This window comes from Artemia sp. Qi Xiang Cuo, chromosome 3, assembly GCF_049724085.1.
Source record: "Artemia sp. Qi Xiang Cuo chromosome 3, ASM4972408v1, whole genome shotgun sequence".
NCBI classification, from domain to species: Eukaryota; Metazoa; Arthropoda; class Branchiopoda; order Anostraca; family Artemiidae; genus Artemia; species Artemia sp. Qi Xiang Cuo.
In genome coordinates this window covers 88,377,749-88,665,676 of record NC_142796.1, presented here as the reverse complement: position 1 = coordinate 88,665,676, position 287,928 = coordinate 88,377,749, and the positions used below count along the sequence as shown (strand labels likewise).

Genomic DNA, 287,928 nt, shown 5'->3' with positions numbered 1-287,928 from the left:
TGGAATAGTATTTTAATTTTTTTCATCTCTTTGAGAAAAATCTGAACTGAAGTGGAAAATTTTTATATTATTTTGGGAAAATAGAATTGATCGATAACTTATTTCATTTTCAATGAGAAAATTCAGAATCGGAGTTGAACTTTTCTTCTTCCGAGAAAATATATTGAACAGAACTTTAAATTTTTTCATCTCTTTGAGAAAGGTCGGAACTAAATTTAAGAAAATTTGGAATTAAAGTGAAACTTTTTATCTTCATAGAAAAAAATCACAATCAAAGTATAACTATTCCTATCTTCTAAGGCAAAATTTATAACTGAAATTTAAATTTTTTATGTCTTGGTAAACTTAAAACTTAAGTGGAAGCTTTTTATTTTCTCTGGAGAAATTAGAATTGAATTGTGTTCTTTGGTAAAATTCAGATTAGAACTTGATCTTTTCTATCTTCTAAGAAAAATTTGGAACAATATTTTAAATTTTTTCATCTCTTTGAGAAAAATCTGAATTGAAGTGGAAAATTTTATATTATTTTGTGAAAATAGACTTGATCAATAACTTATTTCATTTTCATTGAGAAAATACAGAATCAAAGTTGAACTTTTCTTCTTCCGGGGGAAATATTTGGAACAGAACTTTAAATTTTTTCATCTCTTTGAGAATGGTCAGAACTGAATTTAAGAAAATTTAGAATTAAAGTGTAATTTTTTATCTTCATAGAAAATAATCACAATCATAGTATAACTTTTCCTATCTTCTACGGAAAAATTTAGAAGTGAACTTTAAATTGTTTATGTCTTGTGACTTTTCTTGTTCCGGGAAAATATTTGGAATAGAATTTTAAATTTGACTCTTTGGGAAAGGTCGGAATTGAATTTAAGAAAATTTAGAATTAAAGTGAAACTTTTTATCTTCATGGAAAATAATCACTATCATAGTATAACTTTTCCTATCTTCTACGGAAAAATTTAGAAGTGAACTTTAAATTTTTTATGTCTTGGTGAACTTAAAAGTGAAGAGTAAGCTTTTTATTTTATCTGGTGAAATTAGAATTGAATTGTGTTCTTTAGTAAAATTCAGAAGAGAACTTGAACTTTTCTATCTTCTATGAAAAATTGAGCCTGCTAGTAGTATCATTATCTCTAAAATTATTTTTCTTACATCTCTGACCTTTTTAATAGATATTTTGAACGTTTGACGTTCTAGAATACCCTAAAAATAATGAACACTTAACAAAATAATGCATAAGATATTTTTAATGTAATAAGGACATGTAGAATATTGATATAAAAATATGTTAAATACATTATTATACATTATTAATACACTTGCGCTTCACTTTCCGTCAATTCATCTTTATATTCATTGATGATATTGTCTCCTAATGTCCTATTTATTCTGCCTGCGATTTCACTGTCTATTGTCACATTATTTTTACATAGATAGCAGTTTTAGCACATTGACATGATATGATTTATGATGTTGATGCAGCTGTATGCTTGTCTTCTTTTTCCTTTTGCTTTCATTCGAATGCTAACACCGGAAGAATTGCGATAAGATCTATCAACGGCTAACATGCTACCAGAACCATTAGCTAGAAGTTGTCCCTCTTCATCAACTATTATTTTTAAGTTGGCATTCTCTTTGACTACTAATTTCTCTGGTAATGTTACTTTCGCATATCCACCACTTGCATGATGGAAATTCTTGGGTACACCAAAGGAATTTAACTCCTCACTGTCATGACAACGTATGCATACATTGCCAATAAGATCTCCACTTGCACTCGTTTCATAGTTCAGGTATTTCTCCTTGTCAGCGTTCAACACGAAAATGATTTTTTCATGTGCACATACTTTCGTCGAATAATTCATCTTCACTTTTTACAGGTATGAATTTTGTGTTGATCCTTCCACTGCGTAAAAAATACTGATTTAATGCATGCAATAAACTCGATAGTGTCGATAACCTGTCATAGAGTAGCAGTGGAAAAGCAACGTAGTGTGCATGAACAATCAGAGAGTACGATTGGTAGAGCCTTAAGCATATTTCTTGTCATTTTCAGATAAGTAAAAAGTTAAAAAAATACCGTGTTAAAAAATTTAAGAAAATATTTACGAATTGGGGAGGGGACTCTTTGAGTTTGGAAAATGGGTTTAGGAATGACATTATGAATGGACCTTGTACATAAAAGAGAGAATACACCCATAAAACAGTAGTAAAAAAAATGGCGCGGGCGCTCTTGGGGGGGCCCGGGGAGGGTGTTTGGGTGACCCTTGGGGAGGGTGCCCTTCTGTGTCTCAATGCACAAAAAATATTAAAAAATGGGGAGGGGAGGAGGGGGAGAGGAGGGGAGGAGGGGAGGGGGAGGGGAGGGGAGGAGGAGGAGGGGAGGGGAGGAGGGGAGGGGAGGGGGAGGGGAGGGGGAGGGGGAGGAGGGGAGGGGAGGGGGAGGGGGAGGGGGACCCCGGTGGCGCTTCTCTGGCCCGGGGGACCTTTGGGGACCGGGGGAGGGCCTTTGGGGCACAGGGGGGCCTTTGGGAGTCTGGGGGACACTTGAGGACCGATTGGTCCTTTGGGAGCCGGTTGGCCCTTTGGGGGGCCGGGGAAGGGCCTTTGGGGGTCCAGGGGGACAGTTGGGGGCCTGGGGGACATTTGGGGACCGGTGTAGGGCCTTTGGGACCCCGTTGGTCCTTTGGGAGCTCGATGGGCCTTTGGGGGGCCCGGGGATGGCCTTTGGGGGTCTGGGTGGGCCTTTGGGGGCGCTGGTGGCTCTTTGGGAGCCCGGGGGACCATTGAGGACCGGGGGGACTCTGGGGTCCGGGGGGCCCTTTGGGGGTCCGGGGGCCCTTTGAGGACCAGAGGAGGGCCTTTGACGGTCTGAGGAGGGCGTTTGGGGGGCTGGGGCTCTTTGGGAGCTTGGGGGACCTTTGAGTACCGGGGGCTTCCTTCGGGGTTGGGGTGGGGGATCGGAACCCTTTGGGGTTGGGGTAGAGGACCTCACAACGCTGTTCAAATGGAACTTGTGTATTATAACGACCACAGAGTTTCACCCTCAAATTCTCTTCTAAAACCTTTCTTAAAATCTTCTTTCAAAATGTCTCAAACTGTTTCGCCAAAATAATCCCATAAAATGGATAAAACGGTTTCACCCAAATAATCCCTAAACGTAATTTCAGCGTGTTCCTTTTGTTTGACATCTCTGCGCTAACGCATTTCAAATTTCTAGGAAACCCTTTCCTACGTTAATCTCTTCATCTCATAAATTTTCCTAGCTAAACTATTAGGTTTTCGTTAGAATATCAATTTATCTCTCCGACTTAATGCTCCGTGACGCCTTATTTAAAAATAGAATTTCTATCTCTTTAGATCCCCACATAATTCCAAGATATCAAGTGATTTCATTTATAATTCCTGACACTAAAGATCAATGAAGCCCTATTCAAAAATAGAATATTAATTTTTCTCTCTGACCTAAAGAATGTTTATCCCTCAGACCCAAGATTAAAGAAGCCTTAATGTTTCTTAATTCTCCCCTTCGTGAATCAATAATTTCCCCTAGCGATTATGTAAATCAAGTTCACAGGTGCTACTCGTGACAGGACCACGTGGTTTATGGTTTTCCAAGTGAGAAAGTTCCTGTTTTTTCATTCTCACTGAGAAAACCATAAAACAGACATGAATTGCTGTTGACATCCAAGTGAGAAAATTCCTGTTTTTTCATTCTCACTGAGAAAACCATAAAACAGACATGAATTGCTGTTGACATCCATAAATGTGACAAAGTTCCTGTTTTTCAAATTCTCACTGACAAAAACCATAAAACATCCATAATTTGATGTTGATATCCAAGAAAAACATCAAATAAATCGAACAACACACATAACCATCCATGAAAACAGCCATAAATGTGACAAAATTCATGGTTTTTCAAGTGAGAAAATTCCTGTTTTTTCATTCTCACTGAGAAAACCATAAACCACGTGGTGGGCTCACGAGCTTTAGGGTCATCTCTACTTTTGATTTTGAATTTTTTTTAGAACCAGCTGAATTGGATCAAGCTCTGACGGTAATTACAGACAGAATTTATGAGAGCATTAAGCCTTTATCTTAGGATAGGAAATATCCGGCCAAAAAAAAAAATGAGGGATTTTTCGATGAGGATTGTAGGCAGAAAAGGGAAGAGGTAAGTAGGGTTTTCGGGCTAGTTAAAGCAAAAGACCCTTTGGAATAGGAAACGAATTTGCGCACGCTAGCTGAATATAGGAAATTAAGGTCAGATTATAATAAGATTAAAAGGGTTAAAGAGAGAGAGAGGCAGACGAAGATTATTGAGAAAATTAAGAGAGCTTAATGTCTGAATAACCCTAGAGATTTTTGGTCGGTAGTTAAATGTTCAATCCATGGCCAGGAAATAAGAGGAGGTGTCCCCCCAGTTGAGACGTGGCCAGAATATTTTGAAAATAGGAAGTCAGAATATGTCAGATCAAATGAGTCGAATGGTTCAGAGGATAGAGGGTTAGGTCTAGGGACGGTAACATATCCTTGAAGACAGAATGATTGTGATTTAATTCGGCCTGTATTTCAACAAGAGATTTGGGATCAGTTGAAAAAGATGAATGGTAATTCGTGTCCAGGAACAGATGGTTTATCTACAAACGCCCTGAGGTTAGAAAGGACAACTTCAATACCCATGTTGGCTGCAATTTTCTCGGTTGTAGTGGAGAAAGCTTGTTGGCCTCACCCATGGGACACTTCGGTAGCAGTATCTCTTCTTAGGAAAGGTAATAGGAATTTATATGAAAATTTTAGGTCTATTTTATGCGAAATATGGTAAGTAAATTGTTTTGTTAGGTCCTGGAATTTAGACCTAAAAAGTGCTTTTGACTCGTTAAAAAAGAGGTTGTTAATCGAGAGAGAGAAATTCATTTTTATTATAGACCAGTATTCACAAAAAAATCATATCAGACAGACCTACTACGTGAAAATCCATCCATATTTGTTTTTGGCAGGACTCAATATTACTCACTTACTACATATATATTGAAAAAAACAAAAAAAGAAGGAAAATGCAATTGTATAAATAAATCAAAAATAAACCTTGTTGGAACCATGAACCAATACTAACAGAAGATAGAAGACAGAAGACAGCCCCCCCCCATCCTTATTCATCAGGAAATTCTTTATCTTATTTTTAAAACAGGACACAATCTCAGCCATCCTAGTGCTTTCCGGAAGACTGTTCCATACCGGAGCACCCACATGTTTAAATACAAAACTAAACCTAGCAGTGTGTCGTATCTCTTGTAATAGGTCCGCGGATGTCTTTGTGTCATAAGAATGGTACGCAAAATTCGAAGATAAAACATCACAAAGATAATTAGGTGCTAGTTTATTTAAACACTGATACAAGAAAATACCGGTCACATAATCTTTAAACTGCCTAAAATTTAAAACATTAAAATGGCGATAACATTCTATTGTACATTCACATCTTTCAAAATCACCGAGCAGGCGCAGCGCTTTATTCTGCACAATTTGTATCCGTTTAAAATTTACAACAAAATTACTAGCCCAAACAGAAAAACAGTATACAATGTAAGGATGAATAAGTGAATTACATAAAATTTTCAAAACTGAGACAGGAAAAACATTCGTTTAAATATACGAATCAGCCCTAAGCCCTGCGCAACTTTCACATATACATTTTCACTATGTTTTTTCCAATTTAAATTACATATCAGTCTGAAAACCAAAATACGTTGTATCAAATATTTGCTTAATCTCTGTACCATTAAAATTAACTAAACCGATAAAATTATCAATAACTACAGTACAACTAAAAATCATGTAATTAGTTTTAATCGCATTCACTGCTAAGCAACTAAGACTTGTAAAAATATGCAGGTTAAGTAGTACTTTATTTGCTTTTGAAACAAGCTCACTTAAAGCCTTTCCAGCAATCATTATAGCTGTGTTATTCGCAAAGGATATTATGGTGGCATCAGGAATATAGAACCGTAATGTGTCGACGTAAATTAAATATTAAAGTGGACCTAACATAGAACCTTGCGGTAGCCAACATAGTACAGGACGAGGTGAACTGACAATATCCTCCACTACTACATGCACTCATCTACTATACAAATACGAACGAAACCAATCAATCCAATTTCCTTGTATCCCTAAATGTGACATCCTATCTAACAACAGCTCAAAATCAACAGTATCAAAAACTTTCTTAAAATCAATTAAAATAGGTAAAGGAGAAGAGCCGGTCTTGAATACATTGTTTAAAACATCAAGAAGATGGTGCACTGCATGACTAGTAGAATGAGATTTTCAGAATCCAAATTACGTGTCACATAAAAAACCAATTAAGTTAGGAATACAGTTCCTTATGAACAACAATTTCAAATATTTTTGAGAACAGTGGCAGAATCGATATAGGTCTCCAGTTTGACATTTCTCTCTTTTCACCATCTTTATGTAATGGTATAATTTTGTCTTGTTTTAAAGCATCTGAGAACTGGCCTTTTTCCATAAAGATGTTCACCCTGCATAGAAGACAAGGCAAAAGGTATGGGGCGAAAGCCTTAAATTCTTTAAGGCTAAGACCGTCAATTTCTGCTGGAATCGACTCTAATGTTTTCACTGAGTCCTCGAGATCAGACTGAGTGCACTTTATGAATTTCATGGAACGACCTTTCCCATGGTCATCAATAAACATCTCGTTCTTATACCTATGGTCAGCAACATCTTTTTTAACATCAATTCCAGCATTTGAATAATATTTACAAAACTCATCACTAACATATTTCTTACCTTTAACTTGTTTTTCACCGACTACAAGCACATCCGCAGGGTCTATAAATGTTATTACCACGTAGTGCTTCACTTATCACTTGCCAAGTTCCCTTAACATCACCGTTTTTATCACGAAACTTATCTGAATAATAATGTTTCATTGATGACCTTCTGAGGGAGTTCCCATTGTTCTGAAGTTTCCTGAATTCTTTAAGGTTTTGTTGAGTTGGAGAATCAGGAAGCAACCGATAAAGTAAGTTCCGTTCACTAATTTTTTCAAAAATTTTATGCGTCACCCACGGTTTCCTTGGGACATTTTTCTTCTTGCGAACAACCTTCACAGGGCAAGACTTATCATAAATAGGTGACAATATTTTAAAAAAAGTGTCAAACGCCATCAATGCCTTTTCTTTTTCATATATAACTTCCTCCCAAGAAATTATACGTATCTCTTCTTGAAACTGTTTAAGATTTTCCGGCTTAAGATCCCTAACTGTCGTCTTCTCCATTTTAAAACACCTTTTTTCCAGTGTCCCGAAACACGCACGCCAAAGGAAGATGGTCAGAACCAGGACATATGATCACGTCGCAATAGCTTTTCGGTAAAAGATTCGCCGATAAATAAATATTATCGATAAGGGTAGCCGACTGACTTGTAATCCGTGTCGGTATTTCTGCTACCGGGAAAAAAATGTGCGACAACATAAGATCAAAACAATCAAGGTTACATTAAGAAGATTAAAATTAAAATCACCAATAAAAATCCGATCCAATTTAATCGCCGCTGTATCGGAAATAAACTTATCAAAATCGGGAAGGAAATACTCCGGATTAGCAATAGGTGGCCGGTATACTAAACAAACTAACAACTTTTTCTTTTCCAAAACTTCAATCTCAATAGAAAAAGTTTCTATCTCGATTGAAAGTCTGTTGGAAATTGGCTTGCCGTCTTGTTTTGTAGCAATAATAGCAGACATGTATTTTAGGGTGAAATTTGTTGTGAAGATTATGGGAAAGTTTTCTAGGCTGATTACGTCTCATGGGGGTGTGAAACAAGGATGTACTTTATATCCTAAGCTTTTCTCCTTGTTTGTTAATGATTTAGATTGTTTTATGATAAATAAAGTTGCCCCTTATGTATCTTTGGACTGGTTTAGGCAAACATGTAGGTTATTCGCAATTGAGATAGCTCTGGTGGCGATTAGATATAATATAAAAAAAATATTTGGAAAAGAAGAATTTAGAATTGAACACCAAGAAGTCAGTAGTATTAGTATTTAGGAGCAAACGGGGAAGTTGATTCCGAGGTTGATTTTAATTTTGGAAGAACAATTTTAGAGGTTAAAGAAGAATTTCTTTATTTGGGTGTTAAGTTAAATGCACCAAGGCGGACGTCTAGGCATGTAGAAGATTGTAATTTCAGGGGTAATAGGCTAGTAAATTTGCTTTTGAGAAGTAAATTAGGTCAGCTAACAAACATAAGAACTCAGAAAAGAGTTTTCCAGACAAAAGTAGCTTCTAGTCTACATTGGGGTTCTGAGGTTTGGGGTTTTGCTAAAGCAGCTAAGTTAGAAGTAGTTTAGCTAAGATATTTTAAGAAAATTTTAGGCTTGAAGGATTCATATAGTTAAGTGGTTCTGAAAGGGGATTTAGGGCTTTTCACTTTAAGGAGTATCAGAATGGTTAGAATAGTGAAATTCTGAGAAAAAAGTTAGGTTACTTAGAGTCAGCTTATTTTGAGAGCTTAAAGAACGGTAGACGTGATTCATGGCCAACTCAGGTCAAGATAAAACTAGACCTTTGTGGCCTTTCGGAGATGTGGAATGAAGGAAAAAGCCCAATGGGTGAAAGGGTTTCAGTATGGAATGAAGTCCAGAGAATTCTAAATGACCAAGAAATCCAAGAACGACAAGCTCACAAGGACCAATTTATGTCTTTAAGGTTTTACTCCTAAGCTAAAGAGTGTTGTGGGGAGGATGTTTATTTTAAATTTGGGTTGAATAATAAGGATTTGAAGAATTTGTTGTTGGTAAGATGGAATAGTTTGGATTTAGGTGAGAGAAGGAAATTTTGGGGAAAGTTTAGGCTGGTGGCTGGCCCCTTTTGGTGGTGGGGGTTAATCTATTTAAATGGCCCCCTGGAAGATTCCCATAGGATTTTTAATAGGATTCCTATGAAGCCCTGGCTTCAGGAAGGTCCATAGGAAGGCTTTTGGAAGGCCAATACAAGATTCCCGTGATGCCACATGACACACCCCTGTTTCCGTGACCAGGTGCTATTACGTAATCTTGTTTCATTTCCATTTAAAACCCTAAGATTCTCCTTAGAATCAATATTAGCCTAATATATCAGACGCCATTTTGTTTGTCACGATTCGTAGACATTTTTGTATAGGGAGAACGGTTATAGACTGCTATTGAATTTAAAGAAGAACCCAGACTCACTGTATTATTCTCCCTCTATAAAAAGAAGCCCCATATACGAGTCTAGAATTTTCCCCTGGAAGATTCCCAGTTCCTACCTCTAAAAGTAGAAGCCCTTCATGCAATTTATTTGTCCCAGTATAAATAGAAGCCACGATTCGTAGCCATTTTTGACACATTGTTTTTGAGGAAGACGTTGCTCCATCTATAAGGCCCCCATATAGGAGTCGAAACATGTCTTGTTTTTCTGTACTTCCTTTCCCTTGTCCCGGGAACACTAAAAATAGAAGTCCCATGCAAAGTCTTTATGCCCGGGGCGCTATATATAACTGAGGGAAAGTAAATTCTACATCAGTACTCATTTCGATTCTGAAAGTGATACAACTCTCTTAACAAAATAATGGATAATTCTCGTTACCATGAGGTGAGTCTCATTTCTATATTATTTCCCAACCCCTCCCACCGTCTCCAAGCTCTAGTTCCCCCTCCCCCACATTATGCTGTCTATACTCATTTTCAGCTCATATTATTCCCTATTTACCACCCCCAGTAGCAACCCCAATCCCCTCCTTTTCGGTAATAAATAACGCTTTCAAGAAAACCAGTCTTTTTCCCCTCACGCGCTTAAAACCAAGGAGCGCAATCCATCAAATATCTTGTGTCTTGTGGTCAAAACCAAAACTTGTGTGAATAATGCCACTATTTCTGTAACCCTGTGGAAATAGTACATTATCAACACAATTATGCAATAAACCAGTCGATTGGCGGGAAGGAATTAGCCATTTTTAATCAACTTAGGTTAAATGAAATTATAGGCTTGTTTTATATCTCGTCAGCTGTGCAATAAAACGTTTGATTTCTAAGCCTAGTTTATTCCTCATTAATTCTACTCTTTGCTTTCTTGAAAAGGGGGGAAACCTATCCTAGGAACCTATTTTATCCGGTCTTTAGATTAATTATAGCATTTTTTTAGAGCTTGAGATAGCTGAAAATAAAGCTGCAGAGGAAGGAGGGTTAAGAAAATGAGAAAACATCGGTCCTGGGTGGGTATTTCCAGGGCGCGTACAACAAAATATTCCCGTTTTTATCGTACACGCTTTGTTAGTTGAATTCTATTCCTTTCTAGAGCACCCTTAGCTTTAATACATGATGTAATGTTACGTCATTAGAGATAAAACATCAGTCCTAGGTGGCGCGATTTTACTCGCACCCTAGACGATTAATAGCTTAAGTGGGTTTCATAACAAAATTATGTTTTCCATTAAATTTTGTTTTCTTCTCCTTCTTCTTGTTTCTGCTCTTCTCTTCTTTTCTTCTCTAGATGGGAGCGCTATTTCCAATAAATAATGTTTTTTTATACTATATCTCGTTATTTTCTGTAGTATATTTATCAAAAAATTCTTGCTTATGTACGTTTGGCTTTCCGAGAACGAGGGGATGAGACTGGGTGAATATTTTAAGTTCGGTATCTTATATCCAAGTAAATAGTCTTAATTTCTAATTCTTGGATTTCATCCGTTCTTTAGATGATTAATAGCTTAAAAGAAGTTCTGGGCAATAACGGAAGGGGGAGCTCTATTTCCATTAAATAATGTTTTTATACTAAATCTTGTTATCTTTTCTAGAAGTTCCCCGCCCTCTCCCCACTAGACAAGAGGGCAAGGGTAAACGAAGCGACCCATAGACATATAACAAGGCCTTCAGTCATTACATGTGCTGACCCTTCCACGACCTCAAAACAAAGCAGGAGGAATGCAGGCCCATCTACGCTCCGTGAGCAAGACAAAAAAGTGAGCATCTCCACCCTACACGGACCAGATGCTGCTCTTTGCAGCCCCTGTCATGCTGCGGAGCCTTCGAGAGCTGTGCATCCTGCGCGACCCCTGCCCATCAATTTGCAGCTGAATCTAACATCGCTAGTCGCACCCTTCTATGCCTGGGCCATCCAGGGCCCACACAAAATCCCTCCCCTGTCATGTAATACCCGCAAAAGACGGAGGTACTTCCCTATTGGTCACAGTTTGAAGATGTAAATATATTTATTTTATCTAGCTAATTTCTATTCTTGTTCTAAAACTAATCCATTCTTTTCGCCATTTTTTTCAGTCTAATAATGTTGTTTTCTTAGTCTACTACAGGGTCCCACTCTCGAACTTGCTCATTTCAGTCCTAATAAATCTATTTTTCACTAAATTTTTCTAGAAACTATTAAGGATATTACTGCTATGGTCTCAAAAAAGGTGGCATTTGCTAAATACAAATAAGGTAAAACGGGAGGTCATCTGGCACTACTTTCATCCTCTATATCACCTTGCGGTGATATAGCGGGGTCTACCCATTTATATACCCATTTGCGGGGTCTGCCCATTCATAGTTTATATCAAGGCCAATACCCCGCACGAAACTGTCTAAATCAAACACAGGGGGAGCTACACTAACCGGACTCACCCCCAAACTTGAACCCCCTCGTGTTCACTACTCGGCACTGTAAACACCATACTACTTACAATATATTTAAAGGCCTCTGTCGGGTCACACTAATGATATAAATGTAGAAAACCCCTTGGACCCCCCCCCCCCCGTAGCAGTTAAAAATGTTAAAACGTATCGATGGGGAATTTGCGTCTGGCCATTTGGCGAGAAAATCCTCGGCCCATGCCGGTATTATGTCACTTGTATCGTCCTCTGGTACAACCTCTCTCCTAATGATCTCAGTCAGGACTTGGTCAATCTCGAAATCTGCCTGAAAAAAAGAATATTCCTTTTAGCTATGAAGGGTAGATGGGACTATCAGGGGGACTTCTATAGAATAACCTTCAGAACTATTGGGGGGGGGGAGATGACTCCCCAAGAAATTTCAATATTATTTCCTGAAAAGAATGTCTTTCCTTTTGAACTATAATAGCATATATCCCGAAAACTGTTAATCCAGAACCAACGAGTAACCCTTTATTAGCTTAAATAATTTGAGGTAACGAAAAGTCCTGGTATAATTTTAATGTCCTAAGAGTGGTTTCTTTAACAACTAAGAAAAATGCCTTCATTTGACTGAAAAAGCCCCTTCATAGCCTGAAAAGGTGAAAGTAGTCTAAAAAACTAGATACTCGATACGAAGGTGATACGTTACGATACGTTTACAGGGCCTACCCTAGGAACTTATTTTATCCGCTCTTCAGAAAATAATAGGATTTTTTTAAAAGCTTGAGATAGCTGAATATAAAGCTGCAGAGGGAGGAAGGTTAAGAAAATGACAAAACATCGGTCCTGGATGGGTATTTCCAGGGCAAGTACCACAAAATATTCCTGTTTTTATCGTACACGCGATAGATGTTAGTTGAATTTTATTCCTTTCTAGAGCACCCTTAGCTTTAATACATGATGTAATGTTACGTCATTAGAGATAAAACATCAGTCCTAGGTGGCGGGATTTTACCCGCACCCTAGACGATAAATAGCTTAAGCGGGTTTCATAACAAAATAATGCTTTACATTAAATCTTGTTTTCTGTTCTACTCTTCTTCTCTTTTCTTCTCTAGATGGGAGTGCTATTTTCAATATATAATGTTTTTTTTATCCTATATCTCGTTATTTTCTGTATTATATTAATCAAAAAATTCTAGCTTATGTACTTCTAGATTTCCGAGAAAGAGGGGATGAGACTGGGTGGATATTTTAAGCTCGGTATTTTATATCCAGTTAAATGGTCTTAATTTCTAATTCTTACCTTTTATCCGCTCTAAAGATGATTAATAGCTTGAGAGGAGTTCTGGGCAATAACGGAAGGGGGCTCTATTTCCAATAAATAAGGTTTTTTATACTAAATCTTGTTTTCTTTTCTAGGAATTCCCCGCCCTCTCCCCGCCTGCCAAGAGGGCTAGGGTAAACGAAGGGACCCATAGACATCTAGCAAGGCATTCAGTCATTAAATGTGCTCACCCCCAGTTTTACCTGATTTGTATTTAGCAAATGCCACCTTGCGCAATATTCATGTTTATAGTTCTGGGCATGGGGACCAATTCAACTCGCTTACAAATGGTAGTATCCATACGGATCTGATTTACCTAGCCCACTCCTATTTCAGCAAGATTTGGACACTTCTTGAAAACCATATTTGGGAGGTGGAAGGGCGCGATAGAATTAAAGCATCCACACGCTTAAAATATATTTTTAAATGCAAGATCGAATGATCTGCATCCGTGTCACATACAAAATAAAATGCAGATGCGTCATCTGGGTTTTTATAATTTAAGGGTGTTTTTTTCAGATTGGGTGAGGGAATTTTTAATAGGATGGAGGGGTATAATGAAAAAGGGATTGGGTTGGTGGTTTTATTTATTGAAAAATTTGACATTAACATCAATAAATTTAAACAAGAATTTATTTTAAGAGGTGGGAGGGGGAAAGGGGATGCAAAATATAATGAAAATGTGAGGGCTGTGGGGTTTTACAATTTAGATACAGGCTTGGAGTTTTTCAAACATTCGGTCTTTGTCGCTGGGCATAAACCATCGCAAAAGGAAGCTAGTAAGACATATTTGGACGGGTTGACAGTTAATAGAAACTGGGAGGGAGCAAAGTTTCCTAAAGTTGATTTTAATCGTTTAAAGGGAGATTATCCTGTAACACTAAAGGGGATTGATATATTTGAGAGCGCCAATGAACATTTAAAGATTGGGGTTACAGTGTTTCAGTTTGATGAAGAATACGAAGAAGCGGAACTCAGTAATAAAAAAGGGGCAATATATTCCGTAAGGGATCCGTCCGATGAATCAGGAAACACTGGGTATGGCTTCTCTACGAGCCTGCCAAAGATCCTTATTCAATTGGATTTCTTTCCTATCACCCATAATAGCAGGTTTTTAGCCGAGGGTAAAGGGAAAAGTGGGGATGCCTGCTATTACTGTCTAATGTGACTTTCAAGATGCCGTAGTGAATTTCAAAACAAGATCCTGCAGAAAAACAAGGGGGCATTAGACATTGAGGTTGCATTCACGTATGTGGACGATCCATCAAAGAACACGAAGCCATTGCAGTCTCTTTTGTCCAAGCACAAAAAGACTCTACTGGTACAATGCAATTGGTAGATTTAGTTGAGACATTGGGTGGGGAAGACTTCTTTGTCACAGCAATGGTTGCTCTTATTAAAACAGCAAATAAGGCAATTTCAAAGCTGCGCAAACACATTATCCAATGACTCTATCACCAGAAGACGAGTTGGCTATTACAACTATGGACAAATGCTGGGTTTGTAAGAAGAAAATTGTTGAGGGTAGTGGGGATGTGAAATTCCGCTACCATGATCATTTGTAGCAAGAAATATCATCGTGAGGGATAAACTTTTGGGGGTTGTGCAAATTATTTAAATTGTGTAATATAAATGTCAGGCAACACTATCTTCTACCGGTTTACATACACAATTCCAAACACGATTTGAATATCATATTATCAGCGTTGGCACGATTGCAGAAACGTGAAATTGATGATGGCGCGTGGTTAGATGGTTCTTTTCTTATAAAATCATACCTAAATCATCTGAGAAGTTTGTAGTATTAAAATTTAAGTGGAATTCAGTTGATAATGGCAATACGTGCTCGAATAAAATCCGTTACTTAGATTTCTATATCTTCTTCACCAAATCCCTAATTCAACTCATTCAAGTACAAGAAAGCGACGATTTTAATAGTTTCCCTCTCCTCAAACAGCACTTTCTAGATATTGAAATGTGTGATATATTAACGTGTATGGGCATATACCCGTATGAGTACTAAAGCTCCGTCTCGAATATAAGTGAAGAAAAATTAACGCCCATCGAAGAATTTTATTACTCACTTCATGATCGTCAATGCACAACTGCCGATTATGAATTTACCAAGAGGATTCTGGCTAAGTGTGGGTGTAAAAATGGGTGGAATAATTATAAAATGTACCTGACAAGTGATATATTGACGTTGTTGAATATTTTCTGTAAAAACACGGATAAAACTTACGAAGAATTTGGGTTGGATACAGGGTATTATTTTCAACTCCTCATCTGGTTGATGTATTTAATCCTAAAAATAATGAATGCAAAAATAGGTCTGATCGCTGACGTGGATCAGCACTCATTTGTAGAGAAATAAATGTGGGGAGGGTATGTTTTGCACGTGGATTGTATCTTCGAAACCGACCCGACTGAAGAATGTACCGGTGAAAAGTCAAATGCCGTATTCTTGAATATGAATTTCCTTTATCAGTTGGCAATGTCTCGTTTTTATTTGCCGTATGGGAATTACCAATGGCTCGACAGTCCTTCTGCTACAAATTTCCCCAATATTCAGAATCTTGAGGAGAACGGACAACAAGGATGGTTTTTCGAAATTCATTGAGAAATACCTCTTCAACGTTATGACTCGGTAAAAGACTTAGTTTTCCCCTGCTTCAATAGACCGGTGCCTTGGGACTCTTTGAGTTCTTACAATTTCTCTTTGGTCGAGAATGAGAGTATGCAAAGGTTACCTTCAAAGCAAAAGCTTACTGCCATCCTTGAACCAAAACAGAATATTGTTGTACAGCACGTTTTTTGCAGTGGGTGCTGGCAAACGGTTTCAAGGTCAAAAAAATTCATAGAGCCCTTCAATACCATCAAAATTCATATATGAAAACGTTTTCTGACCCTTTTGTCATTAAATGGTCTGAAGCGAAAATAAAGGTCGAAAAAGGGATCTTTAAACTCATTTTGAATTAGGCCTTTGGTAAAATGTTTGAGTGTGTGTGCAATAGGAGTCTTTGTGACTTTGTAACCGACTCAAAAGAATGCGCCCAAATCATTGCAGATTCGAACTTCACATCTTTCACGATCATAGACTCTAATATTGTCCTTTAACATAGAAAGAAAATATGTGGAGTTTATAATAAAACATTGCCACTGGCAGTGTCATATTAGAAATTTCAAAGAAAATCGTGTTGGAATTTTATTACAATGTGTGCAAGCTTAATGGCCGGGGTAGGGGCAAGTTAAAGTTTATTACGGGGATACAGATTCATTACAGTTTAATGTTAAAACTGATAATTTATCAAGATTTGGAAAATGGTGAGTACAGTAGCTCCCGGCTGGATTACACCAACTGGGACGAGTCCACTTATTCGGGGCTAGTGAAGCACCAGGCCCTAAATCAATTGTTAAAATTAAATTCCAAGACGGGGAGCGACTTTATATCCCACAGTGTGTTTCCCGGTCTGAAGGTGTACTGTTTGAAAAATCACATTGAGGTTACCATATAAAACACACATTGAGGTTACCGTCACACTATACAAAGGAAATTTCAACATGAGTGTTTATAGGAACTGTAAGGAAAATATTTTAGTTCCAAGAGCGAGTGTAATGGCCATTCACTCTTTAAATTATAAAAAGTATACACTTCGAGTAAAAAAAAATGCCATGTCTACCATATCGGACAAAGTTTATGTACGCACGGACGGTGTAAGGGTACTGTCACATTGTCACTATCTTACTTCTGATAGAGTTGATTGTTTAAATTAGAGATAACAATTCGGTCTGGAGAAAGTCCTATAGTTGGTGGCAGGAGGGAGGGAGTCGTCAGTGGGTCTAGAAAGGCAGTTTTCTCAGTTTGCAGCTCAGCACTACCTATTTTTACTTTTCCATATATTTAATTTTGTTGTTGCGCAAAGCGGTAATTTTAAAATGTTTATTTTGAAGTTTATTTATTTTTTCTTGCTGCCATCCCCCTCGCTCGCAGCTCCTTGCCCTGCCGTGGGATCTTCCGACCACTGGTCCCAGCTACTGGTTGCCTGCGCCTGACCTACCGGCTGCCGCAGTGGTTGCTTCCAAGTGTTTATTTTAAAATGTTTCCCACTGCCATTTAATGTTCATGTCCTTATTTGTAGTGTTTTTATGAATTAAAGAAACCATGTATTCTTTTTTGGACTAGTTATTCAAAAGTTTGAGGTTAGTTTTGGTTAGCTATATTTTTACATTAGAGGAGTATGTATCAATTTAAACATCATTCAGATCCTTTCTTTGCGGACCCTCAATGTAGGGCAAAACAACATTTTTAACGAAAATAATTAACAACCATGATAAAATGTTTTTAGAGAACTGAAAAGTATATATTATTGCTATATTGTACGGCAAGAATCATATGACAAAATAAAGAGCATTGCCCCAGTCATGAAATTTATACGAGGACTTGACATGTTTAATAATATTGCGTAAAACTCCTGGCTTATTATAGATGATTTAGCTGCATATATTGAAGAATGGTCCCAGGAAAAGTTACAATTATTCACGCTCCGGTCACATTAAGAAACAAATTTTCGTAACTGTTGTTTTCCATAATCTTTTTCATCAGAGTAAATGTATGAGAATACTTGCTTTGAATTGTACTTACTATATCATCTATACGATTGTTTTGTGTTTTGAGTTTTTCACGATTGAAGCTCTCTTATAACTCTAAACAAGCAAATCTATCCTGGCAAACCAAAATTTTTACTTTCCGCGTACAATCAAGCTACTAGTAAACCATATGGCTAAATTTTATTGAACCTGAATCAAAACACGCCCAAAAAGTTGTGTGTAGTCACTGATATTTTTGATAATGAACATACTGTATATCTACCCATGAATAGTAAAAAAGGTCATTAGTCACCACCGTGAGGCTGAAAAAAATTCAAATCCTTAGCGTAGGAAAGCTGTACTCAAACATTGTATTGATAGCGAATTCATTAACATCTTATCTGAAATTTGTTTAAATGTAACGGAGGGCAATGTTCAACTGTAATATGGTGTTAGACAATAGACCAAGCAACAAAGTTCACTTTTACGCGCTTTAGCCAGCAAAAAGAAAAGAAATTACAAGAGAAAACGCCTTGTTCAAGCGGGTGGCAGTTTCTTTTCACTGTTACTGCCGATAATCACTGGACTTGTAAACACTATATTCTAGAAAATGGCTGAACCCTATAAATTAACGCCAATTGAACTTGGGTTTCATTTATTTATTGATACTGATTTGTGGTAGTTGTATTCTTGGTAGATTACTTGATTCTATTTTTGTTCATTTTGATTTAATGGAGTTCTTTACTTATTTTTAAAATTTATTTTGTCGAAAAAGTCTTTTTAATTAATCTCTGTTCGTTTGCCATTGTCTTTTTCAGGGAAAAAGACTGAGCCTCTTCTAGAGTTAAACAACCATCCCTTCCATAAGAACCTTAAATACCGCCTGGGCAAAGCTTACAAACCTTACCCCTAATCTCTGGAGATTTTTTCAACCCAAAAGGCCTTGCTTATAAATTTCTATTAGATACATTTCGGGACAATATGACATATGTGTCTGTGAGATGGGGGGGGGGGTTGCGTAGATGCCCTCCGATCACTTTGACTCTTAAAAAAAACTAGAGCGTCTGATTACCAATCCAATGAGCCCCCTCCGAAGCTTATATGACCATACTTTCTATAAAAATCTTATATGTCCCCAGGGCATAACTTTCAACCCTTACCCTGAGGGCTTGGGGTTTTGTTGTCCTAAAAAATTATGAGTATGGGGGGGCATTTGCTCTTTGATCGCTGTCTACTAATAAAAAAGAAGCTATTCTTCTCGATTTCAAATCAAATGAGCCTTTTTTGAAGCTTCTACGTTAAAAATATCTATAAAAACCTTATATGCTTCAAGGGCATAACATATGATCCTTGTTCTGGGGGCTATGGGAGGAGGATTATCATCCTCAAGGACATCATTTCCCAAACTTTCTACAATGTTGAACAAAATGGCCATTACAAAATTTTGATCAGAAATGTTTTGTGAAATGATGGGCGTGGGGCGGAAAATTCTCCCTACGAACACTTTTGAATATTAAAAAGGGCAATAGCTCTTTCAATTTCTAATCGAATGAACCCTTTTTGAAGTTTCTAAGATTACACTATCTATACAAACCTTATATGCCCCCTGGGCATAACTTACAACCTTTTCCCTGGGGGTTCTGGGGGATTTCTCATCCTCAAATACACATTTTCCAGAACTTTCAAGTACGTTGAAAAAACTTGCTATTTAAAAACTTTAATTGGATGTGTTTGGTGAAATGGTGGGCGTGAGAGGGGAATTAGGTGCCTTTCAATCACTTTACTCGACTATTAAAAAGAGCACAAGCCCTTTCAATTTCCAATTGAATGAGCCCTTTTTGAAGTTTCTACAACATCGCTTTCTCTAAAAACCTTGTATGCCCCCATAGCATAACTTACCCTGAGGATTGCGAGGGGGGGGGAGGGTGTATTCCTCAAAGACTTAATTACCAGAACTATCAACTACGTTGAAAAAATGGTTGTATCAAAATTTTGATTGCATTTGATTGGGGAAATGGTTAGCGTCAGAGAGGGTTAGTTGCCCTCCAGTCATTTTCAACTATTAAAAACGGCACTAGCCATTTCAATTTCCAATGGAATGAGCCCTTTTTGAAGTTCAACGTGTTTGGATGTGTTTGGGGAAAAGGTGGGCCTGGGAGGGGGGGGGTAGTTGGCCTCCGATCACTTTCGACAATTAAAAAGGGCACCAGCCAATGAATTTCCAATCGAGTGAGCTCTTTTTCAAGTTTCTACGACAAAGCTTTCAATAAAACCTCATATATCCCTAGGGCATAACTTATAACCCTAGACCTGAAGACTGTGGGGCAAGTGTCTTGCTCAAAGGTATAATTTCTTGAACTTTCAATTGCGTTGAACAAAATGGCTATCTCAAAATTTTTATTGGATGTGTTCGGGGAAATGGGGAGCTTGGAAGGGATGTTATTTGTCTTCCAATGACTTTCGATTATTAAAAAGGGAACAAGCCATTTCAATATCCGATCAAATGAGCCCTTTTTCGAGATTCTACGACAATACTTTCTGTAAAAACCTTATATGCCCCCTGGGCAAAAGTTACAACTCTCCCCCTGAGGGTTGTGGGGAGGGGATGTCATCCTCAAAGACCTTATTTCCAGAACTTCTAACTACGTTCAACAAAATGGCTATCTCAAAATTTTGATTGGATCTGTGATTTAATTTTGATTTAATTGGATGTGTTTGGGGAAATGATGGGCGTGAGAGGGAAATTAGTTGCCGTCCAATCATATCGACTATTAAAAAGGGCACTAGCCCTTTAAATTTCCAACCGAATGAGCCCTTTTTCAAGTTTCTACAACAAAGCTAAGTATGGCATAATTCACAACCTTAGCCCTTAGGGCTCTGTGGGGGGGGGTCATCTTCAAATATATACTTTCTAGAACTTTCAACAACGTTGAATAAAATGGTCATCTGAAAATGTTGATTGCATTTATTTGGGGAAAAGTTTGACTTGAGATGGGGATTAGTTGCCCACCAATCACTTTCGACTATTGAAAAGGGCCATCTCAATTTCCAATTGAATGAGCCCCTTTTGAAGTTTCTACGACAACACTATCTGTTAAAACCTTATATGCCCCCAGGGTATAACTTAAAAGTATATCCCTAGGGGCTCTGGGGGGTTTGTCATCCTCAAAAATATAATTTCAGAACTTTCAACAACATTGAAGAAAAATGGCTATCTCTAAACTTTGATTTAATGTGTTTGGGTAAATGGTGGACGTGAGAAAAAGGTTAGTTGCTCTCCATTCACTTTCAACAATAAAAAAAGGGCACTAGCTCCTTCAATTTCCAATCAAATGAGCATTTTTGAAGTTTCTACAGCCTCTCTTTCTATAAAAAACCTTACATGTCCCCAGGGCATAACTTACAGCCTATGCCCTAAGGGCTGAGGGCTGTTTTATTGGTCACATGTGGCTGTGAGTCTTTTTTTTCTTTTATATATTTTTGTCTTGCTGAGGAAGGCCCTTGGACATAGGGCTGAAATATTCATTCAAATTATTTCCACTGTCTTGCAAAAAGATTTCCCTATATTTCTTCGTGCTTTCACTGTGGGTTGTGGGGGTTGTCATCTTTAAGGACCTAAATTTCAAAAATTTTCAACTACGTTGAACAAAATGGCTAAATACAAGTTTTGATTGGATGTGCTTGGGGAAAAGGTGGGCCTGAGAGGGGGTTAGTAGCCCTCCAATTACTTTCGACTATTAAAAAGGGCACTAGCCCTTTGAATTTCCGATCGAATGAGCCCTTTTGCAAATTTCTACGACAAAGCTTCCGATAAAAACCTTATATGTCCTCAGTGCATAACGAATAACCCATGCCCTGAAGACTCTGGGGGGAGTTTCCTGCTCAAAGATATAATCCCTAGAACTTTCAACTGCGTTAAACAAAATGGCTATCTCAAAATTTTGATTGGATGTGTTTGGGGAGATGGTGGGCGCGGAAAGGGTGTCAGTTGCCTTCTAATCCCTTTCGACTATTAAAAAGGGCACTAGCCATTTCAGTTTTCCATCGGATTAGCCCCTGTTGAAGTTTCTCGACAAAGCTTTCTATAAAAATCTTATATAGCCCCAGGGCATAACTTACAACCTTTGCCCTGAGGGCCGTCGGGGGGGGGGGGCGGTAGTCATGCTCAGAGACCTAATTTTCAGAATTTTCAACTATATTGAACAAAAAGACTAATTCAAAATTTTGATTGGATGTGTTTGCGGAAAAGATGGGCATGAGAGGGGGATAGTTGCCCTCTAATCACTTTCGACTGTTAAAAAGGGCACTAGCCCTTTGAATTTTCAGTCGAATGAATCATTTTTGTAAGTTTCTACGACAAAGCTTTCTATAAAAACCTTAGGCCCCCGGGGTATAACTTAAAACCCTTGCCCTGAGGGCTGTGGGTGGAGTGTACCTCACAAATACATCATTTATATCTGGAATTCAACTAGGTTGAACAAAATCGCTAATTCAAAATTCTGATTGGATGTGTCTGGGGAAAAGGTGGGCTTGAGAGGGGGGTTAGTTGCCCTCTAATCACTTTTGACTATTCAAAAGGGCACTTGCCCATTGAATTTTCAATCAAATGAATCCTTTCTGTAAGTTTTTACGACAAGGCTTTCTATAAAAACCCTATATGCCCCGAGGCATAACTTACAACTCTTGCCCTGAGGGCTGCCGGGGGAGTTTCCCCTCAAATACCTAATTTCTATCTGGAATTCAACTAGGTTGAACAAAATGGTTATCTCAAAATTTTGATTGGACATGTTTTGGGAAAATTTTTATTGGATGTCCAATTTCCAATCGAATGAGCCTTTTTCGAAGTTTCTATGACAACTCATTCGATACGAATTGCCCTGGTATAGAAAAAACTATGTGGTGACGCTTTCTAATTAAGTCAAATTTGTGATGATAGTGAAAACATTAAGACCCAAATACAAGTTTCAAAATGCCACTTTTTATTAAGATAAAGGTACACATCTTGTAATGTGTAAGCTTTAAAAGGAACTTGCTCAATAGCGAATTTCCTGGCTAAGTATGTCAATTAGTCAGATAGATACGGTTGGTTTTTCATATATATATATACTCAGATTTTTTAGACTGAAGGGACACTCTTTGGCCTGCAGGGCGAACCTCTGTCCGTTTGTTATCTTATTAGAAACACCTTGGAATATTGTTGGATTATTGTAAGTGTTCAAGTATCATATTGTATTGTACTTTATTGTTTTATTTCTTATAATTGTTGACCCCCTGAGACAACCAGTCCCAGCGGCTTATATATTATCAAACCTGCACCGTTGTGTGTTAGCTGAATAAAAGTATTGTATTATAGACAACATCTCTACAATCTTAATTAAGTCCCTCGGAATATTCCCAGCTGGTGCACCAGATTAGTTAGGTCATATCCTAAGGCACGCTACCAAAGTTTAATTATCTTAGGACCATAAGTATCTCCCCTATAAAGGGATTAATAAGGGCATCAACTACAACCTCACCCTACAACTTTAAAATCACTTTACCACGGTTGGTGGTGGTTGGAAAAACTGGGCCGACAGGACTAAATAAAAATTGTATATTGGAACAAAAATGGCTGATGAAAATAGGTTTGAAAATAGGGAAATTTTATTTATGAAAATGAAACCTGATGAAAATAGGGTTTCCCTATAAACGGTGCTTAAATTTGCCAAAATTATACCAGGATGCGTGGGAATTTCCGATGTCAATGAGTTTATCGAAAAGTTAAAATTTTCGACAAATTAACTGAGTCTTCTGACGATAAGGTTAAAGAGCAACGAGTTGCAGCTAGATTTTATAGAGAAGCGTCCTTAAACACTTTGAGGCGAATAAGGAAATGAGCCCAAGGGCATTAGCACTCTTATTGAATCTTGTAAAACAAGGTTCATTGAAACAAGTGTTTCCAAGAGGCTAAGAACAGAGGTAGTGACATTCAATACCTCAATTAGTATCAGGGAATATAGAAACAGAATATTTCGGTATGTATGCTTACAGTTAGAGAAAGGTGGAAGTGACGAGACGGTACGAAAAGTAAAATTACATACTTTTATGCAAGGGTTACCAAAAAAGCTACTAAGACTAAAATTATCACAAAAACCAGAAAATCTAGAGCAAGCTATAATACTAGTAGAAACAGTGGTAAAAATTGATGATGCCATGAAAAAGTTTGATCAGAAGTCAATAAATAACACACGAACCCAAGAAAGTGTTCAATATGGAAGGGGGTAAAAGCGGGTGAGCTTTGAGGGGCAAAATCGTGAACCAAAAAGGCGTGACGGAGGCCAAGCGTCATCGACTAGGGAAGAAGCCTACATATTCCATGACCTTGAATTGTTAGTAGGTAATAACTATAGATAATTTAGGCACCCACCAACACCAAAGACAGAAATTTAGAGAACCCACCATGGTAGATTAAGAATATATAAAAGTACTCATACACCCCGTACAAACCAGGAAACCAACAAACAATTTAAGAGAAGGTTTAATTGCTATTATTGTGGCAAACCAAATCACTATGCGGCAGATTGCTGGCATAGAATACATAAAAAAGGTCAGACGTATAAAACAAGATACCAGTTCAGGACACAGGGGGGGGGAGAAATTTAAGAAGGCAGGGAAAAAATAATACTTGGCAAGCACCAAATAATAATCCTGAATTTAGGTCTAGAAATCAAACGGTAAGCAATACCCAGGGTCAAAATAGCAACGCTGAAGAAAACTGGGAAACCACCGAAAACTTTTCGTCAAACAGTGGGCATTTGAACGGAAAAGCCAGCCTTTAAGGATTGACAGAGCTAAACAATTAAATAGACCCCTTTATAGTTTAGAATGCTGTGATAAAGATACAAATAATAATAATCTACCGATTTTGTGTTGTTCTAAAATTGAGCGTTTCCAAAATTTACCGAGTTTATTAGATACGGGAGTGTCTAAATTATTAATTCGAGAGGAAGTTTTTAAGAGGTTTCCTCCTAGTGTAAAAAAAACGCGTAAGCAGATGCCAGAATACCCTGACATCAGTAACAGGTCATAAGCTGACAATTTTTGTGGAATCTCCATTAAAATTTAGCACAGGGGATAAAGAAATGACAGTAACGGTGATAATATGTAAGCCATTACCATTTCCTTGTATTCTAGCAGTATATGCTATAAGAAAATATGGGATCGTGTGGAATCCCCTAACTGATAAAATAAGCATAAACCAGCCAAACGAAACTAAGATTCAAGTTTACGTAACAACAGATAAAGATAGTGACAATTCGGATTATAACTTAAAAATGAAGTGGAAAATCATAATAGAAGGGGAACATCGGCTCAAGTACTAGCAACATTAAATACAAAAAAGGAAAGAATAAAACAATAGATGCCATTGTAGGGGGGTAAACTCTCGAAAAATGTCCCACAATTTTTGTGGAAAATCAAATTATTAAAATTGAAAATGGTATCACATATTTAAAATTATCAAATCTAAGTAATAATAAAGTAAAGCTAAAGCAAATAGAGCTAGGATCGGCGGAAAAGATTTCAAATACAGAAATAAAATCACTAAGTAGCTCAGAATTAAGTGTAAATTTCACTAGCCACGAGCAAATGTCGTCTAAACCGTAACCTCGAGAAAAGTATGGATTGATAAAAACTGATTTTTTGCATCATTTTAATTTAGTACATTCACCGGAAAATATAAAAACCTGGGTGGGAAATATTCTTTCAGACTTTAGATGGACATTCGCAAGACAAAAAGCGGAATACGGATTAACTCACTTAAACAAGCACAAAATACCAACACAGGCCCCTCCAATTAATAAATAACCGTATTAAACAACTTATTATTTAAAACCATGGCTAGATGACCAAATAAAAGAAATGAAAGAATAGGATATAATTAAAGAGAGTGTTAGTAAGTGGTGTTTTGCACTGTCAATAGTCAGGAAAAAAGACAATGCGTGGAGATTATGCACAGATTTTAGAGCGCTAAATGCAGTCACGGTAAAGGATGTTATGAAATTACCAAGAATTAATACGATATTAGATTCTCTGGGAGGTTCAAAACACTAGACTAATTTTGACCTGATAGCGGGATATTGGAAAATAGCCTTAGACCCAGAACCAAAGCACAAGGTAACAGTAATTTTAGACGATAGAAGAACGTTTACATTTGAACGTATACCTTTTGGCTTATCATTTAGTCCAAACAGCTTTAGTCGACTAATGAATTGAGTGTTAAAAGATAAGGAGCCAGAAAGAAAAAAGATACATTGGCTTACTTAGATGATGTAATTTTGTTTACGAAAACCTGGAAGTTCATTTAATTGGACTTAGAAGAATACTAGGAAAATTCAAAAAAGCAGGCTTAAAATTAAAACCAGAAAAGCTAAAAATAGTAGTACCAAAACTAGTTTTTCTGGGACATCTGATAAACCAAGGTACTATTTTGCCAAATCCGAAAAAATTACGGTCATAAAACAATTACAACTACCAAAAGATAAAAAAAGCTGCAGATCAGTGTGCGAATTGCTACGTAATTTCCGACGATATATTAAAGATTATGCGACAATAGCAGAGGCTTTGACAAATATTTTAAAAAAATCAGGCAAATTCGAATGTCAACCAGACGTGATAAAAGCGCTGATTGAAATAAAAACGAAATTATTAAAGACACCAATAGGCCTACTTAAACTACCAGATTTTTCACAAGACTTCTGTTTACAAACAGATGCTTTGGCTTAGGGAATTGGGGCTATTGTTGGGGTTCCACCACTGTTTCTTTTGTTTTCAGATATATGATCCATTTTATTTTCTGTAATTACATTTGCCTATAAGATAATTTCTAATCCTAAGTTGAATTATGGTTGCTAAGTTAGATTCTTTCGCAACAAGTAAGCTTTGAACTAAATTCTATTTTGGACTTCCTGGTATGAGTCATTGAAAGGTAAAGTTAAGAAAAATTAGAATGGATTTTGAGTGGGGATTGAGAGGATTGGCCAGGGCCAAGCAAAGGTCCACCCCTATGCAAAGTTTGTGTACAGAATGAATATTATTTTGGAGTTAGTCTACTTTGAGACGTCGTATAGGGAGTCTGTAATGAGAGTTTATAGGCTAGATGTGGTTGTTGTGACCTTTTGGAAGAATACAAGTAAGCTATTTTCTACAGCAGTGTGAGATTATTTTTCCAGGAACCCAGACAGGGTAGGAACAGATATACGAGATACCTTCATTATTATATTGACAGGGGGGTTCTTTACCTCCAAGAAGATAGTTAAAAATATTAGCGGTAACCCAGGGCGGGTACCCTTGGCCTTAGAATCTGGCCATTTGATCGCTCGATCACGTTATCATATCCTGGGGCAGGGTATACTGTAAATTGGGTATTACCAAACCCGATATTTAGAGAACCGGTTTGGTAGACGCAGGCATCCTATAATATAATAATAATAATACTAATAATAATAATAATAATGTATTTCTTACCCGTTTACAAAAAGGGGAATGACGGAGTACCATATAAAAAGAAAAAAGGAACATGAGCACTAAAAACTTATTTTCGCCATAAATAATCGAATCAATTTGATATCAGGAAGACTGCTCTTCGTGCACTATGCATAAGAAAACTTTCAGTAAGGGTAACAACGGATGAGTTGGTGAGTCATCCAGGGAATTTCGAAACTTTGTTTAGTTTTTTATACTTGATGCTATGAGGAAGGATATAAAATGAATTAGGAAGATATAATTATAGAAGGAATCAAAGTAGTCCTCCTTCTATTTGATTCCTTCTATAATTATATCTTCCTAATTCATTTTCTGAATTCATTTGCTCCATATCCGTATTATCTTTAACCCGCTACTCCCCTTCATTTGGCAAAGCCTCTGAGGGGTGAGTTCGTCTTTTTTTTCACATATTATTTCTTCCTTGTTTATTTCGTACCCCTCATTTTACCGCGTATACTCCTTCCCGGTTATTTTATCTCTTAATTGATTAATCAGTCGTGGCAAGTTTAACAATTGGCACATGCAAAAATTATTATACGCAATCGCTATTGTGAATTATCAGCTCCGTGTAATGAAATTCAACAATTCTTCAAATAACTAAAATATCTAGACTTCATTAGGGACTAACGACTTCTTTCGCAGCAAGCAATTTTACGCGAGTAAAATGTATCTCCGAAAAATGAATTAACAGGGGTTGGACGAGAAATTAAACAAAAGACCGTGCGAATATTCCACTAGTGAATTAGCTGGACGAAACTCAAACAGGGAAACTACCTGTAAAAAAAATCACGTATCCTCCCTGGATACTCGTACTTCAAATGTAATCTCCCACTAGGTAGATTACTCAATAGAACAGATGACTCCCACCATCCTTGTCATATGTGTGCACAAACTGACAAATCCTCCTAATTTGCCGTCTTCAGTACTCTTATAATCTTCGTCACTGAAGATTATATCTAAGTCCGCCAATTCACTCAAATAATAGCCCAACTTTCAACGTTTTCTTATCTGTCCTTAAACCCTGTAATACTTTTCAATACGGAGATCCCCACTGTAAACTCAACTCAATTTCACGTTATTCTTTTTTATTTTTGTCTAACAAGGCACAGCCTATTATAGACCTTTTTAACTCTATTAATTGGTTCCGTATTATTTTTTCTCTTTATATGTAATCACAATAGGCTACCCTGTAAGTTAAATTAACTTGTCTCTTCGAAAACGCGGATTTCTTTTACGATCAGTGTTGTTCATAGCTCCTTTTCTTGCTGCCACCAATATTATACTGGTAACCACCGCTGGCACCAGTGTTATAATGGTAGGTAACGATGCCACCAGTATTTTTGTGGTAAGGTACGGGTGTCACTACTTATTGGTGCAAAAATGATGCTATATCACTTACTGGAGGGAAAAGCCCCTGGCGGCGCCAAATATGGCTTCGGGCTAAAACAGGCTTCGGGCGGTGCCCGAAGCCAGTTTTAAGGCACTTGCAGATTTGTCGCGCCGGCTGCTAAAAATTGAACGCAAGTTTGAAGAAGTGCTGAACAACAAATTCGAAACGCCAACAAACTCACCCGTAAAAGGTCCTGCAAGTGCGAACAAGGAGATAGCGAACGTTTCTGAGAAAAGACTTTTCTCCATTGTTGTGGTTAATCCACCTGAAGTATCGAATCTCGCGGAAAAAAGACATTTGATTGAGAATTGTGGTACTAGCAATACTGATGTTTGTATCAAGTCATCAAAAAGACGTTGGCTGATCAATGTTTCCGACTGGGTTTCGGCTGAAAACATTGCAAAAAACCCGAAAAGCGACACTGTGACAACGAAAGTGACCGAGCCCGTCTTCATTGGCGTTGTGAAAGGGATACCTAGTTATATAGCAGAAAAAGACTTGAAAACGGCCTCACCAGAATGCACAAAAGCTATCCATATCGCAAGCTCGTCAATTTTCAAAATATATTTTCCGACAGAAAGTGCCCTTTCCTCTGCAATCCGACACGGTATTTGATCGAATATGATTGCTTTCGGATAGAGAAATTCTTGTTAATTCCGAAACGCTGCTAAAATTGCCAACATTATGTACATGTAGCTTCCGAATGTAAAAATGCGGTAAAGTGTGCTAGATGTTCTGGAGGACATACCTCCAGTCGTGAGCAACCGTGTTCTGCCCCTATGAAATGTGCAAATTGTGGAAGTAAGAGACATCCCTCTCATAGCATCAAGTATAAAAAACTAAACAAAGTTTCGAAATTCCCTGGCTGACTCACCAACTCATCCGTTGTTACCCTTACTGAAAGTTTTCTTATGCAAAGTGCACGAAGAGCAGTCTTCCTGATATCAAATTGATTTGATTATTTATGGTGAAAATAAGTTTTTAGTGCTCAAGTTCCTTTTTTCTTTTTATATAGTAGTCGTCATTCCCCTTTTTGTAGACGGGTAAGAAATACATTATTATCATTATTATTATTATTATTATTATTATTATTATATTATAGGATGCCTGCGTCTACCACACCAGTTCTGTAAATATCGGGTTTGTTAGTACCCAATTTACAGTATATCCTGCCCCAGGGTATGATAACGTGATCGAGCGATCAAATGGTCAAATTCTAAGGCCAAGGGTACCCGCCCTGGGTTACCACTAATATTTTTAACTATCTTCTTGGAGGTAAAGAACCCCCCTGTCAATATAATAATGAAGGTATCTCGTATATCTGTTCCTACCCTGTCTGGGTTCCTGGAAAAATAATCTCACACTGCTGTAGAAAATAGCTTACTTGTATTCTTCCAAAACGTCACAACAACCACATCTATAAACTCTCATTACAGACTCCCTATACGACGTCTCAAAGTAGACTAACTCCAAAATAATATTCATTCTGTACACAAAATTTGCATAGGGGTGGACCTTCGCTTGGCCCTGACTTTGAACCACCTACTTCGATAATGCACTACTTTTATAAATACTGAATCTAAAGGCATTAAGTATTTTGGTGTTTGATACCCAAGTTCAAAACTGTCGATACTGATAAAAAAAAAGTTTTTTCAACTGAAATTAAGGAGCAGCATCAAATCTTAAAACGAACAGAAATTGTTACCTTATATATGGGGGTTCGTCCCCTAGTCAATACCTCCCTAGTTACGCTAAAGTTGTTTTTAGTACTTATATATATCTATTCTAATTAAACAGCCTTTGTGATTCAGGGGTCATTCTTAAAGAATTGGAACATAATTTGAACTTTAGCGTAAAGAGCGAGGTATCGACTTGGGGGCGAACCCCCATATATAAGGTAATAATCGCTGTTCATTTTAAGTTTTAGTGTTGCTCCTTAATTTCAGTTGGAAAAATTTGTTTTATTTAATTTCTGATCTTTTTTAAATAATGCTGGGAAATCCGGCACCCCTTTCATAGAAATGTCCCTTCCCCCGTGAAAACATCCTCCATGGAAAGATCCTCCCACGTAAGAGCGTTTCCGTTCGAATGAGCTTCCTTGTGATTTTTTTAGGACCACTGGATAGATACGATCACCCATGAAAAAAAAAAAAAAAAAAAAAGTAAACACGCATCCGTGATCTTTCTTCTGGAAAAAAAAAATACAGAATTCCCCATTTTTGTAGATAGGAGCTTGAAACCTCTACATAAGGGTTTTCTAATACACTGAATCTGATGGTGTGATTTTTATTTACAGTCTACCAATTTTAAGGGGTGTTCCCCCCTTTTTTGAAAAAATTTTTGAACTTTTAAGGGGTGTTTTCTCGTTTTTTCGAAAATAAGGCAAATTTCTTCCGGCTCGTAACTTTTGATAGGTAAGACTAAACTTGATAAAACTTTTATATTTAAAGTCAGCATATAAATCCGATTCTTTTGATACATTTATTGGTATCAAATTAGCATTCCTGTTTTTACGGTTTCGGTTACTATTCAGCCGGGCCAGTCCTACTTACAGTTCGTTACCACGAACTGTTTGATATCCGTCCAACGCTTCGGCATTGCTCAGCAGAATTGAATGCTGGAAGTTTATATCTTAGTTTTGTAAGTAGGGTATTGTTTTGTGTATTTTTGTAACTACTAACTCTTTTCATTTTTATATACTTTTACTTTAATTGACATACTTTTTCTATTGCCTTTAGAAAATTGCCTGTCTCTAAGCTTCTTTAAAAAAAAAATAGTTTTTTCCAGTAACGATCAGCATTAAAACTTTAAACGAACAGAAACCATCATGCATATGGGGGGGGGGTTGCACCCCACCTCAACACATCGCTCTTAACGCTACAGTTTTTTGACACGCTAAAGAAAAGTTACTTATTGTTCTAATTAAACGACCTTTGTGTTTCAGGAGTCGTTTGTAAAAAATTGGGAAAAAATTTAAACTTTAGCGTATAGAGTAAGGTGTTCAGTAGGAGGTAACCCCTCTCATATAAGTAGAGTGCTAAGTTATAATTTGCTTGAAGCTATAGGAATTACCATGCTATTTGCTTGAAGCTATAGGAAAAACATTTCCAGAGCAAGTACTTATGGATTTGCTTGCCCTATGTTCCTTGACGTCTTTCCAGAGCATGTACTTATGGATTTGGGTGGATTATGTTCCTTCCTATGCTATCCTAAGGGTTTATGTTCCCTCCTATGCTATTATAAGGGTTTATGTTCCCTCCAATGTTATTATAAGGGTTTATATTACTCTCTATGATATATTAAGGTTTTATTTTCACTCACATGCTAGTGTATGGGTTAATATTCCCTCCCGTGCTATTATATTGGGTTATGTTCCCTCCCATGCTATTCTAAGGGTTTATGTTCCCCCCATACTACTCTAAGGGTTTATGATCCCTCCCATACTTTTCTAAGGGTTTATGTTCCCCCCATGCTATTCTAAGGGTTTATGTTCCCTCCCATGCTATTCTAATAGTTTATGTTCCTTCCTATACTATTCTAAGGGTTTATGTACCCTCCCATGCTATTCTATGGCCTTATGTTCCTTCCTGTGTTATTCTATGGGACCTCTACAAGTGATTAAACGCGTTTTGCTTGCCTTTCCTTGGTACCTTTCCAAACGAGCGGGGATTCCCCACTAGTTCCTACACATTGCAAAAAGCAAGATATATATTATAAATTTGGAACAATATCAATCTATTGAAATGGTTAACGATAACAAACATGTTTTCAACCAGAAGGGTTTTTTAAAGCACATTCAGCATGGCGTGTTTTTTTTGTTTTTTTTTTGGGCAATTGGCATTTTTGTCTGATAACAGGTACCATTCATTGCGATCATAGCTCTAAAAATAGGGTTTAGCATTTGCGAATTTGATCCTATTAAGGTGAAAAAAGGGTTTTGCATTTGCGAATACTTCGATGTGTTCTGTATAATACACAAGTGGTGTTTGAACTGGGTTGTTAGTTTAAAATAGAGTCTAACGAGGGCTTGTTCACTCAGGCAATTTGTTATAAATTTGGAACAACATAAATCTATGAAAATGTTTAATGATGATAGAATGACATTGTGAGTTGACCTAGCTCTACCTCTCCGATGTGTTCTGTATAATACACAAGTGGTATTTGAACAGGGTTGTCAGTTTAAAATAGAGTCTAACGTTATAGTATACTAAAAATGTGATAGCAAGAGAGATGCAAATGGCAAGAAAAGAATTTCAATAATGAAATTCAGAACAAACCTTAGAAATCCTTGCAAATCAAGTAGTAAGGTGTATGTGAGTACGAACCATCAAGGACCATTATCACCAACGATCCTAACCAGCAGAGACCTCAACCCCCCAAAGGTACCCTATCCCTAAACTCGAAGGGGCACCCCACCCCCCTCCCCACCCCCTCCAGCTTTTTGGCCCCCTCCCCCCATTTTTTTCTTATTTTTTTTCTTTTTTTTGGCAATTGACCGGATTGACATTTTTGGATCGAAAAATAAACTATTTCTGTAAAATCTGAGTTAATAAGGGTTTTTGACCGCAAACTATAGTTTTTTGTAAGAAAATTATGGAAAATACAATTCTCTGGTTCAAATGTGAAACTTAAGTCTATTTTTGGATCGAAAAATAAAACTATTTCCATAAAATCTGAGTTAATTAGGGTTTTTGACCATAAACTCTAGTTTTTTGTAAGAAAACTATGGAAAATACAATTCTCTGATTCAAATGTGAAACTTAAGTCCTTTTTTGGATCGAAAAAATATACTATTTCTGTAAAATCTGAGCTAATAAGAGTTTTTGACCGTAAACTCTATTTTTTTGTGTAAGAAAATTATGTAAAATACAATTCGTTGGCTCATAGGTGAAACTTAAGTCCCTTTTTCTTTAAGTCTCAGAGTGAATAAATTCATTACGTTTGGGCATGTAACCTCGTCTAAATTAACCCTAAAAAACTAAATAAAGCTATATCGACTTTGCATGTCTCTCTCGCTATGTATGCCCCGTCGCGGTGTACACTCCATGTCTTTCTTGTCAATTTTATCCGATATAGCCGACAAATGATGTTGATAATGCATTTAAAGGATGTTGATAAAGCATTTATTCACTCTGATACTTAGATTTTGTCAATTTTATCCCATGTATCCGAGAAAATGATATTGATATGGAATTTAATCACTCTGATATTTGGATTTTATCAATTTTATCCGACATATCCGACAAAAGATGTTGACAATAAATTTATTCACTCTGACACTTGGATTTTGTCAATTTCATCCGATGTAATTGGCAAAGGATGTTGATAAAAAAAATATTCACTCTAACACTTATATTTTGTCAATTTTAATCTATGTATATGAGAAAAGGATGTTGGTATAGAATTTAATCACTCTGATACTTAGATTTTGTCAATTTTATCCGACATATCCGATAAAGGATGTTGTCAAAAGCCTTTATTCATTCTGATATTTAGATTTTGTCAATTTCTATTCGATGTATCTCACAAAGGATGCTTATAAAAACAATTTATTCACTCTGACACTTAGATTCTCTCAATTTTATTCGATGTATCTGGCAAAGGATGTTCATAAAAAAATTATTCACTCTGATACTTATATTTTGTCAATTTTATCCGACATATCCGACAAAGGATGCTTATAATGAATTTATTCACTCTGATACTTATATTTTGTCAATTTTATCCAATGTATCTGGCAAAGGATGTTTATAAGAAAAAACTTATTTACTCTAACACTTAGACTTTGTCAATTTTATCCTATGTATCCGAGAAAAGGATGTTGATATAGAATTGAGTCACTCTGATACTTAGATTTTGTCAGTTTTATCCGACATATCCGATAAAGGATATTGTTATAGCATTTATTCATTCTGTAACTTAGATTTTGTCAATTTTATCCAACATATCTGACAAAGGATGTTGATAATGAATTTATTCATTTTGAAATTTAGATTTTGTCAATTTTATTCTATGTATCCGAGAAGGAGATGTTGATAAAAAAAATTCATTCACTCTGACACTTAGATTCTGTCAATTTTATCCTATGTATCTGAGAAAGGATGTTGTTAATGAATTTATTCATTCTGAAATTTAGATTTTGTCAATTTTCTTTGATGTATCTGACAAAGGATGTTGATAAGAAAATGTATTCGCACTGACACTTAGATTCTATCAATTTTATCCTATGTATCCAAGAAAAGGATGTTGATATAGAATTTAGTCACTCTGAAACTTCGATTTTGTCAATTTTATCCGACATATCAGATAAAGGATATTGTTAAAGCATTTATTCGTTCTGAAATTTAGATTTTGTCAATTTTATTTGATGTATCTGACAAAGGATGTTGATAGAAAAATTTATTCACTCTGACACTTATATTTTGGCAATTTTATTCGATGTATCTGGCAAAGGATGCTGATAAAAAAATTTATTCACTCTAACACTTATATTTTATCAATTTTATTCGATGTATCTGGCAAAGGATGTTGATAAGAAAATTTAGTCACTCTGATACTTAGATTTTGTCAATTTTATCCGACATATCCGATAAAGGATGTTGTTAAAGCATTTATTCATTCTGAAATTTAGATTTTGTCAATTTTATTTGATGTATCCGAAAAAGGATGTTGATAAAAAAAATTTATTCGCACTGACATTTAGATTCTGTCAATTTTATCCTATGTATACGAGAAAAGGATGTTAATATAGAATTTAGTCACTCTGAAACTTAGATTTTGTCAATTTTATCCGACATATCGGATAAAGGATGTTGTTAAAGCATTTATTCGTTCTGAAATTTAGATTTTGTCAATTTAATTTGATGTATCTGACAAAGGATGTTGATAGAAAAATTTATTCACTCTGACACTTATATTTTATCAATTTTATTCGATGTATCTGGCAAAGGATGTTGTTAAAAAAAAATATTCACTCTGATACTTATATTTTTTCAATTTTATCTCACATATCCGACAAAGGATGTTGATAATGAATTTATTCACTCTGAGACTTAACGAAAAATGGACTTAAGTTTCACCTACGAGCCAACGAACTGTATTTTCTATAATGTTCTTACACAAAAAAACTAGAGTGTACGGTCAAAAACCCTTATTAGCTCAGATTTTACAGAAATAGTATATTTTTTCGATCCAAAAATGGACTTAAGTTTCACATTTGAACCAGAGAATTGTATTTTCCATAATTTTCTCACACAAAAAACTAGCGTTTACGGTCAAAAACCCTTATTAGCTCAAATTTTACAGAAATAGTTTATTTTTTCGTTCCAAAAATGGACTTAAGTATCACATCTGAACCAGAGAATTGTATTTTCCATCATTTTCTTACAAAAAACTATAGTTTGCGGTCAAAAATCCTAATTAGCTCAGATTTTATGGAAATAGTTTTATTTTTCGATCCATAAATGGACTTAAGTTTCACATTTGAACCAGAGAATTGTATTCTCCATAATTTTCTTACAAAAAACTAGAGTTTACGGTAAAAAAACACTTATTAGCTCAGATTTTACGGAAATAGTTTTATTTTTGATCCATAAATGGACTTAAGTTTCACATTTGAACCAGAGAATTGTATTTTCCATAATTTTCTTACAAAAAATTGGAGTTTACGGTCAAAAACCCTTCTTAGCTCAGATTTTACGGAAATAGTTTTATTTTTTGATCCAAAAATGGACTCAAGTTTCACATTTGAACCAGAGAATTGGATTTTCAATAATTTTCTTACAAAAAACTAGAGTTTGCGGTCAAAAACCCTTATGAACTCAGATTTTACAGAAATAGTTTATTTTTCAATCCAAAAATGGACTTAAGTTTCACATTTGAAAGATACGATCGCAATGAATGATACTTGTTATCAGAAAAAATGTCAATTGCCAAAAAAAAAGAAAAAAAAGGAAAAAAATGGGGGGAGGGGGCCAAAAAGTTGGAGGGGGGGGGGTGCCCCTTCGAGTTTGGGGATAGGGGACCTTTGGGGGGTTGAGGTCTCTGCTGGTTAGGGTCGTTGGTGATAATGGTCCTTGATGGTTCGTACTCACATACACCTTACTACTTGATTTCCAAGGATTTCTAAGGTTTGTTCTGAATTTCACTATTAAAATTCTTTTCTTGCCATTTGCATCTCTCTTGCTATCACATTTTTAGTATACTATAACGTTAGACTCTATTTTAAACTGACAACCCTGTTCAAACACCACTTGTGTATTATACAGAACACATCGGAGAGGTAGAGCTAGGTCAACTCGCAATGTCATTCTATCCTCATTAACCATTTTCGTAGATTTATGTTGTCCCAAATTTAAAACAAATTTCCTGAGTTAAAAAACCCTCGTTAGACTCTATTTTAAACTAACAACCCTGTTCAAACATCGATTGTGTATTATACAAAGCACATCGAAGTATTCGTAAATGCTAAACCCTTTTTTTCCACCTTAATAGAATCAAATTCGCAAATGCAAAACCCCTTTTTTAGAGCTATGATCGCCATGAACGGTATCTGTTATCAGACAAAAATGCTCATTGCCAAAAAAAAATAAAATAAAAAAACACATCCCATGCTAAATGTACTTTCAAAAACCCATCTGGTTGAAAACATGTTTGTTATCGTTAACCATTTCAATAGATTGATATTGTTCCAAATTTATAATATATATCTTGCTTTTTGCAGTGTGTAGGAACTAGTGGGGACTCCCCGCTCGTTTGGAAAGGTACCAAGGAAAGGCAAGCAAAACGTGTTTAATCACGTGTAGAGGTCCCATCAAATAACACAGGAAGGAACATAAGGCCATAGAGTAGCAGGGGAGGGCACATAAACCCTTAGAATAGTATAGGAAGGAACATAAACCCTTAGAATAGCATAGGAAGGAACATGAACCCTTAAAATAGCATGGGAGAGAACATAAACCCTTAGAATAGCATGGGAGGGAACATAAACCCTTAGAATAGCATGGGAGGGGACATAAACCCTTAGAATAGCAGAGAAAGGAACATAAACCCTTAGAATAGCATGGGAGGGAACACAATCCACCCAAATACATAAGTACATGCTCTGGGAAGACGCCAAGGAACATAGGGCAAGCAAATCCATAGGTACATGCTCTGGAAATGTTTTTCCTATAGCTTCAACCTAATAGCATGGTAATTCCTATAGCTTCAAGCAAAGTATAACTTAGCACTCTACTCATATATGTAATAGTTTCTGCTGAAGAAACTTGTTTTTTTATTTAATTTCTTATCTTTTTTTTTAAATAGCGCCAAGATATTTGACTCCACCTCCACGGAAAACCCCCCTTCCTGTAGTAATATCCTCTGGAAAATTCAATCCTGGTGAAAATTCATCCCGGACAATTACCCTTAACATCCCCCCGCGTAAAATTAAATCGCCAAAGAGAAAGCAACACATATAAATAAATTTCATGTGGAAATTCTGGAAAATTCACGCTGTAAAATTTACGCTGAAAAGTTCACCCCCCTGGAAACTTCCTTCTCCATGTAATATTCTCCCAATGTAAAATACTCACAATAGAAAATTCGTCCTCCCCTCACCACCCGAAAAATTTATGCTTACCTCCCAATAACAAATAAAACGATGGTAAAATTTTATAACTTAAAAACCTTTCTACATGGGATGTAGGGGGTCAATTTATCTCCAAAGACATAGTTATTAGGTTTTTAAACTATACCTAACAAAAAAAAAAACTATCTCAAAATTTTTCTCGGACAATTTAGGAATAATGGTGGCGTGGGAGGGGGTCTAGTTGCCGTCCAATCATTTTGGTCCCTTGAAAGGGTACTAGAACTTTTTATCTCCATTAGAATGAGCCCTCTTCCGACGTTCTAGACCCAATGGGTAGATACGATCCCCCATGGGAAAAAAAAATAAAATAATGACAAACAAAAAAACGCAAAAAAAGCACCCGAGATCTTTCTTTTGGCAAAAATTACAAAATTCAACATTTTTGCAGATATAGCCTTGAAACATCTACAGTAGGGTTCTTTGATAAGCTTAATCTAATGGTATGATTTTCATTAAAATTCTGTCACTTCAAGGGGGTCTTTCCCCCTTTTTCGGAAATCAGACAAATTTTCTCAGGCTCGTAGCTTTTGATGGGTAAGACTAAACTCAGTGAAACTTATATATATTTGGAATCAGCAAAATAAGCCAATTATTTTGATATATCTATTGGTATCAACAATCTGTTTACTGGAGTTCAGCCGGGTCGCTCCTTACTTACAGTTCATCACCACGAATTGTTTGATTACCCATCAAAATCCAAACAGAGATTTAAAAAGGGGTTCTTGCGTGTAAGTTTCACTCTATGGCTTTTTAGCTTTATCGAATAGGCAAAGCGATACTAATTGTTATTAATATCAGAACAAAAGATCACCTCGACCGCCGTATGGACGAGCTGCTGCAGTTGGTTTCGAAACTCCAGACAGAGAATATAATATTGAGAGCTGAAAATAAACTAATGAAAACTGAACTAATACTTGTTAAGACCACTGCTCTACGGTTGGAAATGCGTGCCAAACGAAATAATATTCTAATACACGGAATTGAGGCTACGGAAGGAAATGAAAATATGTGAGGTAATGTAGTGACTTTCCTCCAGTCTAAACTCGGAATTACAGATATAGACCAGCTACGTATTGGTACCATTTATCGTATTTCTAAGAAAACAGTTCCCTCCCAGTCAGGAGCCGGACCAACTCTGCGGCGAACAACGCAAAAAGCAAAAAGTCGCTGAGCTGATCTTGTTAGCCTCGATAACACTGATCCCTCAATCATTATGAAGGAGTGTGGAAGGCTTACAAGATAGGTCTCAGTGTGTCAATAGACTTACCAGCTGAGCTCGGTAGGAGAAGAAAGAAATTGCTAGCGCTCGGTTACAAATTGAAGACACCGAAATCACCAGCTGAAAAGGTTTCAGAGACGTGTGTAGTCCAGCAAGGAATGGCTTTCTCGAAACTTGTTTAATTTTATTGACGAACGTTTTTATTAGTAATAAATATACGTAACTTATTAACTTACGTAACGAACTTCTATATTCATATATTTTAATACGCCCCCTAGTCAATACTTCGCTCTTTAAGCTAAAGTTCGAATGTTTTTCCAATTCTTTAAAAATGACCCCTTAATTACAAACGCCGTTATTTAGAATAAATAGCTCTTTTAAAAGTACTAAAAAATCTTTGGCTTAAAGAGCGAGATATTGACTAGGGGGTGAACCCAATCACATACGCAATACTTTCTGTTCGTTTTAAGTTTTGATGTTGCTCCTTACTTTCAGTTCAAAAACTTGTATTCTTTATATTTAATTTCTGATCTTTTTTATAGATAATGCTTGGAAATCCAGCGCCCCCTTCATAGCAATGTTCCTTCTTCCCCCATGAAAACTTCCTTCATGGAAAGATCCTCCCACAAAACGCCCGACCCACCCACCCCCCACTACCAGAAAAAATCCCCCCTGAAAACGTCTGTATACTTCCCAATAACCAATACTATATGCTAACATTGGGTAAAGTTCATAACTTTTAGCCCTCCCCCTAGGGACTTCGGTGGATTAAGTCATCCTAAAAGACATAATTATCATATTTTCTACCATGCTGAACAAAATACCTATCTCAAAATTTTGATCGGGTGACTTTGGGGAAAAATGAGCTTGGGAGGGGGTCTAGTTGCCCTCCATTTTTTTGGTCACTTAAAAAGGGCACTAGAACGTTTAATTTCCGTTCCAATGAGCCCTCCCATGATATTCTAGGACCACTGGGTCGATATGATCACCCCTGGAAAAAAAAAACAAAAAAAAAACAAATAAACACGCATCCGTGATCTTTCTTCTGGCAAAAAAATGCAAAATTCCACATTTTTTAGATAGGAGCTTGAAACCTCTACAGCAGGGTTCTCTGATACGCTGAATAAGATGGTGTGATTTTCATTAAGGTTCTATAACTTTTAAGGGGTCCCCTTTTTTTCGAAAATCAGCCAAATTTTCGCGCGTAACTTTTGATGGGTAGGACTAAACTTGATGAAACTTATATATTTGAAATCAGCATTAAAATCTTATTCTTTTGATGTATCTATTGGGATCAAAATCCCGTTTTCTAGAGTTTCTGTTACCATTGAGCCGGGTCGCTCCTTACTTACAGTTCGTTACCACGAACTGTTTGAAAAAGTAGGGGCGTTAGCTGTTCTACTGTTTGATTAAAATTTATATTGATTATTCACTCTATTTTATGTCGGATTACTGACTCGTTAATTCATAAAATTTGACCGCATCCCCTAGACTTGAATTGTATCCTCTAGATTTGAAAAAAGAATATTTCAACCCAAACCTTAATTTTCCTAAATTGACACCACGCTAGATAGTGTAGCCAGGGGTGGTAGCAAGGCCTTACCCAGGGGGAAGATTAGGAGGGTTTGACCCCCCCCCCCAAATGTTTTTCTGACACGTACAAATGTAAAAAATGGATTTAAACAAATTTATAATACGTTTTTTGAGATTTTTTGTGTAAACCCCCCCACCCCCGAAAAAATCGTTGAGTAACCACACCCTTCCCTAAGAATATGGGTACGGCCTTGGGTGGTTGTTGTTCCTTCCTGTACATTTAGTTAAATAATAAAAGACAGGGAGTTATTTAATGTAATTTTACAGTGTATATTTACTAACACAATATCAGTTTTTGCACATTTTACTATCGACCACTAACTTCAGATCAAAAAAAAAACTTGTTTATTCAAACTAGGTAATATGTTATGTTTACCCATCTTAGTACAGATGGATCTTTAATTAGTGACTAATTCAGAAAATCAAATTTTTTCTTCTTTTGCTTAATCTAAGGGTGCCTTTTTCGTCATGATTTCTTGTGAACTTGTGACGTCTATGTTGACATCTTATTTTTAATTTTACAATTCTCGCGGCTACTTCAACAATGATGATGTACCGCTAGTCCTGGTATTTTCCTCATTTTATTAAATTGTCAGCTTTGATAGATTAGCTGTATTTTCACTTTCGTGTTTAAAGTTAGACATTTTTAAGGATTATCTCTGGAGTTGGAACGCTATACCAGGTGGAGATGGACCGTAAAAGTGCAGCTATTTTTAAGGTGTTCCTGATTTAATGCACTCTGCCCAGGGCAGGCATTCCAGATTGTGTTTTGACGGGTGACCCATACAAATTTTACTCCTTCAGGAGCGACCTTTTACTACTCCTTTCGTGGAGGGAGCACTCAATTTTCTATGTAGGCCCAAAAATTTTTATAGGGTTCCTAGGAATCTTAGGCCTATGCTATGGACATCAAAGACATTAAATTTTATGAATTCCAATATTCGATTTTTTTTTATAATATCCGTCACATATTACCCGACTCTGTATGATTTACCTTCAAATATTACAAAAAAGAAACATATCACCCTTACCTAGCTTATAGGCTACAACCTCTTAGGGTATTGTATACTTCTTCCAATTTTCCTTTATTTAGTTTTTTTTTTTTAGCTATGGATGAAGATCAGGGACGCCAAATAGGGGATATGTGGAGAATGTAGGGGTAACCTTTAGGGGGAGGAGGGTAGCGGGGTAAATACATCCTCTACTTTGTCAAACCCCAGATGTGGAAAAGTATCATATTTGGACAATTTAATTGAAAATATACCTCTTATTGTATATTCATTAAAAGCAAAATGACAAAGATTTTGCCTCCCATAGATTTTCGTGAATTGGAGTCTCTGATAAGGGTGTTTTTCTTAGAATGCATTATCATAGAAATTTAAAGTAGAACGATTGTGGTTTTAATTAAGGTTCCCTTATATCATTTAACAAAAGCCACCCTGTGCGCACCTCATAGCACCACTTAATCCATTATGAGGGGTACACATCGTACTACGTCTGACTTATTTCCACCACGTGTGGAATTCACAATTTGGTGTGCACGATTTCTAGAAGGTGGGCAACCCCTTCTAGAAGGTGGGAAACCAGGAAGAGAAGAAGGTACCGTAACTTGACATTTGAAAGTTAGCCATAAAAAGAAATAGGCTTGGCAGAGTAAATCATTAGTTTAATATGCAAATTATATACCAAAATACCCAGGCCTCTGCCTTAGATCTACCGTCGATAATTGTAAAGGTTAAAGGACTTTTGGCTCTCTATATATAGTCAAGATTGATTGACTTGAATATGGAATATGACTGATGAATTGATGACTGGAATACGAATTAGGCTATGCCTAATACACTTAAAGTTAAAAGGGTATCAAACTAAAACATTTTTTGGAATCTAAAGCACGTTAGGTCAATTCCTATATAAACACATTAATTTTCAAATGGTAGTTTCAAAATTGTGGAGTCTTCAGAGCAGTGTCAAGCTTTTCTCAGTGTTGCCATCGTGAACCATAAGAACAAATGAACAAAACTAATAAGCTCAATTTGTCAATCCTTTACGTTTCTAAATGTTCAAACAAAAACAATCTGCATATCTCCAAAGACAACAGCACCTTCATACGGAGTCAAAATCTTCTTAAGCTTCTTGGTTTCGCAAGTATTTTAGCTATTATGCTGCTGATTTTATGCCTTCTTTCTTTTTAACTACTCCTAAAAACTGAATAAATGCTTATGAAGGTTATTTTCGGTAATTGTAGGATTTCCGGCATTTCCAATTTTTTTTTTTAAAGAAGAATATGGTTGTGCAGATGAGTATAACTTATGCATTTTTATTGGGAGGGGGCTAAGAGTGGTCCATATACGGACAGTCAAAGGGTATGAGGAATTCATAAATTCTACATTATTGCAGGCGGAATTGGTCCCCTTCCAAACAACATCCTTGGCTGTGTAACTTTCCACCTAAACAGTAGAAACAATCAGATTTCACTTTCACTCTCTTTGGTCCTAAAGCAATTGGGTCTTTATTGAAAAGAAAAACAAGGTCTTTTCTTGTTCTAATCATTGCTTGTTGAAGGCATGGTTCTTTAAGCCTATATTAGTGCTTAAACTTATTTTCCAAAGGGGAAGGATTTTTTTATGTAGCTCGTGAACAGATTGTGCGCTTCGACTTCATCAGGTAATTTCAATTATTTATAGAAGGTGTTTTTGAGTAGCAACAGAAAAATGCCAAAAAATCAAGTCAAAAGGGCGAAAACCCAAGTCAAAAGATTCTGAAAGGTTTCTAAAGATAACGACTATGAGTGTTGCTACTACCAAAGACTAGTCACATTAATAAGCTACATGAGGCTAAAACAGCTGCGTATGCTGCTCTTCCACCAAGATCAGTGGAAAGCTTCACTCTTTAAACCCTCCCATGAAGTCCCAATTTTCTTTATATTCTTCTTCAGTGTTGTCAATTGGGGGCTGAGCGGCAATAAGGCCTGTACTCACCTTTTGGGTTTGCGCTAACTAACTCCACGGTCCTTTCTTATAACCTCTGTCATCTTCATTCAGGCTAATTCAGCTATTATTAAAACGAGAAAACCTCCCATTTCCAAATATGTGCTCTCGTTTCCAGATATATGGAATTTTGTTTTTTTGTGAAAAAAAAAACACGGATCCGCGTTTATTTGTTAGTTTTTTCTCCCAGGGTTGACCATATCTAACCAATGGTCCTAGAATGTCGGGATACGGCCCACTCGAATGTAAATTAAAAGTTCTAGTGCCTTTTTTTTAGTTACTGAAAACATTAGAGAGCAGCTAGCCCCCTCCCAAGCTTTTCCCCCAAAGTCGTTCGATAAAATTTTTGAGACAGCTATATTGTTAAGCATATTTGAAGGGTCCAATAACTATGCCTTTGGAGATAATATGACCCCCCACATCCCCTTGAGAAATGTGTTTAAGGCCATGAAATTTTTTCACGATTTACGTATAGTTTCTGGTATTGGGAAGTATGCATTCATACTTTGGGTGGGGGGGGAAGATTAATTTTCTAATTGAGGGAATCTTCATGGGGAAAATTTTCCTTGGAGAGGGAATGCTTTTTGAGGGGGGGGGCTTGGAATTTTCAGTGGAAATGTTTAACTGGAGATATTTGCCTGAATACCTTTACGAAATTGTTTTAATTTGTCTTACTTTCTCTTTTCTGACTCAATTATATATGCGGATGTGTTAAAGGTAATTGTTTGGGGTCAATTTTCACTGGAATTGAATCATCTAGAGGATCCTTCCCTGGAAGGGGAGTCGGATTTCTCGGTATTATTTAGAGAATGATAAAAAATTAGTTTGACTTTTTGTCCCAATTATTTAAGAACGACTCCTGAACGGTTAAAAGCCGTTAGTTGATTAGAACAACAAGAAGCTTTATTAAAGTAAAAAAGAAAAACTTTAGTGTAAAGAACGAAGTAGTGAGTAGGGAAAAACCCCCCTCATATACGTTATAGTTTCTGTTCATTTTGTTTCAATGTTGCTGCTTACTTTCAGTTGAAAAAATTTATTTGTTTTATCTACTCCGGGGAAAAAAAAAATCAAAACAGTTTCAAGTTACAAATAAGGGCTACGGCCCAACCGAACACTCGAGAGCTGGCTTCTGAAGAAGACGGCACTTCCGGATAGTGCAAAAATTAAAATTTGGCAAATAACATTCAAATACGTATGTAATACATTCAACAGAAAATTTTAAAAATCTTAAGCTTTATGGGGGACGCCTGCAACGTTGCCAACGCTTTTTAGATAAATTGTACCATTTTCCGACCAAAGTCGTACCATAAGAGATAAATTTGTACCATCTAAACGAAAGGTTAAAAATTCGCCACTCGCGTTACTTTGCGCCGCTAGCCGGTAGTTATGTCTAATTGATGTCGCTGAAAACTGACAAAAAGTTTAGGGTGGGGAGAGAATTAATTTTGTAATGGAGGGAATCTTCATGGGGAGATTGAATCTTGGGTTTGTATATTTATATAAATAAATAAATATATATATATATATATATATATATATATATATATATATATATATATATATATATATATATATATATATATATATATATATATATATATATATATATATATATATATATATATATATTTTTATATATATATATATATATATATATATATATATATATATATATATATATATATATATATATATATATATATATATATATATATATATATATATATATATATATATATATATATATATATATATATATATATATATATATATATCGAATGAGCCCCCTTTCAAGTTTCTACGACGACTCCTTCCATATGAAGTGCCTCTGGGAAAAAAAAAATAAATAATAAAACATTGGAGCCGTATGGCCCTTACTATAGGCAACGCTATAGCATTGCCTCTGATTAGTTCACAAAAAAAAAAAAAACTAAAGAGAAAAATACCAAATACTAAACACACAAGTTTCGATTTTCACAACGGGTAAATATACCCAAGGACCTGAAACTACAAGAATTGAAAAGCTATACAGCTATTCTAATGCCTTATTCAAAAATCACATTCATAGTTAATACAGATTTTTCAAGTATGAGCTAAGACAGTGTTGCAATGTTTCAAATTCTAGCAAAGCGGCTTTGTTTTGGTGTGTGTATTTTCTTTTTAACACTATACTTTGCTAAGATAAACTCAAAAGACTGTTCTGGAGGAGTGAGTATAGAAGAAGAGACCTCTTTCTTTGAGCACAATATCATACCTCCATACGAAGGAGAAGATGCATGGGATTTCCAGTTCCCACTGAACAGGAACTTTTCTGCTGGAGAATATTTTATGGCTTCCATAGGCTCATCTTGGATTGATGTACTCTTGATATTAGATATATTTTTTCCAAATGTAAGTATAAAACTCCTGAGTTTCAGTAGATATCGGACCCTTCAGTATATCCTATAATATCCGACCGTTTATTAATGGTCCATGGTTTCGTAAAAATGATTTTTTTTTTTTCTTAATTAAAATTAAATAGTTAATTAATTACAATTACTTTCCAAAATTCATTACATTTTGATTAATGAAAATTCATTTATCAATTAATATAATTAAACTTTTAATTATTTCAATAGCTAATTGTCTAGTAAATTAAGTAATTACCTAAAAAAAGCTTATAAAATCAATGTGAATCATTAACGTAATATTCAAACAATGTTTCAGTTTACATATCAATTTGTTTCCATATCGATTTGTTCATGGATTTACGCCAGAATCTTTTCTGGTCCGAAAATAATTTCCAGGTCTTTTAGGATTGTGATATTTTTAGGATTTTACTAATTGCAAAAAATATAACTTTTTTTTTTTTTTTTTATTAATTTTTTTTTTTAATCCCACCTCCTCTCCTCTCAGTGGCACTAACATTAAAAAAAATTACTTTTAAACATTAAAAAAATCTAAATGCCACCTACACTCTACATTTTACTGAAATTAGCAGCCAAAGAGTGGTCTTCGCATTATTGTACTTCTACTAAAATAATTTTTAATCCATATTAACAATAAAATAAAATGCTCTCCTGCAGAGAGGACGTCCCCCCTCCACAGAAAGTCCCCGCTTGCGGAGGCCATTTACAACAGCAGATAAAATTTTCTCAAATTCCAATTCTGCAAAGAAGCCACTACTAAAAAAAAAATATAAAAAAAAATATCCCAATAAAAAATAAATAAAAAAACAACAAAAAACCCCAAAAAAAACCCTCTTTTACATTATCATTTCAGCTTATTTTTAAAACACACAAAAATAAACACACTAATATTTACGAAAAACAAATAACCTGAAATGAACACCAAACCCCATTTTTAAACATCATTTTTTTTTTCCTTTTTTCCTATTTTTTATTTTTTTGGCTGCTAATTAAAAAATAAAAAAAAACAATTATCAATAATTTTCTTTGAACTACCTTACTGGGAACGCTGTTTTCTCACTCACTCACGCAAAAAAACTATCTCTTACCAATAAAAAAATCAAACTCTCTCCACTACTTACTTTCTCACTCTCTTTTCCACCCACTATATTTACAAAAAAATTCATAATTCAAAATCAAAAAAATACTCTCTCCACTCATTTCTTATCTTCAATAATTCCATTTTCTTCTCAATTAAACTCCTAAGACCCTCTAAACCAACACTTTCTTTCTTTTCCTTCTACTCCACACATAATGACACATATTTCCAATAATATAACACAGAGAATTTTTCTTTTTCACATCCAAATCCGAATTTATGTCAAATTTCACCAGCTTCTTCTTTTCTTCATCACTTTGAACTTTAATTTTGCACTTTTCACTTAAATCAAAAACAAACTGAAAAATTTCCTTATTTTCATTACACTTGATGAACTGGTGGTCTAAACCATCTTCCACTACTTTAAAACAAAAAAAGCATTTCTTATCTTCATTTCTCCGGAAACGTGACACTCTATTTCGGCAAGGCAAAATCGTGTGTATGACTTGAAACATAAGCCTTCTCATTGTTGGTTCCTTGGGGAAAGAATGTAAGTTTCTAAAGGCGTTTTCAAAATTTACAAATGGTTCTTTTCCTTTTACGTGATATTCGTTATTTTCCTCTTTGGGAGTTAAAATCCTGGGTATTTCAGTTTTTATTTCTGTACTATCTTCCATGAGAAGCCCCTTCTCTTTCAGTTGCTTTAATATCGGGAAAGAATCTTTCATGAAAATTGGGACGTTTGTGTCTGAATTTGTTGAATTAGGATTGTTTAGTAGGGGAACCAACCACTCTCTGGTTATTTGAAAGTGTTCTTGTGGTCCATTTAAAAATGCAAGTGTCATTCTAGCAAGCATATTTTGGCACAGTTTTCTAAAATCCAGTACTCCTAGACCTCCCGATTCCTTTGTGCAAAAGAGCAACTTCTTACTCAGTTTTTCTAGCTTACCGCTCCATATAAAACGCCATATATAGGTTTCAATTTTCTTTGCTATAGGTTCCGGGAGGGGTATTACTGGGGCCAGATAAAATATTCTTGATACACAATACATGTTGACGAAAGTTGATCTCTGGAACAAGGAAAGATTCCTGCCTCTATCTTCGCCAAATAGCAAACACTGAATTTCGAGTAATTTCTTTTTCCATGCGTTCTGCCAGCAATATCCTCTGGCTGAAAACTTCTCGCCAAGTGTCTATACTGTAGGACTGACTTCCAGCCAAGTTTCCTTTTCCAAGCTCCTAATCCAACTCACCTTTGCACTTTTTGCTAACGGGAGGATCTTGCTCTTTTTCTTGTGAGTCCTGACGGCAAAATTTTTCTCGTACCATTCTAGGCCCCGCATTACAGTTTTAATGTCACTCACTCCATCAGCGAAGAAATTCCCATCATCCACAAAGGCCTCAGACTTGAGAACTAAAGTTGGCAGTACTCTGATACCCGTTATTCTGGCTTCTATGTATTTTATCAACGGGTCGAGATAGATCTCGAACAGAAATGAAGAGCTTGGGTCACCTTGCAGCAGGGTTTATTTCAAGGGGAAATTCCTCAGTGAGGCTTCCATTTACCACCACTTTCGCCGCTGCGCCACGGTATAGGTTCTTGTAAAAAACGACAAATTCAGCACAAAACGAATACTTCGCCGTCGTCAGTTCCCATTGGACTTCCCGGACTACCGAGTCGAAAGCTTTGATAAAATTAACGCATATTAAAACCCATTTGAGATTACTTTTCGATAGTTCTTCTCTTCTAAGGAGTAAGTCACGTAAAATTGCAAGAATATGTTGGACTTTTCGACCCTTTATGCCCCCATGTTGGGTCTCACCCAGAATCTCTCCCATCAGCTTTCTGAGTCTGTTCATGAGTACTTTGGAACATAATCGGGTATCACAGGGAAGTAGAGAGATGGGCCTCCAGTTCTCGATATGTTGCATGTCTCCCTTTTTTGGCACTAATGTGATGATTGCTAGGGTCTGATCCGGTGTAGCTCCTTCACGTATCATCTCGTTCATTGCTGATAACATGATTTCCGAGATTTCACTAAAAAACACTTTGTAAAAATCGTAGCTAAAACCATCTCTTCCTGGGGCTTTCCCTGTTTTAGTAGAACTTAAAAGCTTGTTTTAGTTCATCTTCAGTTATGGACTGACTTAACATTTCATTCTCGTCCTTTGAAACCTTTCGCTTCGCTTCAAAATCATCAAAAGCATTTGCCTCTCTTGCTCCTTTCCATTTATATAACTCTGAGAAGAAACCGTATACCGTCTTTTTTAGTTCTTCGTGATCATCTGTTATCTTTCCATCATGTGTTTTTATTCTGTCAATTTTGCTTTCTTCTCGTTTCCTATTAGCTTTCAAGATTATTGCTAGGCTTATTTGTTCTCCCTCATATAAATCGTTTAAAAGATTTTTTACTGTCCAGTTTTCAATTTTTTTCTGGTCGTTTTCCTGAAATTGTCATCTTATTTCACGGTATTTAAAAATTGGATCGCCTGTATTTTGGTCTATTTAATCTTTCAGTTGGCTAAGGACGTTTCTTAAAAATCGTTCGTGGGCTAACCGCTCTCTTTCGCTTTCCTTTTGTAGGTATTTTAGAAAATTTACGATCTGTTCTTTAAATTTAATCCATGCTGTTAGGTGGCTTTCGTCTTGTTGTCGTCCTGTGAGTATTTTTCGGATTTTGTCTCGGATTATTTCTTTGTTTCCTTTATCCTTAATAGTATCAGGGTGTAGTTTCCAATACGGAGCTCTCATGAAACTTGTTTTCCTATTTACATCCCCTATACTTGCTCGGACCGCGTAATGATCAGAGAATAAAACGTGCTCATGCTGAATGGAATTTACAGACTTTTCCATCTCCCTGGATATGTAAATCCTATCGATTCTACTTGCTCCTTGGTTTCCGATTCGGGTGAAAGAAGACTCATTCTTTTTCTTTAGAATCCACATGTCTGTTAAATCATATGCTTTTACCAAGCTTTTCAGATCTTCACTTACTCTCTTTTTGAGACTCGTCCCCGTTCTTGTTTGCACATCCTCTTCTCTGGCTACGCAATTGAAATCTCCCATCCATAATTTACATCCAGTTACAGGGACGTATCTTGGTATGATATTCTGAATAAAATCAGCTCTGACTTTGATGTTATTACTTCCCGAAGGCATGTGCACGTTTATAAGCGTGATGCTTTCAATCTGGAGGCTACATACGGTTTCATCTTCTTCAAATTTGAAGTTCTCCGGGTCCACTGCAATATCCTGTTTTAAGAAAAAACCTGCGTCGAAAGATCCACTTGCTGAGAGAAATGAATAACCACTTGCCTCTATTCCACAGACACAAGAAGTGTCAACCTCCTGGACTGCTAATATATCAAAACCTGATGCTTTCAGATACTTCGTAAAAACTTCCTGACGTTTTTTTTGCTTAAGCCTGTTTAAGTTCAGGGTTCCAATTGTTAAATTCATTCTAAAATTATAAAAATGACAAAAAATATCTTCGGTTTTTTATTTCTTTCCTTTTCCTTTGTTTGACTTGGTTTCGTTTTCTGTTCCTTCTGTTTTTCTTTCTTTTGCTTGGTTGTTTCCGTTACCTCCGATGGATACTTCACTGAGGGTCCTTTTTGGTGTTTGTATCTTCCCTCCTTGTTTCTGAACCCCTTCAGAAGGTTTTTGGGCGGTAGGGGGTCTCAGGGTTCTCTTCTGGACTTCCTCTGGTTTCTTTGGTTGATTCGTTCCATTTTTCTCTTCAGGGTCGTTTCTCTCTTTTTCAATTTCTTTCGCTTTCTATAAATCCATTTTTTAAATCTCCTATGTTGTCTTTATAATAAGGTATAAGGCCATCGATGGTGTCAATTTCTGTATTCCCTCTAGGGCACTGCTTGAGCCTGACGGCTGACTTACAACAGTCCTAGGCGTTCCCCATGGATTATTAAAATGTCTGCCAATCGGATTTGGGCTTAAAACACTGTTTTTTCTCATGTTTCTTCATGTCAAAAAATATAACTTTAGAAGTAACATCTTCAGTTGCAATATTGTCATTATTTCTGAAAAAAAAAAGAACAAAAAATTTAATATAAAGTGGCAACACCAACTAAAACACTGGCTCCAATTTGCAAGCAATACCACTACGCTTAAACGGGTTTATTTACCTCTTGTCAGGATTTGCAAGTATTCAAAGGCAAAACAGCTGTTTTTAATTACCTTTCTAAGTGCCTCAAATTTTTTAGCTTAACCTAATTTTTCGAACATGAGTTATGAAGAGTGTCAAGATATTAAATATTTTGACAAACTGGCTAGTCTTTAGTATATACTTCTTTTTTTTTCTAACACTATTCTTTACTAAGAGAAATCAAACAGACTGTTACGATAGAGTGAGTTGCCTAATTATTTGAGCGACCACCTTATAAGGTGGGTGTGAAGAAGGGTCTCTTGATTTGCCGAATCAGAAAAATTAACAAAAAGCGTTGTCCGATTTCAATATTGATCAAATCTTGCGGAAGGTAATAGTTTTTTCAAGTATGGTCATTTACATTTTCTGGTTATTAGGGGGCTGTGTCTATTAACTAACGGCAGAAAACATGGTGGTATATTAACCACCATATTAGCAGATACCATGGGGCTTTTGTTTAGGTGTTTTGTGGTGTTAAGTGTATACATGTTACAATTATCTCTCTCTCTCTCTCTCTCTCTCTCTCTCTCTCTCTCTCTCTCTCTCTCTCTCTCTCTCTCTCTCTCTCTCTCTCTCTCTCTCTCTCTCTCTCTCTCTCTCTCTCTCTCTCTCTCTCTCTCTCTCTCTCTCTCTCTCTCTCTCTCTCTCTCTCTCTCTCTCTCTCTCTCTCTCTCTCTCTCTCTCTCTCTCTCTCTCTCTCTCTCTCTCTCATTGTCGCTTGTCTTCTAAACGCAAACAATTTGAACCTTTTCTTAACGTTATGACATCCAAACGGACCTTAAACTAGAAAGGGTGCCTTTGTAAAATTACATTTTTTTTTCGCGGACCTTTAACTTTTGCCTCGGCTTGTCCTTTGTCATTATGAAAGATATTTCGCCAAACCTTTGTTTCTTTTAATTGTTCAGTTGTTGGGGCAAAAGCTTCTTTTTCTTCCAACGATCAATCTAGTCCAAGATTTTGATTTTCAAAGGTATGGAAGGCATTGACGACACCCTTTGTTTCTTAGAATTTTTCAGATGGTGGGACAAAAACTTCTTCTTTTGCCTTGACTTGTCTTTTGTCATTGTAAAAGATATATCTCCGAACCTTTGTTTCTTTTAATTGTTGAGGTGGTGGGACAAATACTTCTTTTTCTTCCAACAATCTATCTAGTCCAGGTTTATGATTTTCAAAGTTATTGAACGCATTGCCGACTACCTTTGTTTCTTAGAATTGTACAGGTGGTGAGATAAAAACTTCTTCTTTTGCCTCGGCTTGTCTTTTGTATTAATGAAAGGCATATCGCCGAACCTTTGTTTCTTTTAGTTGTTCAGGTGGTTGGACAAACACTTCTTTTTCTTCCAACGACTTATCTAGTCCATAATTTTGTTTTTCACAGGTATGGTAGGACATTGATGACCTTATCCATGTCAAAATCCAAAACCCAATCATCTTCGCTATCATTTTCAATTTTGACACGTTTTGAATCTCACTATCCAGGTTGATTTTCATTGATTCACTCACATATTCGGTCGTATGTCTTCTTACCGTGTGTGTATTTGCTCTTCGTTTTCATTTTTCACTTGCTCACATGCTCGGTGTCGCAAGTCTCCTAACTATGTGTGTCTTTGCTCTTCATCTTTATTTTTGACACAACACCACTTTTGTTCTAGCTGTGTGTCTTTGCTCTTAATTTTATTTTTGACTTGCTCACATGCTCGGTGTCGCATGTCTTTTAAACCCGTGTCTTTGCTCTTCATTTTCATTTTGAAAAGCCACCACTGTCCTTCTAACCGCGTGTGTATTTGCTCTTCATTTTCATTTTTGACTTGCTCACAAACTCGGTGTCGCATGTCTCTTTCCTGTGTGTGTCTTTGCTCTTCATCTTTATTTTTGACATGCCGCCACTTTTCTTCTAACCGCATGTGTGTTTACTCTTGATTTTCAATTTTAACCTACTCACAAGCTCGGCGTGGCAAGTCTTCTAACCGCGTGTCTTTGCTCTTCATTTTTATTTTTGTAAAGCCACCGCTGTTCTATTAACCACGTGTGTATTTGCTCTTCATTTTCATTTTTGACTTGCTCACATGCTTGGTGTCTTTGTTCTACATTTTCATTTCTGACATGTTTTCGGATTTGGACTACTTCAGACACATTATCCATGGCCTTTGCTTTAGCTATCCATATTGATGTTGTCGCAATTGATGGTCCAGGTTGTCAAATTTCACATCTTATCACGTTTGATAGTTCTGGTGTTGCTTCTAAAGAATCATCATCTATAGTAACTGCAACTGCAAACTTTCGTTTTTTGGGCTTTCGTACAGACATTATACTATATAAATAAGTGTTGCGTTGGAAACTCAACAATCTTATTTATACTATGTAAGTAGAAAGAGGGAAACCAGCCCTACTAGTACAAGATCATTGACCTCCAATGAGCTAGAGTACTACCAGTACAAGATGACAGCCAATCAGAGGACAAGAGTCCGTGTCCGAAAAGATCACGTGCCTCTTTCTAGGCCAATCACCGGTTAGAAATACTGGGATAATAAGGTGACATCAGAGCAGACTTCTGGAAAATGAAATACTGGGATAACAATGTGACATCACCAGATAAGGAAATTTCACATCGTGAACATTCTTATCAGGAGTTAGAAATATTGACGGGACAAGATATCGGTTTGACACAATTTCTCCATGAGACACGTTTATAAATTTTTTTTTAGGGAATTTGAAAGTAGAAACGAAAAAGGTAAGGCATCTCAGGGAATTCTAACTCTATGAAGAGATACTTTTTGTTTTTATTTGGGTGGTTCCCGACTGTGTTCTGTATATTACACAAGTACAATTTAAGCAGTGTTGTCAAAATAAAAAGTTGATACTAATAAAGATGTAGATGCCAAAAAAAAGAATTTTAATAAGGAAATTCAGAACAATCCTTAGAAATCAACTAGTTAGACGATTATGAATTTGAGCATCAAGGATAGCAACCATCAATGACCCTAGCCACTAGGGACCTCAACCTCCAAGGGTCACCTTCCCCACCCTCCAAGGCCCACTTCCCTCCATTCCAACTTTTTTTTGAGGACACCTCTTAATTTTCAATATAGAGGCTCCATTAGGAGTTTAAAATGTGTAAGAAAAAAGTTATCAAACCGTCATTTCTGACCTCATCTTGCCGGAGTTAGCCAAGCAGATGCTTTGAACATCTAGTTCTGTTACTTTTTACCTAACATTATCAAATATGTCATTTAGGATGTTATCCTTTTTTTAAAAATCCCCCGTGGCCTAAAATGTTTCTTCATTATGACTTTTCTATTTACTAGCCTTAGGTACTTCATGCAAACATCCAGTAATGAAATCACTATTAAAAAGAAGTTATCGTTACGTTAAAATTATTCACATCGAAACCTCTATTTCCAAACACATTTTTGACCGACTAATTTAAAGGCAGGTAGTTACGCTTTGAAAATAGTTTACGAAACGTTGAATGTTCTTTGTTCCATAATCACTCTAATAAAATTTAGTTCCTCTGTGATGTAAGAATCAGAGCAAATGTTTAGTGAATGATCGACAAGAGATGTAACAACACCTTCTTTAACTTGTGAGAGGGGGAATTGGATTTAGAATGTATTTATAAGTTATTTTGTGTGGGTTTTCTGTAAATTGTAAAATCCAGTTTATCAATGCTACGAATAATTAATACATCCAGAAACGATAATTTGTTTGCATTTTCAATTTCTTAGTTATATGTACGATTTTTGGGAATTAAGCAAAGGTTTGAAGGCTGTACATAAATAACCACTTTCCAAATATTGGAGGCATGGGGCTTTCGTACATACTACAATTGACCTTAAGGGAATACCTTGCTTATGTAACTTCGATAAACCGTAAAACTTTGGGCCAAAAGCTACCTCGGGATGCCTTTTAGGTTACCCCAAACCCTCCAACTTTTTCTCAAAATGACATGAAATATGCTTGCAGCTGTATTCCTTGACTTTAAGTCTTTTTTTATATTTTTTTATTATTTATGTGGCTCGATTTCGGAAGGACATTTGAAGTGAAGTTTTTGTGTGGGTTTCCTGTAAATTGTAAAATCCAGTTTATCAATGCTATGAATAATTAATACATCCAGAAACGGTAATTTATTTGAATTTTCAATTTCTTAGGTATATGTACGATTTTTGGGAGTAAAGCAAAGGTTTGAAGGCTGTACATAACCACTGTCCAAATATTGGAAGCAATTTAGTGAGGGTTTTCTGTAAATTGTAAAATCCAGTTTATCAATGCTACGAATAATTTATATATCCAGAAACAGTAATTTATTTGCATTTTCAATTTCTTTGGAATATGTACGATTTTTGGGAATAAAGCAAAGGTTTGAAGGCTGTATATAACCATTTTCCAAACATTGGAAGCATGGGGCTTTCGTACATGCGGCAATTGACCTTAAGAGAATACCTTGCTTATGTAATTTCGGTAAACCGTAAGACTTTGGGCCAAAGGCTACCTCGGGATACCTTTTAGGTTACCCCAACACCCTCCAACTTTTTCTCAAAATGATATGACATATGCTTGCGGCTGTATTCGTTCACTTTAAGCCTTTTTTTTCATATTTTTTTTATTATTTTTGTGGCTCGAGTTCAGAAGGACATTGAGGTGAAGCTTTTCTGTGGGTTTTCTGTAAACTGTAAAATCCAGTTTATCAATGCTACGAATAATTAATACATCCAGAAACGGTAATTTTTTTGCACTTTCAGTTTCTTAGGCATATGTACGATTTTTGGGAATAAAGCAAAGGTTTGAAGGCTGTACATAACCACAGTAGTAACCATCTTTTGAATTCTAAGAGTCCTATGTACCAACAGGTTTTTCTGGTAGGTAATTCTATTCTACAGGGGCATTACACCCTTTCAAAGAGAGTGAGTATCCTCTCACATAGCCTTATACTTCTATGGCCCCTCCGTACCAAACAGGTTTTTCTGGTAGAACCTTATACTTCTGGGGCGCCCCCGTACCAAACAGGTTGGGTATAAACTGTTTTGGTTCAAGTTTTTCTGACACAATTAACTGAATTTCTATTTCATGATATACAAGTTTTTTTTAGGTTAAATCCGTGGTCATTCATCTTTAAGTTGATTAGTAGGTTTTTTTTTTTAAACTTGGCTAATAGGTTTTTAAACCTATTACTACGAACGCTACATGCATTCTATTTTTGGAACTAGGAGCGAGATTGTGTGATGCTATCAGACTGGTTTCGTTTCATGGGTTCATTAATAGAAGGACTAATGTTTTTGAAAAGGGTAATTACTTCTTTAGTTTACGAGATTTGTGAATTTTTTGCGAAAAGATATTTGCGTAAAGGTATTGCGATGGTTAAGAATGCCTCACGGGTAATTAAAGAATGGGATGCTTGCATCAACAATACAAAGAATATGCTCAGATACTTAATAGATTTGACGCCTACAAGAGACATCTGTAGAAGGTATTCAATAGCTTAATTGAAAAGTAACGATAGAATGACATTGTGACTTGACCTAGTTTTACCTCGCCGATGTGGTCTGTATAATAAATACATAAGTAACGTTTGAAAAGTATTGTCAATTTAAAAAGAAATGGCTGAAAAGTGTTTTGAGGGGGATGGGTTGCATGGAGGGTTGAGTTGCACGAGGGTTCAGTTAAAGAGGGTACAGTTACACGGGGGTTTAGTTAAATTGGGTTGAGTTGCACGAGGGTTCAGTAGCACGAGAGTTCAGTAGCACGGTGGTTCAGTTGTACAGGGTTTCAGTTATACAGCGATTCAGTTACATGGAGGGTTCAGTTGCACGAGGGGGGATTTGCGAATTGGAGAAGATGGGATGATAGTGTACTGTATAATGCACAAGTGATGTTTTGGGGAGTATTGACAATTTAAAATAGTTTAGAAATAAAAAAAAAATTAACAAAAAATGGCTGAAAAGTGTTTTGAGGGAGATGGATTGCATGAAGGGTTCAGTTGCACGAGAGTTCAGTTAAAGGGGGTACAGTTACATGGGGATTTAGTTAAATTTTCGTCTGAAAAATAGGAGTTCACACTTAAAAAAGTTCTATTAAGAGCTATTTTTATGGAAATGGTTCATTTTTGAACCAAAACTATGCTTTTCTGACCGAAGATACACATTTGAATCAGAAAAGGTGAAAAATGTAAACATCTAAAACAGAAAAGTGTGTTTTGACTGTATTTTCTATAATTTAGTCTGAAAAATAGGAGTTCACACTTAAAAAGTTCTATTAAGAGCTATTTTTATGGAAATGATTCATTTTTGAACCAAAACTACTCTTTTCTGACTGAAGATATACATTATAATCAGAGAAATTGTTTAAAAATACGCTAAAAGATGATTCCCGTGAAACTATTGTAGTTTTCTATAAAAAATAAATGGTTTTCAAAATCAAAGAAAATGGCCCCATCTTTAACAAATATAGCCTTAGCTAGTTAAAACTGCGCATAAATTCTTGATTTTCATTCTAACTTAACTTGTAGGAATAGGACTTCATTCAAACAAGTAAATCAGCTTTATTTAAAGTATCTTAGTGCACAAAAAAAAAGACTATTATTTTTCCTTTTTCTTCCCTCCAGGTGCTAACGCCTCTATCTCGCCTTTACTTAGTTTTCTTCTTAGTATACGATAGTAATGATTACGCCATCGCCATACTTCATAATACCCATCATGTGTTATGTATTGATAATCATCCAATCTAGGCTCCCGATCTAAAAAAAAAACAAAAACAATTCAAATTGAATAATCTGGTAGATGGAGAGAACTAGATCTTAACTAACAATTGTTAGTGGTATTGTTACAATTGTTACCATATAGAACTACAGAATGATTTAAAACTGTATTAAAAGTTCAGAAACACATCTATACTATTTGCTAACAATAGCAGAAACACATTTACCTTCTTTCGAATTATTTTAATTTAGGTACTTGTTCAATATCTCCAGCCCCACTCAAGAATTTTGATCTGTAAGATCTGAGAAAAACCGGTTTGTAATTGCATTCAGCGAATGCGATAGAATTGACTATGGTACGAAAAGAGCTCGTAAAACTGCAGTTTCTATAAAAAAAGTTGAATTAAAAAATCAAAATTAAATTGCATCTACTACTTTTCATTTAAACTAATACAGTTTCTATAAAAAATTTGAAATTATTTCGTTTAAACTTCTATAAAGTTAAGTTAACATGTTACCAAATTACAAATTATTGCAGAGAAATATAAAAATTGTAGTTTATAAAATCACATGCTATTTTTTTTTTTCATTAATCATATTTAATATATTTTATTTTAGACTTATTTAAAAAAAAAAAACAATTCAAATTGAATAATATGTTAGATTGATATAAATATATATTAAATAAAACTTTTTAGTGGTATTGCTAAAATTTTTACCATGTAGAAGTACAGAATGATTTAAAACTGTATTAAAAGTTCAGAAGCACATCTATACTATTTGCTAACAATAGCAGAAACACATTTACCTTCTTTCAAATTATTTTAATTTAGGTACTTGTTCAATATCTCCAACCCCACTCAAGAACTTTGATCTGTAAGATCGGAGAAAAGCCGGTTTGTAATTGCATTCAGCATATGCGATAGAATTGACTATGGTACGAAAAGAGCTCGTAAAAACTGCAGTTTCTATAAAAAAGGCTGAATTACAAAATCAAAATTAAATTGCATTTACTACTTTTCATTTAAACTAATGCACTTTCTATAAAAAATTTGAAATTATTTCGTTTAAACTTCTATAAAGTTAAGTTAACATGTTACCAAATTCCACATTATTGCACAGAAATATCAAAATTGTTAGTGATATTGTTACAATTGTTACCATATAGAACTACAGAATGATTTAAAACTGTATTAAAAGTTCAGAAACACATCTATACTATTTGCTAACAATAGCAGAAACACATTTACCTTCTTTCGAATTATTTTAATTTAGATACTTGTTTAATATTTCCAACCCCACTCAAGAATTTTGATCTGTAAGATCTGAGAAAAACCGGTTTGTAATTGTATTCAGTATATACGATAGAATTGACTATGGTACGAAAAGAGCTCGTAAAACTGCAGTTTCTATAAAAAAGGCTGAATTACAAAATCAAAATTAAATTGCATTTACTACATTTCATTTAAACTAATGCAGTTTCTATAAAAAATTTGAAATTATTTCGTTTAAACTTCTATAAAGTTAAGTTAACATATTACCAAATTCAACATTATTGCACAGAAATATCAAAATTGTTAGTGGTATTGTTACAATTGTTACCATGTAGAACTACAGAATGATTTAAAACTGTATTAAAAGTTCAGAAACACATCTATATTATTTGCTAATAATAGCAGAATCACATTTACCTTCTTTCGAATTATTTTAATTTAGGTACTTGTTCAATATCTCCAACCCCACTCAAGAATTTTGATCTGTAAGATCTGAGAAAAACCGGTGTGTAATTGCATTCAGCATATGCGATAGAATTGACTATGGTACGAAAAGAGCTCGTAAAACTGCAGTTTCTATAAAAAAGGCTGAATTACAAAATCAAAATTAAATTGCATTTACTGCTTTTCATTTAAACTAATGCAGTTTCTATAAAAAATTTGAAATTATTTCGTTTAAACTTCTATAAAGTTAAGTTAACATGTTTATCTCCAATCCCCACTCAAGAATTTTAATCTGTAGGATCTGAGAAAAACCGGTTTGTAATTGAATTCAGCATATGCGATAGAATTGACTATGGTACGAAAAGAGCTCGTAAAACTGCAGTTTCTATAAAAAAAGTTGAATTACAAAATCAAAATTAAATTGCATTTACTACTTTTCATTTAAACTAATCCAGTTTCTATAAAAAATTTGAAATTATTTCGTTTAAACTTCTATAAAGTTAAGTTAACATGTTACCAAAGTCCACATTATTGCACAGAAATATCAAAATCGTAGGTTAGAAAAAGCACAGGCTATTTTTTTATTGCATTCAGCATGTGCAATAGAATTGATTTTCGACGTATTTAAAAAAAAAACAATTCAAATTGAATAATCTGTTAGATGGATAGAACTAGATCTTAACTAACAATTGTTAGTGGTATTGTTACAATTGTTACCATGTATAACTACAGAATGATTTAAAACTGTATTAAAAGTTCAGAAACACATCTATACTATTTGCTAACAATAGCAGAAACACATTTACCTTCTTTCATATTATTTTAATTTAGGTACTTGTTCAATATCTCCAACCCCACTCAAGAATTTTGATCTGTAAGATCGGAGAAAAACCGGTTTGTAATTGCATTCAGCATATGCGATAGAATTGACTATGGTACGAAAAGAGCTCGTAAAAACTGCAGTTTCTATAAAAAAGGCTGAATTACAATATCAAAATTAAATTGCATTTACTACTTTTCATTTAAACTAATGCAGTTTCTATGAAAAATTTGAAATTATTTCGTTTAAACTTCTATAAAGTTAAGTTAACATGTTACCAAATTCCACATTATTGCACAGAAATATCAAAATTGTTAGTGGTATTGTTACAATTGTTACCAAGTAGAACTACAGAATGATTTAAAACTGTATCAAAAGTTCAGAAACACATCTATACTATTTGCTAACAATAGCAGAAACACATTTACCTTCTTTCGAATTATTTTAATTTAGGTACTTGTTCAATATCTCCAACCCCACTCAAGAATTTTGATCTGTAAGATCTGAGAAAAACCGGTTTGTAATTGCATTCAGCATATGCGATAGAATGGACTATGGTACGAAAAGAGTTCGTAAAACTGCAGTTTCTATAAAAAAGGTTGAATTACAAAATCAAAATTAAATTGCATTTACTACTTTTCATTTAAACTAATGCAGTCTCTATACAAAATTTGAAATTATTTCGTTTAAACTTCTATAAAGTTAAGTTAACATGTTACCAAATTCCACACTATTGCACCGAAATATCAAAATCGTAGGTTAGAAAAGCACAGGCTATTTTTTTATTGCATTCAGCATATGCAATAGAATTGACTATGATACGAAAAGAGCGGAAACTATCTCTTAAAAAAAAAATTTGCTCACCAAGTTTGGCGAAGTAAATTCTTCTATTTGTGTTCCACTTCATGCTTCAAATTGTAAGAAGGAACTGAATATACATCATACTGTTCTTAAGGGATTTTATACGTATCTTGGATTAAGTCTCTTCTTAACATTATTCTGCAATAACGCTACATCTTGGGGATTAAAAGAGTCAAATTTCACCTTAAAGCGCTAACATATCTGATCAAGTAATTTAAGTCTTAGGATCAATTTCGTAGGAAACACTCGATACCCTTAAGATGTCTGATTCAAATTATTAAACCTATGAAAATTCTTGATTATGTAATTCAGTCACTTTTACAGAAACTGTACATTTTTTGTTACCAAATTTGGGTCTAGATTTCATTTTTACAGAAACTGTACATTTTTCTTACCAAATTCTGGTCTAGATTTACCTTTGATTCGAACTGTAAGTAAGGAGCGACACGGCTCAATAGTAACCGAAAATCTAAAAGCAAATTAATAGCTTACTCGCATGCTGTTAAAAAACTCCTGGTTAATAAAAAAATCACGAATAATAAAAGCTTTTGTGGATTAAATAAAAAAAAAAAAAAAACCACGGGTGATTTTACAGAAACTGTACATTTTTTGTTACCAAATTCGGGTATAGATTTCATTTTTTTTACATAAACTGTACAATTTTCTTACCAAATTCTGGTCTAGATTTACCTTTGATTCGAACTGTAAGTAAGGAGCGACACGGCTCAATAGTATCCGAAACTCTAAAAGCAAATTAATAGCTTTCTCGCATGCTGTTACAAAACTCCTGGTTAATACAAAAATCACGAACACTAAAAGCTGTTGTGAATTAAAAAAAAAAAAAAAACCACGGGTGCGACCCCCATCACCAAGGTTAGGTTACCTAACATTTCTAGGTAACCCCCCCCCCCATCCCCGGGGGCCACGGGGACTGAAAGCCTACCACGGGTGGGACCCCCACCACCAAGGTTAGGTTACCTAGCATTTCAAGGTAACCCCCCCCACCCCCGGGGCCACGGGACCGAAAGCCTGACACGGGTAGGACCCTCACCACCAAGGTCAGGTTAGGTCAGATTAGGTTAAGTTACCTAACATTTCTAGGTTAACTTACATCAGGTTAAGTGGCGCGCCACTTAACCTGATGTAAGTTAACCTAGAAATGTTAGGTAACTTAACCTAATCTAACCTAACCTGACCTTGGTGGTGAGGGTCCTACCCGTGTCAGGCTTTCGGTCCCGTGGCCCCGGGGTTGGGGGGGGGGTCACATTGAAATTCTAGGTAACCTAACCTTGGTGGTGGGGGTCCCACCCGTTGTAGGCTTTCAGTCCCCGTGGCCCTCGGGGGTGGGGGGGGATTACCTAGAAATGTTAGGTAACCTAACCTTGGTGATGGGGGTCTCACCCGTGGTTTTTTTTTTTTATTTAATTCACAACAGCTTTTAGTATTCGTGATTTTTGTATTAACCAGGAGTTTTGTAACATCATGCGAGAAAGCTATTAATTGGCTTTTAGAGTTTCGGTTACTATTGAGCCGTGTCGCTCCTTACTTACAGTTCGAATCAAAGGTAAATCTAGACCAGAATTTGGTAAGAAAAATGTACAGTTTCTGTAAAAAAATGAAATCTAGACCCGAATTTGGTAACAAAAAAATGTACAGTTTCTGTAAAAGCACCCGTGGTTTTTTTTTTTTTATTTAATCCACTACAGCTTTTAGTCTTCGTGATTTTTGTATTAACCAGGAGTTTTGTAACAGCATGTGAGTAAGCTATTAATTGGCTTTTAGAGTTTCGGTTACTATTGAGCCGTGTCGCTCCTTACTTACAGTTCGAATCAAAGGTAAATCTAGACCAGAATTTGGTAAGAAAAATGTACAGTTTCTGTAAAAATGAAATCTAGACCCAAATTTGGTAACAAAAAATGTACAGTTTCTGTAAAAGTGACTGAATTACATAATCAAGAATTTTCATAGGTTTAATAATTTGAATCAGACATCTTAAGGGTATCGAGCGTTTCCTAAGAAATTGATCCTAAGACTTAAATTACTTGATCAGATATGTTAGCGTTTTAAGGTGAAATTTGACTCTTTTAATCCCCAAGATGTAGCGTTATTGCAGAATTATGTTAAGAAGAGACTTAATCCAAGATACGTATAAAATCCCTTAAGAACAGTATGATGTATATTCAGTTCCTTCTTACAATTTGAAGCATGAAGTGGAACACGAATAGAAGAATTTACTTCGCCAAACTTGGTGAGCAAATTTTTTTTTTTAAGAGATAGTTTCCGCTCTTTTCGTATCATAGTCAATTCTATCGCATGTGCTGAATGCAATAAAAGAATAGCCTGTGCTTTTCTAACCTACAATTTTGATATTTCGGTGCAATAATGTGGAATTTGGTAACATGTTAACTTAACTTTATAGAAGTTTAAACGAAATAATTTCAAATTTTATATAGAGACTGCATTAGTTTAAATGAAAAGTAGTAAATGCAATTTAATTTTGACTTTGTAATTCAACCTTTTTTATAGAAACTGCAGTTTTACGAACTCTTTTCGTACCATAGTCCATTCTATCGCATATGCTGAATGCAATTACAAACCGGTTTTTCTCAGATCTTACAGATCAAAATTCTTGAGTGGGGTTGGAGATATTGAACAAGTACCTAAATTAAAATAATTCGAAAGAAGGTAAATGTGTTTCTGCTACTGTTAGCAAATAGTATAGATGTGTTTCTGAACTTTTAATACAGTTTTAAATCATTCTGTAGTTCTACATGTTAACAATTGTAACAATACCACTAACAATTTTGATATTTCTGTGCAATAATGTGGAATTTGGTAACATGTTAACTTAACTTTATAGAAGTTTAAACGAAATAATTTTAAATTTTTTATAGAAACTGCATTAGTTTAAATTAAAAGTAGTAAATGCAATTTAATTTTGATTTTGTAATTCAGCCTTTTTTATAGAAACTGCAGTCTTACGAGCTCTTTTCGTACCATAGTCAATTCTATCGCATATGCTGAATGCAATTACAAACCGGTTTTTCTCAGATCTTACAGATCAAAATTCTTGAGTGGGGTTGGAGATATTGAACAAGTATCTAAATTAAAATAATTCGAAAGAAGGTAAATGTGTTTCTGCTATTGTTAACAAATAGTATAGATGTGTTTCTGAACTTTTAATACAGTTTTAAATCATTCTGTAGTTCTACATGGTAACAATTGTAACAATACCACTAACAATTTTGATATTTCTGTGCAATAATGTGGAATTTTGTAACATGTTAACACAACTTTATAGAAGTTTAAACGAAATAATTTCAAATTTTTTATAGAAACTGCATTAGTTTAAATGAAAAGTAGTAAATGCAATTTAATTTTGATTTTGTAATTCAGCCTTTTTTATAGAAACTGCAGTTTTTACGAGCTCTTTTCGTACCATAGTCAATTCTATCGCATATGCTGAATGCAATTACAAACCGGTTTTTCTCCGATCTTACAGATCAAAATTCTTGAGTGGGGTTGGAGATATTGAACAAGTACCTAAATTAAAATAATTTGAAAGAAGGTAAATGTGTTTCTGCTATTGTTAGCAAATAGTATAGATGTGTTTCTGAACTTTTAATACAGTTTTAAATCATTCTGTAGTTCTACATGGTAACAATTGTAACAATACCACTAACAATTGTTAGTTAAGATCTAGTTCTATCTATCTACCAGATTATTCAATTTGAATTTTTTTTTGTTTTTTTAAATACGTCGAAAATCAATTCTATTGCATATGCTGAATGCAATAAAAAAAATAGCTTGTAATTTTCTAACCTACGATTTTGATATTTTTCTGCAATAATGTGGAATTTGGTAACCTGTAAACTTAACTTTATAGAAGTTTTAAAGAAATTATTTCAGATTTTTCATAAAAACTGAATTAATTTAAATGAAAAGTAGTAAATGCAATTTAATTTTGATTTTGTAATTCAACCTTTTTTATAGAAACTGCAGTTTTACGAGCTCTTTTCGTACGATAGTCAATTCTATCGCATATGCTGAATGCAATTACAAACCGGTTTTTCTCAGATCTTACAGATCAAAATTCTTGAGTGGGGATTGGAGATAAACATGTTAACTTAACTTTATAGAAGTTTAAACGAAATAATTTCATATTTTTTATAGAAACTGCATTAGTTTAAATGAAAAGTAGTAAATGCAATTTAATTTTGATTTTGTAATTCAGCCTTTTTTATAGAAACTGCAGTTTTACGAGCTCTTTTCGTACCATAGTCAATTCTATCGCATATGCTGAATGCAATTACAAACCGGTTTTTCTCAGATCTTACAGATAAAAATTCTTGAGTGGGTTTGGATATATTGAACAAGTACCTAAATTAAAATAATTCGAAAGAAGGTAAATGTGTTTCTGCTATTGTTAGCAAATAGTATAGATGTGTTTCTGAACTTCTAATACAGTTTTAAATCATTCTGTAGTTCTACATGGTAACAATTGTAACAATACCACTAACAATTTTGATATTTCTGTGCAATAATGTGGAATTTGGTAACATGTTAACTTAACTTTATAGAAGTTTAAACGAAATAATTTCAAATTTTTTATAGAAACTGCATTAGTTTAAATGAAAAATAGTAAATGCAATTTAATTTTGATTTTGTAATTCAGCCTTTTTTATAGAAACTGCAGTTTTACGAGCTCTTTTCGTACCATAGTCAATTCTATCGCATATACTGAATGCAATTACAAACCGGTTTTTCTCAGATCTTACAGATCAAAATTCTTGAGTGGGGTTGGAGATATTGAACAAGTATCTAAATTAAAATAATTTGAAAGAAGGTAAATGTGTTTCTGCTATTGTTAGCAAATAGTATAGATGTGTTTCTGAACTTTTAATACCGTTTTAAATCATTCTGTAGTTCTATATGGTAACAATTGTAACAATATCACTAACAATTTTGATATTTCTGTGCAATAATGTGGAATTTGGTAACATGTTAACTTAACTTTATAGAAGTTTAAACGAAATAATTTCAAATTTCTTATAGAAACTGCATTAGTTTAAATGAAAAGTAGTAAATGCAATTTAATTTTGATTTTGTAATTCAGCCTTTTTTATAGAAACTGCAGTTTTACGAGCTCTTCTCGTACCATTTTTACGAGCTCTTTTCGTACCATAGTCAATTCTATCGCATATGCTGAATGCAATTACAAACCGGTTTTTCTCAGATCTTACAGATCAAAATTCTTGAGTGGGGTTGGAGATATTGAACAAGTACCTAAATTAAAATAATTTGAAAGAAGGTAAATGTGTTTCTGCTATTGTTAGCAAATAGTATAGATGTGTTTGTGAACCTTTAATACAGTTTTAAATCATTCTGTAGTTCTAAATTGTAACAATTGGAACAATACCACTAACAATTGTTATTTAGGATCTAGTTCTATCAATCTACCAGATTATTCAATTTGAATTGTGTTTTTTTTTAGATACGTAGAAAATCAATTCTATTGCATATGCTGAATGCAATAAAAAAATAGCCTGTGCTTTTCTAACCTACGATTTTGATATTTCTGTGCAATAATGTGGAATTTGGTAACATGTTAACTTATTTTTATAGAAGTTTAAACGAAATAATTTCAAATTTTTTATAGAAACTGCATTTGTTTAAATGAAAAGTAGTAAATGCAATATAATTTTGATTTTGTAATTCAACCTTTTTTATAGAAACTGCAGTTTTACGAGTTCTTTTCGTACCATAGTCAATTCTATCGCATATGCTGAATGCAATTACAAACCGGTTTTTCTCAGATCTTACAGATCAAAATTCTTGAGTGGGGTTGGAGATATTGAACAAGTACCTAAATTAAAATAATTCGAAAGAAGGTAAATGTATTTCTGCTATTGTTAGCAAATAGTATAGATGTGTTTCTGAACTTTTAATACAGTTTTAAATAATTCTGTAGTTCTACATGGTAACAATTGTAACAATGCCACTAACAATTGTTAGTTAAGATCTAGTTCTATCCATCTACCAGATTATTCAATTTGAATTGTTTTTGTTTGTTTTTTTAGATCGGGAGCCTAGATTGGATGATTATCATTACATAACACATGATGGGTATTATGAAGTATGGCGATGGCGTAATCATTTCTATCGTATACTAAGAAGAAAACTACGTAAAAGCGAGATGGAGACGTTAGCACCTGGATGGAAGAAAAAGGAAAAATAATAGTCTTTTTTTTTGTGCACTAATATACTTTAAATAAAGCTGATTTACTTGTTTGAATGAAGTCCTATTCCTACAAGTTAAATTAGAATGAAAATCAAGAATTTATGAGCAGTTTTAACTAGCTAAGGCTATATTTGTTAAAGATGGGGCCATTTTCTTTGATTTTGAAAATCATTCATTTTTTATAGAAAACTGCAATAGTTTCACGGGAATCATCTTTTAGCGTATTTTTAAACAATTTCTCTGATTATAATGTATATCTTCAGTCAGAAAAGCGTAGTTTTGGTTCAAAAATTAATCATTTCCATAAAAATAGCTCTTAATAGAACTTTTTAAGTGTGAACTCCTATTTTTCAGACTAAATTATAGAAAATACAGTCAAAACACACTTCTCTGTTTTAGATGTGCACATTTTCACCTTTTCTGATTCAAATGTGTATCTTCAGTCAGAAAAGCATAGTTTTGGTTCAAAAATGAACCATTTCCATAAAAATAGCTCTTAATAGAACTTTTTTAAGTGTGAACTCCTATTTTTCAGACGAAAATTTAACTAAACCCCCGTGTAACTGTACCCCCTTTAACTGAACTCTCGTGCAACTCAACCCTTCATGCAATCCATCTCCCTCAAGACACTTTTCAGCCATTTTTTGTTAATTTTTTTTTATTTCTAAACTATTTTAAATTGTCAATACTCCCCAAAACATCACTTGTGCATTATACAGTACACTTTCATCCCATCTTCTCCAATTCGCAAATCCCCCTTCGTGCAACTGAACCCTCCATGTAACTGAACCGCTGTATAACTGAAACCCTGTACAACTGAACCACCGTGCTACTGAACTCTCGTGCTACTGAACCCTCGTGCAACTCAACCCAATTTAACTAAACCCCCGTGTAACTGTACCCTCTTTAACTGATCCCTCGTGCAACTCAACCCTCCATGCAACCCATCCCCCTCAAAACACTTTTCAGCCATTTCTTTTTAAATTGACAATACTTTTCAAACGTTACTTATGTATTATACAGACCACATCGGAGAGGTAAAGCTATGTCAAGTCACAATGCCATTCTATCGTTACTTTTCAATTAAGCTATTGAATACCTTCTACCAATGTCTCTTGTAGGTGTCAAATCTATTAAGTATCTGAGCATATTCTTTGTATTGTTGATGCAAGCATCCCATTCTTTAATTACCCGTGAGGTATTCTCGTGCTACTGAACCCTCATGCAACTCGACCTCATTTAACTAAACCTCCGTGCAACTGAACCCCCCATGTAACTAAAATCAAAGTGAACTTTGAAAGATCAAGAGAATGTAACTGTGACAAGCTAAACCACGACAAAGCACTACTCTCGTGGAACTCAATTCCCATTTAACTCAACGCCCGTGCAACTGAATCCCCCTTGTAACTGAACCCCTGTATAACCGAAACCCCCGTGCAACTGTATCCCCTTTAACTGAACCCTCGTGCAACTCAACCCTTCATGCAACCCATCCCCTTCAAAACACTTTTCAGCCATTTCTTTTTAAATTGACAATATTTTTCAAACGTTACTTATGTATTACACAGACCACATCGGAGAGGTAAAGCTAGGTCAAGTCACAATGTCATTCTATCGTTACTTTTCAATTAAGCTATTGAATACCTTCTACCAATGTCTCTTGTAGGCGTCAAATCTATTAAGTATCTGAGCATATTCTTTGTATTGTTGATGCAACCATCCCATTCTTTAATTACCCGTGAGGCATTCTTAACCATCGCAATACCTTTACGCAAATACCTTTTCGCAAAAAATTCGCAAATCTCGTAAACTGAAGAAGTAATTACCCTTTTCAAAAACATTAGTCCTTCTATTAATGAACCCATGAAACGAAACTAGTCTTATAGCATCACACATTCTCGCTCCTAGTTCCAAAAATGGAATGCATGTAGCGTTCGTAGTAATAGGTTTAAAAACCTATTAGCCAAGTTTAAAAAAAAAACCTACTAATCAACTTACAGATGAATGACCATGGATTTAACCTAAAAAAAACTTGTATATCATGAAATAGAAATTCAGTTAATTGTGTCAGAAAAACTTGAACCAAAACAGTTTATACCCAACCTGTTTGGTACGGGGGCGCCCCAGAAGTATAAGGTTCTACCAGAAAAACCTGTTTGGTACGGAGGGGCCATAGAAGTATAAGGCTATGTGAGAGGATACTCACTCTCTTTGAAAGGGTGTAATGCCCCTGTAGAATAGAATTACCTACCAGAAAAACCTGTTGGTACATAGGACTCTTAGAATTCAAAAGATGGTTACTACTAACCACTTTACAAATATTGGAAGCAATTTTATGTGGGTTTTCTGTAAATTGTAAAATCCAGTTTATCAATGCTACGAGTCATTAATACATCCAGAAACGGTAATTTATTTGCATTTTCAATTTCTTAGGTATATGTACGACTTTTGGGAATAAAGCAAAGGTTAGAGTGTGACAGATGGCAACGCTGGAAAGAGACTAAACTGTGTTTTGAAAAAAAACCTTCTCTTTGTGTGTTTTCCATAGTCAGAGTGAATGTGGAAATATGCAGTTACCTCTCCAGTGATCGCCATAAACGATTTGTAATTACAGGTCACTTTTCTTCTGGGAAAAATAGACCAAATTAGGTATCTAGGGATTAATTAAAAATATTATTCTACAGTTGAATACAGGTAACAAGGTAAATTACAGTGGTGGAAGAAGAATAAAGGTGGAATAATAGCTCAGTATTGCCTACAGACCGGATGATGCGTTGGCAGTAGCAGTCTCTTGGGCAATTAAAGGTAGAAGGTTTTTCCGGGAGATTATTTTGGAGCGCGTGAGAGGGAATTTGGTGCTGTTTTTGGGTAAGTGAGTTTGTATTAGATTGAAAAGGATTTTTGGAAAGTGGAAAAGGGGTTTAGTGTATTAGTAAAAATTTTGTTGATGTTTAGTTTATACTCTAGGTTTTTCAGGGAGATTATTTTAGAGCGTGTGAAAGGGAATTTGGTGCTGTTTTTGGGTAAGTGAGTTTAGGTTCGATTGAAAAGGATTTTTGGAAAGTGGAAAAGGGGTTTAGTTTATTAGTAAAATTTTGTTGAGGTTTAGTTTTTTTAGGTTTAGTTTATATCATAGAGGTTGTAATAAAATTTTGTTGAGGTTTAGTTTAAAAAAAACATAAAAAATTAAAAAATTGTTGAGGGTTAGTTTATAGGTTAGAGGGCTGTGGTTTAGTTTATATTATAGAGATATTATAAAAATTTTGTTGAGGTTTACCTTATTAAAAAAAAGCAAAAAAGGGAAAAAAAGGGAAAAAAGGAATTGGCAAGGAAAACGATTAAGTTCGATTTTAGTGCAATACCAGAGAATGTATCGAAAGAACTACCGCATTTGAATATCCACCGATTCCTGATATAGATTGGCCTGAATGTACAAAACGTACACGCGATTGACGGAGATGATGCAAATAGGTTTGGTATAGTGCGAGTAACGATGCAAAGTCCTGTACTGGCAGAAGAATGGGTTCAAAGACTAAAGGCAATGGAGTTGAAAATTGTTTTCCAAAATGAAAGGCATCCAGTTTTCGTATATAAAAATGGAAAACGCACGCACGTGATCCATCTCAAACGAATTCCGGGAGAAGTAACCAACCATGATATAAAAACAGCACTGTAAGGCTATGGGCTTATGGTGAATGTTAGAAGGAAAAATTTTCAAGGGGATGGTTTTATATCGGTTTTTAACGGGAAGGGAACAGCCCTGATGTATTTGGAAGTAGCGATCCCACTGTCCGTAAAGATTTTAACAGAGGATAAAATGCAGGTTTTCTACGATGGTCAGCCTAAAATGTGTTACATTTGTCATCAGGAGGGTCATGAGGCCCTATTATGCCCAAGAAAAAAACCCAATAGAGGAAGTAGAAACCCAAGCGTAGTGCTCACAGATCAGTCCTCAGAAAACGGTAGAAACTCTAATGTCTGGTTTACAGGCCCACAAAAAATTGCAAGCTCTCTAGATGAACAGCTGGCAAATTTGAGTCCCATGGAGGTGGCGAGCCTGGTACTGGGGGCGACAGGGTCATCAAAAACGGAAAAGACTCGCACAGGAAACTCGAAAGCACTCGAAAGATGAAACCCGGAAAAAAAAAGCGGGAAGTAGCTATTTTGAAAGAAAAGGAAATGACAGAGCCTAAGAGAGAAAGTTCGAAAAGAGCTGAAGTAGGGGTGAAGGAGATAAGGGGCATCACCCTCCTGAGTAGTCTGAGAGGATTTAAGGAGCCAGAGGCAAAATCAACCCAATCCCCAAAACGAACGTTAAGTAGCCTATCTTTATTGTCAACTACAAGTGAAAAAACGAACGAAAATAAGACTGAAAGAAGTGCGCTGCCAAAGAGGTAGAAGAAACCCGGACAAAAATAAATGAGATTTGCGACGCTGAACGTTAGCGAGATAAAACAGGAAAAACGACAGAGTTTAGTTTTAGAATTTATTGTAAAGCAGAGAATTGATATACTGTGTCTCCAAGAATCAGATACAGTAAAGATAAGAAATATTGAAAAACAGAGATTCCACTACATTGCTGGAGGACTCCGACCTGACACAGCATACATAGTGAACGACAGATTTAAGGATATTTTAGGAACACTGCGTTTTCAAGAGGATGGTGAAGTGAGCAGCATTTGCGGGAAAGGAGCGATTTTTGTAAATGTGGATTTTCCTTCAGGCACAAATAAAGCAAGAGAAAGACAGTTGGTAATACAAAACACACTCTTCCACGATATTTAAGAACTGGCCCGCTATCGCTATTTTTGCGACTTTAACTGTGTTTTAGAGGAAAAAGACATTTTGAGTTCGAGCCAAAAAAATATTAAAAGGAAGATTAGTATCGAATTAAAAGAAGTGGTAAAAACATGGAAACTCGTAGATGTGTGGCAAGAAATGGGAATGGAGATGGGTTTCACCAGAACATAAAAAAGGGGCAACACGAGGATCAACAGGGTGTATTGTTGGAAAGATGGAGTAGAAAAAATAAAAAATATAGAAAATATGGCGGTGCCTTTCTCCGACCACTGTGCACTACTGGTAGATATAAAGCTAGAGGATATGGAATATATTTCGCTACCCATGAAGCAAACTTTTTGGCGAATGTATATTGGTTCCCTCCAGGGATATGATAAAGAAGAAATAAAAAAAGAAGTAAGAAGGCTTCTGACAAGTTACCAAAAATCGAGTCACCTAGTTCAATTTTCGTTGAATTTTAAAAGAAAAATAGGAGTCTTCCTGCGCGATAAAGAAAAAGAGTCAGAACGCCAAAGAAACGCAAATAAAAGGTACTTACACAGAGTGTTAAACGACCCAAAGAAAGAAGTAGAAGAGGGAGAGTCTGTATGGCTCTAATATGAGCAAATTAAGAGAGCAATAAAAGATCTCGAGTACGGAGAGCATGAGAGATGGAAAACTGGGAATCGAATGGCAAAAATATTTGCATCGGACCAGGTAAACCTACCTTCTGTAGTTAAAGCAAGAATAAAAAGAGAAGAAAATAGGCTGGGGAAAGTAAAAAGGGAAAATGGAAATGCATTAGAAGAGTAAAAAGAAGTGGGTAAAGCAGTGGCAGAGTGGTTCAAAGGGTTGTTTAAAAGAAAGGAGACGCAAGATGAAGAGGGCCGAAATTATTTTAATGAATAACAAACGAGCCGTATGGTAAGCGAGGAGGAAAACAAAAATTTAAGGAGCCATGTCTCGAAAGAAGAAATTGAACTAGTTTTAAGGAAAGCTAAAAAGAAAAAGTCCCCCGGTATAGACGGGCTGAGCTACGAGTTTTATTTGGAACTATGGGAAGAAATGGGGGATTTTTACGAAAAAGTCGTTAACCCTTTTTCCACTCAGGGATACCTGGAAGAGGAGGCAGTAATATCCCTTGTACACAAAAAGGGGGAACGATCTGATCTACGCAATAGGAGACCCATCTCCTTGATTTGCTGCGACTACAACATTGCATCCCTAGTGCTAACAAAAAGACTAGGAAAAATAATGCCACATATACTAGGAAGCTACCAGTTCGGGAAGATGAAAGGAAGAAAAGCACAGCATATTTTGAGCGTTCTAAGAGATGTATTATGCACGAAAGATGAGATGACCCGAAAGAAAAATGAAGTGTGGAAGCTTGCTTACTTTTTACGTGTAGATGTTGAGAAAGCACATGATTCAGTTGAAAGGGAAATTTTATGGCCTTTGATGATTTTAAAGTATGGTTTTCATGAGGATTTTGTTCGTATGTTCAAAAGTCTATCAAAAACCAGTAGCTGTCATAAATGTAAATGGCTTGCTTACAAGGATGATTGATTTGGAGATATCGTTGAGACAGGGTGACCGGGCTTCGCCTTACCTCTTTGAAATATACATTGATCCCTTGTTCAAGTACGTATAAGACCGTATAATCGGTTTACATCTCCGTGAGGAGATATACCTAAAGGCCTCTAAAGGCCTTGGGGTTTATAGATGATGCAAATTTTACCCTATCAAGTGTCAAAGATGTAAAGGCAGTTCTACAAGGACTTGATTGGTGTGAGAGGAATTTTAGGGTAAAAATCTAAGGGGAAAAAGCAATCTCTTACCAATACTGGAATCAGAAAAACGGAAGAAATGATGCAGGTTCTGTGGATAGCGAAACTAGAAAAGGCGAAAATACTTGGAGTGAAATGGACCCGCGAGATGAAGTTGGGTAAATTATGGGAAGAAAAAATACAGAAAATTCAAGGGATGCTGGCGACGGCAAATGATATTGAAGAGTTTTCTTTATTTTTCAGAGTGACATATGTAAACACATATTGTCTACCACTACTGTTCTACTTTGCGCCAGCTTTCGAGCTAGATGAAGGGAGTGCGAAGAGAATAGAACAAATTGTTTGGAAGTTTGTGTGAAGCGGAAAAATTGAAAGGTTGAGCATGAAAATGCTCTTTGTACCCAGAGTAAAAGGAGGAGTAGGAGTGGTAAATTAAAGGAATGTATGCCAATCACTTTTTTGGAGAAATGCCATTGATATGCTCCAAAGGTACGATGAAATTGGATGTTTGGAGAGACATTGGCTACTACCGGTCTTGAACGAAGTAGTTGAGGAACAAATATTGACGCTAGTGGAAGAGGTCCCAAATCAGTTAAAGGAAACAGTGGAAACTTTAAGAGAATTGAGATGAAAAGGAGTCTTTCTGGACGGATTGATTCAGATAGAGAGAAAAAGGGTCATAGATGATTACATATGGACCCGAGAGGACGATTTTTCATACCATGTTAAAGAAAAAGAACCTTTCACGAATTTTGATGCGGGTTTCAAAAATCTAAATGAAGTACCGTGTGATACTAGAGAAAGAGAGGTGATGTTTATGCTGATACACGCCATATTACCTTACCGGGATAGAATAAGCCGTTTCAAGAAGGGTGAAATAAAGGAGTGCAACCTGTGCCATGAAATAGTGGTTGATGGTTTACAGCATGAATTTATAGAATGAATTTTCAACAAAGAAGTTTTTAGTTTTATTTTTGATGTTGTTAGAGGTGAGAATATAGAGGTAGCGATTTTAAGTGGTAAAAAAAAATTTGAAGTTGGATTTTGAAAGAATAGGCGATGAAAAGAGACATAAAAGAATTTTATTAATAGTGATATGGGCATGTACCCATTTTTGGAAAATGAGGAAAAAGAAAGAGAGTTGAGTTAGAGAGATTGAAAGGAGTAGTTAGGGGGAAAGTAGAGCTTTTGAGAAAAAATAGAAAATGGAATGAAAGAATTGATGATGAGTGGATAGAGAGTTTCTTTTTTTAAGGCAATCAAGTAAAGTATGAATTTTATTTGGAAATTTAAATTTCCAAATTTGTTATTGTTAGAATTTTTGAACCCTTCTTCCTAGTTAAGTATTGTATTGTTTAAGTATAAGTTTTATTGTTTGTTGAGGTTTTTGTAAGGGAAGAATGGTTCAAATTGTATTTATTTTTTTTTTATTAAAATTTTTTTTTTGATGGTAGCTTGAAGGGGTAATGTAAAATTTGGATTGTAGTTGAAGCCACTTCCGAAGCATTCTCCTAAGGAGGGGGAGAATCTACAAGCGGGACGTGCGTTGAGTAGAGTGCTAAGTTATACTTTGCCGGGACATATAGGAATTCCCATGCTATTTTCTGGGACTTCTACACCTTTTCAAAGAGAATCAGAACTCCCTCACACAGTTTTACATAGACAAGCAAGAGTGACAATTTCCAGACAACATTGGCATGCGTCTTATCGGGATTAAGAAAACAATGGATGGAAATGTGTGATTTAATACACCTTGACAAAAGAATTTTTTTTGGCAATTGGCATTTTTTTCTGATAAAGAAAAAGGGTTTAGCATTTGTGAATACTTCGATATGTACTGTATAATACACAAGTGATGTTTGGACAGTGTTGTCAATTTAAAATAGTTTAACGTTATACTATACGAAGAAGTTGATACTAAGAGGGGTGTAGATGACAAGAAAAGAATTGTAATAACGAATAGCTTTACTTCTTCGAAGTGTTCCATATAATACATAAGTGGTGGGGTGATGGCAGAAGGATCTCTTAGAGTACTTATAGTGCTGTACGATGGGCCGAGCTGCTAGACAAGGTATAATGTGGTCCAACATGTTTTGAGAGTATGCAGTTCTTTTATTTAAAACAGGATGCTACAATCAGAATTGTTTGACTGACATTTAAAAAGGGGTAATGGGATTTGCGAATTGGATTGTAGGATTTGCGAATTTGATCCTATTAAGGATTGACTTGAAATGAAAATTTTTAAAAAGAAATGGCTGAAGTGTTTTGGGGGAGATAGGGTGATTGTGTACTGTATAATACACAAGTGATGTTTGGACAGTGTTGTCAATTTAAAATAGTTTAACGTTATATTATACGAAGAAGTTGATACTAAGAGGGGTGTAGATGACAAGAAAAAAATTGTAATAACGAATAGCTTTACTTCTTCGAAGTGTTCCGTATAATACATAAGTGGTGGGGTGATGACAGAAGGATCTCTTAGAGTACTTAAAGTGCTGTACGATGGGCCGAGCTGCTAGACAAGGTATAATTTGGTCAAACATGTTTTGAGATGGGTCGACTGTGTTCTGTATAATACAAAAGTGATGTTTGGACAGTGTTGTCAATTTAAAATAGTTGGATAATTTGCATTCGTCTTAGTTTTTAACGATGCTCCTTATTTCTAGTTGAAAATGCTTATTTTTTAATTTAATTTGGATGAAAAGTCAAAGTCTAACATAAGGATCAAGGTATTTCGGAGGGGGCAGCTCACTTCATATACGAGATAATTTCCATTCTTCTTAGTTTTTAACGATGCTCCTTATTTCTAGTTGAAAATGCTTATTTTTTAATTTAATTGGGATGAAAAGTCAAAGTCTAACATAAGGAACAAGTTATTTCGGAGGGGTTGGCTCACTTCATATACGGGATAATTTCAATTCGCCTTAGTTTTTAACGATGCTCCTTATTTCTAGTTGAAAATGCTTATTTTTTAATTTAATTGGGATGAAGAGTCAAAGTCTAACATAAAGAACAAGGTATTTTGGAGGGGGTAGCTCACTTCATATACGGGATAATTTCCATTCGTCTTAGTTTTTAACGATGCTCCTTATTTCTAGTTGAAAATGCTTATTTTTCAATTAAATTGGGATGAAAAGTCAAAGTCTAATATAAAGAACAAGATATTTCGGAGGGGGTAACTCACTTCATATACGGAATGATTTGCATTCGTCTTAGTTTTTAACGATAAGCCTTATTTCTAGTTGAAAATGCTTATTTTTTTATTTTATTGGGATGAAAAGTCAAAGTTTAGCATAAAGAACAAGGTATTTTGGAGGGGGTAGCTCACTTCATATACGGGATAATTTGCATTCGTCTTAGTTTTTAACGATGCTCCTTATTTCTGGTTGAAAATGCTTATTTTTTAATTTAATTGGGATGAAAAGTCAAAGTCTAACATAAAGAACAAGGTATTTCGGAGAGGGTAGCTCACTTCATATACGGGATAATTTCCATTCGTCTTAGTTTTCAACGATGCTCCTTATTTCTAGTTGAAAATGCTTATTTTTCAATTAAATTGGGATGAAAAGTCAAAGTCTAACATAAATAACAAGATATTTCGGAAGGGGTAGCTCACTTCATATACGGGATGATTTGCATTCGTCTTAGTTTTTAACGATAAGCCTTATTTCTAGTTGAAAATGCTTATTTTTTTATTTTATTGGGATGAAAAGTCAAAGTTTAGCATAAAGAACAAGGTATTTTGGAGGGGGTAGCTCACTTCATATACGGGATAATTTGCATTCGTCTTAGTTTTTAACGATGCTCCTTATTTCTAGTTGAAAATGCTTATTTTTTAATTTAATTGGGATGAAAAGTCAAAGTCTAACATAAATAACAAGGTATTTCGGAGGGGAGCAGCTCACTTCATATACGGGATAATTTTCTTTCGTCTTAGTTTTTAACGATGCTCCTTATTTCTAGTTGAAAATGCTTATTTTTTAATTTAATTGGGATGAAAAGTCAAAGTCTAACATGAAGAACAAGGTATTTCGGAGGGGGTAGCTCACTTCATATGCGGGATAATTTCCATTCGTCTTAGTTTTTAACGATGCTCCTTATTTCTAGTTGAAAATGATTATTTTTTAATTTAATTGGGATGAAAAGTCAAAGTCTAACATAAAGAACAAGATATTTCGGAGGGGGTAGCTCACTTCATATACGGGATAATTTCCAATCGTCTTAGTTTTTAACGATGCTCCTTATTTCTAGTTGAAAATCTTTATTTTTTAATTTAATTGGGATGAAAAGTCAAAGTCTGACATAAAGAACAAGGTAATTCGGAGGGGTAGCTCACTTCATATACGGGATAATTTGCATTCGTCTTAGTTTTTAACGATAAGCCTTATTTCTAGTTGAAAATGCTTATTTTTTTATTTTATTGGGATTAAAAGTTAGGCATAGGCATAGTATATGCCTATATACTAGGTTAGGCATAGTATATATTATTACGTGACCTATCCTAGGTGGTAAATTTTTCGTTATTCATATTACTGACTTACGAATAAATGTTGCCAAATTTCTGCTAATCATATTATTGACTTACGAATAAAGTAAATATACCAATTGAGGCCTTTTTTTAGGCTCTTTCCAAATATAACAATCATTTTTGTCGGAAATGAATTTTACCCCCACTCTACCAGTTTAACATAAAGAACAAGGTATTTCGGAGGGGGTAGCTCACTTCATATACGGGATAATTTGCATTCGTCTTAGTTTTTAACGATGCTTCTTATTTCTAGTTGAAAATGCTTATTTTTTAATTTAATTGGGATGAAAAGTCAAAGTCTAATATAAAGAACAAGGTATTTCGGAGGGGAGCAGCTCACTTCATATACGGAATAATTTCCTTTCGTCTTAGTTTTTAACGATACTCCTTATTTCTAGTTGAAAATGCTTATTTTTTAATTTAATTGGGATGAAAAGTCAAAGTCTAACATAAAGAACAAGGTATTTCGGAGGGGGTAGCTCACTTCATATGCGGGATAATTTCCATTAGTCTTAGTTTTTAACGATGCTCCTTATTTCTAGTTGAAAATGCTTATTTTTTAATTTAATTGGGATGAAAAGTCAAAGTCTAACATAAAGAACAAGGTATTTCGGAGGGGGTAGCTAACTTCATATACGGGATAATTTCCATTCGTCTTAGTTTTTAACTATGCTCCTTATTTCTAGTTGAAAATGCTTATTTCTTAAATTAATTGGGATGAAAAGTCAAAGTCTAACATAAAGAACAAGGTATTTCGGAGAGGGTAGCTCACTACATATACGGGATAATTTGTATTCGTCTTAGTTTTTAACGATGCTCCTTATTTCTAGTTAAAAATGCTTATTTTTTAATTTAATTGGGATAAAAAGTCAAAGTCTAACATAAAGAACAAGGTATTTCGGAGGGGGTAGCTCACTTCATATACGGGATAATTTACATTTGTCTTAGTTTTTAACGATGATCCTTATTTCTAGTTGAAAATGCTTATTTTTTAATTTAATTGGGATGAAAAGTCAAAGTATAACATAAAGAACAAGGTATTTCGGGGGAGGGAGGGGGTAGCTCACTTCATATACGGGATAATTTCCATTCGTCTTAGTTTTTAACGATGCTCCTTATTTCTAGTTGAAAATACTTATTTTTTAATTTAATTGGGATGAAAAGTCAAAGTCTAACATAAAGAACAAGGTATTTCGGAGGGGAGCAGCTCACTTCATATACGGGATAATTTCCATTGGTCTTAGTTTTTAACGATGCTCCTTATATCTAGTTGAAAATTCTTATTTTTTAATTTAATTGAGATGAAAAGTCAAAGTCTAAAATAAAGAACAATATATTTTGGAAGGTGGAGCTAACTTCATATACGGGATAGTTTCCATTTGTCTTAGTTTTTAATGATGCTCCTTATTTCTAGTTGAAAAAGCTAATTTTTTAATTTGATTTGGATGAAAAGTCAAAGTCTAACATAAAGAACAAGGTATTTCGGAGGGGGCAGCTCACTTCATATACGGGATAATTTTCATTCGTCTTAGTTTTTAACGATGCTCCTTATTTCTAGTTGAAAATGCTTATTTTTTAATTTAATTGTGATGAAAAGTCGAAGTCTAACATAAAGAAAAATGTATTTCGGAAGGGGTAGCTCACTTCATATACGGGATAATTTCCATTCGTCTTAGTGTTTAACGATGCTCCTTATTTCTAGTTGAAAATGATTATTTTTTAATTTAATTGGGATGAAATGTAAAAGTCTAACATAAAGAAAAAAGTATTTTGGAGGGGGTAGCTCACTTCATATACGGGATAATTTCCATTCGTCTTAGTTTTTAACGATGCTCTTTATTTCTAGTTGAAAATGCTTATTTTTTTATTTAATTGGGATGAAAAGTCAAAGTCTAACATAAAGAACAAGGTATTTCGGAGGGGGCAGCTCACTTCATATACGGAATAATTTCCATTCGTCTTAGTTTTTTACGACGCTCCTTATTTCTAGTTGAAAATGCTTATTTTTTAATTTAATTGGGATGAAGTTTTGGTCTATATGTGTCTGTTTGGGCTATGTGTGTCTCTTTGGGCTGTTTGAGTCTTTTTGAACTGTTAATGTCTCTTTCGGCTGTTTGTGTCTCTTTGGACTGTGGGTATCTCTTTGGGCTGTGGGTTGATTGGCAGAAGGATGTATTAGCGAAGTCATAGTGGAGGGCGAGTTGCTAGCGAAAATAGTTGCTAGCGAGTCACAATTTAATGACCCCCTTCGGCGCGCCGAAGGGGGTCATTAAATACTGAAATTTATGAAGAAATTACTCTGCCTTGGACACATCGAAAAAAAAATGTCTACCATTTGATAGGAAATTAAAAGCTCTAGTTCACTTTTTACGAGTGAAAACAGATTGGAGGGCAAGTAGCCCCTCCCCTCAAACCCATGTGATAAAAATGTTGAGATGGTCATTTTGTTGAAAATACCCACACACACACACACACACACACACACACACACACACTAACACACACACAAACAAAACTCTCACAATCAACTTCAGACTAACCAGAATTTTTTTTCTACTCTAAAAATATATGCTAGTCTCTACCATAGAAATAAAAACCGGTCTAATCTTAATTTAACGTAACAACACATGAAGCCAAATTGAATAGAACTTGGATTTTATGACTGTTATCTGATATATCCGAAAAAAAATTTGAAAATGAATTTATTCTTTCTGATACTTCGATCTTGTCAACTTTTTCCGATGCATCCGAGAAATGGATATTGATATAGAATTTAATCACTCTTATACTTAGATTTTGTAAAATCGCTGTATTGTCTGTCTAGGAAATGACTTCAATCGATAATGAATGTTAATAAAGAATTTGTTCAATTTTTTTATATATATAATTTCCTGAATTAAATTTCTGTATTGTGTCTCCATGAAGTTAATTCAACTACCAACTGTTTTCAGAATTTCTATCAAGTCGAACAAACAAAAATAAAAAACAACTACACCAAAAAAAATAGAATCGTTACTGATATTGATATTAGTGCGTAAATTGATATTGATATTAGTGCGTACACTGACAAAAAAATACAGAACATTAGCCTAACCATCATTGCTTTGACGAATTTTGAGAACGAAACGTCTTTGAGTCACATTTTTTTTTAAAATAAATTCGTTGTTTCTCTATGATTCAATCCCAGCGCTCCCCTGCTCTGAGTGTTGAAAATGATTTCAGGACATTATTTTAGGGGTTTTTTTTTTGTCCCAAAATATTTTTTATCATGAAACGCTTGGAGACCAATTTAATCAATTTGGAGAGAGTTCAATTAGAATCGTTACTGATATTGATATTAGTGCGTAACTACAAATTGACAAAAATATCTAGAACTTTTTTTTTCTTGTAGCATTGACATTCAATATAGTACTTCATCTGAATTGGCTTTATAAATATCATGAAAAATAAACTAGACTAACCGTTGTTGCTTTGTTGAATTTTGAGCAAACAAAAGGATTGTAACACCTGATTGGCACGTTTGTATGCAATGTCAAGCCAGTGAAAAGAACGAAACGTCTTTGAGTCACATTTAAAAAAAATCCGTTGTTTCTCTATTATTCAATCCCAGCGCTCCCCTGCTCTGAGTGTTGAAAACGATTTCACGACATTATTTTAGGTTTTTTTTTTCTTGTCCCAAACTATTGTTTTTATCATGAACCGCATACAGACAAATTTTATCAAATTGGAGAAAGTTCAAATAGAACATTAAGTGATATTGATATTTGTACGTAGACTATAAAATGACAAAATATCAAGAACTTTTTTCTCTTATAGCCTTGACTTTGAAGACATTTCTTCATCTTAATTGGCTTTAGAAATATCATGCAAAATAAACAAGCCTAATCGTCGTTGCTTTGTCCAATTTTGAGCAAACAAAAGGATTGTAACACCTGATTGGCTCGTTTGTATGCAATTTCAAGCCAGTGAAAAGAACGAAACGTCTTTGAGTCACATTTTTTTTAAAAGTAAATTCGCTGTTTTTCTATGATTCAATCCCAACACCCCCCCCCCCTGCTCTGAGTGTTGAAAATGATTTCACGACATTATTTTAGGTTTTTTTTTGTCCCAAACTATTTTTTTTATCATGAACTGTTTAGAGACCAATTTGATCAACTTGGAGAAAGTTCTAATAGAATCGTTACTGATATTGATATTATTGCGTAAACATTAGCCTAACCATCATTGCTTTGTCGAATTTTGAGCAAATAAAAGGATTGTAACACCTGATTGGCTCGTTTGTATGCAATGTCAACCCAGTGAAAAGAACGAAACGTATTTGAGTCACATTTTTTTTAAAAATAAATTCGTTGTTTCTCTATAATTCAATCCCAGCGCTCCCCTGCTCTGAGTGTTGAAAATGATTTCACGACATTATTTTAGGTTTTTTTTTGTCCCAAACTATTTTTTATCATGAACCGTTTGGAGACCAATTTGATCAACTTGGAGATAGTTCAAATAGAATCGTTACTGATATTGATATTAGTGCGTAAACTACAAACTGGCAAAAAACTACAGTTTAAGGTCAAAAACCCTTACTAGCTTAGATTTTTCGCTAGCAACTCGCCCTCCACTATGACTTCTCTAATACATCCTTCTGCCAATCAACCCACAGCCCAAAGAGACACCCACAGTCCAAAGAGACACAAACAGCCGAAAGAGACATACACAGTCCAAAAAGAGACACACATAGCCCAAAGAGACACATACAGACCAAAACTTCATCCCAATTAAATTAAATAATAAGCATTTTCAACTAGAAATAAGGAGCATCGTTAAAAACTAAGACGAATGGAAATTATCCCGTATATGAAGTGAGCTACCCCCTCCAAAATACCTTGTTCTTTATGTTAGACTTTGACTTTTCATCCCAATTAAATTAAAAAATAAGCATTTTCAACTATAAATAAGGAGAATCATTGGAAACTAAAACGAATGCTAATTATCCCGCATTTCCAGTTAGCTCCCCCCTCCGAAATACTTTATTCTTTATGTTAGATTTTGACTTATCATCCCAATTATAAATTAAAAAATAAGCATTTTCAACCAGAAATAAGGAGCATCGTTAAAAACTAAGACAAATGAAAATTATACCGTATATGAAGTGAGCTACCCCCTCCGAAGTACCTTGTTCTTTATGTTAGACTTTGACTTTTAATCCCAATTAAATCAAAAAATAAGCATTTTCAACTAGAAATAACGAGCATCGTTAAAAACTAAGACGAATGGAAATTATCCCGTATATGAAGTGAGCTACCCCCTCCAAAATACCTTGTTCTTTATGTTAGACTTTGACTTTTCATCCCAATTAAATAAAAAAATAAGCATTTTTAACTAGAAATAAGGAGCATCGTTAAAAACTAGGACGAATGGAAATTATCCCGTATATGAAGTGAGCTGCCTCCTCCGAAATACCTTGTTCTTTATGTTAGACATTGACTTTTCATCCCAATTAAATTAAAAAATAAGCATTTTCAACTAAACATAAGGAGCATCGTTAAAAACTAAGACGAATGGAAATTATCCCGTATATGAAGTGAGCTGCCCCCTCCGAAATACCTTGTTCTTTATGTTAGACTTTGACTTTTCATCCCAATTAAATTAAAAAATAAGCATTTTCAACTAGAAATAAGGAGCATCGTTAAAAAATAAGACGAATGGAAATTATACCGAATATATAGTTAGCTGCTCCCCTCCGAAATACATTTTTATTTATGTAAGACTTTGACTTTTCATCCCAATTAAATTAAAAAATAAGCTTTTTCAACTATAAATAAGGAGCATCGTTAAAAATTATGACGAATGGAAATTATTCCGTATATAAAGTGAGCTACCCCCTACGAAATACCTTGTTCTTTATGTTAGACTTTGACTTTTTATCCCAATTAAATTAAAAAATAAGCTTTTTCAACTAGAAATAAGGAGCATCATTAAAAACTAAGACGAATGCAAATTATCCCGTATATGAAGTGAGCCACCCCCTCCAAAATGCCTTGTTCTTTATGTTAGACTGACTTTTCATCCCAATTAAATTTAAAAAAAAGCATTTTTAACTAGAAATAAGCAGCATCGTTAAAAACAAACACGAATATAAATTATCCCGTATATGAAGTGACCTGCCCCCTCCTAAATATCTTGCTCTTTATGCTAGACTTTGACTTTTCATCCCAATTAAATTAAAAATAAGCATTTTCAACTAGAAATAAGGAGCATCGTTAAAAACTAAGACGAATGGAAATTATCCCGTATATGAAGTGAGCTGCCCCCTCCGAAATACCTTGTTCTTTATGTTATACATTGACTTTTCATCCCAATTAAATTAAAAAATAAGCATTTTCAACTAAACATAAGGAGCATCGTTAAAAACTAAGACGAATGGAAATTATCCCGTATATGAAGTGAGCTACCCCCTCCGAAATACCTTGTTCTTTATGTTAGACTTTGACATTTCATCCCAATTAAATTAAAAAATAAGCATTTTCAACTAGAGATAAGGAGCATCGTTAAAAACTAAGACGAATGGAAATTATCCCGTATATGAAGTGAGCTGCTCCCCTCCGAAATACCTTGTTCTTTATGTTAGACTTTGACTTTTCATCCCAATTAAATTAAAAAAATAAGCATTTTCAACTAGAAATAAGGAGCATCATTAAAAAATAAGACAAATGCAAATTAGTCCGTATATGAAGTGAGCTACCCCCTCCAAAATACCTTGCTCCTTATGCTAGACTTTGACTTTTTATCCCAATTAAATTAAAAAATAAGCTTTTTCAACTAGAAATAAGCAGCATCATTAAAAACTAAGACGAATGGAAATTATCCCGTATATGAAGTGAGCTACCCCCTCCAAAATACCTTTTTCTTTATGTTATACTTTGACTTTTCATCCCAATTAAATTTAAAAAAAAACATTTTTAACTAGAAATAAGGAGCATCGTTAAACACTAAGACGAATGCAAATTATCCCGTATATGAATTGAGCTACCCCCTCCAAAATACCTTGTTCTTTATTTTAGACTTTGACTTTTCATCCCAATTAAATTAAAAAATAAGCATTTTCAACTAGAAATAAGGAGCATCGTTAAAAACTAAGACGAATTGAAATTATCCCGTATATGAAGTGAGCTACCCCCTCCGAAATACCTTGTTCTTTATGTTAGACTTTGACTTTTCATCCCAATTAAATTAAAAAATAAGCATTTTCAACTACAAATAAGGAGCATCGTTAAAAACTAAGACGACTGGAAATTATCCCGTATATGAAGTGAGCTACCCCCTCCGAAATACCTTGTTCTTTATGTTAGACTTTGACTTTTTATCCCAATTAAATTAAAAAATAAGCATTTTCAACTAGAAATAAGGAGCATCGTTAAAAACTAAGACGAATAGAAATTATCCCGTATATAAAGTGAGCTGCTCCCCTCCAAAATACCTTGTTCTTTGTGTTAGACTTTGAATTTTTATCCCAATTAAATTAAAAAATAAGCATTTTCAACTAGAAATAAGGAGCATCGTTAAAAAATAAGACGAATGGAAATTATCCCGTATATGAAGTGAGCTAACCCCACCGAAATACCTTGTTCTTTATGTTAGACTTTGACTTTTCATCCCGATTAAATAAAAAAATAAGCATTTTCAACTAGAAATAAGGAGCATCGTTAAAAACTAAGACGAATGCAAATTATCCCGTATATGAAGTGAGCTACCCCTCCGAAATACCTTGTTCTTTATGTTAGACTTTGACATTTCATCCCAATTAAATTAAAAATAAGCATTTTCAACTAGAAATGAGGAGCATCGTTAAAAACTAAGACAAATGCAAATTATCCCGTATATGAAGTGAGCTACCCCCTCCGAAATACCTTGTTCTTTATGTTAGACTTTGACTTTTCATCCCAATTAAATTAAAAAATAAGCATTTTCAACTAGAAATAAGGAGCATCGTTAAAAACTAAGACGAAGGGAAATTATCCCGTATATGAAGTGAGCTGCCCCATCCGAAATACCTTGTTCTTTATGTTAGACTTTAACTTTTCATCCCAATTAAATTAAAAAATAAGCATTTTCAACTAGAAATAAGGAGCATCGTTAAAAACTAAGACGAATGCAAATTATCCAACTATTTTAAATTGACAACACTGTCCAAACATCACTTGTGTATTATACAGAACACAATTAACCCATCTCAAAACATGTTTGACCACATTATACCTTGTCTAGCAGCTCGGCCCATCGTACAGCACTATAAGTACTCTAAGAGATCCTTCTGCCATCACCCCACCACTTATGTATTATACGGAACACTTCGAAGAAGTAAAGCTATTCGTTATTACAATTCTTTTCTTGTCATCTACACCCCTCTTAGTATTAACTTCTTCTTATAGTATAACGTTAAACTATTTTAAATTGACAACCTGTCCAAACATCACTTGTGTATTATACAGTAAACAATCACCCCATCTCCCCAAAAAAACTTTTCAGCCATTTCTTGTTAAAAAAATTTATTTCAAGTCAATCCTTAATAGGATCAAATTCGCAGATCCTACACTCCAATTCGCAAATCCGATTACCCCTTTTTAAATGTCAATCAAACAATTCTGATTGTAGCATCCAATTTTTTAATAACAAACTGCATACTCTCAAAACAGGTTGGACCACATTATACCTTGTCTAGCAGCTCGGCCCATTGTACAGCACTATAAGTACTCAAAGAGATCCTTCTGCCATCACGCCACCACTTATATATTATACGGAACACATCGAAGAAGTAAAGCTATCCGTTATTACAATTCTTTTCTTGTCATCTACACCCCTCTTAGTATCAACTTCTTCGTATAGTATAACGTTAAACTATTTTAAATTGACAACTAAATGCAGCAAATTTAGAAATCATGGCAAATGAAACAGAAGAGGACAATCTACGTGAAATCTCTGCTACTATAAATATTTAACATGATCAAAATTTTTAATAAGGATTATTAGCCTTCATTATCATTTTCTGTATTTTATCCTATATTTCCTTTTTTCCCCTTCCTTTTTTCCATTTTTTCCCCTTTTTCCTTTTACCCCTCATCTTTATTTTTGTCCTTTGGAAAAATAAATTCAACAAAATTGCAAACTTCAACCAAACTATAACCATTCTTCCTCTATTTTCTCCTCCTTTACATCTCTGAAATTTAAAAAAACATCCTAACTATAGACTCCCTTTTTCAAAACAGAAAAAAATAATAATAATTTCCCATTTATACCAACTAAAAATGAATTAAGGCAATCAAATACAACAGCTTACTCTCCGGGACATACTACAACACAAATAAAAACAAAAAAAAATACAACGCAGTAGAGTGCTAAGTTATACTTTGCCGGGACATATAGGAATTCCCATGCTATTTTCTGGGACCTCTGCACCTTTTCAAAGAGAATCAGAACTCCCTCACACAGTTTTACATAGACAAGCAAGAGTGACAATTTCCAGACAATATTGGCATGCGTCTTATCGAGATTAAGAAAACAATGGATGGAAACATGTGATTTAATACACCTTGACAAGATAATTTTTTTGGCAATTGGCATTTTTTTTCTGATAAGGAAAAAGGGTTTAGCATTTATGAATACTTAAATATGTACTGTATAATACACAAGTGATGTTTTGACAGTATTGTCAATTTAAAATAGTTTAAAGTTATACTATACGAAAAAGTTGACACTAAGAGGTGTGTTGATGACAAGAAAAGAATTGTAATAACGAATAGCTTTACTTCTTCAAAGTGTCCCATATAATACATAAGTGGTGGGATGATGGCAGAAGGATCTCTTAGAGTACTTATAGTGCTGTACGATGGGCCGAGCTGCTAGACAAGGTATAATGTGGTCCAACATGTTTTGAGAGTATGCAGTTTGTTATTAAAAAATTGGATGCTACAATCAGAATTCTTTGACTGACACTTAAAAAGGGGTAATGAGATTTGCAAATTGGAGTGTAGGATTTGCAAATTTGATCCTATTAAGGATTGACTTGAAATAAAAATTTTTAACAAGAAATGGCTGAAAAGTGTTTTTGGGGAGATGGGGTATTGTGTACTGTATAATACACAAGTGATGTTTGGACAGTGTTGTCAATTTAAAATAGTTTAACGTTAAACTATACGAAGAATTTGATACTAAGAGGGGTGTAGATGACAAGAAAAGAATTGTAATAACGAATAGCTTTACTTCTTCGAAGTGTTCCGTATAATACATAAGTGGTGGGGTGATGGCAGAAGGATCTCTTAGAGTACTTATAGTGCTGTACGATGGGCCGAGCTGCTAGACAAGGTATAATGTGGTCAAACATGTTTTGAGATGGGTTGACTGTGTTCTGTATAATACACAAGTGATGTTTGGACAGTGTTGTCAATTTAAAATAGTTGGATAATTTGCATTCGTCTTAGTTTTTAACGATTCTCCTTATTTCAAGTTGAAAATGCATATTTTTTAATTTAATTGGGATTAAAATTCAAAGTCTAACATAAAGAACATGATATTTCGGATGGGGAAGCCCACTTAATGTAGGGTATAGTTTTTACTCGTGATGGTTTTTAACGAACATCCTTTGTTATAGTTGAAAATGCTTATTTTTTAATTTAATTGGGATGAAAAGTCAAAATCTAACATAAAGAACAAGATAGTTCGGAGGGGGTAGCTCACTTCATATACGATATAATTTGCATTTGTCTTAGTTTTTAAGGATGCTCATTATTTCTGGTTGAAAATGCTTATTTTTAATTTAATTGGGATGAAAAGTCAAAGTCTAACATAAAGAACAAGGTATTTCGGAGGGGGTAGCTCACTTCATATAGGGGATAATTTCCATTCGTCTTAGTTTTTAAGGATGCTCCTTATTTCTAGTTGAAAATGCTTATTTTTTAATTTAATTGGGATGAAAAGTCAAAGTCTAACATAAGGAACAAGATATTTCCGAGGGGGTAGCTCCCTTCATATACGGGATAATTTCCATTCGTCTTAGTTTTTAACGATTCTCCTTATTTCCAGTTGAAAATGCTTATTTTTAATTTAATTTGGATGAAAAGTCAAAGTCTAACATAAAGAACAAGGTATTTCGGAGAGGGTAGCTCACTTCATATACGGGATAATTTGCATTCGTCTTAGTTTTTAACGATGCTCCTTATTTCTACTTGAAAATGCTTATTTTTTAATTTAATTGGGATAAAAAGTCAAAGTCTAACATAAAGAACAAGGTATTTCGGAGGGGGTGGCTCACTTCATATACGGGATAATTTCCATTCGTCTCAGTTTTTAACGATGCTCCTTATTTCTAGTTGAAAATGATTATTTTTCAATTTAATTGGGATGAAAAGTCAAAGTCTAACATAAAGAACAAGGTATTTCGGAGGGGCGCAGCTCACTTCAAATACGGGATAATTGGCATTCGTCTTAGTTTTTAACGATTTTCCTTATTTACAGTTGAAAATGCTTATTTTTTAATTTAATTGGTATGAAAAGTCAAAGTCTAAAATAAAGAACAAGGTATTTCGGAGGAGGTAGCTCACCTCATATTCGGTATAATTTCCATTCGTCTTAGTTTTCAACGATGCTCCTTATTTCTAGTTGAAAATGCTTATTTTTTAATTTAATTGGGATGAAAAGTCAAAGTCTAACATAAAGAACAAAGTATTTCGGAGGGGGTAGCTCACTTCATATACGGGATAATTTCCATTCGTCTTAGTTTATAACAATGCTCCTTATGTTTAGTTGAAAATACTTATTTTTTAATTTAATTGGGATGAAAAGTCAAAGCATAACATAAAGAACAAGGTATTTTGGAGGGGGCAGCTCACTTAATATACGGGATAATTTCCATTCGTCTTAGTTTTTAACGATGCTCCTTATTTCTAGTTGAAAATGCTTATTTTTTAATTTAATTGAGATGAAAAGTCAAAGTCTAACATAAACAACAAGATATTTCGGAGGGTGGGCTCACTTCATATACGGGATAATTTCCATTCGTCTTAGTTTTTAACGATGCTCCTTATTTCTAGTTGAAAATGCTTATTTTTTTATTTAATTGGGATGAAAAGTCAAAGTCTAGCATAAAGAACAAGGTATTTTGGAGGGGGCAGCTCACTTCATATACGGGATAATTTCCTTTCGTCTTAGTTTTTAACGATGCTCCTTATTTCTAGTTGAAAATGCTTATTTTTTAATTTAATTGGTATGAAAAGTCAAAGTCTAACATAAAGAACAAGGTATTTCGGAGGGGGTAGCTCACTTCATATTCGGGATAATTTCCATTCGTCTTAGTTTTTAACGATGCTCCTTATTTCTAGTTGAAAATGCTTATTTTTTTATTTAATTGGGATTAAAAGTCAAAGTCTAACATAAAGAACAAGGTACTTCGGAGGGGGTAGCTCACTTCATATACGGTATAATTTCCATTCGTCTTAGTTTTTAACGATGCTCCTTATTTCTAGTTGAAAATGCTTATTTTTTTATTTAATTGGGATTAAAAGTCAAAGTCTAACATAAAGAACAAGGTATTTCGGAGGATGTAGCTCACTTCATTTACGGGATAATTTCCATTCGTCTTAGTTTTTAACGATGCTCCTTATTTCTAGTTGAAAATGCTTATATTTTAATTTAATTGGAATGAAAAGTCAAAGTCTAACATAAAGAACAAGTTATTTCGGAGGGTATAGCTCACTTCATATACGGGATAATTTCCATTCGTCTTAGTTTTTAACGATGCTCCTTATTTCTAGTTGAAAATGCTTATTTTTTAATTTAATTGGGATGAAGTTTTGGTCTGTATGTGTTTCTTTGGGCTATGTGTGTCTCTTTGGGCTAATTTAGTCTTTTTGGACTGTGTATATCTCTTTCGGCTGTTTGTGTCTCTTTGGACTGTGGGTGTCTCTTTGGGCTGTGGGTTGATTGGCAGAAGGATGTATTAGAGAAGTCATAGTGGAAGGCGTGTTGCTAGCGAAAATTCTAAGCTAATAAGGGTTTTTGACCGTAAACTCTAGTTTTTTGCCAGTTTGTAGTTTACGCACTAATATCAATATCAGTAACGATTCTATTAGAACTTTCTCCAAGTTGATCAAATTGGTCTCTAAACAATTCATGATAAAAAAATAGTTCGGGACAAAAAAAAAACCTAAAATAATGTCGTGAAATCATTTTCAACACTCAGAGCAGGGGGGGTGTTGGGATTGAATCTTAGAGAAACAGCGAGTTTACTTTTTTTTAAATGTGACTCAAAGACGTTTCGTTCTTTCCACTGGCTTGAAATTGCATACAAACGAGCCAATCAGGTGTTACAATCCTTTTGTTTGCTCAAAATTGGACAAAGCAACCACGATTAGGCTAGTTTATTTTGCATGATATTTCTAAAGCCAATTAAGATGAAGAAATGTCTTCAAAGTCAAGGCTATAAGAAAAAAAAGTTCTGGATATTTTTGCCAGCTTTTAGTTTATGCACTAATATCAATATTGTTAGCGATTATATTTGAAATTTCCCCCAGTTGATTAAATTGGTTTCTATGCGGTACATGATAAAAAAATAGTTTGTCAACGGAAAAAAAAACCTTAGATGAAGTAATCTAATCGTTGTAAAAGTGCGGAGGAGGGGAGTATTGGGATTGAATAATAGATAAACAACGAATTTATTTTAAAAAAAATTTTGACTCAAAGACATTTAGTTATGTTCATTGGGTTGAAATTGCATACATACAAGCCATTCAGGTGTTACAATCCTTTTGTTTGATTAAAATTCGACAAAGCAATGATGGTTAGGCTAATGTTCTGTATTTTTTTCAGTTTGTAGTTTACGCACTAATATAAATATCAGTAACGATTCTTTTTTTTTATGTAGTTGTTTTTTATTTTTGTTTGTTCGACTTGATAGAAATTCTGAAACCAGTTGGTAGTTGAATTCACCTCTTGGAGACACAATATAGAAATTTAATTCAGGAAATTATGTATATAAAAAAAATTGAACAAATTCTTTATTAACATTCGTTATCGATTGAAGTCGTTTCCTAGACAGACAATACAGCAATTTCACAAAATCTAAGTATAAGAGTGATTAAATGCTATATTAACATCCATTTCTTGGTTACATAGGAAAAAGTTGACAAAATCTAAGTATCAGAAAGAATAAATTCATTTTCAAAGTTTTTTTTCAGATACATCAGATAACAGTCATAAAATCCAAGTTCTATTCATTTTGGCTTCATGTGTTGTTACGTTGAATTTAGATTAGACCGGTTTTTATTTCTATGGTAGAGACTAGCATATAATTTTAGAGTAGAAAAAAATTCTGATTAGTCTGAAGTTGATTGTGAGAGTGTTGTTTGTGTGTGTGTGTGTGTGTGTGTGTGTGTGTGTGTGTGTGTATTATCAACAAAATGACCATCTCAACATTTTTATCACATGGGTTTGGGGGGAGGGGCTACTTGCCCTCCAATCTGTTTTCACTTGTAAAAAGTGAACTAGAGCTTTTAATTTCCAATCAAATAGTAGACATTTTTTTTTTCAATGTGTCCAAGGCAGAGTAATTTCTTCATAAATTTCATTATTTAATGACCCCCTTCGGCGCGCCGAAAGGGGGTCATTAAATAGTGACTCGCTAGCAACTATTTTCGCTAGCAACTCGCCCTCCACTATGACTTCGCTAATACATCCTTCTGCCAATCAACCCACAGCCCAAAGAGACACAAACAGCCGAAAGCGACATACACAGTTCAAAAAGACTCAAACAGCCCAAAGAGAAACACATAGCCCAAAGAGACACATATAGACCAAAACTTCATCCCAATTAAATTAAAAAATAAGCATTTTCAACTAGAAATAAGAAGCATCGTTAAAAACTAAGACGAATGGAAATTATCCCGTATATGAAGTGAGCTACCCCCTCTAAAATACCTTGTTCTTTATGTTAGACTTTGACTTTTCATCCCAATTAAATAAAAAAATAAGCATTTTCAACTAGAAATAAGGAGCATCGTTAAAAACTAAGACGAATGGAAATTATCCCGTATATGAAGTGAGCTACCCCCTCCAAAATTAAAAAATAAACATTTTCCACTAGAAATAAGGAGCATCGTTAAAAACTAAGACGAATGGAAAGTATCCCGTATATGAAGTGAGCTACCCCCTCTGAAATACCTTGTTGTTTATGTTAGACTTTGACTTTTCATCCCAATTAAATTAAAAAATAAGCTTTTTCAACTAGAAATAAGGAGCATCGTTAAAAACTAAGACGAATGGAAATTATCCCGTATATGAAGGGAGCTGCCCCCTCCGAAATACCTTGTTCTTTATGTTAGACTTTGACTTTTCATCCCAATTAAATTAAAAATTAAGCATTTTCAACTAGAAATAAGGAGCATCGTTAAAAACTAAGATGAATGGAAATTACCCCGCATATGAAGTGAGCTACCCCTCCAAAAGACCTTGTTCTTTATGTTAGACTTTGACTTTTCATCCCAATTAAATTAAAAATAAGCATTTTCAACTAGAAATTACGAGCGTCGTTAAAAACTAAGACCAATGGAAATTATCCCGTATGAAGTGAGCTGCTCCCCTCCGAAATACCTTGTTTTTTAGGTTAGACTTAGACTTTTCATCCCAATTAAATTAAAATATAAGTATTTTCAACTAGAAATAAGGAGCATCGTTAAAAACTAAGACGAATGCAAATTATCCCGTATATGAAGTGAGCCCCCCCCCCCCCAAAAAAATACCTTGTTCTTTATTTTATACTTTGACTTTTCATCCCAATTAAATTAAAAAATAAGCATTTTCAACTAGAAATAAGGATCATCGTTAAAAACTAAGACAAATGTAAATTATCCCGTATATGAAGTGAGCTACCCCCTCCGAAATACCTTGTTCTTTATGTTAGACTTTGACTTTTCATCCCAATTAAAATAAGAAATAAGCATTTTCAACTAGAAATAAAGAGCATAGTTAAAAAATAATACGAATAGGAATAACGCCACATATGAAGTTAGCTCCCTCCTCCGAAATTCATTGTTCGTTATGTTGGACTTTGAGTATTCATCCCTAGGCAAATAAAAAATAAGACTTTTCATCAATACATAACAAGCATCATTAAGAACTAAGACGACTGGAACTTATCCCGCATATGAAGTGAGCTACCCCCTCCGAAATACCTTGTTCTTTATGTTAGACTTTGACTTTTCATCCCAATTAAATTAAAAAATAAGCATTTTTAACTAGAAATAAGGAGCATCGTTAAAAACTAAGACCAAAGGAAATTATCCCGTATATGAAGTGAGCTGCTCCCCTCCAAAATACCTTGTTCTGTATGTTAGACTTTTACTTTTCATCCCAATTAAATTGAAAAATAAGTATTTTCAACTAGAAATTAGGATCATCGTTAAAAACTAAGACAAATCCGTATTACCCCGTATAGGAATTGAGCTACCCTCTGCGTAATACCTTGTTCTTTATGTTAAACTTTGACTTTTCATCCCAATAAAATAAAAAAATAAGCTTTTTCAACTAGAAATAAGGCTTATCGTTAAAAACTAAGACGAATACAAATTATCCCGAATATGAAGTGAGCTACCCCTCCGAATTACCTTGTTCTTTATGTCAGACTTTGACTTTTCATCCCAATTAAATTAAAAAATTAAGATTTTCAACTAGAAATAAGGAGCATCGTTAAAAACTAAGACGAATACAAATTATCCCGTATATGAAGTGAACTACCCCCTCCAAAATATCTTGTTCTTTATGTTAGACTTTGACTTTTCATCCCAATTAAATTAAAAAATAAGCATTTTGAACTAGAAATAAGGAGCATCGTTAAAAACTAAGACGAATGAAAATTATCCCGTATATGAAGTGAGCTACCCCCTCCGAAATACCTTGTTCTTTATGTTAGACTTTGACTTTTCATCCAAATTAAATTAAAAAATCAGCATTTTCAACTAGAAATGAGGAGCATCGTTAAAACTAAGACGAATGCAAATTATCCCGTATATGAAGTGAGCTACCCCCTCCGAAATACCTTGTTCCTTATGTTAGACTTTGACTTTTCATCCCAATTAAATTAAAAAATAAGCATTTTCAACTAGAAATAAGGAGCATCGTTAAAAACTAAGACGAATGGAAATTATCCCGTACATGAAGTGAGCTGCCCCCTCCGAAATACCTTGTTCTTTATGTTAGACTTTGACTTTTCATCCCAATTAAATTAAAAAATAAGCATCTTCAACTAGAAATAAGGAGCATCGTTAAAAACTAAGACGAATGCAAATTATCCAACTATTTTAAATTGACAACACTGTCCAAACATCACTTGTGTATTATACAGAACACAGTCAACCCATCTCAAAACATGTTTGACCAAATTATACCTTGTCTAGCAGCTCGGCCCATCGTACAGCACTATAAGTACTCTAAGAGATCCTTCTGCCATCACCCGACCACTTATGTATTATACGGAACACTTCGAAGAAGTAAAGCTATTCGTTATTACAATTCTTTTCTTGTCATCTACACCCCTCTTAGTATTAACTTCTTCGTATAGTATAACATTAAACTATTTTAAATTGACAACCTGTCCAAACATCACTTGTGTATTATGCAGTACACAATCACCCTATCTCCCCCAAAACACTTCAGCCATTTCTTGTTAAATTTTTTTATTTCAAGTCAATCCTTAATAGTATCAAATTCGCAAATCCTACACTCCAATTCGCAAATCCCATTACCCCTTTTTAAATGTCAGTCAAACAATTCTGATTGTAGCATCCAGTTTTTATATAACAAACTGCATACTCTCAAAACATGTTGGACCACATTATACCTTGTCTAGCAGCTCGGCCCATCGTAAAGCACTATAAGTACTCTAAGAGATCCTTCTGCCATCACCCCACCACTTATGTATTATATGGAACGCTTCGAAGAAGTAAAGCTATTCATTATTACAATTCTTTTCTTGTCATTTACACCCCTCTTAGTATCAACTTCTTCGTATAGTATAACTTTAAACTATTTTAAATTGACAACACTGTCCAAACATCACTTGTGTATTAAACAGTACATATCGAAGTATTCACAAATGCTAAACCCTTTTTCTTTATCAGAAAAAAATGCCAATTGCCAAAAAAAATTCTTTTGTCAAGGTGTATTAAATCACACATTTCCATCCATTGTTTTCTTAATCCCGATAAGACGCATGCCAATGTTGTCTGGAAATTGTCACTCTTGCTTGTCTATGTAAAACTGTATGAGGCAGTTCTGATTCTCTTTGAAAAGGTGTAGAGGCGTACGAAAATAGCATGGGAATTCCTATATGTCCCGGCAAAGTATAACTTAGCACTCTACTCAACGCACGTCCCGCTTGTAGATTCTCCCCCTCCTTAGGAGAATGCTTCGGAAGTGGCTTCAACTACAATCCAAATTTTACATTACCCCTTTAAGCTACCATCAAAAAAAATTATAATAAAAAAAAATTAAATACAATATGAACTATTCTTCCCTTACAAAAACCTCAACAAACAATAAAACTTATACTTAAACAACACAATACTTATTTAGGAAGAAGGGTTCAAAAATTCTAACAATAACAAATTTGGAAATTTAAATTTCCAAATAAAATTCATACTTTACTTGATTGCCTTAAAAAAAGAAAACAAAATCAACTATTTAACAAACTCTCTATCCACTCATCATCAATTCTTTCATTCCATTTTCTATTTTTTCTCAAAAGCTCTACTTTCCCCCTAACTACTCCTTTAAATCTTTCTAACTCAACTCTCTTTCTTTTTCCTCATTTTCCAAATATGGGTACATGCCCATATCACTATTAATAACATTCTTTTCTGCCTCTTTTCATCACATTTTTTTCAAAATCTAAATTAAATTTTTTTTTCTTACTATTTAAACTCACAACATCTATATTCTCACCCCTAAAAACATCAAAAATAAAACTAAAAACTTCTATGTTAAAAATACATTTTATATATTCATGCTGTAACCCATCAACCGCCATTTCATGGCGCAGGTTGCACTCCTTTATTTCACCCTTCTTGAAACGGCTTATTCTATCCCGGTAAGGTAATATGGCGTGTATCAGCATAAACATCACCTCTCTTTCTCTAGTGTCACATGGTACTTCATTTAGATTTTCGAAAGCCGTATCAAAATTCATGAAAGGTTCTTTTTCTTTAACATGGTATGAAAAATCGTCCTCTCGGGTCCATATGTAATCATCTATGACCCTTTTTCTTTCTATCTGACTCAATCCGTCCTGAAACACTCCTTTTGATCTCAATTCTCTTAAAGTTTCCACTGTTTCCTTTAACTGATTTGAGACCTCTTCCACTAGCGTCAAGATTTGTTCCTCAACTTCTTCGTTCAAGACCTGTAGTAGCCAATCTCTCTCCAAACATCCAATTTCATCGTCCCTTTGGAGCATCTCAATAGCATTTCTCCAAAAAAGTGATTGGCATACATTCCTATAATTTACCACTCCTATTCCTCCTTTTACTCTGGGTACAAAGAGCATTTTCATGCTCAACCTTTCAATTTTTCCGCTTCACAAAAACCTCCAAATAATTTGTTCTATTCTCTTAGCACTCCCTTAATCTAGCTCAAAAGCTGGTGCGAAATAGAACAGTAGTGATAGACAATATGTGTTTACATATGTTACTCTGAAAAATAAAGAAAACTCTTCAATATCATTTGCTGTCGCAAGTACCCCTTCAATTTTCTGTATTTTTTCTTCCCATAATTCACCCAACTTCATCCCGCGGGTCCATGTCACTCCAAGTATTTTCGCCTTTTCTAGTTTCGCTATCCACAGAACCTGCATCATTTCTTCCGTTTTTCTGATTCCAGTATTGGTAAGAGATTACTTTTTCCCCTTGTATTTTTACCCTAAAATTCCTCTCATACCAATCAAGTCCTTGTAGAACTGCCTTTACATCTTTGACACTTGATAGGGTAAAAGTTGCATCATCTATAAACCCCAAGGCCTTTAGAGGCCTTTAGGTATATCTCCTCACGGAGATGTAAACCGATTATACGGTCTTATACGTACTTGAACAAGGGATCAATGTATATTTCAAAGAGGTAAGGCGAAGCCCGGTCTCCCTGTCTCAACGATATCTCCAAATCAATCATCCTTGTAAGCAAGCCATTTACATTTATGACAGCTACTGGTTTTGATATTAGGCTTAGCTTTGAAGATAGACTTTACAGTCTTTCTGTTACGAAGCTTCACTATAACTGGCGCTACTCTGTCAGGTCTGCTTGCCGGGTTGTTATTCAGGCTCAGTCTATGTTCACTAATAATATCGGAGTCGGCAATATTTACAAGGCCCATTTTTTCGCGGATCACACTCCGCATGGTACTGTTTATGTTAACCGTAGCGGGCTGCTTGACACCATGAAATAGAAGCGAGTCCAGTTTCCCCTCTTGTTCGAAATCGTCCAGTTTATTTTCTAAACTATGAACTTTTTCTTCAAGTAAATCAATCTGATGCTTGATTCCTCCAGAGGGATTTTTCCAGAAGCAAAAATTTGGGGGTGTATTCCAAAGTGATTGCATCACAGATTTCAGAGACAATAATTTCTGTCGGAAAGTTATCAACCCCTCGTCCATTTGATTTTTTCTGTACCTGGCGCTGACTATCCTTCCTAATGTTATCTTTGAATTTGAGCGATTTCCTGCTCAGACGCTACCAATTGAGCTCGATGTCCACTCACATCATCAGAAGTGCTGCTGGCAGATCCGTCCTTATTTGTGCCACTTTGATTTTTAACTTTTTTCAATACATCAAGATAAATTTCCGGAAAAGAACGAATTTCTTCGAACGCTTTTTTTACTCCTTTCGTTTTTTAAAATATACCTTTGTTTCTTAGAATTGTACAGGTGGTGGGGCAAAAACTTCTTCTTCTGCCTTGGCTTGTATTTTGTCATTATGAAAGACTAATCGCTGAACTTTTCATCATCAAATCCCAATTATCATCGCTATCATTTTAAATTTGTTTGGTTCGTTACACATTGGCTTATCTCTCGTCATGATGAAATACGTGTCGCCGAATCTTTCTTTGCTTCGTCACACCTCGGCTAATTTTTCGTCATTCTGAAGTATATATCGCCGAACCTTGTTTTTTTTATCAAAGGTATCGTACGCATTGATAACCTAATCCATATTAAAATCCCAAACCCAATTATCATCGCTATAGTTTTCAATTTTGACCCGTTTTGATTCTCGCTGTCGATTTTGATTTTTATTGATTCGCTTCTCTTCATTTTAATTTTTGATTTGCTCACTTGTTCGGTGTCGTATGTCTCTAACCGTATGTGTCTTTGTCTTTCATTTTAATTTTTAACACGCTCTAATTGTCGTTTTTGCATGTCTTCTAACCGCCCGTGTCTTTGCTCTTCATTTTCATTTTTGGAACGTTTTTGTATTTTAATTACTTCAGACAATTTAGCAAAGGCCTTTGCTTTAGCTGCCCGTGTTGGTGTTGTCACAATTGATGGTCGAAGTTGTCAAATTTCACATCTTATTACGTTTGATAGTTCAGGTGTTGGTTCCAAAGAATTATCATTTATAGTAATTAATTGAAAAAAAACTTTCCGAAAAATAAGTTTTTCAAATAAAAGTAAAGGCCATTTTAAACTTAAGCTCAGAAGATACAACTATCTGTTAAAATTCAAACTCAAGACGACCAGATATTACTATTAAAGAATAAATGAAACCCAGAACGAACAGAAATTAAATAAACAATCATAGCAAAAAACATACAACAAGTAATAACATAAATGAATAAATAGATCTTAAAGCGAGTAATGCTTAGCTTGAATATGAAAACCAAGCTTAAAACAAAAACAAATATTTTGCTATTAAAGTATAAATGAAACTTAAAACGAACAGAAATTAAATAACAATCAATGCGAACAAACATACAATATATATTAATGTAAATGAATAAATAAATCATAAAACGAGTGAATTTAAATTGAATATGCAAAATCAAGTTTGAATCGAATAAAAATAACTATAAACAAGAGTTTGGGTATTGCCTCACTGCAGAAGCCGAAAACCTACTGCGTCATTGGCGCTTTACTGAAAACAATTCTTTCATTAATTAAGATTTTAGGGAATAAGTATCAGCATATGTATATTAAATTGACAATGCACATTTTTTTCAGTAAACTCATTTGAATTTTTTTTCAGTAAAGTACAAATTATATTCTGGCTTGTATAATGCATAGGGGTTTTGAACCCTACTCATATTAATTTATAATCGTTTTGAGTTTGAATCTAATATTTATTTTAATATTTGTTCGTTTTGGGCTTCATTTATTTATTGATACTGATTTGGGGTAGTTGTACGCTTGGTAGATTATATGATAGTCCAGACGCCAGGTGTTGAAAGTGTGAATCATACAAGGACGGAATGGGGCTGCTACGAGAATTAGCCTACCCTCCATCCCCTATATTGACCATGCGGATTCAAAAATACCAATGGCACTTGCTTGAGAGTGGTAGAACACTCTGTAACTTGACATTTTATTATATTTTGGTGTTTCAAGCAAGAAAATGCATGTTTCACAAAGTGTGAGGTGCAGTTTTCCGCTCAAATAGAAATACCTAGAAGCCATAGAATGTTTTCATAACAAACTAACACGATAAGTTAGAAAAAATAGCAGAGTTAAAAAAAATGGCAAAATTATATGAGTCTTGAACAGTCTTGGAAATTATAAACAAAATCAAATGGAATATTAGATATATAATGATATTAATTGTTGAAAGATCCATCAGTTCAAGATTTTTTTTTTAATGTAATTTTATTTTAATTTTCAATGCTGTAAAAACTGGAAAATAATAAATTTGTAATATACGAGTAATTCGTTTTCAGTGAAGCGCCAATGACGCAGAAGGCTTTTGGTTCTTACAGTTAAAGAAGGGGGTAGTATCGAAATTTTGTTTGTAGTGAAACTTTATTTGTCTTGACTAATATTGAAAAGAACTAATAAATTAAACTGAATATTTGATGCATAACGATATTAGTTGCTAAAAGCTCATCAGTTCAAAATTTTACTGTAATTTTAATATTTATTTTCAATATTAAGCACAAAAGAAAACATTTGTGATATAATTCGTTTTCAGTAAAGAGCCAATGACGCAGTAGGTTTTAGGCTTCTGCAGTGAGGCGATACCCAAACTCTTGTTTGTAGTTATTTTTATTCGATTCAAACTTGATTTGCATATTCAATTTAAGTTTCACTTGTTTTAAAATTTATTTATTCATTTCCATAAAATATATGTTTGTTCGCATTGATTGTTATTTAATTTATGTTCGTTTTAAGTTTTATTTTATACTTTAATAGCAAAATATTTGTTTTCGTTTTCATCTTGATTTTGATATTCAATCTAAGAATTACTAGCTCTAAGATTTGTATATTAATTCATATTATTGCTCGTTGTATGTTTTTTGCTATGATTTTTTGTTTGATATCTATTCGTTTTAGGTTCCATTTATTTTTTCATAGTAATTTCCGGTCGTTTTGAGTTTGAAATTCAAAAGGCATTGTATCTCCTGAGCTGAAGTTAAAAAAAGCCTTTACTTATCTTGGGAAAACTTATTTTTCGCAAAGTATTTTTTTAATTAATTTTAGTTCGTTTTTAATTTCAAAAAGTTTCAAGTTTTTATGGCATAGGGGGAGGGGTGCTTACTGTCCGTTTATTCTTGACTTTAAAAAACGGATCTAGAACTTTCAATTTAAATCGAATGAGGCTTTTTTCAAAGTCTATACGATTACTTCTTTGATAAAAACCTTATATGTAAACAATAGACAGCTTGCATAACTTGTGGACAGCGATTGACAACAATGAATGGATTGAAAAAATAGCTCCAATAAGGGGGTTTAGACCATTTCACTTGCTGATGCAAAGGGCTCACGACTGGTTGGAATTGACCTTAATAGGATTTTGTGTGCCAAAGCAATTTTACATCTATCTCAGAGTATGTATTTTAACCTTATAATTGGATAATTATAATAGATTTCCTATGTGTTCTTCCCATACAAAACACCTTCCTATAAGGTATAAACCCCCTTTAATAAGCTATGCCCCAGGGCATAACTTACAACGCCCACCCCCGGGCCCTGGTGGGCTGTGTCGACACCGGAGTTTTTTGTTATCAAAGCTTTGAACTATTTTAACAAAATGTCTATCTCAAAATTTTTATCTGATGCATTGAGGATTTGGAGGCTGGGGGGGGGGGCTAGTCACCCTCCAATATCTTTTGACTCTTAAAAGTGAACAAGAACTTTCAATTTTCAGTCAAATGAGACCTCTCCAAAATTTATACGAACATCCCTTCCATAAGAAATAATGGGAAGGAGTCGGAGAATCCTTAAATTACAACTCTTATCCTGAGGGATGTGGGGGAGTTGTCAACCTCAAAGACCTAATTTCCAGAACTTAAAACTACGTTTAATAAAATGGCTGTCTCAAAATTTTGATTGGATGTCTTTGGGGAAAAAGTGGGCGTGAGAGAGGGGCTAGTTGCCGTCAAATCACTTTCGAATATTAAAAAGGGCACTAGCCCTTGAATTTTCAATCAAATGAACCTATTTTGAAGTTTCTATGACACCACCTTCCATAAAACCTTATATGCCCCCAGGGCATAGCTTAAAACCCTTGCCCTGAGGGCTGTGGGGGAGTCTTCTCCTCAGAAATCTATTTTCTATCTGGAAATCATTTACGTTGAACAAAATGGCTATCTGAATATTTTGATTGGATGTGTTTTGGGAAATGATGGGCGTGGGGGGGGGGGCTAGTTACACTCCAATCACTTTCGACTATTAAAAATTCAAAAATATATTTTCTATCTGGAAATCAACTACGCCGAACAAAATGGCTATCTCAAAGTTTTGATTGGATGTGTTTGGGGGAATGAGGGGCGGCGGGGGGGGCTAGTTGCCCTCCAATTATTTTCGACCTTTAAAAAGGGCAACAGCCCTTTAATTTCCAATCAAATGAGCCTGTTTTGAAGCTTCTAAGACAACGCCTTCTATAAAAACCTTATATGCCCCCAGGGCATAACTTAAAACCCTTGCCTTGATGGGTGTGGGGGAGTGTCCGCCTCAAAAATATATTTTCTATCTGGAAATCAACTACGTTGAACAAAATGGCTATCTTAAAATTTTAATTGGATGTGTTTGGGGAAATGATGGGCGTGGGGGGGGAGGGGGCTAGTTACACTCCAATCACTTTCGACTATTAAAAAGGGCACTGGCTCTTTAATTTCCAATCGAATGAGCCTGTTTTAAAGTTTCTACAACAACACCTTCTATAAAAACCTTATATCCCCCCCGGCTATAACTTAAAACCCTTGCCCTGAGGGTTAAGGGGAAGTATCCTCCTCAAAAATATATTTTCTATCTGGAAATCTACGACGCTGAACAAAATGGCTATCTCAAAATTTGTCTTGTATGTGTTTGGGGGAATGATGGGCATGGGGGGGCTAGTTGCCCTCCAATCATTGTCGACTATTAAAAAGGGTACTAGCCCTTTAATTTCCAATCGAATGAGCCTGTTTTGAAGTTTTTACGCCAACGCCTTCTATAAAAACCTAATTTGCCCCCAGGGCATACTTAAAACCATTGCCCTGAGGGTTGTGGGGGAGTGTCCTCCTCAAAAATATATTTTCTATCTGGAAATCAACTACGCTGAACAAAAGGGCTATCTGAATATTTTGATTGGATGTGTTTGGGAGAATGATGGGAGTGGGGGAGGGGGGCTAGTTGCCCTCAAATCATTTTCGACTATCAAAAAGGGCACTAGAACTCTCAATTTCCAATTGAATGAGCCCCCTTTGAAGTTTATACGACGACCCCTTCCATATGAAGTGCCTCTGGGAAAAAAAAAATTAATAATAAAACATTGGAGCCGTAAGGCCTTTCTATAGGCAACGCTACAGCGTTGCCTCTGAAACTGCAACTGCGAAGTTTATATATATATATATATATATATATATATATATATATATATATATATATATATATATATATATATATATATATATATATATATATATATATATATATATATATATATATATATATATATATATATATATATATATATATATATATATATATATATATATATATATATATATATATATATATATATATATATATATATATATATATATATATATATATATATATATATATCGAATACTTCATTTTAACAGAGAAAACAGAGGTTTTTTGCTGAAGCTGGTGGCGCAGATGGAGAGCTATTCGGCAACACAATTTACCTGGAGAAATTCAAGTCTTGGAGTGGCGTTTTAATTGAGGCAGATCCATTCTACTTTCATGAGTTACTATATAAAAGAAGAAAAGCATATGCGGTCAAAGTGTGCCTAAGCAGTTCAAACTCTACTTACAGCGCTAGTTTTCAACACGAAGGAATTCTCTACAAAAAGAACGGCCAAATGCGTAAAAGTGAGTGTTTTTTCGTCTAAAAGTAATATTTTCAAAAACAAAGTTTCTTCTCTTTGTTGCGTCCTGATTTTAATATCTTTGAATATTAAATATCTTTGAATATGAAACAGGAAAATTGTAATACTTTAGTAGAACTCCCATAATGAATACTACGAGGACACCGTGCTGCCATCTACAATTTAGTCTAACGCTGTACGAACATAATTTATTCAAGGATTATCGATCCAAAAGAGGGGAACAAAATTTCGGAGAAATTGATTTGCATAATCAAAGGGGAACTAGATTTCTGAGAAATTGATTTGCATAATCGATGAGAATTATTGATTCACGAAATGGGAATTAGAAATGACATCACTTGTTATCTTGGAATTATGCGGGAGTCTAAATAGATAAATCGATATTCTATTTTTAAATACGGCTTCTTCGATATTTAGGTCACAGAGATAAATTAATATTTAATCGAAACCATAATAGTGTAACCAGGAACATCTATGAGATGAAGAGATTAACGCGGGAAATGGTTTCCTGAGAATTTTAAATGTGACAGCTCAGGGATGCAAAAACAAAAGGAACACGCAGAAATCACGTTTAGGGGTTTATTTGGGTAAAACCGTTTTGAGACATTTTAGAAGATTATTTGAGCGAAACAGTTTGAGGCATTTTAGAAGATGATTTTAGAAGATGATTTAGAAGAGGATTGGAGGGTGAAACTCTGTGGTCGTCATAATACACAAGTTCCATTTGAACAATGTTATGAGGTACCCTACCCCAACAACCCCCTACCCCAACCCAAAAAAGCCCCTATACCCCAACCCAGAAGTACCCCCCCCCAAAGGCCCCCTGTCACCTAAAGGCCCCCCGAGCCCCCAAAGGCTCCTGGGCCCCAAAAGATCCCCCGAGCCCCCCAAAGCCCCCCCGGCCCCATACTTTTGATTCTATTTGTTTGCATGTCTGGGTTGATGTTTGCAAGTTCAATAATTTATCTTTGTTGGTTTGAATGTCTAAAGTGTCTGTCATTCTCGGTTTGTTTGTCTGATTCTATTTGTTGGCGTGTCTGGGTTGGTGTTTGCAAGTCCAAGAATTTGTCTTTGTTGGTTTGAATGTCTATAGTGTCTGTCTTTCTCTGTTTGGGTGTTTGATTCTATTTGTTTGCATGTCTGGGTTGGTGTTTGCAAGTCAAAAAATTTGTCTTTGTTGGTTTGAATGTCTATAGTGTCTGTCTTTCTCTGTTTGTTTGTCTGATTCTATTTGTTTGAATGTCTGGGATGATGTTTGCAAGTCCAAGAATTGGTCTTTGTTGGTTTGAATGTCTAAAGTGTCTGTCATTCTCGGTTTGTTTGTCTGATTCTATTTGTTGGCGTGTCTGGGTTGGTGTTTGCAAGTCCAAGAATTTGTCTTTGTTGGTTTGAATGTCTATAGTGTCTGTCTTTCTCTGTTTGGGTGTTTGATTCTATTTGTTTGCATGTCTGGGTTGGTGCTTGCAAGTCCAAGAATTTGTCTTTGTTGGTTTGAATGCCTAAAGTGTCTGTCTTTCTCTGTTTGGGTGTTTGATTCTGTTTGTTTGCATGTCTGGGTTGATGTTTGCAAGTCAAAAAATTTGTCTTTGTTGGTTTGAATGTCTATAGTGTCTGTCTTTCTCTGTTTGTTTGTCTGATTCTATTTGTTTGAATGTCTGGGATGATGTTTGCAAGTCCAAGAATTGGTCTTTGTTGGTTTGAATGTGTAAAGTTTCTGACGTTCTCTGCTTGTGTGTATGATTCTATTTGTTTGCATGTCTGGGTTGGTGTTTGGAAGTCCATGAAGTTGTCTTTGTTGGTTGGAATGTCTAAAGTGTCTGTCTTTCTCTGTTTGTGTGTCTGATTCTATTGTTTTGCATGTCTGGGTTTGTGTTTGAAGTCCAAGAATTTGTCATTGTTGGTTGGAATGTCTGAAGTGTTTTTCTTTCTCTGTTTGTGTTTCTGATTCTATTTGTTCGCATGTCTGGGTTGGTGTTTGCAAGCCCAAGAATTTGTCATTGTAGGTTTGAATGTCTAAAGTGTCTGTCTTTCTCTGTTTTTGTGTCTGATTCTATTTGTTTGCATGGGTGGGTTGGTGTTTGCAAGTCCAAGAATTTGTCTTTGTTGGTTTGAATGCCTAAAGTGTCTGTCTTTCTCTGTTTGTGTGTCTGATTCTATTTGTTGGCATGTCAGGGTTGGTGTTTGCAAGTCCAAGAATTTGTTTTTGTTGGTTTGAATGTCTAAAGTTTCTGTCTTTCTCTGTTTATGCGTCTGATTCTATTTTTTTGCATGTCTGGGTTGGTGTTTGCAAGTCCAAGAATTTGTCTTTGTTGGTTTGAATGTCTAAAGTGTCTGTCTTTCTCTGTTTGTGTGTCTGATTCTATTTGTTCGCATGTCTGGGTTGGTGTGTGCAAGTCCAAGTATTTGTCTTTTTTGGTTTGAATGCCTAAAGTGTCTGTCTTTCTCTGTTTGTGTGTCTGATTCTATTTGTTTGCATGTCTTGGTTGGTTTTTGCAAGCCCAAGAATTTGTCTTTGGTAGTTTGAATGTCTAAAATGTCCATCTTTCTATGTTTGTATGTGTGAATATATTTGTTTATATGTCTGGGTTGATGTTTGATAGTTCAAGAATTTGTCTTTGTTGGTTTGAATGCCTAAAGTGTTTGTCTTTCTCTGTTTGTGTGTCTGATTCTATTTGTTTGCATGTCTGGGTTGGTTTTTGCAAGTCCAAGAACTTGTGTTTGTTGGTTTGAATGCCTAAAGTGTTTGTCTTTCTCTGTTTATGTGTTTGATTCTATTTGTTTGCATGTCTGGGTTGATGTTTACAAGTCCAAGAATTTATCTTTGTTGGTTTGAATGTCTAAAGTGTCTGTCTTTCTCTATTTATGTGTTTGATTCTATTTGTTTGCATGTCTGGGTTGGTGTTTGCAAGTCCAAGAATTTGTCTTTGTTGGTTTGAATGTCTAAAGTGTCTGTCTTTCTCTGTTTGTGTGTCCGATTCTATTTGTTTGCATGTCTGGGTTGGTGTTTGCAAGTCCAAGTATTTGTCTTTGTTGGTTTGAATGTCTAAAGTGTCTGTCTTTCTCTGTTTGTGTGTCTGATTCTGTTTGTTTACATGTCTGGGTTGGTGTTTGCAAGTCCAAGTATTTGTCGTTTTTGGTTTGAATCTCTAAAGTGTCTTCCTTTCTCTGTTTGTGTGTCTGATTCTATTTGTTTGCATGTTTGCGTTGGTGTTTGCAGGTCCAAGAATTTGCCTTTGTTGGTTTGAATGTCTAAAGTGTCGGTCTTTTTCTGTTTGTTTGTCTGATTCTATTTGTTTGCATGTCTGGGTTGATGTTTGCAAGTCCAAGAATTTGTCTTTCTTGGTTTGAACGCCTAAAGTGACTGTCTTTCTCTCTTTGTGTGTCTGATTCTATTTGTTTGCATGTCTGGGTTGGTGTTTGCAAGTCCAAGAATTTGTCTTTGTTGGTTTGAATGTCTAAAGTGTCTGTCTTTCTCTGTTTGTGAGTCAGATTCTATTTGTTTGCATGTCTGGGTTGGTGTTTGCAAGTCTAAGTATTTGTCTTTGTTGGTTCGACTGTCTAAAGTGTCTGTGTTTCTCTGTTTGAGTGTCTGATTCTATTTGTTTGCATGTCTGGGTTGGTTTTTGCAAGTCCAAGATAGTTGTCTTTGTTGGTTTGAATGTCTAAAGTGTCTGTCTTTCTCTGTTTATGTGTCTGATTCTATTTGTTTGCATGTCTGGGTTGATGTTTACAAGTCCAAGAATTTATCTTTGTTGGTTTGAATGTCTAAAGTGTCTGTCTTTCTCTGTTTATGTGTTTGATTCTATTTGTTTGCATGTCTGCGTTGGTGTTTGCAAGTCCAAGAATTTGTCTTTGTTGGTTTGAATGTCTAAAGTGTCTGTCTTTCTCTGTTTGTGTGTCCGATTCTATTTGTTTGCATGTCTGGGTTGGTGTTTGCAAGTCCAAGTATTTGTCTTTGTTGTTTTGAATGTCTAAAGTGTCTGTCATTCTCTGTTTGTGTGTCTGATTCTGTTTGTTTACATGTCTGGGTTGGTGTTTGCAAGTCCAAGTATTTGTCGTTTTTGGTTTGAATATCTAAAGTGTCTTACTTTCTCTGTTTGTGTGTCTGATTCTATTTGTTTGCATGTTTGCGTTGGTGTTTGCAGGTCCAAGAATTTGTCTTTGTTGGTTTGAATGTCTAAAGTGTCTGTCTTTCTCTGTTTGTGTGTCTGATTCTATTTGTTTGCATGTCTGGGTTGATGTTTGCAAGTCCAAGAATTTGCATTTCTTGGTTTGAACGTCTAAAGTGTCTGTCTTTCTCTCTTTGTGTGTCTCATTCTATTTGTTTGCATGTCTGGGTTGGTGTTTGCATGTCCAAGAATTTGTCTTTGTTGGTTTGAATGTCTAAAGTGTCTGTCTTTTTCTGTTTGTGTGTCAGATTCTATTTGTTTGCATGTCTGGGTTGGTGTTTGCAAGTCTAAGTATTTGTCTTTGTTGGTTTGAATGTCTAATGTGTCTGTCTTTCTCTGTTTGTGTGTCTGATTCTATTTGTTTGCATGTCTGGGTTGGTTTTTGCAAGTCCAAATAGGTGTCTTTGTTGATTTGAATGTCTAAAGTAACTCTGTCTTTCTCTGTTTGTGTGTCTGATTCTATTTGTTTGCATGTCTGGGTTGGTGTTTGCACGTCCAAGAATTTGTCTTTATTGGTTGGAATGTCTAAACTGTCTGTCTTTCTCTGTTTGCATGTCTGATTCTATTTGTTTGCATGTCTGGGTTGGTGTTTGCAAGTCCAAGTATTTGTCTTTGTCGGTTTGAATGTCTAAAGTGTCTTACGTGCACGCACACACGGAAACATCCAAACCATGGGGTTCTCCTACATGCTGAATCTGAAATTGTAATTTTCAAGGAGATTTTTTAACCTTATAGAGTTAACTTACCCTTTTAGGTTAGGTTAGGTTAGGCTAGGTTAGGTTAGATTATGTGTGCGTTAAAACATTTCTAGGTTAACTTACACTTGGTTAAGTGGCGCGCCAGCTAACCTAACCTAACCTAAAAGGGTAAGTTAACTCTAAAAGGTTAAAGAATCTCCTTAAAAATTACAATTTGTTGGGGTAGGGGACCTTACAACATTGTTCAAATGAAACTTTTGTATTATAACGACCACAGAGTTTCACCCTCAAATCCTCTTCTAAATCATCTTCTAAAATCATCTTCTAAAATACCTCAAACTGTTTCGCCCAAATCATCTTCTAAAATGTCTCAAAACGGTTTCGCCCAAATAATCCCCTAGAAGTAATATCTGTGTGTTCCTTTTGTTTTGGCATCCCTGTGCTGTCATATTTAAATTCCTAGGAAACCATTTCCCGCGTTAATCTTTTCATCTCATAGATGTTCCTGGTTACACTATTATGGTTTCGATAGAATATTAATTTATCTCTGTGACCTAAAGATCGAAGAAGCCATATTTAAAAATAGAATATCAATTTATCTCTTTGGAGTCCCGTATAATTCCTAAGAAACAGGTAATGTCATTTCTAATTCCCCTTTCGTGAATCAATAATTCCCATCGATTATACAAATCAATTTCTCGGAAATCTAGTTCCCCTTCAATTATGCAAATCAATTTCTCGGAAATTTAGTTCCCCTCTTGTGGATCGATAATCCTTGAATAAATTTTGTTCATACAGCGTTAGACTAAATTGTAGATGGCAGCATGGTGTTCTCTTAGTATTCATTATGGGGGTTCTACATACGTTGGTGTGTCACGAGATTTAAGCTTCCCGATAATCTGAAATATAGTGAACCCTCCCCACTCCTCTCTTAGATACAGCTATATGGCCATAAAATATATTAGATTATACACACAACCAAATTTTATTCAATAATACATTTATTAGACCCTATAAGACTGAGCTTTTTATTTATCTATTTGAGGATCCGTCATACAAGAACGAGAAGACGAAGCAATAATAAAAAAAACAGTGGAATAAAGGCAAAAATGAACAATTCAAAATAAATCACATCTTCAACCGAATACTGCGTGAGTGCCAGTGTCCAAAGAAAGTTCAGTTTTGATAAACGTGAATTATACATATAAACTTGTTTTTGCATGGCAGTAACGGGTTCAGCAATGTTAAATTTTCTTACAAGATAAAAATTAAGGAAACATAAAATGGGTTCCATGAAACGAAAGAAAACATAACGAAGTTTTCAAATTATAAACCATATAAACGCGAAAAACAAATTACTTACAATTCGTTTTAATTTTTGATTCTTTTCCAATGTGTCTGACAGATTAGGGACGATTTTTAATCAATCACATATTTGCTTGGGTTCTGTATATAGTTATTCTATTTTTGAGGTTAACCTTTTACTGACTCCCTAGACCCGTTCATACCTGAGGGAAGTTCCCATTTTTTTTTTCTTTTTTAGTAATAGCAACTTATTATAAAAAAAAGACAAAATCAATTGGTAGCACACCAAAAGCGTCGCATGCGATAGTCTGCTACTAAAAAAAATAGTAGAAAAATTAAAAAAAAAAAAAAAAAAACAAGTATGATCTATAATAAGCAGAAGGGCGAAACCGCGTACCAAAAAATAAACTTACATAAATAATTCATATACAATAAAACAACATAATATCATGATCCCAAAGCAAAAAACAACAATAAACAATTACTGTCAAATCCAATTCCATCAATCCCAATCTGTTTTGAAGGTATACTTACCAAGCAACCCCACACGTAGCTCATATTTAAATTGACTAATGGGTAATTCCTTGGTACTTGGGACAAGCTTATTTCTTATCTTAGCCCCTCTATAAATAACTAAAAAAGCAGTCCTAGTAGAAACTAGGCGAGGAACCTCAATATCTCCACTTGTCAAAGTTTCGTGAAAATGAAAATTGGACCTTTCCCGAAATATTCATGTAAAAGAGTGTGGAATTTCCTGACAATATCACGCTTTTAATTATTTTCCATAATTCTGCAGGGTTACCATAAGTTTCATTGAATTTGTTTCCGATATTTTTTTTTTAACATTTCTTCCTAATTTATTAAGGGCATTCCTATAATTTTTATAAATTATTGAATAAATTGGATCATTTGCATTATTTAAGGAATTCTTATAAAGTTGATCTCTATTATTAATACAGTGTAACAATCTAAGTGACAGCCATGGATTGTTAGGATTCATTTCTTTGTCATTATCAAAATCAGCATATCTTAAAATATTTGAAAACTCATATTTACATCATCCCTAAGATCAACCAAATTATTCCAATCTACTTCTGCGATTTACTTCTTAAGATTTTGAAGGTTACTCTGGCTAAACACGGGCGTTGAACTCTTTGGAATTTTTGGTGCTGAGACTTTGGAGTTACCCGAACCTCAAGTCTTGTTGAAATCCCAAAATGATCTGATACATCTATAATAATAACTCTTGGAGCTAAACCATCCAACTTTGAAAAGATATTGTCAATAAGCTTCAATGATGAGTTGGTGACGCGTGTGCATATATTAATAATAGGAAATAAACCGCATGACATACAAAGCTGCAAAAAATTCATAGAAACGCTCGTGTTAAGCTCCTGAAGGTCAATATTAAAATCGCCGAGCATCATAGTGGATGTGAACCAGTTGGTAATTTCTCCAGCTGCTTATCCAGAAGATCCCTAACTATAGGTATGGAGCCAGATGGCGGCCTATATAATATAATAGCAAAAACATTTTGGGTTTCAGTCTAAGCTGAAGAATAAATGGTTCAAATAACATTTCCTGATATAATACTAGGTCCTATCTTACCAAAACCTCGATATCGCTTCGAATATATGCTCCATTTCTTCCATGTAGTCTGAACTGTCGATTCCTATTGTAAAATTTATATCCTGGAATTTTTAAGAGAGTTGAGTTGTGGTCATTCAGCCAGGTTTCAGTAAGACCGATAACCTGAAAAACAGAAAGTTCGAGTATCTCATTCCAAAAATAAAACGAACAATTTAGCCCTTGGCAATTAAGGTGGAAGACTTTGAGGCCCCTCGCATCATCATACTCGGATTAAATTCCATATTTAAACAGATATTTCGAACTAATAGATTTATATTGGCGTGCTATTCCAATATCATAACCCCGATGTAGCTACTCCGTAAATATACCTCCAAAATCTTCATTAGAAGCTTCCACATTATTAAGACGGCTGACCCTCCGGGAATCAATATCATAATAATCCATTGTCAGTAAATTCCAAAAAAACCTCGGTACATGGGTTCAATAATAATAAAGATAACAAAAAGACACAAAAAAGAAAAACAAAAATAGTCAACTTCAAAACACTAATAAAAAAAGATTAGGCCATGAAAATATTGCCTGTAACCCGTTCATCCATCAAGCTCCTAACGCAACGGCTCACAACTTAGTAATTTACACGAACCCCAACATCATAAGATCACTCAAAAACTAACATGACAAATCTTTAATAAGACCTAATTAACAAAATACACAAATTACGGTATCAACAGACCCTTTGCATTGTACCAAGTCACTTTAGCTATAGTGTTGTTTTTTTTTACACAAATAATAGGGGGTAAGGTAAGGGGTACCCAGCATTCCACTCTTTTTCCCCTAGATATCTACGGATACCCAGGTGTTTCTTGCGCACAATGCGCATACGAGGCGTAACATCATCGCCAAAAAAACATTCTTATACACACTGAACTGTTTCACTTTAAGTTTTTTCGCAGTACTTAAAATAGAAAATCGAACTTGTGTTTTGTCCACTTCCATTTTTAACTTTTTACAGCACTAAACAGCATTAAAAGACGGCAAATTTACGCTATCAAATGACAATCCATTCACCGGAACATCCAAAATCAGAGACTCAGCATCCTTAATAGGTACTTCATTTAGGCCCCAAAATATAAAGTTGCACATTTTATTACGATTTTCTTTAACAAACGATTGACTGATTAATGATTCACTTCCTCGTTACATTTATTAATTATCTCCGATTGACCCGCCACAATCTTCTTCAAAACCAGAAGTTCTGATTTCATTGTTGCAAGTTCATTCTCCAGCACATTATGTTTATTTTATATCGATATCACACGATTGGTCACTGCACTTAAATCAGTTTTTATCTCCAAGACATTATGCTTTAGTGTCGTATTTATGGACTGGACCATTTCCAGGATTTTAAGAATATTTTCTGCATTTGACCTATGACAATCAGCGAAAATTCTACCATCAAAATTTCTGGTAGAGTTCATCACAGGGTCCGATAATTCAGCTTCAATTCGATTTCGTTTACCTCTACTTTTCTTTCCCATAATAACGGAATAAAAATAATACTATTCACCTACCTTTATATGAAATTATTTTTACCCACGCTAGTTCACAGCGTGCAGTTCACATGTGCTGTTAAAAGAGCACGGCTAACATCCAAATCAGAAATCACAGGGAGCGCAATCGCTCTAACTAAGTAAAGAACGATGTTGACACAATGTATTATTTATTTTTTCCTTAGACTATGGCACTTCTAATCAAAGGAATTGTCGTAGAAACTTCGAAAAGGATCATTCGATTAGGTTTTGGAATGGCTAGTGCGCTTTTTAGTAGTCCGAAGTTATTGGAAGGCATCCACGCCCACCGTTTCCCCAAACACATCAAATCAAAAGTTTGATATAGCCATTTTATTCAACGTAGTTGATTTCCACATATAAATTATATTTTTGAGGAGGACACTCCCCCCACAGCACTCAAGGCAACGGTTGTAAGTTATTTCCTGGGGACATATAAGGTTTTTATAGAAATCTTTGTCGTAGAAACTTTAAAAAGGGCTCATTCAATTCAAAATTCAAAGGGTTAGTGCCCTTTTTAACATTCGAAATTGATTGAAGGGTAAATAACCCCCCTCTCACGCCCACCTTTTTCCCAAACAAATCCAATCAAGATTTTGAGATATTCATTTTGTTCAACACAGTTGAAAGTTCTGGAAATTATATCTTTGAGCGGGACACTCCTCCCACAATCTTCAGAATAAGGATTATAAGTTATGCCCTGGGGGGGGGCATATAAGGTTCTTATTGAAAGCTTTGTCACAGAAACTTGAAAAACAGCTCATTCGATTGGAAATTCAAAGGGCTAGTGCCCTTTTGATAGTTGAAAGTCATTTGAGGGCAACTAACCCCCCTTTCACGCCCAACTTTTCCCCAAATACATCCAATCAAAATTTTAAGGTAGCCATTTTGTTCAAAGTAGTCAAAAGTTTTGGAAATTATGTCTTTAAGGATGACATCCTCCACCCCCACCCCACAGCTCCCATGGCAAGGGTTGTAAGTTATGCCCTGGGGGCATATAAGATTTTTATAGAAAGCGATGTTGTACAAACTTGAAAAAGGGCTCATTCGATTGGAAATTGAAAGGACCAGTGCCCTTTTTTATAGTTGAAAGTGAGTGAAGGGCAACTAACCCCCCTCTCACGCTCACCATTTCCCCAAACACATCCAATCAAAATTTTGAGATGAATATTTTGTTTAAGGTAGTTGAAAGTTCTGGAAATTATGTCTTTGAGGATGATAACCCCCACAGAGCCCTAAGAGCAAGGGTTGTAAGCTATGCCCTGAGGGCATGTGTTGTGAAGTGTATATTTATGGTATTTGGGTGTTTTAGTCGTAGATGCCTTTATTTTCCCTTTATAGGGGAGAATAAACTCTGGCCCTAAGGTAATTAAACTTTGGTAGCGTACCTTAGGCTATGACCGAACTAATGAGGCGTACCGACTTCAAGGGGCTAAAGGTAGATCGTAGAGAGGTTGTCTAACATACAATACTTTTATTCAATTTACACATAATAATTACAGATATAGATATTCTACTGGGACTGGTTGTCCCAAGTAGAACACAAGTCTTAGAAACTACAGTAATATATAATAAGATACTAAGGCACTTACATTGATAAGACAAAATTCCAAGGTATTTCTAATGAGAAAATAAACGGGCAGAGGTTCGCCCTGCAAGTCAAAAATTCTGCCTTCAGTCTCAAAAATTGGGGTATATGTATGAAAAACTAACCAAGTCCTTCCGGTACATTGACGCATTTAGCCAGGAAATTGGTTATTGAGTAAGTTCCCTCCAAGCCCACACATTCCATGATTTGTATCTTTATCTTAAAAAGTGGTGTTTTGAAACTTTGTTTTTGCGTCTTAATATATTTTTATTCAATTAATAACTCCCCATTTAAAGAAGAATTGTCCCAATTCTCAATATTTTACTTTTAAAACAACTTAATTTCGTTTACAGCTATTATGCTGCCATCTTTGGGTCATTATGTGCATCTACCCTCAATGGGTTTCCTTAGGGTTATGTTTCTGGTCAAATATAGGCCATGTTATTTTTTTTTTTTTTGTCAAAGGATTTCAATTTGAAATACATCCTTGTTCCTCTTTTTCTCTGTCTCTATGACTGACAATTACTCTTTTAGCCTCTTAATATGCATCGTCTGTTTTACTTGACCCAAAGCGGCTTAAATATAATATTAGTTGTTTTGCTTGAATTAGATTTCAAGTTATATTAGACAAGTTTATGAATTATTTGAGTTTTAATTTAATTCCCCTTAATAATTTAATTTATCTGTGTGATGTGGTTTATCTACCGTTTATTTTTCGTTTTAGAAACCTTGGATAAATTACATATAACATTACTGATTTTTAGATTTTCACATATTTTTCCAGCACAAAGCATTTTCACATATTTCAATAACGTAAGCCATTTGGGCTATGTAGCACAATATCTAGGCCTAATGTAAGTTCTGATTTTATCTTCCTTTTGATGAGCTTGTAGTAAAGTCTGTATTTCTGCTATAGTTTCCAAATATCAGTTTATCAAGTATGGTTTGGTTTCTGATGGTATGAGATGATAGTATCAGGATATATTTGAAGTGGCTTCAAAATTTGTTACTTTCCAAAAATGTGTCAAAATATCATTGAAGGAAAAATGGTTCCGAAAAGATGCTACGAAAAATTTGATTTCCAAAAAAAATATTTAAGTCTGTATCTAAAATAAATATTCACATTAGAATACATATAAAGCATAAAATTTTACATATATATTAGAAAGAAACACTCAACTTCGTAAAGTTTTATTACTTTTATTTACTTTTCTCTCTTTTTTTAATTACTCCAAAAATAATATCCATCTTAAATCGAAACATTACGTATCTTTCTGGATTATTCTTTCAAATTTAATACTACACGTATTATTTTACAATAGACATTATGCATGAGTTGAATAGAGGTCAAGCATTTAAGTATAACACTCAATTACTAGTTTAAACTTAAAGTTGATAGAAACATAGTATATATATATATATATATATATATATATATATATATATATATATATATATATATATATATATATTTTTATATATATATATATATATATATATATATATATATATATATATATATATATATATATATATATATATATATATATATATATATATATATATATATATATATATATATATATATATATATATATATATATATATATATATATATATATATATATATATATATATATATATATATATATATATATATATATATTAATAAGCATTGTGTAATAGCTTACATAAGTTTTTTTTTTTAATTCGCAAAACTAGATGGGATATTTAACTACTGTTCAAAACTTAAAGCATTAAAAAAATAATACACGGTATAGATAAGCATTGGAATTAATTCCAATTATAGTTTTGTTAATTGTTTATGAAGTATTAATGTATAATACTTCTTGAATGATATAAAAATAAAAAACACAAATACTCAACATTTAATTCACTCTATTTACATGGATAGTTTAGAATATATATGTATATATATATATATATATATATATATATATATATATATATATATATATATATATATATATATATATATATATATATATATATATATATATATATATATATATATATATATATATGTATATATATATATTAACAAAAGTTATGTTGATACATAACTTAATTGTTAAAAACAAATAATAATTATGTACTTTAATAATTTATTTAATCACTGAAATATTTATTCGCCGTACAACTTTTAAATAAGTCCGTCAATACTTTTATTTGATGAGTCCTAACTGTAATTAAAATATTTACAAAACGAAAACAACTCCAATAAATAGATTTTTGCTCTATAACTGATAAATGTGATTAGCCTCTATATAAGGGCTTGGCAATATTTCATATAACATAACTTTTCTATTTACATTTCTATAAAAAAAATTTTTGATACAATTCTCTGTTTATAATAGGTTTTCGAAATATATTTATAACAGTAGATATTTTCTCAATAACATTTGTTACAACCATATAACTTTTCCCATGTACGACTATATACATTTTGTTTTAAAACTTTGGTTCTATTTCGAACCCACTTGTGTCATTAACTGTCATTAGCTTATAAGCCTGTTTGTTTATTCAGAATTTTGAGATTTTCAATTCTTTTCGAATTTCTAAGTACTTTAGACAGTTTTATAGAATTTGTGTCTGTAATGTCTCTTTTTTTCAGCTTAAATTTCTTTTTGGGTCAAGACTTCATTTACTGCTTATATCTGATAAGCTAAAATATTTTGCTGTTCCCCTTATACCTGTTATGCCATTATCAAATGACTTTGCCTGTACTCTGAAGGTTCGCTTACCATGACTGCCTTCTGGTAGCTCCTTATAACGTTTCCATGTCTTCTTGTCATGGCTACCGCTAAAAGGACTATTATGAACCTGCACACAAAATAATTAATAATTTATAGTATTGCAACACTTTTTGATTTGCGGCCACCATTTTCTCTTGGGCTATTCTTTTTTCAGAAAAGTGGCCCTTCTGCAGAAAAAAAATACCCTTCATGGCACAGAGTAATTTGTAACACACATAACACACAGTAATAATGGCACACAGCTCTGTAGTATTAATGCTACTCATTTTGTACTTATTTAGTACATTTTTCGTACTAGTTTCGTTCAGCAAGTTCAATAAGTGCGTATAACATGGTTTAACTGACTTCATTCAGTTTATTTTCCTTTTAATTTCGTCTGGCTATATTTTCAACTTGAACCCTTCTCTTTTTTTTGATTCGTTATTTCAATGGAGCCTAAGGGTTTTTTTCAAGTCTTTTCCCGCTTTTTCAGTAAAATATGTCTTTCCTAAGCCTATATTTATATGTTTCACGTATTTTTCAAAAACCCTTAACAAGTTTTTATGCTGATTGCCCTTCTATGGTCAAATTCATTATCTCCATATTTTTCAGAGGGGGGGGGTCTTAATTTTTCAATCTGTATTTTTTTCCAGCGGATTTAAGAACATTTTTATTGAAGTTTTGACCCGCATTTGCTAGTTCTCATTTATTCATAAAAATGTACGTTTTAATGATATCCTGATTCCCACAAAATTGTGTGGTTTTTCATCGCAGACGCATATTCCTTGTCCGTGGTATTTTCCCAAAAATTAGTGCCTATATCGTGCCAAAATTTGTTTAGAGATAGGGGTTATGTATTGTGGTTTCCCAATAATCTTTCATATTTTGGGTCTGGTATTATCCTCAGTTTTATTTGCGCCTAGGGTTTATATATTCACTGAGTGCAATTTTTCCCTTTCGTGATATTTTGACTATTACCTTGTTCTACCAGTTTATGGGTTTAGTGCCCGGGTAAAATATTCGCTGCTATTTATTTTAGCATGACGAATTTTACCCGAACATTCAGCCCCAACTTTCTCCAGTTTGACCGATTCTAATATCCATTTGGTTAGTTTGGTGGATCCCCCCCAATGACCTGACGCTTAGCAGTTTTTGTTTTCAAAAGCAAACGGTCCTGTCATTGGTGTTTTTCACCTGCAATGTCCTCGCCCTGTTATGTCTATTAATGGTGTGTTTTGAATTCTTCTAATACGTGAAATTAGTTATACCTGAGAAAACTTTCTTTTACATGATGTTCTACTTTTAAAATTGTGACCCATTTTATCTACGGCTTCTTGTTTATATACACCGTCCTTATTGGTAAGTGTTTAATTTATTATATCTTTTACTATTTATAACAAGATTACAGCTAGCTTGTACATGTCGCGATTCATGTAAACTCTCGCTGCCTTTCCCATTATAATTATTTTTAAATTTCTTCCAAATAATTTTTTTCCAATTCGACTGAAAGTGTCACCTCAGAGAGTCAAAGGTTAGTAGACGCTTCGCATTTACTTAACAACGAGAGACCAGCAGTGATTGAGCTCAACTCCAAATTTGCTAGCTTCCAATGACCCTATTTTAGTAGACTAACCTCATTCGTTTTGTTTTTTTGATTATCCCCCCAAAATATATTTTTCCAATATACATATCAAAGGAACCGCCTTTTAATTCTAATTATAAATTTGTATAATTTAATTAGTTTCACAACACCTATTTAAAAATTACGTAACCTTATTAATTTCTTTTATGAAACGAAGCCTAATTCGTTTTTACAAGTCTTGACATTACACCGTTCGCGAAGTCTTTTCTCATATCGGATTCAAAAATTTTGCAGGAACCTATGATGTCACTTCAGATCGGAGCTATTAATTTAGCGATAGAACGTGACGGTAATAATTTTTACTGGCGATATATATTTGAAGGAAAACTTGATGTTATTTATATACCGATTAAAAATAAAATATAGATATTTCTCTAGAGGCTTTTTAAAGGTTTCATTTTTATTTATTATTTTTTTTCTTCCGTTGCAATCGTTTTATTCAAATATTAATCTGCTCGAGGCTACGCTTGTTCGGCCTTTCTCCGTTTCCTGGTCCGAGTTTTGGACCCAAAATTTTTGCTTTTCTTCTTTATAATATTTGCAAGTTTTTCCATGGTCTCTATAGTGTGGTTTACAAGGCTCTGAGTCCGAGTGCTGTTTTGTTGCCTCGTCAAATATCTTTAATCTTTGCTTCTCTTGATGTTTGGCCTTTTTCATAAGTGTTTTAGCTACTTGTGCTGCTGACAAAGGAACTTGTTGCTGTTCCTTTGGTTTCTTTACTGCTCTCCATAATTTTTCTCTAGAAGAAGGTTTTCTTGACGATGGCCCAGGTTTAGCTATATCGGTTTCTGTAGAAGAATTTTCAGTGTCAAATTCTGTTCGGTCACGTCTGTTAGAGGGCGACTGTTTCAAAAGCCATTTTTGCGTTAAGACTTTAGGTGAGTCTAATGAATAAAAATCAGATAATTCATTGGTTCCTTCCAATTTTTCTTCATGTGTAAATTTATCCTTGGTTTATCACATTTTAAACCCTTATGTTGTGTTTGATTTTCTTCATTGCGAGTTTCCGATGAGTATTGAAAATTTCCCTTTTTCTCTTGTTTATTGTGTAGAGTTTGTAGCCAAGATTGGGCTAAATACTCCTTCCAATCCTCCCAACTTTTGTGGTCATTAAAAGGTCATAAAATTCATATGGTCTTCTGATATATACTGGTGAAATCGTGTCTTCTATTTCTTCTTCTGAAAGTATAGGCTCTGTTTTCCACTGTTTTGAAAAATATGCCTTTTTCATTCTATTATGGTGAACTACTTCTTCCTTTTCCTTATACTGATGCTTTAGAACATATGTTAAGTTATTTGGTAGAATTTTTATAATCCGGTAGGGTCCATCCCATTTCGGTTTTAACTTTTTGGTCCTTCCAGATTCGTTTTGTAAACATACACCAAATCTCCTAAACAGTAACTTGTTTTATTTTTGCTTGTTCTGTCATATTTTTCTTTTTGTTCTGTTTTCGCATCTTCCAGATTGTCTTTAACTTGTTCCATAGCTTTTTTCATTTGCATCACCATCTCTTCCTTATATTGGTCTAGGTTGTAATATATTCTGTCATTTTGTATTTCATCTAAACAAATTCTGGGATCTCTTATATGTTGCAAAAAAAATGGCGTTTCTTTTAAGGTACGCAAAAAAGCCGTATTTATTGCAAACACTACAAATGTTAAATGTTCATCCCAATTTTCATTTTCCTCTCTTGCCTGTATTCCCAGCATGTAGGCGAATTCCCTATGCTTACTTTCAACCTTCCCATTAGCTGCTGCCATGTAAGACGAGGTAAACCATCGTTTAACATCCAGATATTCTGTAATTTCGTCTAATAATTTGGCTCTAAAACATGGCCCATTGTCGCTAAGTAAAACTCTAGGGAAAATCCTGTTTTCCAGAAATAGCTGATTGACCAAAACTTTCGCAATGGTTTTGTCTTTTCGTCTTTAATTGGAAAAGCGTATAAATATGAATTAAAATGGTCGACTACGGTTAGTACGCACCTGTTTCCTTTCCTGGAAACTGGTAAACTTCCTCCTGTTCCCCAAATATCTATTGACATTAATTTCCCTACCCCTGAAGGGGTGGGGTATTGACCTAATTCAGCCCTAGGGGTCCTTGGTGGCGACTTTTGTTTGGCGCACTCTTGGCAGCTTTGTATAAAAGCTTTTACTTTTGAGTACATTTTTGGAAAATAAAAATTTCCTTTCAGTCTCCCCATAGTTTTTGCTTCTCCCATAAGACAGTCAATTGTTGCATGTGCCATCTGTAAAATATCTCCTTCCAGAGATTTTGGAATTACTGGAATAATTTTAAAGTCATTTTTTCTATATTCTTGCGATGGTCTATGATATCTTATCAAAAGATTTTTACTTTCGTCAAGATCGAAATGATCTAAGTCCTTTCAAAAATGTTTAAAGCACTCTGGCAGTTCCGTTCCTTTTGATAAAAAGGATTTCATTGCTAAACAAAAATCATCTTTATCTTAATGCTTCGAAATATTTTCATTAGACAGTATTTCTACCCCTTCCAGTTCGTTATGGATGGTTATTACCAAATTTCCTTTCGTATCTGGATTTCGTGACAAATAGTCTGGTAAAAGGTTTGTACGGCCCTTTATATATATATTGGGAAGAAGAAATAGAAGACACGATTTCACCAGTATATATCAGAAGACCATATGAATTTTATGACCTTTTAATGACCACAAAAGTTGGGAGGATTGGAAGGAGTATTTAGCCCAATCTTGGCTACAAACTCTACACAATAAACAAGAGAAAAAGGGAAATTTTCAATACTCATCGGAAACTAGCGATGAAGAAAATCAAACACAACATAAGGGTTTAAAATGTGATAAACCAAGGATAAAATTCATAGAGGAAGAAAAATTGGAAGGAGCCAATGAATTATCTGATTTTAATTCATTAGACTCACCTACAGTCTTTATGCAAAAATGGCTTTTGGAACAAACGCCATCTAACAGACGCGAGCTAACAGAATGTGACACTGAAAATTCTTCTACAGAAACCGATATAGCTAAACCTGGGCCATCGTCAAGAAAACCTTCGTCTAGAGAAAAATTATGGAGAGCAGTAAAGAAACCAAAGGAACAGCAACAAGTTCCTTTGTCAGCAGCACAAGTAGCTACAAGGCCTACGCTTGTAGACGTAGTATCCACCGTGTCAGCCGGGCCGAAGTATTTTGCGTCGTATGTAGCCAAACTAATGAATTTTGGTCTACGCGTAAAATAAGTTTTTTCCCAAGTAAAAATTGTCAAAATTATTCTGTAAGAACTACAACTGCCAAACACTCCCTTTCAACTGTCGAGTGTTTTTTGTTCTGCCTCCGACAGTGACCTGCTCGCGTATTGGACTATTGATTCTACTCCTTCAGAATTTATGTTTAATAATATGACCCCTATACCGTACCCCGAAGCATCTGTTTGCAAACAGAAGTCTTGTGACAAATCTGGTAATTTAAGTATTGGTGCCAGTAATAGTTGCCTTTTTATTTCATTTGGCGCTTGTTTTGCGTCCTCTGGACATTCGAATTTACCTGATTTTTTAAAAAGGTTTGTCAAAGGTTGTGGTATTGTGGTATAATTTTCAAGGTATCGTCTGAGATAGCTTAAGAAACCACAATTTGATCTGCAGCTTTTTTTATCATTCGGAGGCTGTAAATTTTTTATGACTGTAAACTTTTGTGGGTTTAGTAAAATAGAACATTGGTTTATCTGGTGTCCAAGAAAACCCAGTTTTGGTACTACTATTTTTAACTTTTCTGGTTTTAAGTTTAAGCCTGCTTTTTCAAGCTTTTCCAGTATTTTTCTAAGTCCGACCAAGTGGTCTTCCAAGTTTTCATTAAACACAATTACATCATCTAAATAAGCCAAGGTATCTTTTTTCCTTCCTGGTTCGTTATCTTTTAACACCAAATTCATTAGTCGACTAAAACAATTTGGACTAAATGATAAGCCAAAAGGCATACGTTCAAATGTAAACGTTCTCCCATCGTCTAAGATTACTGTAGCCTTATGCTTTGTTTCTGCATCTAAAGCAATTTGCCAATATACTGCTATTAAATCAAAACTAGTGTAATATTTTGAACCCCCTAACGAATCTAAAATCGTATCAATTCTTGATAGCTTCCTCACGTCCTTAACCGTGACGGCATTTAGTGATCTACAGTCTATACATAATCTCCAGGTGGTATCTTTTTTCCTGACTATTACTAGTGGAAAGCACCAATCACTTACACTTTCTTTAATTATTCCCTGATCTTCCCTTTCTCTTATTTGGCTTTCTGGCCATGGTTTTAAATGATAAGGTGTTTTATACGGTGATTTTTTGATTGGAGGGCCCTCTGTGGATATCTTGTGCGTGATTAAGTGATTTAATCCGTAATCCGCTTTGTGTCTTGCAAAAGTCCATTTAAAATCCCAAAGAATATTTTCCACCCTGGTTTTTACGTTTTCCGGTAAATGTTTTAAATCAAATTGTTGCAAAAAATCCGTTTTCGAAATTCCATACTTTTCTTGTGTCTTGCGGTTTGCATTTTGTGGTTGCGGCTTTAATGAGGATAAATGTTCGTGGCTAATTAAGTTTGCGCTTAATTCTGGACTGTTTAGAGATTTTATTTCCGAATTTTAAATATTTTCTACTGATATAAGTTCTACCTGGTTCAGTATTACTTTATTATTACTTAGATTTGATAGATTTAAGTAGGTTATACCATTTTCAATTTTTATAACTTGATTTTCAACGAAAATTATTGGGTATTCTTTTATGGTGTACCCTCTTATCATGGCATCCATTGTTTTAACCTTGCCTTCTTTTGTATTTAATGTCGCTAGAACTTGAGCTGTCGTTCCCCCGTTATGGTGATTTTTCCGCTTATTTTTAGGTTATAATTCGAATCTTCACTTTCGTTATCTGTTGTTACGCAAATTTGCCTATTATTTTCATTTGCCTGGTTTATGGTTATTGTATCGGATATGGGTTCCCATACGATCCCATATTTTCTGATGGCATGTACTGCTAGAATACAAGGAAATGATAGCTGCTTATATATTATCGCTGTTACCGTCATTTCTTTATCACCTATACTAAATTCTAATGGACATTCTCCCGAAATTGTCAGCCTTTGGCCTATCACTGATGTCAGGGTATTCTGGCATCTGCTTATTTGATTTTTGACACTAGGAGGCAATCTCTTAAAAACATCCTCACGAATTAATGATTTGGATGCTCCTGTATCTAGTAAACATGGTAAATTTTGAAAAAACTCAATTTTAAAACAACGCAGAATCGGTAGATTATTATTATTTGCATTTGTATCCCAACATTCTAAACTATATAGGGGTCTTTGTAAGGAAATAGCTCTGTCGACCCTTAAAGGCTGGTATCTCCGTTTAAATGCCAGCTGTTTTTCCTAAAATTTATGGGGTTATCCTAGTTTACTTTAGCGTTGCTACTTTGACCCTGGGTACTGCTAACCGTATGCCTTCTAAGCCTAAATTCAGGAATATTATTAGGTGTTTGCCAAGTATTATTTGTTCCATGCCTTCCTAAATTTCTGTCCCCCTGCGTTCTGAATTGGTGTCTTGTCATGTACGTCTGGCCATCTTTACGTATTCTATGCAAGCAATCTGCTGCTTAGTGGTTTGGCTTGCTACAATAATCGCAATAAAAAAATTTCTTAAATTGTTTGTTTGTTTCCTGTTTACTTCTAAATATTTTTGATCTGTCCTTGTTGGTTCCCCAACTATCTGTCTTTGGTGGGGGAGGGTTCCCATATTTCCTAGAGTTATTAGCTGCTAATATCTCAAGGTGGTGGAATATGTCAGCTATTTCCCTAGACGGCGACCCTTGGCCTCCGTCGCACCTTTCTGGTTCACGATTTGGCTCCTCAAAGCTCACCCTTTTCTGTCCCCTTTCATATTTTATACTTTCTTGGGCTCCTGTGTTATTTATTGACATCTGGTCAAACTTTTTCATAGCTTCGTCAATTTTTACCTCTGTTTTGACTAGTATTATAGCCTGCTCTAAATTTTCAGGTTTCCGCGATAATATTAGTCTTAATAACTTTTTTGGTAACCCTTTGGTAAAAGTAAGTAGTTGTACTTTCTGTACTGTCTCGTCATTTCCGCCTTTCTCTAATTGTAAACACACGGATCTACAAATTTTGTCGGCATATTACCTGATACTAGTTGAGGTATTGAATGTGACTACCTCTGTTCTTAGCCCCTCGGAGAAGCTTGTCTCAATGAAACTTGTCTTAAAAGATTCAATTAGAGTACTGATGTCCTTGGGATCTTTTTCCTTAAATGCTATAAAATATTTTAGGGTGCTCCCCTTTAATCTGGTTGTAACGCATTGCTCTTTGACCTTATCCTCAAACGATTCAATTTGTTCGTCGAAAATTTTTAATTTTTCGATAAAGTCATCTGTGTCTGGATTTCCCGCGTATTCTAATATAATGTTTGCGATTTCAAGTACTGTTTATAGGGAAGTCAGTTTCTACTCTAGTAAAGCCATCTTATTTCAATATACTATTTTTATCTAGTCTACTTTACCCAGTTTTTTCAGGGGCCATCTGATGTTGTGATGTGTTTTTTATTATATTTGGGGGTTGTAGCCGTAGATGCCTTTATTCTCCCTTTATAGGGGAGAATAAACTCTAGCCCTAAGGTAATTAAACTTTGGTAGCGTGCCTTAGGCTATGACCGAACTAATGAGGCGTACCGACTGGGTATGTTTGAGGGGCTAAAGGTAGATCGTAGAGAGGTTGTCTAACATACAATACTTTTATTCAATTTACACACAATAATTACAGATATAGATATTCTACTGGGACTGGTTGTCCCAAGTAGACCACAAGTCTCAGAAACTACAATAATATATAATAAGATACTTAGGCACTTACAATGATAAGACAAAAATCCAAGGTATTTCTAATGAGAAAATAAACGGGCAGAGGTTCACCCTGCAAGTCAAAAAGTCTGCCTTCAGTCTCAAAAATCGGGGTATATGTATGAAAAACTAACCACGTCCTTCCGGTACATTGACGCATTTAGCCAGGAAATTGGTTATTGAGCAAGTTCCCTCCAAGCCCACACATTCCACGATTTGTATCTTTATCTTAGAAAGTGGTATTTTGAAACTTTGTTTTTGCGTCGTAATATATTTTTATTCAATTAATAATTAACTAAATTAGAAAGCTTTACCACAAAAAAGTGTGGTAGAAACTTCAAAAAGGGCTCATTCGATTGGAAATTGAAAGGGCTAGTGCCCTTTTTAATAGTAAAAAGTGAATGGAGAACAACTAACCCCCCTCTCACGTCCATTATTTCCCCAAACACATCCAATCAAAATTTTTAGATATCAATTTTGTTCAACGTAAATGAAAGTTCTGGAAAATAGGTCTTTGAGGATGATAACCCACTCAGAGCCATCAGGGCCAGGCTGTAAGTTATGCCCTGGGGGCATATAAGGTTTTAATAAAAGGTTGTGTCGTAGAAACTTCAAAAAGGGCTTGTTTGATCGGAAATTAAAAGAACTAGTGCCCTTTTTAGTAGTCGAAAGTGAATCAAGAGCAACTAACCCCCTCTATGCCCTTGGGGCATGTAAGGTTTTTATAGATAGCGTTTTTATGTAAACTTCAAAAGGGGCTCATTCAATTGGAAATTAAGAGGACTAGTACCCTATTTAATAGTCGAAACTGATTAGAGGGTAACTAGCCCCCCTCTAGCGCCCACCATTTCCCCAGACACATCCAATCGAAATTTTCAGACAGCCATTTCGTTCAACGTAGTCGAAAGTTCTGGAAATTAGGTCTTTGAGGATGACACTGCCCCAGAGCCCTCAGGGCTAAGGTTGTAACATATGCCCTGGGGGCATATAAGGTCTTTATTGAATGTGTTGTCGTAGAAACTTCAAAAAGGGCTCATTCCATTTGGAATTGAGCTGGCTAGTGTCCTTATTAATAGTTAAAAGTGATTGGAGTGCAAATGCCCCCCCCCCCACGTCCATCATTTCCCCAAATACTTCTGATCAGCATTTTTATATAGCCATTTTGTCGAAGGTAGTTGAAGGGTCCGGAAGTTATGGTTTTGAGTTTGACCACCCTCCCCCCAAAGCCCTCTGGACTAAGGTTTCAAGTTTTGCCCTGGGGGCATATAATATTTTTATAGAAAGCGTTGTCGTAAAAACTTAAAAAGGGGTCATTGGATTGGAAATTAAGAGGGCTATTGTCCTTTTTAATATTCGAAAGTAATCGGAGAAAGAATCACACCCACCCCAAGCCCATTATTTCCCCAAACTTTTCCGATCAACATTTTGATAAGACCATTTGGTTCAACGTAGTTTAAAGGTCTGGAAATTATGTCTTCGAAGATAAATACCCTCCCCCCATAGCGGCAAGAACAAGAGTCCTAACTTATGCCCTTGGGGCATATAAGGTTTTTATAGAAGTTTTTGTCGAAGAAGCTTCAAAAAGGGCTCATTTGATAAGAAAATGAGAGGACTAGTGCCTTTTGTATTAGTCAAAAGTGATCAGAGGGCATATACCCCCCCCCTCTCCATGCTTATCATTTTCTCAAACACTTACAATCGAAATTTTGAGAAAGCCATTTTGTTCAGTGTATCATAAAGGTCTGGAAATTATGTTTTTGAGTATAAGAAATCCCCTCAGCCCTCAGGGAAAGGGTTGTAAGTTATGCCCTGGGGACATATAATGTTTTTTATAGAAAGCGTGGTCATATGAACTTCGAAGGGGGTTCATTGGATTAGTAATCAGACGCTCTAGTAATCCTTTTAAGAGTCAAAGGGATCCGAGGGCAGCTGATCCCCCCCCCACACTTCGTATTGTTCCGAAATTTATCTAATAGAAATTCTTAGATAGCCATTCTATTCAAAATAGTCTAAATATCATATAGCAAGGCTTTATGGGTTGCAACAAACCCTAGAAATTAGGGCCAATGGTTGTAAGTCATGCCCAAGAGGTATTTAAGGTTTTTATGGAAGGGATGGTTGTTTAACTTTAGAAGAGGCTCAGTTTTTCTTCCTGAAAAAGACTATGTCAATATAAAACGAACAGAAATTAATTAAAAAAACTTTTTCCACAAAATAAGTTTTTCCAAAAAAAGTAAAGAACTCCATTAAACAAAAATGAACAAAATCAAAATCAAATAATCTACCAAGCATATAACTACCGCAAACCAGTATCATTAAATAAGTGAAACCCAAATCAGTCAAAATTAAAAAAAAAACCGAGTCAAACTCAAAACGAGCAGAGATTAATATGAGTAGGGTTCTAAACCCTGTGCTTCCTAAAGCCAGAATAGAATTTGTACTTAACGGAAAAAATTCTTTTAAATGTTTACTTTTATAACTTTGATATCAAAAATTAATTACGTTTTAAAGGAATAAATATCTGTATCTGTATATTAAACTGACAATGTTTTTTTTTCAGTAGATTCATTTGGATTTTTTTCAGTAAAGTATAAATCATATTCTGGCTTTTAGAAAGCATTAGGTTTAGAACCTCATGCTTTTAGAACTGACCCAAATGCTTTTAGAACATGAGGTTTAGAACTCATACTAATTTCTGCTCCTTTTGAGTTGGACTCTGTTATTTATTTTTCTTCTTGTTTTGGGTTTCATTTATATATTGATGCTGGTTTTTGGTATTTGTATGCTTGGTAAAAGTTTTTGAAAAAAAAATTTCAGTTAATTTTCTTAAAAATAGAAATCGCTGGCCAAAAATTATGGGATGTAGGGAACTCCTTCTTATCTAATTATTAATTAAATTTATTTCATGCACTCACGAGTATTCACAGTGTCACAAGCATTACATTTCATCCGCTGAGTTAGGTTGAATGCAGTCAAACAAGTTCACTCATTGACTGCTGAAATTTCAGTGACACAAGCCTTGGTATTAATGTAATCATACATAAGTGCATGGGATGGCTTTTGAAACTTTCCCATACCTCCGCAAGTAATAAAACCGCCATCTGTATCCGGACAAATTCCAGCAAAAACAATGGGCCACTCTTATACTAAGCTACTATAGTACCTTCAAAGTTCATAAGGATATCGGATTGCTCAATAATTTAAACTTATTCGGTTTCCAAGTATGTCATACTACTGAAGACGCAACTCGTATTGTGTGAATTGCTTTCATGTGTGATATAACTAATAGTTCAACTAATATTGCGCTGAATCTTACCATTGGCAGTTACGCAACGTAATCGCTATTTCTTTTTGTCAATAAAACCTTTCAGGCAGAATCACAGAGCATTCATTTTTTTTGGTGGTGGGGGGGGGAGCGTAATTTTTTTTTGATAATTCCAGTTAGAAACTCCCAAAAAGTCAGAAGAGTTTAGCATCTAGGGGTTAAGGAGTGGGCATTTCTTTGATACTTATTGTTTCTTATAGGATTAATTAAAAAAAATACCCCAAAAAATTTTTTTTCTAAGAAAGATATCAAGTTGTATGCATATAAGCAGAAATAAAATCAAACAATTTTTCAAGAGTAAACCTACCAAAAATCGCTATCAAATAAACAAATGAAATCCAAAACGATTAGTAACTACAACAAATAACCAAGTCAAACTCCAAACGAGCAGAATTTACGACAAAGAGGTATAGCCTAACGCCTTATTCCTCTAGGCCTATTCTGCCTTCTTAAGACCAGAAAATAATTTATTTTTTGCTAAAAACGATGTTTATTCCGAGTTCTGTGTTTTAACTTCTCATAATATTTAAAAAAGAACATTTAAAAACGCTCGAAATCAAGATTACAGAAGAAAACCCAATAATTGTGGTTTAGTATTTTAATATATACTTATATTCATTATTGAAAGTCTTTATGAATTTTGAATTATTGAAGTTATACGATAGGAAACGTTTAAAATCCATTTTGTTTTCAGTGAAGTGCAAATAATGCTCTGGTCTTTAGAAGACACAGGGGGCGTTAGCTTTACTTCTTTTTTATGTTAGTTTCTCATCGTTTTGAGTTTGACTTGGTTATTTATTGTTATTTCTGTTCGTTCTGGGTTATATTTGCTCATTGATAGTGATTTATCGTTGTTTTAAGCAAGACAAATTATTTGACTTTATTTTTGTTCATCCTTGAATTAAAATAGCTCTTTGCTTTTTTTAAATTTCTTTTAGTGGAAAACAATTTAAAAAAAATCATGATCGTTTTTAATTGACATAGTCTTGTTCATTGATTGAGAATGGAGTTTTTTTTTTAGATTTTTTTAGGCTTTTCCCTATATGAACCCTGAGTTTGGTTTACTATTTATAGATATAGATATTTATAGCAAAACAAAAGCCTCTTTGGGCCATGGCAAAAACAAACACAGTTGCATATAAAGTCAAAAAACATGATAATAACATATGTAACAATAACTAAACATAGCCCATAGCAAATAAAAATAAAATAACATAACAATTGCAACACAAAAGCACACAATACTATAAAACTAACTCATATAATTACACACAATGTCACACACACAATAATAATAATAATAATAATAATAATAATCGTGTATTCCAAAGCCTTTCTACAGGGCCATATACACTATACATCAAATATAACAGGAAAACAAAATTAAAACTCCCTTCAGCATTTTTATTCCAAACCATAACAAATCTTCTTCACAATAGTTCCTTTCTTATTTTTAGTGCCTGATCAACAAATCTACATAATCTACACATGAGGCTAGGTACCGTCCGAGACAACATGCCCCGAAGTGAAAAATTACTTTTCCCCAAAATCTATCCATTACTTCCGGTCTCACTATTATCTCATTCATATTATCAATTTCTTTATTATTCCAATCTTTTTTTAACGGTTTTCGAACTCTAACCTTCTCTTGACCGACTGTCTCATACCTCTTTCCAATACCGCTCCTCTTACCTTCAACCTCTAAATCCAACTCTAGTTTAACTGGCCAGTGGTCTGAACCAACTGACTGAAGTGCCTCAACATCAACTGATTGAGCTACAAGCCCACTTTCAACCAACACATAATCTATCAGACTCGGACGAGCTCCCGACATACAGGTAAATTCTCCTACTCCCCCATCAGTTCCAAATCTCCCATTCCCAATTTTTAGACCATTCTCCGAGAAGAGCTCCAAGAGCCTTCTCCCCCAACAATTCACCCTCCTATCCATATCTCTGCTACTTCTAGGCATTCCATACTCAGATGGAACCAAGTCAGGCACTTCTCGGAACGAAACACTCTCCATTTCTATTAAAGCACCCGTATAAGCGTTAAAATCCTCCATAACAACAAAAACATCCTCTGTAAAATCCCTTCTTAGTCTACTTTACTCTTCAGCTAACACATCCCATGTTTCCTCTCTATTATAGGAACTATTCTGAGGTGCTACATACACAGATCCTAAAGTCATCCATTTATTTCTCACTAACCCCAACCGTACCCAAAGAATGTTCTCTGAATTACTAGCAATTCTATGATAACTTCGGAAACAAGCTTTATTTAGTAACACGGTTATCCCTCCATAGCAGCGCATGTTTCCAGCTGGCTTTCGCGCAACATGCTCAACACTAAAACCGTCGAATATCGGAGGGTCACTTGCGCTATGCCATGTTTCAACTAACCCTATAATATCGATTGACTTTAAATCTTCACTAATATGTTTCACTTTTTTTTTCACACCTTGTACGTTCCAGGTTACTAAACTTATTCTATGTATATGGCCGGGTTTTTCCTAGTCACTGCGTACCTGTCACTCTTCGGTGTTAGCTGCATCAAAATCTGAATCTTCCGGAGTAATGCGGTAATAGTCACGATATCTGTTACTATAGGGGGTACCTCCACGGGGGCCCCTCGACTCGTACCGACTAACTCTATTTGGCCAACCACCCGTAGGCCACACTCACCTGGAAACATTCCAACTCTTTCCCCTTGATTGTTCTTCAGGACTAATAACTTCCGATAATTTTCGCGTCTTCTTATCATTACCCTTTAATGGAGACCTCGCTAAAATAGTGTCTTTATGGTAGGTTTTACTGCCAGTAGGTGCGGGGTTATTCACATCAACTTCAACTACTGTTTCTGCATCGCTATCCGACATTATTGCATCGCCACCCGAATTGTCTTCCGCATTTCCTCGAATAACAACTTCGCTGCCCTTATTAATGGCGCCTGCAGTAGGCGCTCTTGCCTTTTGTACTTTTTGCGTAGTGCGCGGAGTCTCCTTTATAACCTTATTCGATAGCTCATCATATTTAAACATAACATCGTTCACATAGAGTTTGACACCCCCGCGATAGGCAGAATGACCTTCAGAAAGAGCTTTATTCATTTCTACTCTGAGGTGATTTCTAGCTTCACGCTGGGTGGGGCTATAATTGGGTTCAGCAGAAAGTCCATATTTTGGTAGAAGTGGATTTCCCTTTAAAATCATATTTCTTACATCAATCGAATTCAGCTTTAGCACAATAGGACCCGCCTTCAATCGGAAAGAGTCTCTTACGTCACTGCGGGTGAGGCGCAAATTGGGAATTACATCGTTCAAAACCTTTATAATCTCTTTACTAAGGGTATACCTTCTCGGATCCACCACCTCAAAGTTGTAGATTATAACATTGCTGCGCCGCAACTCATCCTCTAAACGGTCAGCTCTAAGCGTGGCTGACTGTAAATTTCGGCGAACCAGTATCAATTTACTCTTCAGTTTCTCGTTAGCTTCTGCGTTCGATTTTAGCTGAACATTCACTTGTGCTAACTGTGCCTCGACAGAAGTTATACTTTCCACAAGTTTCGGGAGCGCGTTCATTTTTGATGTCAATTCCGGCAGGAAATCCAGCTTAAAATTTATCTCTTGTAGAAACTGACTGTTCGTTGTCAAATCACTTCTATCCGCTTGCATTGTAACAATAACTAATCAGTGACGTCACCAAGTAATAACAATCCAGTCAAAAAATGCAATCTCCGATATTTGAGTGCATTCAGGTAATTGCGTAAGATTTAATCCTTTACAAAATTGTGTCAATCTTTAATACTTTACAAAATATATGTGACCTTCACTGGCGGATGCTGAATGAGAACTGATGGACCGAACCGCAACCCCCCTCATGTCATAAGCTTGAGTAGAGAAAAATATTTATCAACAATTCCCCTCTAAATGCCATGACAGTTTTAACTAAATTCCTTTAACATTTTCTGACATATCGAATATACACCCTTTTGAAAACCTTGGATTTATTTCATTTTAGTTCTGATACAGTTCAATTTCCAAGTAAACATTTCCAGACAATTTTAACTTAATGCCCTTAGCCATTCCCGAGATATCTCTGATATGTCCTAAGGACAAAACCGGATGCATATAGTTTCTTTCGATTTAATTTAACATACACCTCATCTTTCCCTGGAAGTTTTGACTTGATACCTATTCTTTCCCTGATATATTGCATCTCTACCATTTCAACAGCCTGGATGTACTTAAACTCTTTTGATTTAGTTCAATAGTAGTGGTAGCAATAGCAGTAATAATGGTAGTAGTAGTAGCAGTAGTAGTAGTATTGTTAGTAAAAGCTTTTTGTAGTAGTAGTCGTAGCAGTAGCAGTAGCAATAATAGGGGCTATATTCATGTCACATGTAGCCGCAGTCACAGTTCGACGCAGGCACAATAGCAGTCAGAATAAGTCGCAGTTGCAAGTAGTCACAGTTACTGTATCAAGTATTCGCAGTCACAGTCGCAAGTAGTTACAGTCACAGTCGTAAATAACTGCACACATAATTATTTGTTGCAGCGAAGTTGCATATAGCTGCAATAACAGCTCCAAATAGTCAGTCACAGTCACAAGTAGCTGGAGTCACAGTCACAAGTAGTTCAATTTGCAATTAGTTACAGTTGCAAGTAGTCGCAAGTAGTCACATACGTAAACAGTCACAGTAGTAAATAGTCGCAGTAATACTAATAGTAGTAGCCAATAAATAAATGAAACCCAAAACAAACAGAAATTACAATAAATAACCGAGCCAAACTCAAAACGAGCAGAAATTAACATGAATAGGGTTCAAAACCCCAATGCTTTCTAAAAGCCAGAATATAATTTGCACTTTACTGAAAAAAGCTCTTTTAAATGTTTTCACTTTTATAACTTTAAAAAATCAAAAATTAATTAAGATTTTAAGTAATAAAAATCAGCATATGTATACTAAACTGACAATGCAGATTCATTTTAATTTTTAACAGTAAAGTGCAAATTATATTAAAAATTCAAATAAATCTGCATTGTCAGTTTAATATACGAGTACATATGCTGATTTTTATTCCTTAAAATCTTGATTAATTTTTGATTTCTCAAAGATGTTAAAGTGAAAACATTTAAAAGAACTTTTTTTAGTAAAGTGTAAATTATATTCTGGCTTCTAGAAAACAAAGGGGTTTTGAAACCTACTCATGTTAATTTCTGCTCGCTTTGAGTTTGAATCGGTTGTTTATTGTAATTTCTGTTTGTTTTGGGTTTCATTTATTTATCGATGCTGTTTGTGGTAGTTTCACGCTTGGTAGATTATTTGATTTAATTTTTGCTCATTTTTGGTTTAACGGAGTCCTTTACTTTTCTTTGAAAAACTAATTTTGTGGAAAAGTTTGTTTTAATTAATTTATGTTCGATTTTATATTGACATAGTCTTTTCAGGAAAAAGAAAATAATACTTTAAATCTTTTCGCTTTTTTAAGACTTTATAGTTGGGCCTGCTATTTGTATGCTGGAGAAAAATTTTCAGCAACTTTTAACAACATACACCCTTTTAAAAATCTGGAAATAAATGGTAGTGTTTAATTTAGTTTCATACCTCCTCAAGTTGACCTGAAATAGAAAACTTGATACCATTCGCAAAAAAATTGTTTACTTTCATTGATAGCTTGGATACACTTACACTCTATTGATTTGGTTAAATTTCAAGAGCAGAGGTAGCCCCAAAAGTTTGAACCTAATACCCTCAGTCGCTCTTGGGATACTGCTGAGATGCCTTTTTGGGAATTAGAATTAAAACAGTGCATTTTGATTCAATCTTAAGGCAACATTTAGTCTTTAAACTTAAGTGGCAATTGGGTTGATGTGGGGGGGAGGGGGATTGTTGCCCTCTAATACCTTTCGACCATTAAATTGAATATCAGCCTCTTACACTTTTAATCGAATCATCCCTTTTTGAAGTTCATAACAGAACTCTTTTGATATGAATTGCCCTGGTCTAAAAAAAAAAAAAAAAAAAATAATACATTGTACTCACATAAATCTTTACTATGAAAATGTCAAGCCTTCCAATCACATTCGACTATTAATAAAGGCAATAACCCTTTCAATTTCCAATCGAATGGTCCCTTTTGAAGTTTCTACGACAACGCTTTCAATAAAAACTTTATATCCTTCCAGGGAATAACTCACAACCCTTACCCTGAGGGCTGGGGGTGTCATCCTGAGAGACCTATTTTCCAGAACTTTCAGCCACGTTGAACAAAATTGATATCTCAAATTTTTGATTGGATGTGTTTGGGGAAATGGTGGGCGTGAGAGGAGGGTTAGTTGCCCTCTAATCACTTCCTACTATTAAAAAGGGCACTAGCCCTTTGAATTGCCAATCGAAAGAGCCTTTTTTGAAGTTTCTATGACAAACCTTTTAATAAAAACCTTATAGGCCCCAGGGAATAACTTAAAACCCTTGCCCTGAGGGTTGTGAGGGGGTTGTCATCCTCAAATGAAATAATTTCCTGGCCTTTTAACTACGTTGAACAAAATGGCTATCTCAAAATTTTGATTGGATGTGTTTTGGGAAATGGTGGGCGTGAGAGGGGGGTTAGTTGACCTCCAATCACATTCAACTATTAAAAAGGGCACTAACTGTTTCAATTTCCAATCGAATGATTCCTTTTTGAAGCTTCTACGACAACGCTTTCATAAAAAAACCTGACATGCCCCCAGGGCTTAACTTACAACTCTTGTCCTGAGGGCTGTGGTTGAAGTGTCATCCTCAAGAACATAATTTCTGGACTTTTTCACTACGTCGAACAAAATGGCTATCTCAAAATTTTAATTGGAAATGTGTTTGGGAAAATGGTGGGTGTGAGAGGGGTGTTAGTAATCCTCCAATCAGTTTCGACTATTAAAAAGGGACAAGCCCTTTTATTTTCCAATCAAATGAGCCTTTATTGATGTTTCTACAACATCACTATCTATAAACCCTTATTTGCCACCAGGGCATAATTTGCAACCCTTACCCTGAGAGCTGTGGCGGGAGTGTCATCCTCAAAGATATAATTTCTGGACCTTTCAACTACTTTGAACAAAAGGGCTGTCTCAAAATTTTGATAGGATGTGTTTGGATAAATTGTGAGTGTGGAGGGGGTGTCATTTGCCTTACAATCACTTTCGAATATTAAAAAGGGCACATCCATTTCATTTTCCAATCAAATGAGCCCTTTTTGAAGTTTCTACGACAGCGCTTTCTACAAAAACATTAAATGCCCCCCAGGGCATAACTTAGAACCCTTGCCCTGAGGACTGTGGGGGGTTGTCATCCTCGAAGACCTAATTTCCAGAACTTTCAACCACGTTAAACAAAATGTCTATGTAAGAATTTTGATTGGATGTGTTTGGGGAAAAGGTGGGATTGAGAAAGGGGTTAGCTGCCCTCCAATCACTTTCGACTATCAAAAAAGGCACTAGCTCTTTGGATTTCCAATCGAATAAGCCCTTTTGAAGTTTCTACGACAAAGCTTCCTATGAAAACCTTATATGCACCGAGGGCACAACTTCCAACTCTTGTCCTGAGGGCTATGGGGAGTGTCCTCCTCAAAAACATCTTTTCTATCTGGAAATCAACTACGCTGAACAAAATGGCTATCTCAAAATTTGATTGGATGTGTTTGGGGAAATTGTGGGCGTGGAAAGGATGTTAGTTGCCTTCCAATCACTTTAGACTATTAAAAAGGGAATTAATCATTCTAATTTCCAATTGAATGAGCCCTTTTCCAAGTTTTTACGACAACTACTTTGATACGAAGTGCCCTGGTCTAAACGGGGAAAAAAGTAATAGTACATTGTGCCAACATCGTTCTTAACTTAGGCAGCGCGATTGCGCTGCCTATGATTTCTGTTCCTTTTAGGTTTTATTTATTTATTGATGGTGATTTGTGGTAGTTGTATGTTTGGTAGAAAAAGTTTTGTGGAAAAAGTTTTTATAATTAATCCCTGTTCGTTTTATGTTGACTTAGTCTTTTTCAGGGAAGAAGAAAATTTTAGTTTGAATATTTCTGATTTTTTTTTAAGAGTTTATAGTTTGGCATATTATTTGCATGCTGTAGAAAGTTTATCAGCAATTTTTAACAACATACCCCCTTTTGAAAATCATGACACAGATAATAGTGTTTAATTTTAGTCATATACATCCTCTAGTTGACCTGATAAATAAAGCCTAATACCATTAAAAAAAAAATTATATCTATGCTCTTTCACAGCCTGGATACACTTACACTTTCTTAATTTAGAAGAATATTAAGAGTGGAAGTAGTAATAGAAGCAGCCCCGAAAGTTTCATTTTAATACCATATTGACTTTTAAAAGGGAACTAGAACTTCCAATTTCAACCAAACCAGCCACCTCTAAAGCTTATACAACCATTTCTTTCGTAAGAACCTTAAATGCCCCTTTGGGGCTAGGTTATACCTTATAAACCTTCGAGCCTTGGAGTACAAAAGAGCAGCGGGATAATCCTCAGCCCATGGAACGAGAAATGTAATTGCAATTCTGCAAAACATTGCAGATAAGGATTGAAACTAATCTTGGGTTTCGCAGTGAATCTTACCCGTAGTTTGAATCTAGTTATTTAATATCTTTCAATATATTTTGGTCCCAATAAGGCGTACCGTTACTACGCTTACGACAAGAGCAAAGGCAGGGGGTTTCAATAGGAGGGAATACTTCGATTAAAAAAAATCATATTTTCCCACCCCCCCCCCAACATGTGAAATTCAAGCATCTGGACACAAGCGGCGTTAAACGCGTGGCAGGTTAGCCTCCGAACGAATTTGGCTCCCAAAAGAGTTCTAGGATATTTAAATTACGACAGAATGTGCCTTCTCCAAATTTTCTGTGACCATAGGTGTAGTTGAGGATGCCAAACAACAATAAAAAAATAAAACATAGGAGACACATCGCTGTTTCCTAAGTCTATGTACAAGCATGTATTACAAGTTTGCCCTTAGTAATAATAAATAGAAACTACTTCAGTATTCGGGAATTTCTCTAGTGACAAAATAAAAAAAAAATATATACACATTTACCAACTTACAAAGTGTAACAAAACTATATGCTCACTTTGCTGCTATTATTCTCCCATTTAAAAATTTGATTTCAACTTATTGTTACTAAGAAAAAAAAGAGATATTGCTTTCCAATAAGTCCATAGTAAAAAGTGTGCCGTAATTTCAATGGTTCACGTTTGTGACAAAGTTTTGTATCTAAATCGTATCATTCCTAAAATCCATGTCAAATTGACAGGCCGTTAACCATCCATTTTATAATTTGATTAGTTCTTCTGTGAGAAAATATACGAAATGTTTTTAGTCACGACATAGTATCTTGTAAGTAAAATCCCCTTTTTCTGTGGTTTATATTATAAAAGTCAATTTTGGAGTATTTGCTAGCAGGAGGTTCAGGGCTCGCCCCCATCAATGGTAATTTTTAACATTAAATATCCTTTGTTGTGGTGGCGTGATGTTGTGACGAGTTTTCATTGTTAGTATTAGCAGAATTTGTATAGCCAGTAAAATATCTGTTTTTGCTGTAGCTAACCAAAATCCTATCTTATCCATGGAATATGTTCTAATTTTCAACGATTGAGCTTGGCCCTTTCATAATGATTCTGTTGTTTCTAGAAACTTTAGAAAAGTAAAGAAAATTTTCGAGACTCTAGAATCCTATATAACTAATAGTCGCACCTAGTGCTGAAACTATTTTTATTAGCACTAAAATTGAATTTCGTATACAAATGCCCCTTTCACTTCAAACCCCTCTCCCAGAAAAAAGGTTGATAAATATGCAAAAGGGTTATTCCGGCTCTGACCCCCTTTCCCTCATTTCAATTTTTCTTATTTTTGTTGCATATTTTATTACTGTTTTTTTTATCCTCGTCTTTTTCTTTTTCATCTGAATAATTTTTTTTTTTCAGATACAAACAAAGGCAATGGCAGAGTTTTGTACAATGAAAAGGGTCATTCCGGCTTCGGAAAAGATTTAAAAGATAAAAAGGGCACAGAAAGATACGGTGAAGTTGTGACTGTTTCCTGCTTTCCATTTTCAACAGTTCTGAACAAGATAAACATCACTGAAGTTGACGTATTCTTCTTAGACGTGGAAGGACAAGAATTAGGTATTCTAAGAACTATACCTTTCCAATATATATCAATCTACATCATTGTGGTCGAGTATGATGGACGGGCTGACTACTTGCAACAAATCAGAGAATTTTTAGGAACAGTAGGATATGAGCTGCATGACGTGTTTCATTCTTCTTGGACTCTTGGAGACGCTCTTTTTGTCCAAAAAGGTGCTTACTCTAAATCAGTTCTAAAAACTATTAGCAACGATGAAATTAAGCGGATTATCTTTAAAGGTACCGATAGTGAACGTACACTGGACGGAATACCTAATTTACATGACATACTAATTTCGCAAGAAAGTGCACAAATTGGTGCCTAGGTGATCTGTTTACCCAAACAATATGAAACAAATTAATTTTGACAATATTTCTTGTTAGTATAATCAGTAAACCTGTTAATTAAAATCTTTTTTCACGGGGTCATGTGACAAAACGGCTGTCATTAACGTTAGCGGTCCGTTCGAGCATTCTGCATTTACTTAATCGTCAAGCTGGATTACTTATTCTTAGCGTTTCACGAGAGGTAAATGACGTCAGAGGTTAAAAGGGCTACTGCTTCAGGCGGTCTGGGTTAGTTGTCGGACAAGCTACATCTGCTAACCCTGGAAAATGGAGGATAACTGAGGAAAAGTGCCGTCATATTTAAACAAAAAATCAATTTATTACGAAAATGGAAGAAACATGTGATGCAGAAAACAAGGTGGGGATACTAATTATGAAATTTATCTCAACCCTAGGGATGTGTAAATAAGTTATGTTTACGGTGGAATATATGTGTTGTTGTTTTCCTTGTTGCCTACAGTGTTTCAGTTGACAAGCTGCTGGATAAGCATTCGTTGTTTACGTTTACGGATATCATCCGGTGAAGTTAGAATTAAGTGGGTAGGCTAAGTCGGAAAAGAGATGCTCGAACGCACTCTAGGTTTTCGGTTCTCAAGTCGGCCCTCTTTTGGATTTAAAGTCTCGGAAGCAATTTGTTAATTTTGGGGCCAAAAGGCCACCAAACGTCCAGATGGCAACTTTCTAGTTTCTGTACCCTAGAAAACCCATTAGATTTGATTTTAGTTTTTGCAACTTTTTTTAATTAGGCTCTATGCAGTGGTATCAATTTACAGACACATACGGAGGGGGGGCCCAATGAAAAAAAATGTTGTTTTCAAGATCAAGAATATGGACTTTTTTTTGTTGAAAATGAAATGAGATAAAAAAAAATATGTATTTTAGAATCTAAAGGGGTGCAAATATGAAACCCCTTGTCTTCTAATTGGCATGTCTTGAAATATATTTTCCTTCAATTTTTGTCAGTAGGAGCAACCATGAATACTTTGTAGCAGACATGAATGTTTCAGTCTTTTGACTTGAATTTTTTTTTGCTCTTAGGGGGAGGGGGAGGTAATTCATTAACGAGTATTTGTTCACTGCCTTCTTACATCTACGTTATCGATTAGTGCACTCCTAGCAAAACGGTTCTAAATTTTGACTGGATGACTTCGGGAAAAATATGAGCCTGGGAGGTGGCCAAGTTGCCCTCCAATTTCTTGGTCACTTAAAAAAAGCACTAGAACCTTTAATTTCAATTTGAATGAACCCTCTCACGGTATTCTAGGACTACTGGATCGATACGATCACCCCTGAAAAAAAAAAAAAAAAAAAAAAAAAAAAAAAAAAAAACACGCAGCTCTGATCTTTCTTCTGGCAAAAAATACAAAATTCCACATTTTTCCAGATAGGAGTTTGAAAATTCTATAGTAGGGTTCTCTGATACGCTGAATCTGATGGTGCCATTTTCATTAAAGTTATATAACTTTTAGAGGTTGTTTCCCCTTTTTTGGAAAATAAGACACATTTTTATAGGCGCGTAAATTTTGATGGGTAAGACTAAACTTGATGAAACTTATATTTGAAATCAGCATAAAAGTTTAATTCTTTTTTATATGTATTGGTATCAAAATTCCGTTTTTTTTTCGGTTGCTATTGAGTTGCGTCGCTTCTTATTTACAGCTCGTTACCACGAACTCTTTGAAATATTTTAGGACATAGATCAAATGATGGGCACCAGCTAATCTCGTGCAATCAATCATAGTGGTGGCAGGGACAATAGCAGATGCCAATCGAGAGGAGGAAACTAGAAATCTCTCGTTAGTTAGAAAATCATTTTAAAATCCTTAGAAAAGAGCAGTGTCAAAAACTGATAATCCTTAAAATCATAACGTTCCACTTCATCTAGTCAATTTTGATTTGTTAGATTAGCTTATAAGCAAATCACCAGTCAGCTCTTTGCATAAATCACAAACTGTTACGTTAAATTCGAGGGTTATATGAATTTTCTTTCACACAAAATTTACATCTTCAGGCCACTCCCCCTCCCTCTGCCTTATAAATTCAACGAAGAACGCTATCCGAGTGGAATGAAAGCCTTAAAAAAATGAAACATAAACTAGGTTAATATTGTATCATTGTACTGTATATACCCTCTCTCTATAACCAAAAACACCACCTCTTGTTAATTGATCGCGTTCCTCCTAAAAAAAAAACAAAAAAAAAAACAAAAAAACACTGCTTTTACAGGTCAATAATTTGAAACATCAAGGTTAAGAATAATGCTTTAATAAGGAAAGTGTATCCTCGTTAAATTTACTTAGAGTCCAATCACCAGTCACTACCTTGTAAAAATCAACAACGGTTGCATTCAACTTCTCAGGGTTGTAAAAATTCGTCTTGACAAATATTGCATCTTCTGGGTGCATGCCTCCTGTAAACAAGCCATGGAAGGTGTAGCCACTTTTTTCGAAAAAAAATTTAAAATTTTCCAACTTGTGATTTCCATTATAGGTTTCTACAACAAATACTTTGATGTTTAGCATCTCTAGGGGCAAAGTCTTTAAAACATCTAGCTCAAGTCCTTCAATATCCAGTACAAAGAGGTCAATATTTAATAGGTTTGAAGCTGCCAGCATTGTGTACATTGGAAGGCATAGGACTTCAAATAAGTTTGCATTTTCCGCTGTCTGATTTGCAACTATTACTTTGCCATTTCCAGGATTATAATCTGAAAAACCGAAATAAAATTAAAATAGAAGCTTTTGTAGTTCGCCTGGTGCTACCCTAAAGTAAGAGACCACTAGCCCTTGTAATATCTGCCACATTTGTAAGGAACATGATATAACTCTTCTCATCAAAGGAATTCTGTGAATATGTCATCAATGAAGTTCCAGGGAGTAGAAAGGGAGGTACCAGCACCACGAGAACACATGTGCTGCCATCTACAATTTAGTTTAACGTTGACAGTACATAATTTATGGTTTTTCTCACTGAGAATGAAAAAACAGGATTGTTCTCACTTGAAAAACAGGATTTTTCTCACTTCTATGGATGTTTCTTGGATGGTTATGAGTGTTTGTCAATTTATTTGCTGTTTTTCATGGATGTCAACAACAATTTATGCATGTTTTTATGGTTTTTGTCACTGAGAATGAAAAAACAGGATTTTTCTCACTTTTATGGATGTTTCTTGGATGGTTATGAGTGTTTGTCTATTTATTTGTTGTTTTTCATGGAAGTCAACATTAGTTTATGCATGTTTTTATGGTTTTTGTCACTGAGAATGAAAAAATAGGATTTTTCTCACTTTGATGTATTTCAAGGTCGATTGATTTGTTGGTGATCGTCCAGGAGAATTGTCTCCGGGCGAAGTTTATTAATGTCGTTGGTGTTCGCCCAGGAGCATTGTTTCCGGGCAAAGTTTATTAATGTCTGACGGATGATGTCAAGGTTGATTGATTTGTTGGTGTTCGTCCAGGAGAATTATCTCCGGGCGAATATTTTGATCTTAGAGATGAAGAGATTAACGAGGGAAAGGGTTTCCTAGGAATTTCAAATGTGACAGCGCAGGGATGTCAAAACAAAAGGAACACGCAGAAATTACGTTTAGAGATTATTTGGGCGAAACCGTTTTGAGACATTTTAGAAGATGATTTAAGCGAAACGTTTTGAGACATTTTAGAAGATGATTTTAGAAGATGATTTAGAAGAGGATTTGAGGCTGAAACTCTGTGGTCGTTATAATACACAAGTTCTATTTGAACAATGTTGTGAGGTCCTCTACCCCAGCCCCAAAGGGCTCCGATCCACCTACCCCAACCCCGAAGGAAGCCCCCGGCCCCCAAAGGTCCCCCGGGCTCCCAAAGGACCACCCGGCCCCCCAAGAGCACCCCGGACCCCTAAAGGCCCCCCGGGCCCCCAAATAGCCCCCTCCCCATTTTTTTTTACTTTTTTTGTGCACTTGAGACACAGAAGGGCCCCCACATTTCCAAAGGCTTTATTATGTCTTTTCAGAACAAGTTCCTTTCTTAATGTCATTCCTAAACCAATTTTCCAAGTTGAAGAACCCATCCTTTTCACCCACAATTTTACAGCTTTTTGAATGCCCCAACACCAAGCAATATTTTTCAAAAGGCATTTCAGAACAAGTCCTTTTCTTTATGTCCCTCCTTAACCCATTTTACAAGTTGAAGTACCTATATTTTTCCCCCTAACTGTACTTTACTACTTTTTTCACTCCCCAACATCAAGCAATACTTTCAAAAGGCATTTCAGAACAAGTTCCTGTCTTAATGTCCTTCCTAAATCAATTTTACAGGTTGAAGTACTTATTTTTTTCACCACAGCTTTACTTTACGACTTTTTGCATACCCCAACATCAAGCAATATTTTTCAAAAGGCTTTATTATATCTTTTCTGAGCAAGTTCTTTACGTAATGTCCCTCCTAAACCAATTTTTTACAACTTGAAGTACTCATCTTTTCCCCCTCAACTTTACTATAAGGCTTTTCGAATACCCCAACATCAAGCAATACTTTTCAAAAGGCTTTATTATATCTTTTCAGAACAAGTTCTTTACGTAATTTTGTTCCTAAGCCCATTTTACAAGTTAAAGTACTTATCTTTTTCCCCACAACTTTAGTTTACGACTTTTTGCACACCCAAACATCAAGCAATACTTTCCAAAAGGCTTTATTATATCTTTTCAGAACAAGTTTTTTCTTAATGTCCTTCCTATACCAATTTTACAAGTTGAAGTAGTTATCTTTTTCACCATAACTTTACTTTACGACTTTTTTGCACACCCCAAGATCATGCAATACTTTTCAAAAGGCTTTATTATATCTTTTCAGAACAAGTTTTTTTCTTAATATCCTTCTTAAACCAATTTTACAAATTCTAAATTTTTCCTTAGTAAATAGAAAAAGCTATATCAAGTTGTGAATATTTTCTCGGAAGATAAGCAGTTCTATTTCAATTTTAAATTTTTCCAATGAAGCGAACAAAAGTTCAAGATCTCTTCTGAGTTTTCTCAGTGAAAAAGAAATTATTTATTAATCAATTCTATTTTTCCAAATAATATAAGAATTTTTCACCTCGGTGCAGTTTTTTCTCTAAGAGATGAAAAAATTTTAAATACTGCTCCAAATTTTTGATAGAAGATTGAAAAGTTCAAGTTCTCTTCTGAATTTTACCAAAGAACACAATTCAATTTTAATTTCTCCAGAGAAAATAAAAATCTTCCCGTTCAGTTTTAAGCTCACCATGGACATAAATAACTTTAATGTTCTATTCTAAATTTATCCGTAGTAGATAGAAAATCTATACCATAGTTGTGAATATTTTCCCGGAAGATAAAAAGTTCTAGTTCAATTTTCAATTTTCTCAACGAAGTCAAGGAAAGTTCAAGTTCTATTCTGAATTTTCTCAATGAAAAGAAAATTAGTTATTGATCATTTCTATTTTTCCAAATACTATAGCAATTTTCCGCTTCAGTTCAGATCTATCTCAAAGAGATGAAAAATTTTAAATACTCTTCCAAATTTTTCCCAGAAGATAAAAAAGTTCATTTTACTAAATTTTCTCAATGAAAAAGAAATTAGCTATTGATCAATTCTATTTTTCCTTATAATACAAAATTTTTTCCCTTCGGATCAGATTTTTCTCAAAGAAATGAAAAATTTTTAAATACTGTTACAAATTTTTCATGGAAGATGAAAAAGTTCAAGTTCTCTTCTGAATTTTACCAAAGAACACACTTCAATTCTAATTTCTCCAGAGAAAATACAAATCTTCCACTTAAGTTCCTTATTTCACAAAGACATCAAGAAATTTAAAGTTCAATTCTAAATTTTTCGGTGGAACATAAAAAACGCAAGAGCATAATTGCGAATATATTCACTGTAGATAAAAAACTCTAGTTTAATTTTAAATTTTATCAATGAAGTGAAGAAAATTTCAATTTCTCTTCTGCATTTCCTGTAGTAAAAAGAAATTACTTTTTGATCATTTATATTTTTCCAAATAATATAGAAATTTTCCACTTCAGTTCAGATTTGTCTCAAAGGGATGAAAATTTTTTTTAAACTGTTCCAAATTTTTCATAGAAGATAGAAAAGTTCAAGTTCTCTTCTGAATTTTACCAAAGAACAAACTTCAATTCTAATTTCTCCAGAGAGAAAAAATCTTCCACTTCAGTTCTTTATTTCACAAAGTCATAAAGAAATTTAAAGTTCAATTCTAAATTTTTTGGTGGAAGATAGAGAAAGTAATATCATAGTTGTGAATATTTTCCCGGGAGATAAAAAGTTCTACTTGAATTTTAAATTTTTTCAACGAAGTGAAGAAAAGTTCAACTTCTCTTCTGAATTTTCTCTATGGAAAAGAAATAAGTTATTGATTAACTCTATTTTTCCAAATAATATAAAAATTTTCCACTTCAGTTCAGATCTGTCTCAAAGGGATGAAAAAATTTTTTAAACTGTTCCAAATTTTTCATAGAAGATAGAAAAGTTCAAGTTCTTTTCTGAATTTTACCAAAGAACAAACTTCAATTCTAATTTCTCCAGAGAAAAAAAAATCTTAAACTTCAGTTTTAAGTTCCCCTAAGACATAAAGAAATTTAAAGTTCTATTCTAAATTTTTCCGTAGTAGATAGAAAAAGCTATACCATAGTTCTGAATATTTTCCCTGTCGATAAAAAGTTCTAATTTTCTCAACGAAGTGAAGAAAAGTTCAAGTTCTGTTCTGAATTTCCTCAATGAAAAAGAAATTAGTTATTGATCAATTCTATTTTTCCAAATAATATAAAAATTTTCCACTACAGTTCAGATCTTTCGCAGAGATGACAAATCTAAAATACAGTTCTAATTTTTTCACAGAATATAAAAAAGTTATAGTTCTCTTCTGAATTTTACCAAAGAACACAATTCAATTCTAATTTCTCCAGAGAAAATAAAAATCTTCCACTTCAGTTCTTTATTTCACAAAATAATAAAGAAATTTAAAGTTCAATTCTAAATTTTTCGGTAGAAGATAGAGAAAGTAGTATCATAGTTGCGAATATTTTCCCGGGAGATAAAAAGTTCTACTTCAATTTTAAGTTTTCTCAACGCAGTGAAGAAAAGTTCAACTTCTCTTCTGAATTTTCTCTATGGAAAAGAATTGGGTTTTTTATTAACTCTATTTTCCGAGGAGAAAAAAATCCACTTCATTTCTTTTTTTGTTAAAGACATAAAAAATTTAAAGTTCTATTCTAAGTTTTTAGATGGAAGATAGAAAAAGTAATAGCATGGCTGTGAATATTTTTCCGGAAAATAAAAAGTTCTAGTTCGATTTTAAATTTTCTACAGAAGATAAAAAGTTCAAGTTCTCTTATGAATTTTACCAAAAAACCCAATTCAATTCTAATTTTCATGGGAAAATGAAATTTTCCACTTCAATTCAGATTTTTCTCAAAGAGATGAAAAAATTTAAAATACTGTTCCAAATTTTTCATAGAAGATAGAAAAGTTCAAGTTCTCTTCTGAATTTTACCAAAGAACACAATTCAATTCTAATTTCTCCAGAGAAAATAAAAATCTTCCACTTCAGTTTTAAGTTCAACAAGACATAAAAAATTTAAAGTTCAGTTCTAAATTTTTCCGTAGAAGATAGGATAAGTTATACTATGATTGTGATTATTTTCTATGAAGATAAAACGTTTCACTTTAATTCTAAATTTTCTTAAATTCAGTTCTGACTTTTCACATAGAGATGAAAAAATTTAGAAGTTCTGTTCCAAATATTTTCCCGAAAGAAGAAAAGTTCAACTTCGATTTTGAATTTTCTCAATGAAAATGAAATAAGTTATTGATCAATTCTATTTTCACAAAATAATATAAAAATTTTCCTCTTCAGTTCAGATTTTTCTCAAAGAGATGACAAAATTTAAAATACTGTTCCAAATTTTCAATGGAAGATAGAAAAGTTAAAGTTCTCTTCTGAATTTTACCATAGAACACATTTCAATTCTAATTTCACCAGAGAAAATGAAAATCTTCCACTTCAGATTTAAGTTCACCAAGACATGAAAAATTTTAAGTTCACTTCTAAATTTTTCCGTAGAAGATAGGAAAAGTTATGCTATGATTGTGATTACTTTCAATGAAGATAAAAAGTTTCACTATAATTCTAAATTTTCTTAAATTCAGTTCCGACTTTTCACAAAGAGATGAAAAAATTTAAAATTCTGTTCCAAATTTTTCATAGAAGATAGGAAAATTTATACTTTGATCGTGAATATTCAAGTTCTCTTCTGAATTTTACCAAAGAACACAATTCAATTCTAATTTCTCCAGAGAAAATAAAAGCTTCCACTTCAGTTTTAAGTTCAACAATAAATAAAAAATTTAAAGTTCAGTTCTAAATTTTTCCGTAGAAGATAAGAAAATTTATACTATGATTGTGATTATTTTCCTTGAAGATAAAACGTTTCACTTTAATTGTAAATTTTCTTAAATTCAGTTCCGATTTTTCTCAAAGAGATGAAAAAAATTTAAAGTTCTGTTCCAAATTTTTCATAGAAGATATGAAAAGTTATACTTTGATTGTGAATATTCTTCATGAAGATATGGAGCTCCACTTTAATTCTGAGTTTTCTCGAAGAAGTGCAAAATACTCAAGTTCTCTTCTGAATTTTCTTAAAGAAGAGAAAAAAGTTAGTTCAATTCTGAAATTTACCAATGAAAATGAAAAAGCTTCCATTTCAATTCATAATTTCTCAAAGACATAAGAAATTTAAAGTTCAGTTCTAAATTTTTCCGTAGAAGATAGGAATGGTTATGCTATGATTGTGATTATTTTCCATGAAGATCAAAAGTTTCACTTTATTTCTAATTTTTATTAAATTCAGTTCCGATTTGTCTCAAAGAGATGAAAAATTTAAAGTTCTGTTCCAAATTTTTCATAGAAGATAGGAAAAGTTATACTTTGATCGTGAATATTCGACATGAAGATAAGGAGCTCCATTTTAATTCTGAGTTTTCTCGAAGAAGTGCAAAATGTTCAAGTTCTCTTCTGAATTTTCTTAAAGAAGGAAAAAAAGCTAGCTCAATTCTGAATTTTACCCATGAAAATGAATAAAAGCTTCCAATTCAGTTCTTAATTTATCGAAAACATAAATAATTTAAAGTTCTATTCTAAATTTTTCCATAGAAGATAGGAAAAGTTATACTATGATTGTAATTATTTTCCATGAAGAAAAATGTTTCACTTTAATTCTAATTTTTCTTAAATTTAGGTCTGATTTTTCACAAAGTGATGAAAAAATTTGAATTTCTGTTCTACGTTGTTCATAGAAGACGGAAAAAGTCAAACATTTAATGTGAATGTTCACCATGGAGATAGCAAGTTCTTCTTTAGTTCTAAATTTTCTCAATGAAATGTAAAACGTTCAAGTTCTTTTCTATTTTTTCCAAGAAAATAAATAGGTTCCACGTCAGTTCTGGTTTTTTTCTCAAAGACATGAAAAATTTAAAGTTCTGTTCAAATTTTAAATTAAATTTTAGCTCCTTTGTCTTATGGATTTACCCCTCAAATTTTTAAATTAGAAAATGAGTGACTCGTTCTATTATTAAAGACAGTCATTCAAACTCGTTCATCTAACCTCGAAAACAATAGGTTAGATTAGATTAGGTATAAATAAATATTAATAAATAAATAGAAACAATTCTACATGTTTGAGTTAGGTTAGGTTAGGTTAACTTATCATGAGCGCTCATGATAAGTTAACCTAACCTTTTCCGGCGAGTATAGTTAGGTTAGGCTAGATTAAGTTAGGTTAGATTAGGTTAGGTTAAGTTAGGTTAGCCTACATACGCTTCACTTAGGTTATGTTAGGTTAAGTGAGAGACAGGCAAAAAGTTAGCTGTATGGTTAGGTTAGGTTAGGCTAGATTAAGTTAGGTTAGGTTAAGTTAAGTTAGGTTAGCCTACGTACGCGCGCGTACGTAGGCTAGCCTAATCTAACTTAACCTAACCTAACTTAATCTAGCCTAACCTAACCTAATCTAACCTAACCATACACCTAACTTTTTGCCTGTCTCTCACCTAACCTAACCTAAGTGAAGCGTACGTAGGCTAACTTAACCTAACCTGATCTAACCTAACTTAATCTAGCCTAACCTAACCATACTCGCCGGAAAAAGTTAGGTTAACTTATCATGAGCGCTCATGATAAGTTAACCTAACCTAACTTAAACATGTAGAAATTTTTCTATTTATTTATTAATATTTATTTATATCTAATCTAACCTATTGTTTTGGAGGTTAGAGGAACGAGTTTGAACGATTGTGTTTAATAATAGAACGAGTCACTCATTTTCTAATTTAAAATTTTGAGGGGTAAATCCATAAGACAAAGGAGCTAAAATTTAATTTAAAATTAGAACAGAACTTTAAATTTTTCATCTCTTTGAGAAAAAAACCAGAACTGACGTGGAACCTATTTATTTTCTTGGAAAAATTAGAAGAGAACTTGAACATTTTGCACTTCATTGAGAAAATTTAGAATTAAGTGGAACTTTTTATCTTCATGGTGAATATTCACGATCAATGTATAACTTTTTCTATCTTCTATGAAAACTTTGGAACAGAACTTTAAAGTTTTTCATTTCTTTGAGAAAAATCGGAACTGAATTTAAGAAAATTTAGAATTAAAGTGAAACTTTTTATCTTCACTGGAAAATAATCACAATAATAGTATAACTTTTCCTATCTTCTACGGAAAAATTTAGAACTGAAATTTAAATTTTTTATGTCTTTGAGAAATTAAGAACTGAAGTGGAAGCTTTTTTTCATTTTCATTGGTAAAATTCAGAATTGAGCTAACTTTTTCCCCTTCTTTAAGAAAATTCAGAAGAGAACTTGAACATTTTGCACTTCTTCGAGAAAACTCAGATTTAAAGTGGAGCTCCTTATCTTCATATCAAATATTCACGATCAAAGTATAACTTTTTCTATCTTCTATGAAAAATTTGGAACAGGACTTTAAATTTTTCATCTCTTGGAGAAAAATTGGAACTGAACTTAAGAAAATCTAGAATTAAAGTGAAACTTTTTACCTTCATGGAAAATGATCACAATCATAGTATAACCATTCCTATCTTCTACGGAAAAATTTAGAACTGAACTTTAAATTTTTTATGTCTTTGAGAAATTATGAATTGAAATGGAAGCTTTTTCATTTTCATTGGTAAATTTCAGAATTGAAATAACTTTTTTCTCTTCTTTAAGAAAATTCAGAAGAGAACTTGAGTATTTTGCACTTCTTCGAGAAAACTCAGAATTAAAGTGGAGCTCCATATCTTCATGAAGAATATTCACAATCAAAGTATAACTTTACTATCTTCTATGAAAAATTTAGAACAGAACTTTAAATTTTTTCATCTCTTTGAGAAAAATTGGAACTGAATTTAAGAAAATTTAGAATTAAAGTGAAACTTTTTATCTTCATGTAAAATAATCACAATCATAGTATAACTTTTCATATCTTCTACGGAAAAATTTAGAACTGAACTTTAAATTTTTTATGTCTTGTTGAACTTAAAACTGAAGTGGAAGCTTTTTATTGTCTCTGGAGAAATTAGAATTGAATTGTTTTCTTTGGTAAAATTCAAAAGAGAATTTGAATATTCACGATCAAAGTATAACTTTTCCTATCTTCTATTAAAAATTTGGAACATAACTTTAAATTTTTTCATCTCTTTGTGAAAAGTCGGAACTGAATTTAAGAAAATTTAGAATTATAGTGAAACTTTTAGAAAATAACTTGAAAAGAAAAGAACTTGTTCTGAAATGCCTTTGAAAAGTATTGCTTGATGTTGGGGTGTGCAAAAAGTCGTAAAGTAAAGTTATGGGGGAAAGGATGGGTACTTCAACTTATAAAATGGGTTTAGGAGGGATATTAAGAAAAGAACTTGTTCTGAAATGCATTTTGAAAAGTACTGCTTGGTGTTTGGGCATTCAAAAAGCTGCAAAGTAAAGTTGTGGGTGAAAAGGCTGGGTACTTCAACTTGTAAAATGGGTTTAGGAATGACATTAAGAAAGGAACTTGTTCTGAAAAGATATAATAAAGCCTTTTGAAATGTGGGGGCCCTTCTGTGTCTCAAGTGCACAAAAAAAGTAGTAAAAAATGGGGATGGGGCTCTTTGGGGGCCCGGGGGGCCTTAGAAAAATCCTGTTTTGAGGGGGCCCTTGGGGGCCGGGTGGTCCTTTGGGAGCCCGGGGGACCTTTGGGGGCTGGGGGCTTCTTTCGGGGTTGGGGTAGGGGGAGTGGAGCCCTTTGGGGCTGGGGTAGAGGACCTCACAACACTGTTCAAATAGAACTTGTGTATTATAACGACCACTGAGTTTCACCCTCAAATCCTCTTCTAAATCATTTTCTAAAATTATCTTCTAAAATGCCTCACCTGGTTTTACTTAAATCATCTTCTAAAATGTATCAAAATAGTTTTGCCCAAATAATCTCTAAACGTAATTTTAGCGTGTTCCTTTTGTTTTAGCATCTCTGAACTACCACATTTGAAAATTCTATGACACCATCTCCCGCGTTAATCTCTTCATCTCTAAGATGAAAAATTCGCCCGGAGATAATTCTCCTGGACAAATACCAACAAATCAATCAACCTTGACATCATCCGTCAGACATTAATAAACTTCGCCCGGAAACAATTCTCCTGGACGAAAACCAACGACATTAATAAACTTTGCCCGGAGACAATTCTCCTGGACGATCACCAACAAATCAATCGACCTTGAAAATACATCAAAGTGAGAAAAATCCTGTTTTTTCATTCTCAGTGACAAAAAGCATAAAAACATGCATAAATTGCTTTTTACATCCATGAAAACATCAAATAAATAGACCAACACTCATAACCATACAAGAAACATCCATCAATGTGAGAAAAATCCTGTTTTTTCATTCTCAGTGACAAAAACCATAAAAACATGCATAAATTGTTGTTGAAATCCATGAAAAACAACAAATAAATTGACAAACACTCATAACCATCCAAGAAACATCCATAAAAGTGAGAAAATCCTGTTTTTCAAGTGAGAAAAATCCTGTTTTTTCATTCTCAGTGAGCAAAACCATAAATTATGTACTGTCAACGTTAAACTAAATTGTAGATGGCAGCACATGTGTTCTCGTGGGGCTGGTACCCCCTCTCTACTCCAGGGCTTATACAAGTATCGATGTGGTTTCAGAATAGATGGAACAGATGAGCTGATTCTAGCAATGATCCGACAACAAAGAAACCTAAAATACTAGAATAAACTTATTTCAGAACAGTTTAGGAAAAACGAGAAGCGCTTACATCCTAACGGTGTGGATAGCACACTAGACTTGAAATCCTGGGGACAGGGGCTTGAGTCTTTTTCTCGCTGGTTGTTTGGTTTGGAACAGGAGTGAATGGTGGAGTGTAATAGTGGGGATCGTATTTCGATCTCCAGAAAATCAGGAGATAGATGCCTGTGCTACCTTGACCATTGGTCAAAATACGAAAAAGTTCTTTTAAAATTTCCAGTTGTCATTATAAAACATTTTAAAATTGGGATCAGAGTTTGAAAGAGCGACAGTAACAGAGAAGGAAAAAAGAGAAGAGTTAGAAAGATAAATGGAGAGATTAAAATGAGAAAAGAAGAAAAAAAGTATTAACCAAAATATGTTTTGGTTTCTAGGTAAAATATACATGAAAAGTTTAACTACTAAAGTTTAACTGTATACGTATATGTCAAAAAATAATATATTGAAACACATATTAGAAAACTAATGGCGAAAAGAATGGTTTTCCTTGCAATGTATGTATAAAATGTATATGAACTTTTCATATTGCTTATTTTTTTAAACTATAGGTATATATATATATATATATATATCTGTTTTAAAGAACAAGTAATTATCAAACAGTTCGTGGTAACGAACTGTAAGTAAGGAGCGACCCGGCTCAATGGTAACCGAAACTCTAGAAAACAGAATTTTGATACCAATAGATACATCAAAACAATCAGATTTTAATGATGATTTCAAATATATAAGTTTCATCAAGTTAGGTTCTATCATCAAAAGTTAATCGCCTGAGAAAATTTGGCTGATTTTCGAAAAATTGGAAAAGACCCCCTAAAAGTTATAGAACCCTAATGAAAATCACACCATCATATTCAACGTATCAGAGAACCCTACTGTGGAGGTTTCAAGCTCCTATCTACAAAAATGTGGAATTTTGCATTTTTTGCCAGAAGAAAGATCACGGAGGCGTATTTATTTGTTTGTTTGTTTGTTTGTTTTTTCCCCAGGGGTGATCGTATTGACCCAGTGGTCCTAGAATATCGTGGGAGGGCTCTTTCGAACGAAAATTAAAAGTTCTAGTGCATTTTTAAGTGACCAAAAAAAATGGAGGGCAACTAGGCCCCCTCCTACGCTCATTTGTTTCCCAAAGTCACTTGATCAAAATTTTGAGATAGCCATTTTGTTCAGCATGGTCTAAAAATATAATAACTGTGTTTTTGAGGATGACTTAATCCCCCGAAGTCCCCGGGGGGAGGGCTGAAAGTTATGAACTTTACCCAATGTTAACATATAGTATTGGTTATTGGGAAGTATACAGACGTTTTCAGAGTGGATTTTTTCTGGTAGTGGGGGGGGAGGGGGTGGGGGGTTATGTGGGAGGATCTTATCATGAAGGAATTTTCATGGGAGAAGGGACATTGCTATGAAGGGGGCGCCGGATTTCCCAGCATTATTTAAAAATAGATAAGAAATAATATGTAAAAAAACAAGTTTTTTAACTGAAAGTAAGGATAAACATAAAAAATTAAAACGACAGAAGACATTACGTATATGATTGGACTCACCCCCTAGTCAATACCTCGCTCTTTAAGCCAAAGATTATTTAGTACTTTAATAAGAGCTCTTTATTATAATTAAAGGCATTTGTGATTAAGGGGTCATTTTTAAAGAATTGGAACAAAATTCGAACCTTAGCTTAAAGAGCGAGGTATTGACTAGGAGGCGAACCCTCTAATATACGTATTAAAAATATAAGAATATACAGGTTCGTTACGTAAGTTAATTCGTAAGTTACGTATATTTATTACTAATAAAAACGTTCGTAAATAAAATTAAACAGGTTTCGAGAAAGTCATTTAACCAAATAAAAGTAAAATTAATATTCAATTTTTTTTTAATTATTCATGTACGGTGAGCCAAAATCAAAACATGCATCAATTCAATAACGTTCAAAAATTAATTAAAAAAAAAATAATTTTTTAACTGAAAGTAAGGAACGACGTTAAAACTTAAAACGAACAGAAATTATTCCGTATATGAAAGGGAAACGCAAATAGCGACAAAGACCACACTGCCTTTCCATCATAAACAAATAAGTAGAACAACAGGGTAATTTTTATACAAGACAGTGGAACGCGACTTTAAATGAATATTTCGACCCTATATCCAAGGGCCGTCCTCAGCAAAACAGACGAAGAGAATATAAACACTATAATAGAAACTTACATTAAAATTCAATCATTAAAACTGTTTAAAAAAATGTTTTAAAACAGCCCTAATAGCATTACTTCAAGGAAGTTCAACCAGTCCTGTTTGAACTTCCTTGAAGTAATGATATTAGGGCTGTTTTAAACATTTTTAAAAACAGTTTTAATGATTGAATTTTAATGTAAGTTTCTATTATAGTGTTTTTATTCTCTTCGTCTGTTTTGCTGAGGACGGCCCTTGGATATAGGGTCGAAATATTCATTTAAAGTCGCGTTCCACTGTCTTGTATAAAAATTACCCTGTTGTTCTACTTATTTGTTTATGATGGAAAGGCAGTGTGGTCTTTGTCGCTATTTGCGTTTCCCTTTCATATACGGAATAATTTCTGTTCATTTTAAGTTTTAACGTCGTTCCTTACTTTCAGTTAAAAAAACTTGTTTTTTTTTATTTAATGTATATAAAGAATCGAGGCGTGGGTTGCCAAAAGGTTTCATACCCTAAGATTACTTTCACATGCCGGACGTTTTGTTCTCGGTGTGATTGACCTGCAACGCTGGGTTTTGTGAAGAGTTGGCCTGTTTACACCGTTATTTTCATTTAGGTCCCAGGCACACGATAGTCATACCCGGCGGTAAAAAAAAAATCCAAGTCTTATCACCGTCGGTAACCGACTTTACTCGTCGGTAAAAAAAAAAGTCAGGTCTTGTGAATGAGACGAGTTTTATCTTGGTTTTAACGTGACATATGTATTGCAAAAGTAGGGAATTAGAATGGCAAAAAATGGTTTGAAAAGTTTCTATGAACGCTAAATTGTTCCCAAATAATCTTTGCTATGCAATTGTATTTTTGCCTGGATACTGTTATAGAGAGAAAACTTATTTTTCAAGCCTTCATATTTTCCGTTTTCAAAAAATTACGCTTCAATTTTGACTCTGATTGGTTATGCCCGTGCCACTTCATCACAGTTTATATAATCATCCAGTATGAACATTCCCTATCTCACCCATTATAAAAACCCGGACCGGGGTGCGAGTGCTCTGGAGAACGTTTTTGCAGATATAAACATAAGCGGCATCAGATCTTTTCACGGGTAGACAAGTCAGACGCGAAACAATCGGAAATAAGTGGAAACCCGCTATTACGAATAATGCACTTTGTAACCATTTCTCATTGATTGACGCAAACACACTGATCCATAAGTGAAGAAATAAGTGGGAGGAGCTTTTTGTTCGCACCGAGAACGAAGACCAGAAATGATCTATGATAAAATTACTGGATAATTCTATAAACTGTGCACATCATAGTCACATGTATTGATAAAGAAAGGCAAATATCATGAATGACAAGGCAATTTTCTTGATTTTAGTGTCACACTTGTATTTAAAAAGTAAAACGTTAAAATTGCAAAAAATTAGTTTAAAGAGTTTGCTTCAACAGTAATTTGTGTCCAACTGTTCTGTAATAAGACTAAGTCTTCTTAACTTTTGTCAGATTCCTCTCCCAGATAGAAAAACCGCTGTTCTAAGTTTTCATCTTATCTAGTTTTAAAAATTTTGCCTTTAACCTTGACTCTGATTGGTCAGTCAAGAAATTTATGTTGGAAAGTTGAACAGTGTTCAAGTCGATAAATTACGAACGGAGAGCGTAATTGACGCTATAGTCGTTCGTAATTTTGATTTTATCGATAAGTGTGACTATAATGTGGCACGGGCATTAATCGCAATATTGACGTTTGGAATTGTACAATATTTGGAATTGTAAAGAAATTGCAAACGGCGTACATAAATCGTGCTGTAGTCGTGCGTAACTTGGGTTTTTGACTAGTATGACTATAATGTAACCAGAGCATTAGCGTAATAGGATCATGCTAAATAAGAGGAAACAGGTCTAAATTATGTGCTATGTAACTGGAATGTGCTATAGCACTAAGTAGAAAAAAAGGCCGGATGTGGCAGAGATAAAGAGGAGAAAGTTACAAACAAGAAGGTTCAAGAAGGAAGTGGAAATTGTTTTGATTTTTTTTCGAAAGAGTTGGCTGGCTATTGGCGGCATCGAAAAACAGGGATTGAAAAAATGTTAGAATAGCCTTCAGCAACCTGAGACTCATAAATTTGTAAACTAGGAGGTAGAGAGAGGCTGAAAGCCCTTGAAACCAGTTTACTCATTATGCATTAAAAATATAATATCTAATCTGACCTTTCCGATTTTTTTGGCTTTTGGTTATACCTCATCAATGGAACGAAAGGTTTGGAGAAAAAAAAATCAAAAAACTGTTAAGAATAGTGCTGGAATACTTATGAAATTAATAGCAAGTGCAAAAATAGTACATGGCACAGACAGGGGCGTCTCAAGACTCATTTCATTGGAGGGGAGATCTTCGTAAATTTTACCGAATTGCTACCTGATTTATGCCGAATTTTCTGCATAAATAACGAATTTTGCAAAATTTGGGGCAATTTTGCAAAATTTCTGCCGAGATTTTACAAAATGCCAGCAACTTTGGAGGGGCGGCATCCCCCCCCCCTCCTCGGGACACCCCTGGGCACAGAAGCTAAATGATCCCGCCTTTTTAAGACCACATTGGTTCTCTTTCGTGTTTGTATAAAATTTTAAACCAGTAAAAATTATAAATGTATTCGAGTTACAGACATTGTCCCTGACATATTCTCTTCATTGTCTCTTACATATCGTCCCTCTGTTTGTTGTTGATAAGCTATAGGAAGCAGTCCTTCCTTTTTGGCTTTGAAACAATCAGGAATGTCCCAAGCATCATTTAGGTTATCACTAAAATAGTATACACCATCTATATGATAAATATAATTTAATTTAAATGTAATATAATAAATATAGTGTATCAAATAGTTCGTGGTAACGAACTGTAAATAAGGAGCGACCCGGCCCAATGGTAACCGAAACTCTAAAAAACGGAAATTTGATACAAATAAATACATCAAAAGAATAAAATTTTAATTCCGATTTCAAATACATAAGTTTCATCACATTTAGTCATATCCATCAAACGTTACGCGCCTGAGAAAATTGGCCTGATTTTCGAAAAAAGCGGGAAAGACCCCCTAAAAGTTATAGAATCGAAGGGAAAATCACACCACTATATTCAGCCTATCAAAAAACCTTATTGCAAAGCTTTCAAGCTCCTATCTACAAAAATGTGGAATTTCACATTTTTTGCCAGAAGAAAGATCACGGGTGCGTGTTTATTTGTTTGTTTTTTTTTCTTTTTTTTTCCAAGGGGTGATCGTATCGACCCAGTGATCCTAGAATATCGTAAGAGGGCATATTTGAACGGAAATTAAAAGTTCTAGTGCCCTTTTTAAGTGACAAAAAAAATTGGAGGGTAACAAGGCCCCCTCCCACGCTCATTTTTTTTTCAAAGTCACCCACTTAAAATTTTGAGATAGCCATTTTGTTCAGCATAGTCGAAAATCGAATAAATATGTATTTTGCGATGACTTAAACCCCCACAGTTCCTAGGGGAAGGGCTGCAAGTTATGAACTTTGCCCATTGCTTACATATTGTATTGGTTATTGGGAAGTATACAGACATTTTCAGGAAGAATTTTTTTCTGGTGGGGGGGGGGGTTACTCGGGAGAATCTTACCGTGGAGGATGTTTCTTTGGGGTAAGGGATATTTCTATGAAGGGGGCGCAGTATTTCCAAGCATTATTTAAAAAAACGATCAGAAATTAAATTAAAAAAAAACTAGTTTTTTCAACTGAAAGTAAGAAGCAACATTAGAACTTAAAATGAACAGAAATTATTACGTATATGAGGAGGTTCTCCCCCAAGTCAATACCTCGCTCTTTACGCTACAGTTTTTTTTAGTGCTTTCAAAAGAGCTATCTATTCTAATTAAACGGCCTTTGTGATTCAGGGGTTTGTGAATCAAAATTTTTATTAACTTTTAACGTAAAGAGTGTGGTATTGAATAAGGGGAGAACCCCCTCATATACGTAATAACATGTACGTAATAAAAAAAAACAATAAAAAAAAACAAGCGATACGGCTCAATAGTAATCGAAACTTTTAAAAACGGAACTTTGATGTCAATAAATGTATCAAAAGAATGGGCTTATAATGCTGATTCTAAATATATGAATTTTATTAAGTTTAGTATTACTCATCAAAGGCTACAAGCATGAGAAAACTTACCTGATTTTCTAAAGAGGGGGAAAACATCCCCTAAACGTGAAATAATTTTAATAAAAATCACACCGTCAGATCCAGCGTATCAGAAAACCCTACAACATAGGTTTCAAGCTCATATCTGCAAAAATCTGCAACTTTGTATTTTTTGCCAGACGAAAAATATACGAATATAGAAGTTCGTTATGTAAGTTAATTTGTAAAATACGTCAGAACCAAATTTAGAGACAGCCATTTTGCAAAAGAAAAGTAAAATTTTTACGCAAATTTTGTTTACTTATTCAATGACGGCGAGCCAAAACAAAAGCTGCATTAACTAAAAAACGTTCAGAAATTAAATAAAAAAAAACAAGTTTTTAAAACTGAAAGTAAGGAGCGACATTAAAACTTAAAACGAACAGAAATTATTCCGTACTTTATTTTTTAAAACAATAAAAAACTTTAGCGTAAAGAGTGAAGCGTTGAGGAGGGGACAGCCCCTTTTATATACGGAATAATTTCTGTTCGTTTTAAGTTTTAATGACGCTCCTTACTTTCAGATTAAAAAACTTGTTTTTTTTATTTAATGCATACAATAATGTATTATAAGATAATACACTACACGGAAGTGATAAATAGAAATAACAATGAAAATCATGATTCTAGGAAGCTTTACTGATGTCAAGGTCAGTTGAACTTGTCCAGTGTTGACAGTCGTCAAATATGGCTCTGAAGCATGGGCGCTCCGAAAAGCGGAGGAAGATTTGCTTAATGTTTTCCAGAGAAATTGCCTACGAATTGTTCTGGGTACCAGGCTGACTGATTGTATTTCAAACAGTAGCCTATACAAAAAATGCGGTTCAATCCCGCTTTCTAGGGCTATAATTAAAGAAAGGTTGAGATGACTAGGGCACGTTTTGCGGATGAAGGATGACAGATTGCCGAGGATTGTCCTTTTCGGCCAACCATCTAGGGCTAAACGGAAAGCAGGTCGTCCTCGTTTGGTCGTTTGGGGTGGGAGGACGTAATAAAGAAAGATTTAAAGGAAATGGGAACTTCCTGGGAGGGTGTAAAAAGGGAGGCTTTGAATAGATTGGGATGAAAGAGGAGTGTGCGTTGCTGTGTTGGCCTCAAGCGGCTAGGTGCTGCGGTGAGTTGTTAGTAGTAGTAAAATAGTAAAGTATAATTATTAAATTAGCCTATACGATTGACCGTCGGCATGTTCTCAGGAAATGACTGGGAGAAGGATAGTTAAAACTCCATAAACGCCCAAATATACCAAAATCCGGGGTGTTGATAAAATATATATTTTATTCTAGAGCGCCTCTCGGGATTTGGTCAATAAGTAGGGGAAGGCATTTAAATATACTTTCAGCTCTTTTCTCAGATTAAATAAAAAAAAAACAAGTTTTTTAAACTGAAAGTAAGGAGCGACATTAAAACTTAAAACGAACAGAAATTATTCCGTATATGAAAGGGACTGTCCCCTCCTCAACGCCTCGTTCTTTACACTCAAGTTTTTTATTGTTTTAAAAAATAGTTGTGAGACAGAGTCAAACTTTAGCGTAAAGAGCGAGGCGTTGAGGAGGGGACAGTCCCTTTCATATACGGAATAACTTCTGTTCGTTTTAAGTTTTAATGTCGCTCCTTACTTTCAGCTTAAAAAACTTGATTTTTTTTATTTAATTTTTTAACGTTTTTGAATAAATGCAGGTTTTGATCTTGGCTCACCGTACATGAATAATTAAAACAAAATTTTCATATTAATTTACTTTTATTTAGTTAAATGGCTTTCTCGAAACTTGTTTAATTTTATTTATGAACGTTTTTATTAGTAATAGATATACGTAACTTACGAATTAACTAACGTAACGAACTTCTATATTCATATATTTTTAATACGTTTATTAGGGGGTTCACCCCCTAGTCAATACTTTGCTCTTTAAGCTAAAGTTCGAATTTTGTTCCAATTCTTTAAAAATGACCGCTTAATCACAAAGGCCGTTAATTAGAATAAATAGCTCTTATGAAAGTACTAAAAAATCTTTGGCTTAAAGAGCGAGGCATTGACTAGGGGGTGAAACCAATCATATATGTAATATTTTCTATTCGTTTAAAGTTTCATGGTTGCAGTTGAAATACTTGTTTTTTTTATATTAAATTTATGATCTTTTTTTAAATAATGATGGGAAGTCCGGCGTCCCCTTCATAGCAATGCCCCTTCCCCCATGAAAACTTCCTTCATGGAAAGATCCTCCCGCATAACCCCCGACCCACCCCTCCACACTACCAGGAAAAATCTCCCCTGAAAACGTCTGTATACTTCCAAATAACCAATACTATATGTTAACATTGGGTAAAGTTCATAACTTTCAGCCCCCCCCCGGGAACTTCGGGGGATTAAGTCATCCTAAAAGACATACTTATAATATTTTTGAACATGATGAACAAAATGGCTATCTCAAAATTTTGATCAGGTGACTTTGGGAAAAAAATGAGCGTGGGAGGGGGCCTAGTTGCCCTCCATTTTTTGGTCACTTAAAAAGGGCACTAGAACTTTTAATTTCCATTCCAATGAGCCCTCCCACTATATTCTAGGACAACTGGGTCGATACGATCACCCCTGGGAAAAAAAACAAACAAATAAACACGCACCCGTGATCTTTCTTCTGGCAAAAAATGCAAAATTCCACATTTTTGTAGATGGGAGCTTGAAACCTCTACAGTATGGTTCTCTGATACGCGGAATATGATGGTGTGATTTTCATTAAGGTTCTATAACTTTTAGGGGGTCTTTCCCCTTTTTTTCAAAAATCAGCCAAATTTTCTCAGGCGCCTAACTTTTGATGGGAAGGATTAAACTTGATGAAACTTATATATTTGAAACCGGCATTAAAATTTGATTCTTTTGATGCATCTATTTGTATCAAAATACCGTTTTCTAGAGTTTCGGTTACCATTGAGCCGGGTCGCTCCTTACTTACAGTTCGTTACCACGAACTGTTTGATTAATTAAAAAAAAAACATTTTTACTAAAGAAGTTTTTTCTAATGAAAGTAAAAAGCTACATTAAACCAAAGATGAGCAAAATTACATCAGGCGTAAAATTAGCATAAAGCGCCATCAATAAATAAGTGAAACCAATAACGAACAGAAATTATATTAAATAACCAAGTCAAACTCAAAATAAACAGAAACTAAACGGAGTAAGGCTGACGATCCCCGTGCCTTTCAAAGAGAAAAACATAATTTGGACTTCACTGAAAACAATCATTATTTCAAGCTATGTGTTTTTATTTCTTGTATTAAAAAAAAAAAATCACCATCATAACCAAGATCATAAGCAGCAGAAGAAGGTTGCCTAAGTAAAGAGCGATATGGGCACAATATATTATTTATTTATTTATTTTTTCGTACCGAAGAAGTTGTCAAAAAAAAAACTTCTAAAAGGGCTCATTCGATTGGAATTTGAAAAAAGCTAGTGCCCTTTTTAACAGTCGAAAGTCATTGGAGGGCAACTACCCCCCCCCCCCCTCTTAAGCCCACCATTTCACTAAAAACATCCAATCAAAGTTTGGAGATGGCAATTTGGTTCAGCATAGTTAAAAGATCCGAAAATTATGTCTTTGAGGATGACAACCCCCCAAGCCCTCAGGGCAAGGGTTGGAATTTATGCCCTGGGGGAATTTAAGGTTTATTTTTATAAAAAGGGTGGTCCTATAAACTTAGTAAGCGGCTCATTGGATTGGTAAGCAGAAGTTCTAGTGCCCATTTTAAGATTCAAAGTAATCAGAAGGTTGATACCCCCCCCCCACCTCGTATTTTCCCGAAATGTATCTGATAGAAATTTTGAGATGGCCATCTGTTATCGTAGAAACTTCGAAAACAGCTCATTCGATTGGAAATTTAAAAGGCTAGAGCTTTCTTAAATTGTCAAAAGTGATTGGAGGGCAGCAAACCCCCATTATGCCCATCAATTCCGAAAACAAATCTAATCAAAATTTTGAGATAGCCATTTTGTTCACCGTAGTTGAAAGGTCAGAAAATTATGTCATTTAGGAAGACAATCCCCCACAGTCCTCAGTGCAAGGGTTGTAAGTTATACCCCGAAGACAAATAAGTTTTTATGGAAAGGGCGGTCGTATAAACTCCGGAGGGAGCTCTTTAGTTTGAAATTTGAAAACTTTTAAGAATCAAAGTGATCAGAGGCAGTCAGCCCCCCCCCCCTCCACGTCGTTTTCCACAAATGCATCCAGTAGAAATTTTGAGATAGCCATTTGTTCAAAGATCATAAAATAAGGCCTTTGGAGTTGACAGAATCCCCCAAAGTCTGGGGGTAAGGGTTTTAAGCTATGCCCCAGGGGCATATAAGGTTTTAATGGAAGTGGTGGTCGTATGAACTTTAGAAGAAGCTCATTTGATTGGAAATGTAAAGTTCTAGTTCCCTTTTAAGAGTCAAACATGATGGATAGAAACTAGCTCCGTCCCCCCGACATCCTCTTTTCCGAAAACGCATTCAATTGAAATGGTGAAATAGTCAATTTGTTACCAGTAGTCCAAAAATCATGTAACAAAGTCTTTAGGGTGGTCACAATCCCCCAGAGCCCATAGGCAAGGGTTGTAAGTTATTCCCTGGGGTATATAGGGTGTTATGGAACGGGTGGTCGCATGAACCTTGAAACGGATGGAACTCATTTGACTGGAAGTCGGAAGTTTTACTGCTCTTTTTAAAAGTCAAAAGTTAATTGAGAGCAATCTGCCATCCTTCCCCTAGAATATCATTCCCCAAAACATATCCCATCGAAATTTTAAGAAAGCTGTTTTGTTCAGCATTGTTGAGGGGTTTAGTAATTGTGTCTCAGTGGAGGTCAACCTCCCTAGAGTCCTCAGGACAAGGACTCTAAGTTAGGCCTTTTGTTCATTGTTTACACATAGTATATGTTATTGAGAAAGGTATGCATGTTTTAATTTTACTTTCCAGGAAGACGAAGTTCATTCAGGTGCGCCTTTCAGAAAATGTTGAGGAGATTGTTGAACTGAATCAAAACATGCTATGCGTGTACGGATTTTCAAAAGGGTGTAACACAGGAATAACTGAGTACATTAATTTGGAAAATTCAGGAAATGATATGGGAGACGATTAAAAAGCCAGTATTTGCATGCTACAAATACTACTGCAACTACCATAGCCACTGCTATCAAACTACTCCATTTACAGTATTGATGTGAAATTTGATCTTAATCTAAAAACGCTATGTACACGCACATTGTCAAAATAGTGTATCAAGAATTGATTTTGGTATTAAGTTGGAACTTTTAGAGAATGTTTAAAGGGAAAGATCATCTAAAAAAAAGGGAATATGTGCAAACTACTATTAATACTACTGTTACTTCTACATTTACTACTACGACTACTACTACTACTACTACTACTACTTCTAATGCAACTTCATATAAGGCTAAGAGCATTGAAATGAAAATCTTAAGAAGCATATGACATAGAGGTTATCAAAGGGACATATCAGAAATGTCACAGCCCTGGCTAATTGTATAAAGTTGAAACTTCCAGGACATGAGGAGAGGGATGCTCTAATAACCAAAAGGCAATTTGTTATTACCACTACTGCTAGTAGTACTTCCGCTATTCAATACTATTACTAGTATTATCTATACTACTACTGTAACTACTATTACAACTATGCCTAAGGGCATAAGGTGAAATTTCCAAGGAATTTTTAGGGGGGAAGGTGAACTGAATCATAACAGACCTTCTGTGTGCAGGTTGTCAAAAGGGTGTAACAAAAATATCATAGGAACAGCAGTTGGAACTTATCATGAGTTCCGAGGCCTACATAATTTATGCATGTTTTTATGGTTTTTCTCACTGAGGATGTTTTTTCATGGTTTTTATCACTTTGGATGTTTTTTCATGGTTTTTCTCACTTTGATGTTTTTTCATGGTTTCGTTTTGTTTGATGGTCAAGATACAGAGGGGAATGCATGTGGCTTCACTTAGGGGAAGAGATGAAGCATTTAGTTTGCAGTGTATATGCGATATGTAATTTAAAATTCTTTAGGTCTGAGAGATAAATATTAATGCTCTATCGAAGCCATAATAGTGTAACTTGGAACATCTTAGATATATTTTCGGAAATTCAAACGAGATCAAGACAGATTGAATATATTTTACGCAGGAAATGGTTTCCTGGGAATTTCAAATGTGACAGCGCGGGGATGCCGAAATAAAGGAACATACTGAAATTATTTTTAGGGGATTATTTGGGTGAAAACAAATTAACCGGCATTTTAGGGATTTTTTGGGCAAAAAAGTATGAGACATTTTAGAGGATGATTTGGGGTGAAACAATGTGGTGGTTATAATACACAAGTTCCATTTGAACGGTGTTGTAAGGTCTCCTAACCCAACCCCAAAGGGCCCCCGGGCCCCGAAGGCCCCCCGGGCCCCAAAGAGCCCCCTGGCCCCTACCATCCCTCTCCTTCCTCCCATCCCTGCCCTTCCTCCCCTCTCCGTTGAAATGCAACAGTTGGAATATTTCAGTAGTGTTTTGTCATGGTTTACCTTGTCACTGTTACATTCTCTTGACGTTTCAAAGTTCATTTTGGATCTTTTTCGTCGAAATGCGAGACTTGGAATATTTCAGTAGTGTTTTGTCATGGTTTATCTTGTCACTGTTACATTCTCTTGACGTTTCAAAGTTCATTTTGGATAATTACGTTGAAATGCAAGAGATGGAATATTTCAGTAGTGTTTTGTCGTGGTTTATCATGTCACTGTAACATTCTCTTGATGTTTCAAAGTTCATTTTAGATCTTTTTCGTTGAAATGCAAGAATTGGAATATTTCAGTAGTGTTTTCTCATAGTTTACCTTGTCACTGTTACATTCTTTTCACGTTTCAAAGTTCATTCTGGATCTTTTTCGCTGAAATGGAAGAGTTGGATTATTTCAGTAAAGTTTCGTCATGGTTTTCCATGTCACTGTTACATTCTCATAATGTTTCAAAGTTCATTTTGGTTTTTTCGTTGAAATGCAAGAGTTGGATTATTTTAGTAGTGTTTTGTCGTGGTTTACCTTCTCACTGTTACATTCTCTTGATGTTTCAAAGTTCATTTTAGATTTTTTTCGTTGAAATGCAAAAGCAGGATTATTTCAGTAGTGTTTTGTCGTGGTTTACAATGTCACTGTTACATTCTCTTGAAGTTTCAAAGTTCATTTTGGATCCTTTTTGTTGAAATGCAAGAGTTGGATTATTTCAGTGGTGTTTTGTCGTGGTTTACCATATCACTGTTACATTTTATTAATGTTTCAAAGTTCATTTTGGATCTTTTTCGTTGAAATGCAAGAGTTGGATTATTTCAGTAGTGTTTTGTCATGGTTTACCATATCACTGTTACATTCTCTTGACGTTTCAAAGTTCATTTTGGATTTTTTTCGTTGAAATGCAAGAGTTGGAATATTTCAGTAGTGTTTTGTCGTGGTTTACCTTCTCACTGTTACATTCTCTTGATTTTTCAAAAGTTCATCTTGGATGTTTTTCATTGAAATGTAAGAGTTGGAATATTTCAGTAGTGTTTTGTCGTGGTTTACCATGTCACTATTACATTCTCTTGATGTTTCAAAGTTCATTTGGATTTTTTTTTAAATGTAAGAGCTCGAGTATTTCAGTAGTGTTTTTTCGTGGTTTACCTTGTCACTCTTACATTCTCTAAATGTTTCAAAGTTCATTTTGGATTTTTTGTCGTCGAAATGTAAGATTTAGAATATTTCAGTAGTGTTTTGTCGTGGTTTACCTTGTCACTGTTACATTCTCTTGATGTTTCAAAGTTATTTTTTGATTTTTTCTTTTCGTTTAAATGCAAGAGTTGGAATATTTCAGTAGTGTTTTGTCGCAGTTAACCGTGTCACTGTTACATTCTCTTGATGTTTCAAAATTTATTTTAGATGTTTTTCGTCAAAATGAAAGATTTGAAATATTTCAGTAGTGTTTTGTCGTGGTTTACATTGCACTGTTACATTCTTTTGATGTTTCAAAGCTCATTTCGGATGTTTTTCATTGAAATGTAAGAGTTGGAATGTTTCAGTAGTGTTTTGTTCTAGTTTTCCTTGCCAGTGTTACATTCTATTGATGTTTCAAAGTTCATTTCGGATTTTTTTTTTTCGTTGAACTGTAAGAGTTGGAATACTTCAGTAGTGTTTTGTCGTGGTTTACATTGTCACTGTTACATTCCCTAGATGTTTCAAAGTTCATTTTGGATTTTTTTTTCGTTGAAATGTAAGAGTTGGAATATTTCAATAGTGTTTTGTCGTGGTTTACCATATCACTGTTATATTCTCGTAATGTTTCAAAGTTCATTTTAGATTTTTTTTCGTCGAAATGTAAGAGTTGGAATATTTCAGTTATGTTTTGTTGTGGTTTACCATGTCACTTTTACATTCTGAAGATGTTTCAAAGTTCATTTTGGATTTTTTTTTCGTTGAAGTATAAGAGTTGGAATATTTCAGTAGTGTTTTGTCATGGTTTACCTTGTCACTGTTACATTCTCTTGACGTTTCAAAGTTCATTTTGGATCTTTTTCGTCGAAATGCGAGACTTGGAATATTTCAGTAGTGTTTTGTCATGGTTTATCTTGTCACTGTTACATTCTCTTGACGTTTCAAAGTTCATTTTGGATCTTTTACGTTGAAATGCAAGAGATGGAATATTTCAGTAGTGTTTTGTCGTAGTTTACCTTGTCACTGTTACATTCTCTTGACGTTTCAAAGTTCAATCTGGATCTTTTTCGCTGAAATGGAAGAGTTGGATTATTTCAGTAAAGTTTCGTCATGGTTTTCCATGTCACTGTTACATTCTCATGATGTTTCAAAGTTCATTTGGGTTTTTTCGTTGAAATGCAAGAGTTGGAATATTTCAGTAGTGTTTTGTCGGGGTTTACCTTCTCACTGTTACATTCTCTTGATGTTTCAAAGTTCATTTTAGATTTTTTTCGTTGAAATGCAAAAGCAGGATTATTTCAGTAGTGTTTTGTCGTGGTTTACAATGTCACTGTTACTACATTCTCTTGATGTTTCAATGTTCATTTTGGATCTTTTTAATTGAATTGCGAGAGTCGGAATATTTCAGTAGTGTTTCGTCGTGGTTTACCATTTTACTGTTACATTCTCTTTACGTTGCAAAGTTCATTTTGGATCTTTTTCCTTCAAATGTAAGAGTTGAAATGCTTCAGTAGTGTTTTGTCGTGGTTTACCTTGTCACTGTTGCATTCTATTGATGTTTCAAAGTTCATTTTTGATTTTTTTCGTTGAAATGCAAGAGTTGGAATATTTCAGTAGTGTTTTGTCGTGGTTTACCTTCTCACTGTTACATTCTCTTGATTTTTCAAAGTTCATTTTCGATGTTTTTCATTGAAATGTAAGAGTTGGAATATTTCAGTAGTGTTTTGTCGTGGTTTACCATGTCACTATTACATTCTCTTGATGTTTCAAAGTTCATTTGGATTTTTTTTTAAATGTAAGAGCTCGAGTATTTCAGTAGTGTTTTTTCGTGGTTTACCTTGTCACTCTTACATTCTCTGAATGTTTCAAAGTTCATTTTGGATTCTTTGTCGTCGAAATGTAAGATTTAGAATATTTCAGTAGTGTTTTGTCGTGGTTTACCTTGTCACTGTTACATTCTCTTGATGTTTCAAAGTTATTTTTTGATTTTTTATTTTCGTTTAAATGCAAGAGTTGGAATATTTCAGTAGTGTTTTGTCGCAGTTTACCGTGTCACTGTTACATTCTCTTGATGTTTCAAAATTCATTTTAGATGTTTTTCGTCGAAATGTAAGATTTGAAATATTTCAGTAGTGTTTTGTCGTGGTTTACATTGCACTGTTACATTCTTTTGATGTTTCAAAGCTCATTTCGGATGTTTTTCATTGAAATGTAAGAGTTGGAATGTTTCAGTAGTGTTTCGTCGCAGTTTTCCTTGCCAGTGTTACATTCTATTGATGTTTCAAAGTTCATTTTGGATTTTTTTTTCATTGAAATGTAGGAGTTGGAATACTTCAGTAGTGTTTTGTCGTGGTTTACCTTGTCACTGTTACATTCTCTTGATGTTTCAAAGTTCATTTTGGACTTTTTTTCGTTGAAATGTAAGAGTTGAAATATTTCAAAAGTGTTTTGTCGTGGTTTTCCATATCACTGTTGTATTCTCGTAATGTTTCAAAGTTCATTTTAGATTTTTTTTTCGTCGAAATGTAAGAGTTGGAATATTTCAATAATGTTTTGTTGTGGTTTACCATGTCACTTTTACATTCTGAAGATGTTTCAAAGTTCTTTTTGGATTTTTTTTTCGTTGAAGTATAAGAGTTGGAATATTTCAGTAGTGTTTTGTCATGGTTTACCTTGTCACTGTTACATTCTCTTGACGTTTCAAAGTTCATTTTGGATCTTTTTCGTCGAAATGCGAGACTTGGAATATTTCAGTAGTGTTTTGTCATGGTTTATCTTGTCACTGTTACATTCTCTTGACGTTTCAAAGTTCATTTTAGATCTTTTTCGTTGAAATGCAAGAGATGGAATATTTCAGTAGTGTTTTCTCATAGTTTACCTTGTCATGTTACATTCTCTTGACGTTTCAAAGTTCATTCTGGATCTTTTTCGCTGAAATGGAAGAGTTGGATTATTTCAGTAATGTTTCGTCATGGTTTTCCATGTCACTGTTACATTCTCATAATGTTTCAAAGTTCATTTGGGTTTTCTCGTTGAAATGCAAGAGTTGGAATATTTCAGTAGTGTTTTGTCGTGGTTTACCTTCTCACTGTTACATTCTCTTGATGTTTCAAAGTTCATTTTAGATTTTTTTCGTTGATATGCAACAGCAGGATTATTTCAGTAGTGTTTTGTCGTGGTTTACAATGTCACTGTTACTACATTCTCTTGATGTTTCAAATTTCATTTTTGATCTCTTTCGTTGAAATGCAAGAGTTGGATTATTTCAGTAGTGTTTCGTCGTGGTTTACCATTTCACTGATACATTGTCAAGATGTTGAAAATTTCATTTTAAATTTTTTTAATTATTGAAATTTAAGAGTTGGAATATTTCAGTAGTGTTTTGCCGTGGTTTACCATCTCACTGTTACATTCTCTTGATGTTTCAAAGTTCATTTAGGATCTTTTTAGTTTAAATGCAAGAGTTAGAATATTTCAGTAAAGTTTTGTAGTGGTTTACCTTGTCACTGTTACATTCTCTTGATATTTCAAAAGTTCATTTTGGATGTTTTTCATTTAAATATAAGAGTTGGAATATTTCAGTAGTGTTTTGTCGTGGTTTACCATGTCACTATTACATTCTCTTGATGTTTCAAAGTTCATCTTGGATTTTTTTTTAAATGTAAGAGCTCGAGTATTTCAGTAGTGTTTTTTCGTGGTTTACCTTGTCACTCTTACATTCTCTGAATGTTTCAAAGTTCATTTTGGATTCTTTGTCGTCGAAATGTAAGATTTAGAATATTTCGGTAGTGTTTTGTCGTGGTTTACCTTGTCTCTTTTTGGATTTTTTTTTCGTTGAATTATAAGAGTTGGAATATTTCAGTAGTGTTTTGTCGTGGTTTACCTTCTCACTGTTACATTCTCTTGGTTTTTCAAAAGTTCATCTTAGATGTTTTTCATTGAAATGTAAGAGTTGGAATATTTCAGTAATGTTTTGTCGTGGTTTACCTTGTCACTGTTACATTCTCTTGACGTTTCAAAGTTCATTTTGGATCTTTTTCGACGAAATGCAAGAGTTGGAATATTTCAGTAGTGTTTCGTCATGGTTTATCTTGTCACTGTTACATTCCCTTGACGTTTCAAAGTTCATTTTGGATCTTTTACGTTGAAATGCAAGAGATGGAATATTTCAGTAGTGTTTTGTCGTGGTTTACCTTGTCACTGTTAAATTCTCTTGATGTTTCAAAGTTCATTTTAGATCTTTTTCGTTGAAATGCAAGATTTGGAATATTTCAGTAGTGTTTTCTCATAGTTTACCTTGTCACTGTTACATTCTCTTGACGTTTCAAAGTTCATTCTGGATCTTTTTCGCTGAAATGGAAGAGTTGGATTATTTCAGTAATGTTTTGTCGTGGTTTACCATGTCACTGTTACATTCTCATGATGTTTCAAAGTTCATTTGGGTTTTCTCGTTGAAATGCAAGAGTTGGAATATTTCAGTAGTGTTTTGTCGTGGTTTACCTTCTCAATGTTGCATTCTCTTGATGTTTCAAAGTTCATTTTAGATTTTTTTTTGTTGAAATGCAAAAGCAGGATTATTTCAGTAGTGTTTTGTCGTGGTTTACAATGTCACTGTTACTACATTCTCTTGATGTTTCAAAGTTCATTTTGGATCTTTTTCGTTGAAATGCAAGAGTTGGAATATTTCAGTATTGTTTTGTCGTTGTTTACCATGTCACTCTTACATTTTAATAATGTTTAAATGTTCACTTTGGATTTTTTCATTGTAATGTAAGAGTTCGAATATATCAGTAGTGTTTTGTCGTGGTTTACCTTATCACTGTTACATTCTCTTGATGTTTCAAAGTTCATTTTGCATTTTTTTCGTTGAAATGCAAGAGTTGGATTATTTCAGTAGAATTTTTTCATGTTTTACCATGTCACTCTTACATTCTCTGAGTGTTTCAAAGTTCATTTTGGATTTTTTTTCGTCGAAATGTAAGATTTAGAATATTTCAGTAGTGTTTTGTCGCAGTTTACCGTGTCACTGTTACATTCTCTTGATGTTTCAAAGTTTATTTTAGATGTTTTTCGTCAAAATGTAAGATTTGAAATATTTCAGTAGTGTTTTGTCGTGGTTTACATTGCACTGTTACATTCTTTTGATGTTTCAAAGCTCATTTCGGATGTTTTTCATTTAAATGTAAGAGTTGGAATGTTTCAGTAGTGTTTCGTCGCAGTTTTCCTTGCCAGTGTTACATTCTATTGATGTTTCAAAGTTCATTTTGGATTTTTTTTTTCGTTGAAATGTAAGAGTTGGAATATTTCAGTAGTGTTTTGTCGTGGTTTACATTGTCACTGTTACATTCTCTTGATGTTTCAAAGTTCATTTTGGATTTTTTTTTGTTGAAATGTAAGAGTTGGAATATTTCAAAAGTATTTTGTCGTGGTTTACCATATCACTGTTATATTCTCGTAATGTTTCAAAGTTCATTTTAGATTTTTTTCGTCGAAATGTAAGAGTTGGAATATTTCAGTTATGTTTTGTTGTGGTTTACCATGTCACTTTTACATTCTGAAGATGTTTCAAAGTTCTTTTTGGATTTTTTTTTTCGTTGAAGTATAAGAGTTGGAATATTTCAGTAGTGTTTTGTCGTGGTTTACCTTCTCACTGTTACATTCTCTTGATTTCTCAAAAGTTCATCTTAGATGTTTTTCATTGAAATGTAAGAGTTGGAATATTTCAGTAGTGTTTTGAGGTGGTTTACCTTGTCACTATTACATTCTCTTGATGTTTCAAAGTTCATTTGGATTTTTTTTTAATGTAAGAGCTCGAGTATTTCAGTATTGTTTTGTCGTGGTTTACCTTGTCACTGTTACATTCTCTTGATGTTTCAAAGTTCATTTTAGATGTTTTTCGTCGAAATGTAAGATTTGAAATATTTCAGTAGTGTTTTGTCGTGGTTTACATTGCACTGTAACATTCTTTTGATGTTTCAAAGCTCATTTCGGATGTTTTTCATTGAAATGTAAGAGTTCGAATGTTTCGGTAGTGTTTTGTCGCAGTTTACCTTGTCAGTGTTACATTCTATTGATGTTTCAAAGTTCATTTCGGATTTTTTTTTTCGTTGAACTGTAAGAGTTGGAATACTTAAGTAGTGTTTTGTCGTGGTTTACATTGTCACTGTTACATTCTCTTGATGTTTCAAAGTTCATTTTGGATTTTTTTCGTTGAAATATAAGAGTTGGAATATTTCAAAAGTGTTTTGTCGTGGTTTACCATATCACTGTTACATTCTCGTAATGTTTCAAAGTTCATTTTAGATTTTTTTCGTCGAAATGTAAGAGTTGGAATATTTCAGTAATGTTTTGTTGTGGTTTACCTTGTCACTTTTACATTCTGAAGATGTTTCAAAGTTCATTCTGGATTTTTTTTGTCGTTGAAGTATAAGAGTTGGAATATTTCAGTATTGTTTTGTCGTGGTTTACCAAGTCACTGTTACATTTTCTTGTTGCTTCAAAGATCATTTTAGATTTTTTTTTCATTGAAATGTAAGAGGTCGAATATTTCAGTATCGTTTTGTCGTGGTTTACCTTGTCACTGTTACATTCTCTTGATGTTTCAAAGTTCATTTTGGATTTTTTTCGTTGAAATGTAATAGTTGGAATATTTCAGAAGTGTTTTGTCGTGGTTTACCTTGTCACTGTTACATTCTCATGATGTTACTGTTTTGTCATGGTTTACCTTGTCACTGTTACATTCTCTTGATGTTTTAAAGTTGATTTTGGATTTTTTTTTTTTGAAATGTAAGAGATGGAATATTTCAGTAGTGTTTTATCATGGTTTACCATGTCGCTGTTACATTCTCTTGGTGTTTCAGAGTAAATTTTGGATTTTTTCGTTCAAATGTATGAGCTGGAATATTTCAGTAGTTTTTTGTCATGATTTACATTATGACTGTTACATTATCATGATATTTCAAAGTTTATTTTGTATTTTTTTTTCCTTGAACTGTATGACTTGGAATATTTCAGAAGTGTTTTGTCGTGGCTTACCTTGTCACTATTACATTCTCTTGATGTTTCAAAGTTCATTTAGGATTTTTTGCGTCGAAATGTAAGAGTTGGAATATTTCAGTAGTGTTTTGTCATTTTTTACAATGTCACTGTTACATTCTCATGATATTTCAGAGTTCATTATGGATTTTTTCGTTCAAATGTATGAGTTAAAATATTTCAGTAGTGTTCTACCGTGGTTTACCTTGTCACTGTTACATTCTCATGATATTTCAAAGTTCATTTTGGATTTTTTTTTGTTGAAATGTAAGAGTTGGAATGTTTCAGTAGTATTTTATCGTGATTTACCTTGTCACTATTACATTCTTTTGATGTTTCAAAGTTCATTTTAGATTTTTTTTTTTGTTGAAATGTAAGACTTGGAATATTTCAGTAGTATTTTGTCATGGTTTAAATTGTCACTGTTACATTCTCATGATATTTCAGAGTTCATTATGGATTTTTTCGTTCAAATGTATGAGTTGGAATATTTCAGTATTGTTCTACCGTGGTTTACCTTGTCACTGTTACATTCTCATGATATTTCAAAGTTCATTTTGGATTTTTTTTTGTTGAAATGTAAGAGTTGGAATGTTTCAGTAGTATTTTATCGTGATTTACCTTGTCACTATTACATTCTTTTGATGTTTCAAAGTTCATTTATATTTTTTTTTTTCGTTGAAATGTAAGACTTGGAATATTTCAGTAGTGTATTGTCGTGGTTTACCTTGTCACTGTTACATTCTCATGATATTTAAAAGTTCATTTTGGATTTTTTTTGTTTAAATGTAAGAATTGGAATGTTTCAATAGTATTTTATCGTGATTTACCTTGTCACTATTACATTCTTTTGATGTTTCAAAATTCATTTTGAGAGAGATACGCAAAAAGTTGGGTTAATTTAGGTTAGGTTAGTTTGGGTTAGGTTAGGTTAGCTTATGTACGCGTGCGTCCATAGGCTAACCTAACCTAACCCAATATAACCTAATCAACCTAAATTAACCCAACTTTTTGCGTATCTCTCTCACAATGAACTTTTAAATATCAAGAGAATATAACAGTGACAAGGTAAATTACGATAAAATACTACTGAAATATTCCAACTCTTAAATTTCAGAAAAAAATCCAAAATGAACCTTGAAATATGATGAGAATGTAACAGTGACAAGGTAAACAACGATAAAACACTACTGAAATATTCCAACTCATACATTTGAACGAAAAAATCCATAATGAACTTTGAAATATCATGACAATGTAACAGTGACAATGTAAACCATGACAAAACACTACTGAAATATTCCAACTCTTACATTTCAACGAAAAAAATCAAAATGAACTTTGAAACATCAAGAGAATGTAACATCGACACGGTAAACCATGATAAACCACTACTAAAATATTCCATCTCTTACATTTAAACAAAAAAAAATCCAAAATGAACTTTGAAACATTAAGAAAATGTAACAGTGTCAATGTAAACCATGACAAAATACAACTGAAATATTCAAATTCTTACATTTCAACGAAAAAAAAAACAAAATGAACTTTGAAACATCATGAGAATGTAACAGTGACAAGGTAAACCACGACAAAACACTACTGAAATATTCCAACTCACACATTTCAACGAAACAAAAATCCAAAATGAACTTTGAAATATCATTAGAATGAAGCAGTGATAATGTAAACCATGACAAAACACTACTGAAATATTCCAACTAATACATTTGAACAAAAAAAAATCCAAAATGAACTTTGAAACATCAAGAAAATGTAACATCGACATGGTAAACCATGATAAAACACTACTGAAATATTCAATCTCTTACATTTCAACAAAGAAAAATCCAAAATGAACTTTCAAACATCAAGAGAATGTAACAGTGACAAGGTAAACCATGAATAAACAGTACTGAAATGTTCCAACTCCAAAATTTCAACGAAAAATCCAAAATGAGCTTTGAAGCATCATGAGAATGTAACAGTGACAAGGTAAACCACGACAAAACACTACTGAAATACTCGAGCTCTTACATTTAAAAAAAATCAAAATAAACTTTGAAACATCAAGAGAATGTAACAGTTACAAGGTAAACCACGACAAAACACTACTGAAATATTCCAACTCTTACATTTCAATGAAAAAAATCTAAAATGAACTTTGAAACAACAAGAGAATGTAACAGTGACTTGGTAAACCACTCTTACACTTCAACGAATGGTAACTTTACAACTTGGTAAATCAAACTCTTACACTTCAACGAATAAATCCAAAATGAACTTTGAAACATCTTCAGAATGTAACAGTGACAAGGTAAACCACAACAAAACATTACTGAATTATTCCAACTCTTACATTTCGACGAAAAAAATCTAAAATTTGAAACATTAAGAGAATGTAACAGTGATATGGTAAACCACGACAAAACACTATTGAAATAATCCAACTCTTACATTTCAACGAAAAAAAAATCCAAAATGAAATTTGAAACATCAATAGAATGTAACAGTGACAAGGTAAACTGCGACAAAACACTAGTGAAATATTCCATCTCTTAAATATCAATGAAAAACATCCAAGAAGAACTTTGAAACATCAAGAGAATGTAACAGTGCAAAGTAAACCACAACAAAACACTACTGAAATATTTCAATTTTTACATTTCGACGAAGATATCCAAAATGAACTTTGAAACTTCAAGAGAATGTAACAGTGACACGGTACACTGCGACAAAACACAATTGAAATATTCCAACTCTTGCATTTCAGCGAAAAAAAATAATCCAAAATGAACTTTGAAACATCAAGAGAATGTAACAGTGACAAGGTAAACCACGACAAAACACTACTGAAATATTCCAACTCTTACATTTCAACGAAAACAATCCAAAATGAACTTTGAAACATTAAGAGAATGTATGAATGACAACGTAAACCACGACAAAACACTACTGAAATATTCCAACTCTTACATTTCAATAAAAAACATCCAAGATGAACTTTTGGAAAATAAAGAGAATCTAACAGTGACAAGGTAAACCACGACAAAACACTCCTGAAATATTCCAACTCTTACATTTCAACGAAAAATATATAAAATGAACTTTGAAACATCAAGAGAATGTAACTTTGAAACATTTTCAGAATGTAACAGTGACAAGGTAAACAATGAGAAAACACTACTGAAATATTCCAACGCTTGCATTTCAACGAAAAACATCCAAAATGAACTTTGAAACATCAAGAGAATGTAACAGTGAAATGGTAAACCACGACAAAACACTACTGAAATAGTCCAACTCTTGCATTTCAACGAAAAAATCAAAAATGAACTTTGAAACATCATGAGAATGTAACAGTGACATAGTAAACCATGACAAACACTACTGAAATAATCCAACTCTTGCATTTCAACGAAAAAGATCCAAAATAAACTTTGAAATATTTTCAGAATGTAAAAGTGACAAGATAAACCACGAGAAAACTCTACTGAAATATTTCAACTCTTACATTTCAACAAAAAAAATCCAAAATGAAATTTGGAACATCAAGAGAATGTAACAGTGACAAAGTAAACCACGACAAAACACTACTGAAATATTCCAACTCTTGCATTTCAAAAAAATCCAAAATGAACTTTGAAACATCAAGAGAATGTAACAGTGACATGGTAAACCACGAGAAAACACTAATGAAATAATTCAACTCTTGCATTTCAACGAAAAAGATCCAAAATGAACTTTGAAACATCAATAGAATGTACCAGTGATAAGGTAAACCACGATGAAACACTAATGAAATATTCCAACTCTTGCAATTCAATTAAAAAGATCTAAAATGAACTTTGAAACATCAAGAGAATGTAACAGTGAGAAGGTAAACCACGACAAAACACTACTGAAATATTCCAACTCTTGCATTTCAACGAAAAAGATCCAAAGGAACTTTGAAACATCATGAGAATGTAAAAGTGACATGGTAAACCATGATAAAACACTACTGAAATAATCCAACTCTTGCGTTTCAGCGACAAAGATCCAAAATGAACTTTGAAATGTCAAGATAATGTAACAGGGACAAGGTAAACCATGAGAAAACACTACTGAAATAGTCCAACTCTTGCATTTAAAAAAAAAAAATCCAAAATGAACTTTAAAGCATCAAGAGAATGTAACAGTGACAAGGTAAACCACGACAAAACACTACTTAAATATTCCAACTCTTGCAATTCAATTAAAAATATCTAAAATGAACTTTGAAACATCAAGAGAATGTAACAGTGAGAAGGTAAACCACGACAAAACACTACTGAAATATTCCAACTCTTGCATTTCAACGAAAAAGTCCAAAGGAACTTTGAAACATCATGAGAATGTAAAAGTGACATGGTAAACCATGAGAAAACACTACTGAAATAATCCAACTCTTGCGTTTCAGCGACAAAGATCCAAAATGAACTTTGAAATGTCAAGAGAATGTAACAGGGACAAGGTAAACCACGAGAAAACACTACTGAAATATTCCAACTCTTACATTTCAACAAAAAAAAATCCAAAATGAAGTTTGAAACATCAAGAGTATGTAACAGTGATAAGGTAAGCCACGATAAAACACTACTGAAATATTCCAACTCTTACATTTCAACGAATGAAAACCAAAATGAACCTTGAAAGATCAAGAGAATGTAATTCAACTCTTGCATTTCAACGAAAAAGATCCAGAATGAACTTTGAAACGTCAAGAGAATGTAACAGTGACAAGGTAAACTATGAGAAAACACTACTGAAATATTCCAACTCTTGCATTTCAACGAAAAAGATCTAAAATGAACTTTGAAACATCAAGAGAATTTTACAGTGAGAAGGTAAACCACGACAAAACACTACTGAAATAATCCAACTCTTGCATTTCAACGAAAAAATCCAAAATGAACTTTGAAACATCATGAGAATGTAACAGTGACATGGTAAACCATGACAAACACTACTGAATTAATCCAACTCTTGTATTTCAACGAAAAAAATCCAAAATCAACTTTGAAACATCAAGAGAATGTAACAGTGACAAGGTAAACCATGAGAAAACACTACTGAAATATTCAACTCTTACATTAAAAAAAATCCAAAATGATCTTTGAAACATCAAGAGAATGTAACATTGACATGGTAATCCATGGCAAAACACTACTAAAATAATCCAACTCTTGCATTTAAAAAAAAATCCAAAATGAATTTTTAAACATCATGAGAATGTAACAGTGACATGGTAAACCATGACAAACACTACTGAATTAATCCAACTCTTGTATTTCAACGAAAAAGATCCAAAATCAACTTTGAAACGTCAAGAGAATGTAACAGTGACATGGTAAACCATGACAAACACTACTGAAATAATCCAACTCTTGCATTTCAACGAAAAAAATCCAAAATGAACTTTGAAACGTCAAGAGAATGTAACAGTGACATGGTAAACCATGACAAACACTACTGAAATAATCCAACTCTTGTATTTCAACGAAAAAGATCCAAAATCAACTTTGAAACATTTTCAGAATGTAACAGTGACAAGGTAAACCACGAGAAAACACTACTGAAATATTCCAACTCTTGCATTTAAAAGAGAAAGATTCAGAGTGAATTTTGAACTATCACGAGAATGTAATAATAACATGGTAAACCACGACTAAGTACTACTGAAATATTCAAACTCTTGTATTTCAACGAAAATGAACTTTGAAACATCAAGAGAATGTAACAGTGACAAGGTAAACCATGACGAGATGTAAAAAAAAAAGTTGAAAAAATACTATGTTAAAAAAAATAAAAAAACGTATTAAAAAAATGGAAGGAGGGGAGGAGGAGGGGAGGAGGAGGGGAGGGTAGGGGAGGAAGGGGAGGAATGGGATGAAGGGGAGGGGTGGGAGGGGACGGGGTAGGAGAGGGGGCTCTTTGGGGCCCGGGGACCTTCGGGGGCCCTTGGGGCCCTTTGGGGTTGGGGTAGGGGACCTTACAATATTGTTCAAAAGGAACTTGTGTATTATAACAACCACAGAGTTTCACCCCAAATCATCCTCTAAAATGTCTCAAACTTTTTCGCCCAAAAAATCCCTAAAATGCCGATTAATTTGTTTTCGCCCAAATAATCCCTTAAAAATAATTTTTGTATGTTCCTTTGTTTCGGCATGCCTGCGCTGTCACATTTGAAATTCCCAAGAAACCATTTCCCGCGTAAAATATATTCAATCTATCTTGATCTCGTTTGAATTTCTGAAAATATATCTAAGGTGTTCCTAGTTACATTAGTATGGCTTCGATAGAATATTAATATTTATCTCTCAGACCTAAAGAATTTTAAATTACATATCGTATATAAACTGCAAACTAAATACTTCATCTCTTCCCCTAAGTGAAGTCATATGCATTCCCCTATGTATCTTAACCATCAAACAGAACGAAACCATGAAAAAGCTGATGTTTTTTCATGGTTTGAAAAAACCATTAAAAAACATCCACAGTGAGAAAAACCATGAAAAAACATCCTCAGTGAGAAAAACCATAAAAACATGCATAAATTATGTAGGCCTCGGAACTCATGATAGGTTCCTACTAACAGCTTGGTGTGTGCAGTTGAAACTAACAGAGCTTGTTGTGAGGGATGTTGAACTAACCAAAAGAAAATATTTCCATCCTACTGCTACTTCTTCTACTCTTACTACTACCACTATTGCTATTATTACTACTTCTATTACTACTGCTGCCGCTACAGCCTTGGCTACTACAATTAATTCTTCTGCTACTACTACTACTATTACTGCTATTAAAACTAAGGATATTAAGGGTAAAAATTTGGAATATACAGAAACTCTATAGAACTAAGTCGAAACACACAATGCCCTTACGGGTTGTCAAACGGACACATCAGAAATGCTTCTGGAACGGTTGATGGTATTAAGTTGACACTTTCAGCTTATGTTGAAGGGGATGTTGAAGACACCAAAGCTGCTATGCATATACTGTTGCTAATGCTACTACAACTATTGCTACTATGCAAGCTCAGGGTATTAAGGTGAAGTTTTTATGGTGAAGGGGTTAAGGCGAATATTTAAGCGGATGTGTAACTAAATCAAAACAAACTATGAACATGTGGACTTTCAAACAGTTCACAAAACAATATCTGAAGAACAACTTATATTATTAAGTTAGACCTTTAAGGGTAAGTTGTGGGAGATTTGAACTAGCCAGAAGGCACTATGTGTATACTTTGAATACTGGAATATTATTGAAATTTATTTATGCTCATCTTTGGCTTAATGGAGCTCTTTACTTTTCTTTGAAAAACTTGTTTTGTGGAAAATGTTTTTCAAATTAATTACTGAAAAAGCAAACGAACTTGGATTGACTTTAATACATACTGACATTCATTCCTAAAAGTCTTAAAAATTTGGTATTTATTTAAGTTAAAAAAAGAGTTTAAAAAGAGTGGGGCATTGACCCCAGTGAATTTCCTACCCTCGCCCAAAACAGGCCAATCTGGAGACGAATAACGGCACTGACGTCTGGTTCCCTCTACGCTGGTGACGCTGGCGAGCAAGAGCTTTAAGTAAGTCAAGTCGAGTAAATACTTTTGTTGATTTAGAAACTATTTTAACTGCATTTACTTATTGTGGGCTCCAGAAAGGTGAACAAACGATTATGTAAGATCGTTAAAATGTTTCCCTGATTCAAGGATCTGTAAGACATTTTTTTTTTTTTTTGCAAAATTTCATTGCTTTCTTCCATAGAATTGGATGGAACAAAAGTGGTGGCTTGGGTTTTCAGTAAGCTGTTAGTAGTAGTATTGTTTTTGGAATATTAATAGTACGTATTTCCATGATTCCGTATGCATTTTCATTCATTTTATGTAAATAGCTACCATCATGTCCCTATTTTGAAGGAATTTAGTGTCCAGTACTGTTTATTACTTTTAATAACTCATCTAAAAAGGTCCCAAGGACCAACACAGCTGCCCACACTCCTCCTCCCTAGATATATTCAAAGCTTTGCTCTTTACTCCCTCCCCCAATATTCGAATTTTCTTCAAATCCTTTCTTATGACGTCAAACAACTCCAGTCAAGGACGTCCTACTATCCGCTCGATCCCTGATGGATGGCCAGAAAGTACAATACTTGACAACCTATCATACATCACGTGACCTAACCATTTGAATCATGAGCTTATCAAATTCGTAGCTGCTCTACCTTTATCTGCTCTTTTTGGATCTTCGCGTGAACTGTTTTTGCTACCGCTTTGACGCCGATGCGAAGGAGAGAATTTTGCCATAAAGGGATAAGGGTTTGGACTGGCACAAGCATTTATTGTGATTGCTTTTCTCTTAAGTTGCTTCAAATTTTTGTAATTTACAGGATCTGCTTCAACCAGGAGACCAGTCCAACCAAGGTGATATTCCAGATGTATAGTAGTTGAATAGGTTAAGCCGTCTAGCGCGCCACATTCAACAAAAGTCCGTGATCCTTCCTAAAACGAGATAAGAATTGTTAAACATAACTTAGAGCCTTTCACATTCAGATGTTTATTTAAGATTCCATGTTACAAGGGAAAAGAACTGTTAAAAGGTCCACATTAAATGAACTGTACAGGGGTTGCGTCGAAAGACCGATGAAAGTTCAAAAAGGCTCTAAATAAAATTGGACGATTAGTGCTAGATTCGGGGCTTCTTTGGACCAAAACTTGGGACAATAGCTGGCAAATTTCAGGACCCAAAATCATCTAAAGTCGGGATAGCAGATAACTCTTTCCGGTATTCTTCAAAACCAGGCAAATAAAATAAATATCCTGCTAATATGTCGCTGAACATATGATTGAGCATACATCCATACTTTCTAGCAAAAATAAAATATGGGTTCCTATAAATCAAAGAACCCAAATATGGGTTAGAAATGATGGAATATTGTTCCCCATTTCTTCTATATCTGCTGTTGCCAAATTTAAACGAATGAAAAAGTAGAAAAAACGGGTGTAACAGTTTAAACAAGACAGTGAACAAAAACAAAAAAAACTTTAAATAATAAAAAATCTGAATATTTCGGCTTCACATCCGAAAGCTTTTATCAACAGTGAAGAAAAAGAAAAATTAAAAAAAAATTAGCCTAAGGTAAATAGGAAAAAAAGATAACAACAAAAACGCTAGAAGAAAAAGACGAAAAAACCCACATTTAAAAAAAAGCACGTCAAAAAGCACAAGACCAAGAAGTTTGCTATTGTTAACTTTAATGTCTCAATTAATCTTTCAAATGGGACTAATTAGATAAAATACCGAAATCAGGTAAACAAGCACAAGATCAAGATGTTTGATATTGCACAAAAGGCCGTACACAGGATTTTTTTTTCGGGGGGGGGGGTATTCAAAGATTTTTTCTGGGGTTTTACACAAAAAACCTAAAAAAAACGCATAAAAAATATCCGTTTTTGTTACGTTTTTACGAGTCAGAAAAACATTTCGGGGGAGGGGGAGGGGGAGGGTTCAAATCCAACTATCTCCCCTCCTGGGTATGACCTTCATTGCACATATATGTCTCAAATTGTCTTCTGAATGGAACACTAGTAATGAAACAGGTTATTGATTTTTTTTTAAAACCTTACTTATAGTCTTGTAAAATTACAATAAAATAAAAACTCGGTTAGTAAAATTGGTAAAATTGGTAAAATAAGGTAGAATTAGTAAAATAAGGGAAAATTAGTAAAATAAGGTAAAACAAGGGACTCCCTAGGAAATACAGGGTAAAATTGGTGTTTTAGAGCTGCCCTGTAGCTACAGGGCCATTTGAGCATTTCTTTAAGCAACACTTACAGTTTATAATGAATTTTCTTAATGGTTCTGATTTTTTCGGTTTAAAAAAGATAATACCACTTCATCTAGAATTTCCTTAATTTAATTAACTGTGTAGTTTATCCCTTCAGTAATCTTGTGCCTAGGGTAATACCTCAGCAATTGGACAGTGCCTGGTTTCGGACATTCATTTTGTAAAAGAATGGATTAAAAAAAAAAATCTATTTTACTTTTTTTGGGAGTATAAACTTATTAGTCATTATTTTCTACGTTTAAACCTAAGAAATGTTACCCTAACAGCATTGCGTATTTAAATAATCATATTTACCCACATTCCTCATACTATATACATGTAATTTTTTATTTATATATAAAAGTACCGAATTTAATTAAAAAAGAAGTTTGCGACACTTTGATGACGTTGATTAACTAAGCACTGGATCACAAGAGCGGAACATTCAGCCACTTTAGTAGAGTGTGACATTATACTTTGCATACTTTATGTTCCTTCCTGTGCTATTTGGGTACTTTACGTTCCTTGGCACCTTTCCAGAGCATGTACTTATGGATACCTTTCCAAGCAACGTGATTAAACATGCTTTTACAATCGGAATTGTTTGATTGACATTTGCAAAAAGGGATAAGGAATTCGCAAATTGGACTCTATGAACGATATTAATTAATGTTTGAATAATAGGAGTGTGATTGATTCTAATTAGTGATTGGATAATTTTTTAACAAGAAATCTCTGATTAAAATATTTTTGGAGGGATGGGAGCGAGGTGTCTTAGAGTACTTATAAAGGTGTTATTTGGGGAGATTTCGTTCCTTGGCACCTTTTCAGAGCATGTACTTATGGATACCTTGTTTGAATAATAGGAGTGTGATTGATTCTAATTAGTGATTTGATAATTTTTTAACAAGAAATCTCTGAATAAAATATTTTTGGATATTGTTAAATAAATAAATCTTGTACCTTTTAAAATAGCTTTACGGGGTTTGAGAGACTCTGCTGTTTTATTCTGTGTGTTTTTTTTTTCTTTACTTGGTGGTAATTCAAAAAACGAGGTGTTTCGTTAAACAAATCAGCCTTATACATAGATTTTTAGTTTTTTAGAGACTTATTTCTTTTTCTGTGTGTTTTTTCTTTACTTGGTGGTCAAACAAATAGCTTGTATTTCCTTCAAATATAAAATCATTGCACCTTTTAAAAATGCCTTTCGGTGTTTGAGAGACCCTCGTGCCTTAGTCTGTGTGTTTTTTTTTCTTTACTTGTTAGTCATTAAGAATGCGAAAATTTTTGTTAAAATACTAATTCCTGTACATTTTAAAATAGATTTACGGGGTTTGAGAGACTCTGTTGTTTAATTCTGTGTGTTTTTTTTCTTTACTTGGTGGTCATTCAAAAAGCGAGGATTTTTGTTAAATAAATAATTCTTGTACCTTTTAAAATAGCTTTACGGGGTTTGAGAGATTCTGTTGTTTTATTCTGTGAGTTTTTTTTTCTTTACTTGGTGGTCATTCAAAAAGCGAGGATTTTTGTTAAATAAATAGTTATTGTACCTTTTAAAATGGCTTTACGGGGTTAGAGAGACTCTGTTTTCTTATTCTGTGTGTTTTTTTTTCTTTACTTGCTGGTCATTCAAAAAGCGAGGATTTTTGTTAAATAAATAATTCTTTTACCTTTTAAAATAGCTTTACGGGATTTGACAGACTCTGTTGTCTTATTTTGTGTGTTTTTTCTTCTTTACTTAGTGGTCATTCAAAAAGCGAGGATTTTTGTTAAATAAATACTTCTTGTACCTTTTAAAATAGCTTTACGGGGTTTGAGAGACTTTTTTATTTTATTATGTGTTTTTTTTATTTACTTGGTGGTTATTTTAAAAGCGAGGATTTAATTTAAATAAATAATTCTTGTACCTTTTAAAATAGCTTTACGAGGTTTGAGAGACTCTGTTGTTTTATTCAGTTGATTTTTGTTAAATAAATAATTCTTGTACCTTTTAAAATTGCTTTACGGGGTTTGAGAGACTCTGTTGTTTTATTCTGTGTGTTTTTTTTTTACTTGGTGGTCATTCAAAAAGCGAGGAATTTTGTTAAATAAATAATTCTTTTACCTTTTAAAATAGCTTTACGGGGTTTGAGAGACTCTGTTGTTTTATTCTGTGTATTTTTTTTCTTTACTTGGTGGTCATTCAAAAAGCGAGGATTTTTGTTAAATAAATAATTCTTGCACCTTTTAAAATAGCTTTACGGGGTTTGAGAGACTCTGTTGTTTTATTCTGTGTGGTTTTTTTTCTTTGGTTGGTGGTCATTCAAAAAGCGAGGATTTTTGTTAAATAAAAAATTCTTATACCTTTTAAAATAGCTTTACGGGGGTTTGAAAGACTCTGTTGTCTTATTCTGTGTGTTTTTTTTCTTTACTTGGTGGTCATTCAAAAAGCGAGGATTTTTGTTAAATAAATAATTCTTGTATCTTTTAAAATAGCTTTATGGGGTTTGAGAGACTCTGTTGTTTTATTCTGTGTGATTTTTTCTTTACTTGATGGTCATTCAAAAAGCGAGGATTTCTGTTAAATAAATAATTCTTGTACCTTTTAAAATAGCTTTACGGGGTTTGAGAGATTCTGTTGTTTTATTCTGTGAGTTTTTTTTTCTTTACTTGGTGGTCATTCAAAAAGCGAGGATTTTTGTTAAATAAATAGTTATTGTACCTTTTAAAATGGCTTTACGGGGTTAGAGAGACTCTGTTGTTTTATTCTGTGTGTTTTTTTTTCTTTACTTGGTGGTCATTCAAAAAGCGAGGTTTTCTGTTAAATAAATAATCCTTATGCATTTTAAAATAGCTTTATGGGGTTTGAAAGACTCTGTTGTCTTATTCTGTGTGTTTTTTTTTCTTTACTTGGTGTTCATTTAGAAAGCGAGGATTTCTGTTAAATAAATAATTCTTGTGCCTTTTTAAAACATCTTTAAAGGGCTAGAGAGAATCTGTTGTCTTATTCAGTGTGTTTTTTTTTCTTTACTTGGTGGTCATTTAAAAAGCGAGGCTTTAAGTTAAATAAATAATTCTTGTACCTTTTAAAATAGCTTTACGGGGTTTGAGAGACTCTGTTGTCTTATTCCATGGGTTTTTGTTAAAAAAATAATTCTTTCACCTTTTAAATTTTATTTACGGGGTTTGATAGACTCTGTTATCTTATTATGTGTGTTTTTTTTTCTTTACTTGGTGGTCATTCAAAAAGCGAGTAATTCTTTTAAGTAAATAATTCTTGTACCGTTTAAAATAGCTTTACGGGGTTTGAGAGACTCTGTTGTTTTATTCTGTGTTTTTTTTTTCTTTACTTGGTGGTCATTCAAAAAGCGAGGATTTCTGTTAAATAAATAATTCTTGTACCTTTTAAAATAGCTTTACGGGGTTGAGAGACTCAGTTGTTTTATTCTGTGTGTTTTTTTTTATTTACTTGATGGTCATTCAAAAAGCGAGGTTTTTTGTTAAATAAATAATTCTTGTACCTTTTAAAATAGCTTTACGGGGTTTGAGAGACTCTGTTGTTTTATTCTGTGTGTTTTTTTTTCTTTACTTGGTAGTCATTCAAAAAGCTAGGATTTATGTTAAATAAATAATTCTTGTACCTTTAAAAATAGCTTTATGGGGTTTGAGAGACTCTGTTGTTTTATTCTGTGTGTTTTTTTCTTTACTTGGTGGTCATTCAAAAAGCGAGGATTTTTGTTAAATAAATAATTCTTGTACCTTTTAAAATAGCTTTACGGGATTTGAGAGACTCTGTTGTCTTATTCCGTGTGAATTATTTATTTAAGAGAAATCCTCGCTTTTTGAATGACCATCTTTACGGGGTTTGAGAGACTCAGTTGCTTTATTCTGTGTCTCTTTTTTTCTTTACTTGAAGGTCATTCAAAAAGCGAGGTTTTTTGTTAAATAAATAATTCTTGTACCTTTTAAAATAGCTTTACGGGGGTTTGAGAGACTCTGTAGTTTTATTCTGTGTGTTTTTTTTCTTTACTTGGTAGTCATTTAAAAAGCGAGGATTTCTGTTAAAGAAATACTTCTTTTCCCTTTAAAAATAGCCTTACGGGGTTTGAGAGACTCTGATGTTTTATTCTGTGTGTTTTTTTCTTTACTTGTTGGTAAATCAAAAAGCGAAAATTTTTTTTAAATAAATAATTCTTGTACATTTTAAAATAGCTTTAAGGGGTTTGAGAGACTCTGTTGTCTTATTCCGTGTGAATTATTTATTTAAGAGGAATCCTCGCTTTTTAAATGACCACCAAGTAAAGAAAAAAAACACACAGAATAAAACAACAGAGTCTCTCAAACCCCGTAAAGCTATTTTAAAAGGTACAAGAATTATTTATTTAACAGAAATCCTTGCTTTTTAAATGACCACCAAGTAAAGAACTAAAACACACAGAATAAAACAACAGAGTCTCTCAAACCCCGTAAAGCTATTTTAAAAGGTACAAGAATTATGTATTTAACAAAAATCCTCACTTTTTGAATGACCACCAAGTAAAGAAAAAAAACACACAGAATAAAACAACAGAGTCTCTCAAACCCCGTAAAGCTATTTTAAAAGGTACAAGAATTATTTATTTAACAAAACTCTTCGCTTTTTTAATGACCAACAAGTAAAGAAAAAAAGACACACAGAATAAAACAACAGTCTCTCAAACCTCATAAAGCTATTTTAAAAGGTACAAGAATTATTTATTTAACAAAAATCATCGCTTTTTCAATGACCATAAAGAAAAGAAAAAAAACACACATAATAAAACAACAGAGTCTCTCAAACCCCATAAAGCTATTTTAAAAGGTACAAGAATTATTTATTAAACAGAAATCCTCGCTTTTTGAATGACCACCAAGTAAAGAGAAAAAACACACAGAATAAAACAACAGTCTCTCAAACCCCGTAAAGCTATTTTTAAAGGTACAAGAATTATTTATTTAACAAAAATCCTCGCTTTTTGAATGACTACCAAGTAAAGAAAAAAACACAGAATAAAACAACAGAGTCTCTAAACCCCGTAAAGCTATTTTAAAAGGTACAAGAATTATTTATTTAACAGAAATCCTCGCTTTTTGAATGGCCACCAAGTAAAGAAAAAAACACAGAATAAAACTACAGAGTCTCTCAAACCCCGTAAAGCTATTTTTAAAGATACAAGAATTATTTATTTAACAAAAATCCTCGCTTTTTGAATGACCACCAAGTAAAGAAAAAAAACACACAGAATAAAACAACAGAGTCTCTCAACCCCGTAAAGCTATTTTAAAAGGTACAATAATTATTTATTTAACCGAAATCCTCGCTTTTTGAATGACAATCAAGTAAATAAAAAAAACACTCAGAATAAAAAAACAGAGTCTTTCAGACCCAGTAAAGCTATTTTAAAAGGTAAAAGAATTAGTTATTTAATAAAAATCCTCGCTTTTTAAATTACTACCAACTAAAGAAAAAAAAACAAACATAATAAAACACCAGAGTCTCTCGAACCCCGTAAAGCTTCTTTAAAAGGTACAAGAATTATTTATTTAACAAAAATCCTCGCTTTTTGAATGACCACCAAGTAAAGAAAAAAAAACACACAGAATAAAACAACAGAGTCTCTCAAACCCCGTAAAGCTATTTTAAAAGTTACAAGAATTATTTATTTAACAAAAATCATCGCTTTTTGAATTACCACCAAGTAAAAAAAAAAAAACAGTATAAAACAACAGAGTCTCTCAAACCCCTTAAAAATATTTTAAATGGTAAAAGAATTATTTATTTAAAAGAAATCCTAGCTTTTTGAATGACCACAAAGTAAATAAAAAAAACACACAGACTAAAAAAACAGAGTCTCTTAAACCCCGTAAAAATATTTTTAAATGTAAAAGAACTGTTTATTTTACAAAAATTATTGCTTCTTGAATGACCGCAAAATAAAGAAAAAAAAACACACAGAATCAGACAACAGAGTCTCTCAAACCCCGTAAAGCTATTTTAAAAGGTACAAGAATTATTTATTTACAAAAATCCTCGCTTTTTGAATGACCATCAAGTAAAGAAAAAAAACACACAGAATAAAACAACAGAGTCTCTCAAACCCCGTAAAGCTATTTTAAAAGGTAAAAGAATTATTTATTAACAAAAATCCTCGCTTTTTTAATTACCACCAATTAAAGAAAAAAAACACACAGAATAAAACAACAGAGTCTCTCAAACCCCGTAAAGCTATTTTTAAAGGTACAAGAATTATTTATTTAACAAAAATCCTCGCTTTTTGAATGACCACCAAGTAAAGAAAAAAACACACATTATAAAACAACAGAGTATCTCAAACCCCGTAAAGCTTTTTTAAAAGGTACAAGAATTATTTATTTAACAAAAATCCTCGCTTTTTCAATGACCACCAAGTAAAGAAAAAAAAACACACAAAATAAAACAACAGAGTCTCTCAAACCCCGTAAAGCTATTTTAAAAGGTAGAAGAATTATTTATTTAACAAAAATCCTCGCTTTTTGAATGATCACCAAGTAAAGAAAAAAAACACACAGAATAAAACAACAGAGTCTCTCAAACCCCGTAAAGCTATTTTAAAAGGTACAAGAATTATTTATTTAACAAAAATCCTCGCTTTTTGAATGACCACCAAGTAAATAAAAAAAACACACAAAATAAGACAACAGAGTCTCTCAGACCCCGTAAAGCTATTTTAAAAGGTACAAGAATTATTTATTTAACTAAAAACCTTGCTTTTTAAATGACCACCAAGTAAAGAAAAAAAACACACAGAATAAGACAACAGAGTCTCTCAAACCCCGTAAAGCTATTTTAAAAGGTACAAGAATTATTTATTTAACAAAAATCCTCGCTTTTTGAATGACCACCAAGTAAAGAAAAAAACACAGAATAAGACAACAGAGTCTCTCAAACCCCGTAAAGCTATTTTAAAAGGTACAAGAATTATTTATTTAACAAAAATCTACGGAATAAAACAACAGAGTCTCTCAAACCCCATAAATCTATTTTAAAAGGTAAAAAAATTATTTATTTAACTTGAATCGTCATTTTTTAAATGATAATCAAATACAGAAAAAAAACACACAGAATAACACAACAGAGTCTTCCAAACCCCCGTAAAGCTATTTTAAAAGGTACAAAGATTGATTATTTAAAAGAAATCCTTGCTTTTTGAATAATCAACAATTAAAGAAAAAACACACAGAAAAAGAAAACAAAGTCTATCAAACCCCGTAAATCTATTTTAAAAGGTACAAGAATGATTTATTTAACAAAAATCCTCGCTTTTTGAATGACCACCAAGTAAAGAAAAAACACACAGAATAAAACAACAGAGTCTCTCAAACCCCGTAAAGCTATTTTAAAAGGTACAAGAATTATTTATTTAACAAAAATCCTCGCTTTTTGAATGACCACCAAGTAAAGAAAAAAACGCACAGAATAAAACAACAGAGTCTCTCAAACCCCGTAAAGCTATTTTAAAAGGTACAAGAATTATTTATTTAACAGAAATCCTCGCTTTTTCAATGACCACAAAGTAAAGAAAAAAAATTACACAGAATAAAACAACAGAGTCTCTCAAACCCCGTAAAGCTATTTGAAAAGGTACAAGAATTATTTATTTAACAAAAATCCTCGCTTTTTGAATGACCATCAAGTAAAGAAAAAAAACACACAGAATAAAACAACAGAGTGTCTCAAAACCCGTAAAGCTATTTTAAAGGGTACAAGAATTATTAATTTAACAAAAATCCTCGCTTTCTCAATGGTCAACAATTAAAGAAAAAAAAACACAGAGAATAAAACAACAGAGTCTCTTAAACCCCGTAAAGCTATTTTAAATGGTACAAGAATTATTTATTTAACAATAATCATCGCTTTTTCAATGATTACAAAGTAAAGAAAAAAAACACACAGAATAAAACAGCAGAGTCTCTCAAACCCCGTAAAGCTATTTTAAAAGGTACAAGCATTATTTATTTAACAAAATCCAAAATTATTTTATTCAGAGATTTATAGTTAAAAAATTATCCAATCACTGATTAGAATCAATCACACTCCTATTATTCAAACATTAATTAATATCGTTCATAGAGTCCAATTTGCGAATTCCTTATCCCTTTTTGCAAATGTCAATCAAACAATTCCGATTGTAAAAGCGTGTTTAATCACGTTGCTTGGAAAGGTATCCATAAGTACAGGCTCTGAAAAGGTGCCAAGGAACGTAATCTCCCCAAATAGCACAGGAAGGAACATAAAGTATGCAAAGTATAATGTCACACTCTACTCACTTTCACAGTCATCAAGACTCTCTTCAACAGGATTTGCTTGTAAATCTAGCTCCTCTCCTTCATATTTAGATTCTGATTCAAGTGACTGTGCCAGTTCCAGAGCCCCTCTCCCCTAAACGTAAGTCCTGGACACGGCCCTGAGGATTATATACCAATTCCTACCTCCACCCTCCGATCGTCTCTCCCTTAGAGCTAATTTTGAATTAATCTGATGATTCTTTCAAAACAACTACTGAAACACAAGGAGCTGTTAAACTAGAATAAGAGTTTCTTTTAGACACTGTAGTCAGTAACAACTCATTCGGTAGTAATTCATTGAAAAGCATGATAAATCTTAGAAAAGAGCTCTGGACCTTCGATTTCCAATTGACTGGTCCCCCTCCAAAGCTTATTCGACCACCTCTTCCACATGAAGTGCCTCTGGGAAAAAACAAATGAAGAAATATTAATACATTGTACCCTTATGGGTCTTTACTATAAGTATTGCAATACGATTGCCCCTGACTTAAACAGGAGAGTAGAAATTTCAATTTCCCATCTAATGAAAATCCTGTAATTATCCAAGTGTAAAATAAGGAGCAATTATCCCGGGGGGTTTACTTTCCGGGGGTGGGGTGCTGGCTTCCGGGTAAAAGACGGTATGAATACAAGATATGAAATTTGAAATAAAAATGAGGACATGGATTTTGCTTTGGCACTCCACATTGTTGAAAAGCCAGATCATACAGTTCTTTTTGATGAGACAAACTTAATATTTGAAACAAATGGCTTCCCGAATTCTTTTAGGAAGGCAATTGAAATTGAAAAAAAAATCATATATAGAGACCTTGCTTAAATAGAGATACTGGAGATATTCGTATAAACCCAATTTACAGAAAATTAAAATTAAAGGATTCAAATAACATTTTTCTTAAGTTTAAATTAAGATCATCTGACCACACTTTTAATGAAATAGGTCAGTAGACAAACTAAGTCAATCCCTAAGCAGAGAATTCTTGCCAAATTAAATTGCTGAATAGTATTTCATTTATTTTGGCTTGTTTTTTTTTTATTCTTCCGCTCAGTTAGAGTTAATTCAAAATATTAGTTTTCCTTCTTTTTTGAGCACTGAAGACTACTGGGCAGAAGTTCCTGACGAAATATTTGCCTCTATCATTTCCACTTCTTTTTTGCCTGGTGGCTGATATTACCCTCATTTTTCTCGGCTATTTGATTTTTTTTCATGTTTATCATGTGTAAATCCTGCTTGTATTTTTATTTGAGCTAATATTTCACCACTATAAAATTATAATTACCTGTATTATAATACACTTTATCATTCTGATAACAAGAGACCTAAGCAGGGTCGCCACCAGCTCAAAACTTAAATCCCGATTTTTCTTCGAAAAAAATCCCGGAACACGGTTTTTAGTTTATACAACATAGGACAGCACAGTGATGACGTAAGAATCAAGGCGCGAAATTCAAACTACGGTGAGACGTAGTTTCTAGTTGTAACTAATAACTGATTGAGAATGTTCCTAGTATTATTTCGACGTGAAAACGTTCTGGTGGATGAGCAGGATCTACGACAGACATTTTAGGCCAAAATAAATCGCCAAAGTTCCAAGAAAACGTGTCGACGCTTCCACAGTAGTGGGGGAGGTGCTGATCCGGGACGAACGTTCTTAATGATGATTTGGATAACAGGGATGAAACCAAGATGAGAATAATACGAGAAATATTTTAATTGGATAGAATGAGAGTGCTAAAAGGGTTAAAACTGCTTAGCAGTTAAGGTAAGTCTGAGAGTACGGTAAGTTTCACGGAACTTGACATAAATATTAGAATAGCATCATTGGTATCAATCTATAGAAACGGTTAGCGACGACAAGAAGATCTTGCGACTTAACTTAGCTTTAATTCTTGGCTGTGTTCCGCATAACACATAAGTACATAATGAGGGGTGGGGGGGAGAATTTGTAATATTCTTTAACAATGGAGTTTACTAAAAGGTTGAAACTAATAAAGCTGTGGATGCCAAGAAAAGAATTTTAATATAGAAACTCAGAAGAATCCTTAGAAATCAACTAGCGAGATGGTTATGGATTTGAACCATCAAGGACCGCAACCACCAAGGCCCATAACCACCAAGGACCTCAACCTCCAAGGGTAACCCCTCCCTAACCTCAAAGGGACCCCCTACCTCCAACTTTAGGCCCCCATTTTTAAATACTTTTTTTTAAGTTTATTTTTTTAACTTTTTTTATTTTTAACATGGTAATTTAAAAAAAAAATTTTACATGTCTTAGAATGACATGAAACATACTTAAAACAAAAAAACTCACATTTAATATTTTCCAAATTCAAAATGAGAATGATATAGATATGTTATTCGTGACTTTTTCTATTAGAAAAATAATGTTTGTAGTAGCACTTTTTGCTATATATATCTTTATCAATGTCTTTTGAAGGATACGTTTGATAACATTGACAAAATTTAAGCATCTGAGTAAATAAATGTTTTCTATCAACATCTTTTGTCGGATACGTCGGATAACATTGTCAAAATCTATAAATTCTTTATCAATGTTTTTTTACAAATATGTTTGATAACAGAGACAAAATCTAAGTATCAGAGTGAATAAAATCTTTACTAACATTCTTCATCGACATCATTTGTCGGATACGTTGGATAACATTGACAAAATCAATGTATTAGAATGAAAAAATCCTTTATCGACATCTTTTGTCGGATATGTCTGATAAAATTGAGAAAATCTATGTATCAGAGTGAATTAAATCTTTATCAAAATTCTTTGCTGGATATGTCAGATAAAATTATCAAAATCTAAGTATCAGAATAATTAAATTCTATATCTAGACCCTTTGTCGGATATATAGGATAACATTGACAAAATCTAAGTATCAGAGTGAATAAATTTTTTATCAACATCTTGTCACATACATCGGATAATGTTTGTAGTAGCACTTTTTTTGGACTTAAATTTTTTTGGACTTAGAAAATTAATAAACTTTTTGTACGCATCTTAAAACGATATGAAATATGCATGCGGCTGTATCAATGGAACTCTATGGCTACTCACACACATTATGCGACTATACCAGTAGTACTCTATGGATGCTTATCGAGACTATCTAGTTTATTATGTGTATTAAATCAGTAATTTTCTTACATTGGAAGGATAACCACCGATATCATATTTTTTTTAAGTGAAGATGAATTATTAGACGAAAGTGTGTACGCACGATAAAATCATCGTTGCGTTAAATGCTGACATATATCAATATTTGAACTACGAAACAAGCACTAGTGGTAACACTATTCGAAACGTATGATGCGTTGCCATGACAGTGAGAGTTTATATTTCTTTTGAACATCGAAAGCATTCAATATCACTCATGTTGGATATGCGAGAGTGATATCTCTACAGAAGTTAGTGCTCAAACGAAACAGAAAAATAAAAATAATAGCTGATGAAGATGGACATCTTCTCGATAATGCTTCTGGTAACACGTTACCTGTGGAAATATCATATTGCCATCGTTTTGGTATTAATATTGAAATGAAAGCTCAGAGGAAAAGAAAGGCCAACTGTTGCACTAATATTATGTCATATTTTGTCTACATGCCAGAACTGTTAACTGTGTAAACACAATGTGAGAATAGACAGTGACATCACTAGCAAAATCAAAAGGGCATTGGCAGACAATATCACTAATAAATATAGAGATAAATTGATGGAAAATAATGCGCAGGTGAACATTATTACTACTATTGATCATATAATCAATGAACCCATTGAAACCAAAGATGAAACGCATATTGAAGCTGTATATGACACCCCTATAAAAATTGTGTATGACTCAAAATGGATTAATGATTATTCTACTGATTACGAAGTAGGAGAATACAATAGCTACAGTATCAAGAGAGAACATTAGTAACTATTTTATGGAACAGATTCAAAATGTCCAAAGTTGTTCATTCATTTTGATAATGTATATTAATATATGTAACATATTTTTTATATTAATATTCTACATATCATTATTTTATTAAAAATATATTACGCATAACCTTGTTATGTGTTCATTATTTTTAGAGTATGCTTGTATATCAAACGTTTAGAATGTCTACTAAAAAATCGGAGATGTAAGAAAAGGAAGTTTCATGCATCATATGTCGGATAGATGGGTTAACATCGACAAAATCTAAGTATCAGAATAAATAAATTCTTTATCAACATCTTTTGTCGGATAGGTCGGATAAAATTGATAAAATCAAAATATCAGAGCGAATAAATTCCTTATCGACATCCTTTACCGGATACGTCGGTTAACATTATCAAAATCTAAGTGTCAGCGTTATTAAATTCTATATCAACGTCAACATCTTATCAGATACATAGGATAACATTGACAAAATCTAAGTACCAGAGTGAATAAATTGTTTGTATCAACATCTTTGTCAAATACATCGGATAAAATTGACAAAATCTAAGTATCAGATTAAAAAAAAAATTTATCAACATCTTTGGTAAGATACGCATGATAACATTGTCAAAATCTGAAGTATCAGAGTGAGCAAATTCTTTATCAACTTCTTTTGTCGGATACATCAGATAACATTCAGATTGAATAAATTCTTTATCATTGCCTTTCGTCACATATGCTTGATAAAATTGTGAAATTCTAAGTATCAGAGTGAATAAATTCTTTATCAATGTCTTTTGACAGATACGTTTGATAACACTGACAAATTCTAAGTATCAGAGTGAATAAATTCTTTATCAGCTTCTTTTGTCAGATACATCAGATAACATTCACAAAATCTAATTATCAGAGTGAATAAATTCTTTATAATCGTCCTTTTTCAGATATCCTTGATAAAAGTGAGAAAATCTAAGTATCAGAGTTAATAAATTCTTTAACAATGTCTTTTGACAGATATGTTCGATAACACTGACAAAATCTAAGTCTCTGAGTGAATAAATCCTTTATTAACATTCTTTATCGATATCATTTGTCGGATACGTCGGATAACATTGACAAAATCTATGTATTAGAAGCAATAAATTCTTCATCATCATCTTTTGTCGGATACATCGGATAAAATTGAGAAAATCTATGTATCATAGTGAATAAATTTTTTATCAACAACCTTTGCTGGATACGTTTGTTAACATTATCAAAATCTAAGTATCACAATGATTAAATTCTATATCAACATCTATTCTCGTATACATAGGATAACATCAAAAAAATCTAAGTATCAGAGTGAATAAATGTTTTCTATCAACATCTTTGTCAGTTACATTGGATATAATTGACAAAATCTAAGTATCAGATCGACTATATTCTTTATCAACATCTTTTGTCAGATACGTCGGATAACATTGTCAAAATCTAAGTATAAGAGTGAATGCATTTTTCATCAACATCCTTTGTCAGATACATCGGATAAAATTGAAAAAATCTAAGTATCAGAGTGAATAAATTTTTATCAGCATCTTGTAAGATACATCGGATAAAATTGACAAAATCTAACTATCATATTGAATAAATTCTTCATCAATATCTTTTGCCAGATACGTCAGATAACATTGTCAAAATCTAAGTATCAGAGTGAATAAAGTTTTTATCAACATTCTTTGTCAGATACATAGGATAAAATTGACAAAATCTAAGTATCAGTGTGAATAAATTTTTTTATCAACATCTTGTAAGATATATCGGATAAAATTGACAAAATCTAAGTATCAGATTGAATAAATTCTTCATCAATATCTTTTGTCAGATACATCGGATAAAATTGACAAAATCTAAGTATCAGAAAAAATAAATTTTTTATCAACATCCTTTCTCAGATACAACGGAAAAAATTGACAAAATCTAAGTATCTGAGTGAACAATTTTCTTATCAACACCTTGTCAGATACATCGGATAAAACTGACAAAATCTAAGTATAAGATTGAATACATTCTTCATCAATATCTTTTTTTCGGATACGTTGAATAAAATTGACAAAATCTAAGTATCGGATTGAATAAATTCTTTATCAGCGTCTTTTGTCTAATCCATCGGATATCATTAAAAAAAATCTAAGTATCAGACCCAATAAATTCTTCATCATTGTCTTTTGTCAGGTATGCTTGATGAAATGGAAAATATCTAAGAACAAATTTTTTATCAGTGTCTTTTGACAGATACGTTTGATAACAATGACGAAATCTAAGTATCAGAATTAATAAATGTTTTGTTTCAACATCTTTGTCAGTTACATAGGATAAAATTTAAAAAATCTAAGTATCAGATTGAATAAATTTTTTATCAACATCTTTTGTAGTACACGTCAGGTAACATTGTCAAAATCTAAGTATCAGAGTGAATAAATTCTTTATCAACTTATTTTGTCAGATACATCATATAACATTCACAAAATCTAAGTATCAGAGTGAATAAATTCTTTATCATCGTCTTTTGTCAGATATATTTATAACATTGACAAAATCTAAGTATCAGAGTGAATAAATTCTTTTTCAATGTCTTTTGACAAATACGTTTGATAACACTGACAAAATCTAGGTATTAGAGTGAATAAATTCTTTATTAACATTCTTTATCGACATCATTTGTTGGATATGTCAGATAAGACTGACAAAATCTATGTATTAGAATGACTAAATCCTTCATCAACATCTTTTGTCGGACACATAGGATAACATTGACAAAATCTAAGTATCAGAGTGAATAAATTTAATTATCAACATCCTTTGTCACATACATCACATAAAATTGACAAATTCTAAGTATCAGAGTGAATAAATTTTTTTATAAACATCTTGTCAGATACATCGGATAAAATTGACAAAATCTAAGCATCACATTGAATAAATTCTTCATCAAAATCTTTTGTCGGATGCGTGAGATAAAGTTGACGAAATCTAAATATCAGATTGAATAAATTCTTTATCAACGTCTTTTGTCGGATAAATCAAATAACATTCACAAAATCTATGTATCAGACCCAATAAATTCTTCATCATCGTCCTTTGTCAGATACGCTTGATACAATTGAGAAAATCTAAGTATTAGAGTGAACAAATTCTTTATCAATGTCTTTTGACGGATACGTTTGATAATAGTGACAAAATCTAAGTATCAGGGGGAATGTATTCTTTATTAACATTCTTTATCAACATCATTTGTCTGATACGTCGGATAACATTAACACAATCTATGTATTAGAATGAATAAATTCTTTATCAACATCTATTGTCGGAAACATCGGATAAAATTGATATAATCTAATTATCAGAGTAAAAAAATTCTTTATCAACAGCTTTTTTCAGATACATCGGATAAAACTGACAGAATCTAAGTATCAGATTGAGTAAACTCTTTGTTAACATCCTTTGTCGGATACATTGGATAACATTGACAAAATCTCAGTATCAGAGTGAATAATTTTTATCATCATCTTTTTTGTGAGATACATCGGATAAAATTGATAAAATGTAAGTATGAAATTGAATAAATTCTGTATCGACATCCTTTGTTCAGGGCTTCCACATTTCAATTTCAATTTTCCTTATTTTAATATAAATTTTCCCTAAAATTCCTTGTCAATAAGTCTGATTTCTCCCTATTTTTTCCCTAAAAAAAGAAATATTTTGCCAGAGATTTCTATACAAACTACACGAAAAATATAGCACAGCATCAAAGCGTTATTTTTCACTTCAGATAATAATTGACATAATATCTTTTACACTACTGATTAAGTGCAAAAAAGCTCAATTAAAAAAAAACTTCAACTAAGTCTCATCTCCAGCACTTCATCGCACGTAGCGTTTGCTTTCGTCTTGAAGCCAGCGACAGCTTTTGGTATGCTTACAGTTGATGCAGTTTTATCTTCGTTTTTCAACCAGTAATTGACTCGAATAAGTGAGACTAACGTGACACTCTCGAGATTATTTCGGATGTCTGTTTTGATTAATTTCAGGAGACTAAACAAAGTTTCAGCTGGTACATTACTAAAGGGTGACGAAAAGATCAGTGATATACACTTCCGCAATTCTGGGTACTTGATTTCGCCACTACGAGTCTTCAGACTAAATATCTTCATCCAGTACTGCCCAACTGACAGGTCTTCAACTTGGGCATCTCCCAAATGAAGCTCAGTGACATCAGTTATTGCCTGAGATCTCCATTCTACGTCCGTTTTTTGGACGCAACACTTTTCTGTTAGAACAGGAGTTCTCGAAAATAGTGGCCTTAGAGATTTTGGCTTCAAATTTCTTACATTCCTTGGTTCAACCAAAGCCAAAATTTCATAAATTTCATCTTCTAACTTGAAATTGTCTTGGATCTGCTTGATTAGGACTATATTGTAGTTTCTACAAGACTAGTAAAAGAGATCAATATTATCACTTGGCTCTTGAGCATCTACGAGTTCTTGCATTGAATCAGCTGCACCTATTCCCACATATGTCCAGTTTAAGGGCAGGCACTGCGAACAAAGTCCAGTTCCATGAAGGTAGACACAATATTATTCACAAGTTTGCTGACACTTGCCTTTAGGGTGTGAAGAAGTGGAAGCTCAGATTGAAAAACTGTGTTGAATTTATTAGAGAGGCCAGGAGAGTAGTCCATAAATTCAAAGTATGGCTTTGTCAACTTGCTTTGTAATGTTGACAAGATAAGGTCATTGCTTGCAGTTGGGTCGTCAATTGTGGTTTTTATGAAATAATGAGTAAGAGCAACCTGATTCTCAATAAGCCTCTTTATGCAAGGCTGAAGGGACAACCAACGGGTCTTTCCTGGTGCAAGAATTGGCAGTGCTTTCCATTGAAAGAACTCATGAATTTTGGCCAACTTATCTCGCCTGGAAGCACTCCTGGGAAATTGGGCATAAATATTTCGTGCCGTCTTCTAGTGTCAGAGGGGATTAAAAGATCTAGTGTCTCAGTCAAACGGGAATAAAAAGATCTAGTGCCTTTTTAAAGTGAACAAAGAAATTGGAGAGTAATTAGCCCCCTCTCACACTCTTTTTCCGAAAAGTTGTCTGATCAAATTTTTTAGATAGCCATTTTATTCAGTAGAGTTGTAACGTGCAATAAATATGTCATTGGGGATGGCATGATTCCCAGAGCCACCGGAGGACACAAGCTATTAAATTTTCCAATTGTTTAAATATAGTATTTGTCATAGGGAATTATATCGACATTTTGCAAGGGGAGGGGGGAAGATCTTCTGGGAATAGAATCTGTTCGGGGAGAATTTCCAATTGTTATGGAGGTTTTCGGGGTGAACTTTCCAGGGGAAGTTTTATACGGGGGAATTTACCAAAATTTGTATACAAATCTTTTTGTATTTGTCTTACTTTCCTGTCGGCGATCCAATTTTACTAGTGAAGAGTCTTTGAGGGGTACTATTCAGAGGAAATTTTCATCAAAGTTGAAATTCAATGGGATATTTTGACATTGGGGGGGGGGTGTTCCAAGGGAAAAATCTTCCATGGGGAAATTATCAGCAGGAGAAACTCTCTATGAAAATTTTCTGCGGAAGAAACTTTCAATTGGGGGGGGATTTCTGGGAAATATTTCCCACACAGGGAAGGATTCCTGAATGAACTCAAAAGGATCAGAAATTAAATGAAAACAAGTCTCTCTTCAAATGGAAGTATGCTAAGGTGTATTTTTCAGGCAAAATCGTAAGTAAGAAATTTTTCGGGGGAACACGCAGCGAGGATTGACTTGTCCAGGAGTAATTTCAGTAGTAATATGTCAATCTAAGGAAGCGGCTCAGAAGGCAATCTGCACAAAATTCCCTATATTCCATGAACCCAGTACCCCCACCATATAACAACAGACATAACCACCTATATAACAATACAAGACACCATCCATATATCAACACATCATCTTATCCATACAGCAGACATAACCAGCCATACATACATCCATACACAAAATCCAACGACATGATTTTTTATCCTCTAATGAACTTTCCATTGATTTTATGAAATTTGTGTGTGATGTACGGATCGTACGTGAGACCCATGATTTCCTAAGGTAAAAGAATGACAGGTTACTCGACTATGCCAACAAACCATTCAAAATATTATGATTTTAGAAATACATTCAATGTATTGTTTCCGGGACATTATCCAAATGATGTTAAGCGTCTCAACGTCGTAACAAGTTATTTGCACATTCAATTTATCAATTGGATTTTTGGAGGTATTAGGCCTAACAGTGATCTGTTTCGGGGCATTATTTATGGCATCCTCCTAACAATATGCATACTACGATGATTTGAGATGCATAATGGAGAGATAATTTCTTCTGATGCTTAGGCCACGAGTCCTCACTCCATGAAATCCCACCAATTTCCAGGGCTCCACTTCCCCTCCATAACCCCTCCCTCCAACAGCCCCCCCAGGAAACCCTCAGGATATTATAAAAAAGTGTCTCCATACAAACCCAAGTAAGAAGAAGAGGACAAAGATCTTATTGTCAATGTTACATTCTGTCGATGTTTCAAAGTGCATTCTGGTTTTTTTTTTCGCTGAAATGTATAACTTGGAATATTTTTTAGTATTGTGACGTGGTTTATTTCATCAGTGTTACATTCTGTTGATGGTTCAAAGTGCATTATGGGATCAGTTGGACATTGGCCAACTGATGTTAAGCGTCCCAATGTCCTAACAAGTTATTTGCACATTCAATTTATCAATTGGATGTTTGGAGATATTAGGCCTAACAGTGATCTATTTCGTGGCATTATTTATGCCATCCTCCTGAGGATATGCATACCACGATGATTTGAGATGCATACTGGAGAGATAATTTCATCTGATGCTTGGGCCCTGAGTCTTCACTCCATGAAATCCCGCCAATTTCCAGGGCTCCAAGTCCCCTCCATAACCCTTCCCTCCAACACCCCCCAACACCCCTCAGGAGATTATAAAAAAGTGTCTCCAAACAAACACAAGTAAGAAGAAGAAGACAAAGGTCTTATTGTCAATGTTACATTCTGTCGATGTTTCAAAGTTCATTCTGTTTTGTTTTTTTTTTCGTTGAAATGTATAACTTGGAATATTTTTTAGTATTGTGCCGTGGTTTATCTCATCAGTGTTACATTCTGTTGATAGTTCAAAGGGCATTATGAAATTTTTTTCGTTGAAACAACTAACTTTAAACATTTTTGAATTGTTGTATCGTGGTTCATCTTGTCAGTGTAACATTCTGTTGATGTTTCAAAGTGCAAATTTGGAATTTCTTCATTGAAACACATGACTTTAATTATTTTTGAAGTGTTGTGTCGTCGTTTATGTAGTCAATTTTACATTCTGTTAATGTGTCAAATTATATTTTGGAATGTTATTATAGAAACATATAATTTTGGATATTTTTGTCGTGTTGATTCGTGGTTTATCCTGTCAGTATTACATTCGGTTTTGTGTCGTGATTTATCTTCTCGATTTTACATTCTGTTGACGTTTCAAAGTGCATTTATAATTTTTTTCTGAAACGTATTACTTGGAATATTTTTGTAGTGTTGTGTCGGGGTTTATCTTGTCACAGTTACATTCTGTTGATATTTCAAAGTGAATTTTGGAATTTTTTCATTGAAACGTATTACTTGGAATATTTTCGTAGTGTTGTGTCGTGGTTTTTCCTGTCTGTGTTATATTCTGTTAATGTTTCAATGTGCATTTTGCGAATTTATTCGTTGAAAACGTATGACTAGGAATATTTTTGTAGTATCGTGTCGTGGTTTGTCTTGTCAATGTTAATGTTGTTTCGTGGTTTATCTTGTCAGTGTTATATTCTGTCGATGTTTCAAAGTGCATTCTGGGTTTTTTTCGTTGAAATGTATAACTTGGAATATTTTTTAGCATTGTGACGTGGTTTATCTCATCAGTGTTACATTCTGTTGATGTTTCAAAGTGCATTCTGAAATTTTTTCGTTGAAACAAATAACTTAAAATATTTTTGTATTGTTGCATCGTGGTTCATCTTGTCGATGCCATATTCTGTTGATGTTTAAAATTGGATTTCGGAATTTTTTTGGAGGAATACATGACATGAAGTATTTTGTAGTGTTTTGATGTGGCATATCTTGTCAATTTTATATTTTGTTATTCTTTCGAAGTTCATTTTGGAATTTCTTCGTTGAAACGTGTGACTTGGAATATTTTTGTAGTGTTGTGTCGTAGTTTATCCTGTCACTGTTACATTCTGTTACATTCTGTGTTGTTTCGTGATTTATCTTCTCAATAATACATTCTGTTAACGTTTCAAAATGCATTTAGGAATGTTTTAGGAATTTAGGAATGTTAGGAATGTAGATGCATACTGGAGAGATAATTTCATCGGATGCTTCGGCCCCAAGTCCTTACTCCATGAAATATCCCCAATTTCCAGGGCTCCAAGTCCCCTCCATAACCCCTCCCTCCGACAACCCCCAGGACCCCTCAGGAGATTATAAAAAAGTGTCTCCATACAAATCCAAGTAAGAAGAAGAAGACAAAGATCTTATTGTCAATGTTACATTCTGTCGATGTTTCAAAGTGCATTCTGATTTTTTTGTTGAAATGTATAACTTGGAATATTTTTTAGTATTGTGACGTGGTTTATCTCATCAGTGTTACGTTCTGTTGTTGGTTCAAAGGGCATTATGGAATTTTTTCGTTGAAAAAAATAACTTGGAACATTTTTGAGTTGTTGTATCGTGGTTCATCTTGTCAGTGTTACATTCTGTTGATGTTTAAAAAGCATTTTGGAATTTTTTTTGTTCAAACGTATGACTTTGAATATTTTTTGTAGTGTTGTGTCGTGGTTTATCTTGTCAGTGTTATATTCTGTTGATGTCAGTGTTATATTCGTATGACTTGGACTATTTTTATAGAGTTGAGTCGTAGTTCATCCTGTCATTCTGTGTTGTGTCGTCATTTATCTTCTCGATGTTACATTCTGTTGACGTTTCAAAGTACATTTAGGATTTTCTTCTGAAACGTATTACTTGGAATACTTTTGAAGTGTTGTGTCGTGGTTTATCTTGTCACAGTTACATTAAGTTGATATTTCAAAGTGAAGTTTGGAATTTTTTCGTTGAAACATATTACTTGGAATATTTTTGTAGTGTTGTGTCGTGGTTGATATTGTCGGTGTTATATTCTGTTGATGTTTCAAAGTGCATTTTGGAATTGTTTTTGTTGAAACGTATGACTTGGAATATTTTTGTAGTGTTGTGTCGTAGTTTATCCTGTCAGTGTTTTATTCTGTTAATGTTTCAATGTGCATTTTGGGAATTTATTCTTTGAGAACATATGACTTGGAATATTTTTGTAGCGTTGTGTCGTAGTTTATCTTGTCAATGTTACATTCTGTTGACGTTTCAAAGTGCATTTTGGAACTTTTTGTAGAAATGTATGACTTGGAATATTTTTGTTGTGTTGTGTTGTGGTTTATCTTGTCAGTGTTACATTCTGTTAATGTTTCAAAGTGCATTTTGTGATTTTTTTTCGTTGAAACGAATGACTTGGAATATTTTTTTAGTGTTGTGTTGTAATTTATCTGGTCAGTGTTACATTCTGTTGATGGTTCAAAGTGCATTTTGGAATTTTTTCGTTGAAACGTATGACTTGAACATTTTTCTAGTGTTGTGTCGTGGTTTATATTGTCAGTGTTATATTCTGTTGATGTTTCAAAGTGTATTTTGGATTTTCTTCATTGAAACGTATGACTTGGAATATTTTTGTAGAGTTGCGTCGTAGTTTATCCTGTCATTCGGTTTTGTGTCGTGATTTATCCTCTCGACGTTACATTCTGTTGACGTTTCAAAGTACATTTAGGAATTTTTTTTCTGAAACGTATTACTTGGAATATCTTTGTAGTGCAGTGTCGTGGTTTATCTTGTCACAGTTACATTCTGTTGATATTTCAAAGTGAAGTTTGGAATTTTTTCGTTGAAACATATTACTTGGAATATTTGTGAAGTGTTGTGTCGTGGTTTATATTGTCGGTTTTATATTCTGTTGATGTTTCAAAGTTCATTTTTGAATTGTTTTTGTTGAAACGTATGACTTGGAATATTTTTGAAGTGTTTTATTGTGGTTTATCTAGTCAGTGTTATATTCTGTTAATGTTTAAATGTGGATTTTCGGAATTTATTCGTTGAGAAAATATGACTTGGAATATTTTTGTAGTGTTATTTCGTAGTGGTTCGTGTCATTTTACATTCTGTTGATGTTTCAAAGTACATTTTGGAATTTTTTCGTTGCAACGTAATGACTTGGAATATTTTTGTTGTGTTGTGTAGTTGTTTATCTTGTCAGTATTACATTCTGTTGATGTTTCAAAAGTGAATTTTGTGATTTTTTTTCGTTGAAACGAATGACTTGGAATATTTTTTTAGTGTTTTGTCCTGGTTTATCTGGTAGGTGTTACATTCTGTTGATTGTTCAAAGTGGATTTTGGAACTTTTTTTTTTTGTTGAAACTTATGACTCGGAACAATTTTGGATTGTTTTGTCGTGGTTCAGTCTGTCAGTATTACATTCTCTTGATGTTTTAATTTGCATTTTGGGAGTTATTCGTTAAAACGTATAATTGGGAATTTTTTTGTAGTGTTGTGTCGTGGTTCATCTTTTCAGTGTTACATTCTGTTGATGTTTCAAAGTGTTTTTCGGGAATCTTTCGTTGAAACGCAGGGCATTGGGTGTTTTTTAAGCGTTTCGTCGTGGCATGTCAAGTCTATGCTACATTCAGTTGTTCTTTCAAAGTACTTGTTGGATTTTCTTCGTACAAACACATGACATTGAATATTTTTATAGAGTTGAGTCGTCAGTTTATCCTGTCATTCTGTGTTGTGTCGTGATTTATCTTCTCGATTTTACATTCTGTTGACGTTTCAAAGTACATTTTGGATTTTTTTCTGAAACGTATTACTTGGAATACTTTTGAAGTGTTGTTTCGTGGTTTATCTTGTCACAGTTACATTAAGTTGACATTTCAAAGTTCATTGTAGAATTTTTTCATTGCAACGTATGACTTGGATTATTTTTCTAGTGTTGTGTCGTGGTTTATATTGTCAGTGTTATATTCTGTTGATGTTTCAAAGTTCATTTTGGAAATGCTTTTTTTTAAAAGTATGACTTGGAATATTTTTGTAGTGTTGTGTCGTGGTTTATCCTGTCAGTGTTATATTCTGTTAATGTTTAAATGTGCATTTTGGGAATTTATTCGTTGAGAACATATGACTTGGAATATTTTTGTAGTGTTGTGTCGTGGTTTATCTTGTCATTGTTATATTCTGTTGATGCGTCAAATTGTATTTCGGTATTTCTTCGTTGAAACATATGACTCGGAATATTTTTGTTCTGTTGTTTAGTTGTTTATCCAGTCAATATTACACTCTGTTATTGTTTCAAAGGGCATTTTGGAATTTTTTTTCCGTTGAAACGAATGACTTGGAATATTTTTTTAGTGTTGTGTTGTAATTTATCTGGTCAGTGTTACATTCTGTTGATGGTTCAAAGTGCATTTTGGAATTTTTTGTTTAAACTTATGACTCAGAACATTTTTGTAGTGTTTTGTCGTGGTTCAGTTTGTCAGTTTTACATTCTGTTGATGTTTCAATGTGCATATTGGGAGTTTTTCGTTAAAACGTGTAATTCGGAATTTTTTTATAGTATTGTGTCGTGGTTTATCTTGTCAGTGTTACATTCTGTCGATGTTTCAAAGTGCATTCTGGGTTTTTTTTTCGTTGAAATGTATAACTTGGAATATTTTTGCTATTGTGACGTGGTTTATCTCATCAGTGTTACATTCTGTTGATGGTTCAAAGTGCATTATGGAATTTTTTCGTTGAAACAAATAACTTGGAATATTTTTGTATTGTTGCGTCGTGGTTCATCTTGTCAGTGTTATATTCTGTTGATGTTTCAAAGTGTATTTTGGAATTTCTTTATTGAAACATATGACTTGGAATATTTTTGTAGAGTTGCGTCGTAGTTTATCCTGTCATTCGGTTTTGTGTCGTGATTTATCCTCTCGACGTTACATTCTGTTGACGTTTCAAAGTACATTTTGGAATTTTTTTTCTGAAACGTATTACTTGGAATATCTTTGTTGTGCAGTGTCGTGGTTTATCTTGTCACAGTTACATTCTGTTGATATTTCAAAGTGAAGTTTGGAATTTTTTCGTTGAAACATATTACTTGGAATATTTTTGTAGCGTTGTGTCGTGGCATGTCTTGTCGGTGTTATATTCTGTTGATGTTTCAAACTGCATTTTGGATTTTTTCTCGTTGAAACATATGAAATGAAATACTTCTGTAGCGTTGTGTTTTGGCATATCCAGTCAGTGTTATATTCTGTTAATGTTTCAATGTGGATTTTCGGAATTTATTCGTTGAGAAAGTATGACTTGGAATATAATTGTAGTGTTGTGTCGTAGTTTGTCGTGTCATTTTTACATTCTGTTGATGTTTCAAAGTGCATTTTGGAATTTTTTCGTTGCAACGTATGACTTGGAATTTTTTTTTATGTTGTGTCGTGGTTTATCTTGTCAGTATTACATTCTGTCGATGTTTCAAAGTGCATTCTGGGTTTTTTTCGTTCAAATGTATAACTTGGAATATTTTTTAGCATTGTGACGTGGTTTATTTCATCAGTGTTACATTCTGTTGATGTTTCAAGTTGCATTTGAAGTTTGTTCTGTTGAAACGTATGAATTGGAATGTATTTGTAATGTTTTGTCGTGGTTTATCTTATCAGTGTTACATTCAGTGGATGTTTCAAAGTTCATTTTGGAAATTCTTTGGTCAAATGCATGACTTGGAATATTTTTGTAGTGTTGTGTCGTAGTTTATCCTGTCAGTATTACATTCTGTGTTGTGTCGTGATTTATCTTCTCAATGTTACATTCTGTTGACGTTTCAAAGTGCATTTAGGAGTGTTATCTCTGAAATGTATTACTTGGAATATTTTTGTAGTGTTGTGTCGTTGTTTATCTTGTCACTATTACATTCCTCTGATATTTCAAAGTGAGTTTTGGAATTTTTTCGTTGAAACGTATTACTTGGAATTTTTTAGTGCTGTCTCGGGCTTTATTTTGTCAGTGTTATATTCTGTTGATGTTTCAATGTGCATTTTAGAATTTCTTCGCTGAAATGTCTAACATAGGAAAATTGTTTGGGGTTTTTTCGCGGTATATCTTGTCAATGCTACATTCTGTGCATCTTTTAAAGCACATTTTGGAATTTTTTTCGTTGAAACGTATGACTTGGAATATTTTTGTATTGTTGTGTCGTAGTATATCCTTTTAGTATTACTTTCTGTGTTGTGTCGTGATTTATCTTCTCAATGTTACATTCTGTTGACGTTTCAAAGTGCATTTAGGAGTGTTATCTCTGAAATGTATTACTTGGAATATTTGTGTAGTGTTGTCTCGTTGTTTATCTTGTCACTATTACATTCCTCTGATATTTCAAAGTGAGTTTTGGAATTTTTTCGTTGAAACATATGACTTGGAATATTTTTGTAGTGTTATCTCGTGGTTTATCTTGTCGGTGTTACATTCTGTTGATGTTTCAAAGTACATTTTGGAATTTATTTCTTGAAACGTATAAATTAGGATATTTGTGTAGTGTTGTATCGTGGTTTATCCTGTTAATGTTTCAATGTGCAGTTTGGGAATTTATTCGTTGAAAACGTATGACTTGTAATATTTTTGTGGTGTTGTGTCGTAGTTTATCTTGTCATTGTTACATTCTGTTGATGTTTCGAAGTGAATTTTAGAATTTTTTCGTTGAAATGTATGACTTGGAATATTTTTATTGTTTTGTGTAGCTGTTTATCTTGTCAGTGTTACATTCTGTTGATGTTTCAAAGTGCATTTTGGGATATTTTTTTTCTTGAAACGAATGACTTCGAATATTTTTTTAGTGTTGTATCGTGGTTTATCTTGTCAGTGTTACATTCTGTTGATGGTTCAAGGTGGATTTTGGAATTTTTGATTTGTTGAAAAGTAGGACTTGGAACATTTTTGTAGTATTTTTTCGTGGTTCAGTTTGTCAGTATTATATTCTGTTGATGTTTCAATTTTCATTTTGGGAGTTTTTCGTTGAAACGTATAATTCGGAATTTTTTTGTAGTGTTCTGTCGTGGTTCATCTTGTCAGTGTTACATTTTGTTGATGTTTCAATGTGTATTTTGAATTTTTTTTCGTTGAAACGTATGATATAGAATATTTTTGTAGTGTTGTGTCGTGGTTTATCCTGTCAGTGTTACATACTTTTAATGTTCCAAAGTGTATTTTTGGACTTTTTTCGTTTAAAACGTGTGACTCGGAATATTTTTGTCGTGTTGTGTCGTAATTTAACTTGTCAGTGTTACATTCTGTTGATGTTCTAAAGTGCATTTTGGAATTTTTTCGTTGAAACGTATGACTTGGAGTATTATTTCGGTTTTGTCTAGTTGTTTATCTTGTCAATGTTACATTCTGTTGGTGTTTCTAAGTGCATTTTGGATTTTTTTTCATTGAAATGTATGACTTAGAATATTTTTTTCGTTGAAACGTATAATTCGGAATTTTTTGTAGTGTTCTGTCGTGGTTTATCTTGTCAGTGTTATATTCTGTTGATGTTTCAAAGTGCATACTGGAATTTTTTTGTTGGAACGTATGACTTGGAATATTTGTATAGTGTTGTGTCGTGGTTTATCTCAGTGTTACATTCTGTTGATGTTTCAAAGCTCATTTTGGAATTATTCGTTGAAACGCAAGACATGGATTATTTTTGTACTGTTGTGTCGTGGTTTATCTTGTCAGTGTTGCATTCTGTTGATGTTTTAACGTTTATTTTGGATTTATTTTTGCTAATACGTATGACTTTGAATATTTTTGTAGTGTTTCGTCGTGGTTCACCTTGTAAGTGTTACCTTCTGTTGATGTTTCGAAGTGCATTTTGGAATTTTTTCGTTCAAACGTGTGACTTGGAATACTTGTGTAGTGTTTTTTCGTTGTTTATCTTATCAGTGTTACATTCTGTTGATTTTTCAAAGTTCATTTTGGAATTGTTTTGTTCAATTTTAAGACTTAGAATATTTGTGTCGTGTTGTTTCGTGGTTTGTTTTATCAGTGTTACATTTTTCAATGAAATATATGACTTGGAATATTTTTGTAGTGGTGTGGTGTGTGGTTTATGTTGTTAGTGTTACATTCTGTTGATATTTCAAAGTGTATTTTGGAATTTTTTCGTTTAAACGTATGTCTCGGAATAATTTTGTAGTATTTTGTCGTGGTTTATCTTATCAGTTTTATATTCTGTGGATGTTTCAAAGTGTATTTTCGAATTTTTATTATTGAAGCGTATGACTTAGAATATTTTTGTGGAGTTGTGCCGTGGCTTTTCTTGTGAGTGTTACATTCTGTTGATGTTTTAAATTACATTTTGTAATTTCTATATTGAAATGTATGACTTGGAATATTTGTGTAGTGTTGTATCGTGGTGTATCTTGTCCATGTTACATTCTGTTGATGTTTGAAAGTGCATTTTGGAATTCTTTCGTCGAAACGTATGACTTAAAGTATTTTTGTAGTGTTGTGATGTGCTTTATCTTGTCAGTGTTACAGGAGCGAGGGGGTATGGGGGGGACTTGGGGCTCTGGAAATTGGGGGAATTCATGGAGTGGGGACTCGGGGGCCATCAGAAGAAATTATCTGTCCAGTATGCATCTCAAATCATCGTGGTACACACATTCTCAGGAGGATATCAAAAATGGTGCCCCGAAACAGATCACTGTTAATACCTACCAAAAATCCAATTGATAAATCGAATGTGCAAATAATTTTTTACGAAATTGTGACGCTTAACATCAGTTAGCCAATGTCCCAGAAACAATCCATTCAATGTATTTCTAAAATCATAATATTTTGCAATGGCTTGTTGGCATGGTCGAGTAACTTGTCGTTCTTTTACCATAGGAAATCATGGGTCTCACGTTCGATTCCTACATCAAACACAAATTTCATAAAATCAATGGGAATTTCCTTAGAAGCTAGAATAATCATGTCGTTGGATCATGTGTATGGTTGTATAGATGTTATTATATTAATGGTGTTGTGTGTTGATGTATGGGTGTTATTGTGTAGATAGTGTTGCGGTTTGATGTATGGCTGGTTATGTGTATTGATGTAAGGTGTTTATTCGGATGTTTATGTGTATGGATATATCGATGTTTATTGTATTGGTGTTTGTTTGATGTTTATTGTATGAATGTTTGTGTGTATGCAAGTATGGAGGTTATTGTATGATAGGTGCTGTGTATTGATATATGGTTGGTTATGTCAGTTGTATTGATGGGATGGTGTGTTGATATATGGATGGTGTTGTGTGTTGTTATATGGGTGGTTATGTCTGTTGTTATATGGTTGAAGTACTGTCTTTATGGAATATAGGGTCGCTAGTATGAATCCTCTATAGAGCAGCTTCCTTAGATTGACATATTACTATTAATTTCCCAGCGGAAGAATTTTCAGTAAAAAAAACTTTCTATGGGAAAGTTTTCCGTGGGGAATTTTTCCACAGAGGGGCAGATTTCAAGGGATTGTCTGAAAACGATCAGAAATTATATAAAAATAACCGTTTTTCTGCTGAAAGTAAGGAGCAACATTAAAAACATTAAATAAAAAAAGCATTAAATAAAAGACAATAAAAAAGCAAAAGCAATAAAAGAACATTAAATAAAAAAAAGTTTTTTCTACTGAAAATAAGGAGCGATCTGTATATGAGGGAGACTGCCCCTTATTCAATATACCGCTCTTTACGCTAAACTTTGACCTTTTGTTTCAATTCTTTAAGAACGATTCCTGCAACACAAGGGCCATATGATTCGAACTTTTTTTTAAGTTTTTGTAAAACTTTAGTTTAAGAGTGGGGTATTGAGGGGGTATACGGAATTATTTTAGTTCGTCTTAAGTTGCTCCTTGCTTTTAGTAGAAAAAACTTGTTTTTTCGTTTAATCAAACAGTCACGAACTATAGGTAAGGAGCGACTCAGCTCAATAGTAACTGGTAGCTTGACTGGTAGTCCAAATTTTGTATGAATAGCTACTGAAACACAGGGACCATTTAATTAGAATAGTAAGCTTTTTTAAAAGTGCTAAAGGCTTTAGTGTAAAGAACAAGGTATTGAGGAGGTGACAACCCCTTCATATACAGAATAATTTCTGTTTGTTTGAATTTTAATGTTAATCCTTCCTTTCAGTTAAAAAAATAATATCTAATTAAGGAAAGAGTGATATGGTCACAATTCTTTTTTTTACCAAGGCACTTCGTATAGAAAGAGTTTTTGTAGAAACTTCGAAACGATCAAAATGTTGAGATTGTCATTTTGTTCAGCATAGTTGGAATGTCAAGTAATCATGTTTTTGTGGGTCACATACCTTCTCCCCAAAGCTTTCAGGGGAAGGGTTGTGATTTATGCCAGTTGCCCTTTATTAACATATAAAGTTTTTGTGGAAGGGGTTGTCGTATAAACCTTGGAGGGGGGCTCGTTGGATTAGAAATCAGAATTTCTAGTGCCCTTTTAAAGAGTCAAAAGGGATCAGAGGGCAACTTGCCCCTCCCGTCCTCTTTTCTCATGATACATCCGATACAAATTTTGAGATAGCCATTTTATTTTAAAAAAAAGTCCAAAAATCATGTTACAAGACCTTCTTGGAATATGCACCCCCTCCAGAGCCGGGGGTGAGGATTGTAGGTTATTCCCATGGGGTATATAAGGTATTTATGAATGGTGTGGTCGTGTGAACTTTAGAGGAGGCCCGTGTGATTTGAAATTGAAACTTTTATTTCCCTTCGTAATGAAAAGTAATAAGAGTAATAAGAGTGAAAAGTAATAGGAGGGCAACCAGTCTTCCCCTCCCGACACCCTCTTTTCCCAAACACATCTGACCGAAATTGAGAGACAGCCATTGGTAAAGTTCTACGAAATCATATTATTGAGTTAGGACTAAAGTGAATACACCATTCGATGCCTTTTTTTATGCTGATTACGAATATAATAAGCATTTCTATCGGAAATTAATTAAAGCCCCCCCCCCGTATATAGGCTATAACTAACCTACCCCTGAAGGGGCATATTTAGGGGGGGGGCTGAAATTCATATGTGATAGAAATGCTTATTATATTCGTAATCAGCATAAAAAAAGGCATTAAATGGTGTATTCACTTTAGTCCTAACTCAATAATATGATTTCGTAGAACTTTACCCAGCCATTTATTCAAAATAATCCAAAGAACATATAAAAACCCAGAAATAAATTCAGCAGATATAAATTTCTATAATAACTAAAACTCAAAACGACCAGAAATCATAGGAAGTAGAATAGCGCTGCTGAAGTGAAGAGCGATAAGGTTGCAATGTATTCTTTATTTATTTTGTTCTTATTTTTTCTGACCAAGGTACTTCGAATAGAATGTTGTTGTAAAAACAACATTCGAATGTTGTTCGAATAGTTGTTGTAAAAACTTCCAAAAGAGCTCATTCAATTAGAAATTGAAAGTTATAGTGCCATTTTTGAGAGTCAAAAGTGATTGGAGGGCAGCCCATTGTATCTGGTGATCAGCAACGTTGCTTGACTCCTGGATTATACCTTATGACATACGCAAGAAGTACTGTGATGTGATAAAAAACTATCAAGGGCAATAAAAATGGTGACCTTACCTGTCAAGGAGAAATCACGTTGTAAAATGAGCCTTGTGCTCCCACAAGTGGTTTTTACTGTTTACATATTTTTTATGAGTGTTGTGTTTCCACATCAGTTCATTCTGTATGGATGTATTAATTGATTTTTTTAGTTTTCATTATATTTGATTTTAACATGCCACTTTAAAAGAGGCTTATAAGTCATAAAAAATTAGTTTCTGAGTTTTCAAGATGGACACATTATGTACATATTATAGACAAAATATGGACATAATTTGGCTAAAAATTACATATTTTTGGATGCTCGGGGGACATAGTCATGGACTAAGAAGATGGCAACCCTGATTACAAGGCGTCGTAAAATAAGTCAGTACAATATGTAAGATAGCGGTAATGCACGTAAAATACCGGTAAAATAGATGAAATACGTAAATTACGTATAATTCCGTAAACTACGGTAAAATACTAAATTTTACCGTGACCAATTTTACCAGTTGCAACACTACTTACTTATGACTAATATTTTAATTTCAAAGTTTAAAATAGGATAAACTCTAAAGGAAATCAAAGGTTATAAATTTTATATATATTATATTTATATTACAATATATAAATCCACCAGCGCCACCACTGGCCGGCGCTAGGGCATGGCATCACGGTCAACCGCTCCCACGGGTTCTACAAATTCTTCCCGCACTGATATTACAACCAGTTTGGGTACGACAAGTGTACTACCTGTGGGAGGAATAAGTGCCACACTATTTGGCTCAAGATCTCACGGCCTGAGCCACCAACAATTCCTCTATAATTACTTCTTTGGAGGGGAGTGGGTCCTCCCTAGGACACTATTATGATGACAATTCTCAATATTCTGTTCCTAACCCCACCAGTGCTCAAGGAAAATAATCTAATACAGTCGTAAAAAATTAACATACTTTTATTACCAGTGTCAATTCCAATATTAATTTGCTAAAATCTAGAAGAGAACTGAACTCGAAAAGTACATGTTTAAAAAAAGGTAAGGTCGACTCTTTTCCCATAGCGTGACGGGAGGGGCCAATAAAACGTTTCGTAATTCAAAATTGAACTTGCATAAATTATTTTTCAATGGCAACATTTAGCTAGATAAAAACTAAAAATTCAATAGAAACCAGTTTTTCCCCCTTGCCCCCTACGCAAGTTTAACTTACAAATTATTTTTTTTTAAAGCAGAAATAAGGTCAAATAAACTTCCAAGCGTAAAAATACCACAAATTACAATCAATAAAAAAATAAAAGTCAAAGCGAACAGAAATTGCAGTATATAGCCGAGTCAAAATCAAAACGAGTAGAAAATAACCTGAGTAGGGCGGATAAGCCCCAAGCCTTCTCAAGACCTGAACAGAATTCGCGCTTTATTGAACAAAAAGAATGAACAAGTGACCGTGGATTGTCAGTTTAATTTACATATAGTAATATTTATTACTTAAAGTTTTGATATTTTTTACTTATAAAAGTCAAAAAAGTGAAAACGTATGTTGTTTTCAGTAAAACGCAAATTATGCTCTGTTTTTGAGAAGGCATGGGGGTTATAAGCCCTAATCATGTAAATTTTCTCGTTTTGAGTTTGACTCTGCTATTTATTACAGTTTCTGTTCGTTTGATTTTATTGATATTGATTTGTGCTAGTTTTACGCTTTGAAGATTATTTGACTTTATTTCTGTTCATTTTTGGCTTAATGGAGCTCATGACTTTATTTTGAAAAACTTGTTTTGTGGAAATTTTTTTTAAGTTAGCTTCTGTTATTTTAATGATATAGTCTTTTTCGTGGAAAAAATTATTTCTTTTCGGTTTTTTCCATAAGAATCCTTACTTTGGCTTGCTATTTGTATTTTGAAGAAACTTTTCCAACAATTTGTAATCCTGACACAAACACTTCCGATCAAATTTTTGAGATAGCTAATTTATTCAGCGTAGTTAATATCCAGATAGAAAATATTTTTATCATAAGGACCATCCCCCAAAACCCTTAGGGTAAGGGTTATAAGTTATGCACTGCGAGCATTTAAAAACAATGTCGGCACAATTTATTATGTATCGTTTTTTTTCCTTTAGAGCAGGTCACTTTTTATGGAAGGGGTCGTCGTGGAAACTTCAAAAGAAGCCCATTCGATTGCAAATTGAGAGTTCTAGTGCCCTTTTTAATAGTCGAAAGTGATTGGAGGGCAACTAGCCCCCACCTACGCCCATAATTCCCCAAACACATCCAATCAATATTTTGAGATAGCCATTTTGTTCAGTGTAGTTGATTTCCAGATAGAAAATATGTTTTTGAGGAGGACACTCCCCCACAACCCTCGGGGCAAGGGTTATAAATTATGCCCTGAGGGCATATAAGAACGATGTTGGCACAATGTACTATTTATTATTTTTTCCCTTTAGAGCAGGTCACTTCATATGGAAGGGGTTGTCGTAGAAACTTCAAAAGGGGCTCATTCGATTGGAAATTGAGAGTTCTAGTGTCCTTTTTAATAGTCAAAAGTGATTGGAGGGCAACTAGCCCCCCCCCTACGCCCATCATTCCCCCAAACACATCCAATCAAAATTTTGAGATAGCCGTTTTGTTCAGCGTTGTTGATATCCCGATAGAAAATATGTTTTTGAGGAGGAAACTCTCCCACACCCCTCTGGGTAAGGGATGTAAGTTATGCCCAGGGGGCATATAAGGTTCCTATATAAAGTATTGTCATAGAAATTTCAAAAAGTGCTCATTCGATTGGAAATCGAAAGGACTAGTAGCCTTTTTAATAGTCGTAATCGATTTGAGGGCAGCTATCCCCCTCTAACGCCCACCATTTCCCCAAACACATCCAATCAATATTTTGAGTTATAAATTTTGTTCAACGCAGTTGAAAGTTTTGGAAATTAGGTCATTGAGGATGATAACTCCCTCTTCCCACCACACTCCTCTGGGCATGGGTTGTAATTATGTCCTGGGGGCATATAAGGTTTTTATAGATAGTGTTGTCGTAGAAACTTAAAAAAGGGCACATTCGATTGAAAATTGAAAGGGCTAGTGCCCTTTTTAATCAGAGGCAACGCTATAGCGTTGCCTATAGTAAAGGCCATACGGCTCCATTATTTTATTATTATTACTATTATTATTATTTTTTCCCCAGAGGCCCTTCATATTTAAGGGGTCGCTATAGAAACTTCAAAAGGGGCTCATTCGATTGGAAATCGAGAGCTCTAGTGACCTTTTTAAGGATCAAAAGTGATTGTAAGACAACTAATACCCCTGTCAAGCACACCAGTACCCCAAACCAATCCAATTAAAATTTTCAGATAGCCATTTTGTTCAGCGTAGTTGATTTCCACATATAAATAATATTTTTGAGGAGGACACTCCCCCACAGCCTTCAGGGCAAGGGTTGTAAGTTATGCCCTGGGGGCATATAAGGTTATTATAGAAAGCTTTGTCGTAGAAACTTCAAAAAGAACTCATTTGATTGAAAATTCAAAGGGTCCCTTTTTAATAGTCGAAAGTGATTGAAGGGTAACAACCCCTCCCCCCTGTCTGACGCCCACCTTTTCCCAAAACACATCCAATCAAAATTGTGATATAGTCAGTTTGTTCAACGTAGTTGAAAATTCAGGAAATTAGATCTTTTAGGATAACAACCCTCCCACTGCCCTCAGGGCAAGTTTTGTAAGTTATGCCCTGAGGGGCATATAAGGTTTTTATAGAAAGCGTTGTCGTAGAAACTTCAGAAAGGGCTCATTCGAGTCGAAATTTAAATGGCTAGTTCCCTTTTTAATAGTCGAAAGCGATTGGAAGGCAACGAACACCCCTTTCACGCCCACCATTTCCCCAAACACATCAAATAAAAATTTCGATATAGCCATTTTTTTCAACGTAGTAGAAAGTTCTGGAAATTATATGTTTGAGCACGGCACTCCCCCCTAGTCTTCAGGGCAGGGGTTACAAGTTATGCCCTGGGGTCATATATGGTTCTTATAAAGGGAATGCTCGTATGAACTTCAGTAGTAAGTTATATAAAGCCGCAGAACCTAAATGAAAAATACATAGAATTGGGCAAGGAAAACCCACGCCTTTGACACTATACTTAGACATGTGCATTTTAAAAGTTGGCACGCTATAATGCATGTTATGAAACAATTTTGGAGATTATTTTCAATGAGAGTGAGTATCCTCTCACACCTATACTTCCTTGGCACCTTTTCAGAGCATGTACTCGTGGATACCTTTCCAAGCAAGGTGATTAAACACGCTTTTACAATTGGAATTGTTTGATTGACATTTGCAAAAAAGGGGTAATTAGTGATTGGATAATTTTTTAACATGAAATCTCTGAATAAAATATTTTTGGAGGGATGGGATGATGGGAGCGAGGTGTCTTAGAGTACCTATAATGGTGTTATTTGGGGAGAATACGTTCCTTGGCACATTTTCAGAGCATGTACTCGTGGATACCTTTCCAAGCAACGTGATAAAACACACTTTTACAATCGGAATTGTTTGATAGACATTTGCAAAAAAGGGGTAATTAGTGATTGGATAATTTTTTAACATGAAATCTCTGAGTAAAATATTATTGGAGGGATAGGATGATGGGAGCGAGGTGTCTTAGAGTACTTATAATGGTGTTAGTTGGTGAGATTACGTTCCTTGGCACCTTTTCAGAGCATGTACTCAAGGATAACATTCCAATCAACGTGATTAAACACTCTTTTACAATCGGAATTGTTTGATTGACCTTTGCAAAAAAGGGGTAATTAGTGATTGGATAATTTTTTAACATGAAATCTCTGAATAAAATATTTTTGGAGGGATGGGATGATGGGAGCGAGGTGTCTTAGAGTACTTATAATGGTGTTATTTGGGGAGATTACGATCCTTGGTACCTTTCCAGAGCATGTACTTATGGATTTGCATACTTTATGTTCCTTCCTGTGCTATTTGGGTACTTTACGTTCCTTGACACCTTTCCAGAGCATGTACTTATGGATTTGCTTGCCTTATGTTCCTTGACACCTTTTCAGGGTATGTACTTATGGATTTGGGTGGATTATGTTCCTTCCTGTGCTATTTGGGGAGATTACGTTCCTTGACACTTTTTCAGGGCATGTGGATTTGGGTGGATTATGTTCCTTCCTACGCTATTCTAAGGGCTTATGTTCCTCCCATGCTATTCTATAGCGCTATGTTGCCTCCCCATGCTATTCCAAGGGCTTATGTTCCTTCCCATGGTATTCTAAGTGCTTATGATCCCTCCCATGCTATTCTAAGGGCGTAAGTTACCTGCCATGCTATTCTAAGGGTTTTTGTTTCATTCTATTCTATTCTAATCGTTTTTGCTCCTTCTTATGCTATTCTAAGGGCTTTAGTTCCATTCCATTCTATTCTAAGGATTTATGTTCCATCCTATGCAATTTTATAGCACTACAGTCTCTCCTATGCTATTCTAAGGGTTTATATTCCCTCCCATGCTATTCTATAGCGCTTTGTTCCTTCCTATGTTATTCTATGGGACCTCTACACGTGATTAAACACGTTGTGAAACTACGTGATATTTGCTTATGTCCCGTTGATACCTTTCCAAACGAGCGGGGATTCCTCTCTGGCTCCTAAACATTGCAAAAAATCTGGCAAGCATATTTACGTTCAACCATGCATTCACTCCTGTGAGATTAGAGTTACACGTGGATATTGCGAAAAAAGCTGGCAAGCATTTTTACATTCAACCATACATTCACGCCTGTGAGATTAGAGTTACACGTGGACATTGCAAAAACTGCTTGCAAGTATTTTTACATTCAACCATACATTCATGCCTGTGAGATTACAGTTACACGTGGACATTGCGAAAAAAGCTGGCAAGCATTTTTACATACAACCATACATTCACGCCTGTGAGATTAGAGTTACACGTGGACATTTCGAAAAAAGCTGGCAAGCATTTATACATTCAACCATACATTCCCTCCTGTTAGATTTGAGGTACTCGTTGTCTTGGCGAAAAAATCTTGCTAGCATTTTTACATACAACAATACAGTCCCGCTTGTTAGGATGGGATTTAACTTGGAACTTACGAAAATAGCTTTAACACAATCTTGCGTTAATACTTACATAAAAGCTTGTAAGATAGGAGCTACAAGCCGACATTGAGTAAAAAGCTGGCAAGCATTTTTGCATTCAACCATACATTCACGCCTACAAGAAAATGAAATAATTTAGGTCGTATGATCAATTTTTTTTTTAATGCAGTAGTTTTTAGTAAGGACACTCGATATCCTAAAAGTGTTTGACTCAAACTTTTACCTTGAGCATCGATGTTTTTAGCAGAATTTCAAAAGGATCGTTCATGAGTTCTGGCGTATCTGATGAAATAATTTAGGTCGTATGATCAATTTAATTTTTTTTTTAATGCAGTAGTTTTTTAGTAAGGACACTCGATATCCTAAAAGTTTTTGATTCCAACTTTCAACTTGAGAATCGATGTTGTTAGCAGAATTTCAAAAGGATCGTTTATGAGTGCTGGCATATCCGATGAAATAATTTAGGTCGTATGATCAATTTAATTTTTTTTTTTTAATACAGTAGTTATTCAATAAGGACACTCGATATCCTAAAAGTGTTTGATTCTAACTTTTACCTTGAGAATCAATGTTGTTAGCAGAATTTCAAAAGGATCGTTTATGAGTGCTGGCGTATCTGATGAAATAATTTAGGTCGTATGATAAATTTAATTTTTTTTTTTAATGCAGTAGTTTTTTAGTAAGGACACTCGATATCCTAAAAGTTTCTGATTCAAACTTTTACCTTGAGCATCGACGTTGTTAGCAGAATTTCAAAAGGATCGTTTATGAGTGCTGGCGTATCTGATGAAATAATTTAGGTGGTATGATAATTTTTTTTTTTAATGCAGTAGTTTTTCAGTAAGGACACTCGATATCCTAAAAGTATTTGATTCAGAATTTTTACCTTGAGAATCGATGTTGTTAGCAGAATTTCAAAAGGATCATTTATGAGTGCTGGCGTATCTGATGAAATAATTTAGGTCGTATGATAAATTTAATTTTTTTTTTTTTAATGCAGTAGTTTTTTAGTAAGGACACTCGATATCCTAAAAGTCTCTGATTCAAACTTTTACCTTGAGCAACGACGTTGTTAGCAGAATTTCAAAAGGATCGTTTATGAGTGCTGGCGTATCTGCTGAAATAATTTAGGTGGTATGATAATTTTTTTTTTTTAATGCAGTAGTTTTTCAGTAAGGACACTCGATATCCTAAAAGTAATTGATTCAGAATTTTTACCTTGAGAATCGATGTTTGTTAGCAGAATTTCAAATGGATCATTTATGAGTGCTGGCGTATCTGATTAAATAATTTAGGTCGTATGATAAATTTAATTTTTTTTTTTTTTAATGCAGTAGTTTTTTAGTAAGGACACTCGATATCCTAAAAGTGTCTGATTCAAACTTTTGCCTTGAGCAACGACGTTGTTAGCAGAATTTCAAAAGGATCGTTTATGAGTGCTGGCGTATCTGATGAAATAATTTAGGTGGTATCATAATTTTTTTTTTAATGCAGTAGTTTTTCAGTAAGGACACTCGATATCCTAAAAGTATTTGATTCAGAGTTTTACCTTGAGAATTGATGTTGTTAGCAGAATTTCAAATGGATCATTTATGAGTGCTGGCGTATCTGATGAAATAATTTAGGTCGTATGATAAATTTAATTTATTTTTTTAATGCAGTAGTTTTTCAGTAAGGACACTCGATATCCTAAAAGTCTCTGATTCAAACTTTTACCTTGAGCAACGACGTTGTTAGCAGAATTTCAAAAGGATCGTTTATGAGTGCTGGCGTATCTGATGAAATAATTTAGGTGGTATGATAATTTTTTTTTTTTAATGCAGTAGTTTTTCAGTAAGGACACTCGATATCCTAAAAGTATTTGATTCAGAATTTTTACCTTGAGAATCGATGTTGTTAGCAGAATTTCAAATGGATCGTTTATGAGTGCTGGCGTATCTGATGAAATAATTTATGTCGTATGATAAATTTAATTTATTTTTTTTAATGCAGTAGTTTTTTAGTAAGGACACTCGATATCCTAAAAGTCTCTGATTCAAACTTTTACCTTGAGCAACGACGTTGTTAGCAGAATTTCAAAAGGATCGTTTATGAGTGCTGGCGTATCTGCTGAAATAATTTAGGTGGTATGATAATTTTTTTTTTTTAATGCAGTAGTTTTTCAGTAAGGACACTCGATATCCTAAAAGTAATTGATTCAGAATTTTTACCTTGAGAATCGATGTTTGTTAGCAGAATTTCAAAAGGATCATTTATGAGTGCTGGCGTATCTGATGAAATAATTTAGGTCGTATGATAAATTTAATTTTTTTTTTAATGCAGTAGTTTTTTAGTAAGGACACTCGATATCCTAAAAGTCTCTGATTCAAACTTTTACCTTGAGCATCGACGTTGTTAGCAGAATTTCAAAAGGATCGTTTATGAGTGCTGGCGTATCTGATGAAATAATTTAGGTGGTATCATAATTTTTTTTTTTAATGCAGTAGTTTTTCAGTAAGGACACTCGATATCCTAAAAGTATTTGATTCAGAGTTTTTACCTTGAGAATTGATGTTGTTAGCAGAATTTCAAATGGATCATTTATGAGTGCTGGCGTATCTGATGAAATAATTTAGGTCGTATGATAAATTTAATTTATTTTTTTTAATGCAGTAGTTTTTCAGTAAGGACACTCAATATACTAAAAGTGTTTGATTCAAACTTTTACCTTGAGCATCGATGTTCACACACACACACACACACACAGAGAGAGAGAGAGACGACACACACACACAGAGATGACACACACACACAAACAGAGACGAAACACACATAGAGACGACACACGCACAGAGACGAAACACACACAAAGAGACAACACACACACACAGAGACAACACACACAGAGATGACACACAGAGCTACGACACATGCACAGAGACGACACGTACACAGAGACGACACACACACACAGAGAGAGAGAGAGAAGACACACACACAGAGACTACAAACACACAGACAGACGACACACACACAGAGGAGACACGCACACACAGAGACGACGCACACACACAGAGACGACGCACACACACAGAGACGACACACACATAGAGATGACACACACAAAGAGACGACACACACACAGAAACGACAAACACATATAGAGACGACAAACACAAAGAGACGACACACACACAGATACGACACATACGTAGAGACGATACACGCACAAAGACGACACAAACACAAAGACAACAAGCACAGAGACAACACGCACACAGAGACAACACACACACAGAGACGAAACACACATAGCGACGACACACGCACAGAGACGACAAACACACAGAGACGACAAACACACACAGAGAGAAGACACACGCACAGAGACGACACCCACACAGAGACGACACACACACACACACAGAGACGACACACACACAGAGAAGACAAACACACAGAGACACACACTCAAAGTGACGACTTACACATAGAGACGACAAACACACAGAGAAGACAAACACACAGAGACGACACACATAGAGAGACCACACACACACACGGAGAGACGACAAAAACAGAGATACGACACACACAAAGAGACGACACACACAAAGATACGACACACACAAAGATACGAAACACACACAGAGACGACACACGCACAGAGACGACACACACACAGAGTCGACTCACAAACAGAGAGGACAAACACACAGAGACGACAGACACAAGGAGACGAATCACACATAGAGAGGGAAAACACACAGATACGAAACACACACAGACGAAACACACACAGAGACGAGACACATACAGAGGTGACACACACACACAGAGAGGACAAACATACAGAGAAGACACAAAAACAGAGATGATACACCCACAGAGACGACACGCACACAGATACTAAACACACATAGAGACGACACACGAACATAGAGACAGCACACACACACACACACACACAGAGACGACACCCACACAGAGATGACACACACACACACACAGACGACACACACAAAGTGACGACTTACACATAGAGACGACACACGCACAGTGACGACAAACACACAGAGACGATACACATAGAGGGAAAACACACACACACACTTAGAGCTGACTCACACACAGAGAGGACAAAGACACAGAGACGACAGAAACAAACACACAGAGAAGACAGACACACAGAGACGACTCACACAAAGAGATGACAAACACACAGAAACGAAATGCACACACACAGAGACGACATACACACATAGACGACACAGACACAGCGAAGACACAAACACAGAGACAAAACACAAACAGAGACGACACACACAAAGAGGCGACTAACACGCACAGAGAGATGACAAACATATCTATCTCTCTCACTATGACTCTGTTTGTGTGTCGTGTCTGCGCGTGTGTCGTCTCAATGTGTATGTCACTGCTTTAGGTGTGTCGTCTATGATTTTGTGTCTTCTTTGCGTGTTTATCGTCTTTGTGTGCGTTTGTCTTACCTCTTTATACGTGACATCTCTGTGTGTGTTTTGTCTCTGTGTGTGTGTCTTCTCTGTGTCTGTGTTGTCTCTATGTGTGTGCGTGTCGTTTCTGTGTTTGTCCTCTCTGTGTGTGAGTCGTCTCTTTGTGTCTGTCGTCTCTGTGTGTTTGTGTCTGTCGTCTCTTGTGTTTGCGTCTGTCGTCTCTGTGTCTTTGTCCTCTTTGTGTGTGAGTCGGCTCTATGTGTGTGTGTGTGTTGTCCCTCTATGTGTATCGTCTCTGTGTGTTTGTCGTCTCTGTGCGTGTGTCGTCTCTATGTGTAAGTCGTCACTTTGTGTGTGTCGTCTGTGTGTGTGTGTGTGTCCTCTCTGTGTAGATGTCGTCTGTGTGTGTGTGTGTGTGTGCTGTCTCTCTGTGTGTGTGTCGTCTCTATGTGTGTTTCGTATCTGTGTGCGTGTCGTCTCTGTGGTTGTGTCGTCTCTGTTTTTGTGTCTTCTCTGTATGTTTGTCCTCTCTGTGTGTGTGTGTCGCCTCTGTGTATGTCTCGTCTCTGTGTGTTTGTCGTCTCTGTGTGAGTGTGTGTGTGTCGTTTCTGTGTGTTTGTCCTCTCTATGTGTGAGTCGTCTCTTTTTATCTGTCGTCTCTGTGTGTTTGTCCTCACTGTGTGTGAGTCGGCTCTATGTGTGTGTCGTGTCTGTGCGTGTCTCGTCTCTTTGTGTGTTTCGTATCTGTGTGTGTGTCGTATCTTTGTGTGTGTTGTCTCTGTGTGTTTGTCGTCTCTGTGTGTGTCGTCTCTCTCTGTGTTTTTCATTTCAGTATATGTGTTACCTCTGTGTGTTTGTCATCCCTGTTCTTGTGTATTCTCTATGTGTAAATCATCTAATCGTTTTCTTTGTCTCTGTGTGTGTGTCGTCTCTGTGTGTGTGTGTGTCGTCTCTGTGTGGGTGTCTTATCTGTGCAAGTGTGTTCTATCTGTGTGTTGTCTACGCTGTGTGTGTGTCGTGACTCAGGGCGGGTTTTGTTTCTATGTGTGTGTCGTATGTCTGTGTGTGGCTTGTGTGGGTGCTCGTTTTGTGTGTGATTGTTTTATTTGTGTGTGTGTCCTTTCTGTACTTGTGCTGTCTTTATGCATTTGTCTGCTCTTTGTGTGTGTCGTCTCTTTGTGTGTGTCGTCTCTATGTGTGTTTGTCGTTTCTGTGTGTGTCGTCTCTGTGTGTGTATCGTCTCTGTGTGTGTGTCATCTCTGTGTGTGTGTCATTTCTGTGTGTGTGCGTCGTCTCTGTATGCGTGCGTCGTCTCTGTGTATGTGTGTCATCTCTGTGTGTGTGTCGTCTGTGTGTGTGTGTCTTCTCTCTCTCTGTGTGTGTGTGTCGTCTCTGTGCGTGTGTCGTCTCTGTGCGTGTCTCGTCGCTGTGTGTCTGTCTTCTCTGTGTGTGTTTGTTGTCTCTGTGTGTGTGTTGTCTCTGTGTGTGTGTATCGTCTCTGTGCGTTTGTCTTCTCTTTGTGTGTTTTGTCTCTGTTTGTGTGTGTGTGTGTCATCAGTGTGTTTGTGTGTCGTCTCTCTCTCTGTGTGTGTGTGTGTGTGTGTGTGTGTGTGAACATCGATGCTCAAGGTAAAAGTTTGAATCAAACACTTTTAGAATATCGAGTGTCCTTACTGAAAAACTACTGCATTAAAAAAAATAAATTAAATTTATCATACGACCTAAATTATTTCATCAGATACGCCAGCACTCATAAACGATCCATTTGAAATTCTGCTAACAACATCGATTCTCAAGGTAAAAATTTTGAATCAAATACTTTTAGGATATCGAGTGTCCTTACTGAAAAACTACTGCATTAAAAAAAAAATTAAATTTATCATACGCCCTAAATTATTTCATCAGATACGCCAGCACTTATAAACGATCCTTTTGAAATTCTGCTAACAACGTCGTTGCTCAAGGTAAAAGTTTGAATCAGAGACTTTTTGGATATCGAGTGTCCTTACTAAAAAACTACTGCATTAAAAAAATTAAATTTATCATACGACCTAAATTATTTCATTAGATACGCCAGCACTCATAAACGATCCTTTTGAAATTCTGCTATCAACATCGATTCTCAAGGTAAAAGTTTGAATCAAGCACTTTTAGCATATCGAGTGTCCTTACTGAAAAACCATTGCATTAAAAAAATAAACTAAATTTATCATACGACCTCAATTATTTCATCAGATACGCCAGCACTCATAAATGATCCTTTTGAAATTCTGCTATCAACATCGATTCTCAAGGTAAAAGTTTGAATCAAACACTTTTAGGATATCGAGTGTCCTTACTGAAAAACTACTGCATTAAAAAAAAATTATCTAGCGACATGAATTAGTTCATCAAAGACAGGTCAGCACTCATAAACGATTCTTTTGAAATTCTGCTAACAACATCGATTCTCAAGGTAAAAGTTTGAATCAAACACTTTTAGGATATCGAGTGTCCTTACTAAAAAACTACTGCATTAAAAAAAATAAATTAAATTTATCATACGACCTAAATTATTTCATTAGATATGCCAGCACTCATAAATGATACTTTTGAAATTCTGCTAACAACATCGATGCTCAAGGTAGAAGTTTGAATCAAACACTTTTAGGATATCGAGTGTCCTTACTAAAAAACTACTGCATTAAAAAAATAAATTAAATTTATCATACGACCTAAATTATTTCATCAGATACGCCAGCACTCATTAACGATCCTTTTGAAATTCTGCTAAAAACATCGATGCTCAAGGTAAAAGTTTGAGTCAAACACTTTTAGGATATCGAGTGTCCTTACTAAAAACTACTGCATTAAAAAAAAAATTGATCATACGACCTAAATTATTTCATTTTCTTGTAGGCGTGAATGTATGGTTGAATGCAAAAATGCTTGCCAGCTTTTTTCGCAATGTCCACGTGTAACTCTAATCTCACAGGCGTGAATGTATGGTTGAATGTAAAAATGCTTGCCAGCTTTTTTCGCAATGTCTACGTGTAACTCTAATTTCACAGGCGTGAATGTATGGTTGAATGTAAAAATGCTTGCCAGCTTTTTTCGCAATGTCCACGTGTAACTCTAATCTCACGGGCGTGAATGTATGGTTGAATGTAAAAATGCTTGCCAGCTTTTTTCGTAATTTCCACGTGTAACTCTAATCTCACAGGCGTGAATGTATGGTTGTATGTAAAAATGCTTGCCAGATTATTTCGCAATGTCCACGTGTAACTCTAATCTCACAGGCGTGAATGTATGGTTGAATGAAAAATACTTGCAAGCTTTTTTCGCAATGTCCACGTGTAACTCTAATCTCACAGGCGTGAATGTATGGTTGTATGTAAAAATACTTGCCAGCTTTTTCGTAATGTCCACGTTTAACTCTAATCTCACAGGCGTGAATGTATGGTTGAACATAAGAATACTTGCCAGTTTTCTTGCAATGTTTAGGAACTAGAGGGGAATCCCCGCTCGTTTGGAAAGGTACCAACGGGACATAAGCAAATAGTACGTAGTTTCAAAACATGTTTAATCACGTGTAGAGGTCCCATAGAATAATATAGGAAGGAAAATAGCGCTATAGAATAGCATGGGAGGGAACATAACCCTTAGAATAGCATAGGAAGGAACATAGTCCTATAGAATACCATGGGAGGGAACATAAATCCTTAGAATAGCATGGGAGGGAACATAAACCCTTAGTATAGCATGGGAGGGAACATAAACCATTATAATAGCATGGGAGGGAACATAAACCCTTAGAATAGCATGAGAGGGAACATAAACTTTTAGAATAGCATGGGAGGGAACATAAACTCTTAGAATAGCATAGGAGGGAACATAAGCCCTTAGATAGCATGGGAGGGAACATAAACCCTTAGAATAGCATAGGAGGGAACATAAGCCCTTGGAATAGCATGGGGAGGGAACATAGCGCTATAGAATAGCATGGGAGGAACATAATCCCTTAGGATAGCATAGGAAGGAACATAATCCACCCAAATCCATAAATAAATGCCCTGAAAAATTGTCAAGGAACGTAATCTCTACAAATAACAAAGGAAGGAACCTAATCCACCCAAATCCATAAGTACATACCCTGAAAAGGTTTCAAGGAACATAAGGCAAGCAAATCCATAAGTACATGCCCTGAAAAGGTGTCAAGGAACAGAAAGTATCCAAATAGCACAGGAAGGAACATAAAGTATGCAAATCCATAAGTACATGCTCTGTAAAGGTATCAAGGAACGTAATCTCCCCAAATAACACCATTATAAGTACTCTAAGACACCTCGCTCCCATCATCCCATCCCTCCAAAAATATTTGATTCAGATATTTCATGTTAAAAAATTATCCAAACACTAATTACCCCTTTTTGCAAATGTCAGTCAAACAATTCCGATTGTAAAAGCGTGTTTAATCACGTTGCTTGGAAAGGTATCCACGAGTACATGCTCTGAAAAGGTGCCAAGGAACGTAATCTCCCCAAATAACACCATTATAAGTACTCTAAGACACCTCGCTCCCATCATCCCATCCCTCCAAAAATATTTTATTCAGAGATTTCATTTTAAAAAATTATCCAATCACTAATTACCCCTTTTTTGCAAATGTCAATCAAACAATTCCGATAGTGAAAACGTGTTTAATCACGTTGCTTGGAAAGGTATCCACAAGTAAATTCTCTGAAAAGGTGCCAAGGAACGTAATCTCCCCAAATAACAACACTATAAGTACTCTAAGACACCTCGCTCCCATCATCCCATCCCTCCAATAATATTTTATTCAGAGATTTCATGTTAAAAAATTATCCAATCACTAATTACCCCTTTTTTGCAAATGTCTATCAAACAATTACGATTGTAAAAGCGTGTTTTATCACATTGCTTGGAAAGGTATCCACTAGTACATGCTCTAAAAAGGTGCCAAGGAACGTAATCTCCCCAAATAACACCATTGTAAGTACTCTAAGACACCTCGCTCCCATCATCATATCCCTCCAAAAATATTTTATTCAGAGATTTCATGTTTAAAAATTATCCAATCATTAATTACCCCTTTTTTGCAAATGTCAATCAAACAATTTCAATTGTAAAAGCGTGTTTAATCACCTTGCTTGGAAAGGTATCCACGAGTACATGCTCTGAAAAGGTGCCAAGGAAGTATAGGTGTGAGAGGATACTCACTCTCATTGAAAGTAATCTCCAAAATTGTTTCATAACATGCATTATAGCGTGCCAACTTTTAAAATGCACATGTCTATGTATAGTGTCAAAGGCGTGGGTTTTCCTTGCGCAATTCCATGTATTTTTTCATGTAGGTTCTGCGGCTTTATATAACTTACTACTAACTTCAGAGAGGGTTCATTTGATTGGATATTGAAAGTTTTAGTTCACTTTTTAGTGTCAAAAGATATCGGAGGGAAACCAGCCCCCCCTCCCCCGTCAAACCCTCTTTTCCCAAATGCATCCGATAAAATTTTGAGATAACTATTTTGTTAAAAATAGTTCAAAGATCATACAACAAAAAATTCGGTGTCGACACAACCTCCAGGGCCCGGGGGCAGGCGTTGTAAGTTATGCCTTTGGCTCATATATGGGTCTTATTGAAGGGATGCTCGTATTAACTTCAAAGATGGTTCATTTGATTGGAAATTGAAATTTTTAGTTCACTTTTTAAGAGTCAGAAGAGACTGGAGGGAGGCAAGCCCACCCCCCTCCAAGCCCCTTTTTCCTCAAACCCATCCGATAAGAACCTTGAGATAGCCTTTTTTTAAAAAAGTTCAAGGACCATATAACGAAAACTCCGGGGTCGACACAGCCCCCCAGGGCCGCAGGGCAGGTGTTGTAAGTTATTTCCTGGGGGAATATATTGTTCTTATTGAAGGGATGCTCGTAAGAACTTCAGAGAGGGCTCATTTGATTCCAAATTGAAAGTTCTAGTTCAGTTTCTTAGAGTCAAAAGATATGGAGGGCAACTAAAAACTCCGGTGTTTCTAAGGCGTTCTAAGTTATACCCTAAAGGAATGTATGGTTCTTATGAAAGGGATGTTCGTATAAACTTCAGAGAAGGCTTATTTGATTGGAAATCGAAAGTTCTAGTTTACTTTTTAAGAGTTAAAATATATTCGAGGGTAACTAGCCCCCCCCCCCCACCTTTTTTTCCCAAGCCCATCCAATAAAATTTATATAATAGTTATTTCATTAAAAATAGTTCGAAGGTCAGAAAAGAAAAATTCCTGTGTCGATGCAGCCCCCCAGGGTCCGGAGGCAATAATTCTCTAGGGGCATATATAGTTCTTATGGGATGCATATAATCTTATGGGGGGCATATAAAGGGATGTAGGTATAAACTTCGGAAAGGGCTAATTTGATTGTAAATTGAAAGTTGTTGTTCATTTTTTAAGAGTCAAAAGAGATCGGAAGGCAAATAGCTCCCCCCCCCCCTCTCCACGCTCTAAATTCATCAGATAAAAATTTTAAGATAGACATTTTGTCAAAAATTGTTCCAAGTTTAGATAAAAAAAAAACTCCTGTGTCGACACAGCCCCCCAGGGCCCGGGGGTAGGCGTTGTAAGTTATGCTCTGGGGGCATATATGGTTGTTATGAAAGGGATGCTCGTATAAACTTCATAGAGGACTCATTTGTTTGGAAACTGAAAGTTGTAATTCACTTTTTAAGAGTCAGAAGTGATGGGAGGGCAGCTAGACTCCCCACACACTCCATTTGTTTTTATCCCAGAGACACTTTATATGGAAGGGGTCTTCGTATAAAGTTAAAAGGGGGCTCATTTGATTGGAAGTCGAGAGTTCTACTGCCCTTATTAAGATTCAAAAATAATAGGAGGGCAACTACCCCCCCAAGCCCTTTTTCCCCAAAAATATCTGATAAAAAATTTGAGGCAGCCATTTTTTTTTAAAATAGTTCAATGATTATCTAACAGAAACTCCTTTACGTATGGCCAATTCGTTAAAAATACTTCAAAAGTGAGATAAGAAAAACTCCTGTGTCGACACCCCCCCCCAGAGCCTGGGACAAGCGTTGTAAGTACTGCTTTGGGGGCATATATGGTTCTTATGGAAGGTATGCTCGTATAAACTTCAGAGAGGGCTCATATGACTGGAAATTCAAAGTTTTCGTTCGTGTTTTAAGAGTCAAAAGAGATCGGAGGGTAACTAGCCCCCCCCCCCTCTCTCAACGCCCTATTTTCCTCAAACCCGACAAGAAATTTGAGAGAACCATTTTTTCAAAAAAGTTCAAAGGTCAGATAAAAAAATTCCGGTGTCGACACAGCTCCCCAGGCCCCGGAGGGGGGGGGGGGGACAGGCATTGTGAGCTATGTCCTGGGGCTGTATGTGGTTCTTAGGAAAGGGATGCTCGTATAAACTTCATAGAGGGTTCATTTGAATGAAAATTAAAAGTTGTTGTTCATTTTCTAATAGTGAAAAAAGAATGGAGGGCAACTAGCCCCTCCCGCTCTCCACTCCTTTGGGTTTATCGGATGGATAAAGCCATCCGATAAAAAATTGAGTCGACTATTTTGTAAAAAATAGTTCAACCATCAGATATTAAAATTCCCGAATCGAGACCACCCCCCAGTGCCCAGGAACAGACGTTTTAAATTATACTCTGGAGATATATATATGATTCTTATAAAAGGCATGCTCGTATAAACTTCAGAGAGGGCTCATTTGATTGAAAATAGAAAGTTCTAGTTCACTTTTAAAGAGTAAAAAGAAATCGAAGGTGAATTAGATCCCCCACACCCTCCTTTTTCCAAACCAATCCGATAAAAATTTTAAGATAGTCATTTTGTTAAAAATAGTTCAAACACCAGATAATAAAAACTCCGAGGTTGAGACAAATCCATTTTTTCCTTTGATATTGATACTTTGATACCAGTTTTGGATAATTTGATAAACATTTGATTTTTTTTTAAATTTTGATTTTGAAATAAGAAATTTTTAAAACTTGCAACTTTTTGCAATCAAAAACGAACAAAAATTAATTAAAAACAAAATTTCCCGAAAAATAGGTTTTTCAAAGAAAAGTAAAGGCCATTTTAAACTTAAGCTCAGCAGATACAAATACCTTTTAAAGTTCAAACTCAAAACGACCAGAAATTACTATTAAAGAATAAATGAAACCGAAAACGAACAGAAATTAAATAAACAATCACAGCAAAAACATACAAAAAGTAAGTAGAGAGGGGTCTTATACTCGTGTCCCTCACCCCTGCTGCCACCTACAACTTTTTTAACACCATATATTGACACGAGAACCACGTGGTTTATGGTTTTTGTCAGTGAGAATTTGAAAAACAGGAATTTTGTCGCATTTATGGTTGTTTTCATGGATGGTTATGTGTGTTGTTCGATTTATTTGATGTTTTTCTCGGATGTCAACATCAAATTATGGATGTTTTATGGTTTTTGTCAGTGAGAATTTGAAAAACATGAATTTTGTCACATTTATGTCTGTTTTCATGGATGTTTAATGGTTTTTGTCAGTGAGAATTTGAAAAACAGGAACATTGTCACATTTATGGATGTCAACAGCAATTCATGTCTGTTTAATGGTTTTTCTCAGTGAGAATGAAAAAACAGATGAATTTTTTCACTTGAAAAACCATGAATTTTGTCGCATTTATGTCTGTTTTTATGGTTTTTGTCAGTGAGAATTTGAAAAACAGGAACTTTCTCACATTTTTGTATGTTTTTATGGTTTTCTCAGTGAGAATGAAAAAACAGGAATTTTCTCACTTGGAAAACCATAAACCACGTGGTCCTGTCACGAGTAGCACCTGTGAACTCGATTTACATAATCGCTAGGGGAAATTATTGATTCACGAAGAGGGAATTAGGAAACATTAAGGCTTCTTTAATCTTAGGTCTGAGGAAGTGGGGAATTAAGAAACAAACATGGCTTCATTGTTGTTTGGTTAGCTTAACCTGAGAAATAGCAGCTGTGAACTTGATTTACATAATCGCTAGGGGGAATTATTGATTCACGAAGGGGAGAATTAAGAAACATTAAGGCTTCTTTAATCTTAGGTCTGAGGGATAAACATTCTTTAGGACAGAGAGAAAAATTAATATTCTATTTTCAAATAGGGCTTCATTGATCTTTAGTGTCAGGAATTATAATTGACATCACTTGTTATCTTGGAATTATGCGGGAGTCTAAAGAGATAGAAATTCTATTTTTAAATACGGCTTCACGGAGCTTTAAGTCGGAGAGGTAAATTGATATTCTAACGAAACCCTAATAGTTTAGCTAGGAAAATTTATGAGATGTAGAGATTAACGTGGGAAAGGGTTTCCTAGAAATTTGAAATGCGTTAGCACACAGATGCCAAACAAAAGGAACACGCTGAAATTACGTTTAGGGATTATTTGGGCGAAACGGTTTTATCCATTTTATGGGATTATTTCGGCGAAACCGTTAGACATTTTGAAAGAAGATTTTAGAAGGGGTTTTAGAAGAGGTTTTGAGTGTGGTCGTTATAATACACAAGTTCCATTTGAACAGTGTTGTGAGGTTAGCTCCCATAGAGCCCCACCCCCCCCCACGCCCGCCGCCGACCCTCAAAGACCCTCCCCGGGTCCCCAAAGGTCCATCGAGCTCCCAAAGGCCCCAACGGGGCCCCAAAGCGCCCATCCACCAGGTCCCTCAAATGGCACCTCCTCTGGTCCACAAAGGGCACCCCGGACCCCAAAGGCCACTCCCTGTGACCCCAAAGGCCATCCCCGGCCCCCAAATGGCCACCCCGGTCCTCCCTATGCCCTCCCTCCTCCCGGTCCTCCTCCGGCCCCCCTCCTCCTCCTCCTCCCACCTCCTCCTCCTCCTCCTCCTCCTCCCCCTCCTCCTCCTCCTCCTCCTCCCTCCTCCTCCTCCTCCCACCTCCTCCTCCTCCTCCTCCTCCTCCTCCTCCTCCTCCTCCTCCTCCCTCCTCCTCCTCCTCCTCCTCCCCCCCATTCCCTCCCCATTTTTTATACTTTTTTTGTGCATTGAGACACAGAAGGGACATCCCTCCCCCAAGGGTCCCCCCAACCCCCGCCCCCGGCCCCCCCCCAAAGTGTTCCCCGCTCCCTTTTTTTTTTATAATTTTTTATGGCTTGTTTATATCTTTTATGAAAAAGTTACATTAATAATGTCATTCCTAAACCCATTTTCCAACCTCAAAGAGTCCCCTCCCCAATTTGTAAATACTTTCTTGAATTTTTTAACATGGTATTTTTTAACTTTTTTACGCATCTTAAAATGACATGAAATATGGTTACGACTCTACCAATCATACTCTGCGCTTGTTCATGGACACGACTTGGCTTTCCCACTGGTACTCTATGGCAGGTTATCGACACTACCTAGTTTATTGCATGCATTAAATCAGTATTTTTTACGCAGTGGAAGGATAAACACACAATTCATATCTGTAAAAAAGTGAGGATGAATTATTCGACGACCGTATGTGCACATGAAAAAATCATTGTCGTATTGAATGCTGACAAGGAGAAATACCTGAACTATGAAACGAGTGCAAGCGGTAACACTATTGGATATGTATGCATGCGTTGTCATGACAGCGAGAAGTTAGATTTCTTTGGAGTCCCCAAGAATTTCAATCGTGTAAACGTTGGATATTCAAGAGTATCATTACCAGAGAAATTAGTGCTCAAAGAGAATGCAAACTTAAAAATAATTGTCGATGATCGGGGACAACTCCTTGCTACGGCTTCTGGTAACACATTACCTGTTGATAAATCCTATCATCCTCTTTCCGGTATTAGTATTTTAAAGATAACAAGAAGAAGACAAGCATACTCCTGCACCAACATCATAAATCATATCTTGTCAATGTGTCAAAACTGCCATCTATGTAAAAATAATGTGACAATAGACAGTGAAATCGCAGGCAGAATAAAAAGGACATTAGCAGACAATATCATCAATGAATATAACGATGAATTGACGGAAAGTGAAGCGCAAGTGTACTAATAATGTGTAATAATGTATTTAACGTATTTTTATATTAATATTCTACATGTCATTATTTCATTAAAAATATTTTATGCATTATTTTGTTAAGTGTTCATTATTTTTAGTGTTTGGCAGAACTTTAACGTTCAGAATATCTATTAAAAAGGTCAGAGATGAAAGAAAAAGAATTTTTAGAGATAGAGATGCTACTAGCAGACTAAATTTTTCACGGAAGATAAAAAAGTTCAAGTTCTCGTCGGAAGTTTACCAAAGAACACAATTCATTTCTAATTTCTACAGAGAAAACAAAAATCTTCCACTTCAGTTCTTTATTTCACAAAGACATAAATAAATTTAAAGTTCAATTCTAAATTTTTCGGTGGAAGATAGAAAAAGTAATACCATATTTATGAATATTTTCATGGCAGATAAAAAGTTCTAGTTCAATTTAAAATTTTCTCAACGAAGTGAAGAAAAGTTCAAGTTCTCTTCTGAACTTTACCTAAGAACACGCTTCAATTCTAATTTCCACAGAGAAAACAAAAATCTTCCACTTCAGTTCTTTATTTCACAAAGACATAAAGAAATTTAAAGTTCAATTTTAAGTTTTAGGTGGCAGATATGAAAAGTTTTACTATTATTTTGATTATTTTCTATGAAGTTAAAAAGTTCTAGTTCATTTTTAAATTTTCTCAATGAAGTGAAGAAAAGTTCAAGTTCTCTTCGGAATTTTACCAAAGAACACACTTTAATTCTAATTTCTACAGAGAAAGCTAAAATCTTCCACTTCAGTTCTTTATTTCACAAAGAGATAAAGAAATTTAAAGTACAATTCTAATTTTTCTGTTGTAAGATAGAAAAAGTAACACCAGAACTGTTACTATTGTCATATAATATAAATAGTTCAATGAAATTTATCAATATCACCAACACCTTTAAGAAAAATTCCAGTTATCTTATGACTTTTACATAACAAAACAATTCAATTCTAATGTAGAGAGTGAAAAAAAAAAACTGTACCTTCAGATCTTTATTTCACAAATACAAAAAGACATTTAAAGTTCTATTCTAATTTTTCGGTGGTAGATAGGAAAAGCAATACCCTACTTGTGAATATTTTCACGGAAGATAAAAAGTTCTAGTTCAATTTGAAAAATTTTCTCAACGAAGTCAAGGAAAGTTCAAGTTCTCTTCGGAATTTTACCAAAGAACACGCTACAATTCTAATTTCTCCAGAGAAAACAAAAATCTTTCACTTCAGTTCTTTATTTCAAAATGACATAAAGAAATTTAAAGTTCAATTCTAATTTTTCGGTTGGAAGATAGAAAAAGTAATACCATACTTGTGAATATTTTCATGGAAGATAAAAAGTTCTAATTCAATTTTAAATTTTATCAACAAAGTGAAGAAAAATTCCAGTTCTCTTCTGAATTTTACTAATGAATGCACTTCAATTCTAATTTCGACAGTGAAAACAAAAATCTTCCACTTCAGTTCTTTATTTCACAAAGACATAAATAAATTTAAAGTTCAATTCTAAATTTTTCGGTGGTGGATAGGAAAAGCAATACCGTACTCGTGAATATTTTCACGGAAGATAAAAAGTTCTAGTTAATTTTAAAATTTTCTCAACGAAGTCAAGGAAAGTTCAAGTTCTCTTCGGAATTTTACCAAAGAACACGCTACAAGTCTAATTTCTCCAGAGAAAACAAAAATCTGTCACTTCAGTTCTTTATTTCACAAAGACATAAAGAAATTTAAAGTTCTATTCTAATTTTTCGGTTGGAAGATAGAAAAAGTAATACCATACTTGTGAATATTTTCATGGAAGATAAAAAGTTCTAGTTCAATTTAAAATTTTCTCAACGAAGTCAAGGAAAATTCAAGTTATCTTCTGAATTTTACCAAACAACAAACTTCAACTCTAATTTCGCCAGAGAAAACAAAAATCTTCCACTTGAGTTGTTTATTTCACAAAGACATAAAGAAATTTAAAGTTCAATTCTAAATTTTTTTTGATGGAAGATAGAAAAATAAATACCATACTTATGATTATTTTCACGGAAAATAGAAAGTTTTAGTTTAATTTAAAATTTTCTCAACGAAGTGAAGAAAAGTTCAAGTTCTCTTCTGAATTTTACCAAAGAACACTCTTCAACTCTAATTTCCCCCAGAGATAAAATAAATCTTCCACGTCATTTTTAAGTTCACCAAGACATGAAAAATTTAAAGTTCAATTCTAATTTTTCGATGACAGATAGGAAAAGTTATACTATGATTTTGACTATTTTCTATGAAGGTAAAAAGTTCTAGTTCATTTTTAATTTTCTCAACGAAGTGAAGAAAAGTTCAAGTTCTCTTCTGAATTTTACCAAAGAACACACTTTAATTCTAATTTCTCCAGAGAAAACAAAAATCTTCCGCTTCAGTCGTTTATTTCACAAAGACATAAAGAAATTTAAAGTTCAATTCTAAATTTTTCGGTGGTAGATAGGAAAATCAATACCTTACTTGTGAAATATTTTCACGGAATATAAAAAGTTCTAGTTCAATTTAAAATTTTCTCAACTAAGTCAATAAAATTTCAAGTTTTCTCTTCTGAATTTTACGAAATAACACGCTAAAATTCTAATTTCTCCAGAGAAAACAAAAATCTTCAACTTCAGTTCTTTATTTCACAAAGACATAAAGAAATTTAAAGCTCAATTCTAATTTTTCGGTGGTAGATAGGAAAAGCAATACCATACTTGTGAATATTTTCATGGAAGATAAAAAGTTCTAATTCAATTTAAAATTTTCTCAACGAAGTCAAGGAAAGTTCAAGTTCTCTTCGGAATTTTACCAAAGAACACACTACAATTCTAATTTCTCCAGAGAAAACAAAAATCTTCAACTTCAGTTCTTTATTTCACAAAGACATAAAGAAATTTAAAGTTAAATTCTAATTTTTCGGTTGGAAGATAGAAAAAGCAATACCATACTTGTGAATATTTTCACGGAAAATAAAAAGTTTTAGTTTAATTTAAAATTTTCTCAACGAAGTGAAGGAAAATTCAAGTTCTCTTCTGAATTTTATCAAAGAACGCATTTCAATTCTAATTTCGACAGAGAAAACATAAATCTTCCACGTCATTTTTAAGTTCACCAAGAGATAAATAAATTTAAAGTTCAATTCTAATTTTTAGGTGGCAGATAGGAAAAGTTATACTATGATTTTGATTATTTTCTATGAAGGTAAAAAGTTCTAGTTCATTTTTTAATTTTCTCAACGAAGTGAAGAAAAGTTCAAGTTCTCTTCGTAATTTTACCAAAGAACACACTTTAATTCTAATTTCTCCAGAGAAAACAAAAATCTTCCGCTTCAGTTGTTTATTTCACAAAGACATAAAGAAATTTAAAGTTCAATTCTAAAATTTTCAGTGGTAGATAGGAAAAGCAATACCGTACTTGTGAAATATTTTCACGGACGATAAAAAGTTCTAGTTCAATTTAAAATTTTCTCAATGAAGTCATGGAAAGTTCAAGTTTTCTACTGAATTTTACCAAAGAACACAATACAACTCTATTTTCTCCAGAGAAAATAAAAATCTTCCATATAAGTTCTTTATTTCACAATGACATAAAGAAATTTAAAGTTCAATTCTAAATTTTTCTGTGGCAGATAGAAAAAGTAATACCACACTTGTGAATATTTTCCCAGAAGATAAAAAGTTCTAGTTCAATTTAAAATTTTCTCAACGAAGTGAAGAAAAATTCAAGTTCTCTTCTGAATTTTATCAAAGAACACAATTCAATTCTAATTTCGTCAGAGAAAATAAAAATCTTCCAATTCAGTTCTTTATTTCACAAAGACATAAAGAAATTTAAAGTTCAATTCTAAATTTTTCGGTGGAAGATAGAAAAAGTAATACCATACTTGTGAATATTTTCCCGGAAGATAAAAAGTTATAGTTCAATTTAAAATTTTCTCAACGAAGTGAAGAAAAGTTCAAGTTCTCCTCTGAACTCTACCAAAGAACACACTTCAATTCTAATTTCTCCAGAGAAAACAAAATCTTCCATTTCAGTTCTTTACTTCACAAAGGCATAAAGAAATTTAAAGTTCTATTCTAAATTTGTCGGTGAGAGATAGGAAAATTAATATCATACTCGTGAATATTTTCAAAGAAGATAAATACCATACAGGAGAATATTTCCCCGGAAGATAAAAAGTTCTAGTTCAATTTTAAATTTTCTCAACGAAGTCAAGGAAAGTTCAAGTTCTCTACTTAATTTTACCAAAGAACACGATTCAATTCTAATTTCCCCAGATAAAAAAAAAATCTTCCACTTCAGTTCTTTATTTCACAAAGACATAAAGAAATTTAAAGTTCAATTCTAATTTTTCGATGGAAGATAGAAAAAGTAATACCATACTTGCGAATATTTTCACAGAAGATAAATACCATACATGTAAATATTTTCCCGGAAGATAAAAAGTTCTTGTTCAATTTTAAATTTTCACAACGAAGTGAAGAAAAACTCAAGTTCTCTTCTGAATTTTCTTACAGAAGTGAAAAAAGTTTGCCCAATTCTGAATTTTACCAATGAAAATGAAAAAGCTCCCACTTCAGTTCTTAATTTCTCAAACTAGGTTAAGTTAGGTTAGGTTAGACCACGTACGCGTCACTTAGGTTAGCTTAGGTTAGGTGAGAGACAGGCAAAAAGTTAGGTGTATGATTAAGTTAGGTTAGGTTAGATTAAGTTAGCTTAGGTTAGATTAAGTTAGGTTAGGTTAAGTTAGGTTAGGCTAGGTTAGCCTACGTACGCGCGCGTACGTAGGCTAGCCTAGCCTAACCTAACTTAACCTAACCTAACCTAAGCCTGAAGCTAACCTAACCTAACCTAATCATACACCTAACTTTTGCCTGTCTCACCTAACCTAAGCTAACCTAAGTGACGCGTACGTGGGCTAACCTAACCTAACTTAACCTAGTTTGAGAAATTAAGAACTGAAGTGGGAGCTTTTCATTTTCATTGGTAAAATTCAGAATTGGGCAAACTTTTTCACTTCTTTAAGAAAATTCAGAAGAAGAACTTGAGCTTTTCTTCACTTCGTTGTGAAAATTTAAAATTGAACTAGAACTTTATCTTCCGGAAAATATTTACATGTATGGTATTTATCTTCTGTGAAAATATTCGCAAGTATGGTATTACTTTTCTATCTTCCACCGAAAAATTAGAATTGAACTTTAAATTTCTTTATGTCTTTGTGAAATAAAGAACTGAAGTGGAAGATTTTGTTTTCTCTGGGAAATTAGAATTGAAGCGTGTTCTTTGGTAAAATTCAGTAGAGAACTTGAACTTTCCTTGACTTCGTTGAGCAAATTTAAAATTGAACTAGAACTTTTATCTTCCAGGAAAATATTCACCTGTATGGTATTTATCTTCTGTGAAAATATTCACGAGTATGGTATTAATTTTTCTATCTCTCACCGAAAAATTTAGAATTGAACTTTAAATTTCTTTATGCCTTTATGAAATAAAGAACTGAAGTGGAAGATTTTGTTTTCTCTGGAGAAATTAGAATTGAAGTGTGTTCTTTGGTAGAGTTCAGAGGAGAACTTGAACTTTCTTCACTTCGTTGAAAAATTTTAAATTGAACTATAACTTTTTATCTTCCAGGAAAATATTCACAAGTATGGTATTACTTTTCTATCTTCCACCAAAAATTTAGAATTGAACTTTAAATTTCTTTATGTCTTTGTGAAATAAAGAACTGAATTGGAAGATTTTTATTTTCTCTGGCGAAATTAGAATTGAATTGTGTTCTTTGGTAAAATTCAGAAGAGAACTTGAATTTTTCTTCACTTCGTTGAAAAATTTTAAATTGAACTAGAACTTTTATCTTCCGGGAAAATATTCACAAGTGTGGTATTACTTTTCTATCTGCCACCGAAAAATTTAGAATTGAACTTTAAATTTCTTTATGTCATTGTGAAATAAAGAACTTATGTGGAAGATTTTTATTTTCTCTGGAGAAATTAGAGTTGTATTGATGTTCTTTAGTAAAATTCAGTAGAAAACTTGAACTTTCCTTGACTTCATTGAAAAATTTTAAATTGAACTAGAACTTTATCTTCCGTGAAAATATTTCACAAGTACGGTATTGCTTTTCCTATCTACCACTGAAAAATTTAGAATTGAACTTTAAATTTCTTTATGTCTTTGTGAAATAAACAACTGAAACGGAAGATTTTGTTTTCTCTGGAGAAATTAGAATTAAAGTGTGTTCTTTGGTAAAATTCCGAGAGAACTTGAACTTTTCTTCACTTCGTTGAAAAATTAAAAAATGAACTAGAACTTTTACCTTCATAGAAAATAATCAAAATCATAGTATAACTTTTCCTATCTGCCACCGAAAAATTAAATTGAACTTTAAATTTCTTTATCTCTTGGTGAACTTAAAAATGACGTGGAAGATTTATGTTTTCTCTGTCGAAATTAGAATTGAAATGCGTTCTTTGGTAAAATTCAGAGAAGAACTTGAATTTTTCTTCACTTTGTTGAGAAATTTTAAATTAAACTAGAACTTTTATTTTCCGTGAAAATATTCACAAGTATGGTATTACTTTTCTATCTTCCAACCGAAAAATTAGAATTGAACTTTAAATTTCTTTATGTCTTTGTGAAATAAAGAACTGAAGTGGAAGATTTTTGTTTTCTCTGGAGAAATTAGAATTGTAGTGTGTTCTTTGGTAAAATTCCGAAGAAACTTGAACTTTCCTTGACTTCGTTGAAAAATTTTAAATTGAATTAGAACTTTTATCTTCCATGAAAATATTCACAAGTATGGTATTGCTTTTCTATCTACCACCGAAAAATTAAATTGAGCTTTAAATTTCTTTATGTCTTTGTGAAATAAAGAACTGAAGTGGAAGATTTTTGTTTTCTCTGGAGAAATTAGAATTGTAGCGTGTTATTTCGTAAAATTCAGAAGAAAAACTTGAACTTTTCTTGACTTCGTTGAGAAAATTTTAAATTGAACTAGAACTTTTATCTTCCGTGAAAATATTTCACAAGTACGGTATTGCTTTTCCTATCTACCACCGAAAAATTTAGAATTGAACTTTAAATTTCTTTATGTCTTTGTGAAATAAACAACTGAAGCGGAAGATTTTGTTTTCTCTGGAGAAATTAGAATTAAAGTGTGTTCTTTGGTAAAATTCAGAGAAAACTTGAACTTTTCTTCACTTCGTTGAAAAATTAAAAATGAACTAGAACTTTTACCTTCATAGAAAATAATCAAAATCATAGTATAACTTTTCCTATCTGTCACCGAAAAATTAGAATTGAACTTTAAATTTTTCATGTCTTGGTGAACTTAAAAATGGCGTGGAAGATTTATGTTTTCTCTGGAAATTAGAATTGAAGCGTGTTCTTTGGTAAAGTTCAGAAGAGAACTTGAACTTTTCTTCACTTCGTTGAAAAATTTTAAATTAAACTAGAACTTTTTATTTTCCGTGAAAATAATCATAAGTATGGTATTGCTTTTCTATCTTCCATCGAAAAAAATTTAGAATTGAACTTTAAATTTCTTTATGTCTTTGTGAAATAAACAACTCAAGTGGAAGATTTTTGTTTTCTCTGGCGAAATTAGAATTGAAGTTTGTTCTTTGGTAAAATTCAGAAGAGAACTTGAATTTTCCTTGACTTCGTTGAGAAAATTTTAAATTGAACTAGAACTTTTTATCTTCCATGAAAATATTCACAAGTATGGTATTACTTTTCTATCTTCCAACCGAAAAATTAGAATAGAACTTTAAATTTCTTTATGTCTTTGTGAAATAAAGAACTGAAGTGAAAGATTTTTGTTTTCTCTGGAGAAATTAGAATTGTAGCGTGTTCTTTGGTAAAATTCCGAGAAAACTTGAACTTTCCTTGACTTCGTTGAAAAATTTTAAAATGAACTAGAACTTTTATCTTCCGTGAAAATATTCACAAGTACGGTATTGCTTTCCTATCTACCACCGAAAAATTAGAATAGAACTTTAAATTTCTTTATGTCTTTGTGAAATAAAGAACTGAAGTGGAAGATTTTGTTTTCACTGTCGAAATTAGAATTGAAGTGCATTCATTGGTAAAATTCAGAGAGAACTGGAATTTTTCTTCACTTTGTTGAAAATTTTAAATTGAATTAGAACTTTTATCTTCCATGAAAATATTCACAAGTATGGTATTACTTTTCTATCTTCCAACCGAAAAATTAGAATAGAACTTTAAATTTCTTTATGTCTTTGTGAAATAAAGAACTGAAGTGAAAGATTTTGTTTTCTCTGGAGAAATTAGAATTGTAGCGTGTTCTTTGGTAAAATTCCGAAGAGAACTTGAACTTTCCTTGACTTCGTTGAAAAATTTTAAATTGAACTAGAACTTTTATCTTCCGTGAAAATATTCACAAGTAGAGTATTGCTTTTCTATCTACCACCGAAAAATTAGAATAGAACTTTAAATTTCTTTATGTCTTTGTGAAATAAAGAACTGAAGTGGAAGATTTTGTTTTCTCTGTCGAAATTAGAATTGAAGTGCGTTCTTTGGTAAAATTCAGAAGAGAACTGGAATTTTTCTTCACTTTGTTGAAAAATTTTAAATTGAATTAGAACTTTTATCTTCCATGAAAATATTCATAAGTATGGTATTACTTTTTCTATCTTCCAACCTAAAAATTAGAATTGTACTTTTAAATTTCTTTATCTCTTTGTGAAATAAAGAACTGAAGTGGAAGATTTTAGATTTCTCTGGAGAACTTATGCTTAAAGTGTGTTCTTTGGTAAAATTCCGAAGAGAACTTGAACTTTTCTTCACTTCGTTGAAAAATTTAAAAATGAACTAGAACTTTTTACCTTCATAGAAAATAATCAAAATCATATTATAACTTTTCCTATCTGACACAGAAAAATTAGAAATGAACTTTAAATTTATTTAAGTCTTTGTGAAATAAAGAAATGAAGTGGAAGATTTTTTTTTTCACTTTCGAAATTAAAATTGAAGTGTGTTCTTTGGTAAAATTCAGAAGAGAACTTGAATTTTTCTTCACTTCGTTGAAAAATTTTAAATTGAACTAGAACTTTTATCTTCCATGAAAATATTCACAAGTATGGTATTACTTTTTCTATCTTCCACCGAAAAATTTAAATTGAACTTTAAATTTCTTTATGTCTTTGTGAAATAAAGAACTGAAGTGGAAGATTTTTATTTTCTCTGTAGAAATTAGAAATGAATTGTGTTCTTTGATAAAATTCCGACGAGAACTTGAACTTTTTATCTTCCGTGAAAAATTGAGTCTGCTAGTAGCATCTCTATCTCTAAAAATTCTTTTTCTTTCATCTCTGACCTTTTTAATAGATATTCTGAACGTTAACTTTCTGCCAAACCCTAAAAATAATGAACACTTAACAAAATAATGCATAAAATATTTTTAATGAAATGATGACATGTAGAATATTAATATAAAAATACGTTAAATACATTATTACACATTATTAGTACACTTGCGCTTCACTCTCCGTCAATTCATCTTTATATTCATTGATGATATTGTCTTCTAATGTTCTTTTTATTCTGCCTGCGATTTCACTGTCTATTGTCACATTATTTTTACATAGATGGCAGTTTTGACACATTGACAAGATATGATTTATGATGTTGGTGCAGAGTATGCTTGTCTTCTTCTTGTTCTCTTTAAAATACTAATACCAGAAAGAGGATGATAGGATTTATCAACAGGTAATGTGTTACCAGAAGCCGTAGCAAGGAGTTGTCCCCGATCATCGACAATTATTTTTAAGTTTGCATTCTCTTTGAGCACTAATTTCTCTGGTAATGATACTCTTGAATATCCACCGTTTACACGATTGAAATTCTTGGGGACTCCAACGAAATCTAACTTCTCGCTGTCATGACAACGCATGCATACATTTCCAATAGTGTTACCGCTTACACTCGTTTCATAGTTCAGGTATTTCTGCTTGTCAGCATTCAATACGACAATGATTTTTTCATGTGCACATACGTTCGTCAAATAATTCATCCTCACTTTTTACAGATATGAATTGTGTGTTTATCCTTCCACTGCGTAAAAAATACTGATTTAATGCATGCAATAAACTAGGTAGTGTCGATAACCTGCCATAGAGTACCAGTGGGAAAGCCAAGTCGTGTCCATGAACCAGCGCAGAGTATGATTGGTAGAGCCGTAACCATATTTCATGTCATTTTAAGATACGTAAAAAAGTTAAAAAAATACCATGTTAAAAAATTCAAGAAAGTATTTACAAATTGGGAGAGACTCTTTGAGGTTGGAAAATGGGTTTAAGAATGACATTATGAATGGAACTTGTTCAGAAAAGATATAATCAAGCCATAAAAAAGTATTAAAAAAAATGGAGAGGGAACTCTTTGGGGGGGCCAGGGGAGGGTGTTTGGGGACCCTTGGGGAGGATGTCCCTTCTGTGTCTCAATGCACAAAAAGTATAAAAAATGGGGAGGATGGAGGGGGAGGGGGAGGGGAGGAGGAGGGAGGAGGAGGAGAGGGAGGTGGGAGGAGGAGGAGGAGGAGGAGGAGGGGAGGAGGAGGAGGAGGAGGGAGGAGGAGGAGGAGGAGGAGGAGGGAGGAGGAGGAGGAGGAGGGGAGGAGGGGAGGAGGAGAGGAGGAGGGCCCTTTGGGGCCAGGGGAGGCCTTTGAGGACCGGGGGAGGGCCTTTGGGGTCCGGGGTGCCCTTTGTGGTCCGGGGTGCCCTTTGGGGTCCGGGGTACCCTTTGGGGGTCGGGGGCCCTTTGGGGACCAGAGGAGGGTCTTTGAGGGTCTGAGGAGGGCGTTTGGGGGTTGGGGCTCTATGGGAGCTTGGGGGGCCTTTGAGTACCGGGGGCTTCCTTCGGGGTTGTGGTGGGGGATCGGAGTCCTTTGGGGTTGGGGTAGAGGACCTCACAACACTGTTCAAATGGAACTTGTGTATTATAACGACCACACTCAAAACCTCTTCTAAAACCCTTTCTAAAATCTTCTTTCAAAATGTCTCTAACGGTTTCGCCGAAATAATCCCATAAAATGGATAAAACCGTTTCGCCCAAATAATCCCTAAACGTAATTTCAGCGTGTTCCTTTTGTATGGCATCTGTGCGCTAACGCATTTCAAATTTCTAGGAAACCCTTTCCTACGTTAATCTCTTCATCTCATAAATTTTCCTAGCTAAACTATTAGGGTTTCGTTAGAATATCAATTTACCTCTCCTACTTAAATCTCCGTGAAGCCGTATTTAAAAATATAATTTCTATATCTTTAGACTCCCGCATAATTCCAAGATAACAAGTGATGTCAATTATAATTCCTGACACTAAAGATCAATGAAGCACTATTTGAAAATAGAATATTAATTTTTCTCTCTGACCTAATGAACGTTTATCCCACAGACCTAAGATTAAAGAAGCCTTAATGTTTCTTAATTCTCCCCTTCGTGAATCAATAATTTCCCCTAGCGATTATGTAAATCAAGTTCACAGTTGCTATTTCTCAGGTTAAGCCAAACAACAATGAAGCCATGTTGTTTCTAATCCCCTTCCTAGACCTAAGATGAAGCCTTAATGTTTCCTAATTCCCTCTTCGTGAATCAATAATTTCCCCTAGCGATTATGTAAATCAAGTTCACAGGTGCTACTCGTGACAGGACCACGTGGTTTATGGTTTTCCAAGTGAGAAAGTTCCTGTTTTTCAAATTCTCACTGACAAAAACCATAAAAACATACAAAAATGTGAGAAAATTCCTGTTTTTTCAAATTCTCACTGACAAAAACCATAAAAACATACATAAATGTGACAAAATTCATGTTTTATCAAGTGAGAAAATTCCTGTTTTTTCATTCTCAGTGAGAAAACCATAAAACAGACATGAATTGCTGTTGACATCCATAAATGTGACAAAGTTCCTGTTTTTCAAATTCTCACTGACAAAAACCATTAAACATCCATGAAAACATACATAAATGTGAGAAAATTCCTGTTTTTTCAAATTCTCACTGACAAAAACAATTAAACATCCATAATTTGATGTTGACATCCGAGAAAAACATCAAATAAATCGAACAACACACATATCCATCCATGAAAACAACCATAAATGCGACAAAATTCATGGTTTTTCAAGTGAGAATTCCTGTTTTCATTCTCACTGAGAAAACCATAAACCACGTGGTTCTCGTGTCAATATATGGTGTTAAAAAAGTTGTAGGTGGCAGCAGGGGTGAGGGACACGAGTATAAGACCCCTCTCTACTAAAGTAATAATATAAATTGAAAACTATATGCGTCTTGAACAGTCTTGGAAAGTATAAACAACATCAAATTGAATATTTGATGTATAATGATATTAATTGTTGAAATTAATCAAATTATTCGTCATTTCAACAATTTATTTCACTGTAATTGTATTTTTATTTTCAATACCGTAAGAACTGGAAAAAGAAAATATCTGTAATATAATTCGTTTTCAGCTAAGCGCCAATGACGCAGTAGGCTTTTGGTTTTTATTTACAGTTAAGGAATGAGGCAGTATCCAACCTCTTGTTTGTAGTGAAACTATATTTGTCTTGAGCAACTTTAAAAAGAGCTAATAAATTAAAGTGAATATTTGATGTATAATAATATTAATTGCTGAAAACTCATCAGTTCAAAATTTTACTATAACTTTAATGTTTATTTTTAATATTAAGTACAAAAGAAAATATTTGTAATGAAATTGGTTTTCAGTAAAGCACCAATGACGCAGTAAGTTTTATACTTTCACCGTGAGAGAAGGAGGCGATACCCAAACTCTTGTTCGTAGTGATTTTTTATCTTTTCAAGCTTGATTTGCATATTCAATTTAAATTTCACTTGTTTTAAGAATTATTTATTAATTTACATTAATATGTATCGTATATTTTTTTGCATTGATTGTTTATTTAATTTCTGTTCGTTTTAAGTTTCATTTATACTTCAATTGCAAATTGTGTTTTTTCGCTTTAAGCTTGATTTTCATATCCAATCTAAAAATTACTCGCTTTTAAATCTATTTATTCATTTATATTATTACTTGTTGTATGTTATTTGCAATGATTGTATATTTAATTTCTGTTCGTTTTGGGCTTCATTTATTCTCTAATAGTAATTTCTGGTCGTTTTGAGTTTAAATTTTAACAGGTGTTTGTATCTGCTGAGCTTAAGTTTAAAATGGCCTTTACTTTTCTTGGAAAAACTTATTTTTCGGAGAGTTTTTTTTTTTAGTTGATAGTAGAAAGTGATTGGAGGGCAACTAACCCCAATCTAATGCCCACTATTTCCTCAAACACATCCAATCAAAATTTTGAGATAGCCATTTTTTCAACGTAGTTGAGAGTTAAAGAAATTAGGTTTAAATGGATGACAACCCCCCCGCAGCCCTCAGGGTAAGGATTATGCTTTTTTTAATAGTTGAAAGTGACTGAAGGGCAACAAAACCCCCTCTCACGCCCACCATTTCCCCAAATATATCCGATCAAAATTTTGAGATAACGATTTTGGTCAACGTAGTTTAAAGTTCTTGAAATTAGGTCTTTGAGGATGAAAACCCCCCTCCCCCCCCCCCGACAACCCTCAGGGCAGGGGTTGTAAGTTATGTGCAGGGGCCATTGAAGTTTTTTTTATAGGAAGTGTCGTCGTAGAAACTTCAAAAAAGGCTCATTCGATTGGAGATTAAAAGGGCTAGTGCCGTTTTTAATAGTCGAAAGTGATTGAAGGGCAACTAACCCCCTCTCACGCCACTATTTTCCCGAATATATTCAATCGAAATTTTGAGATAGCCATTTTGTTCAACTTTGTTCAAAGGTCCAGAAATTATGTCTTTGATGATAACAAACCCCGCAAAGCCCCCAGGGCAAAGGTTGTAAGTTATGCCCTCGGGGCACATGCGGTTTTTATTAAAATCTTTGTCGTAAAAACTTCAAAAAGGGCTAATTCGATTGGGAACTGAGAGGGCTAGTGCCTTTGTTAATAGTCAAAAGCGATTGGAGGGCGAATGCCCCCCTCCACGCCCATCATTTCCAAAAACACTTCCGATCAACATTTTGATATAGCCATTTTGTTGAACGTAGTTGGTCCGGCAATTATATTTTAGAGTATGAACCTCCCCCCTCTTCCACAGCCATCAGGGCTAAGGTTGTAGGCCTATGTTATGCCCTGGGGGCATATAAGGTATTTATAGAACACGTTGTAGTAGAAAATTCAAAAAAGGCCCATTGAATTGGGATGGCTAGTGTCCTTATTAATAGTAAAAAGTAATCGGAGGTTGAATGCCCCTCCCCACGCCCATCATTTTCCCAAACACTTCCGATCAGAATTTTGATATAGCCATATTGTTGAACATAGTTGAAGGGTCCGGAAATTATATTTTTGAGCATGAAACCCCCGCCCTACAGCCCTCAGGCTAAGATTGTAAGTTATGCCCTAGTGGCATTAAATATTTTTTTTTATAGAAAGCATTGTCGAATAAAACTTCACAAATTCATTGTGAAATTCATTGTGGGGGTCATTGGATTGGAAATAGAGAGGGCTAATGTCCTTTTTAATAGTCGAAAGTAATCGGAGGGAGAATCACCCCCGCCACATGCCCATCATATCCCCAAAAATTTCTGATCAACAATTTGATATGGTCGTATTGTTCAACGTAGTTGAAAGGTCTGGAAATTATTTCTTTGAGGATGACAACCCTCCCCCATAGCCCTCAGGAAAAGGGTCCTAAGTTATGCCCTCGGGGTATATACGGTTTTTATAGAAATTTTTGCGGTAGAAGCTACAAAAAGGACTCATTCGATTAGAAATTTAGAGGACTAGTGCCTTTTTTACTACTCGAAAGTGATCAGAGGGCAAATTCATGCTTTCTAAAGGCCAGAATATAACTTGTTCTTTACTGAAAAATATTCTTTTAAATGTTTTCACTTTTATAACTTTAAGAAATCAAAAATTAATTTAAGATTTTAGGAATAAATATCAGCATATGTATATTAAACTGACAATGCACTTTTTTTCATTAAATTAATTTTATTTTTTTTCATTAAAGTACAAATTATATTCTGGCTTTTAGAAAGCATGGGGTTTAGAACCCTACTCGTATTAGTTTCTGCTCGTTTTGAGTTTGACTCTCCTATTTATTTTAATTTTTGTTTGTTTTGGGTTTCATTTATTTATTGATACTGATTTGTGGTAGTTGTATGCCTGGCAGATAATTTGATTCTATTTTCGTTCATTTCTGGTTTAATGGAGTTCTTTACTTTTTTTTGAAAAACTTATTATGGGGAACAAGTTTTTTTTTCAATTAATCTCCATAAAAAGTCAATGCTTTTAATGTGTATTGTTCTCAAAAATTCCATTTCTTGTTTTACAGATTTTTTACAGAGTTGCTATTGATTCAAACTGCTCCTTACTTTTAGTTTGTTACCAAAACTGTTTTACTAACCATATCTATGATGGCTCTACGTTTGGTACCATTATTAACATTGTTTGAGGTCACGTACTCTCCTTCGCCGAATGGGCATCTTTAAGGTTCACATCGCTCCTCCACTCCCTGCATACTTCTACCCCCCCCCCCCACACACACCTATTTAAAACCCAAAAAATTCGCAATTTGCGCCACTCCTGGCAGGCTTTTGCCACGTTCGACGTAAACCATCTCGTTTACATGATTTCTGAAAGAGAGTGACCTAGAGCTTAGCACTAATTTGAATAAATGACGTAACTTCAGTAACCTACCCGTGGAAACATCATTTCCAGTATCAATAAAGCTTCAATCCAAGGGGATGTAAATTCGTTCATGAAACTGTTCATCGGATCTATTTCTATTTTCCCGTCAAGTTCACTGTAATGTGGTCCTGACATTGGGTGATCCACTAAGTTTTGGGCTACATAATTAATGAAGCATTTGTCGTCCATTTTTATTTTGTTTATAATCATACTCTCAAAGCTTGGACAACCCATATTTTCTATTTTAGGATAAAAGAAATGACCAATAGAAGCTAATATAAAAATAAATCCAAGCTTGGTTATTCGTTTGCAACTTAAAGTGCGAAATTTCATTTTGATTATTATTTTATATAAAAGTGAAATTTTGAAATTATTAGCTAAATAACTGCACTAATGCAGAAAAAGAGAAATTAGTCAAATTATTAAATTTAAGTCTAGACGTTCCATTGTATCAGTGCTCCAATCTTTTTTATATATTACCACACATATTTGTTATTATTAAAAATGTTAATTATTCCCCTGTTTTAGTTTCAGAAGTTACAATTCCTTTCCCTGCAGTGTAATGGAGTTAAATAACTAAAAGAGCCAATAATTAAACAAAAAGATACTTAAATCAAAAGATATATCAAAGGATAGCCTCTCCACTTTTAATATAGTACCAAGCACATGTTATTAATTATGATATATTATTTGCACATTTCGATTCAAAGTTACACATTTCGCAAAACTACTTCAACGATAACCTGTTCAACAATTGATCATCTGTAAGCTGCTTTATGCAAATACTAGAGATCTAAAAGCTTGAGGTCAGAAGAAACGCCAAGTTTCTTACTTAACTTGTTTTGAATGGAGCAGTCATTTATGCTTTTGCAAAATAGACTAATAAAATAACTATTCGAAGTTAATGAACTAACACTTAAATAAAACAGAAACTCCCAACAAAAAAAAAAACAAAAACAAAAAAAAACTATGAAATTCAAAACTTTGAACACGTTTACAGCATGTTTGAAATACCCCGTGCTCTTACACCGACCTTTTTGAACAAATTTTTGCAGATTTCGACCATAAAATATCTACAGGCTATGTTTCGGTATGCGAAGGTCTCCTAAGTTTCGCCTCTTTTTTGTAAGGGGTTTCTATGGCTCCGACTAAAAAATGTTTTGGCCCTTATTGGTGCCCTGTTTGAGGGGGGGAGGGATTAAACTTTATTTTGATATTTTTTTTGTACAAAGGGGCTCATTTGGTCTAAGAACTTAAGGATATAAGTCTCAAGCTGATCTGGAAAAATCTGGGCTGTCTTGAAGCCCCATTTTTGGGCAATTCTTGCCCCAAATTGGTCAATGGAATTTTACATTCTTATTGACCTACACATTAACGGTTTAAAAGCCGTCCAGAATTTTTTTTTCTTTTTCTTGGCCCCATTCTCTGGCAAGTCAATGATTTTGTTTTTAATTTATCACCATCTATTTGGCTCCCCTTGGTCCAGCATTTAAAGAAAATAAGTTTCAAGCCTTTCAGAAAAAAAAATCGACCCTTAGTCGGGTCCGTTTTCGGGGTAAACCAATATTTTTATTTTTATTTTCGGTTCCACATTGACGCCCACTTAGCAGAGAACTTAAGAGTTGAATTTTTGTGCCGATCAGACAAAATTGTATCCGAACGTTTTTCGGACCCTTTTTTGGGAATTAGGGCCGGTCTCCCAAAACTAATTTTCGTATTGTTAGGATTCTCTTGATCTAAGACTTATGGTCGTAAATTTTAAATCGACCAGGGAAAAAAATTCTTCTGGTCCGTTTTCGGGCCGCCTTTCACCCTTCACTCTCTAAACGAGACGTGTATTTCTCTTGACCCAGGCGATGATTCTTAAAAGTTAATAGCCAATAAAAAAAATATTTTTTTGATTATTTTTGGATATGATATTTGGTAGACCCATGCCCGAGCTGAAAAAGATTTTTTTTTTCGTGCCACAATTTCAAAGAAGCCAAATTTTCCAAAGATTTTCCTGTGGTATTAGGACTTCAGGATATAAGGTTCAAGCTGATTATTAAACATAAATTTGGAATTTTTGGAGTACCATTTTTAGGGGGCCCTAACCCCTTAACCAGAATCTTCTCGTACAAAAGGGTTTTCTTGATCCAGGAATTTACCGGTGTAAGTTCCAAGCCGCTTGAAAAAAAACCGTCCTTATATGCCCCTTCGGTGGGCTCCAGTTTTTGAGGAGACGATCTTCTTTTTTCAATTCTTCTTCTGCACTTTAGCCCTCTTAGCCCGAGAACTTCAGGATATAAGTTTCGAGCAGATGATAAGAAATGGTTTTAGCCCTTTTTTGGTCCCATTTTTGGGAGACCTGTACCCCAGGCAATTTTTTCGCACAATAGGCTCCTCTTGGCACAAGAAGTTACTACTGTACGGCTTAAAAAGAACAGGGACAAAATAGTCTCTTTTTAGCCTATTTAGAGACCCACTAACACCCTTCACCCTCTCAATATAACTTATGATCCTAAAAATTTCACAGAAAACTACGGAGACGCCCAGAGAAAATTATATATTACTGTTTAATCAGTATTTACCACAACTACTATTGTCAGTAATTACTTACGCATTAACAAACTATTATTAATATATTCATGACAAAAACCAATAACATAAGCTAAAGAAGTTTTTCTTATATATATATTTAGGCCTAGGAAATTTTAAAATAGAACGAGTAAAAACAAAAACTCTGTCTAGAGGGGGGCGGGCTCAGACCCTTATAGCTCATTATAGGTGATGAGCCACTCTATTAAACTGTTAAAAATCTCCAGGCGTAACAATGGACTAATCATGGCACATTATTATAGCGTTAGTGAAAACCAGTTTTTATTATCAAAGGTATATCCTATTTTTCATCAATTGGCCTATCGAAATACTTGTTTTGATAGCCCATAAACATGTGATGCCACTGAGCCTAGCAAAGAAAAATGTTGTACTCTTGTTATTAGTAGTTTTAGTTCGTATTAAAAATATGTTATATTTGTGCTCGCGCTCTATGATTGGCTAAGAGAAATTCTTCTGTTTCTTCTGAAGTTTGTTTGAGCCAATGACCTTTTTATTTAGCTTCTTTTAGTAGATGGCGAAAATCACGTTTGAGAAGCTTTATAAAGTTTCTGGATCGAGTTTATACAGTATTCTAGTAAGGTAATTTTTATTATCAGTACTTTGATTTAGAAAAGATTAAAGAAATGATACTACCGCACTTTCTTCTGTTATTCCAAACAAGAGAAGTACGTTAAGGTATTAATACTATTTTTTTGTTTTACTATAATATATACAAAGCATAAACTGTACAAATTTTTTAATGTCTTTCACATTTAAACATTAAAAAAACCTTTTAAATTTTTTAACTTTTCTAACTTTAAGAAATCAAAAATCAATTAAGATTTTAAGGAATAAATATCAACTTATGTATATTAAACTGACAATGCAGATTTTCCTCAGTAAATTCATTTGAATTTTTTTCTGTACAGTACAACTTATATTCTGGCTTTTAGAAAGCTTGGGGTTCATAACCATACTCATGTTAATTTCTGCACGTTTTGAGTTTTACTCTTATTTATTATAATTTCTGTTTGTTTTGGGTTTCATTTATTTATTGATACTGATTCATGATAGTTAGATTATTTGATTCTATTTTCGTTCATTTTGGTTTAATGGAGTTCTTAACTTCTTTTAAAAAACTTATTTTATTGAAAAAGTTTTTTTTTAAATAATTATAGTTATAGAACAGAATGTGTCTCTTCACTACCATAGCTCAAAGTTAGCATGGGCGTGTAAATATTGAAAAATAACTGAAGAGATAATCCGAGGAACTACAAAAACAGCAGCAACAACAAATCAAAATAGCAAGTACTATTTCCAATCCAATTATCAAAATGTCAAAACAGTGACAGTTGACTCTCAAAATACCAAAATATCAATAGATTTCAAATGCCCAATATAAAATGTCAAAGAAAATGTGAAATACTGCACAATACTGCACAAAGGAACTTCGACATCTTTTTGTCGCCGAAGTGAAATCGTCTTGAAGTTAAAACACAAGGTGTATTTTTCGTCGTCATATATCCAAGGAGGACAGATGAAGCTGATTTTGGCCATCTGAATATGCATTATACTAAAATTGGTAAGCAAACCCTTAGTAGAGAGGAAGCTAAATCTAAAGCTTAAAATGAAAAGGATTCGAAAATTTTCAAGCTTTGAGAGTTAGTTACTGGTTATGATGGTGAAAGTTGCAAATTAAAAAAAAAAAATTATATTGATTGAAGATAAGGTACTTGTCTATTACAGATAAGGTACTTTTCTATTACACCGACCACACTCAAGTTATTGATCTGAGTACTAAAGTAGTAATACCGTAGTAGTAGTAGTAATAAGACCGGTCTCTTTGTCTGCATTTGGAGATAATTAGCTTAGTCTCAGCGATAAAAACTTTGTATGCAGCAGTGTTTCCATTCTAGGGATTTCCCCCTATAATGGGGATTTTTGAGGTCTTTTAAGGGTGAACTTTTTCATTTAGGGATTTGGGGATTTTTAGGGATTTTTACAGGTCTTCAGGATTTTTTAAGGAATTTCTAGGGTTTCGGCCCTAGAAAATCTTCTTCCGACCAAAAAAAGGAAAAACGGGGAGGAAGTAGTTTTCCGTCCCATTTTTCCAGAAATTCTGGACGCGCTATAAAGGGAGTTAAGGATCTTTTGCGCAGTCGAATCGGAAGCGCGTTATGGTGCTATGTTTAAATGCTTGCCTATTCTGGATAGAGCCTTCTAAGACCAAAACCAGGAAAGGACAATTCAAAACTGGAAGACCAGCGGTTCATAACTTTGCTCCCAGTTTTAGCGGAAGTATATGAACGACTTGTTAAGTAAAGACTTAACTATGAAGTAAAAAAAAGGCGCGGCCTTAAAGATATACAATGGGGCTTCAGGAAAAACAAAAGTATCATAGAAAATTTGCTTTGCTTTAAACAGGATGCTTAATATGCTCTCCAGAAGGGACTTGTAATGATTGAAGTTTTCCTTGACGTCAAGGGCGCGTTTGATAACATTGTACATAGACAAATATTGTCAGGAATAATTGAGGCTGGAATTAGAGGTAGAATGTTGCTGCTAAGTAAAAATTATCTTGAAGACCGAGTAGTTACAGTGAGAGTAGGAAATACAATGTCAACAGCCCTAGTAAGAGGAAGAAGTGGAGTTCCCCAAGGGTCAGCCTAGGACCTGTTTTTTACAATGTGGGGCAGTGTAATATCCATATTAGAGAAGGGGATTCAAATGCGGGAATTTTTGCTGATGATAAAACTTTGTGGGTTACGGCAAAGACATTAGAAGAGGGAATCAAAGCTATTTCAGAAGTATTAGCTTAAGTTGAAAACTGGGCGACTGATATTGATCTCAAATTTTCAACACATAAAACAAAAGCCATGTTAATAACTCGGAAGAAAATGAAAGTTACCCCAATAATGTTGGCCAGCAGATTGAGTTTGTGAGTGAAGCAAAGTTCCTGGGTGTGAATATAGAGAAAAATTTGAATTGGAAAGCACATATTGAAATGACCAAGGCTGCTTGCGTTAAAAGGCTGAATCTTATGAAGATGCTTACAACTGTTAGCTGGGGACAAAAACCCAGTTTTATGATGGAGTTTTATATAAAATATATTAGGTCTAAGATAGAATATGCTTCCGTGATTTCTTTCTCAGGCAGTGACACAACCCTAGCAAAGTTTAATTCCGTACAGAATGCAGCTATACGCATTGCCTTTGCAGCCAGAAAGACTACCCCTATTGCGTTTTTAATGTCAGAGTAATCTCAGTTAGATCAAGAATTCTGATCGATTTGAGATTCGGCCTCTCCCAGGCCACTCAGCGCGTCCCCAGGTGGTAGATAGGGGAACGTCCTGTAGATATGCCGGGTACCTCACGGTAGGTAGGTGCGGACCAAGGGAGGACCCTGTCTCTGGGGGGTCTTGAAATGTAGCTGGAGCCCCCACGTCTGGGGGCCATAAGTTCAGGCGAAGGAGGTGGAAGGACTCTCTGATGTGCACTGGGCAGGGCCCATCGGCGTATGGATACGTCCCGCCATTAACAAACCTACTCCTAGCAATGGGAAAATTGCATGTGATGGAGGACGCCAGAAGGGTGAATTATCGGTAGTAGATATAACCAGCCCCTGCTAGGTATGGAGAGGAGTAGCTTACCGCCGTCCTGAAATTAGCCAAGAAACCTTCTTTCCTATAAAATATGAAGTACAAACGATCAAGAACGAGAACCAATACTACCGCGTCCGGGGCAACTGACAAAGTTACCGTGTCCAGGGCAACCGACGAAGTTACCGCGTCCGGGGCAACCGACGAAGTTACCGCGTCCAGGGCAACCGACGAAGTTACCGCGTCCGGGGCAACCGACAAAGTTACCGCGTCCGGGGCAACCGACGAACTGACGACCCAGAATCTCCCTTTAACAATGTTGAAAAGTCCAAAACCGGAGGCTATGCTTTCTCCTAAATTGATTTTATCTGTTGGAACCCTGAACGTTAGGACGCTTGCTAAACAAGGCAAAATAGATCTTGTCCTAAATGAACTAAACAGATATAAATGGGATATTGTGGGACTTTCAGAAGCACATCTCCCTAGCACCGGTGAAGAAAGGATCGGCAACACTAGTCTGATAGTGTCTGGGAGAACCGATGGCGTCCATCGCCAAGGTGTTGGCTTTTTGATGTCGACTAAGGCACGAACATCCCTGATTCCGTAACGCCTGTGTCAGAACGGTTGATTATGATACGAATCAAAGGATCACCGATCAACATCACGATCATACAAGTCTACGCTCCTGACTGCAGCGAACCAGATGAAGAGTCTGACAATTTCTACTTTCAAGTGCAAAGCATAATTGACGCAGTTCCTAAAAAAGACCTTATTGTTGTCATTGGCGACTTCAATGCTATTGTTGGTAACGATTTTGCTCGAAATGAAGATTTTATGGGTAAATTAGGCCTTGGAAGACTTAACAAGAGGGGCGAACGCCTCATTGAATTTTGCAGAGACAGTGATCTAGCCATTACCAATACTCTCTTCAAACATAGAGAACGTCGTAACGTGACATGGACTTCGCCGGATGGAAAAACCCGTAATCTTATTGATTACGTGCTCGTCTCTAGGCGGTGGAAATCATCTGTGCTAGATACTGTCATTCTCGCAGGTGACGATTTCGACAGCGACCAGTCCCTGGTCGTTGCTGTACTAAAGATACACCTGGAATCTTCCGCTAAGCTGAATAAGAGACTCGCTCGTTTAAACATACATCTTTTCAAAGACCCTCAAACCCGCCAGACCTACACCGATGAAGTGTCTACTCAAATATTGGAACTTCTTTCCTGTAACTCTATCTAAAGAGGATATCGATAAACTGGTCACAGACTCCTCTAAGATCATCAGCAAAGTAGCGATGTCCGCCTTAGGAACCAAAAAGGGTGATAAAAAGCCTTGGATAACCAATGAAATCATTTTAGTATGTGCTGAGAAACGAAAACACAATGACAAGTCAGTAAAAGAGAGCAAGGACAGATATAAGTAATTGAAATGTGTTGTAGAAAAAGCCACTTGTAGAGCCCATTACACCTACGTTAAAGACAATTGCGAACAATGCGAGTCTGATTTTAAGAGAGGCGATTCATACTTCATGTATAAGAGAGTTCGTGAGCTAACAAGCAAGAAAAGCCTCAGTTCTTGTGCACTGCTAGATAAAAATGGCTCTCAGATACAAAGCACAGAAGGTATCCAATCGAGATGGATGGAGCATTTCAAAAAAAAGATTAATCCTGATATCTTTCCAAACCCTTCTGTCCTGGATTTCTTTCCCGTTACTGTCTCAGACCCCGGCCCACCTCCTCTCCATTCTGAGGTCGAGGATGCCATCCAAGTGGTGAAGACTAACAAGGCCCCTGGCCCGGACGGAATACAGGCAGAACTGCTGAAAGTCCGGTGTGAACCACTTATAGATCTTTTCCGCAAGACTGTATCCGATGCTTGGCAAAAGAGTCATTTCCCAACTTCTTTGTGCGAAGCCACAATATTTCCACTACACAAGAAGGGGTCAAAGGCAGTATGTGATAATTACCGTCCTATTAGCCTAACAAGTCAAACTGCCAAGATCTTCACCCGATTTATACTCCAACGGATCAGAGCCGTGTCATCCTTAGTCATCCAAGATTACCAAGCCGGGTTTCACCCTGGGAGATCGACCGTTGATCTAATTTTCACTGTTCGCCAAATTTTAGAGAAATATCTGGAATTCGGTCGCGGCCTGTATCAGCTCTTCATCGACTTTAGGCAAGCATTTTACCTTATTTGGAGAAATTGCCTATGGCATATTCTCCTCCATTACGGAGTCCCACGAAACCTAGTAGATCTTATCAAGGATATGTATTCAAAATTTGGGAGTCGCGTCATGACTAGTGAAGGTCTCACTGACAGTTTCCAGACTTCCGCATGTGTCCTTCAAGGATGCCTTTTGTCTCCAGAGCTGTTCAACCTTTTCCTCACAGCAGTCTTATCCCTGGTGGAGACAATTTGTGGCGCACATATAGGGGGTGTTCCGATAGATAAGCTAGCCTACGCCGACGATATTGACGAAATGGCTGAAACACCCGAGCATCTACTAGCCGTTGCTAACGACGTCTTCGAAGCCACTAGTTCTTTTGGAATGATCATAAATGTATCAAAAACAGAGGCTATGTGCTGCTCACGAAAGCCGCAGGATACAGTTAAGCCAGACCTGAAAATTAATGGAGAGAGTATCCAGTGGGTTGACGAGTTCCCTTACCTCGGTAGTCTGATCACTAGCGACAAGTCTATCAAAAGACATTAAAAGACGTCTCGCCCTCGCGAGTTCCAGTTTCAAGGCCATTATGCCCATATGGCGAAGCAAGGATTTGTCTCTGTGGCTTAAGACACGACGTTTTGATACCCTGATCATCCCCATCGCAATATACTTATGTGAAACATGGACACTGAAGGTAAATAACAACCTTCGATTTGCAGCATTTGAAACTAAGTGTCTCTACCGCATTAGCGGGATCAATTACTTTGATAGAATTTCAAATGTCGAACTTCTGGAGCGCCTTAATGTACAGCAAATAAGTCTCGTTAAAATCAAGCTTCAACAACCTCGATGGCTTGGTCACATATAACAGATGAGTCGGTCCCTTTTCCCGTAAATCACCTTCGAAGGCCAAATTCACGGTTCTCGTCCTCGTAGTCGTCCCCCAAAAAGGTGGAAGGAAATCTTTGCACCTCACCGCCTCTCGGACCTTCTTTGCCTAGCAGAAGACCGTGAAGCATACAAAAGGCACTTCCACATCATTACGAAGAAATAGGCCCCAAGACGACCATCAAGGACGGATGGGACTTAAGTCAAGTAAGTAACTCAAGTAGATCAAGAATAGTTAAACCAGGAAAAATTGTTACATCAAATAAGTTTAAAAAGAGAAACCAGGAAAATATCTTTGAAATATCTTCTCGTATCAGTGAACAGTTTGGAGTGACACTAAAAATAACAGATATGTTAATGCCTGCTCCTTGGGAGACAATTAAGCTACAGTGCAATCTTAAGTTTGAAACGAATGGATACCATGATTCCAGAATAAACTTTGAATTAATGATGGCAGAGAAATACAGGGGATTCCTTAATATATATACAGACGGATCTAAGAAAAGTAACCCAATTTCTGCAGTAGGGGCCGCCTTTGTCATTCCATTGATACAAGTGTCAAAGTCATTTAAACTGCATTCAGAGGCAACAATCTTCCAGGCTGAAGTAATAGCCATAAAAGAAGCAATTGTATTTGCTAAAGAAAATCTTAGCAACCAAAGAAACATTGTATTGTTGTCAGATTCAAAAAGTGCATTGTAGGCACTCGCCAATTTTGATCATAATGGGAAAATTTCAAGAGAAGTTGTATTGTGCTACAAGGAAATAGTATCATTTATGTCAACAGCAAACATATGTCTTCAGTAGATACCAGCCCATGTTCAGATTTTGGGGAATGAGAGTGCCGACACAGCTGCTAAAATGGCCTGCGAAACAATAAATGTATTTACTAGTGGTTCAACTCCTAGATCTGCAATGCAATTAGATCAATTGATACAATCAGTAAGAACGTAGGATTTTGAGGATAGCAGAAATCAATCCGGAAATTGGTTTGTTACCCGAAAAGCAGCAAGAACGTTTGAGAGACATGTGTAGCATGGATTAAGTAGGAAAGAGGGAAGATTAGCATTTCGTCTTAGATCAGGCCATGCAGATACAAAATTATACAGGGCAAAGTTTTATGGAGAGTCAAGTAACTGTGAGTTTTGTGACAAAGAAGAAAGTCTGGTACATCTTCTTATAGATTGTGATAAGTACACTCTCCAAAGACAGCATATCAAGGCCCTTTTTTCATGAAAGAAGAAAACAGTTGAGTGTAAATTTGATTTTGGGGGGATTTGCAAATGACAGTGACAATATACAGATCCTAAAGTTGGTCGCACAGTTTATTACTGCAATTGGGAGAGATAAGACGATGTGATGGGAAGAAAAATTATGATTAATTAATGTGACAGAACAGATTATTGATGATTGATTAACTAAAGTGGGATCCAGATTTATTGAAAGAAGACCCAAGTGACCGAGCAGTCAAGAAGGGTCTTTAATTCGTTCATCATCATCGAGCCTTCTAAGAGATCCTAATCCGACGACGACAACAACTTAATTGACCTAGAAGTCAAGAGAAGAGGGGTTGAAATTCTTAAAAAAAGGCCTTTGAGGCAGTGGTATATTCACTGTTTTATAATAATATATATATATATAATTAGCATAATTATTTTTTACAATTATCATAATTATTTGAATCAGTCTAACTTAGCAATTAACAAAAATGAGTAGAAATAAAAAAAATGCACCTGAAAAAATTAGTACTTTCATCAGCCTTGTGCAAAAATTTAACTGCAGCCTCAAACAACTTGATTTTGTAACCTTTACAAAATGAAACTGCTGACATTTTGATAATAATGTATTGAATATCTTAAAATTTGAATTTTGGTAAAAGCCAGTCTCCATTTGGCAGATTATGAAAATCTGTACTGCCAACCGGCAAATTTTATTTCAATGGAGACTTCTTTTCTGGAGACCTCCGAAATTCTTTTAACACTACTAATCATTTGAAGAAAACCTGGTAAAAGTGCAGACTAGGGACCCCTGCAGTCAAAGGTGCAGAGATACTGCTCAGTTTAACCAGTACTTGCAGTAAGAAATAAATTGTTTAGATTCTGCTTTTGCTGGACTGCCCTCTGCACCTTTAGAGCCCTGTTAGAGCCCAATAGACCGAATAATATATAGTAAGAAATAAGATGTTTTTATCAGGAGTCCCTTTTCTGCACCTTTACTGAAAACTTGGTTAGCCTCCCTACCTCTGCTTCTTGATCATTGAACTGCAATCAATAGCGCCCACTAATGACACCAAAAATTGTAAAAAAAAGTTTGGGATACCAGGTGATCTGTCACCTTTTACTAGTCATTTCAAACATTCTGTTCTTTCCATAGGATGATGACTTTCTTGTCAATAAAGATTATTTTCATTTACAACATGATTAGTTTAAGGTGATTGAAAGCCAGTGGATACTCATTGATAGCCCCCGGCCTGCTGTACTATATACCTGTAAAGTTGCCATATGAAACTAGGTTACATTACTTTGCTTAAAAAAATGAACTTCAGAAAATACAGAATGGAACAGCTACTGCATATAAAAAGCTACCAAAAGTTTCATTCTCTTTTGTTCCTTAGAGGTTCTTTTTTTATAGGTGTTTCTACAGCACCAAGGGGATAAAAGCCTGTTTTGTTGTGTATAGCTATTTTTATAAGGAGGCAGCCTTGCTTGTTTAGCCTGCCTGCCTGCCAAGTGAAAGGCTGAGATACTATGCAATGTTGACATAGCATAGTTTAATTGTCATCGGAAATAAAATTAGCTTAATTTAACAGGGTGGCCCATAATCATAAGTCACCATAAATAAAAAAAAACGGTTATGTTTGTATCAGAAATAATTCATAGCATGATCTGCACTATTACCATTATGTTGGAAACACATTTCAATATGTTTCTCCCACTCTTGATGAACATAAATGAGCAAACCAATGATCTGCTGCAAAAACATAAGCATGTTTTCTATTTATGGTGACTTTTTTTCATTCCTACTCAGCTTTTACTTAAAGGACAGTAAAAGGAGTATGATTTGCTATGGAGCAAGGGGTATTGCTCTTCTAGGATATGGTGGTCAAAATAAACAATATATAAAATTTATATGGGTTTATTAGTGTATTCAGTTGTAGTAGGGTCACACTGCGAATCACACCAACGTTAACACTGCATGAAAGATATGTTTAATTTAGTTTCCAAGATTGTATCCCTGATGCCTGATATTTTTCAGATTAGTATGGGAGATAGCATTAGTGAAGAATTCAACTCTAGTGTTTTACCCTCCTCAAATTATAAAACTCCTCCAAAGAAAAAAACAGAAGAAACGTGAGCCTGCACAAAATTCTACCACTCAGATTCAGTACTCCCAAAAGTTTGTTAACACATGGATGAGTGACCCGCAATTGAAGGGATGGTTAAAAAAAAAAGAACTCATATCTTGGATATTGTGGAGTATACAATACTGATCTCCAGCTAGGAAAAAGCAGAAAATCAGAGCTTATAAGCACTCCAACACAAAGAAGCATAAGTCAAACATTGAAGCAGAAGGGTCCACTTCAAATACTCTTGATCACTTTTTGCAAGGGGGATTCACTGACCAGACAAAGCTTCTTGAGGCCAGAATCTGCACTTTTTTACTTGAACATGACTTGGCTATTTCTAAGGTCGAGCCTTTCGTAGCTTTTTTAAAAAAAATTGCCTTCAAAGCAAGTAGTGGAGAATGTGCAACTCAAGAAACAGAAAGCTACCAATGTTATACGAACAGGACTAAGTGGTTTTTTTGAAGATCGTTTGATTGAAATCTTACGGAATCGCTGCTTCTCGATATGCATGCAAGAAACTGCCAAAATCCATGGAAGACATCTGTCGCTCCAAAATATAGTCACTTCACATATAGTCACAAGAGGCAACATGCTTTCCTTGAATTTCAGAAGTTCTACGAAGTCGACATGCATAAGATTCTGCAGGCAGGGCAGACTCGATGGTTTTCAGTCAAAGCTGCTTGTCCGAAAGTATGGGAAAGTATCATGGAACGGAAACAAAATCGAACAAGAGTAGAGGAAGCAAAGTCTCACCAATGTTGAAACTATTGAAAATATGGATGCGGTTACCTACTGGCGTTTGGTTTTTTCGAAGAAAAACTCCGCCAGGATCGAGGTATACGCAAATCTAAAATTAGCAGTAATATTTGTGTTTACTCTTCCTTTCTCCAACGTTGTCGTCGAAAGGTTTTTTGGTTCAGTAAAAATCATAAAGACAGAAAGACGGAACTTGCTTAAAACGGAAACGTTACGTGGAATTCTGAAAACAAAATATGGTATGAAGTGTGCCCAAGAAAGTGCCACATGCATTCGCAGAGACGAGCAGCTACTGCTGCACATGAAAAGAGTCAAGGCTTCAACTACCATCGGAAAAAAGGATGAAAGTGTTGAATCTGATTTTGAATAAAAATAGATTTTTCTTTTTTTTTTTTTTAATCAATATAACTGGATTCTGAGACAACTAATGGATTGTTCACATTTCTATAATAACCAGTTTGACCTTATAGCCCAAATTACCAAAAATAACCATATAAAATAAATATTGATTTGTTTTCACCACCACGTCCATGTGCTAACTCAACCAATTAAGCATTTAAATTGGTCATCCGTAACAGAAAATAGAATTGAAATCTATTTCTCTTACTCTCTTACTACACCCTATACGCCTTACGACGCCTTATTGCACCTTACTACACGAATGTGAACAATTTCTGAGTATTGTTTAATTTTTTTTCTTTTCTGTATTACTCAAAGTACATGTCAAGCAACTTTCTATTCTTAAAGTTCATATTTTCGTCATATTTTGACAGATCTGTTGACTAATATCTTTTTATTTTTTTTTCAAAAATTTTTATTAACAGAAAGACAAGTCAATATGAAAACAAGTCAAAGCAAAAATAATGCTTGAAAAAGCGACTATGGATATCATTCATGCGAATCCATCCAATGGGGGTGTTGCAAATGTAGTAATAAAGAAGAAAAAAATAATGGCAAAGAAAAATAAATAAATAACATGTCCTCATATCATCCGGAGTATGGCACGGGAATCTATCAGTTAAAACCGGCCTTAACTAGTCGATAATTAAGAAGCATTGTTTGAAACGTCAAAAGAACATATTTTGGTACAAGTAAATGGTCCTAAGTTGCAAAATAAGTCGTCTTGAACAAATACTATTAAAAGTCGTCATAACAAAGCTTTACTACTGATTCGGAAAGAAGTTAGAAACTGGGGGAACCTGTAGGGATTTAGGTATTGAAAATGGGGGATTTCTAGGGATTTTCCACCAGCCTTTTAGGGATTTAAAAAAATATGAAGTGGAAACACTGGTATGCAGGCATATTTTAATTAATTAGTCAATACATAGAGTAGGTTAGGTATAAAATATAATGCGTTCTGGGCGGTCTGCTTTCCATAATTCTCTGTTGTTGTTTCCATAATTTTGTTACTAAAGCAATGTAATTACATCGCATTTTGGTATATTTCATTGTAATTAACATAATTTCACTTTTTGAGTGTGGTCGGTATAACAGACTAGTACCGAAGATAAAAACAAATTAAGATGAAAATTCACACAGGTAATCTGTCCTGAAAAAAAAGAAGGAAAAATTCAGCCAAAATATGAAAGTGGAAGGGTGAGATGGCTTCTCCTAAAAAGAGCTCTTTGTTTGTAAGCTTTGACTATTGTTTTCCCCTTTCAAACAGAGTGGTTTTCATTGGCCCATGTTGATGGAAGCAATTACAATCGATCAGTTAGTCCAGAACTGATTCTCGCATCTTGTTGGTTCTTACGATATTTAGACGCCTCTGTTCTTCCAAAATGCATTATGTCCCCTTTTCTCTATCTTAGAAATAATTAGAAAATTTAGTTTTTGGTAAAAACTTTGTTTTTTTATGTCTTGTCCCAATAAAATAAATTCTACAAACAGGAGTTTGTTAATACAAATTTGAGAAAGTCAAAGCCCATTTTTGACATTTTTGGCTTTTGAAAAAGTTAGGTTTGATGACATATCGTCTTTTTAAGTACCACAGTCAATCGTTAAAATTTGGGTTGCATGTCTCTACTATTAAAGCTTTTAAGGCTAAATAAATTAAGAGTATTGCCTGAATAATTAATTGGTTATCTTTAATTTTAACTGAAATAGAGAATTTTACTAATTCCGAAGTTCTTTAGAATTTCCATAGAGATATATTGTTTGGTTTCTTTGCGACATATTTATTTCAAAACGAACTCCCTGCTTTGTGAGAACCAAAGAACCTAATGCTTTCAACCGCCTTACAGCTCTATTTTTATAATACGCTTTTTAGTGAAGTTCCAATGGATACTATAGAAACTAGAATGAATTATGATCTCCCTCCTCAAACGGAATTGACATATGGGTTTTTTTTTTATGGAAAACATCCTTCGGGAAACCCTTTGAAATCTAGATGCAGCTTCTTAAAAAGCAATTTCTCAAGCACTGAGTACGAGATTTCTGCTCTTATAGGTAATCTGACAGTACTGTGTTTCTGTGTGTTTACCGTATTGGCTTGGCAAATGGCATTAAAAGTAGGGATAGCTACTCGGACGAATGTTGGTGTATGTACTTGCAGAAAACAGCCGTTGACGGTACATTCAATTTCTAACTGAGAGGTTTTGAAGCTACCCAATCGGTGTTACAGCTCGCCCTCGTCATCTGATGCTAAATTGTTTAGAGTGCCAGTACGGTCTTAGGAGCTCCTGCAAAAAGCAGGTACTCCGCTCCTTGGAAGGACCTAATTCCTGGCCTATACAGAGGAATAATCAAACTGGAAAGTAACATATTCGTAGAAAAACAATCACGCCGACCTGTTTCTTGCAGGAATATCAAGTCTGATTCAATCCGCAAGAGAGGTTTGAGGAGAAATGGATTCCCAACAGACGGTATATTTAATAATTGTTTTTACATTATTACTTCAAGCTCTTTTTTGAGAGATTCCTATTATTTTTTGTCTTATTTAATAGTACGGAAAGTAAGGGGTATCTACCCCCCCCCCCGTGAATTGAATACTAGTGAATAAATTTTAAACGTCATTAGCATAATGTCTTTCTTGGAAGATTCCTACTATTTTTTGCGTTGTTTAGTAATATGGAACGGGATGAGTATTGTGGAAACGAAAGGGAACGCACATGATATGGTATTATGCATATTAATCACTCGGGCTACAGGAACGTCCTAACCGAGGAGAGATCTGACTAGAAACTTGGGCTTCGGCTTTTCTTGGGATGATTCCTTCTCCTCGATCCTGTAGATTTCCACTGAAAGGGTGTCTTGGGAGTATAAACATCCCCCATTCTCAGGAAACGATCTATATACTGTCATTGGTGATGGTAAATATTACTTTATCTGTAATAAGACGGGGGTTTGTCTATTTGCGGATCCCAACGTTTGAGACTCGACTTGTCTAGTGTGCGTTCAAGGTTCTTTGGAGACATTTATTTCGAAGCCCAAGATCCGACATTTTTATTCAGCGTCAATATGCCATGATTTGGTTGCGTTTGTTGGAATTAAAAGAAAATTGCCAGAGATGAGTCTGAGTTTGACTTGAAGTGAGAAGATTTTCAATCACTACGTTCTCTTTCTCCTCTTCAAAGCTCATTTTGCTTGGCACATCCGAGATTCCACTTCTTTCAGAAATGAGCCAGTATTTATAATGTACCTTCAGCAGTGTTATCAAGCAAGGAGGTTGACTGTTCTAATGCCTCGCAGAGTGGCCAACTGGATTAATACATTTAAAAACACTAGAAAAAATATTTAACTGTTCTTTACTAAAATTATGTAAATCTTTATTAAAATTATATTCCCTGGTTGTAACCTAATAAATACATCTTATATTTTCAGACTAGCCTATTTCAATAATTGGTATGTTGACTACAACCCTGAGTCTCTTGCATTGGGAGAATTGCGTCAAAATTCCTACAACTCAATCATGGGGGACATATATCAATTTGACCTTGTTGTACACCATACAAGATGGAACCGAAGCTTTTTAGAATCAAATTATAAAAGTGATCTTTCTGTAACTATTCTAAGAGACCCAGTCGATACATTTGAATCTGTTTTTCACTATGTTGAAATGCCGAAGTTTTACAATGTTTCCAGTTTTCAAGAATTTCTACAAAGGTTAGAAACTGGAAATGTTACCGATAGTCTAAGCATTAACCCCCATGGAAGAGCGTAAGTTTTTCTAGCAATTTGTTTGTTTATTAATTAATTATTGATCTGTTTTAACAAAAGTAGTTTCATAATTAGCACCATTTATGCATGTATTGGAATATCGTATGCGAAGGAAGTAAGTCTGGCGAAGCATAGCAAAGCATAACTGTATGCTGTGTAAAAAAAAAAAAAACTCTTTGGTGTGGTATCCTTCTTGATATGTAAAAAAGAAATGGAGAGAAGATTAAAAATTAAATTATCTATTTACTCGAATTCGGTCAAAAGCGGTTATGCGTATATGGTCCTCCTATAACTCGAACTCTGCTCAACTCAACCCATTTAACTCCCCACCTGTCAACTTGACCCCTAGGTAAATCAACCCTCATTCTACTCAACCCCTAGACAATGCAATTCTCATTTAACTCAGCCTTCAAGCAACTCAGCCCCGATTCAGTTAAACCCCTGAAAAAGGTGAAATTTGCTATGATTGACCATGTCCAAAAGAAACAACATAATAACATAGAAGTAGTACTTTTAGATGCCTTAATTTTTTGCTCTTTCCAAATATTATGTTCACTTTTCTGAAAATATGCTTTCCCCCTGTTGATGCCAAATACAGTCCTAGGGTAGCCTATATAAACAAAACTAAAAGAAACCACTAAAACAATGAAATTCTTACTTTTTATTTGTAGTATGTTTCTATTAATCAGATTATCATGTTTTCTTTGATTTTAATCCGTATTTTAAATTATTTCAAATAATTTGTTTATTTGTATATATAATAATATCTTTATATTATGTTAAAATGTCTTGGTGGAAAGATTTTCACCGGGTCAAGAATTCGAGAAAACCGGTTTACAAATTAGACATGACGCATTACCAGGTGCAAAACATCAGAGAAACGTATTATTAGGGCTATTGGAAGATTCTCAGGGAGGGGATGCATTGTCAGAAAAGCCATCATGATATCTAGAAAGAGCATAAAATAAGAAATCTAATTGGAGGGCTTTTATTTTATTAGCAAGTTTCCTTTAGATGTGGTGAATAACAGCAAATTTACTGAATAAATTGAGTTGAATGGGGGTTTAGTTAAAAGGGGGTAGAAGTGTTTAAGGTTGAATTGAATCGGGATGGAATGGGGGCTGAGCTACATGGGGGATTGATTTAAACGGAGTTGATGGGGCTGATTTACATGAGTGTTGAATTGAATGGGGTTTAGTTTAAACGGGGTTGATTTTATATGGGAATAAATAAAAAAAACAAGTTTTTTCAACTGAAAGTAAGGAACGACCTTAAAACTTAAAACGAACAGAAATTATTCCGTATATGAAACGGGCTGTCCCCTCCTCAACGCCTCGCTCTTTACGCGAAATTTTTTCATTGTTTAAAAAATAGCGTTGTGAGAAAGTCAAACTTTAGTGTAAAGTGCGAGGCGTTAAGGAGGGGACAATCCCTTTCGTATACAGAATAATTTCTGTTCGTTTTAAGTTTTAACGTCGTTCCTTACTTTTAGTTGAAAAAACTTGTTTTTTTATTTAATTTTTGAACGTTTTTGAATTAATGCAGGTTTTGATCTTGGCTCACCGTACATGAATACTTAAAACAAAATGTGCATATTAATTTTACTTTTATTTGGTTAAATGGCTTTCTCGAAACTTAATTTTAATTTTAGTTTAATTTTATTTACAAACGTTTTTATTATTAATAAATATACGTAACTTACGAATTAACTTCGTAACGAACTTCTATATTCATATATTTTTAATGCGTATATTAGGAGGTTCGCCCCCTAGTCAATACCTTGCTCTTTAAGCTAAAGTTCAAATTTTGTTCCAATTCTTTAAAAATGACCGCTTTGTCACAAAGGCCGTTAATTAGAATAAACAGCTCTTATGAAAGTACTAAAAAATCTTTGGCTTAAAGAGCGAGGTATTGACTAGGGGGTGAACCCGATCATATATTTATGTTTTCTGTTCTTTTTAAGTTTTGATGTTGCTGCTGTTGCAGTTGAAAAACTTGTTTTTTTATATTTAATTTCTGATCTTTTTTTAAATAATGCTGGTAAATCCGGCGTCCCCTTCATAGCAATGTCCCTTTCCCCATGAAAACTTCCGTCATGGAAGGATCCTCCCACATAACGCCCGACCCCCCAACTACCAGAATTCCCCTGAAAACATCTCTATACTTCCCAATAACCAATACTATATGTTAACATTGGGTAAAGTTCATAACTTTCAGCCCTCGCCCCGGGAACTTCGGGGGATTAAGTCATCCTAAAAGACATACTTATTATATTTTCGAACAAGCTGAACAAAATGGCCATCTCAAAATTTTGATCGGGTGACTTTGGGAAAAATGAGCGTGGGAGGGGGCCTAGTTGCCCTCCAATTATTTTGGTCACTTAAAAAAGGGCACTAGAACTTTTAATTTCCATTCCAATGAGTCTCCTCACGATTTTCTAAGACCACTTGGTCGATACAATCACCCCTGGGAAAAAAAAACAAAAAAAAACAAATAAACACGCACCCGTGACATTTCTTCTGGCAAAAACTGTAAAATTCCACATTTTTGCAGATAGAAGCTTGAAACCTCTACAGTAGGATTCTCTAATACGCTGAATATGATGGTGTGATTTTCATTAAGGTTCTATAATTTTTAAGGGGTCTTTTCCCCTTTTTTCGAAAATCATCAAAATTTTCCCAGGCGCGTAACTTTTGATGGGTAGGACTAAACTTGATGAAACTTATATATTTGAAATCAGCATTAAGGTCTGATTCTTTTGATGTATCTATTGGTATCAAAATACTGTAGAGTTTCGTTTACCATTGAGCCGGGTCGCTCCTTACAGTTCGTTACCACGAACTGTTTGATTACTTTTACGGGCGTTGGCGTAAACAGTGGATGAGTTAATTAGAAGTTGAATTAAAAGGGGGGGGGGGGGAAGTTGGATAGGGTCTGGGTTGAATGTGGGTTGAATGGAATGGAGGATCAGTCTAACGAGGGTTGAGTTAAATGATTAGTTGAAAGAGGTTGAGTTACATGCTCACCGAGCAAAAGTTTATGCTTTGTTTTTCAAGGGTTGGGTCTCCTATAAAATGGCTCTTGCTTCTCCCACCATTTTGAGTATTTACATATATAATATAAAGAAATTATAATTGAAAATATCTTTGAAATTTGATAATTCAAGCTCCTTATTACACAGGTTTCTTTTTTATTTTGAAGGGGAGCATATGTAAGCGCACTAGAGACATAGCATATCAACATTTTACTTTAACTGGAATCATTTTAGATAATAATAATCATTAATATGAATATTTGTTAAAAGAAACATAAATGAAAGATCTTTAATTTAATTCTGGAAAAAAAATGAAATATTTAGCCACTTTTATGACAGTGACAATAAAGTTTAGCTGCAGTAGCTTCATTGTTGCAAAAACTTTACACTGACTTATTTTAAATACTAACGGAGAGCAGAAATTGAAAACCGGCGTTTTGGTTTTTGAATTGAAAACCGTTTTGGTTTCTTAAGAAAACTTTTGGCTTTGGATTGTTACAGAAAGATACATGATTCTAGAAAAAAGGTTTAGCCTAAGTGATAAATATAGGAAAAACACAAATTTGATGTTAAAAACTTAAAATTCCAACTATTTTTGATTTTAGAAAGTGAAACCTGACGCCTTTTGAAAAATAGGAGCTCCTAATTATCTTCAGATCCAAATTAGGTATAAATTCTCTATTGAGGCAAATTAATCCAGTGTGTTCTGTTTAATAGAATGGGTCATTAGTATCCCTTCGAAAAAAGTGTCTTACAGCACTTTTTGGCCTTCACTATTTTAATTACCTCAATGTCGTAATTCATAGTTTTACCCACAGTTATACACAGCTAGTGGATATTCTCATTTCAAACATGTTTAGACGGTATTAGCCATGGAGCCGAAAATATTTTGGCCTAAAGTGACTTTGTGGTACAATTATTTTTTGGTAGCAATAGTAGTATTAGTAGCAACAAAAGCAAAAGAACAATGCCTTGATGACGATAGTCTGGGTAGATAAGGCAAGAGATGCTCCAGTCTTACAGGGTCAATGTCAGTCCTTGCTCAAACCCAAGTTCTACTCTCTGCCCCTATTCTCAAAAATGAGGTTCTGCTTGTACATCAGAAGTGGGCCAGGAGTTAACTAAATTTGGGTGTTATCCCCGTTTATTTAGGTCAGTGTAATGGATTTTATCCTAAGATACGTTCCAAACACAATGGGAGAAAATAGTATTAAGTGTGACACTCTAACTGTTCCAGGTTAAGATATGCAAGTGATTTAAGCGTCCTCAGTAAAAGTGGGGGTGATAAGAAATTCAGATAAATTTACTTCTGATCAGACACACAAGCTAAAATTGAAATAGCGACGTCGTTTGGTTGTTCTTGAAAAAAATATTGCAATCTTCTGACAGAACATTTTCAAAATATTTCCAAAAAAATTAAATAAGAATACAAATACTTCATTTGTAGCTTTAGACTCGACCAACGCTCTTTGCAAGCCGACGATGTAAGTTGAACAGCGTCGCGTGCTCGGATAGTAGTGGCTAAATTAACTGTCTTTTGACAGAAAAAGTAATACAATTGCAAGAAAATAAAAAACAGAAATTTTATTTCCAGTTTTGGAGGTAACCAACATTCTTGGTCTCTTGGATTAAATAAAGAATATTTCGAGAACAAAACTGCCGTATTACAGCTCATTTCAAAAATGGAATCCAAATTTGATCTGGTGCTAATAACTGAGTATTTTGATGAGTCAATTACTCTACTTAGAACACTGCTGGGAGGTCCTATGTCTCACTACCTCTTTCAAAACGAGAATGAAAGACTTAATGAAACCAAATATAGACTTTCAAAAAAAGAAAGAACTACACTGCAAAATTGGCTGAAAGCAGATATGATGATTTATAACCATTTTTTAAAGTATGTATGTTTTTTGTTCTATTATTAATACTGATAATTGTTATATTATGCCATACCATTATTTTTAAAATATATCATTGTATATTAATATATTACCACATTGTATATTATGTTTTAATATATTAAACAGTACCAAAGTGAAAAATAGAGATTACTATCCTGTATTTCTGTGGTATAATGGGTGCTTTAATTTTATTGGTTTACGTCTGTGACGTATTTTTGAGCCTACCGTGTTATTCCTTTTCTGTATGCCAGAAAGAGATGCTAAATAGCCCCACCTTTTTTTTAATCATAGTGATTTGCCTGTGCTTTTGTTGGTAATTTGTTGGCCATTAAAAGAATAAAAAGTTAAATTTTACCTGTTGATTGGCGTTGTTTCACCTGTTGATGGCGTGGTTTCACACTACTGTGTAAAACTTTAGGCCAGTAAAAAGAATGAAACGTTTTTCAGTTACAAGAAATCTCTTTGTTTCCCATTTCACACTGCTAACGTACTTTGCAGATACGCACGTTGATTAACGTTGCAGATACACAAATATAGTAACCGATTTTGAAATACTGTAAACACTATTATAACGCAACTATTATCCCAGTTGATATTATAATAGCAACTGGGAATGGTGCCAGGGCAATACTAGAAATAAATATATATTTAATGATATTCGTTGTGAACAGTATGTATGTTTTTTTTTTGTTTTTTTTTTATTTAAAAAAAAATTGTTTGATACTTGTGTAAAATACTTGAGTAAAATACTTGTTTAATACTTGTGTAAAATACTTGTAAAAAACTTGTGCAATAAGATGCGTAAGTGTCTTTGTCTTGATATTGAAAAGAAAAACAAAACCCATCCTGTGTAGGGGCAGGTGTCCCCGCCCCCCAAAAAAGGTCGAAAAGTAACATTAATTACATAGGTTAAGAGGCGAATGATACCAACAGAGAATGTTTTTTTTCGGCCAGTTTCGACTCTTTTAATATACCCATACTTTTTAGATATATTTGTAAAATGTCTATTTTGTATATTATAAATGAGATATTTTTTTGAAAAAGATAGGTGATATAAAATGATAAAATCTTTCAAATTTATCTTTAAAAAGATAAGATGATAAAGTGAAAGATTTACTGTTATTTACTGGGACATTTATATCGTCGCTATTTCTTCTTTTAATTCTATTTCATTCAAGATTTTAGAAAATTTATACCTAAAATAAAAATTTTCAGTTTCAAACTTGGAACCAACCTTTAAGCATCATAGATGAAAGTATGTGCAAAATGAATCAACTTTTAGAGGTTTTGCGAGTTCAGGGTGCTAGAACAGGTTTGAAAATAAATTTTAAGAAGACTAAATCACTAAGACTAGGAATAAGTGACAGTTTTTTTTAATCTCTTTTGCAAAACAATTTTAATTTCGTGTTATTTTATTTCACTTTGAAACCAGAACCAATTCGGTAATTGGAGAATTGGGTATTTGCGACGCTATTTATAATAAAAATGTCTTTTTACACATTAATTCAATCTCTAAACGAGTTTTTCCGAAGTCATAACCTATTTAATTTATCGTAACCATTTTAATTTTTCTGCCTGAATGTGACTTTAAATTCTCAGAATCAACAGTTCTGTCAGCAAACAAACTGGGTTTTGAACCTCCTCCTGCCCATGCTAATGGCGTTCAAGTTTCATGAATCTCTAACTAGCAGACGATTAATGGAAAATCTTAAGAGGACTGGAACGCAGAAACGACTTTCCCAAAGCTCTGTTTTTCACACAGAAAATTAAAGTATCCCAATTTTCAGAAAAAAATTATAGCGCCGTTTTCGAGAATTTTTTTTTAGATTTATGTACAATTATTGCTAGTTAAATAAGATAGATATTAATACATTTGTTCATATTATTATTAAAACTAAACTGTAGACGTATTAGTTTATAGAAAACTGCAGACAGCACTCGATTTGAAGATCTCTTCGTAATTTTCTTTACTTCACCAGCAAATGTTTCCTATCCAACCGGCAAAACCACCAAACCCGGGTAATATCAAAACCGGCAAAACCGGTTTCGACATCGGATTTTCTATTATTGTTAGTAGTTCGCCTGCTTTTGAATAGCAGTGTTTTCTTTTTTATGCTATTAATCTAAAAAAAAATTTCCACAAATTAAGTTTTTCAATGAAAATTAAAGAGCTACATTAAACCAAAAATGAGCAGAAATAAAGTCAAATAATTTCAAACCGTAAAACAACCATCAGTCACCACCTATAAATAAATGAAAACAAAAACGAATAGAAGTTACAATAAATAACCCAGTCAAACTCAAAAGAGCAGAAACTAAGATGAGTAAGGCTTACAACCTTCATTCCCTCTGAAGGCTAGAACATAATTTGGACTTCATCGAAAACAATCCTTATTTTGAGCTATTTGTCATAATACCAATAAAAACATCGTCATAACCAAGATTACTGAAAAACCTACAAATGAATGAGGATTTACAGTTTAATAGCCATATATTGATATTTGATCCTTAAAGTCTTAATTTTGAATTTATAAAAGTAAAAAAAAACTAAAATATTTAAAATGTATTTTGTTTTCAGTCCTCTCTCCCCCCTTAAATACAAAATTTTTTATGAACTATTAAATAACTTACGAAATTACCTTCAAATATTGGTCATATTGCCCCAGAGCCATCTCTTTTAGCTTACCGTAGCTGCTCTCTTTTAACTTGCCGTACAATAGATTATTTGAAATAGATTTTTTATATTTGCTTCTTAATCCCTAGAGAATAGAGTAATTCGAAATTTATCAAACTGATTTTCCTGTTTGAAAACGCTTTTAATAATTGACTACCAATTCATTCATCCCAACCAAGTCAAAATAATAATGAAATGGAATGATGCACAATACCTTTTAAACGATACAGATTAATTGCGTTACCAAGGCAACGATAATAATCGATGTTTTTTGAATTCAGTATTATCAATAGTAATATGATAGCTGTGCGTGTATTTTCTTTATTTGCCCCCTCCTCAACACCTCGCTCTTAACGCTAAAGTTTTTTTTAGTACTTTTAAAAATTGCCTTGGTAACGCAATTAATCTGTATCGTTTATAAGGTATTGTGCCTCATTCCATTTCATTATTATTTTGACTTGGTTGGAATGAATGAATTAGTAGTCTATTATTAAAAGCGTTTTCAAACAGGAAAATCAGTTTGATCGATTTCGAATTACTCTATTCTCTAGGTATTAAGAAGCAAATATAAAAAATCTATTTCAACAAAAAGGATTTTAGTATTCTTATTATTTTAATTAAACGACTCATGTGTTTAAGGAGTGGTTCATAAGGAATTAGGACAAAATTCAAACATTAGCGTAAAGAACGAGGTGTTGAGGAATGGGAATCCTCTTCATATACGTTATATACTCTTCATATACTCTTTAAACTATAAAGATTAATCGCGTTACCAAGGCAATGATAATAATCGATGTTAATTGAATTCACTATTTATCAATACTTATATGATAGTTGTGCATGTATTTTCTTATTTGCCCCCTCCTCAACACCTCACTCTTTACGCTAAAGTTTTTTTTAGTACTCTTAAAAAAGCTTCTTATTGTTTTAATTAAACGACTCATGTGGTTAAGGAGCGGTTCATAAGGAATTAGGACAAAATTCAAACTTTAGCGTAAGGAACGAGGTGTTGAGGAATGAGAATTCTCTTCATATAGGTAATAATGTCTGTTCATTTTAAGTTTTAATCTTGCTCCTTACTTTCAGTTGAAAAGACTTGTATTTTTTTTAATTCCTGATCATGAATCTGATGGTAAAAGTCATAGAATTTTAATGAATGTCAATTCATTAAAATTCTATGACTTTTAGGGGGTGTTTCCCACTTTTTTCGAAAATCAGACAAATTTTCTCAGGATCTTAGCCTTTAATGGTGAGACTAAACTTAGTGAAACTCATATATTTTAAATGAACATAATAAGCTGATTCTTTTGATATATCTATTGGTATCACAATTCCGTTTTTTAGAGTTTTGATTAGTATTGAGCCTGGTCGCTCTTTACTTACAGTTCGTTACCACGAACTGTTAGATAATTAAATTGCTCTTTATTATTGCCTTCACACCCCCGCCCCCCCACAACACAAAATATTTCAAATATCTTCATCAAGCAAAAAATAGCAGCTGTGTTTGTTTTTGTAATTTTCTGACAAGTCTTACAACTGTATTTAGGAAGTTCTCGACAAAACTATCTCCGAAGATTCAATCATCTGCCGAGCAACTAAGGAAGCTTAATACGCAGCTAGAAAACTATTGTCAGATGAAGAAGAATAAAATAGACGTTCATGAGTACTTAAACAATTTTGAGAACCTAAAGCTAGTCCAGAGGGATAATAACAGGTATTCTTAAGCACTTTACATCATTGTTAAACATATATTTTACTAATCCAACAACAAAAAGGAATAAAAACATTGCTTTAGAATAAGTAAAAATCTACTAGTGAGCATAAGAAAAAACAACATTTGAACTGAAAAGAAATTGGATCATGCCATAGAGTTAATGACCCAATCATCATCACCACCACAGCTACTATGACTTACTGCAGCCCTAGTATGCCTGAGGACTACACAGCTCTAGAAGCTCCTCCTCCACCCTAATTTATTCAAAGATTCACTCTTTGCCTCTACCTTGAATGTTCATTTAATCCTTCCCTATGACATCTTCTCATCCCATTCGAAGACAACCTGCTTCGTGTCTGGCTCCAGATGGATGGCCGAAAACCACAACTTTTGGTAATCTGTCATCCTTTATTGATAAAACGTGGCTTAGTTATCTTAAACTCCCTTTAAATATATCCTTAAAAAGTTGAATCGAGCCATATTGCAATTTAAAATAAAGTTTCAATTGAAAATAAATGGGGGCTATATGTAAATCTAGCTTTAAAATGCTTACTTTTGGGCTGTGTCTTACTTTAGACAATAAAGGTCGTGATTAATTTTGACAATAAAGGCTTGAATAACTTCAGTTGAAATAAGGTTTCCTTACAAATCAAACGAATGGAATGAAACGTTGCATTTAATATTTACCGACTTTGAGAATCTCTTTGACTTGAACTGCAGAGAAAGTTTCTGGGATGTCTACAAAATCATTTCTGGTGTCGGACAGGGATGCGTTCCATCCCGATTTTTCTTGCGATTGGCAGGGATTACGTCATTAAACAGACGACAGGATATGGTGTAAAACTGACCACCCAGCAGCTTTGTGATCTAGATTGTGCCGATGATGTAGCGCTGCTTGAATAATCCAAACAAAAGTTGCAAGAAGTGTTTAACGCCGTAGCGGAGAGAGCAAAACGATTAAGACTGGCTATCAATGTCGAGGAGACGAAGAGAATGTCCATAACAAACTCCCCGCTTATCCTGACATACAACAAAAGACTAATAGAACAGGTTTATGATTTTGAGTACCTTTGGAGCTGGATTGACCAGGATGGAAACAGTACGACCGATTGAACGTAGAATAGAACATGCTCTCTTGGCGTTCAATAGGCTCAGACCTATTTGGAGGAATGGAATATACTTGCAAAAAATCAAGCTTAGACTCCTTAACACTAATGTTATATCTATATTGCTATTATCAAATGAAGGTTGGAATATAAACCAGCAACAAGAGATGCACTTACAGGCTTTCGAAAATAATCGCCTTAGAAGTATTCTGAAGATTCACTGGCAGCAGAAAGTCACTAACAAGAGAATTCGTCAAAAAACTGGCCAGCCGCTTGTCACGGATATTCTTGAGGAAAGCGATAGTTCTATCTTGGACACGTGCTCTGGACGGACAAAATTCCTCTCCCTAGCATAGTACACAGCTAGAAACCTGACGCAGGCGTTGAAGAGGTTATTCGAAGAATATGCTGTGCAGTACACTAGACTCGGTTGGAATATGGCTGAAACCTCTCTGGAACCTGAATGGGAGAATATGATCGCAATTTCAGCCATGAGCGATGAATTGAGGGGCTTTGTCGATGCCTTATGCGCCACAGATGGCGCTGGAGGTACTGAGGTCTAAGGTAAAGTCAAATTTACATCATTTTTGTAAAAAATAGAAAGGACAAAACAAACTAGAATTTATCCTAATTTAGCGGCGAATAAGATGATAAGTAAGATATGGAATTCCTATCGAATCATTGAAAAAATATGGATCCCTCAAACTGTCCCTATTAACTATCAATAAGCAAATAGCGACGTTCGACTAACTAAGCGACACTCAGCGAAGATATGATTCAGCAGTAAGGTCTGATTATAATTCTTTAGTTCCGTGTCATGTTACATGGAAAACCCATCCTACTTTAGCTTCACAGTCCCATTCGTTTGGTACCTCGGAACAGCTTTATTTTTTATTTTTTTTATTTTTTTTTGGGGGGGGGGGTCTGTAAAATTTTGATGTGTATTATTTTCATAAACTTTTCTTTATTATTTATATTTACCTAAGGGGTTCCAATGGAGCTAGTCTAGTTATTTTGCTGAGTTATCAGAATAATTTCTTGTTGGTGGCTAAGGTTTTCTTTCTCTCTCTGTTTTTCTCTCTATTTCTTTTCTCTCTATTTTACTATTTTTCTCTCTCTGTCTCTCTTTTACTCTCAATATCTATATCTATCTCTATCTCTATCTCTCTCTCTATATCTCTCTCTATCTATATATCTCTCTATCTCTATATCTCTATGACTATATCTATCTATCTATATCTCTATCCCTCTCTCTCTCTCTCTCTCTCTCTCTCTGTCTCTTTTTTGTTGTTGTCTATGTTCAAAGGGTATTTGTATCTTCCCGTTTCATTACAGGCCACATTAGCTTTCATTACAGGCCATGCTATCTTATCGTCCCATATATATTTAATGTAATGCAAGCAATAAATTAAAATAATGTTCATCCAGATTTCAAATGTGATGCATTCAGAATTAAAAGCTATTAACCTACTGGCTTTTCAAATTTTGAGATCGAAAAAATTGGGCGACACCGAAGAGAGCAGCAATGATGGAAATTACATCTTGGAATTTAGTGTGTCTGAGAATTCTGACAGGAATCTAAAAATATATGTTTCAGCCCTTTATGTAAAATACATAAATTTTCATATTACTCCTGAGAAAGATAGCAATTAAAGTGTGTTAATCGGTTTCCCTTTACCTTTCCCCATGGATGACGAAGTGGGTCCAGTGATCGTAGAGAATCGAAAGACATCTCATTCGAATGGTGAATTTTTAGTTAGGGGGTATTTAAATCAGCAACAGAGATGGCGGCGCAGTAAATTGCCGTTTTCAGACACTTTGTGCCGCAAAACGACATTTTTGGCGAGAATAGGAAGCGTCAAAATTAATCAGCTATGGAGAATAATTTGATAGCTACATTTCTGACATATACATAGTTGTCTAGTTGCATTGCATTTTTGGATACCAACTACTTAAAAGTGGCTAGAAGAAATTTCTGTGCGTCTTCAAAGGGCCTTGAAAGTGTCAAAAGCGCATTTTCTGTCGCAATTTCTACAGGTTTTAGTTGACTAATCATGCTGGTCACTCTTTCTGTGGAAATCCTTCCCCCTAACGTTCCTTAACTCTAAATTTTAACATAAACCTCTATAAATTGAATCTAAGGGAGGGAGAGCATCCCCTTTCTGATTACATAAAAATTTTAGGTGCAAAGCATAAAATTATAATGCATGCATAATTTATCACATGGTGGGGATGTGAGGGAAATTTGGCAAGGGAATTTTATCTTCCCCCCCCCCAAAAAAAAAAACATCAATGAATTATATGATAGATGACTAAAAATGATATAGACAAAATCAAAATGTATCTGAAAATGCTGAGTAGTCTATCAAGTCTCTTTGAAAACGAAGAGTATAATCTTCTTCTTCATTAAAAATAGTTCAGGCATCTATCTGTAGAAACTCTGTCCATAATGATGTGATTTAATGGATTTTTGAGCAGACTTACCTTTAGTAATTACTGTATGAAGTCAGTTTGTTTGTAATGCGATTTTCCTATCCCACTCAAAAATTACGTTTTAGGAAAGTTCTACTACGTGTTACCTTCACTCCTCCTTTTAGAACAGTCGTACTATTTCGTGCTAGCTACTGTTGCACCAATGACACTTTCAAGAGCACATTTAGATCCCACAATAGGGCGTAATAGGGTGTGGTCAGCTCCTATCTCCATCCTTTCCATACAATTCACACTTGCAAATTTTCGGTGAAAATATTACTGCTCTTGAGTGTCTTTACAAACCGGTGGGGGGGGAGGGTCACTCTTTAATGCTTTAAAGATATCAGTGCTCCTGCTAGGGGTTTGATTGGAGCTCAGGCTTCCCCTAAAACCCAATCCTCCCAATCCAAAATCTCTTCAATCAAATTTATATGTTATTATTGACCCCTAGAAATTCGAGTATTATTGCCACCCCAACCCCTCGAACAATATTCTATGTATTCTATGTATATGTCTATCATCGCTTATCAAAAAGCCTCAATTCCATGCTGTCAATTTTTGTTTATTATATTTGTTTCTAGGTCAAACCTGTATTGTTCACACTATGGAACCCCGACAAAAGAAAAAATACGTGCTGCGGTAAAAAATTTTGAAGAAGTGAAGAGATTGTTTAGCAAAGGATGATATGCAACACAAGCGTGAAACGCCCTGGAACACGCATAGTTATGTTTTTGTACCTTGTAATACAATACCTACATATAATTCTACTACTTTAGCTATTTATAATTTTTTTCACATACTAATTCTTCAAACGTTTCTCTTACACAAAACTTGGTTTTGCCGCCTCTGACCAGGAACTCAAGATAACGAACCAGTTAGGAGTATCTTGGCCCAGCAATAACCAAAGTTCTAAAAACGCAATTTTGAAGCAAAAAAAAAACAATGGATGGGGAATGGCAGTTTGATACACATATACTGATGTTTTCTGGTCGTTTTGAGTTTGAATTTTAACAGGTATTTGTATCTGCTGAGCTTAAGGTTAAAATTGTCTTTATTTTTCTTTGAAAAACTTATTTTTTGGAAAGATTTCTTAAATAATTTCTGTTCGTTTTCTATTGCAAAAGGTTTCAAGTTTTTAAAAATTCCATATTTCAAAATTAAACTTTTAAAAAAAAATCAAATGTTCATCATTTAACGCAATTAATCTGTATCGTTTAAAAGGTATTGTGCATCATTCCATTTCATTATTATTTTGACTTGGTTGGGATGAATGAATTGGTAGTCAATTATTAAAAGCGTTTTCAAACAGGAAAATCAGTTTGATAAATTTCGAATTACTCTATTCTCTAGGGATTAAGAAGCAAATATAAAAAATCTATTTCAAATAATCTATTGTACGGCAAGTTAAAAGAGAGCAGCTACGGCAAGCTTAGGAACTGCGTCAATTAAGCTTTGCAGTTGAAGGTAGAAATTGTCAGACTCTTCATCTGGTTTGCTGCAGTCAGGAGCGTAGACTTGTATGATCGTGATGTTGATCGGGGATCCCTTCATTCGTATCATAATCAACCGTTCTGACACAGGCGTTACGGAAATCAGGGATCTTCGTGCCTTAGTCGAAATCAAAAAGCCAACACCTTGGTGATGGACGCCATCGGTTCTCCCAGACACTATCAGACTAGTGTTGCCGATCCTTTCTTCGCCGGTGCTAGGGAGATGTGTTTCTGAAAGTCCCACAATATCCCATTTATATCGGTTTAGTTCATTTAGGACAAGACAAGCAGTAGCCTTCAGTGTATTTTGACTCTTTAAAAGTGAACTAGAACTTCCTATTTTCAATCAAATGAACCCTCTCTGAAGATTATACGAGCATCCCTTCTATAAGAACCAAATATATCCCCAGAGTGCAAGCTACAACACCTGTCTCAGAACTCTGGGGGGCTTTTTCGTTCCCAGAGTCTTAATATCTTATGGCGTGACTACGTTGGACAAATGTTCAAACCATATTCCAATCGAATTGATTTATCTATTCGATAAATCCAGAAGGAGTTTAGGATAAGAAGGGTTAGTTGCCCTCCAATCTATTTTCACTCTGAGAAAATGAACTGCAACTTTTAATTTTCATCCAAATGAACCCTCTCTGAAGTTTATACAAGCATCCCTTTCATAAGAACCACATACCGCCCCAGGACATAGCTTAAAATGCCTGCCCCCCCCCCCCGGGCCCTAGAGGGTTGTTTAAATATCGGAGGTTTTTTATATGACAATTTAAATATTTTGAAAAAAATGTCTCTCTCGAAGTTCTTATCGGATGGGTTCGAGTAAAATAGGCATGGAGAGTGGGGCTAGTTGCCCTTCGATCTCTTTTGACTCTTAAAAAGTGAACGAGAACTTTCAATTTCCAATCATATGAGCCATCTCCGAAGTTTATACGAGCATACCTTCCATATGAACCCTATATGCCCCAAGAGCAATACTTAGAACGCCTTCCCCGGGCCCTGGGGGGGTTGTGTCGACACAGGAGTTTTTCTTATCTGAGCTTTGACGAAATGGTCATACGTAAAGGAGTTTTTGCTATATGATCTTTGAAATACTTCTAACAAAATTGCTACTTCAAATTTTTTATCAGATTTATTGGGGAAAAAGGGTATGAACCACACTTTTTAAAAACCTTTTTTAATATACATGCTCTTAGGGCATAACTTAGAACGCCTTCCTCTGGGCCCTGGGGGTTGTATTGACGACGGAGTTTTTTTTATCCGACCTTTGAACTATTTTTAACACAATGTCTATCTCAAAATTTTCATCAGATGGGTTAGGAAAAAGAAGGCTTGGGGGAGGGTGGCTAGCTGCCCTCGGATCTCTTTTGACTATTAAAAAGGGAGCTCGAACTTTCAATTTCGATTGTAATGAGCCCTCTCTGAAGTTTATACGAGCATCCCTTTTATAAGAACCATATGTGCCCCAGGGCATAACCTACAAATCCTGCCCTTGGCCCTGGGGGGTTGTGACGACATCTGAGTGTTTTTTATCCGACTTTTGAGCAATTTTTAACTTAATGGCTGTCTCAAAATTTGTATTAGATGCATTTGGAGAAAATGAGGCGTGGGGGGGGAGGCTAGTTGCCCTCCAATCTCTTTTGACTCTTAAAAACCGAACTAGAAATTTCAATTTTCAATCAAATGAATCCTCTCTCAAGTTAATACAAGCATCCCTTCCATAAGACCCATATATGCCCCCAGGGCATAACTTACAACGCCTGCC

At 34.5% G+C, this 287,928-nt stretch overlaps 3 protein-coding genes across 5 annotated transcripts; 2 read left to right on the top strand and 1 right to left on the bottom strand.

Moving 5' to 3' along the window:
- Positions 1–45,891: 45,891 nt before the first annotated feature.
- On the top strand, positions 45,892–142,027 carry LOC148954715 (uncharacterized). Its single transcript, XM_089087219.1, has 3 exons — positions 45,892–46,289; positions 105,268–105,520; positions 141,057–142,027. Exons 1-3 carry the CDS (start codon positions 46,008–46,010, stop codon positions 141,584–141,586), a joined length of 1,065 nt encoding a protein of 354 aa, XP_088943345.1. The 5' UTR covers positions 45,892–46,007; the 3' UTR covers positions 141,587–142,027.
- Positions 142,028–143,828: 1,801 nt separating this feature from the next.
- Positions 143,829–254,998, bottom strand: LOC148954714 (uncharacterized). Its single transcript, XM_089087218.1, has 3 exons — positions 254,277–254,998; positions 184,285–184,561; positions 143,829–144,315 (listed from the first exon to the last, which is right to left on the bottom strand). The coding sequence occupies exons 1-3, from the start codon at positions 254,598–254,600 to the stop codon at positions 143,858–143,860; spliced, it is 1,059 nt and encodes a 352-aa protein (XP_088943344.1). The 5' UTR covers positions 254,601–254,998; the 3' UTR covers positions 143,829–143,857.
- A 2,149-nt stretch (positions 254,999–257,147) lies between these two features.
- On the top strand, positions 257,148–285,406 carry LOC148954713 (galactose-3-O-sulfotransferase 2-like). 3 transcript variants are annotated; one of them, XM_089087215.1, is made up of 5 exons: positions 257,148–257,439; positions 271,431–271,766; positions 276,395–276,697; positions 280,922–281,089; positions 285,249–285,406. In XM_089087215.1, exons 2-5 carry the CDS (start codon positions 271,519–271,521, stop codon positions 285,349–285,351), a joined length of 822 nt encoding a protein of 273 aa, XP_088943341.1. In that variant the 5' UTR covers positions 257,148–257,439; positions 271,431–271,518; the 3' UTR covers positions 285,352–285,406. The 3 variants fall into 3 exon arrangements, with proteins under 3 accessions (XP_088943341.1, XP_088943340.1, XP_088943342.1); XM_089087214.1 differs by having other exon boundaries at positions 257,148–257,444; XM_089087216.1 differs by lacking the exon at positions 257,148–257,439 and adding an exon at positions 257,468–257,530.
- Positions 285,407–287,928: the final 2,522 nt, after the last annotated feature.

Excerpts from the sequence above, each read along its gene's own strand:
- LOC148954715 (XM_089087219.1), top strand. The coding sequence starts at position 46,008 with ATGTTTCAAATTCTAGCAAAGCGGCTTTGTTTTGGTGTGTGTATTTTC. Across the intron at positions 46,290-105,267 it reads TAGATATATTTTTTCCAAAT|AGAAAACAGAGGTTTTTTGC; the intron begins GTAAGTATAAAA and ends TCATTTTAACAG. Across the intron at positions 105,521-141,056 it reads GAACGGCCAAATGCGTAAAA|ATACAAACAAAGGCAATGGC; the intron begins GTGAGTGTTTTT and ends TTTTTTTTTCAG.
- LOC148954714 (XM_089087218.1), bottom strand. The coding sequence starts at position 254,600 with ATGAAATTTCGCACTTTAAGTTGCAAACGAATAACCAAGCTTGGATTT. Across the intron at positions 184,562-254,276 it reads TGGAAATGATGTTTCCACGG|GAAGGATCACGGACTTTTGT; the intron begins GTAGGTTACTGA and ends ATCTCGTTTTAG. Across the intron at positions 144,316-184,284 it reads TCCAAAAAGAGCAGATAAAG|ATTATAATCCTGGAAATGGC; the intron begins GTAGAGCAGCTA and ends TCGGTTTTTCAG.
- LOC148954713 (XM_089087214.1), top strand. The coding sequence starts at position 257,377 with ATGGCGAAAATCACGTTTGAGAAGCTTTATAAAGTTTCTGGATCGAGT. Across the intron at positions 271,767-276,394 it reads ATTAACCCCCATGGAAGAGC|TTTTGGAGGTAACCAACATT; the intron begins GTAAGTTTTTCT and ends TTTTATTTCCAG. Across the intron at positions 281,090-285,248 it reads GTCCAGAGGGATAATAACAG|GTCAAACCTGTATTGTTCAC; the intron begins GTATTCTTAAGC and ends ATTTGTTTCTAG.